This window comes from Gorilla gorilla, chromosome 7 (assembly GCF_029281585.2).
Source record: "Gorilla gorilla gorilla isolate KB3781 chromosome 7, NHGRI_mGorGor1-v2.1_pri, whole genome shotgun sequence".
Lineage (NCBI taxonomy): Eukaryota > Metazoa > Chordata > Mammalia > Primates > Hominidae > Gorilla > Gorilla gorilla.
This window is the reverse complement of record NC_073231.2, coordinates 92,205,053-92,448,845: the sequence shown is the minus strand read 5'-3', so window position 1 is coordinate 92,448,845 and position 243,793 is coordinate 92,205,053. Positions and strand designations below refer to the sequence as shown.

General features: G+C 38.0%; 3 protein-coding genes and 2 pseudogenes across 17 annotated transcripts; 2 read left to right on the top strand and 3 right to left on the bottom strand.

Annotated features, from left to right (window-relative positions):
- Positions 1 to 12,116: 12,116 nt before the first annotated feature.
- CPNE3 (copine 3) lies at positions 12,117 to 58,259 on the bottom strand. Of its 6 annotated transcripts, XM_055349238.2 has the most exons (18): positions 58,103 to 58,226; positions 57,143 to 57,180; positions 51,883 to 51,993; positions 44,933 to 45,074; positions 44,486 to 44,665; positions 42,383 to 42,457; positions 41,034 to 41,105; positions 35,956 to 36,039; positions 33,272 to 33,361; positions 28,771 to 28,869; positions 26,934 to 27,020; positions 25,845 to 25,904; positions 25,181 to 25,314; positions 22,494 to 22,548; positions 22,360 to 22,411; positions 18,618 to 18,751; positions 17,267 to 17,503; positions 12,117 to 15,323 (listed from the first exon to the last, which is right to left on the bottom strand). In XM_055349238.2, the coding sequence occupies exons 4-18, from the start codon at positions 45,062 to 45,064 to the stop codon at positions 15,201 to 15,203; spliced, it is 1,614 nt and encodes a 537-aa protein (XP_055205213.2). In that variant the 5' UTR covers positions 45,065 to 45,074; positions 51,883 to 51,993; positions 57,143 to 57,180; positions 58,103 to 58,226; the 3' UTR covers positions 12,117 to 15,200. The 6 variants fall into 6 exon arrangements, with proteins under 6 accessions (XP_055205213.2, XP_018888141.2, XP_055205212.2 ...); XM_019032596.4 differs by lacking the exon at positions 51,883 to 51,993 and having other exon boundaries at positions 58,103 to 58,259; XM_055349237.2 differs by lacking the exon at positions 51,883 to 51,993 and having other exon boundaries at positions 58,071 to 58,222.
- A 38-nt stretch (positions 58,260 to 58,297) lies between these two features.
- On the top strand, positions 58,298 to 98,406 carry RMDN1 (regulator of microtubule dynamics 1). Of its 4 annotated transcripts, none has more exons than XM_063709366.1 (10): positions 58,298 to 58,403; positions 65,070 to 65,187; positions 82,158 to 82,245; positions 84,156 to 84,315; positions 85,827 to 85,916; positions 90,426 to 90,481; positions 91,748 to 91,835; positions 93,435 to 93,465; positions 95,808 to 95,941; positions 96,396 to 98,406. In XM_063709366.1, the coding sequence occupies exons 2-10, from the start codon at positions 65,073 to 65,075 to the stop codon at positions 96,444 to 96,446; spliced, it is 813 nt and encodes a 270-aa protein (XP_063565436.1). In that variant the 5' UTR covers positions 58,298 to 58,403; positions 65,070 to 65,072; the 3' UTR covers positions 96,447 to 98,406. The 4 variants fall into 4 exon arrangements, with proteins under 4 accessions (XP_063565436.1, XP_004047290.1, XP_018887970.1 ...); XM_004047242.5 differs by lacking the exon at positions 58,298 to 58,403 and adding an exon at positions 63,419 to 63,694; XM_019032425.4 differs by lacking the exon at positions 58,298 to 58,403 and adding an exon at positions 63,424 to 63,694 and having other exon boundaries at positions 95,847 to 95,941.
- Positions 67,043 to 68,615, bottom strand: LOC101149177 (solute carrier family 2, facilitated glucose transporter member 3-like; annotated as a pseudogene).
- Positions 87,586 to 90,383, top strand: LOC101148819 (protein N-terminal asparagine amidohydrolase-like; annotated as a pseudogene).
- A 3,990-nt stretch (positions 98,407 to 102,396) lies between the features above and the next one.
- WWP1 (WW domain containing E3 ubiquitin protein ligase 1) lies at positions 102,397 to 227,452 on the bottom strand. Of its 7 annotated transcripts, none has more exons than XM_031013666.3 (25): positions 227,077 to 227,452; positions 201,137 to 201,229; positions 196,360 to 196,450; positions 189,595 to 189,733; positions 188,822 to 188,946; positions 172,221 to 172,358; positions 172,062 to 172,128; positions 168,495 to 168,679; positions 158,825 to 159,161; positions 145,257 to 145,352; positions 142,785 to 142,959; positions 139,852 to 139,906; positions 139,144 to 139,228; positions 138,891 to 139,019; positions 135,103 to 135,178; positions 134,926 to 134,997; positions 131,985 to 132,073; positions 127,887 to 128,046; positions 122,389 to 122,522; positions 122,157 to 122,297; positions 118,018 to 118,138; positions 112,688 to 112,792; positions 109,428 to 109,524; positions 108,906 to 108,978; positions 102,397 to 103,954 (listed from the first exon to the last, which is right to left on the bottom strand). In XM_031013666.3, the coding sequence occupies exons 3-25, from the start codon at positions 196,427 to 196,429 to the stop codon at positions 103,855 to 103,857; spliced, it is 2,769 nt and encodes a 922-aa protein (XP_030869526.3). In that variant the 5' UTR covers positions 196,430 to 196,450; positions 201,137 to 201,229; positions 227,077 to 227,452; the 3' UTR covers positions 102,397 to 103,854. The 7 variants fall into 7 exon arrangements, with proteins under 7 accessions (XP_030869526.3, XP_030869527.3, XP_055205210.2 ...); XM_031013667.3 differs by having other exon boundaries at positions 172,062 to 172,125; XM_055349235.2 differs by lacking the exon at positions 172,221 to 172,358.
- Between the last annotated feature and the right edge of the window lie 16,341 nt (positions 227,453 to 243,793).

The following is a 243,793-nucleotide window of genomic DNA, read 5'->3' as shown; positions in this document are numbered from 1 at the left end:
TCCAGGGACTCCAGTTTGTAGATGGTAGATCATGAGACTTCTTTTCCTTCATAATTCCATGAGCCAATTCCTTATAATAAATATGTTTAAATATATATTATATATTACAAATATATGTAGAGATTTATTATATATTTTAATATATATCATATAGAGATATTTATCATGTTTTTATTTATATATTTTATATATACATGACTTATTATTAGGAATTGGCTCACACAATTGTGAAAGCTGAGATGTTCCATGATCTGCAGTCTTTAAGCTGGAGACCCAAGAGAGCTGGTGGTGTAGCTCCAGTCTGAATCCAAACGACTGAGAATTAGGAGAGCTAATGGTAAAGGTTGCAGCCTGAGACAGGAGAAGATTAATGTCCCAGGATGAGCAACCAGGCCAAGAGAGCAAATTCTCCCTTCCTCCATATTTTTGTTCTATTCAGGTCCTCAACAAACTGGATTATGCCCACCTACATTGGGGAGGGCAACCTGCTTTACTCTGTCCACCAATTCAAATGCTGATCTCATCCACAAACATACCCAGAAATAATGTTTTACCAGCTATCTGGGTATCCTGTGGCCCCATCAAGTTGACACATAAAACCAATCATCACAGGAACCTACTAGTCCTCCTACCAGTTAAATCCTATTTATACAAATTTAATTTCCACTACCCTAACCATATCCTCCACTTAAGTGGGTCTCCTTGCTTTTTCTCTGGAACAAATACCTGCCCTTCTTCCTCTGGCCTTTGTCCCTGCTGCCTGCCATACTCTGGAAGGTTGTCTCTCCTCCGTCACTTACCTCTGTCCTATACTTCCAACTCTGCTCACATTTTCTGTCTCCCAACTGCCTCTAAAAACATCAACCTATGAAGGTTCTATCTCAAGGGATTATCTTTTGTACTTTCAGGAAGTTCCACATAGTACAGCATGTCCTCTAATTTCCTTTTAATTGTAAATTATTTCTGCTTAATTATAAATTATAAGAAGGCAACTAGCTCTTGTGCTTTCTTTGCATAATGACAAAAAGCCCAGTTTTTTAAAGGGAGAGAGAATATGAGTAAGTAATTCATGGAAGAAAAACAAATAAGCAATTGACAGAGAAAAGGTGCTTGACTTCACTTGTGCTCAAAGAAATACAAATCAGAACAAAAATGGAATACCACCTTATACCCATCTAACTGGAAAAATACTTGAAAGCAGATAATAGTACCAAGTGCTGGCAAGTATGTACACTGGCTCTACTATTTTAGCAATCTTAGCAAAATTTTGGCAGCACACCTTAGAACTCAGCAGTACCATTTCAGAGTATATATGCCAGAAAATTCTTAAGCAGGTCCATAAGAGGAAATCCATGAGGATATATAGCATTGTTTATAGTACAAAGGAATTGGAGGCAACTCTAATATCTACCTCTAGAAGAATGGGGAAAAAATATGGTGTGTGGGAGTATAGTTGTGTTTGTAAGATGAAGTTCTATCCAGCAGTTAGAAGTAATGAATTAGATTTACATAAAGCAAAAAGGATAGAAATTTTTAAAATACTAGGATAGTTTTTTTAGAAGAAAAAGAATGAAATCTTCAGTAATACCATGCATGTATATTTCTATAAAGCTTGTCTGATAAAGACCACCAGGAACAAACTATAGTATAATACAATAAAGCCAAGTTTATTAACATGATGCAACAAATTATTCACCAGAGAAAATCTGAGCGTCCCACCAAACACAGGAAAAGACAAGGTTACTATAGGATATTGGGGATGGGGAGAGGTTAAGTGGAGTTTAAATGAAGTGATATTTTGATAGGCTCAAATTAAAGCAAGACAGTGTTTAACATCAGGCTTCAGCTAAGAAGCAAATGCGGGGCCCTGTTTCCTTGAAAACTATTACATTAAGATAAACAGAATGTTGTGTCCAAACTCTCTTATTTGAAGTTGTGCACCTGGATGCTTTTCTGTGTCAAAATAACTCAGAACCTCCAGGCAAAAATGGAATGTTTCAGTCTTACTGATAAAATTTCAAACAGCACTGGGTGAGGTGGCTCACGCCTGTAATCCCAGCACCTTGGGAGGCTGAGGCGGGTGGATCACCTAAGGTCAGGAGTTTGAGACTAGCCTTGCTAATATGGTAAAACCCTGTCTCTACGGAAAATACAAAAATTAGTTGGGTGTGGTGGTGGGCGCCTGTAGTACCAGCTACTTGGGAGGCTGAGGCAGGAGAATTGCCTGAACCGAGGAGGTGGAGGTTGCAGTGATCCAAGATCATGCCACTGCACTCCAGCCTGGATGATACAGCGAGACTCCGTCAAAAACAAAAAACAAAAAACAAACAACAAAAAAAACCCCAGCTATTTTAAAACAAGATTTTTTTCTTAATAATATGTGAGTAGACAGGAAGCAATTATCAAACATACACACATGCACACACACAAAGTTGAGGCAAAAGAAATCCCCTATGCTAAGTGTATTAGTCTGTTTTCATGCTAATGATAAAGACATACCCGAAACTAGAAAGAAAAAGAGGTTTCATGGACTTACAATTCCACATGGCTGGGAAGGCCTCACAATCATGGAAGAAAGCAAGGAGGAGCAAGTCACATCTTACATGGATGGCAGCAGGCAAAGAGAGAGCTTGTGCAGAGAAACTCCCATTTTTAAAACCATCAGATCTCCTGAGACTTATTCACTATCATGAGAACAGCATGAAAAAACCCACCCCTGGCCAGGTGCGGTGGCTCACACCTGTAATCCCAGCACTTTGGGAGGCCGAGGTGGGCAGATCATGAGGTCAGGAGATAGAGACCACGGTGAAACTCCGTCTCTACTAAAAATACAAAAAAAATTACCCGGGCTTGGTGGCGGGCGCCTGTAGTCCCAGCTACTCAGGAGGCTGAGGCAGGAGAATGGTGTGAACCCAGGAGGCGGAGCTTGCAGTGAGCCGAGATCGCGCCACTGCACTGCAGCCTGGGCGACAGAGCAAGACTCCATCTCAAAACAAACAAACAAAAAAACCCACCCCCATGATTCAATCACCTCCAACCAGGTTCTTCTCACAATATGTGGGAATTGTGGGAGTTACAATTCAAGATGAGATATGGGTGGGGACACAGCCAAACCATATCACTAAGGTTTAGACAGGCTGAAAATAATAATAGCTAGCACTTACACAGCATTTACTGTCTACCAGATACTGCTCTAAGTGTTGTACCTCTGTTAGCTCATTTAATCTTCGTAATAGCCCCATGATGTAATTATTGTTTTTATCATCCTCACCATTTCTCAGATGAGGAAAATGAGACATCTCTTTCCCTAGGCACTGTGAATGCAAAGATTTCCCATGTCCAGATATTGGAAAGGGCTCACCACATTCCACAGAGCATACTCATACACATGTGGGGCTTTTACGTAAAGGCCATGGAAAAGATGCAGCAAGAGAAAAAGAGCACAGGCAAGCAGTGGGAGCCTGACAATCATCCCATGAGCAAGCTCCCCAAGGTGGTTACACAAGGATCCGACCAGACTCTGTCTCAGGGATTGAACCACCAAGATCTGTTCAAGGAATCTAGGCTGTGGGAGAGCTCAAAGCTATAAAATCAACAGTGGGCTTCATATACCCCTCTCTCCACATATCAAAGGCATGCTGCCCAACCAATTAGATCACTAGAAAACCTTTAGTGAAGAAACTGACTTGGAGTCGCCAGAGTTTAGGACTTTAAACACCGCATTATTCTCACTGCCCTTATCTTGGCCAAGAGTCAAAATCCAGACATCCAGGGGTCCCCAGAGATAAAGGGTGAGCTTTTCCCTACTTCTTTCTTTCCCTACTACTGCTAATCCACATATATCTCTTCTCTGGACTCCCTATAGTCCATGTTCATTAATCATTTGACTAATTAATTGATGATTTATAGATACAGCAGGTCCTCAAGTAATGTAGTTACATACAATGTCGTTTTGTTATAACATGAGTGAGAAAAAAATAGATTCCTCTCTACAGCCACTGTCTGCATGGATTTTGCACGTTCTTTTCATGACTATATGGGTTTCTCCAGTTTTCTCCTATGTCCCAAAGAAGTGCCTGTTAGGTGGGCTGCTGTGTCTAAATGGTCCCAGTCGGAGTGAGTGTGGGAGTGTGTGTGGGTGTGTGTGTGTGTGTGGGCATGTGTGATTGTGTGTGTGTGTGTGTGAGTGTGCGTGTGTGTGAGTGTGTGGGTGTGTGTGAATGCACCCTATGATGGATGGCATCCTTTCCAGGGTCAGTTCTTACCTGTGTCCTTCACTGCTGGGATATTCTCAGGTCACCTGAGACTCTGAACTGGAATAATTGAGTAAGTAATTATCTTGTTTTAATTAATCTTTCTTAAATGTGTGTACAGCTCACACTTATTTCAATGTTTAATATTATACGTGTCTTGGTCATTATTTTGAAGTTTGGTGATGTTTTTATGACCAGAAATATGCCATGGGAACTTAACTCTTGTTTATACTAATTAGCCTATGGTAAAATTGGTTAATGTCAAGTGAAGACTTATTATATATGAAAGTTCTTCCCCGACCAGGTCTTTCCTCACTGCCCAGGTCTGACCTCGACAATTAATCACCAGAAATACAGTGCAGCATGGGCTGGTTAAAAGAGATGTATCATGATAAGATCTGCAGAGAAAGAAGGAAGAAGCCACTCAGCAGAGGTTCTATATTTTAAATCTTAAATAGTTAAAGAAGGAAAACAATATCTCTATAAGAAGTAATTTTTTCACCCTGTGGGCACAAGTGTTTATTTCAACAAGCAATTTCCTCTGATTCACTGAAGCCATTCTAAGTGTTATTTGCTCAAAATTGATTATAATATCACCTCTATTTCACTTTTATCTGTGGCCCCCAAAACTCAGCACAACCTATAAGCTGTCCTCTGGTCTTAAAAATGCCCAGCTCTATTTTGCATTATCAAACTACATTAATTTGCTTTTGCTAACTAAAATGTAGTAAGTTAAAATAATCATTTATTAGCTCCTGAATCATTTATTGGTTTCTATAGGTTGCCAATTTGAGCTCGTTCTTCTGGTCTTAGCTGGGCTAATTCATGCTCTATAGTCAGCTGCCGGATTGACTGGGGGCTGGCTGGTGTAGAACAGTCTCAGGACAGTCTCAGATGGGACAGCTTTCTTCTAACCACATGGTCTGTCATCCTGAAAATGGGTACGCTGGGTGTGGAGACTGCACAAGGTTCTGAGAGGAGAGAAAGCAGAAGTGAGCCAGGCTCTTGAGGCATAGGCTCAGAATTCACACATCAGTATGTCTACACATTCTATTAGCCAAAGTAAGTCACAAAACCAGCCTAGATTAAAGGGGTAGAGAAATGAAATCCACTTCTTAATGGGGGGACAGCAAAGTCACATTGCAAAAGGAGTGGATCCAGAGGCAGCGGAAGGATTCTGGCCATTTTTCAATCTATCAAACAGAATTGTCACATAAAACACAGGACACTCAGTTAATGAATCCTTTTTTTTTTTTTTTTTTTTTTTTGAGACAGAGTCTCACTGTTGCTCAGGCTGGAGTGCAGTGGCACGATCTCGGCTCACTGCAATCTCCACCTCCCGGGTTCAAGCGATTCTCCTGTCTCAGCCCCCCGAGTAGCTGGGATTACAGGCATGTGCCATCACGCCTGGCTACTTTTTGTATTTTTAGTAGAAACGGGGTTTCACCATGTTGGCCAGGCTGGTCTCAAAGTCCTGACCTCAGGTGATCTGCTCACCTCAGCCTCCCAAAGTGCTGAGATTACAGGCGTGAGCCACCATGACCAGCCTGAATAATTTTTTAGTATAGATATGCTCCATGCCATAATTGGGACTTGCCTATATGAAAAAATATTCATTTTTATCCAAAACTCAAATTTAACTTGACATCTTGTATTTTTGTTTGCTAAATCTGCCAACCCCACACACAGACCACGTCAAAAATAAGCAAAACCTTTCTTTAAACGAGAGAGAACTTGGAACTAGAAATGACTTTTAAATTGCACAATTTCATCCAGGTGCAGTGGCTCACGCCTGTAATCTCAGCACTTTGGGAATTTGAGACCAGCCTGCCCAACATGGTGAAACCCCGTCTCTACTAAAAAAACAAAGAAACAAAAAGATTAGCTGGGCGTGGTAACATGTACCTGTAATCCCAGCTACTTGGAAGGATGAGACACAAGAATCGCTTGAACCCGGGAGGCAGAGGTTGCAGTAAGCTGAGATCGTGCCACTGCACTCCAGCCTGGGTGACAGAGCGAGACTCTGTCTCAAAAAAAAAAATTAAAACGCCAGGTCCGGTGGCTCACACCTGTAATCCCAGCACTTTGGGAGGCTGAGGAGGGTGGATCACTTGATGTCAGGAGTTCCAGACCAGCCTGACCAACATAGCGAAACCCCTGTCTCTACTAAAATACAAAGAATTAGCCAGGCATGATGGTGCATGCCTGTAGTCCCAGCTACTCGGGAGGCTGAGGCAGGAGAATCGCTTGAACTTGGGAGGCAGAGGTTGCAGTGAGCTGACATAGTGCCACTGTACTCCAGCCTGGTGACAGAGCAAGACTCCATCTCAAAAATAAATAAATAAATAAATAAATAAAATTAGCTGGGTGTGGTGGCGGGTGCCTATAATCACAGCTACTTGGGAGGCTGAGGCAGGAGAATTACTTGAACCAGGAGGCAGAGGTTGCAGTGAGCCAAGATCGTGCCACTGCAATCCAGCCTGGGCAACACAGTGAGACTCTGTCTAAAAACAAAGAAGGACTTAAAAAAAGAAAAATATAATGAATTGCACAACTTCACCAATTGTAGTATTAGAATGGGCTGAAAGCTCTAAGTATACTCAAAGGAAAGGAGTAACTTGGTCCCCTCTTAACATAATATATAATAAGCTTGTCGAACCTGCAGCCTGCAGGTCGTATGCAGCCCAGACAACTTTGAATGCAGCCCAACACAAATTTGTAAACTTTCTTAAAACATTATGAGTTTTTTTGTAATTTTTTTTTTTGGCTTATCAGCTACCATTAGTGTTAGTTTATTTTATGTGTGGCCTAAGACAATTCTTCCAATGTCACCCAGGGAAGCCAAAAGATTGAACACCCTTGATATATAAAAATCTATTTTATTTCAGTTGTGTTAGATGAAAAATTGCTACACAGAAAACCAATAAGAGAAGAATCTGTACTTTTAGTAATTTGGACCTGTTCTATATTTACAATAATGCCTTTACCCACCTACGGGAATTTTTTAAATCTTCAGAAGGTGTTAATTAATCATTATGCTGTTCTGGAATTTATTATAACTAATCAGACCAAAGATACTTGAAACTGATATTTTAAGTACCATACCCACACGCTGTAGTAAAATTTGATGTTTTTCTCTATGGGTTTTTATGACTGATTGTATTTTTCCTACTATAACTTTTGTGACTAGAAGTGACGGTGCAAAGGTCAAATAAATGTGCATCATTAAGCAATGCAACCTGACATTTCTAGATAATAACTCCCTCGGATGAGGAAAGGGAGTGATACCTGAAAGGTCACAGCCCCCTTACTGTCCGTTTGCACCTCTAGTCATCTCTGCCCACTGCACACAATGATTCTGCCACAAATTTATGAGAATCCTCTCTGCTGGGAATCCTAAGCAATACAGAATTCAGCATATAGTGTATGCTAAGGGTTATTAACTGGGCTCGTGATACAGGTTCTTGCATCCAGCTTTGAATAAATCAAGCTCTGTTGTTTACACCAGAATCTTAGACTTGCAAGGGAATTTAAAGATTCCTACTCCAAGTCCCATTTTACAAAACATTCATGTTTTGTAATAAGACCCTTTGTCCAGGGCTACGCCAGAGTAAAGCAGAGTTCAAGGTCAAAAGATAACACATGCTTTTCAAACATGAAGCCCATGGAAAGGCTTGATAAAAGTAGCATCCACCTAAAGCAGGCCTTTTTCAAATAAACAAGTACATTTGCCAAGATTTTATGGGGTCAAATGATGATCAAGTCTGCCATGTTAGGACCATATTTATATTCCAAATCTGAGAGGAAAAATTCAGATTTAGCATGTCCTTCAGAAAAGGACTAACCACAGATTTCATTAAAATAGAAATATGTGTGGTCGGGCATGGTGGCTTATGCCTGTAATCCCAGCACTTTAGAAGGCTAAGGCAGGCAGATCACTTGAAGCCAGGAGTTTGAGACCCTGTCTCTATAAAAAATAAAGAAATAAAATATGTGGAAGATCAATATTGTTTGAATTTCAATATCACATTTGTAAAAGTGAATAAAGAGATTTAGTTATGAAACAAAAGGGTTCATTCATACATTCATCTCCCTATACTAACAATGTTTCTCAACCCACGCTTTCTTAATCCATGCCACTGACAATGCCAATTTCTTTGCTGAAAGGCTCTTCCGCTTTCTCTACATTATAAAGCCCCGTAAAACCTTTAAATCCCAGATGAAATGTCAAACCATCCATGAAGCTCTCCAAGATCTTCCCACTGCCCTGACGACTCTCCACATTGAATAGAAAATCTTCCCATTCTAAGCTTCAGTATTTTCTCATATAAACTAACTTCTATCTTTATATATTCTCTAGTACATACTTCATTCATTCACTCTTTCAGTGTCTATTTAGGGAATGCCTTCTAAATGCCAAGGTATCTTCTAGGCTCTGAGGAGAAAGCAGTGAACAAACAGGCAAAAATCCCAGATTTCTTGTAACTGACATTCTAGTGGGTGAGGGAGGACAAGAAAAAAAAACAAAACAACATCAACAACAAAAAAAAACAATTTCCCAGGCTCCAGCAATCCTCCTACCTCACAGCCTCCCGAGTAGCTGGAACCAAAAGTGTGCTCTACCACACCCAGCTAATTTTTGTATTGAGACAGGTGATTTGGTTTGGCTGTGTCCCCATCTTGAATTATAGTTCCCATAATCCCCACATGTCATGAGAGGGACCCAGATGGGAGGTAATTGAATCATGGGGGTGGTTACCTCCATGCTGTTCTGGTGATAGTGAGTCAGTTCTCATGAGATCTGATGATTTAGTAAGGGGCTTTTCCCCAACTTTGCTCTGCACTTCTCCGTGCTGCCACCAGGTGAAGAAGGATGTGTTTGCTTCCTCTTCCGCCATGATTGTAAGTTTCCTGAAACCTCCCCAGCTATGCTGAACTGTAAGTCAATTACACCTCTTTCCTTTATAAATTACCCAGTCTTGGGTATGCCTTTACTAGCAGCATGAGAACGGACTAATACAATGGGTTTTCACCATGTTGCCCAGGCTGGTCTCAAACTCCTGAGCTTAACCAATCCACCCAACTTAGCCTCCCAAAGTGCCATGATTACAGGCGTAAGCCACTGCACCTGGCCAAAATAAATATACTTTAAACAGAGAAGAAAAATAAAAAGTACTAGGGAAGGAGGTACACTTTTAAATAAGGTGATCAGAAAAGGCCTCACTGAGTGATGCTTAAATAAAGACCTGAAGGAGGTGAGGGAGCAAGGTTCCCAAGTGGCTAGGGGAGGCTGGGTTTTCAGGAAGGGGCAACAGCAAGTGCAAGAGCCCTGAGCTAGGAATATGCCAGGCATATTCAAGTAAGAGCAAGAAAGCCCATGTGGTTGGAGTGAATGACAATGCAGAGATTAGTAGAAAAGAAGTTTAGAAAAGGAAAGAGCAGGAGGGGCCAGACCATCGAGACACTGAGAAGTTGGTAGGATTTGTGATTGAAGGCACGGAGGGAGACTTGTTAGAGTTGTGGTACTAAAGGGAGTGAACTGCAAAAGTGGTTGTTATTGAAAAACTGAATACTTGAAAATGCGATCAGGGAGGGTTTTTTTTAAATCAATAATGATAAGGTCTAGCATATGACCTTCAGAATGTGGGCTGAGGTTGAATAGAGAGCAGTATTATTATAAGGAGGGATAGAGAGTGATCTAATCTAATGATGTGAGATTCAAAGCCAGAGGTTTTAAAGAGGAGGGAAAAGCTCTCTGAAAGCAGAAGGGAGGATCAAGGAGGGGACCTACGCAGCCTCCAAGCCCAGGGGTAGATCAGGAAGAGGAAATTACCATCACTTGAGAGGGCAGAAGAGGAAGCAATGTTCTTCAAGAGAGGCAGGTTTTAATTAGAATTAAAAGGTGAAGGGACTATTCAGAAAAAGACATTGATATCAGAAATTTCTGCTAATGAACGACCCAGTTCTTGAGGGCAGAGTGGAAGGGTATGGGGCACTGGAGAGCAGTGGGATGTGGAGTCAGAATACAGGGATTGGAGACTAATGGTCTGGGCTTCTTGTGAGGACTGGCATGAACAGTGATCACAGGATGGTAGTGGAGAGCAATGAATGATAGCAGGATAAGCAGGAGAAACATCTTTCCAGAAGCAGCTTTCAAGCGCCCCTCTTTACTCATCACCATGGATGCCTGAAGGCACAAGAAGGGCCAGTCTTACTCCAACACAGCAGAGTCCCTCACCTTGCTCACTCTTGTTCTGTTTAACATATATACTGTCTCCTTTTCCATATTAGATCATAAGCTTTGAAGTCAGCAAGAATTTTTTTACTCTGTTTGAATTCCCCTGTTGATTGCCAGTAATAGACTACCCAATAAATATTTGTTCAAAGAAAAATTGAATACTTCTTACTGAAAGGAAGGGATGGTTGAAAAAAGCAAATTATTTCCTACTCAGACTTTTCTCTGAGAACTCCTTAAAACTCCCCATCCTTGAAATTCCTCTGAGTCCAGTCCTAGAAGACCAGGTGCTGCTATAAAACTTGGTGCTTTGTGAGCACCAATAAATGCTTTGTAAGCATCTGCTGATGAAAGACCAGAGATAGCTCTCCTTTCCCAAGCAGTAAGAAGTCACAATTCTGCTTATAATAATACTTTCCATCATTTTGGAGGAAGGAATCAACAGCCAAGCCAAAGTGTAATTCTGTATGGACATTTCAAACTACTGTGGTTTTTCTGGAGAATCTGGCCAAATGTAGTGATGATCAGGAAGTGATGTTACTTGGTGACAAGTGACAAGGGTGATGGTCTTGCTACATGCAAGGGTTTGGCATTCCTGGAGGCATATTATCACCAGGTCTGAACCAGCCTCTGCACCATTAAGGAACCAACAAGATACGGGTCTACCAGACAATTTGATAGTGAGGCAGGAAAAGCTCAGAATTTGGAAACAGACCTAGAATCAGACACTTAGAAAGTATGTGACCAAACAGCTGAGTCTCTGCCAGAAGGTGACCACTAGCAGCTCTGCCATCTGGCCTTCACCAAGGCAAAGCCACTGCGACTAGACCCACATTTGGTCACAGGGTTCCATGTGGAACTCTGTGGGCTTCTGAACTCATCTGTCTGCCCTAAAAAGTATGGTCCTCTGGTTTTTCAAATGCACAAATATAATCACATCATTCATTTGCTTAAATCAATTTAGTGGCATCCCATTACCCTAAGCCTCAGTCTGAACTCCCTTACCTGCCCCAAAAGGACCTCAGGATGTAAACACCACCAACCACTCTACCTCATTTCTTTTACCACTTTCCCTCTTATACTTTATATTTCAGCAAACTCAAACTTCTGTCCACTCCTAAAACATTCAACTCCATACTTGCTATTGGCCTGACAGCTTCATAAGTGCTTTTAACCGTCTTTACCTAGCTAACTTTCAGGTCTTAGCTTACATGGCACATCCTCAGGGAAGCGCTCCTTGCCTCTCAGATGGGTTAGGTCTCTCTCTACTGTATGTTGTTTCACGCACAGATCTCACATCTCTATAATTACTTGCTCAATGTTGTCTCTCCCCCACTAGGCCACTATTTCTACAAAGGCAGCAATCGTGGCTGTCTTGGTCACCACTGGCAAAGTCCTGCCCAATGCCCATGACAAAAGCAATTAAAACATTTTTTTTAAATTAGGTGGTTACACTATCCTTCTTAACATGATTGATAATCTCAGGCCATTCTAGCTATAAGCTAAGAATCTTTCCTTTACTGTACCCAGAAGAGTATCTTGGACCCACTCAATATCTTTTAAACAAATAAATCCCATAAAATAATATCCCCCAAATTGTTTAATTCAGTAAAATATGAAGTCAAGGCCACCTAAAACACTATATTTTATTTTTAACTTTTCTATTGTTTTGGTCACATGTAAAGAATAAAAATGAAAACAAGACACTACTGTGTCACATCAAGAAATAACTTTATCCAAAAGGAATTCGAATGTAAGATATATTTAGCATCAATTCATATATTAGTAACTTACACATGTATTGTCAAGTATGACATCCATAAAAGCACAAAACAGTTTCTAACATGTTCCATCAAACTTCTGGCGTACTTTATGTGTCATTTCCATGACTACTAACCACACATATAGAGACTAGGGGATACTTAGTGAAGACAGCTTTCCAGGAAGTTTACAAAATTGAAGAAAAAAAAAGTATGTCCAAATATGGCATAAGTAGCAATGGGGCCGAATTTACTTTGGAAAGATTGCCTAAGGCACCACTATAATGAACAGTTGTAAATCTCTGATCAGACTTCAAATTTTTCTGGTCTTAAAATTTCAATTCTAACCACAAGGTTAGGTGACTAGATTAGCTGGTATATTATTTCCTCTGTGCCAGCATCTGTAAGAAATATTACATGTATCCTGCGCACCGTCACTCCGATATATATTTGTAATAGATCTGATTATATGAGGTGTGAAAGTCAATATGGGTAATTTTTCTTTAAATGCATTTTAAGAACAAACAGCACTTAAATGAATGGTGGCACAACAGGGAAAAGGACTATTTTAATATAAAACAATATTAAATCAGCGTGTGATGAGGTTGAGTGCTGAAACTGTGAAAACTGATAATTTAGAAATTGTGAATGCTTTTATTCAAAACTGTAAAAAGGCACCAATTACCCTAGTTTGCTGGAATCACAGTTCTTATGAATAATAGCATCTACTGATGAACATGATCATGAATTAAATGTTTTTAAATTTTAAAACAATTTTAAGATAGAATAATTCTGATAAAATCAGAATATAAAATAATGAAGACCAAATCCAATTGACAGTGATTAACTGTTATTTGGCTGAAGAAAACCAGGAATGCTCATGACCAGCAGTTCCCAAGTACCTTGTGCAGGTGACTCAGGGGCTGCTGAGGAGCTGGTTAAGGAGAAGGAGGATACGCCCAGTGACTGGGACCCTGCCACAGCATCAAACAGATAAGCTCACTTCTGTCTGTTTTACTGTACATTGAGAATATGTGTAAGTCATTTTTTAAAAGGCTTCTTGTGATTAAAAGAGAAAATTCTGAAAACCACAGCAACATATCTATGCTGTTTCCAAGCATACAAAGAGAATTAGAACATCTGAGACAACTATGGCTCCAAACAATCAGAAGGGTTAGTTTTCTTTTCTCCTATTGATAATGTCAAAATGATGTGTCATCTATTGAGCCATACTATGGAGTAGCAGGCTACTAGTTAGATGCCTTCCCCAGTTAACAGCACATATCCAAAGGACAGCTAGCCAAGTGGGAAGGTGGTAGGTAAATGCTCACCTGGGCTAGGCAACCACCACAGCAAGCAGGTCCCCTCTCAGCCTGGCCTTGGCAATGAGCTGCTTCTGAAAAGCCACAGCTATCTGTGGTTGAGAGCTCACTCCCTTGAGGCATTGCAGAGAACAAGAGACATGGGCTGTGGGGCAGCTTTTCAATAAAACTGAGAGGCACATCAACATGGCACTGTATGTGTCCACTTAAGGATATATGATAAACATGCAATTTCAAAAGGTAAATTATTAAAGATAATTGGCCAATATATAGATATGCATAGTTTTTAGCACATAGGCCCTCAATAAAATATTAGGATCTATTCTGAAAATGTAATGTTCACTAAGTAATATGCTGTAAAAGGTAAAAGTCAGGAAAAGAAATTCAACTCTTAAAAAAAAAAGCACATAAAATCCACCCTATCTTAATGCAGCAGTTGGAAAAGTTTTCTTTTTTCTTTCCTTTTTCTAAGTTGCAGTAGGTTTTATACCTAATAAGGTATGCTGTAGACATAGGAAATAGCACATTATTAAATTGTAAAATGCAATTTTGATTAACAGATAACTGGTATCGTGAGTTTAAAAATCAGATGAAAATGGCACTTAAAAAAAGGAGAAAATGACTAAGTGGATCTGTACAAATCAATGTATGCGACCTTAGCAAGGAAAGTATAAAATTTTTTTTTTAGTAAGCAGTTTTTCATTAGTTAGAAGGAAACGGAATTCTGAATTTCACCTTATATGTTTGGTCCTCTTATCTTTCCTGGACAAAACAGTCCTAACCATTTTAACAAATCTCAATTAAAGTAATCTAATAATGTAGAATTCAGGACAACTTACCATCTGTGCATCTACAATATCCTGAAAGTCTTGCTCAGTTAATGAAAAAAAAGCCAAGTCTGACCATGTTTACAGTTTTCCACAATAAAATAAAATATCTAGAAAGGCAAATAAAAATGGCTTACTTACATGAGGTTATTTTTACTTGTTGATTGTACATTTAAAAAACTGAGTATGTGCCTTTTCCTGCTCATTCAGTACTTTTCATAAAGTCCCAAGTTGAGTGCATGCTGTTTTGTAAACCACAGTGTCTAAACTGTAGCAAAAATCAGATGCACAGACAGGTAATTTTTACCTTGCAGAAAAGCACTGTATACAGAGTTACAGGAACAAATTTGATATCATATAATTTAAGAAGCTCTCATAATCAGGTATGGACATTGGCTTATACAACATACACTGTGAATCAGGCACAGCAACCTGCAAACCACATCATCCCAACAGTTTTCCATTCTTCCTATTGACAAACACTTAAAAACAGCATTTTCATCATAGGAAAGTAAACAAAAACAACAACAAAATAAGCTTTCCCCACACTAATTTCTAATCCAAAGAGCTTTACTGCAATTAATGTAAATAGCTATCAATCACTGAATTGATTGGGCAAAGATGGACTTGGCACTGTCCCCCCAAAATAACCTAGAAAGAATGCTTTGAACAGATATAATCCATAGAGAAAGAGATTTACATCATAAATGCTGGGGGTAAAAAGTACATAGAACGACAGATACATGATTTGGGGTGAGAGATGGCATTGCTCCACATAACACAAAAGAAGTCTGTTGAAGTGGTCACTGCTTCTGTTGTTTCGTGGCTGGGTTCTTGGGAGGAAGGAGTTTGTATGTATTGAAGTAGCCCACCACCTGCTGGGGAATCTCTGCCAAGACACACTGAGCAAGTGCTTCTTTTGGAGCCTTGTGAAAAACAAAATCAAAGTGACTTTATTAGCAACTGAATTTTCCTGGCTTTTTCATAAAAGACTAGGGATACTTCAGCAGCCACTAAAATGAAGCAATTCTAATTCATAGGCCTGTACCTTTTCTTAGGAACAGCCCATGAAATATGGAATGAGCTAACTAGCCAATGTTACTTATGATTGCTATTACTATCCCTGCTAACATTTGTCAAGTCCTTTTTCGGTGCCAGCATTCTAACATTTGATGATTTTGTTGTTGTTGTTTTATAACTTTTAAATGTGGTTCTTTCACTTACTTGGTATTAATTTTTTTTTACTTTTTTTTACAACATTTATAGATTCATAGGAAGTTGCAAAAACAACAAAGAAAGGTACCATGTACCCTTCACCCAGATTCCTCCAAAGGTAACATCTTGCATAACTATAGTATAGTATCAAAACCAAAACCAGGCAGCTGACATTGATACAGTTCACAGAACTTACTCTGATTTCTAGTTTTACATGTACTCATTTGTGTGTGTGTGTGTGTGTGTTTGTTTCTGTATAATTCGATGCAATTTTGTCATCTGGGTAGATCTGTTTAACCACCACCACAATCGAGATACAGAACTGCCTCAATACCACAAAGATCCCTACCTAACATTACTACTTTATAATCACAACACTCCACTTCCTCCCCTTCCATTGCTGGTGGGAATGTTAAATGATATAGCCACTTTAGAAGAGTTTAACAACTGCTTTAAGAATTAAACATGCAACTACCGTATAACCCAGCAACTGTAGTCCTAGGTATCTATCCCAGAGGAATAAAAACTTATGTTTGCACAAAAACCCATGAATAGGCTGGGTGCGGTGGCACACGCTTGTAATCCCAGCACTTAGGGAGGCCGAGGCGGGTGGATCACTTGAGGTCAGGAGTTTAAGACCAGCCTGGCCAACATGGTAAAACCCTGTCTCTACTAAAAAATAGAAAAAAATTGCCAGGTATAGTGGTGCACACCTGTAATCCCAGCTACTCGGGAGGCTGAGGCACGAGAATCACTTGAACCCAGGAGGCGGAAGTTGCAGTACTGTACTCCAGCCTGGGTGACAGAGCAAGACTCTGTCTCAAAACAAAAACAAAACAAACAAACAACAACAACAACAACAAAAACCCATGCGTAAATGTTTATAGTAGCCTTATGTATCAGAGAGAAAAACAGGCAACAGCCAGATGTCCTTCTGTGGGGTAACGGTTACACAAATGGTGGTGCATCCATACCATGGAATATGACTCAGCAATAAAAAGAAGTACTTGCAAAAACTTGGTGATTCTCGAGAGTGATGCTGAGTGGAAGAAAAGCCAATCCCAAAAGGTTGCATATTGTACGATTCCATTTATATGATATTCTTGAAATGATAAAATTATAGAAATGAAGACTATATTAGTAAGTGGTTTCCAAGGTTAAGGAAGGGCTAGAAGTAGAAAGAAGGGGATGTGGTTATAAAAGGGCAACAAGAGGGATCCTTATGATGCATCTTGATTATACCACTGTAAGTATCCTGGTTGTGATTCTGTACTATAGCTCTGCAATATGTTACTACTGGAGTAAACTGGGTAAAATAGTCTTCTAAGAGATATTCATCAAACTAAACTTCCAGCTTGAGGGGGATTTGGCATACAGTTACATAAGAGTTTTTTCCTGTTGTTACAAAGGTAAAGATAAAATACTTGAGAGAGTCACAATACTATTTTAAAACAATTTATCATATAGCCTGCAAGAAGCACATAATGACCATCCTGAAGCAACACTGCCAAACCAAATCGGAGCTCTCAAATGGACAAAGGACAGTGTTCACACATCCTCTAACCCTGCACACCTACTCAACTGCCTGGTTGTAGATGGGCAAAGGTCTGTGTTCAGTCACTTTAGTGTTTGAGTAGGGAGGAGTGGTACTCACATTCTGGAACTGTCTGAAAGGCACAAACTGGACAATATCTCTGATGGCCACTTCGCCCAATGGGGAGCGGAGACTTCCACCATCACCATCCAGAAACTCCATGGCGCTGAAGTCAGCACCTCCAACTCCAACAATTATGATGGACATAGGCAGCCTGGAGGCATTAACTATAGCTTGTCTGGTTTCATCAAGGTCTGTGATCACACCATCAGTAATAATCAAAAGCACAAAATATTGCTGCCAGAAAAAGAAAACATGTCCCCTGAGCAAGTCAAGCAATGGCTAATGGCATCTCTGGCTTGATGAGTCATCCAGTCTTTCTTGTTCATTTTCCTTGCCAGTCTCTACCCTAGCTACCACCACATAAAATATTCTAAGCTTCTCTGATGACAAGGAAATTGACTCTTACAAAAACTGCAGGTTCATTAAAAGTGCAGCAGACCACAAAATAGGGTTGGCAAAATATATGGAAGCAGGACATCTAAATGTCAAAGATTAACCTTTCAGTAAGGCTAGGAATAAACAGTTTTAACTCAAGTATTAAATATGTCAAAGTATCTATCAAGGAGGCAAGTGGAAACTTCATCCTCAGAAGATCAAATAAATACAAAAATTATTAGAATTAGAATATTAGAATACAAAAATTTTAGAAACTAAAATACACACAAAAAAATAGATATGGTTTAAGTGATGAAATCATCCCCCAGATTGTGTCACCTAAGATAAACCTTTTCAGAGAGCAGTAAAATGTTACATCAAGTAGTGACTCCATCTTTTGGGCCATTTAAGTCTAGAATAGGAATAAGATTTACAATATTAGTTAACATATGTTGAGTGTTTACTCTGACCCAGGCATTGTGCACTTTATATGAATTATCTAACCTTTTCAACAACAGTATGAGGTAGTTTCCCCTAACTTACTTCTGAATATGCTGAAGCTAAGAGAAATTTGGTATCCACGGTCCAATAGGTAATGGTTACCTCATTCAAATATCTTTAGTACAATAAGAAATCTTGCAACAGCATCTGATGTGGTAACTTTCCTTAAGCTTAATTTGTTATGTCTACTTCAAAAAGGTAGATGATAGGCATTTTTTTTTTGGTAGAACCTATCTAAGAAAGTTAATTCCAAGGATAAAAGACTCATGAATGCCAAGTGCTGTTTTGCTGTTGTCTTATTTTTAACGATCACTAGTATAACAACAACAAAAGTTACTCCCAAACCAAGAATGACTGTGTTATTGTATCTTGCCCTGACTTTGTATTATGACAAACCAAAAACATAGAAAAATGGCACCAGGAGCTGCTACCAATCCACATTCTTCCCATTCCCTGGCCATAGAGCACTTACAGAAGCTGTCTGCTGTTGCGTGGCTGCAGCAGCAAACCTGGCCACGTGATTTATGATTGGAGAAAAATTAGTTGGTCCATAGAGTTTTATCTGAGGAAGACAAGACCGATACGCCTCTACAATGCCTTGGATTCCTAGAACAAACAAACAAATAAAAAACAGTACTAAAAATTCTCAAGCACAATGTGTTTATTCACAATACTGGCTAATTTGATTATATGTATCAACATATAGTGCTTTAAATAGTCAAAAGTTCTATAAGCAGTAGTTCCTCTAAGCTATGTAATACATAACTCCATAGGTATGGTCCATTGCAAAAACCTATAAGCTCTGTCCTCCCCCAATAGAAGGGATTTACTTTCATCTCAGTCAAATTATTTATTAGTCTACAGTAGGACTGTTACATCTGTGCTTAATTTTTAATACATGTTGGGAATGTGGCTCTGATAGAAAACCATGAAAAAGGTTTCACATCATACAACTGATGATGAAAGGTAAGAAAGAGTTATTAATAAAATGAAAAATCATTTGCATATATGGCCAGAGGTTCTACAAAAATACCAGATGGCGATAAACCTAATATTAATTCTAGTTAATTAGCTGATACAAGTGTTTATTCAATAAGTTAAAGGTTAATCATTGTATCACAGACTGCATTAGTTCCAAATATTCACTTCCAGGTTACTCATCCATTTTGTTGCAGAAGCACTGATGTGTTTGTTTAGGGGTACTACCCCTAGATCTGCTGGTGCATTTTATAATAGAAAGTTGGACAGGACCATTTGATTAGCTTTGACCAATGCATGTGACACCCATGCCTAAGGAGATGTCTTAAGAACTACTGCCTGTTTTTTCCAGCTCTCTTGCTCCTTTCCTCTGCCGTAGGAGCAGCACATCCCAGATAAGGCTGTTCCTTCAGCCTGAGTCCCAATATAAGAAACATGGAGAGAACTCCAGCCTAGCTGCATGTAAAATGAGCAAGAAATAAACTGTTGTCATTAAAGCCACTGAGATTTAGAGATTGTTTATTACAACAGCACAACCCAGTGAAAGTTGACTGACATTGCTGGTCAAAGCACTGCTGACGAAACTTGTATCCCACACAAGCACCTGTTGAATCTGCCCTTAATATCACAGCATTTAGGATGCAGACAGGATAACAGAAATTCTAAAGAATTTCCAACAATACTTGCTGAGATCATCACAGATACTTGCCACACACACACACAAAAAAAACTTAATGTAAATCAAAACAGGTCTCTTGCTCTTAAAATGTCTAAGAGAACACAGATCAACAAAAAAGAGAAGCATATACAGTCATGTGTCACTTACCAATGGGGATAAATTCTGAGAAATGCATCGTTAGGTGATTTCATCATCGTATGAACATCATAGAGTATACTTACACAAACCTAGATGGTATAGCCTATTACTCCTAGGTTAAAAACCTGTACTGCATATTGCTATGCTGAATAATGTAGGCAATTATAGCAACTGTACCTTTTCTATGTCTTTACAGTAAAAATAAAATATTAAAATCTTATGGGCCTACTGTCATACATGTGGTCTGTCCTTGACTAAAATGTCATTTTTAGTGCATGACCATACTTGGCTTGAAAGCTTCAGGAAACCAACTCTCTTCTCTTAAAATGTAAGAGTTCCAATAAACTCTTCTTAGTTTCTTTGAACTTAGGAACAGGTAGTCTTATGAACAACCTTTGAGAACATAACTAATTCATATGCAGGGGTGATTTTACATGCATAAGGTCCATGTTACTAGTAGTCAGTTCAGTAGTAACAAAGGTATAAATAATTCATTTAGGGCTGGGCACAGTGGCTCATGCCTATAATCTCAGCACTTCGGGAGGCAGAGGCAGGTAGATCACAGGAGGTCAGCAGTTCTAGACCAGCCTGGCCAACATGGTGAAACCCCGTCTTTACTAAAAATACAAAAATTAGCCGAGCGTGGTGGCAGGCGCCTGTAATCCCAGCTACTCGGTTGCGGGGGTGGGGGGCTGTGGCAGGAGAATTGCTTGAACCCGGGAGGCGGAGGTTGCAGTGAGCCGAGATCGTGCCATTGCACTCCAGCCTGAGGGAAAAGAGCAAGACTTCGTCTCAAAAAAAAAAAAAAAAAAAAAAATTAATAATAATAATAATTTCTTCACAAATATCGAGAGCTTTCAATTCCTTAATTAAAATTGAATTATGCCAAAACCCTTTCTATGCATCAAAGTAACAAGTTATTTCTAAGGCATATTATTTCTAAGGCAACTAGATTCAATGATTAGTTAGGAAAAGGGGATTAAACTTCCTTGCCTTAAAATAAGGCTCTGAGCTTTTTGCTGTATAGTATCTCCTTTGTTTAAAACCAAACTGATGCTTTTTCCAGAGTGTAAACCACTTGGTGAACAGCCCAAGGATGGGCTTACATTACTCACAGAGTGACTGAACTTCTAAAATGAATTATCATATGATATGTCATCCATATTCATTTACAATAAATGAAAGCTAATTACAACAACTCTGAAGATTATCCACTTTCATTATAAAAATGAAGCATATTTCTTAAAAAGAATAACATTCCCAGTTTCAAATGGCTAGGGAATAAGAGGTCACAACCAGTCACTGAAAGTGTCTCAAAGAACACTGAATTAGTATGGAAAAAGTGTTCTGGGGAAAAGAACAAAATCATATTGCAAACTGCCCCCACAAAAATTGTTCATGCTCTTCCACCTTAAGAATATTGTTTAGGAAGAAAAGGAAAAAAAAATTTTCTCCTGTTAGAAAGCTCATACATTTGTAATTGTCAAAAGGACCCTTTGCAGAAAATTAGAGTATTGTCTAGAATTTTAAATTATGCCTCTGCTCCCACACCTACCTTGCCTTCTCCAAACTCTTTAGTCTGATATATAATTTAGTGGAAGAGCTGGCATTTCTGGTTGATTGCTCAATGTGGTAAAAAAAAGAAGCAGCACTTGGATACTTGAGGTATAAGGAAAAAAGTAAAACGTGGCTGGGCATGGTGGCTCATGCCTCTAATCCCAGTACTTTGGGAGGCCAAGGCAGAAGGCAGGAAGATAGCTTGAGGTCAAGAGTTCAAGACCAGCCTGGCCAACATAGCGAGACCTTGTCTCTATTGTTTTAAATAAATAAAAGAAAAAAGTGAAATGAAAGACAAATATTTGCCTCCTGCTCTCTACACAGAGGAAAGCTGCTATAGAAGATCAATTCTTTGTTCCTTTTGCCCATCCCAGCTACTTATAGAATACCGTGTGAGCAACAAGTATTAGATGCTGGATACTTTTCTCTTCGTAGAGAGTGACTACTACTCTGAAAAAAGCTTCAAAAGATCTGTATATCAAATTACTCATTTTATTGAAGGTTTGTTTTTAAATAAATTTATATGTGAAAATACTTTTAATATATGATATTTTTACTGATCTACTCCAAAGATTGAGAATGTTTTTGTCCTATTAAAGTTCTTAAGGTAGGAGGATTTAGCTTACCACCTTCATCATCACAATACTGATTTGCCCCATAATTACCATTACCACCCTAACCACCAACCTGGTGCAATTCTTCTACCTTATATAACAGAAAGTTAAATATGTAAGAAAATGAAACCTAGAGATGAAATTTGAGTAGTTTTAATCACAAGGAAAAAAACAAAGAACAAAGAACAAAATAACAAAGACTAGTGAGCCTTTCCATTTGAAGTCTTCATGTTTATTTTTTAACTTACCATTGCAGTAGGGATTGGATGGGTTGAAGTTCATTGGAAATTCATGTGATACCTGTCAAAGATGGACAAAGGACTGATGAGGGCTGGGCTGCTTTTCTAGGAGGCAAAGCTTTAAAATAGAGATTTCCTCTTACCTGCCACTGAGGAGGTATCTGAGCGCCAAAACCAAAAGCTGGAAACATCTTATCACTAAAAAGAAAAAAATATTTAATAAAATACTGTTTTTTCCAAAATAAAGAGCTTTATCTTTGCCCACAATAAAATCAATATGAGCTCATTTCAAAAATAATTTTTCAAAATCTTAGAAAAGTATGAAGATAAAACAAAGATTACCTATATTAACTGCCAAAGAGAATCAATGTTAATATTTGACAAGTCTCATCCTAAATATTTTTCTGTGCACTGAGGAAGAAAAATGTTTCTTTCTATAGATTTTGTAGAAATGGAGTTTACGTGCATGTTTTGTAACCTACTCTGTTCTACTTAAATCTTGTGTATCATTTCAGTGATCAAATGAGTAAATAAATACATGAAGCCCTGAAAATCACAATTCTTTTTTTACTAATTGATGGCAAACTCATTTGGTAGCAAAACCTGACCTCAGATGATCAGAGGTTATTGGTAGCTTTTATTTATGCCACTTAATACAAACATTCATACATTAGGGAGAGGGACAGTGGACCGAATATATAACATCACGTGAATAGCCACTGAATATCCCACAAAATGGATATCCTCCCCCAGATGTCTGATAGCCAATGTTCTGCCATTATAAAACACCATAATGAACATAATTTTTCTACGAGGAATATTCCTTTCGTATTTATTCTTAACAGTTAGTTTTGCACTGAAGATAGAGCCTATGCCATGTCAGAAATATTTCTCCAAGGCTGAGGTGGGAGGATCGCTTGGGTCCAGGAAGTGGAGGCTGCAGTGAACCGTGACTGCACCACTGTACTCCAGCCTGGGTGACAGAGCGAGACCCTTTCTCAAAAGAAAGAAAGATACATTTTTCCCCAGTTTGTAGTCTGTCTTCAACTTTGTTTAAAGCATCTTTCTTTTCATAGTTTTTAATATTAATGAATGTGAACACAAAAAAGCTGCATGATTTTTGCCTTTGCTCTCTTGCTTAAAGGTTTTCCTCACTACAAGATTATAAACAATTCCCATATACTTTCTTCTAAAACTTTACAGTTTGCTTTTGATATTAAACTTCTAATTCATCTGGAAAGTGTTTTGAAGTAGGATATGAAGCAGGAATTGCTGCTCTCCGGCAATATCCATTCTCTCCTTTAATAATAGAACACCTGAGCTAGAGACTGCTCTTCCTAGCTTCTCTGGGCTGGATGTGATCAGATGGCTGGGATCTAGAGATGGAGATGTGAGTAGAAGTGATTTGCCAGCCCCTTCTGAATCATGCCCCTAAAAGGGAATGCACATTCACTCCCTGGTCCCTTTCTTCTCTTCCCCCTGGCTGGAGAAGATGAGAACCAGAGCTATGGACCCCCGGAGGGAAGCTGTGAATTGAGAACAGCAGAACTCCCCTATCAGTTCTTAACTATTATACTTACCCCTAGCAATGTGAAGTGAAATAAACCTCTATTTTGTCAAAGCCGCTTCGTTTTTGGGTGTCTATTTCAGCAGTCTGGTCTGTACTCTAATTTATACAGAATAATATCCTAAAACATGCAAGTAGGAGTCAGGGATCCAAATTCAATTCTTGTCCAGTTTGACAGCTTTTACAACCCCCTGCCCTAAATTCACTTATATGCATGGGTCTATTTCTGGACTGTTTGCTTGGTTCCACTGGTCATGTCCTAATTCCATACTCTTAAGATAATTGCAATAATACTTTTAATATCTGCTAGTGAGAAATTATTAATTTTTTAATTCTATGTTATATTTGACCACCTTTCTAAGCTCTCACTACTGTCTAATAAAGTAACTTTCTATATATGTTAAATATATTTAATGATTTTTACCTTAAAACTTACTAGCCTGAAATTGGAATTGCCACCTTACTTTAGATTTCTTTGCATTTGCCTAAAAATTTCACCTCTTTAAATGCTACAGATTAATGAAAAGCCCCATCAATATGTAAATAAAATAATAATAGACAAAAGCAAGTGAAATTTTATTCTGTACTCAACGCTACATCAGAAAAAACACTACTAATGCAGATGTTTTTCCTGTTGTTTAGTAAACCCTCAATAGGACCTATTTAAATCTTTTCAAAACCTAACCATTGATAACCATTCAGAATATTTCATAGCAATTAGATCTAGTTATCCTTCAGCACTTGTTAAAAGTCACCGTTAAAAAAATAACTTGGCAACTGCCAAGGAGATAGATATGTTAAGAAATAGTTTTTATTTCTTAACATAAATAGTATTTAGTATTTATAAATAGTATTTAGTATTTAACACAAATAGTATTTAGTATTTATAAATAGTATTTATAAAACATGTCATCTGGGCTTCAATCACTCATACAACTTATGCCTAATGAATAAGCCCCATGGAAACCAGACTAAAGAAACAAGAGCCTTGCTGACATTCAGTCAGGAAGTAAGTAGCAAACTATATGTAATATAAAGCAAAGTACATGCCATATATGATAACTAATCACAGCAAGATATTAGAGATCTAAGGTAAACAGCAAGATTGCCACAAGGAGAAAAATAGAATATAAGACGGGGGGATTTTAGGGAGAAAGCATCATCATCCTACCACCTATATCAGAGTGCTAGCCGATGAAACAAACTACCCTTTCTGGGGAATTGTAAAAACATGTATTTTAGTTTTTCCAAAGTCATACTCACGCATCATAATCTTGAATGACCAGTCCCACAGACCAGAGAGCAGTCAAATACTCATTAACGCCATTGGGGCTGATGTAATGAAGGGAGTCTGGAGACCTTGGGTCACCATTGGAGCCAGTGAAGTCCACTCCCACCTGCCAAATAATAATTGCAGCCCTTAGTAAGGAGAAGGCAGGGACACCTGTGCTTGATGTCCAGGAAAACTTCAAGAGATGGGATACAATCATGCATCCTGGCGCCTACTTCCTAACAAATGCCTACCTCTATTTCCATAGACAATTAAACAAGTAAAGCCTAAATGTGAAACAACCTGATGCTTCTACTTTTCTAGATGGCTTAAATAATGAATTATTATATCCATTACTTAAGCTTAAGGGTTGTCTTTTATAAGGTTGTCTCACTAATGCTTTCTAGTCCTTAAATTACTTCAGGATAACCACTAGTTTGTAGGTTTGTACACATCTGCTTTCTCTCAGGAGGAAGAGATCTCATCAACAAAACTGAGTGCTTCATGATGAGCCCAGACAACCTGCCTGAGGACTCTAAGAAGACTATGCTAAACAGATTGTGAAAATTTCATTACAAAGTCAGTTTTGCAGTGAAAGAAAATATACTGCAACATGGAGGAAAAAGCCTATGCTGAAAAATTCAGTGTGTTACTTACGGTAAAATTCAGCTGACATCCTCCCATTATATAGTCAAGGAATGTGCATTCTACTGTAATCTAAAAATAAGAGAAAACTGTTAAAATTACAACTCTCCTACCATACAAGAGAAGCAAAAAACTCTCTGGCATATATTTTTAAAAGTCTGTAAATTGAACAGGACAATATAAACATGGAAATTACCCCTGCATTCAGGTTTAAGATACCCCTTCCCCTATGTGCCATGAATCTGTAAAATTTTGCTTCAAGATAATTACAGCAATGTTAAGATTAGAATACTAATGGCCAAAGATGAAATATACTCATTTTAAGTTTTAAGATATTAGTAATGAATCCAATATGTTGAGGGCTTTAAAAAGCATAGCAGTCAACATTTTAAAAAACAAAAACTCCATTCCACTTGTTCACTCTAAAAAATCTTGGCTTTTCCCCTTTACTCATAACATTTTATATTGAAAGTATGAAGAGGATAAATGCATTGGGTAAGGTCATTTCCACTAAAGAGCTGAGAAAATACTATGATGCTTTATATTTCCTAAGATAACGAAAAACTTATCCTTGCCCTTTGCAAATAAGTTGTCAAACCTTGGAAACAGGTTACTTGATTTTTTTGTTCTTCCCTACTTGATTCTTTTTGCTAAAGGTGACCAGATGCTCATGTAATTTTCAACTGCCTGAAATTCAAGTATTTGTTTAATATAAACATACTAACAGGAGAACTTGAAATATAATCTCATTATATTATAAGTAGCCAAGGCTTGGGTCGGATGCGGTGGCTCACACCGGTAATCCCAGCACTTTGGGAGGCCAAGGTGGGTGGATCACAAGGTCAGGAGTTCAAGACCAGCCTGGCCAACATGGTGAAACCCCGTCTCCACTAAAAATACAAAAATTAGCCAGGTGTAGTGGTGGGTGCCTGTAATCCCAGCTACCTGGGAGGCTGAGGCAGAGAATTGTTTGAACCCGGGAGGCAGAGGTTGCAGTGAGCCGAGATCACACCACTACGCTCCAGCCTGGGCAACAGAGCGAGGCTCCAGCTCAAAAAGAATAAATAAATAAATAAAAATAAGTACCCAAGGCCAACAGACCTCACACTGTTTCACACTGATAACACCTGAATTCTTGTAGCTTTTTTTCTTTTGCCTTTTTTTCTCATTTATGCATTCAAATTCAACCTGTAGGAAGAGAAGACAAAAATGTTACTTTTTATTAGCAATATTAGAAATGCCAATCTGACTTTAAATGAATGACTTTTTTTCCTTTAGAATCAAACTACCTACTGATGTAGGTCTGTTGCAAAATATAACTCTGAAACAATTACATAATATGTTAAGTATGTGGAATATTTATCAGGTAAATTTCCAACAATTAAGGCACTCCTAAAATTGCATACCTTTCAAAATAGTTCCCCAAATAAATTTTACCTCCGCAGGTAATTTCCTTGCAAATGTTCCAAGGCATAATCTTTTCTCTTTGCTGCATATTTTACCATAGAGTTGGGCTCTATGATATAAAATGGTATAATAAAGGAAATAAAATATTACTCCTAGCTGTTACCAACATAAAGAACGAAAATATGCTGCAAAGAAAAGAAAAAAAATAACATCATAAAACAAATATATGAAGCCCAACTCTATGGTAAAATATGCATCAAAGATCTTCTCTTTCCACTGGGAATACATGCTAAAAATTGATCTAACACCTCCTCTTGTTTATATTTCCTTCCCCCAAAAGAATGATCTTCCTTCCCCTTCCTATCCCCCTATCCATCTTTAGGGCTTGGCTCAAGTTGTTCTCCTCTGTAACTTCCACTTCTACTCTAGTCTTCTCTGATCTCTATCTACCTCTTTAAATTTCTACAACTATATGAAATTTAGTTACATACTCTGTGTTATTTTCAAGGGTCTCATTTAATTTTTTCTTCACAGTGACATTATAATCACCTCCAACTTATACCTTCAAATTCTCACTGTCTTGCCTAATAATAATATAAGAGATATTCAATAAATGCTTGATAAGTCACCTCTTCTGGTTAACACAAAGCCACTTACGTACTTCAGGCAGTCATTACTAGTTTTCCAAGAATCAAACACTAAAAAATACACGTGGTATAATACAATGATGTAAAACAAAATTATGTTAAACAAATACTTTGATGGTTCATGATCTTGCTGGAGTCTCAGTCACAATCATAAGTATTAATTATTGAGTATTAGAAATTAAAGAAAGGAAAAACAATAAAAAATTATTATATATTGGAGCTAAAGAAATTCCACAAACCGAATTCTCATTGAAAAAGGGCTAGATTACTTCACTTATTCATTTATACCTTCAGGCTCCATAAGTGCTCTTTGGTCCTGCTGAAGCCTGTGCTTAATGACTCTCAGGTCTGCCCTCAGCTTTCAGTATTTCAGTCTTGAGAGGGGCAGGGTCATTCTTCTACAGCACTAGATAAGCACACTGGGGCCAACTGCCCTGCATTGGTTGCTGGATGGAACTGCTGGCCACGGAAACCAATGCCTACTTTTAAAGCTGATATTGCTCTGCCTCTTCTCTCTGTAAGTAAAGTGTGGTTCCCTCTAGTGCTTGCCTGCATTGTGTTTGCCTTGACTCCAATACGATGATACAATAGGCAAAAGGATTGGACTTCTATTCCTAATGACTGACACTGTGATCATCTTTGCTGTCCTCCATGTAGTTAGAGTCCTCATCTGGCATTAGTAACTGTTACGTGGTGTTCTGCTCAATAAAATTCATACCCCAAGTATGAATTGTGGATTATGTGATTACTAAACATTTCGGAGCATTATGCAATAAAGACTAAAAGCATAGTAAACCGTTTGATGCTATGGGAAAAAAATGAAATACAGTAATAAATACATAGCCAAACTATAAAGTATATGCAAATGCAAGGATGTAACTTACAGGTGAGCTTCTGGAGGCTTCTTTCAGTTTTGTCATGGTGGTTTGAAATGTTCCAATGAGATCATGTGACCCATCATTGTCATAATCATAACATTCCACCTGAAATTAAATATAATAAAAATATATAAAAATCAATATAGTTTTATTAAAAAGTATTGGCTGCAATAAATATAATCTATCATGAAGTGCCCTTTTAATTAAAGTAAATGAAAATGTGTACTATGCAGTCCCTACTTGGGACAGTAGGAATTAACATCCTAGAGAAGCAATATTGAAACACTTTCAAACCCCAGCTATCCTTGGAATGGGGATCTAAGATAGATCACAGGCAGATGAAAAACACAAATACTGTTTCAATTCCACATTAAGCAGTTTCCAGCTCCTCTATCATGCCTTCTATAAGTGCTGATAAAGGGCAAAATGGAGTTATACCTTCTTTCTCATCCACTTCTTTGCCTTATTATCTATGCAATGGCTAAAAGCCATTATATGGAGAAAGAAAGGAAGTCAACATTCTAGAAAGCTAAAATTTATGTAATTAAATCCTAGATACTTTAGAATTATGAAAAATATATTTCATTAGCTGCAATCTGGTGAGGTTGGCTTGTATTATAAGTTAGATATGATGAAGCCAGATTTGCATCATTGTGAAGATCACAACTCTTACAATGAAAGGAACAATTCCAGGCTAAGAGTACTTAGTCCACTGAGGAAGTATCTACACCGGGTCATATTTACTCTATTTCCATGTGAGACAGGGTGAGTTCTAGTCTTAGATCTGGCTCTGATTAAATGCTTTCTCTTTCTGAAAGGAGAGAGAAGAGACGTGACAGTATTTGGGATGCATGTAATTTCGTGACAGGTTGACAGAAAAAGAGTAAATATTCACCAGAATACTAGAATATTCTTTGCAATGGGAAAAATTAGGTGGCATGAACTATTACCAAGCAGAAGTGTTCAAGGGAAGCTGAAAATTGACTGTGATTGTGAACATTTAACACCAATGTTTTTATAGTATTTTATTTCAAAACAGATTATTTCACTTCTGCAAACATTTATTATGTACACTGTGCACATTCTCTAAATAGTCTTGTGAGGTAGACAGAGTTGGAATCCTGTTACTATGATGCCCATTTTGCAGAACTAAGACTTAGAGGAATTAAATAAAAAGTCTTAGAAGACAGTATGCCTTGTGTGGTAACCAACACAGGTAAAGTAATACTGTGCTAAGGACACTTTGAAATCCTACAGCCTGTAATCTAAAATAAAAACTTGTAACTAAGAAGCAATTTGCATTTACCATCAGCCAATAGACAGCTTTATCTTGCTAATATCCTTCTCAAACTTAGATTAACTGCCAAGCTAAAATACTCAGGATTTTTTATGTTTACTTGGCAAAGTGACTATTTTTCTCCTCAGTTCTATGAAATGAATGCTTATCATAACTGGAAGTCTTTCATTCCCTACTTATATTTTCATTATTCTTCAGGAAGACTACAAATCAATCAATCAAAACAGTCAAGACCGAGAATTTCAATTTTGAGTAACAGAAAGGGATTTTATTTTTTTAAGAAAATGCTTTGCAGGCATTTTGGCCACTAACCAAGTCTGACAGTTTGACTCTTGCCCTACTCAGTATCCAATTTTTAAACCAAAAACCTTTTATATGACTCTTTAATGTGCCAAGGGAGAAGAAATTTAATAATTTCCATAATTTTTAGAGGAAGTAATATTTAGATAAGGTAGAAAACAAACTATCTTAATATTTTAATAAGTTCATGGTTTTTAAACAGACATTTTTCAATTATGGAAAACAGAACTTTACATTTTAGATTTGCAATCAGGGAACACCAATTTATATCTAAGACAAGATTAAGCTTTGACAAGGCCAAGATTTTATTTGAGTAAAGATTATGAAGGGCTAAAACGGTTCATATCTTTAGACTATTCATACGTTAAAATTTCAGGAAATGTAAATAATATTTTTAAACTAAAAATTTTGATTACTCACTATAATAAATATATAGAAAAAGCTCCCTCTTGTCCCCTTGAAGGCAGACATGATATTTATAATGCTGGCATATGTTCAGATACGGTATGAGGTAAGACAATTCGTGTCATTTAATTTCTCTCTTTTCAAGAATTCAAAGACCAGTACTATTGGCTTTTTAAACAATGGTAGGCATAACAATATATGCATATATACATATGCATATGTATATGCAAGTATATAATATATACATGTATTCATATACATTTAATGGATATATAATATATATATACACATGCATATATAGTATACATAATAAACATGTGTAATAAATAAATAAATGTATACATATATACACATGGGCATATGTATATATGAAAGAGAATGCACACACCACACAGATACTACATTCAGTAAGGCATTCCCATTTTAGGCAAAGTGGCAGCATGCATGATTATTTTTCGTATTCACTTGATCTTAATGAAAATAATACATGCTAGAATGATAACACAACACGGCAAAGAAACTACTGAGGATTCTGACTCTATTCTCTGCTCTATAACTCTTTACTATCCCTATAAGCAATTTTCGAACAGTAAGAGAATCACAAATGTATGACTTTTTGATATTGCAAAGAAATGCAGAACTAAATGAAATAAAGTCAGTGATGACGTAGCAAACCAAGTTGTGTATAGTTAAAAACAAACCAAGAAACTTTTAAGAATGGAAGACATTCATTAGAGAAAGCTCAGAAAATCAGTTTACTTACTATAATAAAATAGCCCTGTAAGCATGCCACTGTGAGCAAAAAAGTTTAAAAGATATTGTTTTGTTGTTAACATATCATTACACACAATCAAATAGTCATGGCTTAGACATTTTCCCCTAGATTTACCTGCCTTCTGACATCTAATGATGTTTACTATTTTTAATATGAAAAGCAAAAGCCTGGATTTGGCAAAATGATAAAAAATAATTTTTATAGCTAGTTTTCAACTATTTGTTTTGGACCTGGATTTTCACTACTGTTTCAAATACCTTACAAATCATACTTAGATTGATTTTTAAAGTTCTTTACAAACTGGAAGCAATTTCTTATGGATCTCAGTAATGAAGCAGTTTTTTTGTTTTTTTTTTTAAGACACAGTCTCACTCCATCACCCAGGCTGGAGTGCAGTGTGAAGCAATATTGGCTTACTGAGACCTCCTCCTCCCAGGATCAAAGGATCCTCCCACCTAAGCCTCCCAAGTAGCTGGGACCACAGGTGTGCGCCACCACACCCAGCTCATTTTTGTATTTTCTGTAGAGACAGTATTTTGCCATGTTGCCCAGGCTGGTCTCAAACTCCTGAGCTCAGGCAATTTGCCTGCCTCGGCCTCCCAAAGTGCTGGGATTACAGGCCTGAGCCACCATGCCCGGCAAAAATGAAGCAGTTTTTCAGTAACAATGGCACGTCTACAAAATTTTTACAAAACTTTCACTTCTGCTAATTTAATTTTTGCTTTTCTGGAAGGTAGAAATTCTTAACTCTATTATAAAAGTGAAGAATCCAGGTGAAGCTTCCTACTAATAAGCAAAATAAATAAATAAGTAAATGTGAAGAAGTGTGGTTACCTGCCCAAGATCCCTTAGCCAGTTAAAGGACTAAGTCAAAACTTGAACTGTGGTCTGACTCCAAATCGTATAGTTACTCCTCATTATCTTGCCTGCTTTTACCATATTCATTACCAAAAAAAGAGAAAAACAAACCAAAAAATCCCTTTGATCGACTGATGTCTGAACATAAAAAAGACCTCTATCTGTAATCATGTAAAGTTAATAATTCTAGTACAAAAGTTTCTTTTATGTATATGTATGTATATATTTTTCATTCTCAACACCACTCCATGAGTTTTCTTTTATTTATATTTTTACTCTTTTTTTAAATAAATGCCTATGAATAAAAACATTTAAAAAAATACTGAGACATCTGCTATTTGCTGTTCATACTCCACTTCCCTGATACTCTAAAACTAAAGCCTTCTAAAAGCTTTCAATTAATTACTTATCTCATTCTGAAAATAAGGAAGAAAAATGCCATCAATACTGCCCTCCCTTGCTAAGGGCAGAAGCAAGCTCTGAGTTCTTAGGGTAACATCTGCTTCTGTCTGCAACAGACATACCAAAGGCAAATAATGTAGTTCGAGGTTCCTATTAGCAGAGCAGAGGAATCTTATTAAAAGGAAAAAAATATTAAACTGGACATTTTATTTTTTAAAATACAGAATAAAATAGAAATGACACTGTTTGACTGAGCATTAGGTCAACAGATTAGTCAAACATGCCTACTCCTCAAACTGTGTCACTTACCAGAAGACATTTCTATTTTAGTATTCTACACACATAAAATTTAACTCTGTAGGTGTCTTACATCATTTACTTTCTTTAAATACTATCTTGTGTATTAATTTTATAAAATAGGTGAACATGGGTATATTTAAGTATTTTATATATATATAATTTCAACTTACCTTAATGGTTTTGTCCATATCTCCGTAACACAGTGAGTTAAGAGAGATCTTGAAAGGCCTCCAAACAGGATTCAAGTTGTTTTTAACAACCTATAAAAATGTGGTTTCAAAAAGCTGTTAGAAAAACTTCCAGTTCATTAACATTTTGCTCCTGCCCTTCCTAGGTTCTTGCTATACTCTCACCATTCATCCTCCACCTCTTCATCAACTCAACTATTTCCACAAAAAAACTACCTAGAACAATATTATACAACTGCTACATGAAAAATGTAATAAATTGTCCAGTTGTGATACATTCTGAGGAAAAGTAGAAAACTATTTGGAAAATATATCTACCTATTACAAGGAGCACTTAGGAACTGCAGAGGATGGCTGGGCGCGGTGGCTCACACCTGTAATCCCCACACTTTGGGAGGCCGAGACGGGCAGATCACCTGAGGTCAGGAGTTTGAGACCAGCCTGGCCAACATGGTGAAACCCTGTCTCTACTAAAAAAATACAAAAATTAGCTGGGTGTGGTGGTGCATGCCTATAATCCTAGCTACTCAGGAGGCTGAGGCAGGAGAACTGCTGGAACCTGGGAGGTGGAGGTTGCCGTGAGTGGAGATCGTGCCACTGCATTCCAGCCTGGGTGACAGAGCAAGACGACGTCTCGAAAAAAAAAAAAAACAAAACTGCAGAGGATTATTGATTTTAATAGCAATGAGGGTTTCATTGCAGGGCACAGAAGATTCAAATATGAAATAAGAAAAGTAAATATAGAATAAGAAACTATGTTGGAATTGAATTTGAGAAATAAGTCCACATTTATAATTTAAAATTTTAATACCATATATACATACATAATAAACAGATAAACACAAATATACACATTTCTTAGCTGTGTCCACTTAAAAGGCCTAAAAGCAATGATATCCAGTAGCAATAAGCACATTCAGCACTCAGATGTCAGTGTCTAAATACTACTACCCTCTTGCAGGAATAGGGCTTATTAAGAGACATGGCTCATACCAGCTCTGGGACAGAAAAAGTACAAGGGGAACTGAGAACATACTCTAACTTAAGAGACTGCTCAAAGATGAATGAAGTCAAAAAGAAAAACCAAGAGACATTTTAGAGATTACGAGCTCTCTCTAGTCAAACATGGATGAATCTGAGCAGCAAAAATACAATAATGAGTTAAATACAAAGCATACACTGTTATGACAATCCATGAATTTATAATGATACTAAAAATAAAAGGAGAGAAAGAGAGAGATGAAAGAGGAATGCCTGCTAATATAACTAAAAAGGATGAAAGATTTTGAAAAATCACTATTTTACTACCCATAATACAATAATTGATTAGGCAAGGATAACCAATGGATGCTAAAACCACTGGTAGAAGTGCTAGAGAACAGGTAATTCATGCAGTCTCATAGTTTCACACCACATAGCACTTATTAATTAAAAACGGGAAAAATGAGACCTTATCATGGTGAGATCTGGCGGTCACCAGCTTAACCAAGTAGCCAAGCATGACATCATCAATGCTGGGCAGCCTGGCACCATGAGCCTCCTGAAAATGTAAAGAAAAGGAACACACATAGTGTTTTTGACAGAAATGTTTGATCTGGATCTAGTTGTGAGGAAACAGAAGAATCCAGAATGTTGGACATTCTGGTCTTGATTTTCAAGAGATTCAATGGCATCAAGGTATAAGGAAGGTAGGGAGAAGAGTCCTCTATTGGGAATATAATAGTCAAATCCAAAATTTGAGCCTTGACTGGATTCTGAACAAAACAAAGCAAAACAAAATACGCACAAAACCTGTGGGACAACTGAGGAAATCTGAAGATGAATGGTATACCAAATAATGTTACATTTAGCTATGTCAAATGTTAATTTCTCAAGTATTATTGTATAGAATGTCCCTGTTCTTTAAACTACCTGCTGTAGCATTTATTTATTTATTTATTTTGAGGTGGAGTCTCGCTCAGTCGCCCGGGATGGAGTGCAGTGGTGCGATCTCAGCTCACTGCAACCTCCACCTCCTGGGTTCAAGCAATTCTTGTGCCTCAGTTTCCTGAGTAGCTGGGACTGCAGGCAAGTGCTACCACACCTGGCTAATTTTTGTATTTTTAGTAGAGATGGGGTTTCACCATGTTGGCCAGGCTGGTCTCGAGCTCCTGACCTCAAGTGATCCACCTGCCTTGGCTTCCCAAAGTGCTGGGATTACAGGCATGAGCCACCACACTTGGTCTGCTGTAGCATTTAAAGATAAGAGTTATTATATCTGTAGCTCCATTAGGATGATTTTGCAAAAGGAAAATATATGTGTGCATAAGTGTGTGTGTGTGTGTGTGTGTGAGAGAGAGAGAGACAGAGAGGGACAGAGATAGAGAAAGACAAAGAGGGAGCACAAGTGTGTGGGAGTGTGTTCATTTGGTGAATCTAGGTGAGGGGTGCAGAGGAATACATTTAGTGTTCTTTATAGGACTTAAAATTTTTCAAAATAAAAATCATAAAGTATGGTAGCACCTCCTCACTGAAAGAAAAAAATATGAACATGGTGATCTTGTGTCTCTGGCTATATGTAAGTATGAACTCAGATTGATACTTTTATAAATATAAGCTTTTTAAAATTCAGATTACAATAATTTCAAAGAACACCTCCACTCTGCTTTTCAAATTCAAATATTCACCTCTGTCCGATGAACCATTAGCCAGTTTCCATCAGATGTCTGCTTGTGGAATTCCAGGTATGGGTCTGACTTTCCAAATAGATCCTACATTTAAAACAAACAACAAAAAGCATTTGTTCTCCTCTGAACCCATGAAACCATGTGTGACCATACTTTACACATGTTGGCAACCACCTGAAGTCTAACTCTATAGTATTGATAGTAAATATACATCCCATCATCTTTCTCCCTAACTTAGAAACTTACTGAAGTCTACTAGGGAGAATTATCAAAGTGCTTGTGATAAATGCTCATAATCCTGTATATCATACCCTGACTTCTCAAAAACATGACAGTTTTAAAATACAGTGGTCAAATATACCATAAAATATGTTTTTGCCTTGTTTTCACCTTTAACCATTTTCATTCACATATCACTGAGTAGTTTTATATAAATGATATCACAAACATTAGCCATACCAACTCTATGGAGACAGGGCAGTTATCAGTGAGAAAATGGATTCAGAGGGGTAAATGATTTTCCCAAGATCACATATCTAATTAATTAATGGATCCAGGCTTTAACTTCATATCTCAGCCTTCTATGTCCAAAACTCCTTCATCAAAACCACACATTTCTTTACATACACAAATGACCAGAGGTAGATATGTGGAACACATAATAGAAACACTTCAAGGGCACAAACTACATCTTCTATTTCTTCTGTAATTCACCACAGAACTCCTATACAATGCTCAAGCACACTAAGTGCTCAAAAATACCGTTATCACCATCCTCAATACACACATAATCACACACATACAGAGAGATAAAATTCGGGGAAAATGTACGAATCACTCACAGAGGTCAAACTCAGGTGGTAAGACTATGGATGATTTTTTCTCGTTTTCATGTATCTTCATTTTGAAATGTGCATACTCCTTAACATTTATGACTTGTTATTTTTGAAAATGAAAGGACATTTGTTAATCCCACAGGAATATATGCAGATACATCCCTGAGCTGAAGATTTCTTTAGTCCTGAATTAACTTCAGTATTAAATTAAGAACTAAAATAAAATTATTTATCTCTTGAACACAAAGTTTAATGTCAAGCAAATAAGATATTTGGTACAGTCAAAAATATAAACACAAAGACTGTGTTTAACCTTATCTCTAAGAAGAATCTTAAGTGAATGAAATAAAAGCAGAATATCCTTGTTATTATTTTGCAGGCTAAAAACCAATACTTGTTTGAAGGTTCATTAAGTTGCTAGTATTAGAACTAAAACAATAATTAAACTCCCTGGCTCTGATCTCCAGGATATGTTAAGTAAAAGAAGCAAAGTGGAGGAAAGTGTACATCTAGTATGCTATGTTTATGCAAGGGCTGGGGGTGGGGAACATAAATACAAATACATACATACACACATACATATGAACACATACACACACATGAGTATACATACACACAGAAAAACCCTTAGATATTTAGGAAACAGAATGATTAAATTATAAAACACAACTTTTTAAAAATTATTATCTACATGGAGGAAAGCGGAAGCAAGGTAGACCAGGAGAGAAGTTAAATTTCTTAAGTACCTTGTTTTGTAGATTTTAGAGCCATGTAAATTTTTTACGTGATTATAAAACAAAATTAAATCAAAACGGTTTTTTAAAAAAGCAATCCCTAAATATCAAAAGCAAAATGAAAGTAGGTCTGTGACAGCATAACCACACAAAGGAATTATTTCTTTAAATCATAAGAATGTGACTATGTAACAAAAGTGGAATATACACACCTTAAAGACAAAAAGAACTTCAAAGAAAGCTCAAACTTTTCAGTAAAAATACTGTTAATAATATTGATATTTTTATTCTAAAACTATTAACGTTGTGTGAGACAAAACAGATAAGCAATTGTGTTAATATATTTAAAAACCAAGAGAAATGAGGTATGAATATAAAATAAGTGCCTGTAATTCTATATATTTTTTTAATTATCTCTGTTGTTTTGGAGACGTCACCCAGGCTGGAGTGTAGTGGTACGATCCCGGCTCACTGTAACCTCCCCCTCCTGGGTTCAAGCAATTCTCATGCCTCATCCTCTTGAGTAGTTGGGACTACAGGTGCATGCTACCATGACCGGCTAATTTTTGTATTTTTACTAGACACAGGGTTTCGCCATGTTGGCCAGGCTGGTCTTGAACTCCTGACCTCAAGTGTTCTACCCACCTCCCAGAGTGCTGGGATTACAGGCGTGAGCCATCATGCCCGGCCAGTAATTCTATATTTGAATTGGAAATAGTTGTGTAATTTCATGATTTAGTTTTTCTTAAAAAAAAAAAAGTCTTTTCTGTATCTGTCCACTGAAAAGCCCTAGAAACCATGAATGACAATAACCCACAATAGTGAGTACCCCTAGCAGTGGACTGTGGTCTCTAAATACCAATTCCACCAAAATGAAGTAAGGTTCCTTTAAATCTGCCAGTCTAATGCAGAAACTAGATAAAATAAGCTTGGGACATGGCTTATTAAAGACAAAAAGAACTTCAAAAAGAAGTTCTTTGAAGCTCTTGTCATCCCACAGAGCAAGGAAATTATCCAAAGACTCCTGGAGTTGTGCTAAATGGTCTCACGAACAAGCTTAAAGGAATTCCCTCAGGCCAAAGTTGGAATAACTTAAGTATCTATGAGAAGTAATCCATTGCAGTTATAAATATTTAAATCTATTACTTTACAGCAATTCTAAAACAGAACAAAATACACAAACATAAAAACTTCACTGGTCACATTTAGTGGATGCTAGGGAACCAACTTATAATTTTGAAAAATGGTAAATATGGGGGAAAAGTCAAACATTTTAACTTGCTTTTCCGATATAAACTATACCACAAAGTAAATAAATACTTAATGTGGGGAAGTTTCTCTCTATAGAAAGATTCTTGCTAAGAAACAAAAGCAATGATAGAGTGACGATATCACTATTTTACAGATTTTTTTTCCTTCTTTTTTTGAGACGGAGTCTTGCTCTCTCACCAAGCTGGAATGCAGTGGCATGATCTTGGCTCACTGCAACCTCCGCCTCCCAGGTTCAAGTGAATCTCCTGCCTCAGCCTCCGAAGTAGCTGGGACTACTGGCGTGCGCCACCACGCCCAGCTAATTTTTCTATTTTTAGTAGAGATGGTGTTTCACCATGTTGGCCAGGCTGATCTCGAACTCCTGACCTCAGGTAAGCCACCTACCTCTGCCTCCCAAAGTGCTGGGATTACAGGCATGAGCCACCACACCGGGCCTACAGACTCTTAATAATAAAACCAGGTAGTTATCATCAATGATCACAAACATCCTGAAAACACACAAGTCAGTGTGAGCCTCCTGATGGAATTACATGCCACCATTGACGAAACTGTCTTGCCAACAATTAAAAATGCCAGCAGATCATACTTCTAGATTCAATTGCCAGGTTACAGAAATCAGAAAATAAAAGTAGAGAAAGAAACATGTTAAATGACACCACAGGATTTAATTAGCCATATGCAGAATATGGAGAATTCTTTTTGGAAAAAAAAAAGATGGAGTCTTGTAATTATAATGCACTACAGCCTTGAACTCCTGGGATCAAGCCATCTTCCTGCCTCAGTCTCCTGAGTAGCTGGGACTACAGGTGTGCATCACCTGTGCCCAACTTGAATGTGGAAACTTGTGCAGGATAAAGAAATCAGTTTTCTCCACTGAATAAATTCCACGATGGATGGAAGAATAGATACAAAGGAAGGAAGGGAAGGAGGAAAAGAAGAAAGAAATAAAAGAAAGGAAGAAATTTACAGATTTAAAAGGACGTAAGACACACTTTAAACAATTATATTTTTTAAAGTGTCTTCAGAGATACATCAACATATTGATGGATGAAATGATATGAAGTCTGGGAGGAGAGAAAGTAGATAAGGGTAGAGATTAAATGAAATTGGCCATAAGTTATAATTGTGGAAAATGGGTGATGAGAACATGAAATTTTTTAAAAAGAGTCTTCTAGTTTTGTATATATTTAAATTTTTCCACAATTTAAAAAAAAAAAAGTCCCCAGCCTATAGTCTAAAATGTCTTCTTTAAGTTTTTTGTTGTTGTTGTTGTTTTTGTTTTTACTTGAGACAGAGTCTTGCTCCATTACACAGGTGAGAATGCATGATCACTGCTCACTGTAGTTTTGACCTCCCGGGCGCAAGCAATCCTCCCACCTCACATGGGATTACAGGCACATGCCACCACACCCAGCTAATTTTTGTATTTTTTGTAGAGATGGGGTTTCGCCATGTTGTCCAGGCTGGTCTCAAACTTCTGAGCTCAAGTGATCTCCCCACCTCGGCCTCCCAAAGTGCTGGGATTACAGGCATGAGCCACCATGCCTAGCCCTAAAATGTTTTCAAACTGAATTGCAAACAATGAAGAATATTGACTAGATTATAGAATTAAGTACAAAAAGCTGGGCTCAGGGGCTCACACCTGCAATTCCAACACTTTGGGAGTATGAGATGGGAGGATTGCTTGAGCCCAGGAGTTCCAGACCAGCCTAGGCAACATAGTGAGACTCTGTCTCTAAAAAATATAGATAGATAGATAGATAGATAGATAGATAGATAGATAGATAGATAAAGATAGATAAAAGAATTATTATTAATCCATGCTATATACTAAATTGTTGTGTTATTATGTATTGGTACTCATCCTTCATAAAAAAAATTGACCTTTGAATGCAAAGAGAATAATTGACCTACAATTAATAAAGCACAGAGTTTTCACTTTTTTCCTAAAGATAATTCAACTGTATTCTTTCATGCCTTTTACAGTAACATTAATGTTTCTATTCAACTCCTCTCTTAACCTAAACAAATCCTTTGATTACATCTAGATGAAAGAGGTGAAGAGAAATGGGTTCTGCTTAAACATACAACACACACACACACACGCAAAATTTGAAAGTAACTAGTGCCCTATGTGATGCTCAATGATGGAGTTCACGATATTAACTGCATTTTTATTTTCTTAAAAAAGAGGCAAAACATGACAACCTTGTTGAAATCTGCATAGTCTACCCACCTTATTATCCAGTTTTCTGGCTTCCATTTCAAACAAGACCACTCTATTATCTTTTATTTCTTCCGCTGAAATCTATGAGTAGATCAAGTAAGTGAAAGAAAATATGTTTTAGGAATTCTGATAGACACTTAAGCACCAATTTATTCTGTTATCTAATATAAAGCCTACACTAATATAAATGAATTCTAAAATGTTTCATAAGAAAATGGCATCATTAAAAAAGATCTACCATTATTTCTTTATGTGTGTGAAATAAAGATTTTCCCAAAATATGCCCAGGTCTGCATTAAGCAATGTCTTTTGAAATGTGGTTGCCCAAACTGGATCTTCCCTATTCAAGAGAAATGTCAAAACCCCACAAGACTGAGAATACCCTCTACACGACACTGAAGTTCCCTAAACACTGAGAAGCATGAATAAATCATACCTAGAACACTCTATACATTGATATTATCAGATCAATGTTTTTCATCCAGTGTAACTGAAAAACTCATTCTTCTTAAAAATAAGTATCAGTCTATCATGCCCTACAACAAGGAAGCTAACTACTGATAACGTTCTCTTTCCCACAAAAATCAACACCCTGAACATTCTTATGCCTTTGGAAATTTAAACTATAGCAAAACAGCTGCTTAGAGAAATGTATTTGATAATCATGATAACCTTGAAACATAGCTCTCTCAGGGAACTAGGCTTACATTCTCAGAGGGAGCTGAAGTTAAAATACTATCACTCCAGGCAGTAGTTATCTGTACAGACACTCTAGAAGATAAGGTTTACAGGCTTGGCATTATATAATGGGAAATGTGAAATACAATAAAGCATATATTCATTTGCTTGAAGCCAGTAATCAGCAATGAAAAGCCCAGGTGGGAGGATGGGCAGCAGATAGCAAGCACAAAAAATGATGGTAAAGAGTTTATAGGTTCATTGGCCATGTCATAATATAACATCCCTCTGGAATAAAATCCACTAGGGAAAATTTCTGTCATGTTGAGAGGACTATGTTTCTCCAGTAGAGAACCAAACTGATACAGATTATTAAGCAGTTTCTCTCTCACGTAAGAACAGACACTTCCACAGAGAAGGGGCAGGTATCGCCAAGGTGCACTTGACCTCTACGGGCAACTTAGAAAAACTGAAAGAAGGGATTACCACACTGCATGTTTCTCCTGGTTTGCACAATACATTTTCCATTTGTGATAACTACAAGACATGGGTGGATGGAATGCAACATTCAAGATAGAGTGACAAAGCATGGCTGTAGAATATTTCTCTGATATGGACAGTTTTGGCATGTCCTATTATGCTAAATCTTTTGAGACAAAAGACAAATATCTTATTTTTACCGTAATGCTCCCTTTTCCTGCAGGTCTGCCATTTTTCATCACCAGTGGTCGAGTTAGCTTCTTGCTGGAAATAATCTGTTAGAATTAGAAAGTGATACAGAGTCATTTCCCTTCAACCTAAGAATTTTTAAATGAAATAGTTTCAGCAAAAAAGACTGAGTATAAGTTTCACTTAAAGTCATTAGAAATAGAAACATTCAGTTGGTTTCTTAAAGGTTTAGATCATCTACATATTTAGGGCCAGGTGCAGTGGCTCATGCCTGTAATCCCAGCACTTTGGGAGGCTGAGGCGGGCAGATTACCTGAGGTCAGGAGTTTAAGACCAGCCTGGCCAACATGGTGAAACCCTATCTCTACTAAAAATACAAAAATTAGCCAGGCGTGGTAGTGGGTGCCTGTAATCCCAGCTCCTCGGGAGACTGAGGCAGGAGAATCACTTGAATTCAGGAGGCAGAGGTTGCAGTGAGCCAAGATCACACCGTTGCACTCCAGCCTGGGCAACAAGAGTGAGAGTCCATCTCAAAAAAAAAAAAAAAAAAAAAAATCTAAATGTTTAAAACCCATTGGAAAAAACTTCTAAGGAACCTACCCTGGCAGATACAATTTACCTACCCACTAGTTTCTTAACCTCCTATGTATGTCAAAGTTTAAATTGTTCCTTGTAATGGAAAAAGAGGACTGGATTCTCATCGCGTAAACAAATCACTTAGCTGAAACCTTCTAGGTAAAAGGTGGGCTTCAGAACACTCAATAAATGAGATTCAAGGCCAGGTGCAGTGGCTCACACCAATAATCCCAGCACTTTGGGAGGCTGAGGTGGGAGGATTGCTTGAGCCCACAAGTTCAAGACCAGCCTCGGCAACATGCCAAAACCTGTCTCTACAAAATAATACAAAAATTAGCCAGGTGCAGTGGCGTGTGCTTATAGTCCCAGCTACTTGGGAGGCTGAGGTGGGAGGATCACTTGAACCCGGGAGGTCAAGGCTGTAGTGAGCTGTGATTGAGCCACAACACTCCAGCCTGGGTGACTTAGTGAGACCCTGTCTCAAAAAAAAAAAAAAAAAAAAAAAAGGATTCAATTTTTCTACTGAGACACAACTTCAATATTTAACTCCCATAAAATGTCATATTGCTTGAAGGAATATAGTATACCTAGGTTCTTTCAAACAGATATACATCTGATATATCTCACAAATTCATAGGAATTTTAGCTACACTGGGATTTTTTCCCCAAAAAAAGAAATACTTCCTCAATTTTTTCTTTGGTATTATTTATCAAAGTTTCAGAAAACTGATCAGTTTCATATTGCTTTTGAGATACAGAAAATACCATAATTTCCAAACAATTCAACCCTGAAAAATAAACTTGTAAAAGACATATGTGAGTGACAAATGTCACATATTGAAAAAAAAATTACTCCTCCCTCCTAAAACCTTCTTCAGTCTATGCAAATGGCCATAATCTCTCCTTATGAATCAGATTAACCTAGGAGCAAAATGGTGAGCCATGAGACACGTCCCTACCCTGACCAAACTTATCATATACTGGGAAGACAGATAATTAAGCAACTATTAAAAAGTATGGTGAGAAGTACCAGACAGTAAGTACCAAGTGAGCTCAGGAAAGGATTCCAAACTAATCTAGAGGGTCAGAGAAGGTTTATCAGGGGGAATAAGGTTGAGTAAGAGCAAGCCAGGTAAAGGGGATGGTGTTGGGGCATTGCGAGTCAGGAGGTGCCAGTCTCACTAGTTAGAAGATCAGAGAAGTTGCTGTTATCTTGACAGCATTTATGGCTTGAACATAACAAAACCGTAGAGAACTCTGCAGCAGCTAAAGCGGAGGTATTACTTAATGAAATGCCTCATGAAGCATCCCTTACTCAAAACAATTAACAGGCTTTTTCATAAATACATAGTTCCTGCCCATACAAAACATAAGATGAATTCTACAATGTTCAAGCCAATCATATTAATATACAAACTGTCTTTAAAGTGATTACATGTTTTTCAACTTTAAAAATTAAATGCTGCTTACCAAAAACACCACCAAATTCATTGATTAAAATTTAGACAAAATAGAGTACAGTGGCTATTTATACTTACTTGTCCAAGGGTACATTCACATTCCCCTAAGAAGTCATCATCACTCAGCTCAATAGTTTTGTTGTCGATGTCATAAACCCCAAATTTCAATTTCTGAACCACTTCAAAGTAGTAATCAATAATAAATGTCTTGGAAAATTGGGGATTCAAGCAATTCTTAATCCTTTCTGTGCGCTCAACCTACACCCATCCCCAAAAACAAAAAAGTTTCTTCAGATCAAAGGTGCACTTGGATTTTCACATCTTTATATACTAAACATAAACATAGGCATGACAACTAAAGGAAGTTTCTATATGTGTATGAAAAATTCTACAATCAAGGACAAACTTTCACAAAAAACTCCATTAACAGATGAGATAGTGTTGTTATTTTTAACATTAAAAAAACTCTTCACATTGTTAAAAGGGTAATTCAGATTACTTTTTAGGTAAAGTATTTGACATTACCTCATACCACTGTTGACCACTTGTATTCAAAAATAACACACATAAAGGGTCTGACTTTGACCCTATATCTTTATCCAAAAGATTGGCACAGGAAACATTCAGCGCCACCTTTGTGACACACTGGGCAGCCATGTCTTGAGTTCTGAGAAAACCAATAAAAAGAGAAAGCAAGTAAAACAGTGCCTTTAAGAGAAGCACACTCATTCCTAACAAAAACAGGTGACTTCTTAAGACCAATTGTCACAATAAGCTTATAGAGTGAACTTGCCAGAATCAGACTGTTATATGCGCCTCCTCAGGATGTGGATGTCTATTAGCTCATTTCAGTGATATTGCCTGCATCAGATTCTCTTGCTAGGATAAAATTCATTTACTGAATGACAGTAAAATACAGCTTTTAAGATGGCTAATAAGACATACTAATCTTCTTGGCCAGGGTCAGTGACTCATGCCTGTAATCCCAGTACTTTGGGAGGCTGAGGCAGAAGGATGGCTTGAGCTTAGGAATTTAAGACCATCCTGGGCAATATAGCAAGACCTCGTCTCTACTAAAAATAAAAAAAATTAGCCAAGCATGGTGGTGTGTGCCTATAATCCTAGCTACCAGGAAGGCTGAGGCAAGAGGATTGCTTGAACCCAAGAGATTAAGCCTGTAGTGAGCTATAACTGTGCCACTGCACTCCAGCCTGGGCAAGAGAGACTCTGTCTTAAAAAAAAAAAAAAAAAAAAAAAAATTTCTTTTTACCTTAACTATAAATTTTATCATTCAGAAAAACTCCAAGTATTATCTTGACCCTTCACTTAAAGGTATGCATAGCATTATACTACAAAACATATTAAGTTTTATTTTTATTTGTTTATTTAACAAGACACTGAGTGGGATATTTTCTGTTTTCAAGATTTTTTGGCTAAAACCAAAAGCCCCCAAAGCCCCCTTTCCCTCCACTCTAACCCCAGCTCCCAATATTTTGCAGCAGTGGTTCTCAATATTGGCTGCTTCCTGGAATCATCTGGAGGAGCTTTCAAAGCTACTGATGCCGGAGTTCCACTTAAAGAGATTTTAACTGGTTTAGGGTACAACCTTGACATCAGTTCCTTGGATGATTCTAATGTGTAGACAAGGTTGACAAGCCTACTATTCTACAGAGAGAAGGTGTGGCCCATCTTCCCTTATGACTTGCTAAGAAATATCAGAGTTAGCTTAACTTCCATAGACCCCTCCTTCCCCAGTCTCCAATCAATATATGAAAAGGACTGGGGATGGGATGGAGCATATGATGGGGGCTGGACTTGAGAAGGAATGTAGTATTGCGGATGAGCTGCCTTCATCCATGAACCCAGGGAATGAAAGGGGCTGCAGGTGTCACCATGAAAAGGAACTAGGCATTGCATTTCCCATCTGGATGCCCACTTAGCCAGTGGAGGTTGATGGTGCTAGGGCAGGTTCTGCAGGAGGGAAGGTACCTACTACCCTAGAGCTGCTGGCAAATATCCTTACAATGGGATAGTATTTAATGCCCTTTGCCCTCCACTTTGAGATTTAGCTGAAGTTCTAGGACCACAGAAACAAATCCACTCATTATCTTGTTATATTTAAATATGGCAGTAAGATTCCTGTGCTGTATAAAATGCCTAAGCAAATCTGAAGTAACAAAGATTATCATTAGAAGAGCCCTTTGTGATGTCAAAAAATAACTAACATCTTATTAAAAAATTTTGATAATTCTATTGAACTCTCTAAAAACAGTAGCAGTCCTCAACATATGTCAAAAATCAATACTAAGATTCCTAAATAAATAGAGACTAAGAAAAATGAAGTAGGTTGCATAGTCTTAGAAGTAGCTAGAAATCCTGTTTAAAAACAAAGCTGGCCGGGCACGGCAGCTCACACCTGTACTCCCAGCACTTTGGGAGGCCAAGGCAGGTGGATCACTTGAGGTCAGGAGTTCAAGACCAGCCTGGTCAACATGGTGAAACCTCGTCTCTACTAAAATACACAAACTAGCTGGGCGCGGTGGCATGAGCCTGTGATCCCAGCTACTCTGGAGTCTGAGGTAGGAGGATCGCTTGAGACTGGAAGGCAGAGTTTGCAGTGAGCCAAGATCATGCCACTGCACTCCAACCTGGGTGACAGAGTGAGACCCCATCTCAAAAAAAAAACAAAACAAACAAACAAAAAATATATATCTTATATATTTATATATAAGTGCCTAGTATACAGTAAGTGCTCACATTTTATTATCATTTTATCACTAACTGCCTCTAGGGTCTGATCCTGTCTTCTCTATCCCATGTTTCATATTTTTTTATTATTCCATTCTATGATTATCCTGATTATTCCAATCCATACTAAGGTGTTCCTTTGAATTCCTATTGCACTAATAGTAACAGATTACTGCATTACAGGAACAAGATCAAATTTGGGGTAATGCACACACCCAATTTTTTTCTTTTTTGAGACTGAGTCTTGCTCTGTCGTCCAGGCTGTACTGCAGTGGCGTGATCTCAGCTCACTGTAGCCTCCGCCTCCCAGGTTCAAGCAATCCTCTGCCTCAGCCTCCCAAGTAGCTGGGATTACAGGTGCCTGCCACCGCCTGGTTGAACCCTCCATCTGGCACTTGCTGTGTGACCACGTATAAGTAACTTCAACTTCCTGGGCCTAGATTTCCTCATCAGTAAAAATGGAGATAATGCAAGTAAATTTGTAAATCTGGCACGTGCCAAGCATCCTGTTTTTTGCATCTAACACAGAATCTGTAAAATAAATGTGAGTTGTATGATTTTTTTTTGCATAAGGTAGTTTAGAGTCTTGTAAGTTGTATGTCAGCAATATCAAGCATAATGCAGTGCCCTGTGGATGAACATAGAATGAGCAACAATAGCTAAAGCTTCCCCCCAAAAAACATGTAGAGGATTCTCTACCAGCCAGCAGAAAAGTCTTCAAATTTCCAAGGATGGGGAGAATTCAACAGAGAATGAAGACATCTACATGTGAAGTCAGTCTCACAGCAAAGAGACACCACATATCAGAAGAGCATTATTTTTTTCCCTAAAAATGCTTATACAAAAGCTACAAAAACAACATGCCAGGCACAGCTGATTATTTAACCAATTGCTGACAGTTATACTACTGCATTGCTGCCAGGAAACAAATTTCTTCTATTAGCAGCATTCCTCTCTGAAAAATGACTCTGACTGTGGTCTCAATGTTATCCTGAAACCCATTATGGCTGAATGGCAAATGGAAGAAATTACATAAACACTAGGGTCTGGAATCTTGTTAATGGTAATATTCATGAAGATACTGTTTTCATTTCCTTTTAATGTAATTATCCAGTACATGATATACAATTTTTTAAGAGAGCAATAGCATATTTTATCCACAAATCATAATGGGAGCTGGGCATATTGGCTCATACTTGTAATCCCAGCACTTTGGGAGGCTGAGGCAGTTGGATTGCTTGAGCCCAGGAGTTCAAGACCAGCCTGAGCAACAGAGACCTCATCTCTACAAAAACAAAAAATTTTAGGCTGGGCACGGTGGCTCACACCTGTAATCCCAGCATTTCGGGAGGCCGAGGCAGGTGGATTATCCCAGGTCAGGAGTTCGAGACCAGCCTGGCCAACCTGGTGAAACCCTGTCTCTACTAAAAACACAAAAATTAGCCAGGCATGGTGGTACATGCCTGTAATCCCAGCTACTCAGGAGGCTGAGGCAGGAGAATCACTTGAACCTCGGAGGCGGAGGTTTCGGTCAGTGAGATCGCGCCATTGCATTCCAACCTGGGCGACAGAGCAAGACTCTGTCTAAAAAAGAAAGAAAGAAAGAAAGAAAAATGAAAAAATTAGCCAGCCAAGGTGGCATGCACCTGTAGTCCCAGCTACTCGGTAGGCTAAGGCAGGAGGCTCACTCAAGTCCAGGAGTTCAAGGCCACAGTAAGCTATGCACTGCAGCCTGGGTGACAGAGCAAGACCCTGTCGCAAAAAAAAAAAAAAAAAATTATGATGAGGGAAAATAAAACAAACGTTTTATACTCTTTTAGTATGAAAGATTAGGCTGGGATAAGTCACCTGGCAAAGAATGCATGAGCAACTAAAGAATAATTCTATGTAGTATTTTACTCCTTAAAGAGCAGGATAGAAAACACAAATAATCCCTAGGATTAGACAACAGCTTCCCTACTGTACAGATTATTACTTGTTGGACAAAATTTGATCCAAACACGTCTTCTGAAATGCAAATAATCCCTAGAAACACCAAATATATCAATCATTCTCCCAGTCACCCTAACGTTCTGAATCAATATTATAACAGAGATAAACCTAAGGAGCTGAGAATTAAGACCTAATATTTAAAGTGGTACCTGATATGTGAAATTTAAGGCATCTGGTCATTCCCATGCCCTGGCTGAAAATCCTGAAGTCTTATCTACTTCCTCTTTTCCCATTCCTCCTTAAACCTACTCTTAGATGTATCCAGTAAAGATGTCATAGAGATTCTGCCTACTAGAACCCCAAATCTCTCCCAAACATGGAGATACAGCTGCTTTTCCATACCCAGAGTCACAACCCTAACTTCAGGTCTTCTGTATCTCTCACCTGCCTTATATAATAGTCTCCTAATGGGTATTCCCACTGCCATTTTCTCTCCATTCACATTATGGTTTTATCACTTCTGATTAAAAAGTGATAGTCCAATGAACTAAGCCTGGAATTCATGGCTCTGCCAACATCTACCCCTAATCTACCTGAACAGCTACCTCTGCCCACCCAAGTTCTTCAAGATCCACTTCAGGCCAGGCACAGTGGCTCACACCTGTAATCCCAGCACTTTGGGTGGGCGAGGTGGGGGGATCACTTGAGGTCAGGAGTTCAAGAACTCAGTCTGGCCAACATGGTGAAACCCTGTCTCTACTAAATATACAGAAATTAGCCAGGTGTGGTGGCAGGTGCCTGTAATCCCAGCTACTCGGGAGGCTGAGGCAGGAGAATCGCTTGAATCAAGGAGGTGAAGGTTGCAGTGAGCCGAGATGGCACCACTGCACTCCAGCCTGGGTGACAGAGTGAGACTCTATCTCAAAACAAAACAAAACAAACACTTCAAATGATACTTCATTCATACAGCTGTTGCTGATACCCTGCTGATACCCCTCATGCTGTTATGGCACTGATTCTATTTTCTTTCCACTATTACTTGTATTTGTGGCTCATCACTCCGTCTATATACTGTGAACTGTGGGCAGCGAACATATTTTACCACTTCCTCTTCTTCCTGAAGCATGACATCTGGCACAGGTTATTTGTAGCAGAAAGAGCAATAACGCTGGAGTCAGTGTGTGTCATTCAAATTTCTTTCCCACCACTAATTTGGATGTGTCACCTCTGCCAAATTGTCTATCTGAACTTCAATTTCCTAATTTATAAAATGGGGATATTAAAAAACCCCGACACTAGTCCTTCAATGTAAATAAGGCTAAAAGAGAAAAATAAGCTTAATAAAAACCCTGACAACTGTAGGTCTGTAGCATGCTCAGCATATAATAGACACTCTATGAATTGTAGCAATTATTTTATTACTGAGTCAGGGATTTTAATTGATTGTCTCAGCATAGATGGCTTGTTATTAAGTAGTAAGACATAAAGCAGCTTTCTCATCCTTATTTATGAAAAGCTTCTTGAAACAATAATGATTTTTGGGATTTACATAAAATTAATTTGGTGAAATAGCCTTGAGTATAGATAAGGTACGCAGGTGAGGGGAGCGCAGGCTCATGTCAGTGACTCAAAATGTGTCCTAAAACAATTGTGAAGGAGAAGTCGGTGCCCATCTACCAATCCCTGTAGTAAAGTTCCTTCAGTCTTCAGCTGAAAAATGAAGAGACTGGCCTAATGTAAAAAATTCTCAGAAGTTCTTTCTGGTTCTAATACCATGATTCACTAACTGCTATTCTGCAGTACATCCTGCCTGACCGCTATTGAAAGCAAGCAAGGGCAACCCTGGGGCAGCTGGAACCGGCCCAGCAACATCAGCAATACACACCCTAGGCAGTGTTTCTCAAATTGTGTTGCTCAGAACAGTACTAAGTGTTCCCCTACCAAAAAAAAAAAAAAAGCAGTGGGCGTCAGGTAACATGGCTGTAAATCCAAAGGCTGCTATGCTCCTCAGAGTTCCCAGGTCAAACTAGCAAGTGTATTTATTACCAGGTTACTGTAAACCCATTATTTTGCTAAGGACAGCAGGGACATTATACAGCAACAGAAGTGCTTGTAGCTCATTATAATCAAATTGGGGAGACCCACTCATAAAACAATTACTTACTGAATACTTTCTAGGTGTTCCAAAAGTGAGGGTTGGGGAGGAGGCAAAAACGAAATAAATACTTAGCTACTTAGCTAACTATGTATACATAGAAATAGTATACAAGAGTATAAAATTGTGTGGTACAGACAGGGAACAATCAAAGTGCTCTTGGAGCTGAAGAAGCTCCCCAGAGATTTCTACTTTTACTGACTATTAAAACTATACTCCACTATAAAAAATATTTGCAATATTATTGCTACTGACTACCAGATTTCTTTTTCACCATTACATTTAAGGGTAGACAGTAAGAAAGTGGGGAGTAGAAGAATAAGGGGAAAGAAAAGATAGTTAATAATTCCATACAACTGGACAGATTTTGTTTTTTTTTTTACAATTTTCAAAGTGCTTCCAAATAATATATTATCTTCTGAACCTTACAAAAACTCTGTGAGTTAGGCAGGATAATGATTACCACATGGTGGAAGGTCCATATGTCACAGGTATGACTATAATATAAGGCACTCCAGTGTCTGAATTGATTGACCCAGAATATGTTGATAATTTTCAGCACATTGTTAATCTTCAAAATAATGCATAGTATATATTAGGAAAAAAATATAAATTTCTTCAAAAAGGTTAAATTACTTACATGGGATCACAAAGCTAGTAAGTGTCAGCACCACAGCATAAACCCAGGTATTTTCCCCTTTATGCCAAAATCCCTTCAGGGCACTAAAGCCTCTAATTAATAGTTAATTAGCTGTCAAGTAAAAATAGTATTAGTAAAAATAAATAAACTCCATAGATGTAAACAATTATGATTTTTCAATTAAAAACGATATCAAAAAATAGTTACTTAGTATAACAGCAATATTCTCTATTAATTTCCTTAAGTCTTGTTAATATCAAAAGTAATATTCAGCCTGACACAAATTAATAAAATAGGAACTTTAAAATTACAAGGTTAATACTGAGGCTAAAACTAGTTATATGGTTCTTAAACAAACGTAACCAGAATAACAAAAGCTTGCCAAAGAATGGAAGAACTGGAATGGTTTATATTTTATTTACCTCATAGCAGTTCCTCTTCAAGATAACCCATTAAATTGTAAATTACTTAAGGCTAAGAAAGCATGTTCTCCTTGCTAGTGTGTCTCTACACACACAGGTCTGCCATGTGTGTAGGTGCCATTAGATCATCTTAGAGCAGCAACATTTATTCTCAGGAATATACTGCACTTAATATCCAGACTCTGAGAGTAAAAAACTCACATTAAAAGAATTTAAACTACGCTTGTTCTGTATTTAGTAACAAAGTGATGCCCAGATGTATTTTTTTAATCACTACCACAGGATACTAGAAATGAAGATAGGGAATAATGTCAAGCATAAACATACATAAAACAAAACAAAAAAGAAACAAAAAGGAAGAATCACTGGATCAGGTGTCAAAAGAAATGGACTGGGCAGATCACCTGAGGTCAGGAGTTTGAGACCACCCTGGTCAACATGGCAAAACCCTGTGTCTACTAAAAACACAAAAATTAGTTGGGCATGGTGCACTGTAGTCCCAGCTACCTGGAAGGCTGAGGCAGGAGAATCACTTGAACCCAGAGGTGGAGGTTGCAGTGAGCCAAGATCGTGCCATTGCACTCCAGCCTGGGCAAAAAGAGCCAAATTCCATTTCAAAACAAAACAAAAAAAAGCTATATCTGAAAAAAATGTATCTAGAAACTTCTCCACTAGTTAGGTGCCTTTGCTCAAGATTGTTATTAAGTGCTCAGATGACTTAAATAAACAAACCAACCACAGGGCCCAGTCTATTAAGTAGATGCAGCACAATAAGGAAATAAATTTTATTAGCATCCATGAAGTCTCACATTATTAAGCTCTTAGCATCTATCATGGCAGCAAAATAAATCAGCTTTTAGCCACACTTCAAAAAGTTTCCAGATTCTTAAACTATCTTGAGCAAGATCTAAATAGTGATACCATTGCTGATGCTTGGACATGCAGAACTGAGGAAAGCAGGAATTAACAGGTGTGATCACTCTAACTTCAAAAATAAAAAGTAGGTGCAGTTTTACTTTCTCTTTATCATTACAAAGTAAGCAATCAACTAAAGACCCTTCATTAATTTCTCTAAAATCCTGGTATTGTTCTATTCCATGATTCATAACTGGCTACAAAGTTTACTTAACATGTGTTTCAGGTTATACCACTTTTCTAATCCCTTGGCTACTGTATATACATTTTGGAAGTATCACTGATTGTATTTTCAAGTCCAACAATTGAACAGTTCATCATAGGTTCATTTAGTGAGGTATTAATAAAAATTATTAATAGAAGCAGGGTTGGGCCAGGCACGGTGGCTGATGCTTATAATCCCAGTACTTTGGGAGGCCGAGGCAGGCAGATGGCTGGAGCTCAACAGCAGCCTGGACAACATGGCTAAACCTCATCTCTACCAAAAATACAAAAATTAGCCGGGCATGGTGGGGTGTGCCTGTGGTCCCAGTAATTCTGGAGGCTGAGGTGGGATTGCTTGAGCCTGGGAGGCGGAGGTTGCAGTGAGCCGAGATCATGCCACTGCACTCCAACCTGGGTGGCAGAGTGAAGCCCCATCTCATAAATAAATAAATCAATAATTTTTTTAAAAAAGAAGGGCTATCAGAACTTATTAGCTACCTAAGCAGAAAAAATAAAATTAAAGTTAAAAAGTTAAAAATAAGTACTAACATCAGTGTTGCTAAAGTTGGTATACACCCCCTACTACTAAATTTGACTGGCTTAAGAAAAAAAGAAGCAGTGGCAATGTCTCACTATTGCCCCACTTTATGGAACATGCATCTTGGCAAAGCTGGCTATAAAATACATGTCTACAAAGTGAATCACCTTTTACCCTCAATGAAAATCAGTGCTGCATCCCCTAGCTGAAAATCCCAAGTGTTCAGTTGAAAAGTTTTCCATCATAAGGACCAAGTAAAGCTGCTGGCCAGCTGTGCAGCAGGCAGGTTGGATCTGATATTAAGGTACACCAACCTGTGAAGACTGAAGTCTCCTGGGGTTCTCATTCCCCTCAGAGCACATTAAGAATTTCCCCCCTTCTGGAATTTCCCAGATGTTGAACCAGCCACCAGAACCTCTCACCTGCCCTGGTGTCCACCATGCCCCGACTCTAAATGCATGCTTTCCAAAATTTGACTCCTTTCCTTCTCTTTGTAGGGGAGCATGTATATTTAATTGGGCAAGATGGGCACTTCACAATTCATCACTGTGTGCTCCTTTCTAGTTCACAGTGAACAAATAATCTAAAAATGCCTTCAGTTTAAAGCAGCAACAACCACAATCATGTGGTTCTCAAGGTTTAAAAAGTTTGTATATTGGGCAAAGGCTGTTGAGATGTTTATACATTTCCTGATTTCAAGAATATTCATGTCCTGGTTGCTTAACACATCGTTTCAGCTGTTTCTAATTAGGGCAAATCCCTTTATATTTCCCAATCATGAGCAGTTTAATAGTACTATTAATTCATTCAACACTTATTGAACAAATATTATAGATTGCCTACTGTGTGTCAGGCACTGTTCTAAGGTGCTGGAGAGCCAACAATAAACAAAGCAGGCCACCATCCCCATCAGGGAGAGGTTAGTTACACTGCAGGAAGGCAGACAACAATGAAGACAAATAAGTAACATATATAGTATATTAGGTGGCAGTAAGTGCTACAGGGAACAATAAAGGAGAGCAAGAAGTACTGGAGGTGGGGTGCAATTTTACATATTTTATAAAATTGTTTTGACAATACCATAAGTATTTGTCTTAATTTTCACTTCTTTTTAAAAAATTCTGACACATAAACATGAAAATGTGGACAGATAAGTAAGTTCCTCTTTACAGTTGCAGGTACCTCTTTTAACATGTACTGACCGTCACCTTGAAGTCTAAAGGCGTGGTAAACTAAAAGCCAGGGAAGGTGAAATAGCCGGATAACAATGTGTCCAGAAAACCACACAGTTGCTCTGGTAATTTTCACAGGAACTAAATATAATACAACCATTTGCAAGAGACATTTCAAAATAATTTACTAAAATGAGTATGTAGTATTTCCTTCTTTTTTTTTTATGAGGAAACTTACTAATATGCTATCCACCTAATTCATATTGGTAAATGTGACCATAATACTGATGAATTTTAATGTCTTTTAAAAAGTTATGATTGCATACTGCTAAGCTGCTATATTAAAAGAATAAATAGTCTCTCCAAAAAAAACCCCAATATGATTCCCACTCACAAGTAAGAACAAGAAGGGAAAATATTGGTGGGAAGGAAGCTAGATTGTAGGCTGAAGGTAATGGTGGGTACAGTAAAGGAATGCTCTAGTTAGGACTCCTGCAGGTCACTGAGTACCACCAATGGAAGTGACATTGAGTCTTGCTAAAAGATCCACCTGAAATATCATGCTTTGGTGAGCAGTGGTGGCCTTATGAATCTTTGAAGGTCAAATGACATATAATCATTTTTCACATCTAACATTAACTTTTATAGTTTTGCTAACAGGCATACTTTCTAGCATAATAAATCACTGACTAAAGAACATTTGAAAGGGAGGAAAAAAAAGAAAACTCTAACAATAGTAAGAAAAAAAGCCCAGTGATAGTACCAAAAAATAAAGAGGGCAAAGGAAACAATGGATAAAGCCATACCAAGAATTGATAGGGCCGGGTGTGGTGGCTCACACCTGTAACCCCAGCACTTTGGGAGGCCAAGGCAGGAGGATCACTTGAGCCCAGGAGTTCAAGACCAGCCTGGGCAACATAGTAAGATCTCATCTTTATTATAAAATAAATAAATAAGTAAATAAAAGAATTGATAGGTGTTGGAGTACAATATGAACTAGGTACCGAAACAGATGCTGCAAGGGAAATACCCAGGGCAGCAGTGATACCATCATAAAGAGCACAGAAAATAAAATATTTTAAAATGTATAATAGGTTGCCATAAACTTATATGAAAATGAAGACCACTGTCTATAAAGTGTTCACAGTTATAGGTAAAATTAGAAGAGGTGTCCAGTCATTATGCAACCCTTAATGGCAAACACTCCTTTTGTTTCTCCCATCCTGGAGCCTCCTCTCCCTTCCTATTCTTCAGGGACTAGACCTGAAAGAAGAAATCCTGAAAGAGAACTGCAGACTTCATTGTGGGGTTTGTGCCAGGCACCTTTTGGTCTGTGGGGTCCTAAAATTCAGCTCCACCTCACATCTAGAGTCTCAAAATGATCCAGTCCCAGAGTTTGAAATTTTTCAGCCCAGAGTGGGATGTATTTTTCCAATTCATCAGCCAAAAGGAACTGACCTATTAATAATTCTTGCAAAGGCAAAAAGTGGCCCTGGGTACCACAGATCAATGACTGAGACATCTATTGTTGTCATTATAATTGCCATTATATATGTCATCTGTTTTCAGTTCCCTTTTCATTTCCCATCCTTTGCTGTTTCCCTCTACCTATGTTCTAGGCTTGCACAAGTTCTGTTTGGCTCTGGCTGGCAGCACACACAGAGAGCTAGTTTGCTGACCCTCATTAATGACATCAGGATATATGTGGCTATATATAGCTTACCACTAACTACGTGTCAAGCACTTTGCTAAATGTTCTACAAGTAGGATCTAATTTAATTCTCATAGCAACCTTGTGACATTTTATCTCTATTTCACAAATGCAGAAACAGGCCCTAAAAGGTGAAGTATCCTGCCCAAGGTCATACAGCTAACAGCCCTCATAGCATAGATTTGAAACCTAGGTATCTGTCTTATCCCAAAGAATAATGTTCTTTTACATTAAGCAATAAAGCCTGTGCCCTAAAACCATACGGACTTGAATTCCAAACCCTAATGCCACCACTTACCAGTTGTGTAATTTGATGAATTATTCAACCTGAGTTTCCTGGAGAATGAAACAGAGTAACATCACTTTAATAAGTGCTTGGGAGCGTTAAATAACCTAACATATAAAAACTGTCTAGCACAGTTGTTGTGGGACATTGAAATCAATAGTCACAATATTCAATCCCGCCCTTCCCTCTATTTGATTATCCATTATAGAGGTGGCCTCACAAAGACAACACTAAGGATATGCAAAAAGTGCAGATTATCATTAAGTGCAACATAAATGGTTGATCTGCTCGGTCCCAACGGGTTCTGGCCGTGCGCTTCCTCCACAATCTTGGTGTAGGGAACCCAAAACACTAGACAGAAGAATCTTGAAGCTGGAGGAGAAACGGGAGCTGCTAGACTACTTCTCACAATCTCCTTGTTTACCCTGAAATCAAGAGTCACCTCTTCCCACCCCATCTGCCAGCTTCTCGGGTGCTCTGAAGCGCGCGCCCCCTGCTCAACTGGGCATTGGCTTCACCACGGACGTGGTGTGGGTACCCTATCTCTCTCCCCGCGTGGTGCTGCAGCGATTTCGGGGCCTGTCACCCTTCTCTGGGCCACAAGCCCGACCCTCTCCGCCCAGGGAAGGAGGGCGGATCCCAGCCTATCCCCAGCCCCAGGTGCGCGAGCGCCAGGCCCAGGCGGGGCCTTGCGGCCCGGAGCTGAGCCCCGAGCCCGGACTCCTCCAGGAGGCGCCGGCGGTGCCTGGGTCCAGCCAGGCCGCGACCTAGCTCGGGAGCCTCCCCGCGACCTGCCGATCCCCAGCTGCGCGAAACCCACGGAGCACTTCCAGCAGCAGGGCCCGGCGGGACCTGCCGCACGGAGCCTGCGGGCTCGGATTCTCCAGGCCAGGACTTTCCTTTTCCCCCGGGCGGTACGGTTGCTGGGCTGCTGCCTCACCGGCCCAGGAACTGGGAGACGCCCGCACTCACGTGGGGGTCTTAGAGGTGGAAGTCGAGCGACGGTGGAGAACAGGCTGGCAGCGTCCGGAGCGACGCCGGGACCGCAGGGATTCAGGAGAACCTAGGGCTGGACTGGCAGAGCAAGGGGGCGGGGAGGGGGCGGGGAGGGGGCGGGTCCAGTGCGCGCCCCGCCCCGCACAGCTTGCGCGAGGATCAGCCCATCCGCAGGGAGCTGACTCCGGGCTGCATGTCAGCTCCTTGCTAGTAGGCTGGCGCTTCAAGGCCATTCTGGAGGCCAGTCGCTTACTGAAAAGGCAAAACTGACTTTAAGGTAAGTGGTTTGGTGCACCAAAATAAATTCCTTAAGGATTAAATAATTTAAATATTTGAGAAAATTTATACCATATCTGAACTGAGAAGACTGGGCGCAGTGGTGGCTCACACCTGTAATCCAAACATTTTGGGAGGCAGAGGTGGGAGGATGGCTTGTGCCCAGGAGTTGGAGACCAGCCCCAGCCTGGGGCAAAAAAATGAGACCCTCCTCCACCGCTACAAAAAGTAAAAAAAAAAAATAGCTGGGCGTGGTGGCACGCGACTGTGGTCCTAGCTACACATGAGGCTGAGGCAGGAGGATCACGGGCTCAGGCTGCAGTGCGCCATGTTCGTGCCTCTGCACTCCAGCCTGGGTGACAAACAGACCCTGTCTCAAAAAAAAAAAAAAAAAGTTACCAAGACAAATTATCAACATGAAAATAGCGAAATACATCTTAGCTCTTAACCATGCTTATATGCTTATTTAGGGCATTCTTAATGTGCACACTACCAAGGACATTTTATATCCTTCATTACCTTTAATCCTCATGATTCTGTGATGTATTTGGTGCCAGTATACCCATTTTACAAATGAAAACTGCAATTGAGTAACATGAGATTTGGAAGCTAAATAATTGGCCTACTTTTCTGAAGTCACACAAATTGTAAGTAAACTAACCTCAAAGTGCAGGCTGGACTGCTTGCTACTCCATGCTGCCTGCAGCTAAACAAAACACTATGGAAAATATTGATACATGACTGCTCGATAATTTAGAACTTCTTCCCAAGGAAACAGGGACAAAATCAATAAAACACATTGGGAAAAATATTGGTCCCAAACCTGACAGAGTTAGTATCTTAATTTCATTTATTTTTTATTTTAATTTTTTTGAGACGCAGTTTCGCTCTTGTTGCCCAAGCTGGAGTGCAATGGCGCGATCTCAGCTGACCACAACCTCCGCCTCCTGGGTTCAAGCGATTCTCCTGCCTCAGCCTCCTGAGTAGCTTGGGATTACAGGCATGTGCCACCATGCCCAGCTAATTTTGTATTTTTAGTAGAGCCAGGGTTTCTCCATGTTGGTCAGGCTAGTCTTGAACTCCTGACCTCAGATGATCCACCCACCTTGGCTTCCCAAAGTGCTGAGATTACAGGTGTGAGCCACCATGCCTGGCCTCTTAAGTTCATTTAAATTGATAAGAAAAAAAAAAACACCCAATAGAAAAATGGGTGAAGGGTTTTTTTTTAATTACAGAAGAAATGGAAAGGGTGTCAAATGAAGAAACAAAGACATTCTTAAGTAAAAACTTTACTCTTAATCCAAGAAATGCAAACTAAACATTTTTATTTTATTTATTTTTAAGAAATGGGGTCTCACTATGTTGCCCAGGCTGGTGTTGAACTCCTGGGTTCAAGTGATCTGCCAGCCTTGGCCTCCCAGAGTGCTGGGATTACAGGTGTGAGCCACCATGCCTGGCCTGCAAATTAAACATTTTTAAAATCGTATCAGTGCCAGTGAGGATTCATTCATTTATTCAACAAACACATCCTGATTGCCTACTATGTGCATTGCTCTAGACTTGTGAGCAAGACAGACAGGAACTTCTATCCTAGAGGAGGGTTGAATCTTAAGTTAGTTGTTAAAGACAAATGAGATTTCAGACAGCCAGAAGTGCCATGAGAAAAGTTAAGGCAGGGTGATGTGATAGAGGGACTTGAGGAGAGTGTGAGCTTATTTAGACTGGGGATCTGAAAAGAGCTCTCTAAGATGGTATTTGATCTGAGATTTGAAAAATAAGCAGCAGCCAGTTATGCAAATATCTGGGGCACAGGAATGGTAGCAGGGGCAAAGATAAGAACAAACTGCAAGTGCAGAAACAAGGCCTTTGTTGCTGAAGTGTACTGGGGAGGTACTACAAGTGTTTTAGTTTTTACTAAAGGTTTCTGGCTCTATTTTTGATTCTACTTTCACATGTAAATGAAGGTTCTTAGGCACCACTAATTGGATTGCAAGTTTCAAATTTTCCAGAATATATAGTATCCATACCTAACCTTCAAAACTTTTCTTTACACTAAAATAGGGAAAGAGTAGAGGCAAGGGGATGGTTTTGTACTTTTAGTATCCAAACAGCAATCTGTTTGGTTTGCAGTGGTGCGATCTCGGCTCACTGCAAGCTCCACTTCCTGGGTTCACGCCATTCTCCTGCCTCAGCCTCCTGAGTAGCTGGGACTACAGGAACCCGCCACCACACCCGGCTAACTTTTTGTATTTTTAGTAGAGACGGGGTTTCACTGTGTTAGCCAGGATGGTCTTGATCTCCTGACCTCGTGATCTGCCCGCTTTGGCCTCCCAAAGTGCTGGGATTACAGGCGTGAGCCACCGCGCCGGAACTTCTTTTTTTTTTTTTTTTTTTTGAGACGGAGTCTCGCTCTCTCGCCCAGGCTGGAGTGCAGTGGCGCGATCTCGGCTCACTGCAAGCTCTGCCTCCTGGGTTCACGCCATTCTCCTGCCTCAGCCTCCCGAGTAGCTGGGACTACAGGCGCCCGCCACCACGCCCGGCTAATTTTTAGTATTTTTAGTAGAGACGGGGTTTCACCCGAACTTCTTTAATTTTCTTTCTTTTTTTTTTTTTTTTAAAGACGGTGTCTCACTCTGTTGCCTGGACTGGAGTGCAGTGGTGTGATCACCGCTCCCTGCAACCTTGGACACTTGGGCTCAAATGATCCTCCCAGCTCATCCTCCTGAGTAGCTGGGACTACAGCATGCACCACTACATGCAGCAAATTAAAAAACAAAAACAAAAACAAAAAACAAACAACAACAACAACAAAAAAACATGTTTTTGTAGAGACAGAGTCTCACTATGTTGCCCAGGCTGGTCTCAAACATCCTGGGCTCAAGCTGTTCTCCCGCTTTGGCCTCCCAAAATGTTGGGATTACAGGTGTGAGCCACTACGCCCAGCCTATATTCTTAAGGTTATCAAACTTCCACACCTTTCCTCTGAAACTCCACACTCCAACTCTCTATGCTTTACTTGGCTGTTATATTAGTTATCAGTTGCTGTGTAACAGATTACATCAAATTTAGTGGCTTAAAACAGGAACAATCATTTATTATCTGTCATAGCTTCTGTGGTTTAGGAATTTAGAAGTGGCTTAGCTGGGTGCTTCTGGCTCATCATCTCTCTTGATGTTGTAGTCAGATATTGGCCAAGGCTGCAATCATCTGATGGCCTGACAGGGGCTGAAGGAATTCTTCAGCCCAAAAGTTCAATTGTGCCAAGGCTGAGAAACCCTGCTTTAAACCGATGGGACTATACATTTAAAAAATACTAATGTCGTGAAAGACCAAGGCTGACGATTTAAAGATTTAAAGAAAGTAGAAACATAACAAATGCAAGACATTATCAAGATTTGATCTTGAATTTAGAAAAAAAAATCATTAGTATAAAGGACAGTATTGGGAATTAAACAAAATTTGTATATTAAATAATAGTATTCTGTCAATTTCAGTTTCCTGAATTTGATAATTAAACTGGGACTAAGTAAGGGAATGTCTTGTTTCTAAGACTGAAGAGTCATGATATCTGTGATCTACTCTCAAAAGGCCTAACAACAGAAAATACTAGGAATATAATATGTGTATTATAGGTAAGATATGTTAAGAAAGATAAAGCAAATGTGAGAAAAAGGTAACAATGGCTGAATCTAGCTGAAGAATATATGGGAGTTCCTGCAACTTTTCTTAGGATCTAATTTTTTTTTCAAAGCTAAAAACTTAATTACAAATTCACTCTAGCAGAGATATCAGAAACTTAATTTCACTGTTATCATGGTATCCAGTGGCATAAACATTTAGCAATATTGAGGGGGTAGCTACCAGTAGAAATGCATAAAAGTGATTCTGTCTTTGGGAAAAAACAGCTAGGTTTCAGAAGTTGGGAAGGAGATCTATATATTTTTAAAGATAGACTTTAAAGACATAATCCTAAAGAAATACAGCTGATTTAATGGGAACTAGTGGAGGTAGCAATCATATAGTAGAAGGAGCACTGGACTCAGAGTAGAAAGACATGGATTCCTGTCTTCTAACATATCCTTGGTTACGTTAATATATCTCTTTGAGTTACAGTTTTTTCATTTGTAAACCTGGGATACCACTTACTTCACAAGGTAGTTCGGAAGATCAATACGACTATGTATTAATTCCCTATACAGTATTAAAAGTACCATAGAAATGCAACCTAATTTTTTAAAACCATGACTCGCCTCTCTTATTACCCATAAGATTTTTCGTGAAACCCATATAGTAGGTACTCCCTTTGCAGTCTGTGTTTCCACCCACCCTGATCAGGCCTCAAGTAGGATCCAAAATTTCTTCATTTTCCCACAAAAGAATTCCACTCGAGCAAGAAATATTATTTTACTCGAGTAAAATAAAATACTTTGCTCGAGTAAGTAAAACATCTTATTGAAGAATTTTAGGGGAGACCAGGGTTTGTTTTTGTTTTTGTTTTTTACTACACATGCCCTAGCATTCAAGGGCATCAATATCCTTTCCAGAGGCCTCCTCCCACTAGTTCCTCTTCCCAAAACGCTTTGCATTTTTTGTTCCTTTGCTCTGGACTCTCTCTTGAATCTACCCCCTTGAGTCGCTCAGTCTCTTCCTTTCCCTTCTTCATGTTGGGCAACATAATTCTTCCAATTATTTACTTCCAAAAAAGACCCACTAGTACCAAGATTCAATCTACTTTTGAAGGCAGCAGATAATTAAAATGACAATTTTTTTTCTGGCATACTTGTATTCTCGGGTCTATTTCCGAGCTTTCAGTTCTATTCTGGCGACGAATCCTTGTGCCCAAACCATGAAAGACCCCCTAGAGAGATGGAGCAGAAACAAGTCAGAGCGCCTGAAGAGAGCGCTCTCACGGCCTCAGTCCTGAACGCAGGCGCGGAAAGTCCATTAAGTCCCACCCCAATACCCAATCGGGGTATTTCCCACCCCCTAAGCCCGTGCACCGGAAACCATGGGGGCGGAAGAGGTGCTGGGCAGGAGGCGGAAGAGGTGCTGGGCAGGAGGAGGGCGGGCGCGGTTCTTTCCGGAAGGATTGAGGCTCCTTTAGCCCCGCCCGCCTCCGTAGCTGCGTAAAGTAGTGCAGGGTCAGCCCGCGAGTTGCAGGTCATGGCGCTGGCTGCTCGACTGTGGCGCCTTCTGCCTTTCCGACGTGGAGCCGCCCCGGGGTCTCGTCTCCCTGCGGGGACTTCGGGCAGCCGCGGGCATTGCGGCCGCTGTCGATTCCGCGGCTTCGAGGTACCCCCGTGGTCCTGGCTCCCGCTCCTCACTTCCTACTCAGTGGGTTCCGGCTCCCCCTTAAGGGGTGGCGGCCCCGCGCTGCCTAAGGAATGTGGTGAACCGAGGAAAGAACTCGGGGCCACTGTGCCTGGAACGCCCGGACAGGTCCCTTCCATTTTGCAAACCTCCACTATCCTAAACTGGGGCTGTCAGAGAAGGAGTGGGGTTTGCCCCCACGCGCCCCAGAAGCTGCCTGCTACCCGCCCTTCCTGTGTGAAATGTAGAACAGGACGGGAAAGAACTTTGACCGCTGTGAAATTATTCTCACTGTGGCGATGACAGATGCAACAGCGCTTGAGGCTGCCCCTTTCAGACTTTGAAAAGTGTGGTGTGTGATTTAAAAAGTTCTACGACTCAGAAGCAGAGATTTCATACTGTTTAGGTTTTTGTTTAAAAATGATTATTTCTGAGTTGCCCGTTTTATCTGCATAACGTCAACGAAGGTTGTCGGCATGTTGTAGTCTCAGTTCTGGTATTTCTATTAGACTGCTCGTGGGCCTCTGTTTATTCTTGTCAGGGAATTGGGGAATGGCATTAGTGCATATGATATATTTCACATGAACTAGGTGTTTCATTATTTTAAACTCAAATTTTTAACTGCTCAGTTAAAATCTTTCAGAATTATTATGGGACTGATGGTGGGGAGGGGTGGTTAAAATTTGGCATATTCCCTTTCCTTGGAAGTTTATAACCAAGTGGGGAGGTGATAGATAATATAGGCAGAGAGATGGGAGGAGTTCTAAGTATGAAACTAGTTAGCCTTAAGTTTTCAAATTGGAACAATGATGAGTTTGAAGTCCCATTTTAGGCCTGGCCCCTTGGCTCAGCCTGTAATCCCAGCACTTTGGGAAGCCGAGGCGGAAGGATCGCTTGAGTCCAGGGGTTTGAAACCAGCCTGGGCAACACAGTGAGACCCTGTCTCTACAAAAAAAATTTAAAAGTTAGCGATGTACATTTTTTATATGTAGTAATTACTATATATTATAATCTTGTCTGTAAGATTCATTTTTATTATGTGTTGGTGTCTCATATTTTACTTCATACAATTTACAATATCCATGCATTTGCAAATAAGTTGTAGCAAATAAGTTGTAGCTCTTCCTTTCCAGCAGGAGTGTGATTTTTAGATGAGCGACGACTCCAGGCGATATCTTTTTCTCAGTAAGATACGCTTTGAGATAGTTTTACTAAAGATTTTGATGAAGTAATTTTTAAGCTTCCAGTATTATGATCGATTGCTTTGGGGGTGGGAGAAAATTCATTTAATTTTTGCTTGGGGTAGCAGTACCTTCAAATTTTCAAAGTTTGTAACTCAACATAATTGTTTCCATAGGTAATGGGAAACCCAGGAACTTTCAAAAGAGGCCTTTTACTCTCAGCCTTGTCGTATTTGGGTTTTGAAACTTACCAGGTTATCTCTCAGGCTGCTGTGGTTCATGCCACAGCCAAAGGTAAGCATAAATTAGACATATGGAACATTTAGAGTTTTTTTGTGTGCGTACATTCAGAATTTTTATTTTAAAACAAAGAATCAGGGTAATGTTAATAATAGAAAATCCATATGGAAATATTCACAATCTGCTCAGTGAGAAATGGGAAAACAACTTCCCTGCCTAACTGCCAACCTACTGTTTGAGGAGCCAGAAGTTGACGTGAAGTTGGAAGAAGGTCACCTTTTCCAGCTAAACCCCACTCCATAGCTATGTGCATTTTTATTTGAAGTCTCCATGACCAGAGGAAACAGTGAGAACTGAGAACCAAGATACTGTTATCAGCAAGGGTTTGGCTAAAGGGTCTGAGATGTGTAAGCACCAAGAAGGGGAAGGGAAATTGAGCAACATATGAAAAAGGGGCTGTAGGAACACAGAAAAAATAAGTGAACAATAACCTATTTCCATCCAGAGCAAAGGGACAGTGCACACATATTCATCCTCTCAAGTGTGGGCTACACTGTACATTGACTCATACTATCTCAAACATGGTCTGTTGGAAAGATTGAGACCCCCTAAGGGCACTTGGCATAGGACCACAGTGACATGGTAACAGACATAGACAAGCATGGCATGACCCTAAGGGCAACAACACACCTTTAGATAATACTCGTTCAGAAAAAAATCCCAGAGCTGAGGTTATAAATTCCAAGTTAGCTATAAACATTCTTGGGGAATTCCTTTAAAGATATGAGTTAAAATAAAACAAAATCAACACCTAAAATCTCCTAAAGCACAAAATGGAGAAATAATGAATCTATACCGAGAACTGATTATTTTAGGTTTCTCATTTGGATGGCTCTCCCACCAGATAGGTGGTGGGATTACTTCAAAAATAATGAGTCTCCTACAAGGAGGAGTTGTTTGGTCCAGTGAGGGGGAACAAGCTTTCTAGAAATAACTTTCCCTTCCCTTGACTCCATTCAAAATTAGAACCCATCAGCCACCATTAACTACAATGCCCATATTAGTTAATAATCCTAGATTTCAAGTACTACTACATGTAAACTATTAAAGAAAAAAGTTCCAAAGGAAATCAATAACTTTATTATGTAGGCATATGACTTTTATGGGAAATTAAACAAGAGTTTCCATCTGAAGGACAGAAATTGTCAAGAGGTAATGTGCAGACCTCAGGCACCACATAATATACCCTCCAATAATGAACTACATTTCTCCCTAAATTCTTCATATTGCACGCTAACCTCCCCAGCATGAAATCTTCTACTGTATAACCTCTCTTTAAACACCTCCCTCCAATCTCAGTTTCCTTCTGTTTTTATTATTTGGCAAAATTACACTTAAAAAAATAAACATTTCCGTCATGGGACATGTATACCTATGTAACAAACCTGCGCATTCTGCACCTGTATCCCAGAACTTAAAAAATTATGTAATTAAACCAGAGGGTAAAATAAATAAAACTCAAGTTAATTTGCCTTGTAGAGCTATATGGAAGTGAGGAAGGTGCTCTTACATAAACCCCCTCTGCCTTCCACACTCATATGTATATCTTCTTCCTGATAAGTCTGAGGTTGGGGGAACTGCGCCTTACTTTTCCTCTCCTATATCCCCTAGTGCGGCAATATTAGAACCCAAGGAAGGAAAAACTGGCAAAGTTGTCATATGCCAAGTGGCCAGTGCCTCCTGAAATGAAGGTAGGTTCACTTGGTCTCTCCTATGCAGAAGAGAATGTCCAGGAAATAAAATATTTTAAAAACCATTGAAAATCCAACAAACCCCAGCCTTGAGGTGCGCATGGAGTGCGTGGGATAAGAAAGGAATCAAGTAGCAGCATTCAGAAGCAGTCCTGGGTTCATCCTGACGAGGTCTCTCCTTCATTCAGGGAGAGGTGGCTTTCCCATGCTGGGAGGGAGGTGGAAGGAGGCATGACTTAGACATTGGTGGTGGTCTCGTTAGCAGCCTGGATGCTGTTCATCTCCATGATGCCATCCTTCCCAGATCTATCTGCACCATGTGCCTGCCTTTCAAAGGCCCATGTGATATCCTCAAAAGCCCTGCCATGGGTCTCAGGGACTTTGAAGAAGGTAAAGATCAAGAAGGTGATGAGGAAGCTGGCGAAGATAATAAAAATACAGGCTCCTAAATAATAAGCAGCAGAGGGGAAGAGCAGTCCGACTAAGAAGTTGGAGGTATAGTTGGCGCAGCTGGCCATTGCAATCGCAGCTGGGCGGGGGCCCTGGCTGAAGAGTTCGGCCACAATAAACCAGGAAATGGGACCTGGTCCAATTTCAAAGGCCACAAAGACCAAGATAGCCCCGATAAAGACAAAGCTCATCCCATTATACTAATCCTTTAATAACAAACAGTCATGAGCATGGAACAAAAAGCCATCCCTCCAAGGCCTATCATATGCAGGGTCCGCCTTCCTGCCCTTTCCAGCAGAAATAGGGAAACTACAGTGAAGATAGTATTAAACACACCTGCACCAATGGTGGCATAGATGGGCTCTTGAACACCTGCATCCTTGAAGATTCCTGTTGAGTAATAGAACACAACATTGATTCCAGAGAGCTGTCGAGAGAGCTGGAGCACGGTGGAAATGATGATTGGCTGTTGGTAGCTGGATACTCTAAAGAACTCCAGCATGGTGACTTGCTTTTCTTGTGACATCCTTGCACTCTCATCTTGCATCTCCTGGTTGTCTTGGGATACATCCCGGGTGCCTCACAACTGCTGGAGGATCTACTTAGCATTCTCCTCTTCTTTTCTGTTAATGAGCAAAAACCTGGGACTTTCAGGGCAAAATGGAAGGGCTGCACTTTGTAGGATAGCAGGAAGGATGGTAAAGCCCAATAGTACTGGCCATAGCTCTTCAGACCCAAGGATGAATTTGAATTCCAGACCAAAGATCTGGGCCACCAGAATTCTGACAATGATGCCCAGCTGGTTGAGAGTGCCAAAGGTACCCTGCAGGGCAGTAGGTGAGATCTCTCCAATGTACATGGGCATAAAACCTGTGCACAGTCCACAGAAGAGGCCAATAACCAAGCAGCCCAGGATCAGCATTTCAACCAACTCAGCTACTTTACACAATCCCATAAGGCAGCCACCAGAGACAGCCAACAGGTTGACGATAAGCATTGAATTGCACCTGTCAAGAAGTGGTTGATAAAGAGTCTAATGGAAAAGGAGCCAGTCATACCAACAATGGAGAATATGGCCACAGACAAGGACCAGAGGGACGTGAGCAACATCTCAGAGGGAGGGATATTTGCCTGGTCACTCAAAGTGTTATTGATAAATTCCTTTATGATCATCTCAGGAGCACTGATGACCCCAGTGTTGTAGCCAACTTGGAAAGAGCCGATTGTAGCAACTGTAATGGCAACGATCAGAGCTGGGGTGACCTTCTGTGTCTGCATGGTCCTAATCTAATTCTTTTCAAGTCTTCAATAAAGATCTAGGAGTGTGATTCCAGAGATAACTTTTTCAGCCAACAAAACCTTCAAAATGTCCTTCTCAGAAACAAGTTTTCTCCAGGTCCTCAGGAATGCTCTAAACTCTCACCATTACAGCATCTCTCAAGTTATTTTTGTTATTTTGTTAATAGCTTAGTTTTTTGTTCTTTTTGTTTTGTTTTGTTTTGAGACGGAGTCTTGCTCTATTGCCCAGGCTGGAGTGCAGTGGTGCAATCTTGGCTCACTGCAACCTCTGCCTTCCAGGTTCTAGCCATTCTCCTGCCTCAGCCTCCTGAGTAGCTGGGATTATAGGCACGTATCACCACACCTAGCTAATTTTTGTATTTTTAGTAGAGACGGGGTTTCACCACGTTGGTCAGGCTGGTCTCAAACTCCTGACCTCATGATCTGGCTGCCTCGGCCTCCCAAAGTGCTGGGATTACAGGCATGAGCCACCGCACCTGGCCTAGCTTAGTTATTTTTATATAGGTAATGGAACTAACATTGCTGTGGTCTAGATTATTTTCTGCCTTTCTCTATGTGTCTAATACCATGTATATATATTTTTTCCTAGAAATTAGAGCTGCCTCAGTGATGCTTTATTAACAGTTTATATTTTTATAGAGCCCTTAACCTAAGAAGAATATTCTTTTACATTTTTAAAGGGTTGAGTTTGAAGATTTGGGGGGAAGAAAAAGAACATGCTACAGAGACCATGTATGGCTCACAAAGCCTGAAATATTTTATTCTCTGGATCTTTACAGAAAAAGTTTGCTAATCCCTGCTTTATAAGGACAAAATGAAACCAATCCCGGGGTGTTATATTCTTCTTGATTTGGTTAACAAAAGGCTCTAGTACTTTGAGATAGATAGATTTTATTTACAAACAGAATGCTGCTTGGTAAGTAACAAGTTGAAAGCGAAAAAAAGAAAAATCCATCAAATTTCTTATTGGCGTAATATAGATAAGTAAACGTATATTAAAACTTGGCTGGGCATGGCGGCTCATGCCTGTAATCCCAGCACTTTGGGAGGCTGAGGTGGGAGGATCACTTGAGCCCAGGAGTTTAAGACCAGCGTGGGCAAAGTGGTCTTCAACAAAGTGAGACCCCCATCTCTACAAAAATTCAAATAATTAGCTGGGTGTGTGATGCGTGCTTGTCCCAGCTACACAGGAGGCTGAGGCAGGAGGATCACTTGAGTCCAGGAGGTCAAGGTTGCAGTAAGCCATGATCTCACCACTGCACTCCAGCCTAGGCAATGGAGCAAGACCTTGTCTCAAAAAAAAAAAGACTTGCCAGTTAAAAAAAAATTAGTTAAACCAATTGTGAGCCAAAATTTCTGTATATTAGAGCAATATCATATGAAGAAATTAATGAGTGATGCTTTTTTGTTTTTTACAATCCTCACTTTTTAATTATAAAGGAGAGGGTGATTGGGGAAAGAAGCAGAGATTTGATTTTGAATAGATGGTCTTATTAAACTTCTGATAGAAGAATTTGAGAACATGATCTAAAGGTTGCTAGTTATCTATTGATTTCATTTATCTGTGATTATCTTTCCCTTAAAAAAGCAGATAATTGAGAAGCCCTGCACTGTTCTTTTTTTTTTTTGTTTTAATGTATTTATGAAGAAGGACAAAGCAGAGAACTTGGTTTTGTTACTGGCTGAATGATATATTTTGGCAAATACTTAAAATAATTCATCTTTTTAAAGCAACCTAGACTTTAATTCTCACAGCAGCCTTATAAAATAGTTAGGACAAGTCTTATTATCTTATCACATTATAATAATTTTTGAAAAGAAGCTCACAGAGTTAAACTTCTTGAAAGTCAAAATGTTAGAGTGGAGATTAGAACTTTTTTTTTTTTTTGAGACAGGGTCTCACTCTGATGCTTAGGCCACAGTGGCATGATCACAACTCGCTGCAGCCTCTACCTCCCCGGGCCCAGGTGATTCTCCCACCTCAGCCTCACAAGTAGCTGAGACTACAGATGCACACCACCATGCCTGCCTAATTTTTGTATTTTTTGTAGAGACGAGGTTTCACCATGTTGTCTGGGCTGGTCTTGAACTCCTGGGCTCAAGCAGTCCACCTGCCTCAGCCTCCCAAAGTGCCGAGATTACAGGCATGAGCCACGACACCCAGCTCCTTATCTCTATCTATTTCTTCTTTGAATCTATCACATTTAGTTTCAGTGTATTTTGGTAGCATTATAGAAATGATTGTAAAGATGTAGTGCTTTCTGAAGTAACAAAATTCAGTACTTTGAAAGGGAAAACCAGAATTACTTTTGGCTTTATCATAGTCAATTTTTTTCTTGTTTATTTTTTTTCCAACTTTTATTTTAGATTCAGAGGGTACACGTGCAGGTTTGTTACGTGGGTAAATTATGTGTTGCTGGAATTCGGTGTACAAGTGATTTTGTCACCCAGGTAGTGAGCATTGTACCCAGTAGGTAGCTTTTTGACACTTGCCTACCTCCTGCCCTCCCCATTCTAGTAGGCCCCGGTGTCTATTGTTCTCGTCTTTGTGTCCATGTGTACTCAGTGTTTAGCGCCCAGTTAACAAGTGAGAACATGCAGTATTTGGTTTTCTGTTCCCATATTAATTTGCTTGGGATAATGGCCTGCAGCTGCATCCATGTTGCAGCAATGGATGTGATTTGGGTTTTTTTTTAAGTGGCTTTATAGTATTCCATGGTGTGTATGTATCACATTTTCTTTCTCCAGTTCACCATTGATGGGCATCTCAGTTGATTGCATGTGTTTGCTAATGTGAACAGTGCAGTGATGAACTTAAGGACGTGTGTGTCACTTTGGTAGAACAATTTGTTTTTCTTTGGGTATATTCTCAGTAGTGGGATTGGTGGATCAAATAGTGGTTCTGTTTTAAGTTTTTTTTTAAGAAATCTCCAAACTGCTTTCTACGGTGGCTGAACTAATTTATATTCCCACCAGCAGTGTGTAAGTATTCCCTTTTCTCCACAACCTCACCAGCATCTTTTTTTTTTTTAATTTTTTTTTTGAAATTTTAAGAATAGCCATTCTAAGTGGTATGAGATGGTATCTCATTCTGGTTTTGATTTGCATTTCTGTGGTGATTAGTGATGTGAAACATTTTTTCATGTTTATTGGCTTTTGCTTGTATGTCTTTTTTTGAGAAGTGTTCATGTCTTTTGCCCATTTTTTAGTGGGATTGTTTTTTGCTTGTTCAATTGTTTAAGTTCCCTATAGATTCTGGATATTAGGCCTTTGTCAGATGCATAGTTTGCAAATGTTTTCTTTCATTAAGTAGGTTGTCTGTTTAAGAAACCTGTTGATAGTTTCTTTTGCTGTATAGAAGCTCTTTAGTTAGGTCCCACTTAACCTATTTTTGTTTTTGTTAGAATTACTTTTGGAGACTTTGCCATGAAATCTTTGAAACACCAGAATGGTGTTTCCTAGGTTTTCTTTGGTGTTTCCTAGGTTTTCTTCTAGGTTTTTATAGTTGTAGGTCTTATATTTAAGTCTTTAATCCATTTTGAGTTGATTTTGTATATGGTGAAAGGGGTCTAGTTTCTATCTTCTGCATATGGCTAGGCAGTTATCCCAGCACCATTTATTGAATAGGGATTCTTTTCTCCATTGCTTGTTATGGTCAGCTTTATTGAAGGTCAGATAGTTGTAGATGTGCAGCTTTATTTCTGAGTTCTCTAACCTGTTCCATGGCCTATGTGTCAGTTTTTATACCAGTATAATGCCGTTTGGGTTACTGTCTCGTAGTATTGTTTGAAGTCAGGTAGTGTGATGCCTACAGCTTTGTTATTTTTGCTTAGGATTGCCTTGGCTATTTGGGCTCTTTTTTGGTTCCATACAAATTTTAGAGTAGTTTTTTGTAACTCTGTGAAAGATGATATTGGTAGTTTGACAGGAATAACAAATAGGAATCTGTAAATTGCTTTGGGCAGTAAGACCATTTTATCAATATTGATTCTTCCTGTCCATGAGTATGGAATGTTTTTCCATTTGTTTCTGTCATCTCTGATTTCCTTTTCATTGTGATAAAAGATCTAACTGTATTTCTAAGTATTTTATTATTTTTGTGGCTGTTATGAATGGGGTTGCATTTTTTATTTGGCTCTCAGCTTGGGTGTTATTGGTGTATAGAAATGTACTGATTTTCATACATTGATTTTGTAACCTGAAAGTTTACTGAAGCTGTTTATCAGTTCCAGGAGCCTTTGAGCAGACTGTTTATGGGGTTTTCTAGGTAAAGAATCATATCATCTGTAAGGAGAGATGGTTTGAGTTCCTTTCTTTCTATTTGGATGCCTTTCCTTTCTTTCTCTTGACTGATTGCTTTGGCTAGGACTTCCAGTACTATATTTAAAAGGAGTGGTAAGAGTGGGCATCCTTGTCTTGTTCCATTTTTCAAGGAGAATGCTTCCAGCTTTTGCACATTCAGTAGGATGTTGGCTGTGGGTTTGTCATAGATAGCTCTTATTATTTTGAGGTGCGTTCCTTCAGTGCTTAGTTTGTTGATGTTTTTTAAGGTAAAGCGATGTTGAATTTTATCAAAAGCCTTTTCTGTGTCTTTTGAGATGATCATGTGTTTTTTGTTTTTAGTTCTGTTTCTGTGATGAATCCCATTTATTGATCTGCATGTTGAACCAACCTTGCATCTCAAGAATAAAGACTACTTGGTTGTGGTGTATTATCTTTTCAATGTGCTGCTGGATTCAGTTTGCAAATACTTTTTTGAGGATTTTTATGTTTATATTCTTTTTTCTTTTTCTTTTTATTAAGACAGGGTCTCACTCTGTCACCCATGCTGGAGTGCAGTGGTGCAATCTTGGCTCATTGCAACCTCCGCCTCCCAGGCTCAAGTGATCCTCCCACTTCCACCTCCTGAGTGGCTGGGGCTACAGTTGTATACCACTATGCCTGGGTAATTTTTTGTATTTTTTTGTAGAGTCGGGGTTTCTCCATGTTGCTCAGGGTGGTCTTAAACTCTTGAGCTCAAGCAATCGGTCCACCTCAGCTTCCCAAAGTGCTGGGATTACAGACGTGAGCCACCATGCCCGGCCCATCTGCCTTCACCCGAGTTAATGACCTGAAGTTTTCCTTTCCCATTGTGTCTCTGACAAGTTTTGGTATGAGAATGATGCTGGCCTCATGGAATGAGTAGGCAGGAGTCCCTTCTCTTTGATTTTTTGGAATAATTTCAATAGGATTGGTACCAGCCCTTACTTGTGCATTAGGTTGAATTTGGCTATGACTCCATCTAGTCCAGGGCTTTTTCTGGTTGGTAGGTTTTTTTTTTTTTTACTACTGATTCAATTTTCAAACTTGTTATTGGACTGTTACAAGGATTTCATTTCTTCCTGGTTCAATCTTGGGATGTTTCTAGGAATTTATCCATTTCTTCTGTGTTTTCTAGTTTGTATGCCTAGAGGTGTTTGTAATAGTCTCTGAGGGTTTTTGTTTTTGAGATGGAGTTTCACTCTTGTTGCCCAGACTGGAGTGCAATGGCGCGATCTCGGCTCACTGCAGCCTCCACCTCCCGGGTTCAAGCGACTCTCATGCCTCAGCCTACCGAGTAGCTGGGATTACAGGCATGCGCCACCACGCCTCGCTAATTTTTTATATTTTCAGTAGAGACGGGATTTCTCCATGTTGTTCAGGCTGTCTCGAACTCCCCACTTCAGGTGATCTTCCTGCCTCAGCCTCCCAAAGTGCTGGGATTACAGGCGTGAGCAACCGCACCTGGCCTGGTTTTTGTATTTCTCTGGTGTTAGTGTTAATATTCCCATTGTCATTCTGGTTATGTTTATCTGGATCTTCTCTGTTTCTTTTTTTTTCTTTCTTTCTTTCTTTCTTTTTTTTTGAGATAGTGTCTTGCTCTGTTGCTCAGGCTGGAGTGCAGTGGCGCGATCTCAGCTCACTGCAGCCTCCGCCTCCCGAGTTCAAGCAATTTTCCTGCCTTGGCCTCCCAAGTAGCTGGGATTACAGGTGCGTGCCACCATGCCTGGCTAATTTTTGTATTTTTAGTAGAGACAGGGTTTCACCATGTTGGTCAGGCTGGTCTCGAACTCCTGACCTCATCATCCACCCACCTTGGCCTCCCAAAGTGCTAGGATTACAGGCATGTGCCACTGTGCCCAGCCTCTCTTTGTTTCTTGATTAATCCAGCTGGCAGTCTATAAATTTTGTTTATTCTTTTGAAGAACCAAGTTTTGGTTTCATTGATTTTTTTTGTATGGCTTTCACATCTCAATTTTGTTCAGTTCAGTTCAGCTCTTAATTTTGTTATTTTCTTCTGCTAGCTTTGGATTTGGTTTGCTCTTGTTTCTCTGCTTCCTCTAGATATTATGTTAGGTTGTCAATTTGAGATCTTTCTAACTTCTTGATACAGGCATTTAGCACCATAAACTTTCCTCTTAGCACTGCTTTAGCTGTGTCTCACAGATTCTGGGATGGTAAATCTTTGTTTTCATTAATTTCAAAGAAGTCTTTGATTTCTGCTTTAATTTCATTGTTTACCCAGAAGCCATGCAGGAGCAAATTGTTAATTTCCATGTAATTGTGTGGTTTTCAGAGATCTTGATATTGATTTCTATTTTTATTGAGCTGTGATCCGAGAGAGTGCTTGGTTTGATTTCAGTTTTTTTTTTTTTTTTATTTTGTTCAGAATTGCTTTATGGCCAAGCATGTGGCCTATCTTAGAGTATGTGCCATGTGCAGGTGAGAAGAATGTACATTCTGTTGTTCTTGGGTAGGGTACCTTGTAGATGTCTGTTAATGTCCATTTGATTGTCAACTTTAGATCCTGAATATTTTTGTTAGTTTTCTGCCTTAATAATATGTGTAGCACTGTCAATGGAGTGTTGAAGTCTCTCAGTATTATGGTGTGGTTATCTAAGTCTCTTTGTAGGTCTCTAAGAACTTGTTTTATTAATCCGCGTGCTCCAATGCTAATTGTATATATATTTAGGATAGTTGTCTTCATGTTTAATTGAACTCTTTATCCTTGTGTAATGTTCTTCTTTGTCCTTTTTTATCATTGATGATTTAACATCTGTTTTCTCTGAAATAAGAATAGCAGCCCCTGCTCTTTTTTGTTTTCCATTTGCTTGATTTTTATTTTTTGAGACAGAGTCTCGCTGTGTCACTGAGGGTAGAGTGTGGAGGTGCGATCTCAGCTCACTGCAACCTCTGCCTCCTGGGTTCAAGTGATCCTCCCACCTCAGCCTCCCAAGTAGCTGGGATTACAGGCATGTGCCATGATGGCCAGGTAATTTTTGTATTTTTAGAAGAGATGGGGTTTCACCATGTTGGCTGGGCTGGTCTTGAACCTCAAGTGATCCGCCCACCCCAAAGTCTGGAATTACAGGCATGAGCCACCACAGCCAGCTGATATTTGTTAAGTTAAAAATAACATTTTAAGGTCCTAGGCCTCTCTGAGGCCTGCACAAGTTGGATGAGGCCTTTATAGCCGCAGTAGGGGAGGGTGAGGGAGTCAAATGATCACTGGTTTCTTTCACACTTCAAGAAGCTTTTGTTTTTTGAGACAGAGTCTCGCTCTGTCACCCAGGCTGAAGTGCAGTGGCATGATCACAGCTCATTGCAGCCTCGACCTCCTGGACTCAGGCAATCCTCCTGCTTCGGCCTCCCTAGTAGCTGGGACTACAGGCATGTGTCACCATGCCCAGCTAATTTTTGTATTTTTGGTAGAGACGGGGTTTCGCCATGTTGGCCAGGCTGGTCTCGAATTCCTTGCCTCAAGTGATCTGCCCACCCCGGCCTCCCAAAATGCTGGGATTACAGGCATGAGCCACTGCACCCGACCTCAACAAGTTTTTATGCCACTTTCCAGCATTCTCTTTTCTACCTCTTAAGTGAGCTAAGCTGTGGAGTTCTGTAGTCTATTCCATTAGCAATTTCTAAATACGTAATACATTATTATTAACTATGGTTATCATGCTGTACAGCAGATCTCTAAACCTTATTCCTTCGGTCTAACTGAAACTTGGTACCATTTGACCAACATCACCCCGTTCCCTCCTGCCACTCAACCCCAGCCTCTGGTAACCGCCATTCTACTCTCTACCTATGTGAGTTTGACTTTTTTAGATTCCACATATAAGTGAGATCATAGAGTGTAGGTTGAGTATCCCTTGTCCAAACTGCTTGGGAGTAGAAGTGTTTCCGATTTTGGATTGTTTTGGATTTTGGAATATTTGCATATACCTAATGAGATGTCTTAGGAATGGGACCCAAGTCTAAACATAGAGTTTATTTATGTTGCATTTATATCTTATGCACATAACCTGAAGGTAATTTTATACAAGATTTTAAATAACTTTGTGCATGAAACAAAGTTTGTGTACACTGAACAATCAAAAATAAAAGTGTCAGGTGTGGAATTTTCTACTTGTGGCATCATGTTGGCTCTCACAAAGTTTTGGATTTTGAAACATTTCAAATTCTGGATTTTCAGATTAGATTAGAGATGTTCAGCCTATAGTTGTCTTTCTGTACCTGGCTTATTTCACTTAACATCATGTCCTCCACTTCATATAATGTTCATCCTCATTCTTACAAATGACAGAATGACAGAATTTTCTTCTCTTTTAAAGCTAAATAATACTCCATTTGTGTATGTGTGCTACTTTTTTTGTTTAATCCATTCATCTATTAATGGGCACTTAGGTTGTTTCCTAAGGCATGGCTATTGTGACTAATGCCTTAGTGAATGTGGCAGTACAAATATCTCTTTGACATACTGATTTCAGTTCCTTTGGATATACATCCAAAAGTGGGATTGCTGGATCATATAGTAGTTCCATTTTTAGTTTTTGAGGAACCTCCCTGTTGTTTTCCATAATGCAATAGCTTTATTTTCTTAAAACAACAAAAAAATCACTTTATAATTAGTTGCTCGGCATGTTTATATAATTTGTGAGACTACAGACCATAGCCCTTGAAAAAAGATGAATTGAAAAATACAGAAACACTTTTTTTTATCCTGGAAAATGATCCATATGTTTCTATAAAAATATAACTTCGCTGGCCCTTAGAAGTTTTTCTTTGTCCTATATCTCTTCCATTTGCTGTTTTTTTTTTTTTTTAAGGAATTGGTCTTCAAATAATTCCATGCTTCAGAATTTCTGCTTAATTCTCTTTTGATCTGCTTTATGCTTATTCAAAGCCAATTTAAAAGCTTTTTCTTCCTCCATTTTCTGCAACTAAGTTATATTCTGAAGTGGGAGTTTTTTGGAAATGAGTTGAAGTTTAAGGGCATAAATATCATTGACATTTTAGTTGGATGGGATTATAGGATGACTTTTAAAATGGTTATATCTATATTTATCACCAGGTGGTACCAGATACCCACTTGTTATCAGGAACTGAAGCACTCCTGTGGGAACGTTTCATTATCTGTTTATTATTATTATTATTATTATTATTATTATTATTATTATTATTGAGGCGGAGTCTTGCTCTGTACCGCAGGCTAGAGTGCATTGGTGCGATCTCATTTCACTGCAACTTCTGCCTTCTGGGTTCCAGCGATTTCCCTGCGTCAGTGTCCCAAGTAGCTGGGATCATAGGCACCCGCCACCACGACCGGCTGATTTTTGTATTTTCAGCAGAGATGGGGTTTCACCATGTTGGCCAGGATGGTCCTGAACTCCTAACCTCAGGTGATCCACCCGCCTTGGCCTCCCAAAGTGCTAGGATTGTAAGTGTGAGCCACCACGCCTGGCCTCATTACCTCCTTAAAATAGACAAAATTTAAAGCCCCAAGGTATGCTAATACATTCATAGTACTCTCTGTGCATATGAAAGCTCATGTGTAAAAATGCTTAAAAGATAATCACAAGTGCCCAACTTAAAGGTTCTTTTTTATTTTTTAGTTTGTTTTTGTGTGTTTTTTAAAATTTCTTTCCTGTTTTTGTCACAGTCATTAAAGGTTCTTTATCACTTCATTTGTGTTTTCATATATATTTTCAAAATTCCTCTTTATTGATGAACCTACAGAACTGAGATCAGTGTTCCTTTGTATGTAGTTATTTGTTGTACTTCAGTGCATTTTTGGTTGCACTGTTGCTGGTACTGCTGAGACACAGTATTATTGGTATGAAAGAATTGCCTTAAACTTCGATAATGTTACTGCTACTTAGGGGCTTGAATCTAGATATTCAGATTTTCTACTTCTTAAGTCTTATATAGAGAAATCTCAGGAATGTAGCTATTTATCTTGCCAGAGGAGTATTCTTGTCTTGACACTGCTCACGTGGCTAGAGTACAGTCAGCTAGAAAAGTAAAAAATCAAAGTTTACTAACATACATGTAGGAGGTCACATCATTGGCATTTCTTTAAAAAATTCTAATTATTATGATCTTGCACATATCTATTTTAGGTTACATTTAAGATTTCACTATACAGTTTTAGGTGAATTAACATGTCATTTCATCTTAGAATATTTGCTTATTAAGTTGAAAATAATTTACATTAAAAGTTTAGTCTGTTTTATAGAATATGGTCTCTATGTTAGTAATGTAACTTAGTTGTAAATATTTTCAAGATAGTATAAAATGTTAGGTTAGAAAACAACTGATTTGCAGATATGTGGAGTTGTCTACAAGCTCTCACCCGAGTGCCTATGTCAGTCTGTAGTACCATAGGAAGTGTACTTTTTTCTTATAAATTGTACAGTGTTTGATTTTAGAAAAAATCATACACTGATTTTTTGCAGTGCAGATCACGAGGTCAAGACATCAAAGCCATCCTGGCCAACATGGTGAAACCCTGTCTCTACTAAAAATACAAAAAATTAGCTGGGCGTGGTGGTGCGCACCTGTAGTCCCAGCTACTCAGGAGGCTGAGGAAGGAGAATCGCTTGAACTCAGGAGGCGGAGGTTGCAGTGAGCCGACATAGTGCCGCTGCACTCCAGCCTGATGACAGAGTGAGACTCCATCTCAAATAAATAAATAAATAAATAAATAAATTTATATATATATTTAAAGCCATTATATTATAGCTTATAGTATTTATGTAATTTGGAGCTAAGTTATTTGAGAGATTATAAAAGAATGCACACAAAAAAGATTTAGATTATTCACTAAATTTCTACTTTTTTTTTTTTTTTTTTTTTTTAAAGATATGGTGTCTTGCCATCTTGCCCAAGCTGGTCTCGAACTTCTGGGGTCAAGTGATCCTCCCACCTCAGCCTCCCAAAGTGTTGGGATTATAGGCGTGAGCTGCCATGCCTGGCTGACAATTTCTACATTTTTAATCGCATGAGTAATGTGATTTAGAATTCCTGGATCATGTTAAGGACAGTAATTAGTCTTTTTAGTAAGTCAGAGAATAATCAATGAATATATTTAAAAGTAACTTTTTTACTTATACATACTATGTACACATTCAAATATGCCAGATCAGTATATTTAATATTAATTTTCTTTCACTGCTGTGACAAGCTCAGTGACTTAAACAACACAAATTTATTATCTTAGGGTTCTGTAGTTCTGTATCTTGCCGTTCAGAAGCCAAAAATGGGTCTGACTGGCTAAAATCAGCATTGGGAGAGCTGCATTCCAGAGACCCTAGGGAATATTCCCTTTCTTTGCTTTTTTCAGTGTCTGTAGGCTTTCTGCATTCTTTGGCTGAAGGCATCTTCCTCCAAGTTCAGAACCACCATCAAATCATCATTCTGATCTTGTTTCCATTGACACTCCTTCTCTGACTTTTGCCTTCCTCTTTCACTTTTCAGGACTCTTGTAATTATATTGGGCCTACCTGGGTAATCCAGGATAATTTCCTGTTTTAATATTAGCTGATTAGCAGCCTTAATTCTATCTACAGTTCACCGTTGACATGTAACCAAACATTCAGACAGATTCCAGGGATTAAGATTGGGGCATCTTTGGGGGCCATTATTCTACCTACCATAAGTATCAACTAAAGAATAAAGACTACTACTTATCCTTTGGGTTGTTAAAACACAAACTTTGTGATTCAGCCACGTATCCGATAAAAATATAGAATAGAGTGGAAGCAAAATTTGAAAAATTAACCAGCCATATGAATATTATTAAACTTTATAACACCTAATCAGAATGAAGTGGGATTACTGAGAAAAATAATCTTTATTTAATTTTAGGGGTTTTTTTTGCCATTGTCATTTAATTTCTTAACTAGTATAATTATTACATTATGATGTTAACTTAAAAACATGATTGCATCACAAATTTCATGGTTTTTTTCTTTTTGCTAATTTTTTAAAAACTAGAACTCCCCGCATCCCCCCCCCCCCTTTTTTTTTTGAGACAGAGTCTTGCTCTATCGCCCAGGCTGGAGTGCAGTGGAGTGATCATGGCTCACTGCAACCTCTGCTTCCTGGGTTCAAGCGATTCTTCTGCCTCAGCCTCCCAAGTAGCTGGGATTACAGGCGCACGCCATCACGCCCAGCTAATTTTTGTATTTTTAGTAGAGATGGGGTTTCACCATGTTGGCTAGGCTGGTCTCAATCTCCTGACCTGGTGGTCCTCCCACCTCAGCCTCCCAAAGTGCTAGGATTACAGATGTGAGCCACCGCACCCAGCCAAGAAACCCTTTTAACCTCAAGTATACTGTGATTAATTAAAGTATACCAAGTGTATACACATTGGAATGTTGGCTTAGGACTAAGTAGTACAGTACCCTTATAGAAGACAAAATTAAATATACATGTTTCTGAATAATAATTGGAATTTCCTGAAATTCAGACTGTTTTTTTCATTAAGTAGACAGTTTTCTTAGGGCACTACACTGTCAATAATGTTTATGTATTTTGTAGTCATATATAAATTAGTTTTAAGAGTCAGTCAGAGCATAGTGTCAGTAAGTTCCAGATTTAGTGTGTAGTTAGCTTCATCTAAATTTCTGATGACAGCTCTGACCCTTTGAACATCATCTCTGTATAAAGAGAATTTATTAAAACAGTGTGGTTTGGTTCATGCAAATTACTAACATTCAGTGCTGTTTAAGTAGATGACTTTTATTTTCTACAATGGTTGGTAGTTAACAGCAGCAACAACAAAGACTGTGTAGAGCAAGCTTGTCCAACCTGTGGCCCCTAGGCCACATGGAGCCCAGGACAGCTTTGAATCTGGCCCAACACAGATAAGTAAACGTTCTTAAAATATTATGAGAGTTTTTGGAATTTTTTTAGCTCATCAGCTATCGTTAGTGTTATATTTATTGTTAGTGTTTCATATTTAGTCAGTACCAGAGTAAGTTTTCTAATTTTTTATTTCCCATGATTTCAATAAATCATTTTTTATGATAGCATTATGCTTATTTCTACTTTGTTTCCATCTAGGTTCTTCCTAATTTCTGCTGTTTCATTGTAGGTCATTTCTGTATCTAATTTCATTTGCTTATATATAAAAGTGTTTATGTTTCTTTGAATTATTGTCATCTGACTTGGGAAGACCTATTTTATTGTGTCTTTTTTCCTTTATAATCTTTGAAGTTGAAGAAATACTTGAACAAGCAGACTACCTGTATGAAAGCGGAGAAACAGAAAAACTTTATCAGTTGCTAACCCAATACAAGGAAAGGTAAGCAATGTAGGATAGGCCTAAGCTTGTGGTTTCCTCAAAATTTTTGTTATTTAACAATTAAAATGACCCTTAGTGCTTGAGGTTTTAAAAACTGATTATTGTAGTTTTTACTTCAAAATATTTCTTAGAGTTTAATTTATAATATACTGTTTGTTTCTTACGTTAAATGCTGCATGTATCTCATTGATTTAGAAAGGGTGTTACTACTTTAGTGGAATGTTGAAATTTTTTTTTGATTTTTCCATTTTGCTTTAGATGATACAAATAGTTATTGAATATATGTTTATCCCTTCTAGCTATATTGTATATTTCTCATTGTTTTTCTTTTAAAGTAACTTTTTATTGGTATAGATTAAATGAATTCACTGAGATGTAGGATGTTGCATGCCACCATTGAGTGGTAACTGTGTATTACTTTAGAAGGATAGTCTTTCAGAGAAACCAAAAATACCCCCTTTTTCTATTTTTATTATTAGATTGTATGTTTAGTGTAGAATATCAGTGTGTACTCATTTTTGGGAGGAGTGTGGAGTGAGAGAAATACTCAACCCTATGAAGTAAGTCATATGGCTAAATAGCATTTCTAGATCACTAATCTGCCTCATCTCCTAAACTAAAAATATTGAGTCATTTTCATCTGCCTTTTTTAGATTTTCAAAACCAGTTTTCTCCCCAGGACCCATCAATTTTACTTTCTAAATATCTACAGGATTGATCTTTTCTTCTCCATTCTTCCCTCAGTAATTCAAGGTGGCTGGTTTGGCATTTTATTGTCATTTCATTGATAACTTGAAAAATAAGCTGTAAGGTAGTTACTCCATATTCATTGAATGATAACTATCTTAATTAAAGGAAGCTTTAGCTTCAAATTTTTATTTTATGTTAAAAAATAAAGTTAGGATTAAAGGCAAACATTTAATAAAAAGGAATTTATTATTTATTTTATTTTATTTTATTTTTTTGAGACAGTTTTGCTCTTGTTGTCCAAGCTGGAGTGCAATGGCGCAATCTTGGCTCACTGCAACCTCTACCCTCCAGGTTCAAGCGATTCTTCTGGCTCAGCCTCCCGAGTAGCTGGGATTACAGACATGCGCTACCACACCCGGCTAATTTTGTATTTTTAGTACATGTTGGTCAGGCTGGTTTCGAACTCCTTACCTCAGGTGATCTGCCCGCCTTGGCCTCCCAAAGTGCTGGGATTACAGGCGTGAGACACTGTGCCTGGCGGAATTTAATTTTTACAATTATTTCTGTCAGTTGTGGTGGTTAATAATTTATTAACCATTTCTTATGTCATTATATGGAAATGGCAGTTCTTCAAAGAATCCAATGCTCGCTCTTGAAGTAACCCATGCATCATGGCATGGTATTCAAACATAGGATTTATTTTGAGATTACATTATATTCAACCATTCATTCATTAGCAAATAATTGTCAAAAACTATTTTGTGTCAGGTGCTGTATTTGAGACTAGGGATTCAGCAGTTTTGTATTTTTAGAACATGACCCTGTCTATAAAATTTATGTGTTTTATGATACTGTATGAACTACAGAGTGAGCTATTTGAAACACAGTGCCAGTGAGGCCAAACCTCAAGTTAACATGTTGAGTTTTGTAGGGCAAATGTTCAGAGAATTTGAATGCAAAGATATTTTTGAAAGAAGTATTTTAGATACTAGAGGTAAGTTAATATTTATGGATATTAGACATTTTTATAGGAAATTTTAGCAATTTTAAAGGTTTTATATGAAAGAAAATAATAAATTTAGCATTATTACTAATGGCTTTTGAGATCATGTTGCTAGCTTCCTAAGCTGAAAGACCATAATGTATTCATTAGTAATGTAACCCTTAACAATTTTTAAATGTGAGCTAAAATGGTTGTTTTATATTTTATTTCAAATTAGTGAAGATGCAGAGTTACTGTGGCGTTTGGCACGGGCATCACGTGATGTAGCTCAGCTTAGCAGAACCTCAGAAGAGGAGAAAAAGCTATTGGTGTATGAAGCCCTAGAGTATGCAAAAAGAGCACTAGAAAAAAATGAATCAAGTTTTGCATCTCATAAGGTGAGTTGCTTAACTAAGCTATTAACCATGTACTGAGAGGTACATTTTCTATATTTTTCTATTATCTCTGATTTACATTGGAAGAACAATTTCTCTATTTTAAGTTTTTTCTTTTTATTCAATCTTATATCTTAAGGATAATTTCTCTATTTTAAAGAAGTAGGGAAGATAGTTATTTTTATAAGTTTTTCAAAAAGAAGTCTTTGTTTTTGTAAACATTTGGTCTAACTTCATATGTATTTGATAAATTACTTTTGTGAATGCTTATTTTTAAACAGGAGTTTAGTAATTTCATGAATTACCTATATCTACATTCTTAGTAGTATAAGCACTTCACAGATGTTTTCTCATTTTCCTCACGTTATATTTCTGTTTTATTTAAAGGTAGGAATATAACAGCTAGACAACTGAGACCTAGAATGACTTTTCACATGTAACTCAGCTGCTTTCAGGACTTCTTGTTGGTTCACAACAACGTTTTTCAGTAAATCGTACGGGGAGACGAGGTGGTCATTAGCCTTCTGGATTGTGGGACTTCATAGAACCCAAAGGCAGGGTGAAGTTGGACCTTGGGAAACAATTGGCTTGATTGCTCCGAGGCTTCATTAATTGTTTCTCTACTCTGCTGTTACCTGAAAATCTTTTTCATTGCAGACATTTTTTTTCTCCTTATCCTAAGTCTTGTGACTTTCCACAGCACCTGGGTTTTTGAAGCGTGGCTATTTTAGATTCATTTCTTGGGAAAGAAACTCAGGTCATCTCAGTTTGGGTCTGCTGTCCAACTGTGGCTGTGGAGACAAGGTCACAGTTGACATTGTGGCTGTTCTTACTATAACAATGCAATGTGAGAGTAGATGGAACTCCAAGAAAAGAGAATGAGAAAATAAAACATTCAATTACATATTCTTCTAAATTGATACTCAGACCATAAACATGAACCATTATCTCATTGTGTTGGTAACTTTCTTGGAAAATTCACCACTTTCTACCTTGTATTATAGTTCTCTATAAACATGTCCTATCCCTGAGGTTTTTTTTGTTTTGTTTTGTTTTAGACATAGTCTCATTCTGTTGTCCAGGCTGGAGTACAGTGGTGTGATCTTGGCTCAATGCAACCTCCATCTCCCGGGTTCAAGTGATTCTTCTGCCTCAGCCTCCCAAGTAGCTGGGATTACAGGCACATGCTACCATGCCCAGCTAATTTTTGTATTTTTAGTAGAGATAAGGTTTCACCATGTTGGCCAGGGCCTCACACTCCTGACCTCAGGTGATCCACCCACCTCGGCCTCCCAAAGTACTGTTATGTGAGCCACTGCGCCCAACCCTATTCCTGAGTTTCTAGAGGGCCATGTCCACTTTTCTTTATATATTCCATTACATTTAATACAGTTTTTATGCCCAGTAACTTTTTGTTGGATGAGAATGACTATTGAAGAGTATTATACAGTTTTACCTTGTATTGAATGGAATATTAAGAATATTATTGTTCTTACACTTTTTTTAATTTTCAGTGGTATGCAATCTGCCTTAGTGATGTTGGAGATTATGAAGGCATCAAGGCTAAAATTGCAAATGCATATATCATCAAGGAGCATTTTGAGGTACTGATGAATTATTCAAATTCATGAATTTTAAAAGTCAAATTTTTCTGAATAGATTTTTGTTTTCATTATCTATTGCTGTATATCAAACCACCTATGATAACAGTGGAGTAGAGCCATGACAGTTTTTTTTTTTTTTTTTGAGACAGAGTTTCGCTCTTGCCATCCAGGCTAGAGTGCAGTGGTGCTATCTCAGCTCACTACAACCTCCGCCTCCCGGGTTCAAGCAATTCTCCTGCCTCAGCCTCCCGAGTAGCTGGGATTACAGGGGCACACCACCACATCTGGCTAATTTTTGTGTTTTTAGTAGAGGTGGGGTTTCACCATTTTGGCCAGGCTGGTCTCAAACTCCTGACATCAGGTGATCCACCTGCCTCGGCCTTTCAAAGTGCCGGGATTATAGGTGTGAGCCACTGTGCCCAGCCGACAGTTTGTTATTTCTTGCAATTCTTTGGGTTAACTGAGTGCAGTGGCACTTCTACATTGCTTGGTATAGCTGAGGTCATTTAGACAGCCGCATTCACCTGGGCCCTCAGCTGAGACTACAGTGTCCAAGATGGCCTCTTACCTATGAGAGTTTCTCCTCACTTGTTTTTTTATCACTTAGTTGTCTAGCTCAGCCTTCATTATAGCATGGTAGTTGGCTTCCAAGAATGAGTGTTCCATGGGAAAAGATCCAATGTGCAAAGTTCTAGCAAGCCTCTGCTTGCATCACACTTGGTAATATCCTGTTAATCTAAACAAGTCACAAGGGCAAGCCCAGTTTCTGTGCGAGGGGAGCATTGACACAAGTTCCTGAATATGGAAAGCGTGGTCCAGTGTAACAGTCTTTAACACAATTGACACACCACTCCTTGTACTAATAATTCTATTTAAGATTGATATCTGTGTGTATATTGTATGTGTGTTTTATTAAAAATATTTTCCCCTAAAGTTAATTATTTATAGTAAGCTGTTAGGTGCAAAGAATTGCATAGGAGTCTGTATATTTCTTAACATGGATGAACTTCATTGTCTCAAAAAAAAAAAAAAAAACTACCACAAAAATACCAGCATATTTATTTCTCTTTTGAGATTATAGGAAGGAAAAATGATGGAAACATACATAGGGATAGTGCTGAATTTGCTATTTAAATAGTTTTTCATAATTTTATGGTTTAGTGTCAATTCCTAGTTTATATAACAACTAGTGAAAAAGAATGACTGGGAGTCCAGAGACCTAGCTTTTCTTGTTCAGGTATGGATAGTAATATATACATAATAACTGACATTTTATAATGTAACAATTTACGTGTTTCACAGTTTAAAATCCTTGAAATGAGATTACATGATGTAATTGCTGGAACCTTAGATTGTAGTTGGCAGTGATTCTTTCTTAGTGGCACATAAACTAATGGTGTGTCATTTTTGATATTTTAGATTCAGGGAAATACAGTAATTTTCTCAGTGGCATTAGATAAATTGCTTAATTTCTCTGTGCCTCAGGATGTAGAAATACATGACATAACTTCCAAAGGGAATAATGAAGAACTGTAGAAAATACACAAATGTATACTTTCCATTTTTTTAAAAAACAGTGAAGGTTATAGATTATAAAAAACAATGTTTTATATAAGCTTTCAAATGTACATGTTTATATTTTAAAGGCAGTATTTAGTATTTACATATAAAAAAGATCATTTATACTGCTTACATTTCAAATTCCATTATATTCTAAAGTGGTAACATCTTTGGATTATTTTTGAAAGACCAATGGCAGGAAGGATTGATTATAAAAGAGTTTGCTTGAAAGTACCCCTCTCAACCCTTCTCATAAAAAAATTACACCCTGGCCTGGGCGGCTGCCTCCACAATGCCACTGCTCATCGAGGGGCAGCGAGTGCGGCTGCCACAGTCCGCCGGGGACCTCGTCCGAGCCCACCTGCCTCTGGAGGAAACAGCCAGATATATCAGAGGTCAGTCTGTTCAACAACTGGGACCCCAGGGCCTTCTGTATGTTCAGCAAAGAGAGCTCGCAGTGACCTCCCCAAAGGATGGCTCCGTCTCCATTCTGGGTTCTGATAATGCCACTACTTGTCACATTGTGGTCCTGTGGCACACAGGTTATGGGGCCACCTGCTTGACACATTGTGATGGAACTGACACCAAAGCTGAGGTCCCCTTGATCATGAACTCCATAAAGTCTTTTTCCGACTGCGCTCAATGTGGAAGGCTGGAAGTATACCTCGTGGGAGGCTTCAGTGATGTGGGAGGCAGTTGTCACAAAAACTCACTCATTAACTTCTTAGTGAATTTGACAGGGAAGAAGATGACATTCACTTAGTGATACTATGATTATGTGTGACAGAATTAAATGACCAGGAAGAAAACGAATACCACTTTCTAATAATATATGGCATTGCTGTCAACTTAAGACTGCAAAGATTTACAGAGCCTCCTTTCTTTTTTTTGTTTGAGACAGAGTCTCCTCTGTTGCCCAGGCTGGGGTGCAGTGGTGTGATCTCGGCTTACTGCAGCCTCTGCTTCCAAGGTTCAAGTGATTCTCCTGCCTCAGCCTCCCAAGTAGCTGGGATTACAAGCACCCACTGCCACACCCGGCTAATTTTTATATTTTTAGTAGAGACAGGGTTTCACCATGTTGGCCAGGCTGGTCTCAAACTCCTGACCTCAAGTGATCTGCCCACCTCAGCCTCCCAAAATGCTGAGATTACAGGCATAAGCCACCGTGCCTGGCCTACAGAGCCTCCTTTCAAGATCGAGGTCCGGAGGAGCAGCTGCGTGCCGCGTGAGCTTTAGCAGGAGGACCAGTGATTAGCATTTACGATGCAAAGACAGAACAACTTCGTATAGGACTGTACTCCTGGACACCATTTCCACGTGGATTTCTGCTTGCAGCAAGATGACAAGCAAATACTAGAGAATCTTTCCACTTCGTGTCTGGCCGAGCCACCCCACTTTGTTGAACATATTAGATCTACCTTGATGTTTTTAAAAAAAAATACGGCTCCAACTAACACACTGTTTCCTGGAAATAAAGCCCTACTCTACAAAAAAAATGAAGATGGCTTGTGGGAAAAGATCTCTTCAGGAAGCTAAAAAAATAGGAATTACCAAAGAAAGCAGAACCTTCTTGGCCTGACAGAGACCACTGGTGGGGCCAGCAAGAATCCAAATTTGGAACCTACATCCATTGGGTCTTAGGTCTTCTCCTTCCTTCCTCAGTGTTTTTCAAATGACTTTCAAAATAAAACCTTAGTTTGGCAAAGGCAAAAAAAAAAAAAAAAAAAAGGAAAATTAATTAAACCCTGATCCCCCCAGGCATCCATTGTGATGAATTAACTTCCTTCCTATGCATCTAGAATGGGACTACAGTATTTCTGTATCATTCTTAGGAAATGGAAAAAAATAGTTACTTACACAATTTTTTTGTAGGGCTTAATTTTTAGTGGAACTCCCAATTGAGAAAGGTTGCTTAGAGCATAAGTTGCATATAAACATGTTAAGATACTTATTTATTTTTTACCACAACCTTATGAGTTAAGTACATGACTTTTCTATAAAAGAGAAAAAACTCAGTTGTGGTGAGAATATAGATCTTGCAACCAGTTCAAGGTCATTAAGCTGTGACTTGAATCCTGGCAGTCTGGTTTCAGAGACCATGCTCTTAACCATTACAAATATCTGAAAATGTGTACCTCACACATTACTAAACTGAAAGCAAAAGTGTGGGTTTATAGAAAAGCATAAACTAGGAAATCTTAATTTTTTCAAAAAAAGTCCTTTTAATATGAACATTAATCTGTAAGATTTCTTTAGTTGTTTTCAACAAAATAATGGATAAAAGGAGGAACAGTTTCTTTCTTCTGTAGTTTATATTCACATAGTAAATATAAATTAGGGAGATTCAACATATTTTACATTGCACATAATTATTCTATTAATATTCTATAAACTTTATTTTTCCTTTGGTAAGTACAGATGGGGAAGTTGAACAAAATCTGCATACAAGAAGACTTTCTAAAAATAGAAAAGACTTTCTAAAATCTGCATAGAAGAGACTTTCTAAAATTACATTTTTTCTAAAAAACTAAAATGCACTTTTCTTCTTTAGGAAAGAATGACTTTTATTCAGTATTCATCTACAGTTTGCCAAGAAAGTACTTCCTTATCCATTTTTCCTTTAATTTGGAAGAAACATTAAGAACTATAGATTAATTTGCAAGATTAATTTGCAAAATTAATCCATTTATGTATTTCATGTTTTTTCTCATCTTGATAGACACTTACTATAAATGTCTGAACCATACAAAATAGTAACATTAGTATAAATTAATAGTGTTTTGAAATGAATTTAATCAAAGAATCAGGAGGAAGAAAGTTGATATTATAATGGGAGAACTGAAACACAGTTGCATTTTTTAAAAAATCATGGCTTCTTCAGCAAACACAGTAAAGCACTTATTGGTGTTTAGAAAACAAATATGATTTATTTTTCTCATTTCTTGTTAGAAAGCAATTGAACTGAACCCTAAAGATGCCACTTCAATTCACCTTATGGGTATTTGGTAAGAAAATTTCTTTAAATATTTCAGTAGTATTTAGTGTGATATTATTTTGTAGTATGTATAAATATCTTCTTTTGCATATATAAAAGATATTAAATATTTTAAAATATTATCTGACAGAGCTTAGAGTGCTAAATCCATTAACTAGCCCTTGTATATATATTGTTAGAACATACTAAATTTGATTATGACCATGTTAAACATTGTTATTCAGGTCATTTAGAAACATGTACAGACTGAAAAGACTATTCTTATTTACCATGCTAAATGAAATTAGATTAATGTAACTATAGTAAAACAGTAGAATGCCCCAAGAGGGTCTTTGTATCTTCAAAGTGTGTCAGATACAGTCTTGATTAATCTGAGGAACCATATAATCCGATTTTCAGTATCTTTCTATTTTTATGTGACCTTATGTCCACTGTAGATTATTATTTTGCTGGTATGAGGCTTTATCAAAGTGTTATGTACTTGATGGTTTAAGAGTCTGTTTTGAGATAGATGGGACACTCTTTTGAGTATAGCCTGCAGAGCTGAAAATTTACTGCCATCTAAGAAGGGTACCAGTGTAAACTGTCCTGTATCAAACTCTTTTAAAAGAGAAATATATTCTTCAGGATAAAGGACATATTAAGCTAACACTCACTCACTGAGGATTAATGATAATTGAGGGGCATTCACTAAGTCAGATGCTAGTAAGCAAACCCAAATGAAATAGCAATTTCTGCCTTAAGGACTTCAGACCCTAGTCAAAGATCCAACACTTTCTTTCCTACTTATTTCTGAAAGTTGTAAAGATCTTTGGAGGTTAATCATTTGCTTTGCTGCTTTAAAAATGGATTTAAGTTGTTGGTTGCTGTTATTTATACATTTGATGTTTAGCTTTGTCATTTTTCTTGAGTAAGGTTTAACTTCTCTGAGTTTTTCTTATATGAAAAATAGGGGAAATTATCCTATCTCATATATAATTGTTACAAGGAATAAATGAGAGAATCAACCCAGTACCTGGCACAATGCACTCAGTGGTAGATGTATATTATTTTACTGTTATTAGTATGACTGCTTACTATTTATATTTAATCACAAAATACACCCCCCAGCTAAAGGATCACTATGTCAGTCTCTGGATTACCTAGTAGATATCATGTAAAGCACAAGCTGTTTAAACATACAGTAGAAGATTCCTTTTATAGTATTAAGATGCTTCGTTAACTTTAAGAGAAAAGGTACAATTTGAATGTATAAAATTGTTTTATTTCCCTGTAGGTGCTATACATTTGCTGAAATGCCTTGGTATCAAAGAAGAATTGCTAAAATGCTGTTTGCAGCTCCTCCTAGTTCCACCTATGAGAAGGTAGTATGATGTCCTTTGTTAAGTTAGTACCGATTTCTTAACCACAGCGCCATTCTACCATGTGTTCACACATGTGGAGCTCTGATTCAGTGAGGGACTTGAGCAATTTCTAATGATCCAATTCAACTGTGTTATCACAAGGCTTAAAACTTATTATCTTTGACTGGTGAGTGGTTTTCTTTTTCCCCGTTAGGTGAGTGGCTGGTAATTCTGGAATACTGTCATCTAAAATGGCTCGTGGCTAAAATCTACCTTCATTTTCTGTTTGAAATCTAAACTATATTGAAGTCATAAAATAGAACAAGAAATACAGCATCTGTTACCCAGCATGTTTTAGCTGTATTACACACAATAACAGAAAAGTAAAGCAGATGCTTAAGTTGATAAAAGAAGAACACTCATTATAACTTCTATTTTAAAAAGCATATGAAAGGTTCATATTCTCTCATATTTTCAAGGCCTTTTGCTTTTCTTGTTAAAAATAAAATTTGAGAGGAATTTCTGGTTAAACTTTGGGTTTACTCATCACAAGCTTTTCAGAGTAAGAAAACAGGCAATCAAAAAAGCTGTACTTGTATTTACGTTATAACAAGGAGCTTTTTTTTCTTTCTGGGAAGCTATAGTGTAGAAATTGATGTTAAAAATACTTAGTTGTATTCTTTACACACAGTTGAGAAATATTATTAAAATAATGCACTTTGGTGGCATTATTTTATAATGGTATTAAAATAATGCCCATTTGCTGGACACAGTGGCTCATGCCTGTAATGCCAGCATTTTGGAAGGCCAAGGTTGGTGGATCAGTTGAGCCAGGGAGTATGAGACCAGCCTGGGCAACGTGGCAAAACCTCTGCAAAAAAAATACAAAAATTAGCCAGGTGTGGTGGCCTGTGCCTGTAGTCCCAGTTACTCAGCTAAGCTGAGGGAGAAGGATCACTTGAGTCTGGGAGGTCAAGGCTGCAATAAACAGTGATTGCGCTACAGCATTCCAGCCTGGGCAACAGAGTGAGACCTGGTTTTTTTTTTTTTTTAGGACAGGTCATTTTAAGGACAAAAAATATAGTCAGCTCTACTTTATCAAATTAGTTATGTTTCTAGAAATCAAATGTCATTAGAGAATGCATTACAAAAACAGTAGCTTAAGTAGGACAAAAAGAGTTTCAGACTTAACATTGTATGTAGGAATTTCAATAGTAATGGATTCTTAAAAATTCACTAGTACAACCTGAATAAATTCAGCTTTTGATTATATTTCCTTTTTACTAGAAATCACTAGTTATGATTTAAGAGAACTGTCAAAATAGCTGAGTTACATGTGATAATGTTCTTTCCTTTCTGCACGTGATGTTAGTTTGGTACAAGTTCTAAACAGCAACCAAGTTATTACCAGAAGTAGTCCATATATTGTAATCTTGATGATTGAAGTGTTACGTTCACTTTGGGTGTTAACTCTCACTGTTGAAGAAGTGACCATTATTTTAAGATGATTTACTTCCTGACTTAAATATAATATAGCAGTAGATCTTTGAGACAATGCTTTTTTAATATTGTCTTCTTTAATCTTTTTTATTATGTTTGGGCTCTTTGTGTTTTTGACAGGCCTTAGGCTACTTTCACAGGGCAGAACAAGGTAAGGTATTTTTGATTACACATATTAATATAGTTAAAATTGTATGAATGCTGAATATATACTATAATAGCAATGTCTAAAGCAGTTATTTATTCTGTTATACTTATTTTTGTGCTAGATATTGTAAAACAATTTTTAAAGTCTTTATTCAGTAAAGATCACCTGAATGAGAAATAGGCTGCTATTGAACTTAGAGCTGCAGTTCTGGAATGTCTATCATTTGATGTAATTCTGCTTCCTTTGTGAGAGGAGTCTCTGACATGGTAATTGTCTTATTCAAGACTGCACATATTGGCCAGATGTGGTGGCTAACACTTGTAATCCCAGCACTTTGGAAGGCCAAGCAAGGCAGAAGGATCACTTGAACCCAGGAGTTTGAGACCAGCCTGGGCAACATAGTGAGACCTCATCTCTACCAAAAAATAAAAAATTAGCCAGGTGTGGCTGTAGTCCCAGCTACTCAGGAGGCTGAGGCAGGAAGGTCACTTGAGCCCAGGAGTTCCAGGCTACAATGAGCTGTGATTGCGCCACTGCACTACAGCCTGGGCCACAGAGTGAGACTTGTCTGAAAAAAACAAAAAAAGATTATGCATCTTATTAGAGGCATTTAAATGGGAATTCTGCTATTCAGCCAGGCTAGTTCTATTGCAGATATTGTGAAAAAGAGTTTCGGGTTATGTTTGTTTTGAAAAAATGACTAGTCCTGTGAAACTGCCACCAGCCCATCCTAAATTTATCCTTTTTAATATTCATACACCAAGTGGGGGAGATAAGAGACATAAGCATATGATACCAAATAGACCATAAAAACCATTGAAATATATTCTATAAAACTTAATCAGGAGAAGATTAAGATACCATGTTTATTAAATTTGAGATCCCACACATCATGGACTTGTTCATTTCATGATAACAGTTATCTTCTACAGAATTTTATCTGAATGTTTTATCTCTGTAATTCATCAATTCTGATTTATTCATTATTACCTTCTACTGATACCCTCTCTTGATCATACTGTTTCACATACCATGAATATGAATCTAGGGATGACTTTTTTTTAACAGATTTAAAAGTTAATTACAAAGTAAAAATATAGGACCTTAGAGACTTAAGGGTTGGGGGTGTTGAGAAAAACATGGTCCTACCCTCATGGAGCTAAAATAATCCCTGGTAACTTCAATCATTCTTGAGTGACCTTACCTTATTTCTTTCTGGCCTATATTCAGTTCAGAGGCTCCTCTGATGCCCTTAGTATTTTTTATTTCTCCAGTGATACTTATCACTCAATACCATGAACATTTACATGTGTAAGACTGTACATTCAGAGAAGATGGGGACTTTTGTCTTTTCTGGCTCACAACTGCACACTCATTACTTGGCACAATGCTTGGCAAATTTGTTGAATGACTGAGTAAATAGATGAATGATCGGATGATTGAATATACGAATATATTTAACCCCAGGACAACTTAAGTATATCAACATGGCATCACACAAATATGCTCAAATAAAAGAAGTAAAACAATTTTGGTTAAGGAGCAAATGGAGTTAATCATTAATTGTATACAGGAAAAAGTATGCTTTGAATACAGAGGATCTCAGATTGTTAGGAGGACACTTTGTGAAGAATTAAGTTGGTGAGATAATTCCATGCTTTCATTCATAGGCTTTCTATTTATGCTTTTCTTTCAGCCAAGAATGTTCTCCACTTTTTTTTTTTGGTTTCTTGTAGCACTTCAAAGTTTGTATATCTAGTAAAGCATTCCTTTCATTTTTATATTACATTTAGTTGTGTTCATGTTTCTCTCTCCTTTTCATTATAAAGTTGAAAAAAACAGAGGTTTTGTTTCATCCTCTATGTTTAAATATAGCTGACATCCAGTAAATGTTGATCAAATATATATATGTCATCATCACTTCATTCACTTATTCAGCCGATGTACACTGAATGTATGTTATGTTTCACACACTGTTGTAGGCACGTGGGGTACCATAGGGAACTAAAGAGATTAAAAAGAGTATCGCTGTCCTCAAATAGCATACATTCTATCGGGAGCTTCAACTTCTCATCTATAAAATGGAGATACCTACTTATAAAGTTGTGAAAATGAGAAATGTGTATAATGCAGTGCCTAGCACATTTGTAGATGTTTATTAATTGGTAATTATTATTTTACAAATATTTGTTTGAGATATAAACAGTTGAACAAAAGAGAATTCCCATTAGTCTAATCACTTATTGACCACACAAATTTATTGAAACTTAGACCTCAGAATCAAACCTTTAAAAATAAAAGCAACACTATTTCCTCTGAGATCATTTTTTCTTTCTTATGTGCAGTGGATCCAAACTTCTACAGCAAAAACTTACTTCTTTTAGGAAAGACATACTTGAAACTACACAACAAAAAGCTTGCTGCTTTCTGGCTAATGAAAGCCAAGGACTATCCAGCACACACAGAGGAGGATAAACAGGTAAAACATCTCCCATAAAGTAAGGCAGAAAGGTTTTGAGGCACTATTAAATGGTGAATTAAGAACTTCTTTAAAAGCATAATTTTCTAAATGCATAATGTTGAAAACAAGTGTGTTCATTTCAAGTGTAAATTGATTGACATTTATATTTCTATATAGGAAATATTTAGTTACTATCACCAGGTGGGTGTTACAGGTTGCCTGCTACAATGCAGAATTATTCCTGTTTGACACACATGGCAGATCGAGTTAACATTTCTAAAACATAAAAGTCATGGGATGTGTACTAAAGTGGAAGAGCTGAGAGTCTCATCTGGTCACTGTCAAGACATTTTATTGTTATGTCCTATCTGGTTTTTGGAAGCTCTTAGAAACCCCACTTTATAAACTTAAATTTCACAAGTTAGTCTCTTAGCTCTCCTGTTTACTTATAACCTGTATTTTTCCATTTTAGATACAGACAGAAGCTGCTCAGTTGCTTACAAGTTTCAGTGAGAAGAACTGAGAACTTTTCAGAGAAGATTTATGAAATAGCTAATAAACATTGCCTTTTCTTTTAATTCTAAACTTAATATATGAACTATAACTGTTCTATGGCTTTTTAAATGTTGTGACCATTTAACAGTGTAAATATAAAATATTCTAGGCTTCTTCACAAGTAATAAGGTAAAATAAATAATCGCCATAAGAGTGGTAGAAATAAATCTCCATGGCTCAGGCAAAGAGATTTATTTTGCATCCTGGATACCAGCAATGCAAAATGGTATGAGATTTCTAAGGATTGATCACATTGGGATGGGAGATCAAGCAAAGAAAGATTTGTAGAGGAGGGGAAATGGATCTATAGGGGATATACGGGGGGATGGATTTTCAAGTTCGATTGATTCTAAGTTGAAATCTTGAAGAGAAGGTGTGGTGACAGTGGTTAGGATGTTGTGGGTTCCTGACATAAAGTAGTTAAATGATATATCTTGGAGCTAACCTGTGTAAGTAAAGAACTAAGTAAGGAGATGACTAAAAATGGAGTAGTTTCCTTTTTTATTTTTTTGAGACAGAGTCTCACTTTGTTTCCCAGGCTGGTGTGCAGTGGCACAATCTCGGCCCACTGCAGCCTCCGCCTCCCGGGTTCAAGTGATTCTCCTGCTTTAGCCTCCTGAGTGGCTGGGATTACAGGGTTGTACCACCACACTCGGCTAACTTTTGTATTTTTGGTAGAGATGGGGTTTTGCCATGTTGGCTAGGCTGGTCTCAAACTCCTGGCCTCAAGTGATCTGCCCACCTCGGCCTCCCAAATTGCTGGGATTACAGGCGTGAACCACCGCACCTGGCCAGTTTACTTTAAATGTGGTGTAGTCTCATGGTAAACTGAATTTGTCATCAGACGCAAAGTTCTATTCCCTAATGGAATGGAAGAAACACAGAACTTAAGAGTGAAATGGAATACTAAGATGTTTTTAAATAGGCAGGACTATGCTACTCACTTGAGGCTGGAGTGCCACCACTGCAAAATCTTTTTAAGTTTTGTAAAAAGGAGCATCTTGAATCCACTTAGATAAAGAGAGACTGTGTGTGTAGGTGGATTTTTCCCAAAGGATTTGGGAATTGTAATGTTACAATGAACTGTATGGATATGTTTGTCATGTACATTTTCAAACAAAAAGGAAAACTGAAAGTAGTGATCTTTGTATACCCATCTCTTAGATTCAATGATTTTGCTATATAGGTTGTGTATCCCTTATCTGAAATACTTGGGACTAGTAGAAGCATTTTGGATTTGGGATGTTTTTCCAAATTTTGGAATACCTGCATACACACAATAAGATATCTTGGAGATGGGACCCAAGTTTAAACACAAATTCACTTGTTTCATATATACCTTATGCACATAGCTTGAAGGTAACTTTATATAATATTATTTTTAATAATTTTGTGCATTGAGACCAAGTTTGCATACCTTGAACCATCAGAAAGCAAAGGTGTCGTTATCTCAGCCACTCATGTGGGTAATTTGTGGTTGGTTGATGTCACCATCATTCCTGACTGAATGTATATGCTACCAATAAGCAGTTATTTTCTTATACTTATTCATGCATAAGTACTTAACAGTAAAAAATATGACATAACTCGCATAGGAACAAGGATGGCAAAAAAAAAATATGACACACCACTGATACAGTGAAAAAATAATGTGGTCAGGGTAGCTAAGCAACAGTAGCATCACCAGAAACCTGTATCAGCTGTTAAACAGCAACAACACTGGCAGGCTTTCAGTTTCCCACTTAATGATGCTGTATTTTAAAAGGTTATTGTATACTGTAATTTTATTTTTGTAGATGAAGAGAAACAGAAGCAGCTGAAGGGCCAGGAAGTGGGTCTTTCTAGGGATGTGGCATTCTGCTGGATGGCTTTTTAAAATGGGTTTTTTTCCTTTAGGGAGACCGAATAAACTGTGTTGTGCACCTGCATTTTGACTGTGACCTGTTACGTGAGGTCAGATGTGGAATTTTCTACCTGTAGCATCATTTTGGTGCTCAGAAAGTTTTGAATTATGGAGCACGAATTTCAGGTTTCAGATTTTTGGATTCAGGGATGTTCAACCTGTATTTATACATGTGTGTTTGTGTGTGTATAGACACATAGATTTCTAAACCTTTTGAAACTGATTGCAAGCATCATAATAGTTCACCCCAAATGTGTCAGCATGCATTTTCTCAGAATAAAGACATCTTCCTAAACAAACACAAAACCATTATCACAACTGGAGAGGTTAACAGTTCTCTAACATCATCTAATATCTACCCATATTCAAATTTTCTCAAATGTCCCCAAGATGTCTCATGCTTTCTAAAATCAGGATCCAAAGATTATACATTGCATTTGATTTGTTGCTAATCTTTCCATCCACAACAGTTCCCCATCTTTTTCTTCTTGCAACATTGACTTTTTGAATAGGCCAGTCCGGTTGTCATAGATTCTCTCGCATTCCAGATTGGTCTAATTGACCACACTTTGAGAACCGCTGTTCCAACTTATTTCCAGGACTCAAATTAGTTCTATTAGATCTTTGCCTGACTTTCACATTTATCACTTACTGATTTTTCTTTTAGCCTTTTTGTTTCATTTTCTTGGCTCTTTTCATTTATATCTTCCATATCCCTTATTTTACATTTGGTTGTATCTCTTCTTCCTTAGATACTTTATAATTGCCTTCACATCTGATATGTGTTTGTCTTTTTCTCCTAATTTTTTTCCTGATTTTAGCCAGTCATTCACATCTGCATTTTGTTTGTCCAGTTCTGAGTTTTTAAGTTGCTATTTCGGATTTTTTTAATATCTAATAATTTAATTCATATTAGCATATTGTGTTAAAGTTTACTCTCCTTTTTCTCATTTTCAATTTTCTCTTTAGAGTGACTTTATTTTTTTTCCCTAGGGATGTAATTTTATGTTGAGTTACCAGCAATACTAGGTCATCATATGGGAAGAAAGGGTCTGGGTTAGTTCAAGAATATTTTCTGCTTAGTTGTTTGTTTTTTGTGAGATCAGGTATCATTCAATAATAAAGCTTTTTATGGAGGTCTTACCTCCTGATTCCTTATTAGAACTTTAAAAAATATTTTTACTTTCAAAAAATCATAGATTCACAAATTGAAAAAAAAAAAGAGAGATCCTGTGTACCTTTCTCTCAGCCTATCCCAGTGCTAACATCTCATATAACCTGTAGTACAATAGCAAAACCTGGAAACTGACATTGGTACAGACCACAGACCTTATTTAAATTTTACCACTTTTAAATGCTCTTGTGTGTATAGTTGTATGCAATTCTATCACATGTAGATTTTTGATAACTGCCACCATAATCAAGATACAGACCTGTTCCATCATTGCAAAGATCCCTAGTGCTGTCCCTTTATAGTCACACCCATCTACCTCCTCCTCTCCCCCACCCATCCCTAACTCTGACAGCACTAATCTGTTCTCCATAATTTTATTTCAACAATGTTATACAAATGGAATCATACAGTGAGACCCTGTGATACTTTTTTTCACTCAGCATAATTCTCTTGAGGCCTAAGTTCTATCAATAGTTTGTTCCTTTTTACAGTTGACTAGTATTTCATTTTATGGGCCTACCATATCAACCATATGCTGAGGGGCATTTAGGTTATTCCTGATTTTTAGCTATTACAAATAAAGCTGCTATGAGCATTATATGCAGGTTTTTATGTCTACATAGATTTTATCTCTCTGGGATACATGCCCAGGAGTGTGGCTACTGGGTCCTTTTATCTTCATTTTTCCACTTTACTGTCTGAGGGTTAGGTTTCTTCTGCAAGACATGGTGCCTTCCCAAGATTCTGATTCTGTGCACTAAGTCTCTTCCATTTGACTTCCCAGGAGCCTGATTCCCCACGTGTCACATTGGTTCGTGACGTTTCCCCACTAAGGGTGAGACCCATTACTGAGAACAAACCTCAGGAATCCCTTACATTCTCCTTCCCGTGCAGCCCCCACCTGATTGTTCTTGTGTGGATTCCAGAGCTGACTGCTGGATTGAGATGCTTATTTCCCCACATACATGTATATAGAAGTTGGTAGTACTCTGTCTTCTAAGTGTATTACATACATAGGCTATATCTCTCCATTATAGATGTTTCCTTCCTTCCTTTTGAGGATATGAGTAGAATACTGATTTTGGAAAATGGCCATGATTCTATAAGAACCTGAAAGCTCTCAATTTCTTGATGGCCAAGTTATCTCCACTGAGTTTTTAATCATGGGCTGTGTACTAGCTGTGGATGTTGTAAAAATGGCTTCTCTCATACTGACTTTCCTCATGTATAAAATAAGCATCATTAAAGACAACCCCACCAATTTCATGGAATTGTAAGGATCAAGAGAATAATTTATGTAAAGGATTTACCATGAATACCAGTAAATACAACTACTATTATCTCTGATTTTGTTCTTGGTTGAGAATTGAGGAGAGAAATTTTGGAATATAGGAGATTTCACTTTTGGACTTAGATCAAATCTTCAGTTGACCTAAAGCTTGGCTTTTAAGGCCAACTGAGTGTTACAGGAGAACTTTTATTTGTGTATTTCAACAGAGGAAGATTTTTACTTCTGCAACATCCACCAAATCATCTTAGGTTCAACCAAACATTCAGACTTAATAAGTCTACAATAGGCTGTATTTGGCACCAATCTACTCAGAAGGCTATAGGACAGGAACCACAGCTCACCAGCAGGACAATTTTGAACCTCCTTTCAGAAGACGGTCTTCTAACAGCAGTCTATGCAATGGTATCTCCCCAGGTGACAGCTCAGGGTCCTCCTTAAAGGACATACAGTTACAAGAGTTTTCCACTCAGGTATGCCCAAAGCTGTGGCTTTCTGTCGTGTATCTGGAGATTTCCCAGTCTAGATACAACTTACCAGTCAGGGTCATATTTACCAAAAGCAAAGCTGCCTGGCAATAAATACAGTTGACACATACCATCCTATTTAGTTGTCAGGGTAGGAAGAGCTAGATAGTTAACAGAAGTCATCAGGGGAAAAGGTTTTGTTAACCTTTTCATTTTCAACTACTTGGGAAGTACATGGGGGGGTGGGGGGGGGGGGACAAACAAACAAACAAAATACTGGTAAGCTGCTTTCCCTGGAAGACAAACAACTAAACTGATCTAACAGATAGAATTGTGTTGCTAAACTGATCTAACAGACAGAATTGTATTGGGCCTGTGAGCTATTCCCTGGGCCATTTACTGGTGGTGGGGGTGGGGGAGTCACCAAAATGAAGTAGCAATATAAACCTGTCTCTGAGCCTCCCTCTTGTCTGTTTCCTCATGAACTGTGTTTTGGGCACAGAGAGTCTTGCACTGCTAATTTCTTTCAGTTAGTCCAGCACAGAACAGGAATGGGAAGGGAAGAAGGGGAGAAGGTGAGTGGGGGACCATATTTCTACAGTTTTTCTGACTGCTACTGGGTAGATAAATCAAGACAGCTCTGCCTGTAGGTCTTGGATATCTATAATTGGGTATGAAAAGTGGAAGACCCTGATGAATTCTCCAAAACAGCTGGTTTTGTCTCTTGTAGGGTTCTGTGTAGCCTCACCTAGTGCATCGTAATTTCTTACTTGAGGGAGACCAGCACCCTGAAAATGAACTGGAAAGCTGCCTTCTTCAGTCAAATCTGCTAAATCATACCTACAATGAATGATATTCAATAACTTCTGTCATGGCAAAATTTATACAGCAGTGGTACCATTTGTAATTCTAATACTTAACTCTTTTATGGTATACGCAGTCCTTTTTGAAGGCCAGTTTCTCTCTATCACATAACCTGTCACATACATTAGAATTTTTTTTTTAATTCTTTAGGCTTGAAAATTACCAGAGTGTTCATAATAAGGATTTGGAAAAGGAGTCTATTCAACCAAGCAGATATCTGCCTTTCTTTTGTCTTTACTATGAATTCTGAATAAAATGGAGAACACACTCTCAATATGTAGAAAAATAAAATTTTGGCAAAACAATAATTACTGTTTTTCTGTATGTACTTAGCAGTGAAATATTTATAGGCAACAGATTTTAAGAAGTCAGTTCCATGGCTATTAAAAAATGTTTAAGTTAATGAAATTTACAGTGCATATTAAAAGCATGATACAAATGGAAATTTAAAATTTTGTATTAGGAAGCCCAGTTTGCTAAAAGTAGCATTAATATCATTCACATCAGATTTTAATTTGTTACACATTTTTGTAGTTCAGCAAAGGCCCCTATGATGAAAAACAATTAAAAAGTGTTATGACAAAAATAATTATCTGTGTAAAAAGGGGGAGACCCAAAAGATTTTTTATATGGTTATTTAATTCAGATAAATAGAACTGTTATGAATTTGAGAGGAATGAAGATATTCAAACACTAACAGAAAATCATTAGCCTTATATTAGAGCATTCAAATGCTTATGTAACTCTTCAATCCATCTGGCTTCATAAAAACCAAAACTTTGAACACAAAAAAGTGGCAGAGTTCACATTACCTTTTATATGTTCCTAAGTATGAAACTGCATCAATTTATTATGAATTAAATTTGAAAAGCATCACAGATTTAAAAACAGTACAAAAGAGCCTGATTCTTTTTAATTCCACAAATACCTAGCATCTCAAAGTAACATGTAAACAAACTTCTATGCTGCTCAATGAATCCTTCCAATTTCGATAATAAACTAAATAGTATTGGATCTAGTATATGACTTTCATGTGTAAGTTATGGTTCTATCCATTACTTTAACAATATTACTGATGTAACAGAGAGAAAAATTTTCAACTATTGTATTTATTTAAAACAAACTGACAGGTTCAAGCACCTGTCTTCAGAAAAGCCAGCAGCATTTTTTTTTTTTTAACATACTCAAAGTAAGATTTGGCCTAAGCCCTTAATACCTTCCTGAACAGCCATGCAACTAAACACCCTCAGGAGATGTTACATAAGGGAGAGAAGAACATGGAGCAATTTGCACTTTTTCCCCTAGATAATATTAACAAGGTAAAGCAAATCCAGATCTTTATAAATGAATGGCTGTCATGTTTAATACACTTGGAGCTCTATAAAACTAGAGCCACTATCATATATGTTTATATAGATATATATGTATTTTTAATAAAGTCTCTCACTTGCTTCAAAATTTAAGGATGATCTTTTTCCTGGTCAGTCATTTCAAGGGAACAATAAATAAAGTAGAAAAGGATGAACTGTTTTGCATATTTCTGTGGAAGAACGGAAAACATACTTTGAGAGGTTCGGAAAATTCACTGTACAGAATGAACAGCTTATATACACTATCTGTGCAATTTTTCTTGGCTGGGGTATTTAAATGCAAGAGCTCCTCCAAAATAAGAAGCCACATTCATTCTTGTCCAAATCCCTCTGTCTCTTCTATTGCAAAAAGAAGTTTTTCCTTTAGTTGTTCATAACTCTTATATGGTGGTAGATCCAAGCGATTAAAACTGAACAGAAACAAAAACAAAATCAGATGTTTTCAATAAAATGAAAAAAATCTAATAGAATACTTTTCAAAGCACATAGAAAAGCTGAATGGATATATGTATACTATATATGTTAAAATTTTGCCAGAAGTATTTAGAGTAATCTAAATTTAAGACTTACATATAAAAACTATTTTAACATCTCCAAGAGGAAAATGGAATTACAAATAATAAGTGTAGCAATATGGATAAAGACAAATTTTCTTTAAAAAAAAATCCATTTTCTTTTTACTATTCCTGTTACATGTGTCATGAGTCCTCTTAACTTCTCTTAGGATAAGAGTCCATTTCTTTCATCCACTCAGTCACTCATTCATCAGTCATTTACCGAGAATTTTTTATATAACTGATAAGCTAGTAATACAGTGAAGAAAACTAAAATCCCTGTCTTCATGGAATTTACATTCTGGGGTGGAGACAGTCAATTAACAAATATATATGTTTGTCTTTTCAAATAATCTAACCACATATATAAACTCTTCTAAAATGACACTTTTTCAATCTTGCAATACTCAAATAATTCCATTCTGGTATTAACTGATGAAAAATTTTAAAATACTAAAAAACGCTTAAAATAACTTATTTTTCAGTTTACAAAGGTGGAATAACATTTCGTTTTGTGAGGTACAGCACTGAGTAGCTAGATTAGGATTTGGGTGTTCAGGGTTTTGGTCCCTACAGTAGCAGTGACTAGTGAGATAGCCCTGAGTAAGTCAGAACCCTCCTGTACCTTCATTTTCCCATGTGGAAGGTTTCTAGAGATTATCCAGGTACCTTCTTACCACTGTCACCACTTTCCATGTGCCCTTGACCCTCCCATGTCAGAGTCAGGAAAGAGCCTTTGAAACAAGGCATCTAATTAAAACAGTGCTGTTCTAAGACTGTATTCTTTGTATTTTAAATGAAGTTAAAGATATTAATAGCAGCAACTAAGCAGACCATATACTGCCCTCCCCTTTATACTTCAAGGTAGAGTATGATAACAAGGTCAGAAAAAAATATTATTTTTTAATACTTCCTATACAAGACAACCAGTCACTTTCTGTTCTCTTACATCTTTCACATATAGCCTTTGCCAAATTCTGTCATTCTATCTACCAAATATTCCATTTTTTCTCCTGATTATTTATTTGGAGACAGGGTCTGGCTGTGTTGCCTAGGCTAGGGTGCAGTGGCACTGTCTCGGCTCACTGCAACCTCGACCTCCCAGGCTGAAGCAATCCTCCCTCCTCCCACCTCAGTCCCTGGAGTGGCTGGGAGTACAGGCGCATGCCACCATGGCCAGCTAACTTTTGTATTTTTTTTTGTAGAGACGAAGTTTTGTCATGTTGCCCAGGCTCCTCCTCCTCATTTCTACTGCCACTACATCCCTTTGTATATGCTTCCCCATCATCTCTTATCTGGACCATCAGAGAATTCTTTGGGTCTATTTGTTTTGTTTTGTTTCTTTTTTACTTTTTGCTAAAAAGACATACCAGTTTATGCCACTCTTCAAAAACTTTTGCTGCTTTCGAGTTGCCATGGGTGGGGAGGGGGCTGTGGTGGGGAAAGGAAGCTTATGCTCTTTGCTGTCAACTTGTTTCATGCTCTAATCCAAGTGAGCAATCCAATTTTGCCTAGCAATCTTAGCCGTGTTCCTCTAATGAATACTTGCCTATTCTCTAACAATTCTCCCAATTCCTTCTTTCTCTCAAAAGTTTTTCCTTTCTTCACTCTTAGCCAGTGACTTCTCCTTATACTTTGAGAAAACAGAAATCAGTGGGTGGTAATTACTTTCCTTTCACAAAATTTGAAATCTATTTTAATTCTCCCTTTGACTCAAAAATCTCTCTCTCAATACACACACGCGCGCGCATGTGTGTATACATATTGGATCTATCACTTTAATTGAAGGCAGAGGTCTTCAAATTTTGGTCACAGGACTCCTTTTCACTCTTAAAAATACTGTCAACCTTGGCTGGGAGCACTGGCTCATGCCTATAATCCCAGCACTTTCAGAGGCCAAGGCAGGACAGCTTGAGCCCAGAGTTTAAGACCCACCTGGGACAACACAGCAAAACTTTGTCCCTACAAAAAATTAAAATTTAGCCAGGCATAGTGGCGTACACTGGTGGTCCCAGCTACTGAGGAGGCTATGGCAGGAGGATTGCTTGAACCCAGGAGGTTGAGGCTGCAGTGAGTTGTCTCTGTGCCACTGCACTCTAACATAGGTAACACAGCAAGACTCTGTCTTGGGAAAAAAAAATGGATTTCCAACTGCAAAGAGCTTTTATTTATATGAGTTACAGCTACTGATATTTACTGGATTAGAAGTTAAAACAGAAGTTTAAAAAATATTAATTCATTTTGATATGAAAATAAACATAACATTTTAATGGGAAAAACCCAACTACTTCCAAAACAAATAGTGGAAAGAGTGATTTTGTTTTAGTTTTGGAAATCTTTTAAATATCTGGTGTAATAGAAAACATGGATTTTGATATCTAGTTGTACATTTAATCTATAGCCCCACACAGATAGTTAGAAATGGAGATTACTCATCTTCTCAGATAATTATGGATATTATTCTTTGATACTAAATTTGACAAGGGAATGCACAATATGGGTTTGAAATCAAGTCAAAGAACACTTTGTTATACAAAATCTACTGTTCTCTCTTGCACTTTTTGATCTTTTTTTTGTTTGTTTGTTTTGAGACAGGGTCTTACTCTGTCACCCAGACTGGAGTGCAGTGGTGTGATCATGGATCACTGCAGCCTTGACTTCCCCGGCTCCAGTGATCCTCCCACCTCAGCCTCCAGAGTAGCTGGGACTACAGGTGTGTGCCACCACACCCGGCTGATTTTTGTATTTTTTGTAGAGATGGGGTTTCACCATGTTGCCCAGGCTGGTCTCGAACTCCTGAGCTCAAGCGATCCTCCCACCTCGGCCTTCCAAAGTGCTGGGATTACAGGTGTGAGCCACTGTGCCTGGCCTCTCTTGCACTTTGAAAATAACTTTTACCCATGCATCATTTTGTAACATTCGTTGCAGCATTCACTGATCATTTGAAAATAATGGCTCATCAAATTATAAGGATTTTCTAAATGTTGACACATTTAATTATATAATAGAAAAAAAAAATCACATTTGCTAAAATACCACTAATTGTCCGGGCATGGTGGCTCACGCCTGTAATCCCAGCACTTTGCGAGGCCGAGGCGGGCAGATCACAAGGTGAGGAGTTCGAGACCAGCCTGACCAACATGGTGAAACCCCATCTCTACTAAAAATACAAAAATAAGCCAGGCCTGGTGGTGCACGCCTATAATCCCAGCTACCCGAGAGGCTGAGGCAGGAGAATCGCTTGAACCTGGGAGGCAGAGGTTGCAGTGAGCCAAGATTGTGCCACTGCACTCCAGACTGGGTGACAGAGTGAGACTCCGTCTCAAAAAAACAAAAAACAAACAAAAAACCCCACTAATCTCATCGAGGAAAAGTCTTAAGAAGCTGTCAAGCTCATGGTGGTAATTACCACCACCAACAAATGCCTGTTGTTTTCCTTAAAATGACAAGCTAACATCATTACTTCTCAAGAAAATGTCTGTCAAATACCTAAGTCTACATAAACTGTTGGTGGGTCATTCTTTCAAGTAAAAATAGTGTTCCATAAAAGAAAGCAAGCTAGTTCAGCTTTCAACTCAAACAACTGCCCAAAAGCTTTCCTTCAAGAAAATCATTCTCTGGTGTGCACAAGTGCTATTTCAGACTTCCTATTTTGTCACACAAATGTTAAAAAAAATATACTCAAGCATCAAGATGTAATAAAGTTAGTAATTTTTACTGCTTCATAAAGAACTTCAATGAACTTGCCTTTTTCTTTTTTTTTTTTTTTTTCTTTAAACCTCAAGTGTATGGTGTTGAAGAATAGAGGTAGCAGTTTGGTGCCACTGCCTTGATTTGTGCTAAGGCACAAGCAGGTTCACAAACCATTGCTTTTGCACCACAAGCAGAAATTTCAAAATGATAAAAAGGCAAATAATGGCTTAGTATGAAAATAGTTTTGACCTCTTGAAAGAATCACCTATCTCTAGGCTGTCATCTTTGGCCTGGGTAACCATAACAATTTTCTAACTACTCTCCCTGCATTCACCCTTGCATCCAAATCCTTCCCTACACTGTTTTCTGGCCGATTTTTCTGGGATTCATTACTTGTTATTTAAAACTCTTCAAAGCTGTCTAATTTTTCTTTGACATCTCAGTTCTTTAATTAGCCTATAACGCTGTACATAATTTAGTCCCTGCCTACATCCCCCAATTTTTTCATCTCCCTTTCTTCTTCTGATTTACCAAGTTCCAATCACACCTATCATATTCATTTCCTTGAAAAACAATTTCTTTGGGGTCTTTGTTTACTTCAGCATTTCTGTTCAAAGAATGCTCTTTCTCTGCGTACTCCCACATCATGCTCTTTACCAAACACAATTTAAACAAATTACCCCTTCCAAGAAATCCCCTTGACCACCCAACCCAAAGTAGGTTCCCATTAGTTGTTCTCTGTTACAGTACTCTCATTTTTCCCTTCGAAGGACTTCCCAGGATTTGCAAATAGTTATTTGTTTATCTGTTTGTCATCTGTGCCCCACCATGGGGCACAAACTTCATAAAAAACAGGGAATACTTATATCTTACTTTATACCTAGTGGGTACACTAATACTTGTTAAATCACTGGATGCATTTCTCAAATATTTCCATTAATGAGAACACGCTAAAGTGTTCAGTTATAGAATGCTGTATTAATCTGTTCTCAAAATTGAAATTCTGACTACTTTAATGAATAAGCAGTTATACTGGATCTTACATATTTTAAAAAAAACAAAACAAAAGATTCTCTGTGGCTTTCACCTTCGTATTTAGGATTCTTGAACTTACCATGTATGGCTTCTTGGTAACCAAGTGTCTTTGCCAACTTTTTCAATGCAAAACTTTTGAGGCCCATTACTTCCTACACCAAGAAAATAAGACAAAGTTTATCTGGTCCTTTAAACTTTTTTCTTCTGACAACTGCTTAAATAATAGAACATGTTGCACAGTCATATGAATGATACAAAATAAAGAAATTCACAATGTAAGCTGCTTCTGCCTGAAGAAGAAAATTGTTGCAGAGATCCAGCAATAAGAATTAGATCAGTGGGAAGAAAGCTCTCTCTACAGAATGTCGCTCCCTTCACAGTCACCATAGGGAGCAAAGCAATGGCCACCTCAGCTATATGAGGACACATTCATTTTTGTCTTACAAGTGCTTTGATATTAGCCACTCATTTTTCTTTCTTCTAAATGAAGCCCTACCTACAGCACAGAAGAGTAATCTTTAGGTTCAAGTCTATTGTATGTCCAAAGGCCATTATTATCATAAAATTACCTACACAGAAATTACAGTGAAATTACATTTACCCATGAGCTCAGCAAATCCTCCTAGAGGTAAACGGCAGGTTCCAGTGACGAACTGCAATAGTCGCATTCTTACTTCATTGTCTGTCTCTTTCACAAACTGTAATGCAATTAAATGTACTTTAATATGAAATGCTAAACTATCTTCAATCATGAAAGTAGTAGACACTTGAAGAAATTAAATAACACTGAATTGGTTCAAAAGATGTGCTAAAGGTTGGGCGCGGTGGCTCACGCCTGTAATCCCAGCATTTTGGGAGGCCGAAGCGGGCGGATCACGAGGTCAGGAGATCGAGATCATCCTGGCTAACATGGTGAAACCCTGTCTCTACTAAAAATACAAAAAATTAGCCGGGCGTGGTGTCGGGCGCCTGTAGTCCCAGCTACTCGAGAGGCTGAGGCAGGAGAATGGCGTGAACCCGGGAGGTGGAGCTTGTAGTGAGCCAAGATCACGCCACTGCACTCCAGCCTGGGCGACAGAGTGAGACTCTGTCTCAAAAAAAAAAAAAAAAAAAGTTGTGCTAAAAAGTGGTTGTAGGGTTTGTCATTTATTAAGGTTGGGCACTATGCTAAGTATACTGTGAACCTCACTTCAGTTCATCCTCATGAGAACACGGAGGCTGGCCACTATTATTACTACATCCATCTTACAGGAAGGAAATACACGAGAATCTTGGAAAGGTTAAGTCATTTATGTAAGGTCATACCAACAAAAGGTGCAACCAAGATAGATGTTGTTGTTGGGTTGTAATATAATAGCTATTAAGGGTTCCTGCCCAATAGTGTGCCACTGGTTTTCATGGATTTAGTTCTCACAACAATTCTATGAGATAGGTAGAATCATTAGCATCCCCGCTGTACATATAAGGAAATGGAGGCCTAGAGAGTTTAAATGATTTGTCCTTCCCAAACTGCTAAAGTGGCAGAACTAACATTTGAACTCAAGTCTAGATGAGCCCTAAACCACTGTTATTCCTCCCTGAGTCAATTACCCCTCTCCCCTTTAACCTACAGAAAACAAATGAACACCTCCCTGCTGCCACTCTTAATAGTTTGTGGTATTTTCTCCCATGGAACACCATTTTCCTAATACTTTGTGTTCTTCCTGACTAGTACCTGAAAAACCAAAGTACACATTCCTCTAAAATTATCTATTTCATTGACTGGTTATTTTCAAAGACATAAATGGGTAAGGTGGTGAAATACTAATTTGATTGGTTTGAGTATAACAGAAAGCAATGAACATAGGGAGCAGATTAAGAGTGGAAATGTATCTTAAAAATAGGGAATAAACTTTAGCTAAGGATAAGACAAAATAGCTGTGCTAATCATGACCCAAAATATTTCAGTGAAGAATTGTGCTGAGGCACATATTTCATCAGAACACAAGAAACAAAACTTATTACCAGGTCTGGCATAAACCTCATCACTTTCCCTAAAAGAAACCCAATTCAGAAAACACAAGTATTCATTTGGATTTATATGACTCTAAGCTTAAGCTCATTAGCTATGTAGGTACAAATGTGTAAACAGAAAGCCATGGAACACCGACTGTAATGAAGCTAGTAAAAAGCCTGAAAGGGAAGATTACAAACAACGGTATGCATACTGTATATAATGCAGTTCAGATATTTTAGGCTTGAAAATGGATTTATTCCTTCCTATTTATGTATTTATTTTATAATAGGTAATAGTATAGAATGCAAAAGGCTTTTATTTAATGAAAATCAGCTTTCCTACCTTTGCCTCCAACTGCTCAGCTCCTCTCTAGAACTGTTTCCAGTTTTTTCTCTGCCTTTTCAAAGATGATATATTTCCAAACATACACTTACTATACAGACAATAACTTTTTAACCAAAAAGCACCATATTATACACATTGGTTAGCATCTTCCTTCTCCTCTTAATATTGTATTGAAACATTATTCTCCAACATTTTTGTTAATTTGCATTTTTAAAAAAGGAAAGAAAAGCCGGGCGTGGTGGCTCATACCTGCAATCCCAGCACTTCAGGAGGCCAAGGCAGATGGATCACTTGAGGTCAGGAGTTCAAGACCAGCCTGGCCAACATGGTGAAACCCCGTCTCTACTAAAAATACAAAAACTAGCCTGGCATGGTGGCACACACCCGTAATCCCAGCTACTTGGAGTGGGGGCACTGAGGCGGGAGAATCACTTGAACCTGGGAGGCAGAGGGTGCAATGAGCTGAGATCCTGCCACTGCACTCCAGCCTAGGCAATAGAGTGAGACTCTGTCTCAAAAAAAAAAAAAAAAAAAGAAAAAGAATGACTCCAAGGTATAGACTTATAAAGAATGGATGTATGATAGCTTATTTACTCAGTACTCTCCTGATGGACATTTAGGTTGTTTCAAGTCTCTGTTAGTATACCAATGATGTTGCATTAAATATACTTTGGTATGTGCCACTTTACACATGTTGAAGTATATTTTAAGATAAATTTCCAGAAGTGTCTACATCTCTTTAAAATATCAAGCAATAAACTCACAACATACATCCTTATGAAAAGATGCAACTTTTGGAAAGTATACTATAACACAAAACCCAGCATTACTCTTCACCTGAAAATGAAACAGTTAAACAGAAGTAAGCCAGAAGTCCAGTCACTAAGTTGCTCAAAAGAGTCCCAATTAGTAGAGTAGTTATCTGAAGAATATCCCTGATTTGGAGATTTTAAATTCTCTAATAAACACACAAAACAAAAAGTCTATTAAAATAAAATGTTCAAGATTAGTGTGGTACACTTGGATTCCTGAGACCATCCTATTATAGTTTAAGCAAAACACACACGCTAAAAAAATACATAAATAAATGAATAAAGTCATTCTTAGACATTATCCCCTCGATCATTCTTATTCCCTAGTATGTATTACCTCAGAGGAATTAAAGTATCTGCACTGACTCTCACTACAAACATACTTCCTCATTTACTTCTAGAATTAAGTGGAATTTAGACTACTTTGATACCACTAGAAAAAAATTGCTACGCCTACAACTATTAACATTAAACTATTACTTAAATAAGATTCTGTCACTCAACTCCTTCATTTCAGCAAGACGGTCAAAGAAGCAATAGAAAATACTTTTAACAAGTGTTCACACTATTCGCTTAGATTTAGAATTAAAAAATTATAAACTGTGTCCAAAAGCAGTCTCAATTAAAAATAATAAGCTATTTTTAAAACCACCATTTCATTAGAAAATATGTTGAGTACTTTGTTTCAAAAAAGATAAAAGCAAATACCTGCCAAAACCAAATGATTTGCTTGCTGTTTCTTGTATAATGTCGATAAACAGTATTTCTCTGCCAATCTGCCAAGTCAACCTCCTGCATGCCACACAACATAACCTGGGAAATGAGCACAGAATCAGGCCACAATAAAGATTTAGTGAAGAGAATAATTATATGACTGAAATTTCCTAATGCAGTTATGCACATGGCAAATTATGTGAAAAGCTATATGCATGGCATATAATGATCACAATAAGCAAATATAACAAAACTGTGGCAATTTAGCATAAAGGATTCTCTGGTACTTTATTTTACCCACGTTTATTGAACTCAAACCAAAAACCGCATTTAGAGTATTCTTCAAGAAAAACAGCTATACTGAAAAGCATGTCTCCTTTACCATATGTATATATGGTATGGTGTGTGTGTGTATTTACACACACACGCACACACATCTATATAGATTTATATCTAGATAGATGTGTGTGTGTGTATCTATTATGTATACACACATTATGTATATATGGTATGGTGTGTGTGTGTAAATACACACATATACATCTATATATATAGATTTATATCTAGATAGATAGATAGATAGATAGATAGATAGATAGACAGACAGACAGATAGATCTCCCCCAAACTGGCTATCCAAATTCATCAGTTCCAAACCTATTTCTGGTTCTCATTTTTAAAAATCTATGCTATCTTATATATTTGAAAATAAAAAAAATATACTAACCTCCTATTAATAATTTATCCAGCTTCTCTAGGAATATTCTACATATGTGAAATTGTCAAACAACCTCAACTTATGTATGAAATGAACATTATTTTAGGTATAGTAAAATATGTAATACTTATCTCTTAGTTTTTTTCGTAAGTCAACTTTGAGGTATAATTTACATACAATAAAATGCACAAACAGGTATATAGTTTGAAGATTTTCAACAGATGTATACACCTGTGTAACCACCATTACAATCAAGATATAGAATATTTCCATCATATCCCTTTTTGTAATCAAAATTATCATCCCCTTTTTGTAATCAAAACAATCATCCTCATCTCTAGTTTTAGGTGATCAATGATTTCACCACAGATTATATTTGTCCTTTTAAGAATGTCATGTATATGCATACATACATATTTTTGTGATATGTAGTGCATACACATATACACACATCCTCTTTTGTTTTTCCCACTCAACATGTTTTTGAGATTCATCCATGCTGCTGTTGGAACCAGTAGTTCATATTTTCTATCACTGAATAGTATTCCATTATATGAATATACAATAATTTGCTTATCCATTCACTTGTTAATGAACATTTAGGTTACTTTCAATTTTTAGCATTGATGAATAAAATGATTAACGTATGTATGAGTCTTTGTGTGGATATATATTTCATTTCATTTTGATAAACACCTAACAGTAGAACTGGTAGGCCATAAGGTAGATGTACATTTAACATTATAAGAAACTACCAACACTATCTCAAAGTGGTGCTTTGATTTGCATTTCCCCAATTACTAATAAGCACTTTTCAAGTATTTACTTGCCATCTGTGTATATCCTATTGTGAAGTAAGCCTTTGTCCATTTAAAAATGTTTTCTTATCTTTTTATTGAGTTACATGAGTTTTTTTGTTAATATATTCCGGATATAAGATCTTTGTCTCAATAGTTTCTCCCAGGGTGTAGGTTGCTTTTTCACTTAATGGTATCTTTTGAAGAGCAGTTTTTAGTTTTGAAGAAGTCCAATGTATCCATATTTTTCTTTCATGGTTATTGCTTTTTGTGTTCTAAAAAACTTCTGCCTACATCAAGATTTCTCTTATGTTTTTCACTTTCACATTCCGGCTTATAATTCTTTTTAATTGTAAGCATGAATAATTGTATGGGCAGAGGTAAGGTCAAAGTTAATTTTAAATACGGACTGAGGTAGGCTTATAGTTAATTTTCTTCCATATGGGTATCTAGTTGATTCAACATCATTTGTTGAAAAGATATTCCCTTTCCGCGTTGAAATATCTTAGTACTTTTGTTGAAAATCAATTGACAACGTAGGTGTGGGTCTACTTCTGGACATTCTAGTGTTCCACCAATTTGTCTATTCTTTCACAAATACCACACTATCTTATTTACTATGGTGTTAGAAATCTTAAAATCAGGTGACGCAAATCCTCCAAGTCTGTCCTTTCTCAAAATTGGCTTTGCTCTTCTAGGGCCTCTGTATTTCCTTCTAATTTTGAAATCAGCCTGTCACTTTCTATAAAAAAATTCTGCTGAGATGTTCAATCTCTACATCAATTTGGAGAGAACTGACACTTTAATAATATAACATGGTATATCTCTTCATTTATTTAGGTCTTCCTTAATTTTTCTGAGCAATGTTTTCAGTTTTTAGTATAGAGGTCTTGTGTGTTTTTGGTTAAATTTGCTCATTTTTTGATGCTTTCACAAATGAAACCAAAATCTAAATTTTACGTGTCTGTTGCTAATACATAAAAATACAATTGATTTTTAAAGTATTAACATTGTACCCATGCCTTATTAAATTCACTATTATTTCTAGTAGTTTTTTGGTGGGTTACCTAGGATTTTCTAATCTAAGCTGAAAATCATGTTTTCATCTGTGAATACAGGCAGTTTTACTTATTTCCCATCTTTATACTTCTTATTTCTGCTTTTGCCACTGGCTAGGGTATTTGGTAAAATATTGAATAGAAGTGGTAAGAGTAGACATCTTTGCCTTTTTCCCAACTCAATGGGAAACTTTCAAAATATTACCATTTAGAATAATGCTGAGGTTTTTTGTTGTTGATGATGATTCCCTTTATCAAACTAAGAAAGTTGCCTTATATTCCTAGTGTGGTAAGAGTTTTCATAAAGAATGACTACTGTATCTTCTTAAGCATTAAACAGATGTTAACCTATAAAAAGGGGGTGTGACTATGCATAGCCATTATTGTGAATAATAGTATAAATAACCATTACTATGGTAAGAGAGGCAATGAATGACAGTAGAAGAAAGAACAACAGACTAGGTGTAAAACTCAAAGCAAAACAAGACAAAATCTGTATTTTCTCACACAGCTCTGCACTCTTAATTGATTAGCACTCTTAACTGTACTCTTAACTGATTAGCTCAAGGCAAATAATCATTAAGGGCTTCAGTCATCTTATATGTAAAAGAAAGGTATCATATGGCCTTCCCACATACAGGGCAGTATGTGAGAACATTATAAACCCTGCCAAGGGTACATAAACTGTATGTTCCTATTCTTATGCTTCTTGATCTCCCGTTTTAGTTTCATCTCCACTTCAATACAGGGCTCCCACTATAACATCCCTCTTTGAGTGCACCTCTAACATGGGCATTCTTAATTGGAGGTATGGAATATTTAGGTGTATGAATTTAGAGGATGCAAGATGTCCATCTTCAGATTAAAAATGAAGTCTGTGGTTTTTAAAAAGATTAATAAATACTACTCTAAAAATGTCTTCCATGCTAATCTTCTAATATGTTTCTGTTAATTTGTGTAAGCAAACTGTTAAGGAAGATGGTAACCAGGATTAGTGACAGTCTATGTCAGTCAGGTTCAGAGTCCTGGTTTTCATATATATCAGCTTTCCATATCCAACAGCTTTCGTATCAGCAGATTCAACCAATGGTGGATTGAAAATATTTGAGAAAAAGAATAATATGACAATTAAAAAAATTAAAAAATTAAAAATATAGTATAACAACTATTTACCATAGCATTTGCATTGCATTAGGTATTTATAAGTAATCTAGAGATGATTTAAAGTGTAAGGGAGAAGTGTGTAGGTTATATGCAAATACTATCCTATTATATACTGTAATTGTAAGGACTTGAGTTTCCATGGATTGTGGTGTCCACAGGTGCCCTACAGAACCAATCTCCCACAGATACCGAGGGATGACTGTACTTCCTAGGTTAGTCAGACTTGCCAGAAGGCTAAATTGTACATAGGAATATTACTGTATGAAATCTGAAGTGCTGTTTTTCATATGCACATTTGATTACATGAAAGAACCAAGTTTCTTAATAAAAGGCTCAAGATGGCTATAGTTAAAATAGCACAACCAAAGCAGGCAGAGAGGAAATGCCAAGGACTATTGAAATGCCCAGCCTATGTCCTAACTTATATGGGAAAATAAGCTTTAGAAAATTCTTGATAACTAATCATTAGGGAAATGCAAATCAAAACCACAATGAGACATCCCCTCACACCCATTAGGGTGCATACTATTAAAAAAACAAGCAAAAAACCAAAACAAGAAACAGAAAATAAGTGTTGGGAAAGATGTGGAGAAACTGGAATCTTTCTACATGTTTAATAGGAATGTAAAATGATGCAACTGATATAGAAAACAGTATGGTAGTTCCTCAAAAAATTAAATAGAGGATTACCATATGATCCAACAATACCACTCCTGGTACATATCCAAAAGAAAGGGATCTCAAAGAAATATGTGTACACCTGTGTTCACAGCAGCACTATTCACAACAGCCAAAAGATGGAAGCCACACAAAGGTCCCTCAAGGGACAAATGGATAATACCATGTGGTAGTGTACATAATACTCTATAATGGAGTATTATTCAGTCTAAAAAAGGAAGAAATTCTGACACATGCTACAGGACGAATGAACCTTGAGGATATTAGGCTGAGTGAAATAACCCAGTCACAGAAAGTAAAATACTGTATGATTTCACTCATAGGAGGTATCAACAGTAGTCAAACTCACAGAAACAAAGTAGAAGGGTAGTTGCCAGGGGCTGGGGAAAAGGGGGACTTGTCTAATGGATATAGAGTTTCAGTTTTGCAAGATGAAAAAATTCTGGAGATTGGATGCACAATGTGAATATATTTAACATTATTGAACACTTAAAAATAGTTAAGATGGTATATTTTAAGATATATTTTATCACATGCCTGATATACTTCTAACAAGTCTAAATACAGTTAAGACCACTAAGAACTCATGACTTAAAATTCTGATCTTTGAAGCAACTCACTACTAAACTGAAATTTCAGAATTATTAATAATGTTCCAATAACTCTTCAAGACCCCTAACAAGTGACACTGATTGATGATTTTGTGCTCATGGAATTATATGGTTCAGAGAACATAATTAAGACTCTTACCCAATGCTAGAATAAATACCACCTTGACATCAGGACAAATGAGAGGATTCAAGATTGTGCTACAGGATTTTAAAATGTGTGAACACTGTTCTGTAAAAGCACTAAATTAGTCCCTCCCCCCACTAACATTCCCTACAATAGCATAATAAAAGGGCCTAACCTCTAATTCTTTTTCATCGAAGTACTGTAGCCACTGAAGAGGAACAACTTCATTAAAACCATCAAGGAAAGCTTTGGTCTGTTCTTGTACTCCTCGAGAAAAACGCCATTCTGTCATTAAACTGAAAATAAAGAGGGTATTTAAAAATAGGTAATTTATATGTGAAGTAAAATACTTAAAAACACCAAGAACTTCTATAGTTCTTTCTCTTTTTCTAAATATGCCATAAACATATAAATGTGATGTGTGTGTATATGTATGAATACATATAATTTTAGAGTTAACACATTTGAGGAAATCAGTTCTAACACATTGGTAACTATTAAAAAGGATGCTTTTAAAATAAATAGGAAAGGAAAACACAGAAAAAAGAAAGAAAATAAATAGGAGGTTCTTCACTATTTAGTAAGATAGCCAAATCCTAGCACTAATTATTTCCTGTTTATATCTAGACAAATAAATCCAAATGTCATGTGCCCACTGGGAAGGAACAGCTAGTCATTTAACAGGCTCTTCTTACACCAAGCATTGCCATGACAGACCTGAGGACTCTGACTCAAAGCCTTCCACACCAGCAAGGCAAGGGATTGTCTCAGTATGTAATGACCATATGTTCACAGGCCATGTGCTGGTGTAGGTTTATGGTCTGAGAGGGCTTAAGGCTGGAGAACAGGTTCTTTACCTGCTGTTTTATTGGAAAACACGAAGATTTCCTAACTAGAATAGAAGAACTCAATTAAGATGAAAACAAAACATTCTGAAGAGACATATATAAACCAGCTGTAAGAGCAGGGAAGTATGATAGAAAGGAAATAAGGAAGAAAATCTGTCAGTGACACAAAATCTGTAAAAGGAGATTCCAAAAGGAGATGGATCTGAAAAGAACTACCTAAAGAAGCAGCATACACCACCTCATACAGAGAAGCCACAGATTCTAGACGATGAAGAGAAAGCCAAGCTGTTCACACTCCTCCCATTTCTAACTCTTCTTTTTGCTTTCTAGAGGAAGCTGGCCTTATGCTTTTCTAAGGCTGCCTCCAAAACTTTTCTTCAATTACTAAACCCTCTTTGTCCCGTATCCTCAACTCCAACTCCAACTTTTCTTCCCATTTGTCCACAAAGGTGTTCAGACTATTCTTTTCCAAAAACCGTTCCTTTAACCCAGTGTCTCTTTTAAATTACTCTGTCCTCCCTTTACCACCACACTCATTATAAGAGTACACCTTACTCAGTGTTTTCACTTTCTCACCTTCTATTCAACCAAATTTTAAACCAAGGTAATTTTAAACCTAGCTATCACTGTAGGCTCCACTATAGCCACTAATTCTCACCATCAACTTATCCCCTTAATACGTCAATTCTGCTCTTGCTGTTTTCCCTGTACCAAAATCTCCCTCTATCGGGCAAGCTTTCATGTATCTTTTTTTTTTTTTTTTTTTAAATAACATAGGGTCTCACTTGGTTGCCTGGTTCACTGCAGCCTTGACCTCCCTGGGCTCAGGTGATCTTCCCACCTCAGCCTCCGTAGTGGCTGGGACTACAAGTGCACACCACCATGCCCAGCTAATTTTTTTTAAAAAATTTTATTTATTTATTTATTTTTGTAGAGATGAGGTTTTGCCATGTTTCTCAGGCTGGTCTTGAACTCCTGGGCTCAAGTGATCCACCCACCTCGGCCTCCCAAAGTCCTGGGATTACAGGCAGGAGCCACCAGCCTCTCATGCATCTTTTAAGACATAATCTAATACATAATGTCCTATGAAGAACTTTCCTGACTCCTCCCAGCAGAAACAATAGCTCTCTTCCCATTTTGGATTCCAGTAGTACTTCATATATATTTCCACCATTCATTTACTTATAGATTCACTGATGGCCTATTTTGTGCACTAAAAATAAGGTATCACAACTAAACAAGAGTGTTATCATATAATTTTCAAGAGCAAGATTAAAAAACAAGACTAAAGTCTGTTATTATTTGAGACTGAAACAAAATCCTCCAAAAATTGCTGCATTCATGATTAGCTATCAATAGTATTACAGTGATAAAATGTTTGAAACAGTGCTTAACTTTACAGAAAGTGAATATACATCTTACATAGTGAAATTTTATTTAGACTGTTTTTGATATTTGAAACCACTGATAGCATTTTTTTTTAACCACTTAGGTTGTGGTACTTATTTTTGTTGGACTTTGTGGAAGGCTCAGGCTTAACAAATATAGAAAGTCCAGTGCCTTATGCATGATCTTTTGATGAATATATTTTCCTCAAAATATAGTGTTACTGTTTTTTTCCAACTAGCGTAATAAATGCACACTGTAGAACAAAGCAAAACAAAAATACCTAACAGAGTACTAAAGTATAAAGGAAGAAAATCAGTTATTGGTAACTTCTCTCACTCAGAGATGACTGGTTTAGCAGAAAAATAAGAAGAGGCCAAGAATGCCAAGCTAAGAAGGGTACATTAAAGTTGGTAAGCAGAGACACTAAGGGGGTAAATTTGAAAGGCCATAGCAATTTACAAGAAGGGAAAAAAGAATGGCTGTGACATTTTACAAAAGCCACATAGCAGTATCTATTAAATACTTTTTGACCCAGTAACTTCACTTTTTAAAAATGTAGCCCACAAAACAAGTAGCAGGATGTATGGATTCATGCTTAAAGAAGTTTTCTGCTGTCTTGTTTGCAGTGGCCCAAACTGGACACAACCTAAATGATCTCTATTGACAGGAATAGCTGAAGAATATAGAAAAAAATACACCACAGTGTACCTAGCTATTAAAAAATGAGTTAGATTTAACTGTACTGTCCTTAAGACAAAAAAAAGTAAGCTATGGAGTAATGTGTATAATCCAATCCCATTTTCAAAACAAATATAAAAAACAAAAAATCTGAAAGAGACAGAGATGACAGCTAGCATCTAAGAGGGTGAAAATGGTAGTACTATTCATAGAAGACATCAGTAGGAGGCAATATCTAGGAAAAATGAAAAGTTTGATTTTAGGTCCATTACATTTTAAGATGCGTCATCTGTAGTTCACGTGCTGGCAAATTATGGCCCATGGGCCTAATCATCTGGTTTTTTTGTCCAGCATTTGAGCTAAGAATAGTTTTTACATTTTAAAAAAATGATTGAAAAATATTAAAAGTATTTTGGGATATGAAAATTATACAAAATCAAATTTCAGTGTCTACAAGTGTTTTACTGGAACACAGCCACACATCTATTTATACACTGTCTATAGCTACCTTTGCACTATACCACAGAGGTGAGTAGTTGCAATAAGAAATGTGGCCTGTAAGCCTAAAAAGTTTACTGCCTGGTTCCTTCCTGAAAATGTTTGGATTTACCTGGCTGGCAAATGGAAATTATTTCTAAAGTTCAGATATAACTTTAACAGAAAATTGAAGCTATGTTAGCAGAATATTTAGAGAAGCAGGTTGAAATAAAATCTTGGAAAAATGCCTACATTTAGGAAATAGGAGATTAAAGAACTGCCATTAAAAAAGAGCAAGTGACCAGGATGGTGACCCTGTTATCCCAGCATTTTGGGAGGCTGAGGAAAGGAGGATGACTTGAGGCCAAGAGTTTGAGACCAGCCTGGGCAATACAGTGAGACCCTATCTTTACAAAAAAAAAAAAAAATTGTTTTAAATTAGCTGGGAATGGTAGTATAAGCCTGTACTCCCAGCTACTCAGGGGACTAAGGCAGAATTGCTTGAGCACAGGAGGTCAACCCTGCAGTAAGCTATGATCACGCCACTACGACGGCCTGAGCGACAGAGTGAAACTCTCTCTAAAAACAAAAATTTAAAACAAGAGAATGTAAAGAAAATCAGTATGACATAGGATCATGGAATTCAAGAAAACACTGAGTTTCAAGAAACAGGCTGTGGTGAGCACTATTTAAAAGCCTAAGTTAAAAAAGGGAAAATGACACGGAAAGGGAAATGGTAGAATGGTTACAGCAAATGGCAGTGGGAAAATGAAGCAACATATATTCTCTTTTTTCAAGAACATTGGTACTGGTGAGAAGAACTTCCCAAAGGCATGAAAAGGGGATGAAATTAAGGGTACAGAGAGAGGATTTAGTTCTGAAGTGTTCTAGAAATTAAGCTTAATAAGGTATATCACCTTACCCAATATATTCATCTTTGTTCTCCTCAGTCACCAGAATATTGGAACCTCCCAACTTCAGGTCATGTGAAGTAACTTTTCCCAAAATCTCCATGTCAACAGAAAAGTACATTTCTAAGCCACATTCTTCAATGTTGTTATCTCTGGGTGAAATAAATATATATACACTAATTAACAAAATGAAACAAAATGGGTTTCAAAAAAATGACTTACTGCAAAACAAAATCTTCAAACCTTATCCAGATAAGGGAGTTATAAAATTCAGTATCAATAGATTCCAAATCCTTAATAGTAAGTTTTTTACTTAACATACGCTTGTAGAATGGTAAAGAGAAACCAGTATCGATAAACTTTCCATGAAATAGTGCCTGCAAAGAAAAATGAAAAATTTTATTTAAAATTTGCAAAATAACAATTTCTTAGAGAACAATGATAAAAGAAAAATCATGAGACTTCACAAGTAAACAAAGCATTCAGTAAGTGAATGGCATAAATCATGAAAACTAAAATTATATAAAATGCTAGGTATGAAAAACAAAGTTAAAACAATCTATTTCATAACACATAGCTATATAACATATATCAAAAACTGTATAGGATGATAAAAGACTTCTATTACCATACTCTGCCTCAATCTTCCTAAATGTTTTATAAATTGAATTAACCTAACTGGATAAGAAAATATAAAAGGGCCCTGTGCACCTGAATAGGCAGCTCTCCCGTTCCTTTCTTACTCTCACTGTTGCCTGTGAGGCTTTTAGGACTAACCCCATCGTGCCTTCGCTCCTATTCACAATAGCCAACACAGAAGCCCCAGACTCCCACCAATTTTGGGGAACTAAAAAAATCCACTGAAGCTATTAATACTACCTTAGCCCCCTCATGAAGTTATGTCTTCCCTTACTCAGTTTAGATTCCATAGTCAATCATTAAAATAACTACCTTCAAGGCAGGGCGCAGTGGCTCACACTTGTAATCCCAGCACTTTGGGAGGCTGAGGCGGGTGGATCATGAGGTTAGGAGATCAAGACCATCCTGGCTAACACAGTGAAAGCCCGTCCTTACTAAAAATACAAAAAATTAGCTGGGCATGGTGGCATGCACCTGTAGTCCCAGCTATTCAGGAAGATGAGGCAGGAGAATTGCTTGAACCTGGGAGGTGGAGGCTGCAGTGAGCCAAGATCGTGCCACTGCACTCCAGCCTGGGTGACAGAGCGAGACTCTGTCTCAAAAAATAAAATAACTCCCTTCAAACCCCACCTCTGCCAGTGTATTTCTAGCAAAATCCCAAGCCTAACTAAATTCAACTCTCAGGTTACTCAATGCCTGTACCTAGGCAATGGAACATGCTAGAAATGCATAAACAACCAAGCTGACTGCTCTATGACTGACAGTTGTATTTCATCACTGGTCTGTTTCCTGGTAATCACATTTCCCTACTGCATTCACTCTCCCACTTTCCTAGATGACTATTTCATTCCTACTCTTCTTTCCTCAAATACTTACTTCTCCCCACTCCTTATTCTGAGTTGATGATCTTACTTCCTATTTCACAGAGGAAACAGAAGCAACCAGAAGAAAACTTTTGTGAATTCTACTATATCTGCTCACTACTAGCATCTGAATCCATATAATCTTATTATAGATAATCTTTCCATCACTTGGTGTGTGTGCTAAATAAATCTCCTCCTCTCTCCAACTCAAGCCCATTGCTCTCATATTCCTTATATTCTGACTTTATCAAATTCTTTATCCTCTAACTTGGTAGTATAGTTTAGATGTTTGTCTCCACCAAATCTCATGTTGAAATGTGATCCCTCAGCTGGCTTCTTCATACAGAAGAATGAAACTAGAGTGCTACCTTTCATCATACACAAAAATTAACTCAAGATGGATTAAATACTTAAATGTAAGACCTAAAACTATTACAATCCTAGAAGAAAACCTAGAAAATGCCCTCTTGATATTAGCCTTGACAAAAAAATTTCTGGCTAAGTCCTCAAAAGAATTGCAACAAAAACAAAAATTGATAAATAGGACCTAATTAAACTAAAGAGCTTCTGCACAGCAAGAGAGGGAGTAAACTAACCTACAGAATGGGAGAAAATATTCACAAACTATGGATCCAACAAAGGTCTAATATCTAGAATTCATAAGGAATGTAAGCAAATCAACAAGAAAAAAAAAACCCATTAAAAACTGGGCAAGCATAAACAGACACTTCTCAAAAGAAGATACATAAGCAGCTGCTGGGCGCGGTGGCTCACGCCTGTAATCCCAGCACTTGGGGAGGCCGAGGCTGGCGGATCACCTGAGGTTAGGAGTTCGAGAACAGCCCAGCCAACATGGTGAAACCCCATCTCTATTAAAAATACAAAAATTAGCTGAGTGTGGTGGTGCGTGCCTGTGGTCCCAGCTACTCAGGAGGTTGAGGCAAGAGAATTGCTTGAACCCAGGAGGCAGAGGTTGCAGTGAGCTGAGATCATGCCACTGCACTCCAGCCTGGGTGACAGAGCAAGACTCTTGTCTCAAAAAAAAAAAAAAAAAAAAGAAAGAAAGAAAAGAAAAGACATATAAGCAGCCAACAAAATATATGAAAAAATGCTCAACATCACTAATCATTAGAGAAATACAAATCAAAACCACAATGAAACACCATCTCATACCAGTCAGAATGGCTTTTGTTAAAACATTAAAAAATAACAGATGTTGGCAAGGCTGCAGAAAAAAAAGAGACATATACTTTGTTCAGAATGTAAATTAGTTCAGCCACTTTGAAAAGCAGGTTGGAAATTTCTCAATGAACTAAGAGTTGAACCACCATGAGAATCAGCAATCCCATTACTGGGTATAGATATCCAGAGGAAAATAAATTGTGCTACCAAAAGACACAAGCACTGTATGTTCCCCACAGCGCTACTCACAATAGGAAAGACCTAGAATAAATCCAGGTGCCCATCAATGGTGGACTGTAAGCACCATGAAATACTATTCAGCCATAAAAAGAATGAAATCATATCCTTTGCAACAACACAGATGCAGATGGAGGCCATTTTCCCAAGCCAACTACCAAATACTGCATGTTCTTACGTACAGGTGGGAGCTCAGCATTGGGCACACATGGACATAAACAGATGGGAAAAATAGACACCTGGGGACTACTATGGGAGGGAGAGAGGGAGGAAGGCAAGGGTTGAAAAACTACCTATTGGGTACTATGTTCACTACCTGAGCATGATGGGTTCAATCATACCCCAAATCTCAGCATCACACAATATACTTTTTTAACAAACCTGCACATGTACCCCTGATTCTAAAATTAAACCAGAAAAACAAAGAATTTTGACCTGCAACTAACAGACTAATGCCCTGGTGAGTTCTCACTCTATTAGTTCCCTACAGAGCTGATTTTAAAAAGAGTGTGGCACTTCCTCCCCACCCTTGCTTCCTCTCTCATCATGTGACTTTCATACACGCTGCTTCCCTTTGTGCCATGAGTGGAAGCAGCCTGAGGCCCTCACCAGAAGATGATGCTGGCACCATGCTTGTTGTACAGCCTGCACAGTCAAACAAACCCCTTTTCTTTATAAATTATCCAGCCTCTGGTATTCCCTTATAGCAACACAAAACAGACTAAGATACTTAGTCATCACTATCAGCAATACAAATGTTTTATTCTCCTCCCATTCTTGACTCCATAAGCATTTCTAGTTAGTGACCAATTCTCTATGATTCCTTGTTTATATTTGCTGTATCCACTCTCCCTCCATTCTCTCTTGATTTTACTCCCATCAGTCTTTCCACCCTACCACTCATGAATAACTTTCACCTTTGCAGATACAATGGTCAAATCCCAGGCTTCATCTTGCTCGGTCTATCAGTAACATATGACAGGGTTGACCATGTCTTCCTTTTTGAAACACACTTTCTTCTTCCCTTGTCCTCTGGGGACCACTCCTATTTGATTCTACTACCTCAGATCTTTTGTTGGTTACTCATCTCCCTGACTTATAATTGTCCTTGAACAACTTCTTCATCCATACTCACTCTATAAACAATCATATTGCCTTTTAATACTCTCTATGTGCCAAGAATTCCCAAATGCCTATCTCCAAACTAAATATCCTTTCATTGCCAGACCTCCAACTATCTCTTTTACATCTCCATGTGGATGTCTACTTCAAACTTAACAAGCCAAACCTAAATATTCTGGATTTCTCCCATACCCAAAATTTGCAACCAGACAAGCTGGCCATAAATATTGTTGCCATACTTGACTCTCTCTCACACCCCTGCATCTAATCTGTCAGAAAACTGTTAGTTCTAACTTCGCAATATACCCAGAATCCAAATCACTTCTCACTTCCTCCACTGCTAGAAGACACAAGTCCAAGCCACTATTATCTTTCACCTGGATTGTTACAAATGATTTTCCTGCTTCTATCCATGTTTTCCTATGCCCCCAATTATAGTCTGTCTTCTACATACTCGTAAAGCAAGCTTAATAAAATTTAAGTCAGATCATGTTAGTTAGATCAGGTCACTCATTGCCCTACTCAACTCTTATGTGAATTTCCTAAAGGTCCCACACAGCATCTCTCAATCTCATCTCCTATTACATTCTCTCTCATATCCTCTGCTGCAACTATACTGGTCTCTTTCTCAACCAAGAATGCACTCCCACATTAGAGCCTTTGTCTTGCTGTTCCCTATGCCTAGAATAGTCTCCAAGATATCTGCATGATTCAGTCCCTAGCTTTCTTCAATTTCTGTTCATGTGTCATCCATCAGTGAGGTTTCCTCTAACCATACCATATAAAAAAAGCAACACACTCTTTCCTTCAGAATATATCTATTGATTACTCGTTTCTATCTAATGGAATTTAGGTCCCTGAGAGCAGGGACTGTGTATTCTTTTCATCTCTGGAGCCTAAAACAGTGCTTGGCATTACAGTAGGCTGTCAATAAATTTTTGCTGAATGAATTAATAGATAATAAAGTGTAAATAAATACGTAAATAAATAAATACAAACACTTCCCAAAAGACAATAGTTCCATAAGGGCTTCTGCAAAGCTCTTAAAATTCCAAAAACAATCAAATACAATTATTAGATAGCTCAGATTTTCCTATTGAAAAGTAGGCTGGGAGTGGTGGCTCACATTTGTAATCTGAGCACTTTGGGAGGCCGAGACAGGCGGATCAGCTCAGGAGTTTGAGACCAGCCTGAGCAACATGATGAAACCCCATCTCAACTAAAAATACAAAAAAATTAGCTGGCATGGTGGCGCGAGCCTGTAGTCTCAGCTACTTGGGAGGCTGAGGTGGGAGGATCGTTTGAGTCCGCAAGGTAGAGGTTGCAGTTAGCTGAGATCACACCACTGCACTCCAGCCTGGGCAACAGACTGTGATCCTGTCTCAAAAGAATTAAAATTTTTTCTATTAAAAATAAACAAACAAATAAAAGTAGTCATACTATAAATGGGTTTTAAATTTAAAAATGAAAGGACTTTTAAAGACTAAGTGGCTGTATAAACATAATCTTCATATTCATAATCTTGATTTTATACAGGTACTCAAAAAATATATTTTTACACTCTCCAGGGAAACTTTCTTGGTAACAAAATTTGTGAATAGCAAATATAATGCTTACCCTTTTTTTTTTTTTAAAAGCCTTCTCTAATACATTTGTAACAAATTTAAATAAATAAAAATAACAAAGTCAGGAACTCACCATGGCAATAAAACGACCAATGAAACAGAAGTATGAAAGATGGTCTGGATTAATGGTTGATGCTGGATTTATCTGCAGACAATAGTTGTTCTTGCCCGCATACTCAAATAAGCAATACATTGGGTTCAAAACTTCATGTGAAAGCAAGAAAAACCATTCTCTATAAGAAAATAAGTCAAAGTTATTTTTTAGCATTAATATGTGAATTTAAAAACAGATCTTAAATATACTCATATATACATCATACCTCTGCTCAACAGTCTTTAAGAACTCCACTGCCCAATTCTTTGGCCCTGCATCCAAGTTCTTCTATGATCTGGCTCTCCATTTAAGTTACCTGCTAGTTTCGATGTGGCCAAACTACAAATTCACTGATCCTCTTATGGATATAACATGCTTATTTGTATGCCACACTTTTGCTTGGATATGTCTCCTCAACTTCAATTCAGCTTAAATCCCATTTCAACAATTTTTTGAGGCAATTTCCAGTGTATTTGTATTAATATCAGTCACTGTATACTCTGTTGTAACAACCTCACAATATTAATTCATTTTTATGCACATGACTTGCCCCATCCATCAGACTAAGTTTCTCAAAGGCAACAGCCATGTATTTTTTTGTATTCTTAACTCTTACAAGCACTCTAGGATGTATATACAACAGGTTTTAATATACATTTGCAGGTGATACCGAGATACACAGCACTGCTGCTATTTAACACTTTTAACTTTATTGTCATTGCATTAAAAATGAAACTAAAATTTAAAAGGTTAAATCTTTAAATGTGATAAGCAATCTCTAACCTTTTACCACCCATTTTAAAGTCCAATATGCGAAATCCAACTAGATAAAGGTATTACAAGATAAACCCAATCTCTAAAAGGTTCTTTTCAACAGCAATTTCTTCTAAAGAAGGGTTCCAAACTCAAATGCTTACAGTGATCTGTAAGTACAAGGGGATTCCTTCTCTATTCTCTAGATGGGGCTCACATTCTCTGCTTAGCCACAATCCTCCATTCCTTATATACCTGCTGAATTATTGGTTTTAAGGAAGAAGAATTTCTAGGCATATTATCGTAGTCCTCAGACAACTGGGCAGTGGTGGACACTGTAGTGAAACAGAGTATATGCTAATCTACAGGGGAAACAACGACTCTGATTCAGCCCACTGACGCCACATGAGAAGGCAGGATTGCGGGTCGAGTGTTTTAAAGAGAAGTCAGAAATCTTCATTCTTAAGCATAATCTAATGATTTTCAAATGTCATCAAGTAATTTAAAAACTGTAAAATCACAATGAGGGCCACCTCTATGTAGGCTACATCTGGCCTGGCAGCCTGTTAACAAACATTTTTCTAAAGGTTATAAAACACAATCACTGATACTGCCTGAAGGGTAGAGAAGGGAGTCCTCAACAAAATCAACTAGAAATAGTAAACATCAATTATTAAAACTAAGTCCAGTTGTAACATAGTAATAGTTGAACCAAGTGACTTCCCTCTATGATGAGGCTGAAGTAAGACATACCCCAGGTAAGAGGACGGAGCAGGTCTTGTGAGAATGTGTTTAGACACATATAAAAACTAGGAATAAACCCTCCAGATGCTTCAGATAAATTTTAGCAAACAACAGCCCAGAGAAAACTGAATCAATTCAAAAGAAGAATGGCTAAAACATGGCATCTACCCTTTTCCTCTGATGCTAGCAGAAAAGGAAGAAAAATTCCTAACTAGCAAGAGGCAGAAGAATTAACTTTCAATATATTCTTCTCAATACTCTCAAATAAACTGAAGAGACACAAGAGGTTGAAAAAATTATGAGACAACAGATGAGCTAGCAGAGCCTAAAGAAGAAAATGAAGAAAACAGTAAAACCACTAATGAAGAAAAATCACATTAGAAGCAGCAAAACGTAGGGCAGTACTGCAAACAGTGACATGAGGATAGGCTTGAGAAAAATCAAAATAAAATGGAAAAGCACAAAGATAAAAATGATCAGAGAAAAGATGACAGACATGTAAGACTGACAAAGGAGATTCCACATACCCATGACTGATGTTCCTGAAGAAAAATGGAACAAATGGAACAGAAAAAATATTCAAAGACATAATAGAAGAAAACTTCCCTGACATTAAGGAAGATCTTAATATATTCCTAAAAAAAGATACAAAACAATCAACAGTGAAATTATTGAACTTCAGGAAAAAGGACTGTGTGGGCACCCAGAGGAAAAATAAGGTTCCTACAAGGGGCTGGCCTCACACTTCACAGTACTAACATTCAATGCTAGAAAACAGTAAAGCAATGTCTGAGTACTGGAAAAACAAATGTGCGAGAAATTTATATCTAGTGAAATTGTTGTTTATATGTAAAAGCAACAGAGAACATTATGCAAAGACTGTAGGAATATATCAATCCTGTAAACTCTTTAATAAACCATTTGATGAATCTAGCCCACCAATACATGAATTAAATAAAAAATTTAGGAATAAAAAATCATGTTATGGAGGAACTAGCTATATTCATTAAAACCATCAAAATATAAAACTTAGACCCAAATACTTGAGGCAAATAAGGGCTCAGATAAGAATGTAAATGTTAATAAAGACACACTGTAAAAATACCATATTTCCTCATTTCTAAGATGTACCTTTCTTATGTCTGAACATTTCTGAAATTGAGATAAACTCGTAATAGATGCAATATGAACATTTATTATGATAGGCAGTGTTTCGTTTCTGGAAAAGTTTAATGATGTTGTAAACGAGGAAATATGCTAATATAAACTCTGATAATTCCACATATATTATTACGTATCTATCCCCACCAGTTGTACTTGGTTCTGTATCTCTTTTTGCCAGTTGTGTTAAAACTGTGATTTTGTAATTCTGTACACCTATGAAATGAGTTCAAAAAAGGAGTTGTTTCTATGTAAAGCAAGTTTGAATTCTTTAGAAAGATTTAATAAAAATGTTTTGCTAAACAATAAATTGTTGCCAAATTAGGCTGGGGCAGAACAAATAAGGGACAAAATTGAAAAATAAAAGGATTTTCCACACATATTGCTTCACAAGTGTCTACTGTTAACAATATATTTAGTGAATGTAGAAAACTTTATTCTCAAAAGAGACTCAGATTGGACTAAAAACATAAACATAAAACCAAAATATGATGTTACTTACAATAGCAAAAAATAAGAATGTATGCATGCTAATCCATTAATTATGATATTTCCATACAACAGAATATTGTACAGCCATTTTAAAAAAGAAAATATTCAGACTGAGTGCTGTGCCTCACACCTGTAATCTCAGTACCTTGGGAGACCAAGGTTGGGGGAATCTCTTGAGCTCAGGAGTTCAAGATCAGCCTGGGCAAAACTGTGAGACCCTCATTTCTACAAAAAGCTTTAAAAACTTTTTTTTTTTTTTGGAGACAGCGTCTTGCTCCATCACCCAGGCTGGAGTGCAGTGGCGTGATCTCAGCTCACTGCAAGCTCCGCCTCCTGGGTTCACGCCATTCTCCTGCCTTAGCCTCCCGAGTAGCTGGAACTACAGGCGCCCACCACCACGCCTGGCTAATTTTTTTTATTTTTAGTAGAGACGGGGTTTCACCGTGTTAGCCAGGATGGTCTCGATCTCCTGATCTCATGATCCACCTGTCTTGGCCTCCCAAAGTGCTGGGATTACAGGCGTAAGCCACCACGTCCAGCCTTTAAAACTTTTTAAAAAACAAGAAGAAAAAAGAAATAAACAAATTCATTCACTCACTGTATATACACTAACATAGAAAGATGTCCACACTATATAAAAAAAAAAATCAGATCCTACATTTTGTACACTGTATGATTAATTGTTAAAAAAAGAAGCAAATATATATTACACATATATACGAATTTACATATATGTAAAGAAGATGTATAGAAAGATAACCAAGAGTAGTAATAATAATAATGGTTACCGGGTGTATTTTTGAGAAAAATTCTGGATTGTTAATTCAAAAATTTAATACAATATATTCACATATGTTTTCAAGAATACTTTCCCTGCATACAATGAGATATACTTATTTCAAGGCAGATATGTGTTTTTTATTTTACCTCGCTAGGCCACCATAATCAAGTCCTTCTTCTCCTCTAAATATTACATATAAGCGCCTCCTCAAGTCATAGGGTTTTAATGCCATAATCTAATTAAAAACAAAAACATGAATATTAAAGACTCACATGCAGTACAAGTTCCTTTCAAAACAATTTAAATTTAATCTCTATTTTCAAAATAACACATTTCCTTATCTTATACAATGCTTTTAACTCAAGAGATGAATTGGTTTCTTTCCCAAACTAGATGAAGACATACATATCAATCTGTTAAGCTTTTCCTGACTCACTTTCACATATAGTTGACCCGTAAACAACATGAGTTTAAGTCAACATGGTGAATGCACAGGTCCACTTATACTTGAATTTTCTTCAGCCTCTGCCACCCCTGAGACAACAAGGCCAAGCCCTCTTCCTCCTCCTCAGCCTATTCAATGTGAAGACAATGAGAATGAAGACCTTTATGATGATCCACTTCTACTTAATGAATAGTATATGTATTTTATCTTCCTTATGATTTTCTAAAAAAATTTTCTTTTCTCTAGCTTACTTTATTATAAGAATACAGTATACAGGCCGGGTGCGGCACCTCACGCCTGTAATCCCAGCACTTTGGAAGGCCAAGGCAGGCGATCACGAGGTCAGGAGATTGAGACCATCCTGGCTAACATGGTGAAACCCTGTCTCTACTAAAAAATACAAAAAATTAGCCAGGCGTGGTGGTGGGCGCCTGTAGTCCCAGCTATTAGGGAGGCTAAGGCAGGAGAATGGTGTGAACCCGGGAGGTGGAGCTTGCAGTGAGCCGAGATCGTGCCACTGCATGCCAGCCTGGGCGACAGAGCGAGACTCTGTCTCAAAAAAAAGAATACAGTATATAATACATATATTATATAAAATATGTGTTAACTGACTCTTTATGTTATTGGTAAGGCTTCCAGTCAATGGTAGGTATTAGTAGTTCAGTTTGGGGTAGTCAAAAGTTATACATGGCTTTTCAACTGTGCAAGGGGTCAGCACCCCTAGCCCCTGTGTTGTTTAATGGTCAACTATACTCTTTCCTCCTTCTAGTATTAAATGATAGTTCTATTTTGGGTTAATGACAAGACAGGAAGAGTTTGACACAAAAGGCTTTTAAGGTTAAAAATATTATCTCCCCTGCTGGTTTCCCCAAACTGTACCAAAATCTTCCAACAGGTAAATTTTTCTGACTAGCAGTACTTAGAGGCAAAAGACTTTGTTCTGCATCCTGTTTATACCACACATTCCATTTCTCAGTAGGAAAGGAACTCAGCTATAATGAGCAATTATTTATACAATGATGAATTTATTCACAGGCTAGTATAACTTAAAAACAACACCTATACCAAATTTTCATAATCTTTAATAGCTTACATCAAGGTTACTAGTAAGTAGGCTTTACTTTGGATAGAAATAAATTACATTCCACACATATGTCAAGACCAGAGCCAAGACTGGCAAGTCTGGGTTGGAGCATAGCTCACCAGCATGCCTCCTTGGAGGCAGTTGTGGGCTCAGTGCTATACATCAAATAGACCATGATTCTTCCCAAGACAGGGTAAAAAGCAAAATAAAGTCTACCATGAATTCAGATGTACATTTACTAAAATCAATCCAGAGTTTAGAACAAGTTGAGCTATTTACACTTAGTTTGCTAAGAATTTATTAACTCAAAAGAAAAAATCAACTTGATAATAGTTTAAGTATCATGCCCAAAGTCCAATCGTACAATTAAGCTATGGTTTGAAATTCTCTTGGGGCTCAGAGTATCATTACTCCATTTTGGCTTCTACAAAGTATAAATAAAAGTCCCTGTATGCCTGAGTACACAGCATAATTTGGTTCATCATTATAATACTAGGGGGGGAATAAGACGTCTCATTATGAAAAATTCTCCACTTCATTGGGCAAAAACTGACAATACAGTATTTGGATTATTTATCCTTAAATATTCCACAGATGACTCAGGAAAGGAAGAAATACTGCATTCATTTATTTGTTCATCAAATATTTATTGAATACCCTCTATGTGCAAAGGCACTATTCTAGGTACTAGGCAGAACAGCAGTAAACCAATAGTCCCTGCTCTCATGGAGCTCACATTCTAGTAAGGAAGACAAAATACACTATGTTGGGTGGTTATGAAAAAGAATAAAGCACCATAAATGGCTGGAATGTGACTGTGAGGGAGAAAAGAAGGACTGCCATCTTAAAATAGTAGGCTCAGAGAAGGTCTGAGATCACATTTAAACAGAAACATAAAGGTGAAAATAAACAGTTATTAAAGGAATTCTCAAATGGAATACAGTATCTACCAATTTAATTTTAATTTGATAGCATTATCAAAACTTTGAGGTAATAAATTCTTAGCCAAGTATTGTGTCAAAACAAGAATCAACTTGTTCCAAAAGCCGTTTAAGCTTTATTTTAGTAAATACACATCTAAATTCATGATATGTCTCTCAGTCTCAGTACCTTTACCTATAACATGGAGATACAATAAGAGCTATCTCAAAGGGATGCTGTGAGGACGAATGAAATAAAATGAGAAATGTAAGATGCCGGTGTTTTGCAAATGATAATCACTCAGTATATGGGAGGGTTTAGTGTAACTACGATTAAAATGGCCACTCAGGCCAGATGCAGTAGCTCAAGCCTGTAATCCCAGCATTTTACGAGGCCAAGGTGGGTAGATCGTTTGAGCCCAGAGGTCGAGACCAACCTGGGCAACATGGCGAAATTCCATCTCTATTTAAGAAAACAAAACAAAACAAAACAAAGGCACTCAACAAGTGGCGGTGGCAGTCATTATTATTATAGCTGTGTTCTGGGTGGTTTAAAAATCTCTAAAACCCTGACTTTCTTTAGATGCACAGAATACAATGAGACAAATAGTGTTTTATTCTGCTAAAATCCTCCTTACCTGTTGGAAGGAATCTTCAAACAATGTCTGCCGGGACACATTGATCTTTACATGACTAGGTAGTGCATTAGACTAAAAACAAAAATAATATCATAATATCATCTGAGTTATAGTATATGTATTGTATAAAGAGAAGACTAAATTATTGAGTATAAGATTTATTTACCACTATAGTACCTGGCACAAATAACGGAAGTGAGCAAGCTTCCACCTAAAGCCGCGTTCATAAGCAATTTGTGGACCACCTTTAGTTCTAAAGAAAAACAAAAATAAACCAAATTAACTCATAATAAAGTTGAATATTTAGTATTCAGTATAAAATCAGAGTACTGAAGTCCAACAAAATACCACAGGAAGATTTCTACTGGGAGAGAAGGGTATACATACATGGTGGGCCAAAAGAAGCTCAAGTAATGGGGACTATTACAGCAACAGGACACACATATACACAAAGAAGGACATTGTATTTATGGCTGGATCTTTTGTTAGTGAGTTAAATGAAATATCAAAGTCTACTACAGACTATTTCAAAGAAAATCTTTGATAATCCTTAAATCTAAGGAGGACAGAGGCTCCAGACAGAAGAGACGTGGAAGGAGATTCTACCACATCCTAAGCCTAACCTAAAACCCAAACAAATATTCCTGGAGATAATAAGCAAAACAAAATCAAATTCCTAGAAACAACATTGTCATCCAGATCACACGGTTCAGGTGGTCAGTGAGAGAAAAGGTAGAGTTGGTGGCACGGCACCTAGGAATACAGGTTTTACAATATGGTTTGACTCACAGTGACAGAGCCTGGATCTCTTGCCTATTGACTGAGGGCCTGACAGGCACAAAGAACTTTCATAATATTAAGGAACACTTTGGAACAGATGAAAAATGTTCTCTTGTGTTGTCAGGTTCAAGTGAATTCACTTATTCAAAAAGCATTTACTGAATGCATAGCTGGTACCTGGCTTTCTTCTAGACAGTGACAGCATTACTTATTAATAGGTAAAAATGCCTGTTTTGTGGAGCTTATGTACTAGTGAAGGATATAAGACAAAAAATAAATAAATAAGTAAAGTACAAATGTCTTATCACTCCTGACCTAGAACAATAAAACAATAAAAAAGGCATTGTTAAAAGGACAAAGGATAAAGAGTGATATGAGAAGCATTTTGTGATTTTCAAAAGGGTAAAAGGAGTAGAGCTCACAGACAAAGTGACATTTGAGCAAAAACATGAAGGAGAGGGCAAAAGCCATATGGAGTTTTGGGAAAAGAGCATACCAGGCAGACGGAATAAGGGCTAAGACCCAAGGTGGAAGCTGAAGGTGTTGAAGGCACAGCTAGCGGCCAATGAAGCTGGAACATGGTGAATGAGGAGGAGCGAAAACCAAGTGGAGGTTGAAGAGATAAGAGGTGTCAGATCCTATAAGGCCATTTAGGCTGTTGTAAAGTGTGCTTTTTACTCTTATTGAGATGGAAACCACTGAAGGGTTTTGTGCAAATAAATGACTTTTAATTAAATTTTGTTTTGGAAATTCAGTCTTTGTGCTGTATGGAGAATAACAACATTGTACAAGGTGTGGGAAGAAAGCAGAGAGAGGACTCTGCTACCAAGCCAGGCAACAGATAATGGTAGCTTGGACCAAAATGGTGGCAACGGGGGTGGTGAGACATAGCTGGATTCTAGATATGTTTTGAAGTTGAGGTAACTAGAATTCTTGATGGACTGTTTGTAAGGTAGGAGAGATAGAGGAGTTGTGGATGATTCCACATTTTTTTTTTTTTCCTAAGATGGATTTTCGCTCTTATTGCCTAGGCTGGAGTGCAATGGTGCAATCTCGGCTCACTGCAACCTCTGCCTCCCAGGTTCAAGCGATTCTCCTGCCTCAGCCTCCTGAGTAGCTGGGATTATAGGCACACGCCATCACGCCCAGCTAATTTTACCATGTTGGCCAGGCTGGTCTCGAACTCCTGACCTCAGGTGATCCGCCCGCCTCGGCCTCCCAAACTGCTGGGATTATAGGCGTGAGCCACCATGCCAAGGTGATTCCAAAATTTTTGACCCAAGCACCTGCTAGAGTGGAGTTATCATCAACTGTGACAGGGAATATCACAGGTAGAGCTGGGTTTTTGTTGTTGTTGTTATAATTTTTTTTTTTCAGAGACTGGCTCTTGCTATGTTGCCCAGGCTGGTCTCAAACTTCTGGGCTCAAGTGATCTACCCGCCTCAACCTCCCAAAGTGCTGGGATTCTAGGTGTGTGCCACCATGCCTGGCCAGAGAGCAGGTTTTACAGGACCTGTCAAGAAGGAGTTACAAGTGGAGATGTCAATAAGCAGCTGAATATAGAAAGCAAAATTTCAAGTGAGAAGTCTGAGCTAAATTTGTGAGTCATTAGCAGGCACATGTTTTAAAAGCATAATACTGAATAAGATGCATCAAGAGAATGAATGTAGTTAACAAAAAAAAAAAAAAAAAAGAAGCTTAGGAAGAAAAGGAGGACTCGGCAAAATAAAGATAGAAGAACAGAAACGCAGAGGGAAATCAAGAAAGTATGGCTCACAGCACTACTTTTGCCAGGAGAGAGAAATGTATTGTGTCAAATGTTCCTGGTAAGTCAAATCAGGCAGGACTGCAAACCAATGCCTGGATTAACAATGTGAAGATCATTGGTGCCCTTGCAAATTCAGTGTCAGGGGAACTTCCTTGGAGTTGGTTTAAAGGAGAAACTATGAACAGCAATACAGAGACAACCGTGCAAGTAGCTTTCCTGTAAAGGGGAGCAATAAAAATGAACTGTGGGCTGGGTGTGATGGCTCACGCCTGTAATCCCAGCATTTTGGGAGGCCAAAGCAGGTGGATCGCCTGAGGTCAGGAGTTCGAGACCAGCCTGGCCAACATGGCGAAATCCCATCTCTACTGAAAATACAAAAATTAGCTGGGCGTGGTGGCGGGTGCCTGTAATCCCAGCTACTCAGGGGGCTGAGGCAGGAGAATCGCTTGAACCCAGGAGGCGGAGGTTGCAGTGAGCTGACATCGCATCACTGCACTCCAGCCTGGGCGACAGGAGCGAAAGTCCGTCTCAAAAAAAAAACAAACAAAAAAATGAACTGCGCTCGAACACATTGGTAAAGGGAAGAATTGTAATTTCTTTTTTTTTTTTTGCTTTTTTTTTATATCTAGGAGAAATAACAGCTGATAAGAATAATTTCGTAGAGAAATAAAACCTGATAATGTAACACAAAGGTGATAACTGTTGGAGCAATTAAGTAGAAAAGTGGGGGTAGGAATTGAATGTACCAGCAGAGGGACGAGACTTTGATAATAACAATGACAGTTCATCTATAGGAACAGGAGGGAGGAGAGATGGTAGGAGACGGACAGATATGGTGGTACAACTTTGCAAAAGACCTTTTAGGATTGCTTCTATTTTCTTAGTTATGCAAAGACATGACACCTTAGAGTAAGAATGAAGGAGAGATCTGTCAACTGCTTAATTAAGGTATCTTTAAATCTGGAAAAATCATTTCACTGACCATCTCACTGCAGCAGTGTGATGTGGCAGTTAAGAGCACAGAGTCTAGACAGAGACTGACTGTCATCGTTAGAAACCAGCTCCATTACTTGCCTTATAACTTTGCACAGTTAGTTATGCTCCCTATACCTCTCCTCACTTGGTAAAGGGAAAAATAATAGTATCTACCTCAAGGAGTTATTGGAAGATAAAATGAGTTAATACCTATGAAGTACTTAGAACAATCCTTGGCACACAGTAATCACTACATAAATAGTTTACATGCTGCAAATCCATTGTCAAATGAGAGCAAAGACAGCTATACTAAGGTTTCACTTGTGTAGGTTTCCTTGAACCAAAAAGTAAAATGTTTTGCTAAACTTGAGGATAAATTAGAGACTAAATCTCATGTGCTCACTAAGCAATATTTAAAGGAGAACTTCAGGTTTTCACTCACACAGATGACTTCCCATTGCGAGGATCTTTGAATGTTGTTGTTCTTGTGTTATGATCAACAAAGTACCTTACACCTTCACGAGTATATCTAATTTCCCAGCCTTCTGGCAGGGGTTCTTCATTCTGTAAGCTAAAAGATAAAGTTAAAATCACAAGATGAACCTTTTCTAGGTACTAAAAATATCTCATTCAAGGTTGGTTGGTTCTACCTACTGATATACGCAAGACGACTTAAGGCTGCTGTATATACATACCCTTGAGTTCTTGGATCTTCCCACTGGGTTGTTTTTGTGTTATGATTCACAAAGTAAACCCTGTCTGTTGAATCCACTCTTTTTTCTGAAATATAAAGTGAGTATAATATTTAATAACTATTTAGGATCTATATATAAAATAAGGAACATATATAATTATATATTATATATTATATATATATAAAATATCAGGGATATATGTATCCCTTATATATTATAGAATATATTATATAGAATATAATATATATTATATTACAGAGAATATAACATATTATAGAGAATATAATACATATTATATTATAGATAATTATGTAGAATATAATATATATTCTATAATATATAATTCTATAATATAATCTATTCTATATATTCTGTATATTATATATAATACATATATATCCCTTATAATATACATATATATCCCTTATAATATATACATATATAATATACATATATATCCCTTATAATATATAATATATTTAATATGGATTATATATTCTATATATTATATATTCTGTAAAATGTTATATATTCTGTATACTATATAGAATATCTAATCCATATTAAATATATTATATATTATAAGGGATATATATATGCTAAGGGACATATATAAGGGAGATATATATATATAGATAAAATAAGGGATATATATATATATGGAGAGATATATATCTCCCTTATAGATCATTAGCAAAAACAGCTTACCCCAGCCTGGTGGCAAAGGTCCATAAGGGTCATTTTCTGCAGCTAACATTGAAGCCTGATTGGAGAAAAGATTAGGGAGAGAAATAAAATAACAGTGTTTTAATATGAAAGTAGAAATAAGCCAAGCATGTGGCAGAATCACATTTTATAATAATTTTCTAAAAATATGATAAGGGGCTGGGCGCAGTGGCTCATGCCTGTAATCTCAGCACCTTGGGAGGGCAAGGTGGGAGGATTACTTAAGCCCAGGAGTTCAAGACCAGCCTGGAAGATCCTGTCTCTATAAAAAAAATTTTTTTTTAATTAGCCAGACGTGTTGGCACATGCCTAAAGTCCCAGCTACTTGGAAGGCTGAAGTAGGAGGATCACTTGAGCCCAGGAGGTGGAGGCTACAGTGAACTGTGATCACACTACTACTGCACTCCAGCCTGCACAACAGAGCGAGAAGCTGTCTCAAAAATATATCTATATTTTTATATAGACAGATAGATAAGTCCACGTTATAAGGAAATATAGCAATTTCAAGACACAAAGATCTTTGTTTTTTGAGACAGGATCTTCCTGCTCTATTACCCAGACTGGGGTACAGTGGCGTGATCTCAGCTCACAGCAGCCTCTGCTTCCCGGGCTCAAGCAATCCTCCCACCTCAGCAACAACCGAGTAGCTGGGACTACAGATATGTGCCACCACACCTGGCTAATATTTGTATTTTTTGTAGAGACAAGGTTTTGCCATGTTTCTGAGGCTGGTCTCCAACTCCTAGGCTCAAGCGATCCACCCGCCTCAGCCTCCCACAGTGCTGGGATTACAGGTGTAAGCCACCGCTCCCAGCCAAGACACTAAGTTCATAAAATGTCATGAAGAGGAGACTATCAACTAATCAAATTAATTATTAGTTTTTCTAAAATGATTTAAAAATAATACACTGGCATCAATACTTTACTCTCCCAGTCCTTCCATACTAATCTATAGAGGGAAGATGAAATGGGAGAAGAACATATAGGAAATTACGATGTTTAAATGAGGCAATATTATTTGTTTAAAAATAGAACAGTTATCACAATTTTCTTTAAAACAAATGCCCACTAATAAAACTAACACTCAACTCCAGTATCATTTATAGAAATAAACTTTTAATTATATTTTCATACATACATAAAAACACATTTTTATGTATGCCTCCATTCTTATAACCTAGAAATATATTCTGAAGAAAATATAAGCATTCTATCAAGAATTCTATAATAATGACAAATATAAAAATCATTACCTGAAAAGTAATTTCTTAAAGTATATGCATCTTGACGAATATAATTTTGTAACAGACCCTGTTAATTATACTCAATATTTATCTTCCACCTGTTCTTGAGAACCAAAACCCTGTTTTGTTGGAGGTAGAAACGTGGCCATAAAGATCATTCCATTCCCCCTTCCCTGCAGCTGAGTTGGTACAGTGACCAATTCTGGCCAATGAGATATAGGCAGAAGGCCATGGTGAGGGCATCCTTCGCTAAGTAAAAAAGGCAAGGGCTTGCAACAACAGAGCCATCTGCCCTTTCAATTCCTCTTTCTCTTTCTTCTTGCCTAGACTATGGATGTGAGGCCCATAGTGCAGAGTATATAAACGAAGCAAAAGGCCTGAAGTGCGATAAGGATGGCAGAGCAAAAGGGCAGAAAGAACCTGAGTCCTTGATGACACTACTGAGTCAATGCAGCACTTACACTTTTACCCCAGACTTGATGTTGTACTGAGATAATTAAACCTCGATGTGTTTAAGGAGATTCTATTACTTGCAAGATAACATTCTTCTGATACACATCTGTTACCTCATTCTGCCCTGTTCACCAAAGGTTTTCATGTGTACAGGTAAGTCCAACCAAAAACAAAGCTATATGTATTACTTTTTATGGATGTATACAGCTATACATATTACTATATATACCACACGGTATAATTACTATATACAGCTAAATTGTGGAACCTTACCACAGATTTCTGTACAAGTCATGGAAAAACCAGCAATTGAAGGCAGCAGGAAACGCTATGGAAACTAGGCTGCCCACTCCCTCCCTGCTAGCTACATATAACCAGGAGAGTAGGTCAACCTGCAAATGAGAAGTTACTATTTAACCTCTGAAAACAATGTGGTTGAAAGAGCCAGACTGCAGCACGATTTTGGAGAAAGTTACTTACATTTTCTTTCTATGTCTCTTTCCTACTTCCTTTCTATCTGCTAGCTTCTATATTTTAGGTTTCTTCAAGTTGCCTCAAAACACTATCTGTAGTTGTCCAGTACTTAAAATTTATCTTTTCTACCTCCTATGATCACACCATTTATCAGAGGAGTTTTGTTTTGTTTTTTCCACTCCTCTCACGGATGTTTGCTTATGGCAATAAGTAAATCACCAATTGGTCACATTTTCAGACAGCATTAGATTTTTTGGATAAAACTTTCGAGTTCTAGAAATATCTTTGATGGAGCAAAACAGATGAGTGTTGCTTCTTAGAATCTGGGAAGAGAATCAGAATAGGTAGCATACTGCAAGACTGGCTCTAAGTAAAATAATAAAGTAACTGGTTTTGTTGAAAGCAAACAAAATTATAAAAGTGGAGGATTGAAAATTAGTAAAAATATTATTTTATTAAGAAATGCATTTATGAAACTACCCCTTAGGATATAAAACTTAATGTATAAGTTATGTTAGTAAACTAGAATATTTTAAAATATTATAAAGTGCTTATATATATCAGAAACACTATTTATTAAAGATTAACTAAAAAATATCTTGTAACACAGTCTATACCATTTCTAAAAATCACCAAAATAGATATGTGATTATGGTCAAGGGATAGCAAAAAAAAAAAAAAAAAAAAAAAAAAGAAACACCTGAGGGAGGAAGTTATGTTAACATCTTAAAATTTGCTAATTACCGAATAGAGGTATCGTTGGTTAAACTGTTGCATAGCTCCCTGCAATTGGTTCCGCTGAGATTGCCACTGTTCAAAATTTCGGACAGATTCCATGGTAGGCCGCTGCCACGTTGTTGTTCTGGTGTTATGATCCACATAATAAACTCTTCTACGATCATCAACTCTTCTTTCCCAACTACCACAAGTAAACAATAATAAACAATAATCTCTCAATATAAGAAAATGAAAAGCAGTTATTACTTCACTCAAAAATAACTAAAACATATAAAACTATGAACTATTTATTTTACCTGAATTACCTTCCCATTCTACCATTAATATCTTTTTTTTTCCTTTAATCACTGTAATGTTTAGTCCTGCACTACAAGAGTTTGCTTATTTTCTTTTTTTTTTAATTTTACTTTAAGTTCTGGGATACACGTGTAGAACATGCTGGTTTGTTACACAGGTATACATGTGCCATGGTCGTTTGCTGCAGCTATCAACACATCATCGAGGTTTTAAGCCCCTTAAGGGGAGGGAAAGCATTAGCCCTAATATAATTTCTAAAGACTGTCTAAAAAGAGGCCACTGAATGAACAGTTTTAGTATCAATCTGGCTATCCTTTCTCCCTCTTTTTTCTTTTTTGAGATGGTGTTTCACTCTTGTCACCCAGGCTGAAGTGCAATGGTGTGATCTCGGCTCACTGCAACCTCTGCCTCCCAGGTTCAAGTGATTTTCCTGCCTCAGCCTCCTGGGTAGCTGGGATTACAGGCACAGACCACCATGCCCAGCTAATTTTTTGTATTTTTAGTAGAGATGGGGGTTTCACCACGTTGGCCAGGATGGTCTCGAACTCCTGACCTCAGGTGATCCTCCCACCTCTTGGCCTCCCAAAGTGTGGGGATTACAGGCATGAGCCACCATGCCCGGCCTCTCCTTCTTTCTTTGATAAGCATTTACTGACAGTGCTTGCTGTATACCAAGCAATCTGCTCTATAGCCAATGCCCATGTTCAGAATGAGTTAACTGAACTCTTTTTATTACTTTTTAACTCACCTTCCTGCCATTATATTGCTGCCAATTTTCTTCCTGAAACACAGGTGGACTCCATGTCATTCCACCCATGATGGCTCACTGGCATGGCATAAAAATGAATTGTCCACATTTTCAGCCTCATTTCCCTGAGATCCTACAAGGGTCTCATGTGAGAGTCTAACCAACTATTTGCTGGTTCCAAGGGTGTCATGAGTGAATTTTGTTTCCCCTTTGCCTCACAGAATACCCTTCTCTATTTCTCTACCAACCAGAATTCTACTTATCCTCCAGGATTCACTCCAACTCCCACCTGTTCTACACATGTAGGATCTATTAAACCAATTTTTGTCATTAATTTATAAAATGATTGTAAACTCCTTTCAGCAACCAATTATAAATTCCTTAAACTTATTACTAAAAACACAATGGGGTCACAAAGAGAATAATAGACGCTAAAGATGAAATTAAAGACAACCTCTGCCTAATTTTTGGACAACAGTTTCAGTGAAATAAACCCCAAGTCATGGCACTCAATGAATGGGCTAAATGAATGACTATAACTTGATGATCTTGTCATAGTTAAAATGAACTTCATGGTTTGCTGTATTGCAATATTGGCGCCATGTTTTCCAATACGTTCTCATTTAATACTGTAGAGTCAAGGCCTGAGTGCTTTATTCCATAAAAGAGAAATATCCCACAAAAATAACATTTCTCTGCCTTGAATTTTCTAGATTTTGAATGTGTTTTAAAATGGTGGGCTTTAAATTGAATCTGGAAGGGAAATCTGAGTATGTAAGAAATATATTCCAGGTACACATAGAATGTGTGAGTAAATGAATGCAAACAGTACAATTCGACCAGCTATCAGTGCAGTTATGTAGACAGTTATGAAAGAATACAAAGGTAAAGGAAGACTCATTTGTGAATGGCCTTGAATGACAGCCTAATAGCATGAATTTTAGTATGTAATAAAAACCTTATTAATTTAAAACCTTCTACAGTTTTAGGTATAAGTTCACTCATGGCAATCTTTGTAGATCATAGTTTTGGGCCTTTAAGTCATTAAATCATTTGGGCCTTTAAGTCATTTAATATTTAAGTAATTAAATCTTATGAAATAACATAGTTTAGATCACTATCCATGGAGAACCATACATATAAACTGTCCTAAATACTACCTTTCTTTCCTTAAAAAAATTACAAAGAAGGACTGACAACTGACCAAATTTTGCAACTTCTCTCAGTAACTCATGCCAATGCTTGACAGTCTCTTGAGGAAGCCCTACAGATTATCTAATCTCATTGACTGAACATTCATTATTTATATAAGGAAATGTAAAGAAATTGAATATATGCAGAATGAAAGAATCAAATTACGCTGTACTAAATAAATTTAAAAACCACATGTGTGATAAAATATAATTACAGATGCATAAAGAGTGCTATATTACCCTGGAGGTAAAGGTTGTGGTCTCTCCCATGTGGTAGTTCGAGTATTATGATCCACATAATAGGTTCTACCATGAGGATCTTTTCTTTGTTCCCACCTTTAATAAAAATACAAAAATAACAGTTAAGAGACAACACACTAGGACAATCTTAAAAATGACTCTTCCTTATAATCAGAAAAATTACAGATAAGCTTTACATTAAAAGACTATACACACACACAGCTATATATATAAAGGCTATTATATATATATATACATAAGTGTTCATTTTCTCAATTATTAGTACTTTTTTAACCTCTTAATTATTCCCTTTTTTTTTTTTTTTTTTTTTTGAGACGGAGTCTTGCTTTGTCGCCCAGGCTGGAGTGCAGTGGCACGATCTCGGCTCACTGCAAGCTCCACCTCCCGGGTTCACGCCATTCTCCTGCCTCAGCCTCCCGAGTAGCTGGGACTACAGGCACCCACTACCACGCCAATTATTCCCTTTTTATTACAGTATTGGAAACTCAAAAAGTATAGTTAGCAGAAAAGGAAGAGAATACCCCACATTTTAAAAAGTTACTTATAGAATTCCAAATTATCAGAAAACAGAAATTGAATCAAGAATGAAGAAACCTCTCCCTCTCCCCTCCCCTCCCCCTCCCCCTCCCCTCCCCCTCCCCCTCCCCTCCCCCTCCCTCTCCCTCTCCCCACGGTCTCCCTCTCCCTCTCTTTCCACGCTCTCCCTCTGATGCCGAGCGGAAGCTGGACTGTACTACTGCCATCTCGGCTCACTGCAACCTCCCTGCCTGATTCTCCTGCCTCAGCCTGCCGAGTGCCTGCGATTGAAGGCGCGCGCCTCCACGCCTGACTGGTTTTCGTATTTTTTTGGTGGAGACGGGGTTTCGCTGTGTTGGCCGGGCTGGTCTCCAGCTCCTAACCGCAAGTGATCTGCCAGCCTTGGCCTCCCGAGGTGCCGGGATTGCAGACGGAGTCTCGTTCACTCAGTGCTCAATGTTGCCCAGGCTGGAGTGCAGTGGCGTGATCTCGGCTAGCTACAACCTCCACCTCCCAGCCGCCTGTCTTGGCCTCCCAAAGTGCCAAGATTGCAGCCTCTGCCCGGCCACCATCCCGTCTAGGAAGTGAGGAGCGTCTCTGCCCGGCCGCCCATCGTCTGGGATGTGAGGAGCCCTTCTGCCCGGCTGCCCAGTCTGGGAAGTGAGGAGCGCCTCTTCCCGGCCACCATCCCGTCTAGGAAGTGAGGAGCGTCTCTGCCCAGCCGCCCATCATCTGAGATGTGGGGAGCGCCTCTGCCCCGCTGCCCCATCTGGGATGTGAGGAGCGCCTCTGCCCAGCCGTGACCCCGTCTGGGAGGTGAGGAGCATCTCTGCCCGGCCGACCCATCTGAGAAGTGAGGAGCCCCTCTGCCCGGCAGCCGCCCCGTCTGAGAAGTGAGGAGCCCCTCTGCCCGGCAGCCGCCCCATCTGGGAAGTGAGGAGCGTCTCCGCCCGGCAGCCGCCCCGTCTGGGAGGGAGGTGGGCGGCAGCCCCCGCCCGGCCAGCCGCCCCGTCAGGGAGGGAGGTGGGGGGCAGCCCCCGCCCGGCCAGCCGCCCCGTCCGGGAGGGAGGTGGGGGGCACCTCTGCCCGGCCGCCGCCCCGTCCGGGAGGTGGGGGGCGCCTCTGCCCGGCTGCCCCTTCTGGGAAGTGAGGAGCCCCTCTGCCCGGCCGCCACCCCGTCTGGGAGGTGTACCGAACAGCTCATTGAGAACGGGCCATGATGATGATGGCTGTTTTGTGGAATAGAAAAGGGGGAAATGTGGGGAAAAGATAGAGAAATCAGATTGTTGCTGTGTCTGTGTAGAAAGAAGTAGACATAGGAGACTCCATTTTGTTCTGTACTAAGAAAGACTCTTCTGCCTTGGGATGCTGTTGATCTATGACCTTGCCCCCAACCCTGTGCTCTCTGAAACATGTGCTGTGTCCTCTCAGGGTTAAATGGATTAAGGGCAGTGCAAGATGTGCTTTGTTAAACAGATGCTTGAAGGCAGCATGCTCCTTAAGAGTCATCACCACTCCCTAATCTCAAGTACCCAGGGACACAAACACTGTGGAAGGCCACAGGGTCCTCTGCCTAGGAAAACCAGAGACCTTTGTTCACTTGTTTATCTGCTGACCTTCCCTCCACTATTGTCCTATGACCCTGCCAAATCCCCCTCTGCGAGAAACACCCAAGAATGATTAAAAAAATAAATAAATAAATAAATAAATACAAATAAAAATTACCCTTTTTCTGACATTTGATATTTATCTAGGATTACAATAATTATGCTAATTAGTTCTAGTCTATTTTTGTCTGAATATATTTTAGGTATTCAATAAACACTAGTTTTCAGTTTCCAAAAAAAAAAAAAAAAAGAATGAAGAAAACTTCAGCTTAATATTAAATCCAAGGCACAAAGTGTCTATGAAATAATATACTGATTTTGCGATAATTTCAAAAGTACCCATCTAAAAGATTTTTAGCAGAAATCGCCTTAAAGAAATATGTGGTGATACTGCCCCATGAAAATTCTTTCATCTGTGTGCACAGTATCTTTTCTTTGTGCATATCTATCCTAATTTTGGTTTTGGTTTTGGTAGGTCTCTGAATTTATGGAAATAACGTTTTTATCTTTTTCCTATTCTATTTTGAAGACTCTCAATCTCTTGTTTCTCCCATTCTCGTTTTTTCTTCTGTGATTCCTGTTAATTTCTCTTCAGTCTTCTTAATATGGTAAAGAAGAATAATTTTTAAAAATAAAAACTGGTGGGCCGGGCATGGTGGCTCACACCTGTAACCCCAGCACTTTGGGAGGCTAAGGAGGGTGAATCACCTGAGGTCAGGAGCTCAAGACCAGCCTGACCAACATGGAGAAACCCCATCTCTACTAAAAATCCCAAAAAAAAAAAAAAAAAATTAGCCAGCCATGGTGGCACACACTCCTGTAATCCAAGCTACTCGGGATGCTGACGCACGATAACTGCTTGAACCCAGGAGGTGGAGGTTGCAGTGAGCCAAGATTGCACCGCACTCCAGCCTGGGTGACAGGGCAAGACTCTGTCTTAAAAATATAAAATAAAATAAAATATAAATAAATAAATACAAACTGGTACTTCTGAGTTTAAGACACTAGTTTTCAATTTTAAAATAGAATAGCCAGAAAATATTTTCCTTTTTCTTAAACACAAGAACTCGAGAAGGCAGTGTTTCGGAAGCGACATGAGAGAGTATTCCTGGGGTGCTGTCAACGTTCTCTTTCTTGACTTGTGTGATGGTTACAAATGTGTATTTTGTGATAAATCAGTTTCATCTATATATTTTGAAGGAAAGTACTTTTCTGTGTATGTGTGATGTTTCACAATAAAAGATTCTGTTTTTAAATGTGAGTGCTTATCAAGAAGCCCTAACTTGGAATGGTGAGTTTTGATAAGTTGTCCTACACCAAGAGGGAGGCTCAAGGATCTCCCATAAAGAATCCAGCACTCTTCCCTTCTACCTCCCTTCCCCATCTGCAATATTTTGAGAGAGGATCAAATAGCTTTTCCTGATTATTTGTTAATATGGTAAATTTATATTTTCAAAAAAATTTTTTTTTCTTTTGAGATGGAGTCTTGCTCTGTCCCCCAGGCTGGAATGCAGTGGCGCAATCTTGGCTCATGTAAGCTCTGCCTCCCGGGTTCACACCATTCTCCTGTCTCAGCCTCCCAAGTAGCTGGGACTATAGGCGCCAGCCACCACGCCCAGCTAATTTTTTGTATTTGTAGTAGAGACGGGATTTCACCGTGTTAGCCAGGATGGTCTCGATCTGCTGACCTCATGATCCTTCCGCCTCGGCCTCCCAAAGTGCTGGGATTACAGGCGTGAGCCACCATGCCCGGCCTATTTTCAAATATTAAATCAATCTGGGAGAACCCCCCCCAAAAAAGAACCCAATTAAATTTATTTTTTTATTAAGAGTGCTTATTTTCTTTAAATTATTTTTATACACGATAACCATATATACTGAAACTACTCCCTAGTTTGCACCCATAAACACGTACATACTTAAAATGACAAATGCACACAAAAAATTAAAAAAATTGTTTAGTCTGCATCTAACAAACCTAAGTCACAAAATGCTTAAGTAGTAACCATAAACAATAAAGATTCCCAAGTTCAGAACTGACTCGGGATCACAAAAATTATTAAACTTGCCTATTATATCCTACACTGGAACACTCATGATATTCAGTACTGTAAAAACTTAGATATTTCTTATAAAGCATTTCACTAAAATCAGACAATCTGAAAGTTATGATTTACTTTATTTGTTTATATAAAAAGCTCATGGGAAAGAAGGAGTTAAATACAAAATTTCATTTTAAAGGCCTGTCAGGAATATGTCTAACATGTAACAATGGGCTATTCTGTATGAAAGCTTAACTACCAAAACCAAATGAATACCTAAAAACCTGATCAAGTTTCACTTTTGCTATTTTTAGGTAATAATTCCCATAAGCAGTCCTTGAATTTTTATTGCTGTCCTACAGCAAAATTTCCTGGTTTCAACTGTTTCTTCACAAATATCCTTTACTATTTTTAATTTAGCTTTAATTTTTTATCAAAATTACATATACTTTCAGATAGTTTAAAATATACCTTCATAGCTATATAATTATATATACCTTCACATAGTTTAAACAGAGTCATACAATCTGTGAGATTTATTGCAAAAAACAACAGTACCTACTGTCTCTTTCACTCATTTTCCACTCCCCAAGGCAACATTTTCAACTGTTTCAGTCCATTTTTTTTGGTATTTACTTCTTTTACTTATTAACTTCCTTGACTTATTGTGATTTGTTTAATTTCAAAACATAATGTATTGACTTTTTATTAGGAAAGGTGAAGCTGCAGGTCTCTTTCCTGCACACATACACATCTACACTTACCCTCCTCCCAACCATTCCAAATATACACATATGTTGTACCTTCCCTTACAGTTATCATTATGACTATGTAAACTCTCCCCACAGCTGAGCCAGGGAACATACCCCAATTTCTTTTTTAAAAAAATACTATTAGCTAGAAAAATTATCTCCACTTCCATTTGCTTATTGTCTACATTCTTATCGTTAAACCCCAAATACTTTTCCAGTTGCATAAATCTCCTCTTAAAACGTTCAAGCTCATTAGCTGTTCTATGATTGCACCTGCCTTCTGATTAGCTTCTAGTCTAGAGTGAGTGCTGTCTGAGGCCAGTTTGGGCTTTCCTTTACCATTGTGAGGCATTCCTTTCACTCCTCTCCTAGCAGACCCTCTAATTCCTGCCTCCAACGTCTTTTACTTTCACTACCCAGTTTTGGGAAAACACAAGTCCTAGTAGCTTTCTAAGAAAGAAGACATAAGAAGTGAAACCTAGGATACGGAAAAATGTATTTATTCTATGCAAACACTAAACAGTGTGGCTGGATACAGAATTATATGTTGGGCATAATTTCCTTCAGCATTTAAGGCATGGACCCACTCTCTTCCACTGTCTTCTAGCTTTTCGTGTTGATTCTAGGAAATCTGATGCCATTCTGATTATTATGAAACCTGCTTTTTCAATCGCTGAAAATATTTAGAATTTAATTGGCCCCAACGTACTAAAATTTTCACAACAAATTGTCTTAAAATAGATCTGTTTTCATTTATCATCCTGGATTTTTAGTGAGTCTTTTCAATTAAGAAATTTGTGTTTATTCTTCAATAAAGAAATTTGTGTTTGTTATTTTGTTAAGGACTTCCTCCCATTTTCTCTCTTTCTAGAACTTTTCTTATCAGACTGTCTGAACTGGTCCTTATGTGTTACTGTCTGGCAAATTTCTTTACCTTTATCAGTCAAATTTCACACTGAATTAAATTTCCAAGAGTTTTCTAGTCCTTTGAGTATTCCATTTTTATAGCATTGGGTTCTTGTTGTATGTATGTCGTATCTACTTTTATCCCTCAGAGAATATTAAAATAGTCTGTTATCTTTTTTTTGTTTTTTGAGATGGAATCTCGCTCTGTCATCCAGGCTGGACTGCAGTGGTGTGATCTCAGCTCACTGCAACCTCCGTCTCCCAGGTTCAAGCGATTCTTCTGCCTCAGCCTTCTGAGTAGCTGGGACTACAGGCGCGTGCCACCATGCCTGGCTAATTTTTGTATTTTTAGTAGAGACAGGGTTTTACCATATTGGCCAAGCTGGTCTCGAACTCCTGACCTCGTGATCTGCGCGCCCAGGCCTCCCAAAGTGCTAGGATTACAGACGGGAGCCACCGCGCCCAGCCCTAGTCTGATATCTTAAAACAGTATTTTCTAGGTTGTTTTTTTGATCTCTATCTTTCAAATTAAGAGGTTTCCTTCAGATATCTAATGAGAAGGGCACTGAAAACTGACTGGGAGTTTTATGTGCCTGGGTGGGGCTTGTGGATTGTGGATTAATTAAAGAGTGATAATAATGGGACTGTTTTGTTAGAGAACAATCTATATTAGTATTTTCAGTGTTTTGGAGAGGTCTTCAATAGAAGATACTGTTAGTCTCCTGGTTGAGGAGGTAAAATCCTGGTTGTCAATATTCTGGGATCTGTGTTGGGTGTGTACTCGAAAATTTACTTTACAACCTTCTTCACTTACTAACCTTTCAAAGGCTCACTTACGTCTGCTGATTTAGGACAGTATCTCTGACCTCCAATGTGCCTGGTGTTCCCAAGCGTCAAGTATCTCCAGTGAGAAAACCCCTAGGCAGAGCAGAAGTTCTGGCTGCAGGGAAGGGAATTAGGGTTTCTCAAACATTCAATCTTGTCATTTACAGTGTCACCTTCACTACCACTTCCAAAGGCATCCAATGCTGCCAATGCATATTCTGAGCTTTTCCCACTGACAGGCCAGAATCCAGCTCTCTTGGGTTTGCTAAGTGAGGTGCACTTAATCATTCTCCAAATGACTGCAGCCCCCACCAACAGCTTGATGGCAACCTCATGAGAACCCCAAGTAGAAGCACCCAGCTAATGCACTTCCTGATTCTTGATGCTCAGAAACTGTGTGAGATAAGTTCTGGGGTAATTTATTATATAGCAATAAATAATACACAAGGAAACGCTACAAACGATTCAAAAGAATTAAGGGAGACCTATATATTAGTCCATACGCTCCACAAAGTTTGGGCCTTCATCTGTTTTGCAAATCAGTATACTAACAGCACCTAGCACAGAGCCTGCCACACAGACAAGGAGTTTAATAAATATTTGTCGATTAAATATTTGGTCAATGTGTGAATTTACTTGTACTGATTTGGAAATATGACTAAGTTTTTTTTTAAAAGCAACTGAAAAACTATATACAGTATGATTCTATTTATGAAAAGATTTTATGCAAAATAATAATTTATATAGCTACTCTCTAGCCTCTTCATCCACTTTTATCTTGTTTCATAGAACTTGTCACTATCGGACATTACTCAATGAGTTTTTTTACATAAGGCCACTGTTTGTCTTCCCACTGAAATACAAGCTTTACACAACAGGTGCTACATAACAGAGCCTTGAGCTCTCCTGCCCTGCTGCACACGCCTAGAACAAGGCTCTCAAATATTTGCTACTGGAATAATATATATAGACACCACTCTCAGTGGTGAGCTTAAGAACTATTAATATTTCTATATGACTTAAATATTGTATTTGGTCATGTCTTAATTTTGTAATCAGAAACAGTTTTAAAATTGGGGGAAAAATAAACACAATCAAGCCCTCCATCCATACAATGGGCTATGAAGCCCTTTTCTGTTTTATCCTGAGTTAACTTCAAGTATTTCTAACTTACCATCTACAAATATTCAGTAAGCACTTACATTCCAAGCACAATGCTAGTCACTGATCTTTTAGATCACTTCCAGATTTCAGTGTGTTTGTTCTAAATAGAATTTGTCTTTCTCAAACTAAATTTCTTGCTACACAGAACATTATATTCAGAACTGCTTTCGGTTATCTTATTTCTAATCTTCTAAAGTGCATTTTCTAGAATGCACTTTATTAGATCTATAATGCACTAGATAAGGAGTAGGCAAATTTCTACAAAGAGCCAGATGGTAAATATCTTAGGCTTTGTGAACCAAAGGTATAATCAAGACGATTATGTAGGTACTTACATAAAAAGAGACTCCTGCCCTGCTCCACCCTCTCTGCTTGTGCTGGGGCATCCCGGGTTGTGGGTATGTTGTGTACCCAGTTCCCGCTGCTGACAACATTCTCAGAACACAGAGTTCCTGGTCCACAAGAGAGCAGCCTGGCCAATTTCACTGTCTGCCCCAGGGACTCCTGAATCCCTGTGTGTGCCCTTCTCTCCTCCCCTGGCAGCTGGCCCACGAGGTGTCACCGTGCTGAGATGTCACTCCCAGGGTATGTGTCCATGGCTTGGGACCTGGTAGCTGCCAAAAGTGAGTCCCCAGAATGTGGTGGTGACCAGAGCAGGCCTTGGGCAGCAAGGGAGGAAGGTACTTTCAGGGGGAAGTGGTACAGGGGCAAAGGGGGCTGCTCTGGCTTTGTCTCCATGACTCACAGTGACAGCCTGCTAGAGCTGTACCTATAAAAGTAGTGGGCTGGATTTGCCCAGAGACCAGATAATCCCGTAGTGAAAATTCATGAACACCCCTCAAATAGGTGCAAATTACCAAATTACTGATTAATGAGAATTCTCAATAGAACTCTAATTTATAACTGCCACACTTCACCTTCAACCATAACCCTCTTCTGCCTAGTGTTTAGGTATGGTCTCTCTGTCTCACTAAAACATGATATACAAATTTTCAAAACCTAGTACTGAACAAAGACTTTGCTTAAAAAAAAAAAAGAAATGTGGAAGAATTTTGAAAAATATATTACAATAAAAATAATAAAATTTGGTGACCGACTGGGCAACTGCTGGCTTCAAACTTATATAACAGGGGTTGGCAGTAAGACTGCTGCCTTGTCATAACCACAATCCCAGAGTTAATCCTCTTTCTGTCTAGTATTGGCCAATCTCTCCCTCCACTGACCTACTGCATCAGCAGATCAACCTGTCAGTCTCTTCCATTTTACAAAACAATCTACCCCTCAGTTCTGTATGTCCTCTTGCTCACTTCTTTCAAACATTCCTCCTTCCCTTTGTCTTCACAGAGTTTTCTACATTAGTTCACATGCTTCCAAAGAGTCCTCTATCACACTTCCTCCCCTCTCATTCACTCCCAACTCACAGCAATTTGAATACAGCTCTTATTATTTCCCTGAAACCACACTCTGTCATAGGTCAACAATAAATAAACTCTTTGTAATTAAGTTCAATGAGTGCCTTTCAGTTCTTATATTCCTAGAATTTTTCAGTGGCTTTTGACCTTGTTAACCATTTCTTCCACAGGCATTTACCAGCCAGAGCTTTTGCCCAATTGCTCAGTCATTCTAAATCATTTAATGTAGCACAAATTCACTTATTTAACAAATATTTATTGAGTGGCTGCTATACGGTAGGCATAGTTTTGAGCACGAAGAATATAGAAATAGACAAAATAAAATCTCCCTTCAGTCTAGTGGAGAGACAACAGATAATAACACTGTGTGTCACATAATTTAAGTGCTAGAAAAATAATAAAGGTTACATCATGTTGATTAGAAGAAGCCTACTCAAAAGAGTTCACACTCCATCTATAGTAAGTTCTACAGCAGGGAAAATTAATCTATAGTAGAAAAAACTAGAATAGTGATTGCCTCAGAATCACAACTTTCTAGGGTGATATTAATGTTCTGTATCTCGATAAAGATTTGAGTTACACAGACATACGCATTTGCCAAAATTCATCAAAATGGTACATTCAAGACTCGTGTTTTTCTTTCTTTGTCATCTTTATCTAAAAAAATTTTAAAACATACTGAATTCCAGTTAATGATTTGCAAGCTGAAGTGCTGAGGGGCAAAACATATTGATGTCTGCAACTCATTGAAATGCACTAAAAATCAGATGGATGAAGAGATGAAGAGATGAGATAAGGCAAGCACAATAAAGGGTCAATTGTAAAATCTAGTGGGAAGTGTATGGGTTTTCACTGCAAAATTATAATTTTCTGTACATTTGTAAATTTTCAACATAAAATGTTGGGGAAAACAAAGCAGGGTACGGAAATGTGGGGAAACTGGCTTGATTTGGACAGGAGACTCAAAAAACACCTCTGGAATGAGGTAACATTTTAACAAAACCTGAGTATATTTGAGAATACATAAAAGAGCACATGCAAAGGTCTTTAGGCAAAATTGTGCTTGGCATAACACTCAAATGTTATCTCCAGGCTAGAATATTCTTCTTCAGTTCTGGAACTGTACATATAACTGCCTCCTTGGTATACGGCATGAGGTACATATATCAACTGGATGCCCTACAAAATACAGAACACTTTCTCTTCACTCTCCTACCCTAAGTCCAACATTCTATCATTATTTCAGTCAAATATGCCACGACCCAGTTGCCTAATCACTATTTAGGGGCGGGGGTGGAGGGGTGGGGGGGGAATTCAGAATGTATTTTTAATCTCTCTGAAAAGTACTCAATATTAATACACTGTCCAATTTTTCACTGACGCATACTTTAAATTAGATTTTGATACACAGAATTTTTTTATTTCATCTACATATCTCTATATAAAGTGAATTAAAAAAATGTGGAGAGTAAAGGGTTAACAAAAGAACTTGAAGTAGCAGTTCTCAACTTGGCTGTACATTACAATCAACAGGATTGAGGCACCCATAGTCCTATCCTGTTGTTAGCTAAATGACTCAGTAAGTTACCAAACAAAAGAAAATACAGGAACTAAGGTAAGATTTTTAAGCAAAGAGGGAAGATGAAGTGGAGTTGAAAACTGCTGACTCAAAGGGTTACACAGCCTGGTGCTCTGTATGCCAGAAGAATCCACCTTGGTTCCACTCTTTTTCTATTCTATCTCCCCACAACTTATTATCAAGACCCATCTTATGTCAACCTAAAATATTAGCATTTACCTCACTTCAGGCTCTCTTAATTTCTCCCCGGATTAGTGGCTTTTAAACTTTTTTTGACCACAGTTTACACAGTAAGAAGTGTGTTTCATAGAAATATCTCTGTGTATACCAGATTGCTACTTATCTACTGATTTTACTTACATACACACACATACACACATACACACACAGAAAAACAAACTTTCAGGAAACAATGCTTATTCTAACTACATTTAACATCTTCCAATATTTCCTATTCTCGCCTATATTTCTTTATTTCATTATGTGTTCAAATGCTGGTCATAACCTATTAACGGGTTGCACTCTACAATTTGAAAAACACATATAGATTACTGCAAAATTCTAATACAAAGATCATAAGTGGTGACAACAAGTCTGCTGAAGCATTTATCTGGTCTCAACAGAATTAGGTTTATGTACTTACTGTTTTGAACTGGAATGCCGGCTTCCCTCATTTATAAAACAGCCTGGCTGCTATCCCAACTCCTTAACTCCTCAGCTGTCTATACCACTGCAAAAATGATCTTAATAAAAGCAAAGAGGATTATGCCACTACCCTGCTTTACATTCTTTAATGCTTATTCGTGGTTTTCAGAAAAAACTTCCAAACCCTTGGAAATCACACAAAATTCTTCACAGGGCTGTTTTCTCTTCAGCATTATATATCTTGCTGCCTCAAATGCTGAACTCAAACTATAACAAAATAATAATTCCTGGGTTCAGCATACTCATTTTCATGGGTGCTAGGAATCTGAATGTGCAGTCGGCTCTACTGAAAATGAAATTTTCACCACTCGTGCCTCCACTATTTGCTAACTCTTCCTCTTCTTTCAGAATCCACTGACGTGTCATAGCTTTCGAAAGTATTCTTTGACGTCAACGGCACAGGTAACTCCTCCCCTCCCATTCCTTCTCTGCATGTGTTCCTTGTCATGGCATCCTAAACTTACCTCTGGCATAGCTTTAATTGTACTGTATACTGGCTGATTGTTTACTTCTCTTCCCCTCCCCCACCACTTAGACGATGAGGTTCTTGACAGTAAGAACAGCTTCTTATATGTCTTTGCCACAGTGACTGGCACATGAGAGACTAGGATAATTGACAAATTTACCAAAGATGGGACACAGGACAAGAGATTTTTGAGAGGGAAAGGAAAGCTAATATAGGGTCTGAAACATTTCCAGGAAACAGAAGAGGGAAAAGCAGTTGAAAATAAGCTCAGAGAAAAGTCCGGCCTGAACATATAGATTTAATAGTTAAAATGATGGAGAGCTGGCCTGGCATGGTGGCTCACACCTGTAATCCCAGCACTTTGGGAGGCAAGGCGGGCGGATCACGAGGTCAGGAGTTCGAGACCAGCCTGACCAACATGGAAAAACCCCGTCTCTACTAAAAATACAAAAATTAGCTGGGCATAGTGGCGGGTGCCTCTAATCCCAGCCACTTGGGAGGCTAAGGCAGCAGACTCACTTGAACCTGGGAGGCGGAAGTTGCAGTGAGCCAAGATCGTGCCATTGCACTCTAGCCTGGCCAACAAGAATGAAACTCTGCCCCAAAATAATAATAATGGAGAGTGCTAGATCTACTGGGGTAAGCACACAAAGGAAGACCAAAGGCTGAAACCGTAATTAAGCAGTGGACAACATCAGACGAGCCAGTAAAGGGCACTGAGAAAAAAAAAAAATTCCAAAAAAAAAAACCAAGGTACACTAACATAGTGACTGAGGTAACAAAATGAAGACAATAGTGTAGAGACATCTAGAAGTGCAGTTTCAATAGCTACAAGAGTTGACATTCTGATCACCGTAAACTGTGTTGGAAAGCACGTGTCCATATATACTTTCTGACTGTATTGTATATACTGTACACGTTTACAACTGTGAATCACTAAATAAGCTTCTTGAAGGCAGAGACAATTAATCATTAATTAATATTAGTATTATCAGTGCCAAAGGTCAAAGAAATTACCGAATGGAATACGCATATAGAATACTCTTTAAAGAAAATCATGGGAAGTTGAATAATTATAATGAGAAACTTAAAAGAGATTAAGAATTACTAACCAGCAATGAAAAACTGCATTTTTAATAGAGCCAATCAGCAAGGTTTGTGACTCCCCAGCACTCAATATTAGCTGAGGAAAAGAAGAGCTATTTGCTCTCCAGTATGAGGTCTGGAAAACAGATCACCAAGGATGCCAGAGAACTGAGGATATTATATGGAGTATCATGGTCACTCTTACGAAAAGTAGAAATAAACCAAGAATCAAATCAAGAGGGTCTTGCTAATTAACATCAGGTTTTTTCTTTTCCCTTAGTACTACATATATGTCAACCAGATGAGCAATTGTTCTTAGTTTCAAAAAGTACTTGTTTTGTAGCAAGTAAATAAATAGTATGATTCAGATCCCAACTTAGATTTCAAAGCTCTGAACAATGAAAACATTTTATGCACACATTCAATAATCGTATGTTAACAGAGTTGCTACTTAAATGCAAGTCAGACATTAAAAAGCTTAACATACCCTGATGGCAAGGTTTCTGTGTTGGCATTCCCAGACTGCTGCCGTACAGGATCCATACACCCATCTGGCTGTCTTGATTTGGCTGCTTCAAAAGCAGAACTACTTCTAGAATTAGAGGTGTCAGGCTCTAATATACTTCTAGCTTCAGATTCCAATTCTGCACTGGTAGAAGGAATACATTCATTGTTTTCTGAGGAAGTCAGTATTTCTTGAACTGAAGGATCTTCAACAGTAGTACTAGTGCAATTTGGAGACAAGGCATTTTCTTCAGACACTACTGGAGTACCCGTGACAGACGCATTATCAGTTGGTGCAAATGAGGATGATTCTCCATTAACTGAGAAGGGAAAATTAATAAAATAATCTATCAAGTAATGATAAAGCAATCAATTACCTAATCAATTGACTACACTTATTCAGAGCCTAATCCAGACTAAGCAACTACAATCCATTCTCCAAACAGCAGACAAAGTAATATTTTCAAAATATATAACATAAAATAAAATGGAGATTTTAGTTTTGTTGCTCAAAATTTCAGGGATGAATATGTAAATGATAAAAATTTAAGTATGTATAATAATAACAACCTTAAAGAGAGAGGAACCAGCATTAAGATAACCAGTGTTTTCCCACCAAATCATCAATTCTGAGAGGAAGTCTGTATGGGCCATCTAAACTTTGAAAATGATCCCTTTCAATCGCCCTTCCCTTGTGTAAGTGGTAGCTAACATCAAACGAACTGTTTTGCCAATAGTAGGAACTGTATGATGGCATCAGTTCTTAAGATAGTACTATAGGGGTTGCAAGAACCCATTCTATACTTTTTCAAGAAATAACCCAGTACTGCAATCCAGTGACACAGTTTTCCTAATTTTCATTTTAAGTGTGATTGATCTAGTTCGACTATGTGTCACTATAAAAATGAGTCAAATTAAAACTGTACGGGTGAATAGATTACAGAACAAAACCTACTGGAAGACCATATATCAAAGTTCTAATGGAAATGGCAGAGGGAGACATAATCACAAATTTTAGGAGAATTAATGACAAAAAGAAAACACTCAGATTAAATGCTACTGGACATGGCCAAAGAAGTACCTAAAGATGTAAGAAAGAATGGTAATAAAAGAGCTTAGAATTCATTCCAGATACAGAAAAAAAAAAAAAAAAAGTAAGTAGAAGAAAATGAATTTTGGTCAAAAGACCCAAAAAAAAAGATCAGAATTTCCTAATGCACCTGATAAGACTCCAGAACTTACTGAAAATATAGTATCTAAGTCCTCATCCTAGACTTACTGAATCTCTAGGGGAAATCTCTAGGGAAGAACCTGGGGATCTGCATTTTTAACAAATGCATATGATTTTTTTAATCGGGAAAGCTGGAGAAACCATGAAATATACCTTTCCAAGTTTCATAAAGAAAACATGTTTAATATAAATAACATTAGAAATACCACGTACAATTTCATATCAATGAGTTTGAAATTAGCTAAACTAACTCAAGGGAAAGAAAAAAAAAGACAAATCAGAGCAGCAATGGAAAAGGTGATGAAAGTTCTAATATCATCCCTCCTAAAGGCTCCAGGCTCAGAAAGGTTTTTGAGAAAATTCTATGAAGCCTTTATCGGATAGATCATTCTTATGTTATTTAAGGTGTTATAACACATCAGGGGAGAAAAAGTGAAAAGGAGTGTCTTAACTTATTCTGGGAAGGTAATGTAAACTTTCAAAGCTGAAACTGAACAACAACAGAACAAGAAGACTATAGACTAACATCATGTATAAATTCAAGGATGATTTGATATTAGGAAACTACACTAGAAAATCTACTGTTAGCAGATTAAAGGATAAACGTCATATGATTATTTTCAATACAAACCAAAAGCATTCAAGAAAATCTTGGTAAAATACCTGATAAGAAGAATCAGGAAAAATTAAGAAGTAATCTAGATTATCTATCACAAACCTACAGTCATTAATATACAATAATTGTAAAACATTTTAAGAACTTTTTTTTTTGAGATGGTGTCTCGCTCTGTGGCCCAGACTGGAGTGCAGTGGCACAATCACAGCTCACTGCAACCTCCACCTCCCGGGTTCAAACGGTTCTCCTTCCTCAGCCCCCCAGTAGCCAGGATTACAGGCGCCCGCCACCATGCCTGGTTAGTTTTCCTATTTTTTGGTAGAGATGGGGTTTCACCTTGTTGGCCAGGCCAGTCTTGAACTCATGACCTCAAATGATCCACCCAACTTGGCCTCCCAAAGTTCTGGGATTACAGGCATGAGCCACTGTGCCCAGCCTATTGTAAGAACTTCTATTAAGATCAAGAATAAATTAAAATCAGGGCTGGGCACAGTGGCTCACGCCTGTAATCCCAGCACTTTGGGAGGCCGAGGCGGGTGGATCACGAAGTCAGGAGTTTGAGACCACCCTGACCAACACGGTGAAACCCCGTCTCTACCAAAAAATAGGAAAATTAGCTGGGTGTGGTGGTGTGTGCCTGTAATCCCAGCTACTCAAGAGGCTGAGGCAGAAGTATTGCTTGAATCTGGGAAGTAGAGGTTGCAGTGAGCCAGGACCACGCCACTGTACTCCAATCTGGGCAAAAGAGCGAGACTCTGTCTGAAAAAAAAAAAAAAAAAAACAAAAAAGAAAGAAAAAGAAAAAGAATAAATTAAAATCAGCAACAAAACAAGGAAGATCACAATTACCATGCCAATTCAGTATTGATTATATTTGACAATCCATTAAGAAAAGTCATAACAACATTGGAAAGAATACGGTAAAACTCATTTGTAGTGAAAATGACAAATAGATTATTTATTTAGAATACACAAGAAAATTTTTTTAAAACCCCATTAGAACCAATTAATTGGAGCTAAAACATTTCAGCAAAATGAACAGACACAAGATCAACAACAAGATTACTTCAAGACCTATCCGAAGAAAAAAAATTTTTTTTTTTTTGAGACAGAGTCTTGCTCTGTCTCCCAGGTTGGAGTGCAGTAGCGCGATCTCAGCTCACTGAAACCTCAGCACCCCAGGTTCAAGCAATTCTCCTGCCCCAGCCTCCCAAGTGGCAGGGATTATAGGCGTGCATCACCACACCCGGCTAAATCTTTTTGCATTTTTAGGATTTCATTATGTTGCCCAGGCTGGTCTCGAACTCCTGACCTCAAGTGATTCCCCAGCCTGGGCCTCCCAAAATGCTGGGATTACAGGCGTGAGCCACTGCACAACCAGCGTGAAGAAAACACTTTAAAAAACATTACTAAAAAGAATGAATACAGACATAAAATATCTCCCAATGGGAAGATTCAGTATTGTTAAAATAATAATAAACAATAAACAACTCTCCTTGAAATGCAAATGTTGGTGAGATGCAAAGCACTAGGAATTCTCATTCACTGCAGTGGGAATGCAGGAGTACAGCCACTTTGGAAGACAGTTTGGCCGTTTGTTACAAAAGTAAACATACTTTAAAAACACAACCCACCAGTCTCACTCCTCAATCCAACTGAATTGAAGACTTATATTCACGTAAGAGCCTGCACACAAATGTATATACCAATGTTTTTCACAATTGTCAAAAACTGAAGTAACCAAGGAGCCTTTATAATAAGTGAATATTTAGTGATAAAAAGAAATGAGAAGTCAAGCCACAAAAAACATGGAGAAACCTTAAATGCACCTTGCTAAGTGAAAGAAGCCAATCTGAAAAGGCTACCCACACTGTAGGACTCCAACTATGTAACATCCTGGAAAGGACAAAACTATAGAGCCAGTATTTAAAAACAGCTGTTGCAAAGGGTTTGAGGGATAAACAAATGAAACAAATTTTAGAGTAGTAAAACTATTCTGTATGATACTGTAATGGTGTGTACATGACGATATGCATTTCTCAAACCCACAGAACCAGTACAATACAAAGAAGGAACATTAGTTAATACAAGGTAATGTAAACTGTGGACTTTAGTTAATAACAATGTATTAATAATGGTTCATTAATTGTAACAAACATATCACAGTAATGCAAAATGTTAGTAATACAAAAACTCTGAGTGGGATGGGAGGACATATGGGAACTCTACAATCTTCCCAATTTTTCTGTAAATCTGAAACTTCTAAAATATAGTCTATTAATTTAAAAAAAACTCTTAGAAACAAATTATTTCTATTCAATAATTCAACAAATGTTGGTTCTTCAATACTGCTCAGAACCGCATTAAGATGCCACAATAATATTTGATTGGAGAGATTACTGTTCATATATATCAATGGTTCTTGACTAGGGAAGATTCTGCTCTCCCCACCGCCAAAGACATTTAGTAATGTCTGTAAATGCATTTGGTCACCACAACTAGGAGAAGGTAAGATATTACTGGCACCGAGTGGATACAGATCAGGAATAGTGCTAAACATTCTATTAATATAATGCACAGGACAGCCCCCTACAACAAAGAATTACCTGGGCCAATATGTCAACAGTGCTGAAATTGAGAAACTCTGATACCTATGTGCCCATCCACCTGGCAGTGTGCAGCCTATGGTAGTTGCAAAATAAACATCTGTTGACAAATGGATATAAGAAAGATTGAACAGATAAAACCGAAAAAAGAAGGAAAGGAAAAGGAAAGAGGAAGGACAGGATGGTAGGCTCCTTGCTCATGCAGAAACACGGGGCAAAAAATTAAAATCTTATGTAATAGTTATGATAGCAGAAGCTTATGCAAACCATCTCATCTCCACAAGACATAAGACCACACCCACTGACTTGGGTTCTTAATGAACATATCCCAAGCCTTACTTTCAGCCATTATGACTTCTGGGTCACAAAACATAGCTTCCTAACTTCATGTTTAATCTTTGAGAGGTTAAGTTTCACATGAACTTTATGGTATATCCATCTCAAAGCACCACGTATTTGTCCTCACTCTAAAAGTACATTCAAATAAAGAAGAAAAAAGTAGAAATACTAGAGTGAATACCATTTTTACTCCATTTTAAAACTATGACATGAGAAATAACTGCTTGCATATACACAGCAAGTTTCTTTAATATTCAGTTCACACTTGAGAGTGGATGTGGCTTTAAAGAGGGTACATACATCATGAGGGAGTCTTCTGGTGATGCTACAGTTCTGTATCTGGATTGAACTGGTGGTACATGAAGCCATATGTGTGACAAAACTGTATAGAAACACACACACACATACACATGCAGGTAGAAATGGTGAAATGTGAACAAGCTCTATGGGTTGTATTCATGTCAATTTCCTGATTTTGTACAAAATAGTTATACAAGATGTTAACACTGGAGGAGGCTGGTGAAGGGTGCATGGGACCTTCCCATACATTTCTTTGCAACTTTCTGTATATTTATAATTACTTCAGAATAAAGAGCTAAGAAAAAATATAATAAACTTGTGATATCATGTACTTCTGTCTGAAACTCACCATACTGAGCTCTGATCTACTTTATTGATAAAATAATAACTATATATTAGAAAAAGTTATTTTACACTAGAAGTTATAACCAGAGGAACAAAGTGGAACAGAATATATTTTTCTTAAATACCACTCTCCAAGGACTATTATGAATGTTTTAGATTATCTCATTTAACCTCCAAAACTGTCCTATAAGGTAGTCGCATATTATCCTCTTTTCATAAATTTTGAGGACGTTCAATTTGTCCAAGGTTACAGAGTTAACATGGCAAGTGGTTGAGCTGAGACACCATGTTACCTCCTGTCAGAAGCTAAATCTAATCTTTTTACTACATCATGACTGCCTCCCATTTTAACCTGGAATACCTGCCAATCTTCATAGCAACTAAACTGTCAAATGGATCCCCTTACTCAAGCTTCAAAAGAACAGGAGGTGGGGGAGGTGGAAGCCCTCATATATAATACTGTCTTTGACAGAAATATATCGTTTGTCTTAAACCCCTTAGTATTGACCCACAATTCCTAATCTGAAACCTCAAAGTGCCAGGTGTGTTCCAGAATTCATAACTTTTCGGAATTTAGAAAGGTAGCAGTGGACAACATGGTAGCTCACCCCTGTAATCCCAACAATTTGGGAAGCTGAGGTGGGATGATTGCTTGGGGCCAGGAGATTGAGACTAGCCTGGGCAATATGGCAAAACCTCATTTCTACAAAAAATCTTAATATTAGACAGGCATGGTGGCACATGCCTATAGTCCCAACTATTCAGGGGGCTAAGGCAGGAGGATCGCTTGAGCCCAGGAGGTCAGAGCTACAGTGAGCCATGATGGTGCTACTGCACTCCAGCCTGGAAGTCAGGGCAAGACCCTGTCTCAAAAAAACAAACAAACAACAAAGGTAATGGCATATATATTGTATATTACACTATGCCTGGAGGGGGTTTAGGGGCCACACATCATGATTAAATACATTAATATTTCTGCAGCGAAATGTAGAGATATGCACAGTAGCCATGATAAATAAAAACCATAAATAGCCTTTCATCAGTTCTAGTCATTTTGCCATCAAATGAGTTTACAAAAAAAAAAAAAAAAAATCCTTTTGGTTTCAGAGATGTCAAGATTGTGGAACTGCAGATTAAGAGATTAAAAACATTTAATTATGTTACACATAGAATATGCACACCCCTATCCCATCTCCAAAAACAAAAGCTAATTTTTGAAATCCTTAATTAGAAAAAGTAATGCCATCTTATACCAACACCTTAAAAGGACAGGGATTACCCACTCCTTGAAAAGATACCTGAATTCATCCTCTATTAAGTGATGAACAATCATACAAAAAGACATCAGTTAAATGGCTGCTACCAACAGAGCAGGTTCTGGAAGCCTCTGTAAACCGGCCAATAGAATGATGACAGTTAGATTGTTTTGTCAGATGTCACTAGCAATAATCAGAGGTGGTGAAAAGGCTAGGGGAATGCTGTGTGAAACCTAGCAGTATAAAAGATGAACAGCATAGCTTTGAGATCCTATAAAAACCACACACATCAAAATGAATAGGAAGAAGGCAAAGTGCACAGAATCAACAGCCAGATAGCGGAATGGCAATTACAGTTCTTCTACTTCCTAGCTGTGCCCTCTCAGTGCCTCAGTTCCTTCATCAGAGAAAAGGAAAAATACTACCACCTATTTCAAAGAGTTACTGTGAGAGAGATAAATCAGTTAATGGATACATACTATTTAGAACATGCAGGGCACAAATATGAGCTATTATCACTATTTTTCCGATTGTCATAGATTTCCTTACACTTACTATGAATGTCATGAGAATTATTTATGATGGAACCTTCATGTTCCTCACATCCATTTTATTTTTACCTTAAAATTTTAGGCAAGGATAAATAAGAAAGAAATGCGAGAACTGAACTTATTACCAATGGAAAGAATCTATAAAGTATCAGACAAGCTGTAGAGGTATAAATAAGATTCTATGATGAGGAAAGCCTCAATTTCTTCTCCTTTTTATATCAACATCTGAATACATCCAAATGCCAAAACATACAACTAATTAGTGGTCAATGGATACTTTCACCAATGTATTCCATCAGCTGAATATTTTAGGAATAAGATCAAAACCTCCAAATCCATATTCAAGTTGAATATCCCTTATCTAAAATGCCTGGAACCAGAAATGTTTCAGATTTTAGATATTTGTTTAAATTTTGGAATATGTGCATTTTACTTGCCAGTTTAGCATCCCTAATCCAAAAATTCAAAATCTGAAATGCTCCAACGAGCATTTCCTTTCAGCATCATGTCAATGCTCAAACAGTTTCAGATTTTGGAGCATTTCAGATTTGAGATTTTTCAGATTAGAGACACTCCACCTGTATTAGAAATAGTAGCAGTTTTAACTAGTCTGTTCTTAATTTAGAAATAATCTGAATAATCCAAGACAATATTTCCTTTTCTGCTTTGCTAATAGGAATCTCAGAGACAAATGTTCTTACCAGAAAGTAGGTGAAAATCAGAAAATACATGAACTTTGCTCGTTAATTTCACCATAATTGTATCTATTCTTCTCTTTGTTTTCTAGCCACCTTAAATTAAGACTAAAAAATTCTACCTACTGTGAGTACTTGGGAAACCGTATTTTAGTCTACTTCTTTTTTTTTTTTAAGGGGAACATTATTAAAGAAATTAAATTTTGAAAATATCATTCATGTGTCAGTTCTCAATGTTTACAAAAACTCTCAGACAGCTCTTGGTAAACATCTCCCCAAACACCAACCTTGGGTAAAAATACACAATTAAGACTTATTACTGGCCAGGCACGGTGGCTCACGCCTGTAATCCCAGCACTTTGGGAGGCTGAGACAGGTGGATCACTTGAAGTCAGGAGTTTGAGATCAGCCTGGCCGACATGGTGAAACCCTATCCCTACTAAAAATACAAACATTATGGGGCATGGTGGCACACACCTGTAATCCCAGCTACTCAGGAGGCTGAGGCACAAGAATCTCTTGAACCCAGGAGGCAGAAGTTGCAGTGAGCCGAAATTCTGCCACTGCTCTCTAGCCTGGGCAACAGAGTGAGACTCCGTCTCAAAAAATAAAAGACTCATTATCAAAAAGATCCATCTATTTTAATGTAATTACTGAATTGCTTCTTTCCATGTTTCTAATTCTGAATACTTCCATAAATAGACAAACACAGGGAGGAACATAGGCTCTTGAATAAAAAGACCAGGATTTCAACTTAATTCCCAACATGTGTGCTAATAATCTTAAACACGTCCTAAGATGTTTAAGTTTCAGGAGACTCACCTGAAAGAGTTAATATACAATGACCAAACAAAACAATTTATGAATCTTATAAATGAGTCCACTAAGGATTATAGAGGACATCTTCCTTAGGCATTCCTTCTATAATACAGTAATGCTTACTTTTGGAAAATAAACTTTCTGAGAGCTATTCAACTCGCAGTACATTTTTCTACCAAGTTAGATGCCAAGAATAATACATTTGTATACTGAAAGATGGGATAAAAGAACCATTCATTACTCACTTTTACTTAGAAATCAATGAATTAACTAAAGTTCTTTCAGAAATATATTTTATATCATGAATTACATAGTATTTTTTGTGGCGTAAAGCTTAAGAATCTAGCTCTCATATAAGCACTTGCTTAGTAAAAGTTCTGACCTCTACAATATTTTTGAAATATCTTCCTAAATAATCCAGAAAGTTACAAATTATTAGGAAAAATTTCAGGCATTGTAATTTTTAAATTCCTATCATAGACCAGAAGATTAAGAAAGACTGCACAGGCTGGGTGCAGTGGCTCATGCCTGTAATCCCAACACTTTAGGGAGGCTGAGGTGGGCAGATCACTTGAGGTCAGGAGTTCGAGACCAGCCAGTTGCCAAAAAAGTGAAACTCTGTCTCTATTAAAAATACAAAAACTTTTTAGCTGGGTGTGGTGGTGGGTGCCTGTAATCCCAGCTACTTGGGAGGCTGAGGCAGAGGAATCGCTTGAACCCGAGAGGCAGAGGTTGCAGTGAGCCGAGATTGCACCACTGCACTCCAGCCTGGGTGACAGAGCGACACTCCGTCCCAAATAAAAAGACTACACAAAAAGGGAAGTGTAGGCATGGATGGATACATAAACTTCATTTACTTTTCCTTTAAACAAGGTGTCATAAATAGCCTTGCTTACCAGTGTCATTGGCAGGCTCAGATGCGAGTGGTTTTGGAGCTGGTGTATTTTTGGGTCTGGCAGCAACCTGAGACGGAGATGAAGGTGTGTTGTCTCCATTAACTACATACAAGCAGCATGAGTTTTGGACTAGAGTGCTTGTAGGTACATGATTATCTATTCCATTCGTGCCTTCAACAGCCAACCTTGAAAAAAAAAATGCCTTATTTCAATCATTTAAGTATAATTCAACAACATTTCATGAGAATTTTCATAGGATTTACTAAATTCTCTTAAGTTTCTTTTTTGTTATTTCTTTTTTTTAAATTTTTTAGATTCTATTTCCAAACAATTGAGTTCTTATGTTTCAAGTAAAATGATAGGTAAATAGAGTAATGAACAAAGATATGACATGTTTTATATTAAAGTTTTAATTACTTTTCAGTTCTAAGTGTATTCATTCTGCAGATAAAAAAATACTGAGATATACAAACATACTAAGTCAAAATAAATATGGTCTCCCACAATAATATTCAAATTGTACATTTTAAATATTTAAGCCTAATATTAATCTATTTTAAAAGCTCTGAAAGTAGTTTCAAAAAGTTCATGAAATTATATGAATCATAAAAATAAAAATCAAGTATAAACTACTGTAAACTTTTTTTTTTTTTTTTAGAGACAGGATCTCACTCTGTCACCAAGGCTGGAGTGCAATGGCTCACTGCAGCTTCAACCTCTTAGGCTCAAGTAATCCTCCTGCCTCAGCCTCTTGATCAGCTAAGATCACAGATGAGCATCACAGTGCCCAGCTAATTTTTTAAATTTTTTAGAGACTGGATCTCCCTTTGTTGCCCAGGCTGGTCTCGAATTCCTGGCCTCAAGCAATCCTCCCATCTTGACCCCCAAAGTGCTGGGATTATAGGTGTGAGCCATTGTACCTGGCCTGAAACTATTATAACTTTATTAAATCTTGAAAAATAAGTGGAAAACCGTCTTCAAATATTAGTTACAAAATTAGCATATACTAGGCACTAAAATTATGACTACAGAATGATCAAAAAAAGCTAAATATTATACCCCAGAACTATAAAAATGTATAGTATATACATCAGCAAATAAATAACTAACAACAAAATCAAACATTTTAAGTCTTATTGGCAGTGGAAGGAGCTGGGCGATTTGGTGAGACACAGTGTTTAAAAAAAAACAACAAAAAAAGTTTAAAGCAGTTGGAAATTATCATGTAAGTGACCAGGAGAGCTTTTCCAAATACACAGGTCATCCCATAACTGCTCTCCACAGAGCAGCCTGAGCATTATTTTAAAAATATAAACCAGATCATCACGTCACTCTCCTGGTTAGCCAACAAATCTTTTGAAAATCAGCCACACCTTTATCCCATCTTCTCTCTAACCTATTTCTCTCCAAGCTCATCCTTGCTCACTTTGCAGCAGATATCGATTTTACTGAATATCAAAAACATACTGAACAGTCTTCAAATGTTTATTACAAATTATTATACGCCAGGTGGTAAAATTATAATAACTATGAAATTATCAGAAAAGGTTAAATATTATTCTCTAGAGTTAGAAGAATTTCTAGAACATAACTGTAAACAAACTTGGGGTCTCTGAAGTTGCTGTTTCCTCTGCCTGGAACATTCTTCCCTCAGAACTCTGCACAGATGGTTCATTTGTGGCTTATTAATCTTAGCTCAAATCATACCTCCTCAGAGATGATTCCTTGGCATCTCTTTTAAAAATAGGCTCCCTTCCATTCCTGTCATCTTGTCCTGTTTAAATGACTTCATAGTGCCTATCGCTATGTCTAATTAACATATTTATGTCTTCTGTTGTTTACTATCTTTATTTATTTATTTTTTTCCCCCCGAGACGAAGTCTTGCTCTGTTGCCCAGAGCTGGAGTGCAATGACGCGATCTCAGCTCACTGCAACCTCTGCCTCCCGGGTTCAAGCAATTCTCCTGCTTCAGACTCCTGAGTAGCTGGGATTACAGGTGCGCACCACCATGCCTGGCTCATGTTTTTTGTATTTTTAGTAGAGACGGGGTTTCACCATGTTGGCCAGGCTGGTCTCGAACTCCTGACCTCATGATCCGCCCACCTCAGCCTCCCAAAGTACTGGAATTACAGGAATGAGCCACCATGCCCAGTCTACTATCTACCTTTATCCCATCAGAATGTAAATTTCATGGGATCAGGGCTGGTATTCTTAATACTTGGACTAATGTCTGGCATCAAACAGGCATTCAGTAAGTATCTGTTGAATGAACATTAATGAATCCCACCCTCCTTTCCCTTGTTGCCTATATATTTGGAACAAGATGTGTTTAGGAGGTTTGGGCAGGTAAAGACTGAAATGATTGTGATTTGTATACCCCTCCCCAGCCAACTAGCAAGAATCAGTGATTCAGAAGTCTAGGTAAAAGAACCCATCTGAATTTCTCCCCGTACTGTAGAACTAATCTTTAATTCAAAGTGTCTTACTATGCAATCGACAACATTTGGTAGTAATTCAAGCTCCTCTACCCATCTAAATTTTTTTTAATTATATGGACATTAAATATATGTACTTAAGCCAAATATACATTCAGAAGGCATACTTATCTGTTCAAGTGGTCTAATGAGAATCACTTAACGGCAAGTTAGAAGAAATGATACTAGTAACTATAGATTAATAAAGGTCACACTCTGTCATATACCAGCATGCTTTTTCAAAGGTAATGAGTCCATTTTACAACAATATATTTTTATATTTTCAAGTGTTAATTCTACTTTATTTGCTCTATTATATACTTTTATTCCAATTTAAATTACTTCAAACAAAAAACCTCTATTAATTGTCATGAACTGTGAATGCCAGGGAGTTTCTGAAATGGTAGAATGATGTCTGAGGGAAGGCCACAATGATGTCTGAAGGAAGGCCACAATCTGTGAAGCATTTATCTTCTCATGATTTACAGGATAATGCCAATCCAGAGAGCGGTATGATACCTATTTATCCATAGTATCTGACTGTACTCATAAAATATGTCTAAATACAGATTTTAAAAAGCCATTTTCAATAAAAAAATAAAGCACTGTATATGCTACAACATAAATGAACCTTGAAACATGCTAAGAAAAAGAAGTCAGTCACAAAAGGTCACATATTATATGAATCCATTTATAGAAAATGGCCAGAATAGACAATCCACAGACACAGAAAAAGTAGATTCATGGGTGCAGGGAAAAATGGGAGTGATACTCATGTATATACATGGTTTCTCTTCAAGGTAGAATATTCTGAAATCAGACAGTAGAGAAGGTAACACAACTCTGTTAATATATTAAAAATGACTAAAATGTATACTTTTAAAAAGTGAATTTCATGATATATGTATGATATCTCAATAAAGCTGTAATTTTTTAAAAAGCTACTTTCACAAGAATTAACCAAATGACATGTTTAGACATAAGCTTCTAAACTGTGTGGCAAATTCTAAACTAAGGTAAAATATAAAACTTCTTATTCAGGAAATATGTTCCACATCACGTCGCCACCCATATTCAAATAAAATATTCTACCTGGCAGTTGTCCTTGCTGAAGGCTCTCCATTTTCATGTAAGGCATCACCATTTTCCTGTATTTCTACTGAACAACAAGAAAGAAAAAAACTAGGTTTTTATATACTTCTTGCTTATTCGTTTTCCTTGAAATTTTACAAACATATAAAGTTAGCTTACTGGTTGGAGATGAGCTGCAGTTTGTTATATTTTCTTGCTCAATCACCAATCCATCAAGCACAACTGTCAATTCACCAGTTTGTGCTATGCCATTCTTGTTTTCCAAGGAAAGTTTTAATTGTTCTTTCACTCTTTCCACTAGAAAGAAGAATATTCTAATTTAAAAGCTTTTGCCAGATATAAAAATGCTTCAGAAATCAAACCTACATTTCAAGAATCACTCTAATTCAGTACTTGACATTTGGAAGGAATTCTTTGCATGCCTTTGACAACTAGTTAAGTAATTCCTCTTTCCCCCTCAATCCCACGCTTTCAATATCACCTTTAATTGCTTCTGTGCATATTATAAATTTTGGAGAACATATAAATACATTTAAATAATAAGTGTAGCAATTGTCTAAACTTGCTTTTCAGCTCAAGGTACCACAGATGACTCTTGTGGTTGAGGCAAAATTTCTGCACAAGAGTCAGATTAAGTTTGGTTTCAAATTCCAGTTCTGCTACTTATTGGCTGTGTATTGAGTAACTTATTCAAACATCTTTAAGCCTTGGTTTCTTAATTACAAAATGGAGACGATGGACTTTAAACTAAAGGGACAGTGTTGAGGACCAAATGCAAAACCATACAGACAGCCCTAGCACCACTTCTGAGGCACAGTTTATAAGTGCTCGATAAATGCTACATATTGTGACAATCGTTTATCATTTTCATATAAGGACAAATACTTCCTTCCCATTATTAGAACATCTAGTTCTTATTTAAACTCAAGGTCATTTTGCTTCAACTTCTATGTTAGACTATATATTTAGACTATGCATTAAACGATATATTAGACTTCTATATATTAGACTATATATTAATAGTCATTAGTGAGGGCTTAGAGAAATGGAGAGATGAAGGTAAAAGGATACACAGCTTCAGTTAGAAGGTATTTTTGTTTCTTGGAGATATTGCACGATGTAATGTACATAGTAAATAATGTGTTGTACATTTCAAAATTGCTAAGAGTAAATTCTAAATGTTCTCATCACAAAAAAAATAAGTATTTGAGGTGATAGATATGTTAATAAGTTTGGTTTAATTATTCCACATTGTATTAACTGATCATAACATCACTCCATACCCCATAAATATATACAACTATAATTTGTCAATTTATAATTTAAAAATAAAAACTAAAAGAGAAAGTTATCAGTGATCACTTTATTATTCAAACTGAGGCCAAATACTTCCATCTGATCTTCAGTGGCTTTCTGCAGTTTTTGCAATCATGGAACACTTCACGTTTTTGATGAAGTCCTTAACTTTGATCTTTCCTATATTTAACAAATTTGGGCAGGGAGGAGAGGTTCTCCATTTACCAAATGTCCAGCATAAATATGTTCACAAGTTATCTATGTACAGAAAAGACAAGACAAAAATCTAGAACTACTAATCACTGGACAGAAATTTCTTTGTGGCCAGGCCTGGTGGCTCACACCTGTAACCCCAGCACTTTGGGAGGCCGACACAGGAGGATCACTTGAGCTTAGGAGTTTGAGACCAGCAACACAGTGAGATCTAGTCTCTAAAAAATTTAAAAATTAAGGCCAGGCACGGTGGCTCACGCCTCTAATCCCAGCATTTTGGGAGGTGAGGCAGGCGGATCACTTGAGCCCAGGAGTTCAAGACCAACCTGGCCAACATAGCAAGACCCTGTCTCTATTTTTTTAAAAAAATTAAAAATTAGCCAGGTGCAGTGGCATGTGCCTGTATTCCCAGCTGTTCAGGAGGCTGAGATGAGAGGATCCTGTAAGCCCAGGAGTTCGAGGCTGCAGCAAGTGACGATTGCACTATTGTACTCTAGTGGGAGTAATAGAGCGAGACCCTGTCTGAAAAAAGAAAGAAGAAAAAGAAATTCTTTGCAAAAAAAAAAAAAAAAAAAAATGTTTAAACCATGTAATAAAAGAAGACCTTATAGAATACCCCAACCATTTGTAGCACCATAGACCTCATTTCTACTTTACATCAAAAACAAACAAACAAACAAAAAACAAACAACTAGAAAAACTAAAGGAAATACGAAAGCACACACACACAAAAACTACAAAAGCAGCCAGGCGCAGTGGCTCACGCCTGTAATCCCAACACTTTGGGAGACCAAGGCGGGCGGATCACAAGGTCTGGAGATCAAGACCATCCTGGCCAATATGGTGAAACCCCGTCTCTACAAAAAATACAAAAAAATTAGCTGGGCGTGGTGGCAGTCGCCTGTAGTCCCAGCTACTTAGGAGGCTGAGGCAGCTGAATTGCTTGAATTCGGGAGGTGGAAGTTGCAGTGAGCTGAGATCCCGCCACTGCACTCCAGCCTGGGTGACAGAGCAAGACTCCATCTCAAAAAAAAAAAAGAAAACTACAAAAGCACGAATTTCAGCTTTCTCTAATAATCAATATCTGAAGAAAACTATATTGACTGACATTCAATTTCATTCTTGTCATCTCTCATGATTTCAAGTGTCTGGAATTTGGTGATTTGGCTTCTCCCTAAAATATACAGCTGTTTGAATAGATTCCTAAAGAAGAGCCTTTTAAAATCTCTTTAGTGTTTCTTGGTAAATTCTTTCATTTTTGTTTATCTGTAAATGTCTGCATTCTCATCCTCAAAAGACAGACTTGTTGGGCATATAATTTTGTATTGGTAATGATCTCAACTCTTTGAAGATATTTTTCCACTATCTTCTCCTATTACTAATTCTGCAATTCTAATTCATAAATTTTTGCAAATACTCTGTTTTTCTCTACAGCTGCTTTTTAAATTTATTTGTCTTTGGTATTACGCATTTCACTATGATATGGGGAGGTAGACTAAAAAACAAAAACATTCTTTTAGTGGTAAGTGCATTGAAGGAAATGAGCAAAGCAGTGGTAAGGAGGTCTTCTTTAGGCTAGTCATGGTTTAACCCTGACCTAGTCACCTAGTGACCTGGTCACCAGGCATGACTTTTCTCTTTGCTCTCTTGTTTGGGACAGTATGAATCTGTGGACTCATGTTTTTCATTAGTGTTCAAAAACTTGCAGCCATTCTCTCTTAAAATATCTCCTCAAAAATCTGGTCCATTACCTATTTTTCATAAATAAAGTTTTATTTGAACACAGTCATGCTCATTCATTTACATTCTCTATGGCTGCTTTCACGTTACAATGGCGAGTTAATAACAGAAACCATATGCGGCCTTTATGCTCAAATGTTTACAATCTGTCTCTTTATGGAAAACCTCTGCTTATGGTGGCTTGTTCCCTTATGTTTATTCTCTGACGTTAGCTTAAACTAATTTTAAGCTAATTTTTACCAGTGGTTTGATGATACGTCCTAATTTTACAGTGGTTTGATGGTACGCCCGAGAGTGTAGGCTAGAGGAGTTCAAGCTCAGCTCCCTTCTCTGGCTATTAGCCAAAAGCTCAGCATCATTAAATCTGCTATTGGTATGGCAGACTATTCTAATTCTGTTTCATGAGGTTTTCTTTACCCCAACCCCCTCATCTCCTGGCCTTTTTTTTTTTTTTTTTTTTTTTTAAGAAGAACAGCCCTCTACCTTTTTGCAAAATCATCAATGCCACAAAGATTTGTTCAATCCAGGACCTAGGTATTCTGCAGTGGGAGGGTGTTTACAGTATATATTATTTCACAATTCTGAACATGGAAGATTGAGTTATAACATTTTGGATCATAAAACTGGAAGGACAATCACATAAATAATTCCCATCTACATGTGTATGTATATGTGTGTGTCAGAGGGAAAAAGATATTATTCTGTCACAGTATAAACAAACCAACTCCGATGTATTTATCCATTCAATATTTGAGTGCCTACGGTGTGCCAGGCACTGTAGATGGGGAAGAAGCAGGACAAACCTTGACTAGTCTAAAGGAGACCTCCTTACCACTACTTTGCTCATTTCCTTCACTTACCACTAAAAGAATGTTTTTGTTTTTTGGTTGACCTCCCCAAACGAAATGAAGTCTCGAAATGAAGTCTCTAGCAGAGCAGAGATCTTGTCCAACTAATTCAGTGATGTATCCTCAGCAACTGAGAGAAGGTAGGTGCTTAAAAAACATTTAAACTAAGTGATTAAGGTAGTCCTGTCCTAGGGGAACTTACTCTTGTAAGGCAGAAGCTGATTTTTTTGTACCTCCTAGACATTCTTCCTTAGTGTTAATATAGCAATTTGAGACAGAACAATTTGAGTCTCTGAGGAGGTAGGTATATAACTAGGTAATCTGTTCTATAAATCATGGATTTGTTGAAAACATGTTTCACAGACTTCTATTTAGCTCAGAGCCACATTCTGAAGCCGTTTTTAAAAACTGCTCAAACAATGTATTATCTATTGCTGAGTAACAAATTATTCTGAAACTTACTGGCTAAAAATAACAATAATCACTCATTATTGCTGAGAACTCAAGAGGGGCACATCCATATCTGGCAGGTGGGTGCTGGCTGCTGAGAGGAGACCTCAGTGCCCTGCCACAGGGCTTTGTGAGAGTCTTCTCAATGGTTGTTGATTTCCCACGGTGAGTACTCCAAGAGAACAAGGCAAAACCTGAAATGCCTATATGACTAAGTCTCAGAGTTTGTACACCATCACTTCTGCCATAATCTACTGGTCACACAGATAATCTCTGACGCAGTGTGGGAGGGGACTACAGAAGGGTGTTGGAACCCAGAAGGTATGAATGCTTGAAGGCCATTTAGAGGCTGGCCAACATACTCATAAGTATGAGAAAAACAGAATTTTTAGAAACAAAATGAACACATTAGGTTACATAGCTTGTAAGTGACAGTCTTAATAGCAAAGTTTTCTAAAATTCCTAAGTCTTTTCATTATATTATGCTATGTATGAGTCAATGTTCAACAACTCACAAAGTTAATCTCCTACTTCCTACCATGTAACAAAAAATTTCAGAATTTATTTACTTATTTATTTATAATAAATCTGTAATCCCAGCACTTTGGGAGGCTGAGGTGGGTGGATCACTTGAGGAGTCAAGATCAGCTTAGCCAACACAGAGAAACCCTGCCTCTACTAAGAACACAAAAATTAGCCAGGCATGGTGGCACGTGCCTGCAGTCCCAGCTACTCACACAGTTAAGTAGCTAGGGTTATCCCTAAGAGCCTTGAGGGGAGGTTGAGGCAAGGAGAATCGCTTGAACCCGGGAGACGGAGGTTGCAGTGAGCCGAGATCGTGCCACTGCACTCCAGCCTGGGAGACAGAGTGAGACCCTGTCTCAAAAAAATAAATAAATACAAATTAAAAAATAAAAAGGCTAATGATTAACTGAGAGAAAAAAATAAGAGCTCTTATGAATTAGTGAGAAAAAAACTAAACAAACCAATAAAAAATGTACAAAGAGCATGAGACAATCATAAATGATGAAGTATGAATGACTAATAAACATCTGACCTTATTAATAATCAAAGAAATGCTTTGATAATAAAACATCATCTTTTTTATCTATTAATGTGGCAATTATTTACAAATGGGTGATGTCATATGCTACGTTTGTGTATATAAATTAGTACAACTTTTCAGGAAGGCATCTGAACTTCCACAAAACTTTTCATTCCCTTTTACCTCCCAGTAATTTCAATACAAAAAAATTTTCGAAAGAATAAAGAGGCACTTACATCATTGAATGTGAAAATACTGTTTATTCAAAGCTTTGACTTCAAAATATCTGAGTTTGTGTTGATAGTAAGTGAATTTATAAAACAAAATTTGTCTTAGTAAACTAAACAAATAACTATATAAGCAAATTCACTCAGTTAATAAGGCTAAAGAGAATTATAAAATAAAACCAAATTTGACTATGCTCTGTCCAGTACCACAAATGATACATTTCTCTGCTGTATTTCCCCACCATTCAATATAAAGAGAGATTTATTCATTATAAATCATTTTGGACATAATTTACTTTGAAGTGAACTTAATGGATTTCAAAATGCTTTCCTTGACAAAAACTAAGTTCTTGGTTCAATTAACACCATAAAAAATAAAATAAATAAAAAACCTCAGTCTAATTATCAGTATTTGAATGGCAGCCATCTCACTCCTCTCTGGAATATTTAAAGTGGTTCTCTCAGCCTCAAAATTGAAACACAAAGTGAAGTTCTGAATATACTCTAATGTGTGTTAGCTATACTATTCCTATAGTTTTCACCTATGGGTATAGTGACAAAGATTCTCTCTTTAATCAAACTCTAGTCAGGGTCCTCAGGACCTTCTTGACTAGGCCTCAATCTTGGCCTAGAAAAACTGCAAACTCAGCACAAATGATTTCCTCCACAACTCCCAGCACCACTACCACCATTGCACACACACTAAAAGACTTGAGCAAGCACCACCATAGTTCCTAACAGTTCAAGGCTCTTAGGGATAACCCTAACTCCCCTTAAAGCACCTGCCTGAGAAAACTTAAGGCTGCCAAAAGAATTTACTGTCTGTTGTAACCAACACCTGATGATAGGCCCCCAACTGCTCTTTCTTAGAGCATTTACTAAAAAGGGCTTACAATGGTAAATCCTTCCTCTGTCTCCTATAACATGTGAGTGTCTTTCTCAAGGGCCTGAAAGACATTCCTTTAAAATGCAATCATTGGGAAGGATAGGGCTTTTGTTTCCCTGTCTCTGTGGGAGGACAGAATCCTGACTTCGTTACTTGCCAGCTACCAAACACAGGGCCTAATTGCATTTACACTGACCAAGCTTTTGTAATTCTTCATTTTCCTGACTCTACTGAGCCTCCATTGAACCCCCCACCCCCACTCCTTCATTCTCCTTTTAAAAGACCCAGTAACCTCTATACAAATCAAAGTTGAGTTCAGTTCATGCTGGAATCTCTTCCTTATTGCAAAAACATATTACTGATTAAAGTATGTTCTGACTACTCTAAACAGTGTCCAGCTTTGTTTATCTGTAACAATAGAGGGATTTTTTTTTTCCTATGTAGTTTAAGAAATAGTGAGGCTGACTGAGTGAAACATACCTCAGGTATCAGTATCTCACACTGGTGACATAAGGGAAAGAAAGCTAAAAATACCACACATCTCTGCAGAGCCAAAAAATTATTTCCATAGTTTGGAATGTTGTTCAAGTGACCTGAACACAGAACTGAAGGTTAACTGAGGCACAAATGATGGCTTAAATCCACAAACCTTCTGAGACAATGTATTAGAGGATTAAAGGAGCAAAAGCTTTGGGAATAAACCAACTGGGCTTATACAAAACAGATGAAGGTTAAGGAGTGAAAGCTCACTAGGGCTTAAATGTGAAGAAGTGGAACAATTTCCCTAATAAGACGCAGTTAGTTGGATTCTGGGGAAAACAATACAAATAATTTATGTTAGGAGAGTCTGGGGGGTTTATTTATGTATATATAAATAAGGTTTATTTATGGCTGTAATAACACATACCATCAAGGATGAAGAAATTAAAAAAAAACTTCAAAAATAGAAAATATACCTATTCAAATAAATCACTCCCCCACCATTACCCCAACTATATCAGAAAAGATAGATGAAAAACCATGAAATATACGATAAAATGATAGGGAGCCTTAACAAAGGAAGAAATTAGCCTCGTAAATCTGAAAAGGAACAAATGACCTCAACAACTGCAAAATCTATTCTGATATGGTAGACTATTGGGTTCCTACTATGGTAGAGTGGGGGAGTGGTCAGAAACCACATATTCTTCTCCCTCTCCCTCCCCCTTCCCCCTCCCTCCCCCTCTCCCGTCTCCCTCTCGTCTCCCACTTTCCATGGTCTCCCTCTGATGCTGAGCCAAGGCTGGACTGTGCTGCCGCCATCTCGGTTCACTGCAACCTCCCTGCCTGATTCTCCTGCCTCAGCCTGCTGACTGCCTGGGATTGCAGGCGCCCGCTGCCACGCCTGACTGGTTTTTGTATTTTTTGGTGGAGATGGGGTTTCGCCGTGTTGGCCGGGCTGGTCTCCAGCTCCTGACCGCAAGTGATCTGCCCACCTGGGCCTCCCGAAGTGCCGGGATTGCAGGTGGAGTCTCGCTCACTCAGTGCTCAATCTTGCCCAGGCTGGAGTGCAGTGGCGTGATCTCGGCTTGCTACAACCTCCACCTCCCAGCCGCCTGCCTTGGCCTCCCAAAGTGCCGAGATTGCAGCCTGTGCCCGGCCACCACCCCGTCTGGGAAGTAAAGAACGTCTCTGCCTGGCTGCCCATCGTCTGGGATGTGAGGAGCCCCTCTGCCCGGCCGCCCAGTCTGAGAAGTGAGGAGCGCCTCTTCCCGGCCGCCATCCCGTCTAGGAAGCGAGGAGCGTCTCTGCCCGGCTGCCCATCGTCTGAGATGTGGGGAGCGCCTCTGCCCTGCCACTCTGTCTGGGATGTGAGGAGCGCCTCTACCCAGCTGCGACCCCGTCTGGGGTCTGAGGAGTGTCTCTGCCTGACCGCCACCCCTTCTGGGAGGTGGGGGGGCGCCTCTGCCCAGCCGCCCCATCTGGGAAATGAGAAGCCCCTCTGCCTGGCCGCCACCCCATCTGGGAGGTGTACCAAACAGCTCATTGAGAATGGGCCATGATGACGATGGGGGTTTTGTCGAATAGAAAAGGGGGAAATGTGGGGAAAAGAAAGAGAGATCAGATTGTTACGGTGTCTGTGTAGAAAGAAGTAGACATAAGAGACTCCATTTTGTTCTGTACTAAGAAAAATTCTTCTGCCTTGGGATGCTGTTAATCTATAACCTTACCCCCAACCCGGAGCTCTCTGAAACATGTGCTGTATCCACTCAGGGTTAAATGGATTAAGGGCGGTGCAAGATGTGGTTTGTTAAACAGATGCTTGAAGGCAGCATACTCCTTAAGAGTCATCACCACTTCCTAATCTCAAGTACCCAGGGACACAAACACTGCGGAAGGCCGCAGGGTCCTCTGCCTAGGAAAACCACAGACCCTTGTTCACATGTTTATCTGCTGACCTTCCCTCCACTATTGTCCTATGACCCTGCCAAATCCCCCTCTCTGAGAAACACCCAAGAATGATCAATAAATACTAAAAAAAAAAAAAAAAAAGAAACCACATATTCTTTATATGTTTTGTATGTCTCTTCCTAAAACTCAATAAATGTTTATTTAATGAAGAAAAGTCCCAGATCTAAGAAAGTAAGAAATACAATTTTAAGGGTTTCTAACTTTAAGCAAGTTATCAAAGCATATCAGAGGTAAAATATGCAACTTCTTGGAAGATGGGAAGCTTTGAACCAAACATATCAAAACAACAAAGTCATCTTTATTTCAAAAAGTCATAAATAAGAAAAGAGAAGCCTACTGGCTGTTAGCAAATGGGAATATAAAATTAAAAAGCAACTCAGGTCTGATTTAAAAGACTGCAGAAGTCACAATAATAAATGCTTATGTTCTATGAAAAACTTTTAAAATCTTAGGCAAATAAAATAAGAATTATTGGCTAATATAATCTACCAAGATGTTTAAATAAATTAAGAACTATTATAAAAGAAATGATTTTGTGAAAACTAAAAATACAATGGAAAACATGAAAATTTCAAAGCAACATTGTAAGCAATAAAGAAACGAATGACTAACAGTATCAATCAAAACCAGAACACAGACCAAACAGATGACACAGTGAACTACCTAGGGGGAAAAAAAGGCAATACGATTAGATTATATCAAAAAGTGTGCCAGGGGAAACATGAAAGACAAATGGCAGCAATTCATAATGAAGGAGAAAACAAACACAGATTTCAAACTAACAATGAAGAAAATACTCAAGGAGCTTCCAGAATTGATCCTTACAAAAAAGACAACCTAGCCAAGCGTAGTGGCCTCAGAAGACTGTGGTGGGAGGATCGCTTGAGTCCAGGAGTTGGAGGCTACCGTACACTAGGATAGCACCTGTGAACAGCCACTGGCCTGGGCAACATTTAAAAAAGAAAAAAGGAAAAAAAAACAGACAACCTGATACCTACTGACAAAATTAAAACTCTACCTAAGAGAAATATAAAAGTAAGTAGGAAGGAAAGGAAAGCTGTTTAAAAAAAAAAAGGCAGAGATAAATTCTGATTTTGCAATTCAAACACAGAAGAGTCTGATACTGCACTGACCAATACAGTAGCCAGCGGCCATGTATGGCTATTTAAATGTAAATTTAATTAAAATAAAACCAAGTTTAAAATTAAACGCTTTAGTTCTACAAACCACATTTCAAATGCTCAACTGCCATACATGACGAAAGGCTACCATATTGGATAGCAGAGATACAGAATATAACCATCACTGCAGAAGTTCTGTTGGACAGCAGCCCTTACTGAATGATGCTTAAATGAAGCTAACTTTTCATTATGAAGATGGAAGAAAATTATATAAAAATATAAAACACCAGCTGGGTTGCAGTGGGTCATGCCTATAATCCTGGCACTTTCAGAGGCTGAGGCAGGCAGATCACTTGAGGTCAGGAGTTCGAGACCAGCCTGGCCAACATGGTGAAACCCCATCTCTACCAAAAAATACAAAAATGAGCCGCACATGGTGGTGCATGGTAGCACACATCTGTAACCCCAGTTACTCAGGAGGCTGAGGTGGGAGAATTGCTTGAACCTAGGAGGCAAAGGCTGCAGTGAGCCGAGACTGCACCCCTGCACTCCAGCCTGTGTGACAGAGTGAGACTGTCTCAAGGAAAAAAAAAATAATGATAAAATAAATAAATAAATAAATAAATATACATATATGAATGTGTCAGTAAAATTCAATGGCACTGGGATTATAAAAGAATATATTTTAAAAGATTAGAAATCAAGATTATGGTCAAGACAAGTGGTAATACAAAGTAGAATCCGTGTTATTCACAGGCTATTTTGGCACTCCCTTCTACCTTTTTCACAAGATTCTTGGTATTTTATCCTTTAAGTGGTTCTAATATAAATATCTTTCCAATAAAAGATAAATGCCTAATACACAGGACCACTGCTAATGGAAGAATGTGAAAATCAGGGTTATTTAAGATATATATGGCAAACAATAAAAATAATTTAGGTTAAGAAAAAGTTGGACCACCTCTGCTTCAGTCTGATGGCATCCCACAAAATTTGTATGTTGAAACTTAATCACTACTATAATAGTATTAAAAATTAGGGTCTTTAGGAAGGGATTAAATCAAGAGGGCGCAGTCCTCATGGATGGAATTAGGGCCTTTATAAAAGGACTTGAGTGAGTGGGTGTGCCCTTTTCTGTCCCTTTTGCCATGTGAGGACAGTGTTCATCCCCTTCAGAGGATGCGGCAACAAGGTGCCATCCTGGAAACAGGAACTGGATCCTCTCCAAACTCGAACCTGCTGGCATCTTGATCTTGGACTTCCAGATCCTAGAACTGTGATGAATGTATTTATGTTCTCCATAAATTACCTAGTCTCAGGTATTTTGTTACAGCAGAACAAATGCAGTAAGACAGTATCTACAGAAAAAATTGAATCCCTGTAACTGAATGATACTCAAAGTTTCTTCAGTTACAGTCATTACAATTAGTTTATATTTTCATTTGTGGAATTATTAATTATACCTCCACTCCATTCCAAAAAGAATTTTGGGCAAGTTTCAGTACATTTATGTTGAAAGGTAAGGATAGTTAAGTAAAAGTTACATTCTAATAGCACTTAGACAAAAATAATTGAGTATACCACAGGGCCTGCATCATTGTCAAGACACCCCGCCCCCCCACCCAAACACACATATACAAAAGAAGAACGAGGAGGAAAGGAAGGGAGAGAACAGCCTGCTACATGAGTGGAACATAAAATGATAAAATGTGTACTCAGGCTAGGGTACAGCAACTGTACGCAGACACAATGATAGTTCACTACAGCCTTGAACTCTGGGCCTCAAGAGATCCTCTTGCCTCAGCCTTCTTAGTAGCTACCTTAGATATAATTTTTACACACTCTCCATAATAATTCCACCTATGTTAAAGAATGAAATATAAAAACACACTAAACAAATGTATAATTATTGAAAATACCAAGGACATGATTAGTGATAAGTTGCTTTCAGTATAGGAGACCCAGCAAAGCACACTCAGAAGATAATGAGAAGACTAGCTGAACACAGCAGTCAGGGTATGAAGATGTAAGCAGGAAATTAGACAAACTGAACTAAGACTCGGTAAGGCACTGAAACCACGAGTTGAACTTGATCTTATAGAAAAGTGATTTTCAAACTGGTTTCAGGAGCAGGGTACCACCAGAAATTAACTCAGGAACTGCTGTGGATAACAAGAGTAAGGACATGTGAGCATGTGCATGGCTGTGTTGTTCAATACTGCTTTATGTTTTACATACAGTAAGATTTTTATATAGAATAAGATTCCATGGTAAGATTTTACTTGAATAAGCGAGTTTCTCTGTTAACATTTTTAAAAAATCTTTGGCTGTGGACTGTGGGAAGCACTGAAAAAAACACAAGTGAATAAGACAGTGTCTACTTTCAAGTTGCTCATTAATTCTACTTTGTTTGTGGTCTATAATTGTTATAAATGTTACCTCAGATTCCTACAATAACTTTCCCACTATCACTAAACCATGTCCTTTCATCCTTTAAAATTACCCTTGAGAGCCCCCACATATACTTCTGGTAACAGTCACCTGCTCCATATTGTAATCTGCCTTCAAGGACTTTTATCCTTTCTGCCATTCATTCACACCATAAACTTTTTTTAAAAAAATGTCTTGCCAGAAATCATACTGGAAGTTTTCATGCATGCTAGATCCCGGGTTCTTCCTGAAGAGCTAGATTGTCTTTCGCTGTTCTCTTCTTTCACTGCCTCAACACCTAAAAACTCAGCCTACTTTCTTTCCTCTCAGGAGATTCCTCTTTCACTACATCCCTTAAAAATCTATCCTCTGCAAATAGATGAGGAACACAGACACACTGCAGAACATCCCTCCACTGGAGGCTTATACACAAATATACACAATTCTATTCAAGGTGCTGACTATGAAACATTTTCTATATAGAGCACACCTCAGAAACATAATATCTCTATCAATAACCTTGCCCCTCAAATCAGAATTTAAGGATAGGAACAAAAAATGTTTTTAGTACTGAATATTTTTCTTCAACACTAGGATGTCATGTTTTTCTTGGGTTACTTATTTTGTTCTTGGCAGTTGTTTACTTTTTTTTTTTTTTTTTGAGACAGTGTCTTACTCTGTCACTCAGACTTGAATGCAGTGGTATAATCTTGGCTCACTGCAACCCCCACCTCCCAGGATCAAGCAATCCTCCCACCTCAGCCTCCCAAGTAGTTGGGACTACAGGCACATGCCTGGCTAATTTTTTGTATCTTTGATAAAGCCTGGCTAATTTTTTGTATCTTTGGTAGAGATGGGGTTTCACCATGTTGCCCAGGCTGGTATCAAACTCCTGAGCTCAGGTGATCCACCTGCCTCAGCCTCCCACAGTGCCAGGATTACAGGTGTGAGCCACCACCCCTAGCCTGTTTACTTCTTTTTAAAGGTAAATATACAATAACCCCAAAATTTAAGTAGAGCTCATTCAACTGATAGCCAACTAAAACTCAGAGTCCAAGTACTAAAACCAAGAGACTGAATCAAAGGCAACCAAGAATGCTATCATTTATAAAAGTATTTTTAAATTGCTTCAAGGCTATCTTGAACCTTATTAATTTTATATTACTTCTAATCAAAATTAGGCAGCTAAGAATCAGAAAACTTATGTTTTAATCACAACCCGGAAATTACGTGTATACTCTTGACCAACTTACTTAAATTAAAATCTAATTTTAATTACTTTATTTTACTCATTTGTCTATAAAATGAACGACTAAAACTAATACCCATAAATGTCTTCTATTGTAAAAGGATTATGATACTATCATGAGATTTAATTCTTCAAATAAATTTATTTACCTTTTGTTTGGGGCTGAATTGTGTCCCCCACCAAATTCGTATGTTAAAGTTTTACTCCCCAGTACCTCAAAATGTGATGTTTTTAGAGACTCGATTTTTGAAGAGGTAATTAAGTTAAAATAATGTCATTGGGGTAGGCCCTAATCCAATGACTGGTGTCCTGATAAGAGGAAATTTGGACGCAGACACATATACAGAGGGAAGACCACGTGAAGATACAGGGAAAAGATGTCCATCTACAAGCCAAGAAGAGAGGCCTCACAATAAACCAACCCCACGGATACCTTAATCACAGACTTCTAGCCTCCGGATATGTGAGAAAATCAATTTCCATTAAGGCACCCAGTCTGTGGTATTTTGTTATGGCAGCCCTTGCAAACTAATTTACCGACTTCTTAGGTGTGCAGGATGCTACTAAAATTTCTGAAGCCATCTACTGACTGTATGAGTGTTTATTAAATTTTATTTTTCCTGAGCATATCCATATCCTACTCAATTAAATCATAGAGATAATTTTTATATATTTATTTAGTTATTTTTTGAGAGGGAGTCTTGCTCTGTAGCCCAGGCTTGGAGTGCAGTGGCGCAATCTCAGTTCACTGCAACCTCCGTCTCCCAGTTCAAGCAATTCTCCTGCCTCAGCCTCCTGAGTAGCTGGGATTACAGGCACGTGCCACCACACTCAGCTAATTTTTGTATTTTTGGTAGAGACAGGGTCTCACCATGTTGGCCAGGCTGGTCTCAAACTCTTGACCTCAGGTGATCCGCCTGCCTCAGCCTCCCAAAGTGGTGGGATTACAGGCATGAACCACTGCACACAGCCAAGGTAATTTTTAGCTTATACAATTTGTGAGGGCTTCATTTTGAAGTGTATTGACATTACAACCTTCCTAGAAGATCATTTGGCAGATAAGTGGATAGTTATCTTTATATGGAGGTTCAGTAGAGTCTAACATAACAGAATTGAAAACAATCTAGATGTCCAACAATGGGAATATGGTTAAATAATAATAATAATCCAGGCAAGGTACTGTATACTTATAAAACCTATTACTTCTTTCTGTATCAAGATGAATTGCATGACTCATTGAGAAAAAAAAAAAGCCATGGCATAGCAGAGAATCAAACTTACAATGCTTTAAGAAAAAAAAAAAGTTTTAAGCCAAATATATAAAAATTATTATGGTTTATACTAACTACTAATTACTAGTTCTAATTATTATAATCCATAATTATATTTTCTTAACTCATAACTCATTTATTTCCAAAAACTAGATCAAAACAGATCTTTACGTTACATGTGGATTTGCAGAAAGAACCTTTTTAAAGATAACTTGCTATTTTCATCATCAGCATTTCATCCCTTACTTCATTCAGCAAACCTACTTTTAGGAATTAATAAGAGAATCTCTAAGGAAATAAGAAGAGCAAAAACATTTACAGATTTGAGCAAGAGCCTATTTTTAGTGAACTGTTACAAGCTACTTAAGTGTCAGACAACGGGAAACTAAATAAATTGTGGTGTGAGAAATCATTACATGGTACTTAAAAATCATAAACTAGAACCCTGGTTTTTTGCGGGTTTGAGATGGAGTCTCACCCTGTCGCCCAGGCTGGGAGTGCAGTGGTGCAATCTTGGCTCACTGCAACCTCCACCTCCCGGGTTCAAGCGATTCTCCTGCCTCAGCCTCCCAAGTAGCTGGGACAACAGGCACATGCCACCACATTCAGCTAATTTTTGTACTTTTAGTAGAGGCGAGGTTTCGCCATGTTGGTCAGACTGGTCTTGAACTTCTGATCTCAAGTGATCTGCCCACCCTGGCCTCCCAAAGTACTGGGATTACAGGCATGAGCCACCACCCCCAGCTAGAACCCTGGTTTTTAATATTCAGAGGATCACACATTTTGAGAATCTGATAAAAGCTATGAACCCTCTCCCCAGAATTACACATATATGTACATACCCCCATATTTTTGCATATGATAGGAGGTTTACAAATAATTAAACTCTAAACTACCTTAAAATCCCAGTCTAGAAAAACTATCACGGAAACTTAATATTTATGGTATATTGTTAAATTTCTAGAAAGCAGAGGACAAACTAGTAGATGCAAAGCAAAAAAGAAATATGTTTGTGTCTATGAAAAACAAAAGGACAGTGACCAAATTATTAAGATTGGTTATCCATGGATAGTAAAATTATAGAAAATTTTTATATTACTCTATAATTGTCTATCTTCTTCATGTTTTTTACAATAAACTAATTATATAATAATAAAAGAAAACTTAAGAGTTACAATTTATTTTACCCAAATAAAATTGTTATTAGTCAAGTGACAAAATAGAGTAGGGTCATGTAATGATAATTTTCTCAAGTTTTAAAGAATATAATAATAAGCAAATAATAAATGACTGATAGTCACTGATAATAGGGTACTTGTGGATGACTGAGATCACCTTGCAAATCTGCAGAATGCAGAAAGGCCATGGTAAATATTTCCTATTTCATAAAATGCCACAAAGTTAATCAATCACAAGCAATAACTGAAGTTCTTTATGAATACAAAACTATGTTTTTGCTTTTAGGCTTCGGGATATGTTCAAAGTGTCTAAAATAAACTTATAAGGAAATAAAGGTCAGAACAAAAAACTTACATTTTCTATTGTGTATCAACAGAGCTTGTTTCAAATCTATCGTTGCTTTTCCTAATAAAGCATCTGCTTTTAAAGTGCGATGGCTCCAAACTTGAAATTCCAATGTAGTCTGTGGCGTAACATTTCTGGAAGGGTAAAATTATTAACAAAAATACAGGAGTAGACATCGTCATTCTATTAATAAGTAACAATTCCTATTAAAGCATTTATTTCAGTAATGTTTTAAAAACCGTGAATTTCATTTATTTGAGAAGAAATATTGTATGAAACAGGAAACTACTTGAATCATAAATAAAAATATTTTACTTTCAAATACTCTAGGACTTTAATAACTAGATGAGGATTTTTGGAATCAGCAAGCCAAAACACCAACACAGGAGTCTTACTGAGACTTCATAGTAACACTGTTTGTATTTGAACAAATGTCTAAAGACTTACATAATACTTTTACTATACACAAATTTATGCCATTATTATTTTGAAATGCCAAAATTAAGAATGACTAATTTGCAGTCCTATTTATTTCTGTACCAAAACAGTCAGAGAAAATGTCTATATGGAAATAATTTGGTTTATAAAGCAAAAGCAAGCATTATTATGCATCCTCCACTTAAAAAAAAAATTTAACCAAAAATTTCTCCATACTTTAAATTGTCGATCCACACTTTAAAAAAATCACTCATTACTTTGAAGTCATTTTACAAAACAAAAAACATATTCCAAAAAATACATTTTCTTGTGAAGATTTTCCGTCCTTTACACAAGGTACTTACACAGTTAGCTGTTCATCCCATTTTGGATTAGAAGAACTACTGGATTTTGCTGTTTTCCTAATTTCTCCATCTACAACTACTTCTGTATATATTGCTGTTCCGAACCAGTTCTTTTTTCTTTTAAGTTTGGCACTAGAAACTAACAGACAAATAATTCACTAGTGAGTATGTGTTGCCAAAAAGTAGTACTGCACACTAATCAATCAATAAGAATGGAATTGTGCTTCTTGTGCAACTAGAACTCTTCTCGTTGGCAGAATGAAGAAACAATACAAAAGGGCTACTGATAATGCCTGAGAGCCATTTGAATGTTTCCGTAACAGTTTTATCGAGCTATCATTCACATATCATATAATTCACCCACTTAAACTGTACAATTCAATGGTTTCACTATATTCAGAGTGGCACAACCATCACCACAATCAATTTTAAAACAGTTTTGTTACCATAAAAATAAACTCCATACCATTAAGCAGTCACCCCCTTCTTTCTCCTCCCAATCAACCCTCTCCCCACCACCATCCCTAGGCAGCCACTAACCTACTCTCTGTCTCTTTAAATTTGCCTATTCTGGACATTTCATATAGATGGAATCATATAATGTGGGGTTTTTTTGTGACTGGCTTCTTTCACTCAGCATTACATTTTTGAGGTTCATCCATATTGTAACATGCACCAGTACTCCACTCCTTTTCTTGCCAAATACCATTCTATTATATGGGTATATGACATGTTATCTATTAACTGATAAATATATGAACTGCTTTCACTTTGTGGCTATTGTGCATAAAGCTGTTATGAACATTTGTGCGCAGGCTTTTTTGTGGACATATGTTTTCATTGCTCTTGGGCATATACTTTGGAGTAGAACTCCTGGCTCATGTGATAACCCTCTGTTGAGTAACTGCCAGGCTATTTTCCAAAGTGGCTGCACCATTTTATATTCCTATCAACAATATACACTGATTTCTCCACATTCTCACCAACAACTGCATTAAAGATCAAGGGAAAAGTGTCTTCAGATTCAACATGCCCATTAACATCCCTGCCAGGTACTATTAACTTGTCTTTCTGAAATTACATAACTGTGGCACTTAAAAAAAATGCTTTAATGTTTTATCTGGAAAGTTAGCTTCGAAAAGAAGTAATATTTGCATTTTCAAATAAAAGCTTAAAAATCAAAATGTCATTATAAAAGTTAATCATAACCCCTTCCAGAAAGTGAATTTTAAATCTAACATACCTGAGATATGAAGAAATCAGGGACTATCTACTTTCTGGGCAAAATACTTATGACCAGGCAGTAAGAACAACTTATCAAGATCACCTCTATAATCAATTACCTGTGAACACCCTAGATCAGAGATGAGGAAGGGAAAAGCCTCTTTCATGTCATACACACCGAATGTTAAGGATACAAAAACAACCAAAGCTATGTAAGCTTCCATTCTATTGTGAGAGAATAATAATCTAAATAGTCACACAAATAAATCACTGAAATACAATGTGATAAATGCAAGATTCAAAGCAAATACTATATTTAAGTACTGGCAACATAGCAATTAAAGAGTGTTCAATGTTATGTCTGAACTGCTACTACCAGGGTCTTAGCAAAACTCATTTCCATCCTTCATCGTTCCAAACTGCTCTAAGTTCAGCACCACTGGACTAATATAGAAGGCCCAGACTTGCTCTCTCCCAAGAAACTTCCCAAGATTCTTTGAATAAAAGTGCTCATATATTTCCTCAGTATATGTAAGTCTTATCCATATAGCAGAAGACTGGAAGAAGGAAAAGTCAGTATATGATGGTGTTAAAAGCAGAGGGATAGACATATCTGGGTTCATTTTTCAAATGTGCCACTTACTAAAAGCCTGACCACAGTAAGTCAATTAATTTCTCCATCCCTTACTTGAAAAATTAGAAGAACAGCAGTACCTGATTCTTAGGATTGGTGAGTGAAGGCATGCAAGGCACTATCACCATCAATGAATGTCTGGCATCCAACAACGGTAGCTGTTACTCTATTATTACTAACTATATAGTATTAACTCTTCTCTGAGTTCATTGCAGATCCATCCAAAATACGTCCACTGAATACCCTTACTTGGCAAAATACTCAACAATACTAGAGGGTAAGGTAAGAAAAGAGATTTTTCAAAGATAATAATCTTTAATCTCATGAGGAATTTATAAATATGCTAGCAAAATGTACATATAAATAATGTGATTTTAAATAACTAGAAGACAACCTTATTAATTCAAAAAGTTGTTCTAGTTAGTAGAATATATAGATTTTTTTTCTCATTTAATGAGTTTCCTTTGGTGTTATACACAGAATGTCCTCCACTCTAAGGTTATATAAGTATTTTTAAACTATCAGAAAATGAGTCACGTGTGAGAGGGTAGGGAGAGTTAACTCAAAAATCCCACTCACAATAACATCCCTTCAAAAAATCTAGTAATAAACTTAAGAAATAAGTAAGAGTCACATGAAGAGAACTATAAAACTTTACCAATGGAAACAAAGGCTTAAAAAAATGATATGATATATTCCTAGATTTGAAAAGTTTAACATTGAAATATTTCAATTAGCTCCAATTTAATACATTATTTTAAAATAAAAACACCAACTGATTGGTTTTGAGTGTTTTTGGTGGGGGCAGAGGAAAAGGAAGGGAGACTTAAATATTCAAATAAAAGCCAAAGAAAAATCAAGAACAGTAAACGTGTATTTTAAAATGCAAAGTAATAAAAGGAAATTTCTCAAAATATTTTTTTAAAAAGTACCATAAAGTGAAAATAATTAAAATGGTTTGACAGTGATGTAAAAGAGAAGTAAAGAGAAAAGCAAGATACTAATGCATAACAGTGGCATTTCAAATCAATGGGAAGATAGATGAGACCATAAATTTTGAAACATTTGAAAAGAATGAAGTCTATAATTCACACCACTCATACAAAAATAAGTGGTATATGATTTGACATTTTTACTTTAAAAAGTGAAATTAATGCTTTAGAAGACGCAATAGCTAAAAAAAATTATAAACATGAATACAACAGCCCATTTGTTCTTCAATCTCATCCTTTATACATCTTGCATACTCTATGCTTCTGACTCTTTCCTGTTGAAAGTTTAAAATCTAAAATATTGAAGATAATACACTTCTATATGCTACTATCCTTGAGTACCTGGTACATTACAGTATATTACTATATGACAATAGGTAGTTTTCTGTTTGATTTTTTCCATCAGTTTTTCCGCGTTCCATGATCAATGCTCTTATTCTTATATGTTGCTGCCAATCAGATAAGGGTTAAGAGCAGAAATGAGGATAAGAGTAAATATGCTAAAAATAAAAAAATAATTTGGCTTAGGGCAGAGAACCTCAGTTTACAGACAATAAACAGCCAGACTGCAATATTAGAGGGGCCTTAATCTGAGTACTTACTGTTTTTAAAAAGAAAAGAAAAGCCTGGGCGTGGTGGCTCAGCCTGTAATCCCAGCACTCTGGGAGGCCAAGGCAGGCGGATCACTTGTGGTCAGGAGTTTGAGACCAGCCTGGCCAACACGGTGAAACCCCGTCTCTACTGAAAATACAAAAAAAAAAAAAAAAAATTAGACAGGAATGCTGGCATGCACCTGTAATCTCAGCTATTTGGGAGGCTGATGCAGGAGAATCACCTGAACCCAGGAGGGGGAGGTTGCAGTGAGCCAAGATCACGCCACTGCACTCCAGCCTGGGCAACAGAGCAAGACTCCATTTCAAAAAAAAGAAAAAATCAATACAGAGGTCTTTGTAATCTAATAAAAGGAGCAACAACTTGGAGTCCTAAGACCTCAGTTGGTTTCTCATTATTAACCCAAGGCACTTAATCCCTCTGATTCTCAGTGTCCTCACTGACAAATCAGGAGTAGTAATCTTTATTGCAGAAGTTATTGTGAGATCAGTAAGACTGCGAATTTTAAGGTGACTTTTATTTTAAAAATTAGATCAACAAAACGGAAGACAAAGACAAGAAGAAAAGAAGGCACTAAAACCTGGTGCCATTTAGCACAGGTCCATGATCATTCTTTCCCAAAAGGATCACTGTATTTCAAAGGAGAGCAGCAACTGACGCTCAAAGTGATAAATACTGTCACGGCATTGTTTTGGCTACTTAGACTGCCTTGGTCCACATTTATTTTCCAACCGGTTCTCCAGATTTGAGTCACCTGATAGTCTTTCAGTATGTTCTTTTTCACCTCAAATTAGCCAGATCAGGTTTTTCTTTTTCTTTTCTTTTTCTTTCTTTCTTTTTTTGAGACAGAGCCTCACTTTATCCCCCAGGCTGGAATGCAGTGACGCCATCTCGGCTCACTGCAACCTCCACCTCCAGTGTTCAAGTGATTCTCATGCCTAAGCCTCCCAAGTAGCTGGGATTACAGGCATGTGCCACTATGCCCGGCTAATTTTTGTATTTTTAGTAGAGATGGGGTTTCACCATGTTGGCCAGGCCAGTCACAAACTCCTGGCCTCACGTGATCCACCTGCCTCGGCCTCCCAAAGTGCTGAGATTACAGGCATGAGCCACCACTCCCAGCCTAGTTTTTTCTTACTTTAACTAAGAACTCTTATACATAGGTCAAGATCATTTGAAAGTTACACCTCAGGTGTACTGTCCATTGGTCCTATGCAAGTTACAATAAACTGAAAATGTGGTGAAAATAGGACTCTAAGCTTCTTATACAGAGCAAAAGTAGAAGGAATTATGTAAGTGGTTCTTCAGTGGAGTACCTATCAGCTTCATCAGAACTGTTTCAAAAATAGATGCCCATTATTCACAGAAACCAAAATCCAAATATCCCTTATAGTTCAACCTTACTTACAGTGAGAGAAATGCTATTTTAAATAACACTAAGATACCACTTCAGTATCTAATTATGAACAATCCCAAAGCTTGACAATAGATGTTGGTTAGGCTTTGGGAAAACAGGCACTGTCAGGTATAGCTGATGTAGACACAAAATGGTGCAGACCCCATGGAGAGGAACTTGGCAATACCTGGCAAAATTACATGTGTCTACCCTTTGACCCAGCAATCTCATTCTAGGATCCTATCCTATTGATACATGAGCAGACATAAGAAACAACTTTTGTATGAAGTTATTTGTTGCAGCACTATTTGTAATAGCAAACAGTGGAACGCCAATGTCCAGCAATAGGAGACTAGTTAGCTTTTTTACTTCTATTCAACAGGATTTGGTGCAATGATAAAAAAGAATATTCTGTTATGAAACAAACTCCAGAATAATACTGTAAAGTTAAAAAAAAGCAAAGCACAGAAAAGTATGCAAGAATTAGGGGATTAAGAGGAGAGATGATACATATACTGTACATGTATCTGCTTATATTTTCAAAAAGAAGCAACAGAAGGATAAAGCAAAACTAATAAAAATGTGAACCTACAGGGCAAGGGAGAGAAGTGGGAAAATGGGACCAAGTAGCCAGACCTCTCTAAATGTACCTTGGTTTTGACTCTGGGACTATGTAAATGTCTTACAAGGTTATAAAACAAAATTAAATAAAAAACTGAAAACGATGAACTTAACTAATTATCAATTTGGTGATATAACCAAATAGAGAATTACTAAGGTACATTAAAACATGGTATTTTGATTATACATCCTAAAGGGGGAAAACACACAAAGAAATCTTAAACTGCAATGAGTGGACCTATTGTTTTTGGTAATTTTTTTAATTACCTTTTTTTCCCCTTTTTTTCACCTCCTTCTCCCTCTGTTTTTGGTAATTTTCATGTTATTTTGAACTGGTGTAGTAGGATAAAAACAGATATTATGATAATGTCATTTTGAATGGAGATTTTTTGATTAAGAGGAGAGAGTTACAGGTCAGGCACAGTGGCTCAATTTGGGAGGGTGGTGCAAAAGGATTGCTTGAAACAAAGAGTTCAAGACCAGCGTGGGCAACATAGTGAGATCCTGTCTCTAAAAAAATTTTTTTTTAAATTAGCCAGGCAAGGTGTTGAACATCTGCAGCCCCAACTACTTGGGAGGCTGAAGCATGAGGATCACTTCAGCCCAGTAGTTTGAGGCTACAGGGAGGTATGTTTGCGCCACCGTACTCCAGCCAGGGAGAGAAAGTGAGACCCTATCTCAAAAGAAAAAAAAAGATATGAATATAAAGTCAAATTAATTTAAATTGTTTCCTTTTAGTAGAAAATGGTACTTATAGACTACAGTTATTATTATGAATTGGAAATACCAGCATGAACTCAGGATGTTAAAATATTTTTTATTTTTTGCTTTCTACAAGAAACATTTCCTAGCTCTGTTAACTGAAACCTCCTAGAAATAACTAACCTCATAGTAATGAGTACCATGGGAATTACAGTACTGTGTAATCCCACTTAAATATTTGCCCAGTGATTGAACAAATGGCTAAATGTATGTAAGAAGGCCTTTGGCATCCTGCTCCATCCTATTAATCATTTAAGGGCCAATGCAATGATACTTATTCAAAAGCCCAAATTCTCCCACCATTACAGAGTCTATATCTTCTCTTCATCCAGCATAGGTTCAATAAATATTTACTGAATAAATAATATAGTTTTGGAGGGCATCTACCTTTGAGGCTTGTTGCACCAAATATGCCATAGTATGAATCTAAAAGAAATTCTATTTCTGGAATAAGTCTGCTGAATTAGGTATTCAAAAGAAAAGTTCATCAGGGAATCACCATATTAAATATAAAAATAACTTACCAGTTACCTGTAACTGCAACCTTCCACTGTGGTTATCACTAGTATCAGACCTTGGTGAAGCAGTGGCCATGTCCCAAAATTCAGCTAAAACCTATTTTAAAAAAGGGGAATTTATTCATGTGTTAGATAAGAGTTTGTAATTTTCAAGATATTAAAACTACTTGTTTAAATCAACTAAGAAGTTCTCAAAAAGTACATGAAAATTATCAAGCCTATTACCATCCCATTAAAAGAAAACCCTAAAGTTAATTGAAATAACAGAAAAAATGGTGAGTAGTAAGCAAAAATAAAAATAAACATTAGAATGTTGCCCTGGATATGCCTGCTACAGGAACAGACAAAGCACTGGGCCTGCTACAAGGGGAAGGAGTGAGATTCCCATACCAAGCAAAGGGCCCAAGTCAGTAGAAACTCCTAACATATGGCAGAAGCATATATGTATGTTTTAGGAAAGTATCCCAATTTAAGCCATTGGGAGTACCTAGGACGAAGAGCAACCAAGTCTGAGTCTATAATCTTAAAAATCAAATTTATATGAAAACAAGCCACCAGTCTGGGCAACAGAGCGAGACTCTGTCTCAACAACAACAAAAATCTCTATCCAGACAAGACAAAATAAAATTCACAGTCTACATGAGGTGGGAAGCCTCAAAATACAGTAAAAACTACAGAAAGAAATTGACAAATCGGCCATTGTTGTGGGTGATTTCAACACATCCCAATTAATCATAAGTCAAGCAGACAAAAAATAATAATAATGAACAAGCAGGATTTAATAACATCAACAGAACCTCATAACCAACTATTAGAAAATAAAAATTTTTCTCAGGTATTCATGAGACATGAGTGACAAACAAAAAAAATACACTGAGATATAATGAAAATCTCACTAAATTTCAAAAAATGTTCTAAGTTTCTGTCTGTAATACAATTAAGTTAAAAATCAGTAACAAAAGATAAATTTGAAAACTATAAATAGAATTTAAAAACACTTCTAAATATTTAGTGAATCAAAAGAAACCATGTTGGAAATTACAAAAAAAAAAACAAAAACAAAAACTAAGAACTGAAAAACAAAGATACCATATATAAAAATGTATGGGAAAAGTTATACTTAGAGGCAAATTTATAGCCTTAAAGACATACTAGGAAAGGAAAGGTTGAAAACTGATGTGTTAGTAGGTCATCTGGTAAGTCTGAAAGAGAAAAATAGAACAAACCCAAAGAAAGGAGTTAATAAAGAGCAGAAACTAATGAAGTAGAAAGAAGGTAACAGAAAGGATCAACAAAGTCAGAGCTACTTCTTAGAAAACACTAAGATAAATAAATGTCTGATAAGACTAACGAAGGGGAAAAAAATGAAACAAAATAGGAAGCCCTAAAACAGACCAATACATATAAGGACAAACCCATGTAAGAGATGTAGCAATGCAGATCCACGAGAAAAGATGGACACTTAAATAAACCTGGAATTAACCATATGGAAAAAAAATGAAACTGGACCCCTACTGCACATCATATATAAAACCAATTCAAGATGGACCAATGACATAAATATGAAAGGTAAACAGTAGAACTTTTAGAATAAATTACAGCAGAAAACTATTGTTTTGTGTCCTCTCAGGATGGAAGGATTTCTTAAGAGACAGGGGCATACTAACCAAATAAGAAAAGTGTGAATATTCACTCCTGTAATCCCAGCACTTTGGCAGGCCAAGGCGGGCGGATCACCTGAGGTCAGGAGTTCAAGACCCGCCTGGCCAACACAGTGAAAACCTGTCTCTACTAGAAAAATACAAAAATTAGCCAGGCGTGGTGGTGGGCGCCTGTAGTCTCAGCTACTCAGGACGCTGAGGGAGGGAGAATTGCTTGAATCTGGGAGGTGGAGGCTGCAGTGAGCTGAGGTCACGCCACTACACTCCAGCCTGGGCAACAGAGCAAGACCCTGTCTCAAAAAAAGAAAAAAAGGGTGAATATTTTGACTACACGGAAACTGAGACTTCTGTTTATCAGGACATCATAAAGAAAATGAAAAGATATGCCAGAAACTGGAATAAATTTGCGAAACAAAAAACTAATTAAAGATTAGTATTTAAACTACATATATAAGAATACTTACAAATAAGAAAAAGATAACACATTAGGCAAACAGGCAAAAGGCTTAACTGTAATTATACAGAAAAGGAGATTTCTAAGGCCAACAAACATGAAACAATGTCGAATCTCACTGCCCACCAGAGAAATATAAACCACACAGATGTCATTTTTAAATTCATTAGAATGGTAAAAACTAGGAATGTTGATAGTGCCAAATAATGGCAAAAAACATGCAACAGTGGTGGCTCTTATACACCGCTGGTAGGCGTTTCAGATGGCAAAATCCTGTTGGAAAATAATTTGGCATTATCATTTAAAGCTAAACATTTGTATGCCCTTCAATGAGTACTTTTGAATTTTATAAAATTTTTTGTACCTGTGTACCAAGTATAAGCATTCTTCATAATAACAAAAAAAGTGAAAAATACTCAAATGTCCATTGGTAGAAAAATGGTTACATAAATTAGCCTAACTCATACAATGGAGCATTATATAGTAGTGAGAATGAATGAACTACAGGTTGGGGCGGTGGCTCATGCCTGTAATTCCAGTGCTTTGGGAGGCTGAGATGCCTCCCAAAGGTGGATCCCAAGGTGGATCACTTGAGGTCAAGTTCAAGAACAGCCTGGCCAACATGGTGAAGCCTCGCCTCTACCAAAAAAAAAAAAAAAAAAAAAAAATACAAAAATTAGCCAGGCGAGGTGGCAGGTGCCTGTAATCCCAGCTACTCAGGAGGCTGAGGCAGGAGAATTACTTAAACCCGGGAGGCAGAGGTTGCAGTGAGCTGAGATCTTGCCACTGCACTCCAGCCTGGGCGACAGAGAAAGACTCTGTCTCAAAAAAAAAAAAAAAAAAAAGAATGAATATAGCTATAAGCAATACCATGAATATATCTAAGAAAAAGAACAGGTAAGTAGAAAAGAAAAAAGACAGATGAGTTCTGAGCATTAACACCTTCCTCTCAGTTCTGTCTCCAAGATTTAACATTCTACACTGAAGTCATGAAGAAATTCTTCCAACTCCTTATGACAAAGAAGAAATAAATTATTTTGATGGTTATCATGACCTCATCTTTTGTTATTCATTTCCTTTGAAAACACCATGATTCCATGATTGAAAAAGAAATCCAGAAATGTGGGGTACTGCGGATCCTGAGCCTCAAGAGTTTGTCCAACGAACAATTACAGAAGCCCAGTAAAGAACTGCTAAGGTCCAAACAGCCACCAAATAACAAGCTGTCAGTCTTCCAAGGAGTACTCTACGAATCTTATGAAAACATTTCTGCACACAATAAAGAAACTAGTGTACAGAAATGTTTATTTGTCTATGATACAGCAATAACTACAGAGTCCAAAAATAGGTCTCCACAATTATTTTCTGGTTATAAATTTGAATTTGCCTACTGAGATATTTCTGTCTATTTTTATGTCTGCTCAAACATCTTTTATGATGTTTAAATGTTTTCCTTGAAATGTATAAAGATCTGTAAATTAGATTTTCCTCTATAATAAAATACCATATGTGCAAGCTTTAAAAAGCCTACAAACATGATTATGAAACTCAAATCAAACAATCATATTCGTGGTATTTTAAAAAGAAAAGATGGAAACAAGTTCAGGACAGCACTTACTTTAGGGGCTGGGAAAAGGTAAGAATATGGAATCAGAGAGGTTTTCACAGCTCTTTAACCATATTGGGATTGATCTAGTTCTTCAGCTGAGCAGTTGGTTCACAAATGTTTTTTATTATTGACTTGCATATGTTACATATTATCTGGTACATTCAAATTACATGGGTTTTTTTTTTAATTTAAAGAATGTATGGAAGGCACGGAAGTAGATACAGTAAAGTATAAATCACTAACTCATCAAGCATAATTACTGGCGCCTGTGATGCAAAAGAAGGACAGATACAGCTTTCACAGACAGCATTTAGTCTTCCAAGAAAAAGACACTTCTTCCTCTAGGCAGTAAATGGGGGATTTAAGGATAGGTGAAGATATTGATTCATATGGAGGTAGATTAAACAAAAATCAAAGAACCTTATTAGGGAATTAAACAGAAAGATAACAACTGAGAATAAAGGCAAGAGGCATAGATTACTTATTTGAGAAGAATCTTAAAAGTTTACAATACTGTGCAAACTGGGGAACAGTGCCAACCAGGTAAAAAACTATTCACTTTACTACATGACACTTTCTCTGTACCCTGATCCCCACCCCCCAATCTATTTTTCTCTTTATTCTATATAAACCCTTTCATATCACCCAATCCCCAGACTCAAGAGCACATGTTCTGGCAAGCAGCAACTGCAAATTTAAACTAAAACCATGAGAGACAGTTAAAAAATGATACCATCTTGCCTTAAAAGTGAAGAGATACAGCAAATAAAATTATGAATTTCAACAATTATTCTCCACACTTCATTTAATAAAGTTGTATGACACTTAAAAGATAATGTACTGTCATATATTCTCCCATCTGAGCATTACAGTAACACTGTGTGAGGAGGGAAGCACTCTATCTTAGAGATGAGAAAACTGAGCCTCAGGAGTATTAGAAGTCTATAGCTGTATTTTTTATGACAACGTATTACTAGGTCTACATAATTAACTATCAAAATGTATGAAGTCTGACTATTAATTATAGTCTTAGTTTTAAAAAAATTGTTAACCACTTACTATGTATCAGGAACTGCTAGACACTGGGGATACAAAGATGAGTAAGACACGATTCCCTCTTTCAAGGAGCTCATAGTCTGTGAGGAGACAACCCTGTAAACAAATAAATAGCTTTCAGTGTGATAATTCCTAAAATAGATGCAAAAGGTAAAGTACTACATCTGGGGCACACAAGAGAAAGTAGATAATCCAGCCTTCAGGGATCAAGAAAGGGATCACAGAGAAGATAACCTCTGAGAGAACTGCGTCTTGAAGTGTGTAATTCTTCAAGAGAGAATTACAGAAAGAACGGCACATCCAGAGAACTGCTTGCATAGTGGACAATGGAACATAAGGACAGTGTAACGTGATCAGGCAAACAGAGAGGGTCTAAACTGCATAGGATCCTATGGAATAGTTTATATTGTATTTAAAATATACCATGCATAGTACTTTAAAGTTTATCCTGATGGTTTCAGTGATGAGAATTGCATTTTGGAAAAATAACTTTGGAAGCTGTGGGGGTTAGATTTAAGATAGTGAGCTTATCTGAACTAGAGCATTGGCACCATGAAAGAAAAAACTCAGGATACATATAAGGTCTTTGACCAGATGACTATAGGATGGCTGAGGGTTACAAAAAAACAAGAATCTGAAAAACTAAAATTTCCCACTTCATTGTCTGAGTGGATGATGGTTCCCTAACCAGGACAGAGAGAAGAGTAAGATTATTTGAATTTCATTTCCAGTTCTGCCACTTAAGAGCTGTATGACCAAGTTAACTTTTCCATGGCTCATTTCCTGTAGCAGTAGAATAGGAAAAACAAAGTCATCTATCTCATGTTACAACGTGAATTAAATGAGATAATACATGTAAAACACTTAGCACTTCGAGTATATGACACAAAGTAAAGACTCAAAGATGACTTATTGTTTTTATTGTGGGAGAAGGAGGTTAAATATACAAGTTTCATTTGGATATGCAGTTCAAAAGAAAATTGCTAACAACCAGGTGTAATAGACAGCTAGTTAGAGAAGCATGCAGTTGAGGAAACAGGTCCATGGAGAAGAAACATTTGGGAGTCACGGTTTATGTAAGTGGTATTAACTTCCATGGAAGACAATGGGCTTGTTCACAGTGGAGATATTTTGGAATAAATGTTGAACAGAATGAGAGAGTGCTGATCAACTTCTGCTGAGCCGTACTAATACTGTGCTTATCACAAGCCCTCAGGGACAACAATCTGCATAGTGGTATGACTTTTATCAAGTTGTCCTTGGTCCCCAGGATATGAGAAGACAGAAAAACTATATGATCAATTTAGGTTCAGCAATTTCGAAAGCAGGGTTGGCAAAAGAAAAAAGTCTGAGTTTTAGGTCATAATCTATGCTCAGAGGGTATGGTCAGTAATATCTAAGCTGATTATGTTAGTCCAACCCTTTGAAAATCCCACAGAATTGTATAAAGGTTCACTATTATGCAACTGCAAAGAACAGAAAAAAGTCCTGAATGTAGATAATAAATGACATTTCCAGTACTCTTAGGTTACAGATCTATCAAATCCTCATTTAGAAGGCATATCTTAATTGCCTGCTTACTTCAAAATGTCTTTCTTAAGTCAGAAGCAAAATTGTGAAAGAAAGAAAGAAAGAGAAAGAAAGCAAGAAAGAGAAAGAAAGAAAGAAATCCAATTAGAATAGATCTGATTCATTCTGCACACTCTGCAGTGTTAAGACTTTGAAAAGTCAAATAAATGCTGTCACATATCTATGTGCCTGGATCAATTAACAAACATGCTTATTGGCTGCCTAGTTTATAAAGTGGGTATGGCAAGGATACAGAAATGGTAGAAGACAAAGTCCTGGCTTCAATACTGAGTCTAATTTTGAAGACAACACTAACACACAAGAAAAAAACTCAGTAACAAGATAGGATGATATGTAACAGAGCAGTTTAGTTCAATAAATGTGGAACCTAAAAGGTTAGAAAGCCTGCACTTAGGCAAAGCTATTTTATCAAGCACCAAATTTAAAACTCAATGAATGTGGCAAAGATAAAAATGGATGAACCATGCAGTCTCCCCCCTCAATAGAGCTAAGATTCAGCAACTCCAAAGCATAAAGTAAATATTTCATTAAAATGTAAACTACAAAATAGAGGATTTAATTTTAAATTAAATTATATATACGAATATAGTAATATTACTTCTACATAGAAATACTGTTGGTCATTTCAATGAATTTATAAAATGAAAGAGTAAACAGGAGGGTGACCAACTCATCCCAGTTTGCTCAGGAGCATCAGGTTTTAATCTTGCATCCTGGGAAACCTCTCAGTTCTGGCCAAACTGGGATTTTTGATAACCCTAGTGAACAGTGTAATGGCTCTAACTGCCTAGACAGCTCTCGTGATGTATCTCAAAGAAACTTTTCTAGTGGAATCCTGTTATAAAAATATAATTCTGTTAGATTTTTCATTTCCATGTGACCTGCAAATTCAGAAAGGAAAAACCAATTTGATAGGAACTACTCATCACTAAGGCTCAAAATCATATCACTGGAACTACATGTCAGGAGAAGGGAAGAGGGAAGAGTAAGAGGCTTTCTCAATACCCAGGGTCTTTTAGCCCTTCGAATCATTTACTTTTAACAGACTCTCTGTCCATATCATCACCACTGATCTCCCTAATCAAAGGCATTTCCAACTAGTGCTACTGTTCTTCCCTGGCCCATGCCATCACCCATCATCCCCATGCCATCATACCCCAAGCCATCACAGCCTCTGCATCTATGCCAACAACTCACCCTTCCTGTATCTTGCTGATCTCCGTTCCATTCACTAGCTCATATGACCCCATCCTGGACTTGATGGGTCCTATTCTTCCCACAATCTCCCACTAGTAATCTCTACCACTGCACTCTTCCCTTAGAATTGGTCTGCTTAACTCAGGAACTACAGTCTCTCCAGCACTCTCCGGCACCCCTTCACTGTAGGGGACCTACTGGCAATGTCATTAATACTTTACATTTGCATAGCACTTCATAGTTTCAAATTTTCACATACGTTATGTCAAGAAAACAGGCTAAGTACAATTGTTTCCAATTTTACCAGTGCCACGTTAATATCACTTTTCACTTCTATCTCCCATTGGGCTTTTCTTCCCAGGTTCTGTCTTTATTGTGCCTTTCTCTCTCCCTTCAAATAAACTTGGTGTTCTCAATGTATACATCTAACTATTTGGGAAAGAAGCTATGTGATTTCTTTTAAAGCTTTTTATATATAAATAGAGACAGGGTCTCACTATTTGCCCAGGCTAGTCTTTAACCTCTGGCCTCAAGTGATCCTCCCACCTGGGCCTCCCAAAGTGCTGGGATTACAGGCATCAACCACTGTGACCAGCCAAAAAATTAAAGCTTTCTTGTCCACACTTGACCACTCCCTATATCACTGATTGATCCATTTATACTCAAAACACAAGAATGCCCCTCTCCTGATAACTTACAAGTGTGCTGCAGAGTTAAACAGAATAGCACTTCTGAGCTGTACCATTCCAGTGATTTGAAGAGTACTTGCGATATCTACCAGACAAACAACAAATAAACATGGAATCTACAGGTACCTTTTAGCCTCTGACTTTAATTTGGGTGTTTATTTTAACCTAAAAATGCCTATCTAACCACAGAATCTAATAACTTCGACTATCTTCCCTCCATCTTTCTGTAATTTTAGTCAATTTCAAAGTTCCTTTCAGAGCACAATATATGGCCCTTTAGGAAGTATTTCTATGAGAAAAATGTATTTTTCTTCAAAAGGCCCAATTTCCTAAGTTAGTATGAATATCCAATTCTTACTATTCGTTATCACCCAATTTCAGATTTTCAACCAGAGGGAGTTAATACATTAATTTTTAATTAACGTTAATACATAAATTTTTTTCTGAGACTTTTGGTTCTGTTTTCTCTTACTCTCTAATTTTTACATCTTCTTTTCCAGTAACATAAATCTAGTCCTTGTTTCTTGACTTTTCTTTTTCAGATATATCTCACATCTCCCCTATCATAAATGCACTCTTTTCCTATTTTTCAGCCACTTCATTTTCTTACAGAAAGTGAGTTTCTATTCAATTGTATTTTTAATTTTTAATTTTGCTTTATTTTCTTTCTTTCTTTTCTTTCTTTGGAGGCAGGGTCTCACTTTTGTCGCCCAGGATAGAGTGCAGTGGCATAATCATGGCTCACTGTAGGGTCTAACTATTGGGCTCATGCTATCCTCCTGCCTGAGCCTCTCAAGTAGCTGACACTACAGGCACGCACCACCATGCCTGGTTAATTTCTTTGTTTGTTTTTTGTAGAGATGGGGTCTATGTTACCCAGGCTGGTCCAGAACTCCTTAGCTCAAGTGAGCCTCGCACCCCAGACTCCCAAAGCACTGAAATATTTTTTATTTTTAAAGATTTATTCCTCTCAAACAATTACACAGAAAACTCTTCTGCTTTACAGTACATTACCTCAAAATTTACCTCTCATTAACATGTATAATGTAAGCAAAACATATTCTTACATTAAAATGCACCATACATATCAGTTTTGAGTTTGAAGCACCAAATCTTGATTTTTCTGTAGATTCCCTTTTTAACGCCAATTTTAACCATTTCTAAGCTATATGAAAGCCTTGTTCTCAAAATTATTCTATGACCCATCTACTCTAAACTATTAGTTACATAATGAATACAAATTTATTTCTCTCCCTCAAAGCAACCAACACATAAAATTCACTTTATTTACAGAGATTCAAGTCCAATAGCTAGTGAAACTATTTAACTCAATTCTCTTTTCATTCTCATTAATTCTAATCAAGTACATTTTTGAGTACTTTAAATTCCATCTATGTCCTTGCCTTCTAAATAGCCCTGCATCACAGCAAGGCTTCAGTCACACCAGAAAATATGATCAGAGCAATTTAATGTGCTCTTCTTATCAGGGTTCTTGTCCCAATTAATGAGAAAAGTTACAATTACATACCCAAAGCAAAACTAACTAACCACCCTTTCAAGGAAAATGTGTTTCACATACACTACTTTTGTCATTTTAGTGACAAAGCACTAAAAATACTTCCTGGCACAGAATAAATACCTAATAAATAAAATCAGCAAGACCACAGACAAATTTCTTTTCTTTTTTTTTTTTTTTTTTTGAGATGGAGTCTCACTCTGTCACCCAGGCTGAGTGCAGTGGTGCGATCTCGGCTCACTGCAACCTCTGCCTCCCAGGTTCAAGTGATTCTCCTGCCTCAGCCTCCTGACTAGCTGGGGCCACAGGTGCCCACACCTGGCTAATTTGTGTATTTTTTGTAGAGACGGGGTTTCACCATGTTGGCCAGGCTGGTCTTGAACTCCTGACCTCAAGTGATCGGCCCACCTCGGCCTCCCAAAGTGCTGGGATTACAGGAGTGAGCCACCATGCTCGGCCCATAGACATATAATTTAACCTCTTTCAGTAGCCTTTGTTAAAAAAAAACTTATGGGAAGCCATTGTTTTTGGACTAAGCTCCTGCACCAGGCCCCAAAAGACCAGACCAAGACAAAATGAAGCCACCCATGCTAAATGCCACATAATCAAACTAAAAGTTCAAGGAAGCAGACAGTTAAAGCAGACCAGCAGACCAGCTTTCCCTGAAAACAGATAACAGTCTGACTGAGTCAACATAATAAGGAATTCCCCTCTGCTTTAATCCTTACAAAAAAGTAACCTGACATTAACCAGTCAGCTTTTTTTCTGTTGTTGTTTCCTTGTCCCCATCTCACAAAACCCAGTGTTCTGCCACTACCCAGCAGAAGTTCTCATTCTATTTTGTAGAATGGAGACTGCCCCATTCATGGATCATGAATAAAAGCCAATTTGATCTGTAACTAAATTTGTGATAATTTTGTTTTTTTATACCTTCAAGGTAAGATTATATAAGCACTTTATGAATTATCGAGTACTATATAAATGCTAAATTATTAAGCATGAGAAAAATATTAAATAATATTAAATATGAGAAACAATTTTCAATAATGAAAGTTAAATAATGCATTTATAGAAAAATGCAGATAGTCCTGCTATATTTATCTGATTTGTATCTGTTAATTCTAAACACTGAGGTGCTTTTGAGATACTAATCCCAGCTTTTATTTTAAATAATTTCTGATGGAAATTTCTGTAAAAAGACACTACACTCGATCTTGTCTAGCATTGAGTCTTTGAAATTAAATATACCCTCCTACTTTCTGAAGTGGTATACCTACACACTGCCATCTTCTAGGATAATGCCTTCCCTCCCTTCTCCTCCCTCATTTAAACCCTCCTTTTTTGGTCATCAAACAGATTTGGGGCTCATGTACTAAAAAAAAAAACAAGAGCAACAAGAAAAAGGGAGAAAAAAATTCCTTTGATGAACTCACTTCCTAAAATAATGATGTCTAAGCTTCTTTGCCACCGATTATTCTACCCTTGCAATTTGGTTGCTGCCCTCACCACTCTACTGAAATATTTCTGTTCCCCTTCCAAGGCCAAACAGTGGCCACCTCACATCCACTTTCTCCTGGACCTGTCTGCACCATGAGACTACAATTCAATCACTCAGTAAACACTGATGTGGCCTCCATTCTCTCCCTGAAAAATACTGACATAAGCCTCTAATTTAATCTTTCTAGTATATCAATTTACCATGTGGCAAAAAAAAAAAAGGTGATCAATAATCAAACAAACTAGGCATTAGGCATTTTAACAATTTTTTGAATGAAGTTTTTCAGTATATATATATATGCCTAGTATATATATATATATATATATGCCTAGTGTATATATATATATGCCTAGTGTATATATATATATGTCTAGTGTGTATATATATGTGTATATATATGTGTATATATATGTGTATATATATATATATACACACACACTAGGCATATTTTCAGGTAATATATTAAACACTAGAAATATAAAAGCCATATAAAATATGCTCTTTGCTTTCAGTGAGTTTAAAATTTAGTAGCAGAAACAGACATGTGACTCAATTTTAAGTTCATTGACAGAAAGGGGTGTGCAGACAGTAACTACAGAAGAACAAAAGCACCTTAATATTATTTGGAGGTAAGAGGTAAAGAGTTGTCAGGAAAGAATTCTGAGAAATGGTAACAGTTGAGATGAGTTGTGGAGGACTCCAATGCAGCAGCTGCACATACAAAAGGAAAGAAGTGGAAAGGAAAGACATGCTTTCAAGGCATTCTGTGCCCAGAGAGGTGAGATGACTAACATAAGCAGGTTAAAAGGTAGTTCTGTTAGGAAGGGTACGGGGAAAGAAATCTGAGAGACAAAACTATTAAGGCAGAAAGAAGCTATAGCATGAAGAATACCAGGAAAGCCATACAGAACCACTACATTTTCAGCAGAGAAGGAATATATGTGTATTTTAGAAAAACCCCTTTGACAGTGTTGTAAGGGTAGCCTGAAAGTAGTCTAGGCAGAAAATGGCCTGAAATTAGGGGAAAGAGAAGAAGAAGCAGAGGTATTGAGGAGCAGAATCTATAAGTGGTGGACTAATGAGATGCAGGGGTAAAAGAAGGGGAGACGTTAATATGTCCCAGATTTCTGCCTAGGCCAATTACTTCTTACCATCACTACCACTACAACACTTATCTCCAAGCCCATAATTTCTCATCCAAACTAAGCACAGCTTGCTAAATGGTCTCCCTGCCCCACTCTTCACTCCCAACCTAGATCCATCCTCTACCCAGCACAGTGATCCTTCTAAAGCAGGATACATGACGGTAACTCTGTTTCCAATGTTTTCTCATTTTAACTACAATAAATCCAAACTCAGTGATCTGTTGCCCCACCTCTTCCTTCTCCTCTTTATCCATTCCTGCCATTCCTCAACCTAATTACCCTGACTGCTGCGAAGGAGCCTTTGCATTCACTGCTCCATCCAATCAATAGTCCTTTGGCTGCCTTCTCAGTCTTAGAACTCAACTTATATATGATCTCTTCAGAAAGAATTCCTGATCACCATAGGCCAACTCTAGCACCTTGCCCTATTTTATCTGTCCTAGTAATTCTCAATTACTGACGTTCATATATTTTGTCCTCTCACTTCTCTATCCATACCCCCAACTCTGCAAGATAAGATCCCTGAGGACAGAGACTATCTTATTTACCATTCTATTCCTAGAACCTACTCCAGAGTCTGGCTGGGGAAAGGCCCCCAATTAACAGTTACTGACTGAGACACAGCACAGCAAAGAGATATATTCTGGAGGCAAAGGTGTGCATGGCATCCTACGAGCAAAGCTTGAGAGTAAACTGAAAGCCAGCCATGCTGTGACAGGTACCCACTCAGGAAAGGCCTACTGCATAGGGGGCAGAACCTAGGTAACCCCAGGACTAACAGTCTGGACAGCAGGCAGGAACTATGAAAAGGGGTGAGGAAAACCAAAAGAAAACTTCAAGGAAGAATTTCAAGGAGGAGGAAACAGTGACCAACCCCACCAAGGTAAGATCAGCAAAAAGAGCAAATTGTTTACTGAACAATGTGAAAGTTACGAGGCCCTTAGCAAGAGCAATTTTCATGGAAAGGTAGGACCTGAAGCCTGTGGCTTACGAAGCAAAAAAAACAACCAGAAACTTATTTTCAGATGATTTTGACTATCAAAGAGAAACATAAGCGTAAAAGATGTTTAGAGGATTGGTTTTGTTTTGTTTTTTGTTTTTTTTTTTTTGAGACGGAGTCTCAGTCTGTTGCCCAAGAGAAACATAAGCGTAAAAGATATTTAGAGGATTGTGTTTTTTTTGTTTTTTGTTTTTGAGACGGAGTCTCACTCTGTTGCCCAGGCTGGAGTGCAGTGGCGCAATCTCGGCTCACTGCAAGCTCCACCTCCCGGGTTCACGCCATTCTCCTGCCTCAGCCTCCCGAGTAGCTGGGACTACAGGCGCCCGCCACCACGCCCGGCTAATTTTTTGTATTTTTAGTAGAGACGGGGTTTCACTTTGTTAGCCAGGATGGTCTCGATCTCCTGACCTCGTGATCCGCCCGCCACCGCCTCCCAAAGTGCTGGGATTACAGGCGTGAGCCACTGCGCCCGCAGAGGACTGTTTTTAATGATGAAAGAGAGTATTATTTACAGGCAAGCAGAAGCTGTAGTCATTCACTGATGATGATCACTAACACAAGATCCCTAAGAAGGCAGAACTGGCTGAGATTAAACACAGGTATAGACAAAACCGCTCTTACTCGGAGATTTGGAAGAGAAAAGAATGCTTATCTTTGAAAATGTCTGGAAAGGAAGTTAAGGAAATGTTACCTAATGTCTCCAATTTTCTCGGTGAAGTAGGAGACACTCTTTGGGGCACTGGGAATACAATGGTCAATGAGAATAGACAAAATTCCCTGTTTTACCAGGTATGTGACTAAGGTAAGGAATTTGAGGCAGACAGAGGAGAAACTTGGGCCCAGCTGAGTAGTGGCACCAATCCCCATAGACAAGACTTTTCTTCCAGCTCATTTTAATAGTTCATGGTTAGAAACAATGAAACTGTTAGAGTTGTTTAGAGCATAGGTTCCAGAAGAGAAAGGGGTACACTCCAACTATTATCAAACTAGTCCTGGTCATCCAAATCGATTATTTATACACACTCCCTCTCTTACCTCCATTCATTAAAATTTAGGTAGAGAAAAAAAGATGATTCTCCAGAAGAAAAGTTCACTATTCACACATATTTCTAATTCATTGCCAATTGTCCCCAATCTGGCTACATGGCAGAATCACCTGGGGACTGTGTTGGGCATTCTAGGTGATTCTCATACAGATTTGGATACCAACGACTTCCCACATGTTCCTCCCACTACTCTTCTCCTTCATTTCTAATCATCTGTCCGCTCAGGTGTCATCTCTCCAATTTTGAACTAGTTGCTATTTGTCTTCGGAGCACTCTAACCATGTTTTTTTCTCTATCTCTCCCGTTACACTGTTAAAGTCTTTATTACCAAGCCTCATTGTAATTCCAGCCTCTAGCCCAATGTCTGGACCCTACTAAATAATAAATGGGCCAGTCATGGTGGCTCATACCCATAATCCTAGCACCTTGGGAGGCCAAGGTGGGTGGATTAATTGAGCCCAGGAGTTCGAGACCAGCCTGGGCAACATGGTAAAACCTTGTCTCTACAAAAAAATAGAATTATATATACCCAAAATAAAGGAAATAAAAAAAAAAATAGCTGGGTGTGGTGGTTGCGTTCCTGTAGTCAAGAGGCTGAGGTAGGACAATCACTTGAGCCTGGGGAGCTTGAGGCAGTGGTAAGTTGTGATGGCACCACTGCACTCTAGCCTGGGGGACAGAGCTAGACCTTGTCTCCAAAGGAAAAAAAAAAAACCCCTCAATAAATGTGTATTAAATGAAGATACACAGATACACAATTAATAAAACAACATATTATTATGCTAACTGCTAAGACAACAATAAAAGATGGCTAGAGTGGTTAGGTTAAGAAAATACCTATATAGCATAGAACTGAAATTTTACATTAAAATATCATTAAGAAAATACTATGCAAGTGGGACAATACCCACCTACATCCTCTCCCATCTCTGCCCTAATCTAAGATTCAAGTCCATGCTCACCTCACCAATATTTCATCTCCACAGCCCAAAACAAATGCTCAATAGAAAAACGTCCAATACAAAAGTAAAGGATCTAAAATGCTAGTTTGACTTATTAAATACTCAAAGAAACAAAAGAATATAAGAGAGAAGCTTATTACACTTGGATACTCCCCGACCTTAATTAAACATTCCAAACACTTTAGAAGTCATATGCTAACCCCCAAACTATCAAACATTAGACCCCAAAAGTTTAAGGAAAAGATGGCTTCTTGGAATACAACACAAATTTTCCCACAGAAACATTGTGACAAATGGTGGTAGGATACCAACACCAAGCCATGAAAGCCCACTGGAACTGTAACAGCCAAATTGTTAATACTTTACAAGGAAAACTATCGTTCCATGGAGGTATGTCAGGGCTTCCACCAATACTTATTTGTGTGCACATACACTGTTCCTGCAAAATCAAAGCAAAATTCTGAAATAAATTGCTGAGACTAAAAAACAGTACCTAAATCCCTTTGCATGATGCCTAACACAAAACAAATTATAGCTGCTTTTATCCAGAATCCCTGATATTAAACTTTTGTCATCAAAACAGCTTTATTTATCTCACTGAATACTAAATTCCAAGAATGCCAGGGCAAGTCCTCACCACTGTATCCAGCTTGCCTCCCTCAAAGCTTGGCATACTGGAAGTGTTTAATACATATTTGCTACTGAAGAATACTTAGTGTCAACCAAATGCCCAAACAACTAAGTAAATACGAGCAGTAAAACCAAATGGCCTATTTATTCTAGATGCTCTTTTAAATGAACCATCATACTTTTCATACTGATTTTTTCCCCTTAAAGTTATCATCAAAATGAAAAGAGTATTTGGCTGTTAGCAGTCATATAAAAAAAGAAAAAAGTGTAAAGACTCATGTAGAAAATATCCCTCCAAGAGTCATCAGTTTAGAAAACACTGTTTTAGACAACAAACAGTTCTATATTAAATGGCTGAGTGAGATGGGGCATCTAAACCTCACTCGGCCTCAGTTTTCTTATTAAATGAGAATTGGAACACAGAACATATTGATAATTTTTAGCTTAGAATTACTTCACTGAAAATAGTGCATATTTCATGAAAATATGAAATACACAGAAACCATCCATAATTATACCAACCTCAGAATGATTTATACAATTATTTTCCTCAAATAGACTTTTATAAAGTTGCAATCCTTGTATACAAATCATTTTATTTTCTGTTCTCCACCCCTATTTACAGTAAAAAGCTATCCATTACAACCTAGACGAAGTCGTTGGCCAACATCAGAGAACAATTTAATTTATGCTTACAGTTGTGGAAACAACTTTGCAACAATATTCTAGAAGGCCACAAGGTGGTGATGTTGCACCATAAAAAGAACCTTTAAAAAATATTAGATTATACCAACTTCCCCAAAATGAAATTGACAGCTTTCCTTCATTGCAGGAAAGGATATCAGTTACTATGTTTACTAGAAAACATTAGAAAGAAAAGACAATGTATTCATCAAACTTAGCAGCAACTATTTCAATTTTTAACCTAAGCAGCTATGGACCTTTAAAAGACAGACAAAAACATAGGGCTTTCTTTGGCATCGTTACTCTATTATGTCAACAAAAGATAAACCTAAATGGTATCAGTACAGTACTGAGAATGAGGTAGTTTTTTTCTTTTAACTTGCTATAATTTCTCAGTTTGTTATACAATATTATGTTTGCATATTACACCAAATACCAAAGATTTTACAGTAAAATATATATATATAGTTATATATATGCGTGCATTTGACAGTTCTTCCCCTTACCCTAGTGAACATCAGAAAACAGGTTTCCCACTCCTATACTGCATGTTTCTGAAGAAAATATGATTCTAAGAACATTAAAACCTGGGTTCCAAACTTACAGAATCAACATAAGTTAACATATAAAAAGAGCTGTGTATATACTTGCTAGGCAGAAAGGTAAGATGATAAAGCCCAAGACTTCATACACTTAGGTGGGGCACCTGAGTGATGCAGAAAACACAGCTAGTCTTAAACACGGAACCTGAACCAGGCCTCTGACTCCAAAATATAACAACAGCAGCAAACATTTACTGGGCTCCTATTATATGTCAGTCACTTTACAAAAAAATTATCTCTAACATTATCAATTATCCATTAGAGTCATCATTATTAGTCCCATTAACAGATAAGAAAAATTAGGTTGAAGTAAATCGCCCAGGGCCATGAAACTAGTAAGTCTGAATTTGAAGCCAGATTTCCTTGGACTCAAAGCTAATGCTCTTTTCACTACATACGCACTGCAGAAACAAAATATAAAATAAGAAGTGCTGAGCTAACCCATGCCTTAAAATGAGAAGTTTGCTGTATCAATCTGAAGTTACTATTCTCTTATCAACTAAAGCTTACGTCAAGTGGTTTTGTGGGCTGTTAAGCTAGCCTTTGAAAATACCTTTCCTTAAGGTTAAAAGAGAAAGAACAATTAATCGTAAAAAGATAAGTGTGTAAAAGTATAAGCACATAAACAATGGAGTAGGTAAGCTGTTAGAGATCATGTTTAATACATAATTTCCATGTATTCTGGGAAAGCATTCAGGACAACATGACATTCTCACTCTATGAAGATCAAACTTCAGTATAATCTCTTATTTCAAAATGACACAAACATTTCCATAAGTAATTGGTCACTTTATTCAAACTGATATTTTAATAGTATATTTGCTTAACAGACTTTTTTCCTTAAAATTCAAAAATTTTTAATATTTTGGCATTCTTGAAATACACATACTTGCTGCATTTATGAAGCAGCACAAAGCAGAGTCATGGAGCTGAGCTGAGGATGAGAGGTGATTAAGAGAATTACTCAGAAACACAGAGCTTCTTAATGGCAGGCCAAACCCAGAACTGCTGATGAGACTAGCACTCTTCTACAGTGTGCTCATCATCAGGATATCATTACTCAAAGTTATGTTCACCTCAAAACATCTCCTGATTGTTTCTTAATACATTAAGAATTCTAATTTATCAGCATTTAAGCAGCCATGGAGATGTCCTAACTCTTCAATTCCAAAGTGCCAATTTTAAGTTTGAGAAGAGCACATTTTGGTAATGTAATGTAGAGAACAGTTTTCAAGTCGGACAGACCTACATGCAAACTTCAACTCTATTTGTGCATATTTAACCTGAGTCTCAGTTTTCCTGTCTGTTAAATGAGGATAATAACACCAAATTAATATAGTATTGTGACGGTTTTTTTAAAAAAAGGTGTTAATATTAACTGTGGGAAAGTGGAACTCTTTCTAGAATCAGGAATAAGAAGGTGCCCAATAATAGTTAATTTCCTAACCCCATCCCACCCTGATCACCACCACTCTAACCACACTCTCAACTACTCTAAGGCACAGAAACTCTCAATATTTTTCTTCCATACTTCCACAACAATATAGAGAAAAGTATGTAAAGAAAGCCCCTCACACACCTGCAGTAAGGATTAGAAATTACATTTAAGAACTTGAAAGGAATACAGTACTGCCACATTTTGTTATAAATACAAAATTTCAAGATATTTTCAAGTTATTCATGTAATAGATACACAAGGTTAATTCACTATTTACAAATACTCTTCCTAAGCATTTTAAAGCATGCCGTAAAGGATAAACTTTCATCAGATATTCCTCATTCTTAGAGGAAAGTATTAGAATCCAAAATACAGGGACACAATCCTTTATCCACAGACCCAAAATGCAAAAAGCTAAAAAAAAAACTGAAAGTTCATTTAGCAACAAAATCTGACCTGATGTGTGGCTATTTATTAACCTTACTTATCCACACACAAGCATTTGCCAAACAAACTACAGGCACTGCCCTAGACTTTCCTGTGGTTTTATTTAACAGCATATGGAATGGATTACCTTTCCAAAATTCAAGAAAATTCTGAAATAGATCTGACATCAATGAGAAGGTGTTATAGACCCAGCCTAATGAATATGTACTGAAAACTAAGTGCCAGGTTTAAGTCACACAAGAAACCCATGAATTGGGTATATTATTCTCAGTTTACATATGATAAAACTAGGGCTTAATCTGAAGTTAACTTAAACAGTAGCACTCAGCCCATGGGTGCCAACACCCAATTCTAGGTTTGTCTTACTTTATTTAAGGCCCGAGCTCTAAATAGCCAATACGTTAATGGAAAAATTAAATCACAAAGAAAGTTTTAAAACAAGTTACAATTACCAAAATTTTTAACCTAGAAAAATGGTATTCCCAAGTATAATATATACGTTCTGTTCGGTATTCACTTGTAAACATCGACACAATATTTCAGAGGGCATAGACAAAAAGAGATGGCTATTGTTTTTCCTTGAAAGAAAGGGCTCAAAGAGACAATGAAAACAAACAGATACAACAGGCTTCTCATGGCCAGGTGCCTTGGCTCAAGCCTGTAATCCCAGCACTCTGGAAGGCCAAGGCAGGCGGATCACTTGAGGTCAGGAGTTCGAGACCAGCCTGGCCAACATGGTGAAACCCCCATCTCTACAAAAATTAGCCAGCGGGTGTCACGTACCTATAATCCCAGCTACTTGGGAGGCTGAGGCAGGAGAATTGCTTGAACCCAGGAGGTGGAGGTTGCAGCGAGCTGAGACTGCACCACTGCACTCCAGCCTGGGCAACAGAGTGAGACTCCGTCTCAGAAGAAGAAAAAAAAAACAATAGGCTCCTCTAAAAGAAATGCAAACTAATCCTTTCTACTCAAATTGAGAAAAAATAAATCATGGGTTTGGCATATTTTTGACCACAAAATTACTAACATAGCAACCTATGTTTATTTCAACCATATTTTTAGGTTTTTCCAGGAAAAAAGATCTACTCTTCTGATGACAGGATCAGATTTTGGATCCTGCTGGTCACAGGACTGAGGAGGGTTTAAGTGAGGTAGCCTGTAGGTGTCATCACTGTGGCCCTAAATAACAGTTAGAGATTAGCTTGAAATTTGTTTTGTTTCTTTCATTAATTTAAAATTCAAACCTTTTCTCATGACTTTCCAAGTCAACGCCCTTACCCTAAGCAAAGGCTTTTCCCTATAAGAGACACATCATGCCCCCAACCAACCTACTTTCTAGTCAAAAGACCAAATTCCAAATTTGACACATTTCAGTCAAAAATCTCTATTTTTAAGTGGCTTACCTTAGCTAAGTGAAAAGCAATCAGACTATTTAATAATGAATCATAACTTCTAGCTTAACTTTTAGTAAGCATTTTTTAAAAAGAATTAGCTTCACTCAAAATAATTTCTGCTTTTGTAGAAAGAAGTACGGAGGAAATGTTTTGAACAAGGAAGCCTAATGGACATCTCTTTGCAGTATCATTTCTCTTGCCTACTCCTCACTGTAATCACCCTGTATCAAGTTTCTAGAGTTTGTTTGGATCAAGCCCTTGGCAATTATCTTAGGCTGTTTTAAACATCTGGAAGGTTCAGATGTTAAGTTCTCCTTGTATTTACATTACACATGTGTACTTAAAGAATACTTGAGGGCTGGGCAGGGTGGCTCATAACTTTAATCCCAGCACTTTGGGAGAGAGGGCAAGGTGAGAGGATCACTTGAGTCCAGGAGTTCAAGACCAGCCTGGGAAATAAGGTAAGACCCCCATCTCTAAGAAAAATAAAAAATTAGGCAGGGCACGGTGGCTCATGGCTATAATCCATCCCAGAACTTTGGGAGGCCAAGACGGGTGAATCACTTGAAGCCAGGAGTTCGAGACCAGCCTGGCCAACATGGTAAAATCCCGTCTCTACTAAAAATACAAAAATTGGCTGGGCGTGGTGGCATGCACCTGTAATCCCAGCTACTCGGTGGGATGAGGCACAAGAATCATTTGAAACTGGGAGGGAGAGGTTGCAGTGAGCCGAGATAGTGCCACTGCACTCCAACCTGGGTGACAGTAAGACTCTGTCTTAAAATAAATAAATAAATAAATAAAAATAAAAAATTAGCTAGGTGTCGCGGCACACACCTGTACTCCCAACTACTAGGGAGGCTAAGGTGGGAGGATCGTTTGAGCCCAGGAGGTTGGTTAAGGTTGCAGTGAGCCATGATCTTGCCACTGCACTCTAGCCTTGGGTGACAGAACAAGACCTTTTCTCAAAAAAAAAAAAAGGAATATTTTAGCTAGCTAGCTAGAAAAATGAACTCTGACAGAGCACACTAGGACCCCAAATAACCAACTCAGTTTCTACCAACAGTTCTCAAACTAATGCGCATAAAATCTCTTGAGATATTTGCAAAAAATGAAGATTCCTAAGCTCCACTCTCAAGGACCATATCAGAGATCTCAAAGGATACTCAAGAATCAACATGTTTAATAAGTATCCCAGACGACTGTTATATAAGGATTGCGCTTTGACAAACACTGGTCTATACAATATTTCATCTAATGATGGTGTTAATGATTTCTTGTTCCCAGGCTGCACAGCAAAACCATCACTAGCTGATAGATTGCCAGCCATGTTAAGTCAGTATCCCAGATTTCGTGCTTACCCTTTTAGCAACTTTTTTTTTGTTTATTTGGCCAGGCCTGGTGGCTCATGCCTGTAAATCCCAGCACTATGGGAGGTCGAGGTAGGGGGGATCACTTGAGCCCAGGAATTCAAGACCAGCCTGGGCAACATCTCTACTAAAAAAAAAAAAAAAAAAAAACTAGCTGAGCATGTTAGTGCGTAACTGTAGTCCCAGCTACTTGTGGGGCTGAGGTGGGAGGATTGCTTGAGCCCCCGAGGTCAAGCCTGCTATGAACCATGATCACACTATTGCTCTCTAGCCTGGGAGACAGAGCTGTCGGAGACCCTGTCTCAAAATAAAGCTGGGGGTGGAAATTTGATAAGCAGCTCTGCCCATGCCAAAACGAAGCTAGAACTGTCTTTGAGAAATGAGTAGCTCACAGCAAAGTGAATACTTGTTTGAATTTTCAACTTCATAATACTGAATTACAAGCAATAAACATGATTTAAGGGCTTATGTTCTAGCCACCATGCTTTCTGCTTTATAAACATTATTTCAATTAATCCTTACAAAAATCCATTAAGGATGGTATTCTTTACATTTTACAAAAGAAGAAACTGAGGCAATCCTGCCATTAAGCAATACTACCAGAAGTCAGGTCTGCCTGACTTTAAACTGTGACTCTTAACCTGTATGCCAAAAGTGCCTCTACCGTTAAAAACTTAAAAAGAGAAGAGCAATCTAGTTTGTTTACTTCTAAGGTAAAGAATATCCTACTTCATACAAAACAGGTTCATTTAACTAATTCTCCTCCCCAGTCTAACTAAACACAGACAAAAAGTAGGACATCTTGGCAAGTTGGAGCTAATGTGTAACCACAGTATCCTAATTTCAAGTCAGGACTCAACAGTCGGTTTCCACCCAGCCCAGTCAATCAGATTTATGAGTATACTGAACAGCTATCAAAAGAACTTGTTTTCCTTGTTTCCTAAAAGGCTATCATACCTACATTCTGTTAATGCTAGGATATTTTTTAACTACCCAAGTAATTTAGGGTAGGGAGGACAGCCATCAAGAAGCACCTTCATGTAACTCTATCCGTGCCCTTCTTTGTGCCCTGGCCTTTCCTATTTCTATAAATCATGTTTCTCAGTACATCCAATTACCAAACTCCTCCCCGCAACAGCCAATGTACTATTTTCAGAAATTTGCAAAGAGATTTGCATTAGGATGCAGGGGCCCGTTTTTTAGTGTACATGAAATGCTTCAAAAATGCTTCGCAGCTATGCACTAATAACCTAAATTCTTAAAATGAAATGCATTCACTACTCCACTCAGAAGCTATAATGTAATAAAAACTAAACACTCATTTTCTTCATTTCACCTTTAACCATGGCATTACTTAGCAGCCAACTTGAACTAAAAACAAACAAACAAAAAATACTGCTAAGACTAAAATAAAGCAATAGTGGATAAGGTTAAGTGATAATACGAGAAAAACCCAGATAGCAATCAATGAATCTACCTGTTCTTGGAAAGGAGAAGCAGCACCTTATTCATTGTATTTCCATAAGAGAGGATTACCATTCCAGTCTCTAGAAGGAAAGAGAATTCTCTCCACTATAATGACACCTCTCCAAGGAAGAGCAGCTTATCCCAAGCTTTTTCAAGACACTGCAAACAGAAAATGCCATTGGGGCTTGGAGCGCGTGGGGGACAGGTTGCTCACTCTGGTCAAGGCCAGAGTGATAGTCAAGAAATCCTTCTCCCCTAGGTCTCAAATCCAATCACAAGGGCAGAGGGAATCGATCTCTGCCCATCTGTGGCCCATTTTCTGCATGGGATGCTGTCTGTTCCAATTCACGAGATCGGGTAAATCACTACTTCCGAGCAGCATGGACTCTTGGGTCCTGTACTTTGTTAGATCCCACTGCCCTCAAGTAGAAAGCAAGTCAATCCTACCCCATTATGGTGGCACACTAGGAAAAACCTCAGAGGCCACAAATGTTCTCTTCTTTTCTAACCAAGGAGAGTGCTAGCTATTCCCATCTGCGTAGTAAGCCAGATGTGCTGTCATTTGCACTTTTTAGACTCAACTTTCCCTGCGGCATGCTCAGACTCAAAATCCAGATTTGCGGAAAGTAGTAAGCTGCCTAAGCTTCAGCTTCCAAAACAGTTTTCCGGAAGTCCTGTTTTGGTATAGTAAAGCTGACGTTATACTTAAATAAAATTTATGGTAATCTGTTACACTGGTGGCCCCAAATGGATTCACACATTTGTATCCTTGAACCTGGGCTAGATTTGTGACTTGCTTTAACCAGTATAATAAGGCAGAAATGATACTGTATCCCTTACAAGTCTAAACCTTAAGAAGATCTGGTTGCAGACCAGGCACGGTGGCTCACGCCTGTAATCCCAACACTCTGGGAGGCCGAGGCGGACAGATCACCTGAGCTCAGGAGTTCCAGACTAGCCTGTCCAACATGGTGAAACCCCATCTCTACTAAAACACAAAAATTAGCTGGGCATGGTGGTGCACGCCTGTAATCCCAGCTACTCGGGAAGCTGAGGCAGGAGAATCGCTTGAACCTGGGAGGTGGAGGTTGCAGTGAGCCAAGACTGAGCCACTGCACTCCAGCCTGGGTGACAGAGTGAGACTCCCTCTCAAAAAAAAAGATCTGGTTGCTTCTGTTTTGTACTCTTGTGAGCCCTAAGCCATCAGCTACCAGGTAAGGCCAGCAACTCTGCTGGAAAGGCTACTTGGAGAGAAAAGCAGCCATTAGAGTGATCACCAGCAAAACCTGCCCAACTGAGCCCAACCCAGGAAAGCAAAACTGTAACAAAGAAAATGGTTGTTTTAAGTCACTTGGTTTAGGGCTGTTTGCTACACAGCAGTACATAACTGAAACAACACTCACCTGGTTCCTTGTGTGTTCTGCATAATTTGTTCAAACCCCAGAAAAAGGAGAGGTATAATTAATTACACTCTGCAAAATTACAACCTGAAAAGATAAAGTTCTATGCCCTTGTTAATGTCAGTGATTCCACTAAACTCCAGGTTCCAAGAGGAAAGGCTTCATATCTGTCATCTCAACACTGTACTCCCAGCACCTAGAAATATGTCTGGCACATAGTAGGTACACCAGTATGTGCTGTGCGTGAACTGTAGGTTTAAGAAATGTCAAGACGGCCAGGCGTGGTGGCTCATGCCTGTAATCCCAATACTTTGGGAGGCTAAGGCAGGCAGATCACCTGTGGTCTGGAGTTCAAGACCAGCCTGATCAACATGGAGAAACCCCGTCTCTACTAAAAATACAAAATTAGCCAGGTGTGGTGGTGCATGCCTGCAATCCCAGCTACTTGGGAGGCTGAGGCAGAAGAATCTCTTGAACCCAGGAGGCGGAAGCTGCAGTGAGCCAAGATCGCGCCATTGCACTCCAGCCTGGGCAGCAAGAGGGAAACTCCGTCTCAGAAAAAAAAAAAAAAAGAAATGTCAAGGCTAAATCAACAAATGCTACTTTTCCTTATAACTTAAAAACCATGCTAGTCTTCCTTATAACTTAAAAACCATCTGACATGGTTTTACATTATACATTCCCTAAAAAAGTTGTTTAAATGTATGAATTGAAGTGTCCACTAAGGAGGGCTTTTTAATATCTTTGGGTTTTTTTCAATGGTAGAGCTTATGATCTAATACAAAAATAATAAAATATCATGATACAGGTTGAGTATCCCTAATCCAAATATCCAAAATCTGAAATACTCCAGTGAATGTTTCTGTTGAGTAATGTAGGTGGCTCAAAGTTTCCCATTTTGGAGCATTTCAAACTTTGAATTAGAGATACCCAATCTATATATATTTTGGAAATTAGATCCTGATTTATATCCTCAAAAAATGTAAATTTTTGAAGACTAAGCTTTTATAAAAGGGAAACACAAACTTCATCTGTAAAAGCAACAGAATTAAAATCAAAATTTTCAAAAAAATAAATATCTACATTTCACCAATGTACTTTTTTCCAGATAAGAAATCAACTTTTGCTTTGTCCTTGACAGGAGAATAACTATTCTGTGGTACAATGCTTACAAATTTAAATATCACCTACCAATAGCCACTGCAGTGAGATTACCATTTTAACACAAAGGAAAAAACTGACAAGTTTACCTCTACACGGTACAAAAGTTTAACACATTCCAAACAGGTAAATTCAAATCCTTCACATACAGCTCTTAACTAATAATGTTCCATTGTACATGAAGAGTAAGAAGTCTGGTGGGAAAAGAATACTGACATAGGAACAAAAATAAGGGTTTCAGTTGTAGTTCTAATTGTGGCCACTAACTAGCCACATACTTTGGAAATTAAACTTTTTAAACTTTTTTTTTAGCCTCAGCATATTCATCCAAAAAGCAATGATTGGCCGGAAAAGATGGCTCACGCCTGTAATTCCAGCACTTTGGAAGGCCATCGTGGGAGGGCCACGAGTCCAGGAGTTCGAGGCCAGCCTGAGGAAACACAGCAAGACCCCATCTCTATAAAAAATTTTAAAAATTTAGCTGGGTGTCATGACATACACCTGTAGTCCCAAGTACTTGGGAGGCTGAGGTCTAGGCTGCAGTTTAGCCATGACTGTGCCACTGAACTCCAGCCTGGGCAACAGAGCAAGACCCTGTCTCAAAAATAAATAAATAAAATAAAATATAAAGCAGTTATTACTTCCTAACACACCTATTTATCAGTTGTCATGAGAACCAAATGATAAATATAGTTATTATTTACAAATGTGAAATGCTATACTAACATAAGGTATAGTACAATTCTTAATGCCAGCAAAAACAATAAAATTCATCTGTGTATGTTTTTATCATTTTTCCTCCATTAAGTATTAGTAACTAGTTCCTTGGATACCACTATAAAGGGCAATTTATTGGATTTTCCAATGCTCATTATAATTGTATCATATTTTTATACAAAGAGTAAAAAACAACAGTCTTTCTAATAATTATGAAATCAAAGTTTATTAACATGTAATAACATGCTATGATTACCTATTACCAGGGAGATAATCTTATAGGTGCAGAAAAGTCAACTGTTTACCAATCACACTACACTTTAACCATACTAGCTAGCTACTTAATCCACCCAAAAAAAATTGAGTAGGAATCTCCATTTACATTGTGAAGTCTCCATTTTTATTTGATAAAGGCTTCCTGAAAGAAAAGAATATTCTGAAGGTATAAATGAATAGAGAAGATAAAGTTCTTTTTATTTATTTATTTTTTTGAGACAGAGTCTCGCTCTGTTGCCCAGGCTGGAGTGTAGTGGTGCAATCTCGGCTCACTACAAGCTCCGCCTCCCAGGTTCACACCATTCTCCTGCCTCAGCCTCCCAATAAAGTTCTTAAAGTTTCTTATTTCACTTACATCACCTCTCTCCTCCCTACTCCCCAGCCCAAAGTGAGACATACAAAGAAAGTAACAATCCAAATGAATGATCTGATATTGCTAACTGCTCTTCTCTACCCAATTCATCCCTCAGACTCACCAGCTCTCATGCACATATTAAACAAGGAGAGTAGACACTCTGATGAAAGTCTAGGACTCGAGAATCACAAAATGTTAAAAACTAGAAGGAATCTTGTGGGATCATCTAGTCTTACTGACAAGGTCATTTAAAGGCAGTAACTATATTTAATTGATGGTAAAGCCACTGCATTATCTTCATACATGAAAGAAAACCATCATTGTCAACAATCTCCTGATTCCACTTTACCCACCAGCTGAATGATGCTTCATGCAAATCATTTAAACTCCAGGAATAGTTTATTGTGTAATATAATAGCAAATAACATTAGTCAAAATTCTCTGTAAACAGTAAACCGTAAACCACAACACAAATGTAATATTGTGTTTCTGTATATATACAGCATATCTCTACAGTAAGAGTTCTTATCAGTACACAGAAGAACCTGAAGGTTCTACTGTTTTAAAAAGCTCCCAGTAGGCCCGGCAGGGTGGCTTACGCTGTAATCCCAGCACTTAGGAAGGCCAAGGCAAGCTGATCACTTGAGCTCAGGAGTTCAACACGAGCCTGGGCAAAATAGTGAGACCCCATCTCTACAAAAAAAATACAAAAATTAGCCGGGTGTGGTGGCAAGCGCCTGTAGTTCAAGCTATTCGGGAGACTGAGGCAGGAGAACCTCTTGAGCCTGGGAGGCGGAGGTTGCAATGAGCCCAGAAGGCGCCACTGCACTCCAGCCAGAGGGACAGGAGTGAAAGAAATCCTGCCTCGAAAATAAAAAAAGCTCCAAGTAATTCTGAGATGAGTGTCATGGATGACCTTCAGGTGGTCCATGGACTCCCCTAAAATTATATCCACAAAGCATAGGTGCATATGGAAATTTTCCAGGCCAGCATTTTACCAAGAATTAGTAATCTCCAAAAAGTTGTAAAGTAGCACACATATGCTGAGGGTAAAGCTTCATGATCTTGCTCAAAATGGTACCACTGTTCTCCCAACCAACCTGGATCAGAATCAGTTATTTTTACTTTCTTCATTTGCCCTCTCATCAAATTTTGGCTATTCGACTTCCTTTCTTCCTTTCCATGCGCGTGCACCACAGCTCAGATCCTCACTATCCATGACTACAACAACTGGGAGGTCTTTCTACCTCCAGGCTCTCCCTACCTCAGTTCACACTACAGACCTCTATCCCACTAATCCTTCTGAAACAAAGTGTTCAAATTGTTTCACTCCCAATTCAAAATCATCTGTGGGAGCCCCACCACCTGGTAAATCCAAGGTCATAAGTCTGGCATTAAAAACAACCCATAAACTGGTCCAAATTTTTACTTCAAGTTTTATCACCCTTTATCCTGGTACAAATAAGTTTATGTTCCACCCAAACATAATTACGTGCCTTTCCCCAAACAGGAACTCTGTGCTCTCTCAGAGATACCTCTCTGCTTGGATTACCTTTCCTGCCTATCCAAAGTCATAATCGTCCTTCAAAACCACGATTTCAGAAGCCAGAAGCTCTACAAACTAACCCTCTTATCCCTACCTTGCCAAGTAAGATCTGAGCTCTACTCTCTTTGAAGTTGACTTCTGAGAGGATTTTGGTACCATTTATGAAACGTATATATTAAAAGACAAATAGGGCATTTGTGTATAGCACTATCTACCTAATTAGTGTGAAGGCAGAAATTGCTAATCGGTTCATCTTTGTATTTCCCAAAACACCTCCCACAATTATGCAGTAAATGCTTAACAACTGTACAAGGAAGTAAAGGAAATTTCAGCCACCGTGGGGTAAACAGCAAAGATTACCATCTCTTTGAAGGCAGAAACTTTATCTGTGACATCCTGTATTATGCCGGTAGCTCATAATTATTGCTTTTCAAAACCCTGATGTAGATCTTACCAGCAGTTTCACATTTTAAGGTAAGAACTATCTGAAAATGTTAATAAGCTATGTCCCAAAGAACTATTCCACATACTTTACAATTCTCAATCTGAGTAGCTCCCAACACTTGGCCACTACACTTTCCATTTTTTAAAATACTAACCATTTATGAAAAATGATCATTTCTAGTCGCAGCTTATTTACTACTTGATGGCTAAAAACAAGTCACACAATAAAAGAATGACTTTCTTTTTTAAAAGGTGCATTTTGCTTGTATAATACACACAGATTTGGTGAGGCAGGTAAAGTGGATTTACACATAAACATGAACTCTTGTTAAAAAAAAAATGCAGGTAACTGTAAACCAACTATTTCAGGTAAAAACACCAAACGGGGAAAGCAAAGATAATTTTGGACATGATTTTTTCCCCACTACTATTACCAGTAACATTTTAAAGCAGAAACACAAAATCTTGTTCCACATTAACCTACACACACACAAAAAAAAATTTGTTAAACTTATCAAATAGAAAAAGAAGGCAAAATCAAGCCCCTGGAAAATATTTCATTCTGAAAGAGTAAAAATGTCAAAATTATAACAGACACTACTCTTCTTTGGTAATGAAGGTTTCATATATTTACCAGAGCAAAGAAAACTCCAAATCGGCAGAGCAAAGAAAGGACTGTGAACAAGACTGATCATTTAAAGGTCGTAAAGGTAAGGAGCAAACTACAAAATTAAATTTTTTTAAAAAAGAACACGAAGATGAAAGGAGAGTCTGTAAGTCACAGACAAGATAAGGACTGGTAAAATCTGCAAGGTCACTGGAACCTACCAGGTCACAAAAGGTGGAGGTGGGGGTTGCGCTGGGGGGGCGGGGGATGGGGAGCTGCAGAGCCGGTGAAGAACGGGGAGTGATAAAAACATGTCAGAAAAAGACGTTCCAAGGCTGGAGTCCTTGGTTTGCAACGCTGAAATTGGGGTGAAAGTCAGGGAACGGGCAATGAGTCCATGTATTTGTGTTTTCAGGGAGGTGTTAGGGAAAGGTGGAGGAAGGCAAAGAGAAGGCTAAGGAAGCCTAAGAACTGCGGCTGCAGAGTCACGGAAACACTTCGCTCCGCTCCAGGATCACTGGCACAGGCCTGTGCCAGGGCGAACTCCGGGCAAGACCCGTGACCCCACCCCCAGAAAACTCCCGACTCCCGGGCTGGAGAAGGTAGCCAAGGTAGGGCGGACCGTCCCCCGACAGCTCCTAGGAGGGTCCAGCCCGGGGGCGGACGGCGCCGGGCGCCCAGCACCGCGGCCAAGGCTCCGGGCCCGTGCCCTCTCCCGCCCTGCTCACTCGCACCCCCAGCCCCGCGCCGCGCCGTCCTTACCCGGCGCGAAGCTGTCGGCTCCCGGCAGCCGGGCGGCCACGGCAGCGGCACCTCCTCCTGCGGCGGGCGCCCTCACCCTTCCGCGCCCAAGATCGCCATCTCGCAGCAGGCGCGGCGGCAGCAGCCACCCAGGCGTCGGCCCCGGCAGCCCAGGCCGCCAGCAGCCACTCGGAACCTGCACGCGGAGCTCGCCGACACCCGACCCTCCCCCCACCCCCACCCCGTCCACGCGCCACCCCCAGCCGACCCCACACCTCCCTTCCTCGGGAGTGCGCCGCGTGGCCGCGTCGCCGGCGCCGCGCCCTAAGCGCGCGCCTCCCCGCCGGCCCCGGCACCGCGCGCTACGCCGCGGCCGCCCAAAGCCTCCAACTCCGGACCCGGAATCCGCCTCCCCCGAGCATGCGCAGCGAGGGCGCTCGGATGCTGCCTTAGGAAAGCTCCGCTCCTCCGGGTCTTCCGAGCGGTCTAGCGGAGGGGGACGGACAGCCAATAGTAGGGAGGGGCGGGGCCTGAACCTGTGGAAGGGGCGGGGCCGCCGCTGAGATTTGGGAAGAGGCTGCTCTAAGCTCGCGCTGGGCACTGCTAATTTGACTTTCCGGTCGGCGGCTGATCCCGGAGCAGGACTTCTTAAGGTCCGGGGGCAAAAGTAGGCTGTCCATAAATACTCCTTGACCTAGCTGGGTGACCTCGAACACATTGCAAGAGTAAATAATTGCATTTAGCCATTGGTCATACCCGAAGACTTTCAGTCCATTTTTTTATTAATCAAAACGTTCATCTGTGGAAGCCCCACCACCTAGTCCTCACTCACATCAACCCGGTGATAAAGCAGATACTTATTGACCGAGTACACGTGTCTCCACAATTAACGCGCACAACAATCTGACAAAGTAGCGTCTACTGTCTGCATTTTACAGAAAAGTCAACTAGTTTAGAAAAGTACTGTTGGTTATGTGTATTGCTTTTAGAAGAAAGGCCAATGTGCAAATAGAAGTCAGTGGGACCACATTGCTTACCAGGTGACCCGGTTTTACTTCAGAGAAGCAGAAGCCTTCAGGCATGGATTTCTACAGCTTTTGCCCAACCACCTGACCAACCCCCATAGATTATATCTACGTCAACACCCAGACTTACTAGTTTTCCTTCTATCTCGGAGGCTAGATGTCCCTGCTCCTCTCCACTGCCTGCTCCCCACTGTGGGCGGTCCTTGGCACATCTTTAACTTCACCCTCTCCACTGCCTACAACTCCTCAGCATAATCACGTTTTAAGATTAGGTCCTAAATTTTCCCTTGATTTTAAAACCTCTGGTTCTCTCTCCCCTTCCATTTTAACTGAGCTTTTTGAAAGAACTGTGAACCAAAAACAACCCCAACACTTCATGAGTGTGTACAGAATTCAACAAGTATCTCTTGATTGAACAATGCACATTCCCGCCTACCTCCATGCATTAGTTCTTGCCCTCTGGCTTCATAGTTGAATTTGGTGCACATTATATCCACAAAGATCATTCGAAAATATACATCTGTGTCATTCCACTGCTTAAAATCATTCTTTGGCTTTTCGGAGCTCTCCTGACAAAGATTAACGTGATATTCAAGGTTCCTTTGATGCTCACATGCTGTATCTCTCCTGTTATGAAAAACTCTTCACAGTGCCCCATATGTACCCACTCATCTCTGCTTTAAACATGTACTAAGATTTTCTTCATCTTTCTGCTTTTGCTGTCTGGTCCCTTTAAATAGATGCAATAATGTGCTTACAAACACGTCCTCAGAAATTTCGTAGGTATTCCCCAGCAGGGATCTAGACTCCTTCTCCAGAATGCATGCAGGCCTCCTCTTCCTGCTCTGTGTCTCACTTTCAGCTCCCCTCATTGCTCAGTTTCCTCCCCGTTCAGAAGCTCTTAGTACTCACCTAGTCCCCAAGCTGACACCCAATATTGAACCAGCCTTTTGTTATTGACTATCTGTTTGGTTTCAAATGAACAATATTATAAATAGTATTCCATAACCATTGTTCATGTCCTTATTAACTGTCTTAGATAAATTATTAAAAGTAATAAAAAAGTATGAACAAGTTTAGCCCTTTTGAAACATATTGGCAACTACCTTCCAGAAAGAGCATAGGCTCAGGTATTACATCGCCCAGCATCAAAACACAGCTCTGCCACCCAGTGCCATATTCTGACTTTCACAGGCCCTAGGTGCTTATACCTGTGTGGGCCTCATCTTCCATAAAATAATACTACAAAATATATTTTATTACTGCATTGGTATGAAGACAAAGATATTAACATTATACATTAAAATATTTTCTTTGACCTAAACATTCAATTTTTTGCCTTCTGATTTTAAAAGAAATTAAAACATTTTTATGGGCCCCCGAAAGTGTTATAAGCCTGAGGCACTGTGTCTACTGTGCCTAATGGATAACCTGACCCTCCTGCTGCCTATGAGCTGAGAGATTTGGCCAATTGCTTAATCTAATTGTGTCTCAACTAGAAAATTAATATAGTGCTTCCACATGTTGTATTAAAAAATATATACATTGCTATAAATAACACGCATAGAGCTACTTAACACATGAGCATGGCACATAATCAAGAAATGATTGTCATAATGGTTATCAATTTTCCCACAACACTGCATGACAGTATGTGATTGTCCTTCTTCCATGTGCCCAAATCATCATGGTATGTTTTCATATGTGTATGTATGGTAGCTTATTGTTTGTCCTTTGTCCATTTTCTTACTGAGGTATTTCACAAAAGGGTGCATCATGCAATGTAGATATTAATCCTTTGTAAAACTATTGATCTTTTCCATTTTTGTATTCTTCCATTGTTTTTCACTTCATACATCTTTCCCATCCTGAGATCATATAATTCATCTGTCTTTACTTTTTTCTACTTGTATGACTATTTTACTTTTTTCATTAAATAATTTAATTTTCTTGGATTTATTTTGCAATGATAATCTAACTTTTATTCTTTTAAAAATAGCTCATGGTATTCCCCCAAACCATTTGTTTAAAAAATTGTTCTCTAACTGTAGTGGTTTTAAAATAGGTCTACAGGCCGGGCACTGTGGCTCATACCTGTAATCCCAACACTTTGAGAGCCCAAAACAGGTGGATCACTTAAGGCCAGGTGTTTGATACCGGCCTGACCAACATGACAAACCCTGTGATATGGTTTGGCTGTGTCCCCACGCAAATCTCATCTTTTTTTTTTTTTTTTTTTTTTTTTTTTGTGATGGAGTATTGCTCTGTCATCCAGGCTGGAGTGCAGTGGTGTGATCTTGGCTCACTGCAACCTCCACTTCTGGGTTCAAGTGATTCTCTTGCCTCAGCCTCCCGAGTAGTTGGGATTACAGGCACATGCTACCACGCCTAGCTAATTTTTTTTTTAATTTTTAGTAGAGACGGGGTTTCACCATGTTGGCCAGGCTGATCTCGAACTCCTGATCTCAAGTGACCCTCCTGCCTCGACCTCCCAAAGTGCTGTGATTACAGGCATGAGCCACCATCCCCAACCCTAATCTCATCTTGAATTGTAGTTCCCATAATATCCACGTGTTGTGGGAGGGACCCAGTGTCAGGTAATTTAATCATGGGGGCGGTTACTCTCATGCTGTTCTGGTGATAGTGAGTGAGTTCTCACAAGATCTGATGGTTTTATAAGGGGCTTTTCCCCCTTTTGCTCAGCACTTCTCCTTGCTGCCACCATGTGAAGAAGGATGTGCTTGCCTCCCCTTCTGCCATGATTGTAAGTTTCCTGAGGCCTCCCCAGCCATGCTGAACTATGAGTCAATTAAACCTCTTTCCTTTATAAATTACCCAGTCTCAAGTATGTCTCTATTAGCAGCATGAGAACAGACTAATACACCCTGTCTGTATTATATTTCTAAGAATAATTTTTTTTTAATTTCTTAATAAAATATGTCTACAAATATGTTGATACTTCTGCCCTCAGAAAGTGAAGCCTAGCCAGGCACAGTGGTTCATGCCTGTAATCCCAGGACTTTGGGAGGCCAAGGTGAGAAGACTGCTTGAGCCCAGGGGTTCGAGACCAGCACGGACAACGTAGTGAGACCTCATCTCTACTAAAAATCAAAAACTTGTCTGGGCATGGTGGTGTGCACCTGTAATCCCAGCTACTCTGGAGGCTGAGGTGGGAGGGTCACTTGAGCCCAGGAAGTCAAGGCTGCAGTGAGTCATGAGTGCATCATGATTGCACTCCAGCCTGGGTGACAGAGTGAGAGCAAGACTCTGTCTCAAAAATAATAAAAACAAAAAACCAGGAGGCAGAGGTTGCAGTGAGCCAAGATGGCACCACTTCACTCCATCCTAGGCAACAGAGCAAGACTCCCTCTCAAAAAAAATAAATAAATAAAATTAAAAAAAATAAACCAGTGAGGCCTAATTCTCTTCCAAAAGGAATATAGGCTGTAATTAGTGACTTGTTGTTAATAGATATAGCAAAAGTGACAGTGTGTCACTTCCAAGACCAGGCCATAAAAAGGCATCATGGAGCCTCTCCCACTCTCTTTCAGATCATTCTCAGTTGCCATATGGCAAAGACACAGGAAGCTGCCCTGTGTAGAGACCCACATGGCAAGGAACTGAGACATCCTGCCAACAACCACCGGAGTCTGAGTCCTGCTGCCATCACCATATGAGTGAGACATCTTAGAAGTGGATCCTTCAGCCTAAGTCAAGCCTTCAGATGGTTGCATCTTGACTGCAGCCTCATCAAAGACCTTGAACCAGAACCACCCAACTCAATTACTCTCAAATGCCTAACCCATAGAAACTATAGCTGTAAAATAAGTGCTTATTGTTTTAAGTCACTAAATTTGGGAGATAATTTATATCTATCCAGAAATAGATAACAAATACACTAATCCTGTTGTTCTCAACTTGGGACCATTTCATATCCCAGGGGATTTTGGCAATGGCTTACGACATTTTTCATGGGGGTAGGTTGGATGTTCCATTGGCATCTAGTGGGTAGATGTGACAGATGGTGCTAAACATCCTACAGTGCACAAGACAGCCCCATCACCCCACTCAAAAAACAAAGAATGATCAGGTCCAAATGGCATTAATGCTGAAGCTGAGAAACTGCCCCAACCTATTTTCCCTTGCACTTTAAAAGTTTCCTATTTCACCTGTACTTGTGAAAGAGGTGGGGTTTGCTTCATTTCCATTACTCATTTGAATGCTGCTTCACTTGTTTCTTTTTTTTTTTCTTTTTCTACTTTTATTTTAGGTTCAGGGAATACCTGTGCAGGTTTCTTTTTCTACTTTTATTTTAGGTTCAGGGAATACCTGTGCAGGTTTGTTGCATGTGTAAATTGCGTGTCACTGAGGCTTGGTGTACAAATGATCCTATCACCCAAGTGCTTGTTACTTAGCCCTCTTTAGTATTCTCCTCATTCTCATGCTCCCCTTCTGGTCAAAGCCCAAAACTCAGATAGCATAGAGAGCAGTGCCCCTTAGGACAATCTGCACTTCCTTAAGAAGTCCTTTGAAGGAGTGAAATACCAACATGAGGCAGTCCTTTCCTCTTCTGATGGTGCCCTCTCCTGTTTACCTTCCTATAAGTACCAAACAAAGTAAGTAGGTACATCAGTCTTAAGGGCTTCCCATGCCATAAGATATAACTTAAAGCAGTTATATCTTATGAAGGAAATTATTTCTTGTGATAGTCTTTTTTAAAAAATATTTTTAGTAGAGACAGGGTTTCACCAAGTTGACCAGGCTGCTCTTGAACTCCTGACCTCAGGTGATCTGCCCACCTTGGCCTCCCAAAGTGCTGGGATTACAGGAGTGAGCCACCGCAACTGGCCTTTACTGATACTCTTTGTTTTTATTTTTAAAATATTTTTGTAGACACAGGGTCTCACTATTTTAAAGCCCAGGCTGGTCTTGAACTTCAGGCCTTCCTGCCTTGGCCTCCCAAAACACTGGGATTTACAGGTATGAGCCACCATGCCTAGCCTTTTTATTTTTATTTTTGTGATACTCTTTTTTAATTGACCTGAATGAGGTATTGTTTATATACACTAAACTAACCTCATTTTAATGGTACAGTTCAATAAATTTTAACAAATGAATACACCAGTGTAACTATTACCACAATCATGATACAGAACATTTCCAACCGGCAAAAAGTATTCTCAAGCCCTTCCTCCCCCCAACTACTTCTGGTCCTAGGTAACTACTTGTTTGCATTCTGTCACTGTAGAATAATTCTACTTTTTACATAATTTCATTTTTTATTTTTGAGACAGGGTCTCACTCTGTCACCTAGACTGGAGTGCCATGGCATTGACACAGCTCACAGCAGCTTCAATCTCCTGGGCTCAAGGGATTCTCCTGCTTCAGCCCCTTGAGAAACTGGGACTACAGGCATGTACCACAGGGCCCAGCTAATTCTTTAACTTTTTGTTGAGATGGGGTCTTGCCGTGTTGCCCAGGTTTGTCTCAAACTCCTGGCCTCAGGCAATCCTTCTGCCTCAGCCTCCCAAAGTGCTGGGATTACAGGTGGGAGCCACTGCACCTCGGCCTACTTTTTCAAGAATTTGATATAAGTGGTATCATCCAGTATATACTCTCTTGTATGTGGTTTCAGCTCAGCATATTTCAGAGATGCATTTGTAATATTCTGTGCAGTAGTTATTTCTTCTTTTCTAGTGGAGTAGTGATCCCTTGTATGGATTTGCTACAGTTTGTTTATTTTTGTCCTATTCATAGATAATTGGTTTGTTTCCAGTTTTTGGCTACTATGACTAAAGATTCTATGAACATATGGTTAAAAGTATTTTTCTTGGATAAATAATGCCTAAGAGCAAAACAGCTAGGTCATATTGTCATATATCTAACTTTATGATAAATTGCCAAACTGTTTTCCAAAGTGGTTGTACCATTTCCATTTCCACCAGCAATATATGAGAGTTCCAGTTGCTTCATTTCTTCTCCAATGTTTGGTGATCCTTTCTAATTTTCAATTATTGTATTTAAATTTGCATTTTCCTAATAACTAATCATGTTGAGTATCTTTTCCTGTCCTTAAGGGGCATGTGTGTATTTGAACAGAAGTATCTGTTCAAACCTTTTGTCTACTTCAAATTGGTTTTTTCCTGTTATTACTGGGGTGTGTATATTCTGTCTTTTATACTATCCTTTGTCAGATATTGGTGTTGTGAATATTTTCTCCCAGATTATGGCTTGCTATGGCAGTCAGCCCCCAAGATGGACCCCACTGATTCTGGACTCCTGGTATGTATACACTCTTATACAGTACTTTCCCCTATTGACTGACCTATGTGACCAAGAGAAAATTGTAGAAGTGATAGTACCTGTCTTCTGCGACAACATCATAAAAGATATTGCAGCTCCCACCTTGCCCCCTTGGGGTACTCTTGCTCTAGAGAAAGACAGTGCTTTAGCAAGGATCTTGCCTTGCTGTCTTGCCTCAGACAGGAACTGAGGCCTGTTGATAAATAGACAGCAGCAATTTGCTAGCCATATGTGGCACCTTGGAAATAGATCTTCCAATCCCTCTCAATCTTCAGATGACTGCAATCTCACGTAACACTCTATGCCAAAAGTAGCCAGCCAAGAAATACATATATTCCAGAACTGCAAAAACTGTGAGAAATAATAAATCTGTATTATTGTTTCCAGTCACTAGGTTTTGGAGAAATTTTTATACAACAAATATACTTGCATTTTCATTTTCTTAACAATGTGTTTTGAAAAGTCAATGTTTTTATTTTGATGAAGTTCACATCATTTTGTGACATATTCAAGAAATTTTACTTTAAGACAGTGAAGATTTGTTAATACTTTTTTTCTTAAAGTTTATGGCTTTAGCTTTTACATTTGGGTCTATAATCTATTTCAAAATAATTTTTGCATATGCTGAGATGAAAGAGTCAATGTTCATTTTTTTTCTAAATAGATATATGGTTGTTACAATACCATTTGTTGAAAAGACAATCCTTTCCCCATTGAATTACTTTGGAACTTTTGTGAAAACTCTGTCTATTTCTGGACTCTCTATTCCTTCCATTGAACCATATGTCTATCCTTACACAAATATCACACTGTCTTGATTACTATAACTTTAGAAAGTCTTAAAATTGGGAAGTGTAAATTTTCCAAATTTGTTCTTTTTCAAAATGATTTTGACTCTTCCAGGTTCTTTGCATATGTTATGCTTTTTGATGCTGCAAGAGATCTTCAACAAGTTCATAGAAATATGCATATTTTGAAAAAACTATGCATGGATTTTAAAATTTTTTGCCCCCAGATGAACTCATACTAACTTGCTATAACATGTATGAGCAGGATGTATTTTGAGTCACTAAGAAGGATAAGACATCAGTTTGAAAAAAAGCCCCTATCAGAGGAGCATGAATTCTGCTAGAGTTGAAGCAAGAACAAACATCAAATTTATGGGGAAGCTTGGGTAGAACAATGGTAAAATCACTGATGCTTTATGAAAAATTTGTTGGGACAATGCACCAAAGCAATCAGCAGTTTACAAATGGGTAACTCATTTTAAGAAGGGAGGAGATTATGTAAAAGATGAAGCCTGCAATGACAGACCTTCACATCAGTTTGCAAGGAAAAAATTCACCTTGTTCATACCCTCATTCAAGAGGCCTGACAATTAGCGGGAGAAACAATAGCCAACGCCATAGAAAACTCAAATCTCATAGCTTACACGATCTGACTGAAAAACTAAAGTGGAGCAAACTTTTCACTCAACAGCTGCCAAAACCATTGTACCCAGATCAACTGCAAACAAGAACAGAGTTTTAATGGAAATTTTAAACAAGTAAGATAAAAATCCTGAAGCATTTCTTTCAAGAATTGTAACAGGAGATGAAACATGGCTTTACCAGTATAATCCTGAAGACAAAGTACAATCAGAGCAATGGCTACCAAGAGGTGGAAGTGGTCCAGTCAAAGCAAAAGCAGACCTGCCAAGAGCAAAGGTCGTGGGAATAGTTTTTTGGGATACTTATTTTGCTTGTTGACTTTCTGAAGAGCCAAAGAACAATAATATCTGCTTGTTTCAAGAGTGTTTTGAGAAAGTTTGCTAAAGCTTTAGCAGAAAAATTCCTGGAAAAGCTTCACCAGTCTTTTTCTACCGCAACAATGCTCCCACTCATTCTTCTCATCAAACAAGGGCAATTTTACAAGACTCTCAATGAGAAATCATTAGGCATCCACCTTACAGTCCTAATTTGGCTCTTTCTAACTTCTTTTTGTTTCCTAATCTTAAAAAATCTGCAAAGGGCTCCCATTTTTCGTCATTTAATCATGTAAAAAACACATGGTTAAATTTCCATGAATCTCAATTTTTTTAGGGATGGATTAAATGACTGGTGTCATCACTTACAACCATGGTTGACGTCGATGGAGCTTATGTTGAGAAATAAAGTTTATATTCTTTATCTTTTAATTCAATTTTTCCATGAACATTTTGAAGTGCCCTCATATTATAAATGATATTTCATTATTAGTGGTTCATTAATAGGGTATTTAAATACAATTCTTTTTTAATATTAGTCCTGTACACTGAGATCATGTTTAAAAACCTATTAGTTCTAGTAGTATTTTATAGATTTCTTTTGATTTTCTATGTATACAATCATGTTTCTCCAAATAAAGAGTTTTATTTTTTTCCTTCCATTCTGTATGCTTTTATTTCCTTTTCTTGCCCTATTGCATGGACTAGAACATCCAGTACAATGTTGAGCAGAAGTGATGAGAAATACATCCTTACCTTGTTCCTGATTTTCAGACAAAGCATTCAGTGTTTTACCATCAAGTATACTATCTTTAGGCTTTTTGTATATGTAATTTATAAGGTTGAGGAAGTTCCCTTCTTTTCTTAGTTTGCTGAGAGCTTTTTTATATTTTTGAGATAGGGTCTCAGTCACCTAGCCTGGAGTGCTGTCACGATCATGGGTCACTGAGCCTCAACCTCCTGGGCTCATGTGATCCTTCCACCTCAGCCTTCTGAGTACCTGGGACTACAGATGCATACCACCACACTCGGCTCATTTTTTGTAGAGACAGGGTTTCACTATGTTGCCCTGGCTGGTCTCGAACTCCTGGACTCAAGTGATCCTCTCACCACAGCCTCCCAAAGTGCTGGGATCACAGACATGAGCCACTGTGCTTGGCCTGTCAAGAGCTTTTTAATCATGAATAAATGTTACATTTGTATCAGTGCTTGGCAGTGGCGGGGCGGGGGGCGGCATCTATTGAGATGATCTTTTGGTTTTTGTGTTTAGACTATTAATATGATTAATTAAGTTTTTTGATTTTCAAATGTCAAACTAACTTACATTTCTAGGATAAACCACACTTGGTCATGATGCATTCTCCCTTTTATATATTGCTGGGTTTTTATTTGCTGATGTTTTAAAGGATGTTAATGAATCCAAATTCATTACGGATATTGATCTGTAGTTTTCTTGTAATATCTTTGTCTATATTATCATGGTGAGACTGACCTGATAAAATGAGCTTGGAAGTGTATGCTCCTTATCTATTACCTACACTAGAGTTTTCTTTTTGAGAAAGTTTAAAGTGTGAATTTAATTTCTTTTATAAATTAAAGACAGTTCACATTTTCTATTTTTTTATGCCAGTTTGGGTAATTTTGTCTTTTAAGATATTTGTCCATTTCATTTAAGTTTTCAGGTTTATTGACCCAGAGTTGTTAATCATATTTCTTTGTTATTCTTTAATATTTATAGGATTGTAGTGATGTCCCATCTTTTATTCCTAATATTTGTAATTTGTATATTCTCTGCCTTTTACATGATCAGTTTGGTTAAAGGTATTTCAATTCGATCTTTTCAAAGAAGAGCTTTGATTTCATTAATGTTATTGTTTGATTATTTTCTCTTTCATTTATTTCAGCTTTCATTTTTATTATTGCTACATTTCTACTTACGTTGGGTGTATTTGCTCTTGTTTTGCAAATAAACCCAGCTACTGGGGAAGCTGAGGTGCGAGGATTGCTTGAGCCCAGGAGGTTGAACCTGCAGCAGTGAGCCATGACCACAACACTACACTGTGCCTGGGTGACGAGCAAGACCCTGTCTCAAAAAGTAAAAAAAAAAAAAGAAAGAAAAGAAATTTAATTGCCATTGTAACAGTTCTAAGAGGTGGGAATTTTAGTTGCTGATTATGCTATGAGAGCTCTATCCTCATGGGTGGGATTGGTGCTCTTATAAAATGGTGAATTCACACCCCTCTTACTCTCTCTTTACCCTTCCATATTCTGCCATGATATGACACAGCAAGAAGGCCCTTCCAATATGCCAGCACCTTGATCTTAGACTTCCCAGCTTCCAGATTCACAAATAAATTTCTGTTCATTATAAATTACTCAGTCTCAAGTATTCTGTTATAGCAGCACAAAATGGACAAAGACACGCACCATTTTGCTATTGTTTCTTTCAAAATATTTGTCTATATCATTGGTTTTGAACTGTTTGATTATTGTGTGTCTTTGTGTGATTTGCTATGTATTTACATACACAGGCCCACCCCTTGAGATTTAAATAAAATTGGCTCCAACCCCTTAGCCAACAGCCCATTGGAAGTCTAGTCTCTCTCCCTCCTACAGCCTCTCTGAATTCCCAAAAACATATGTTCACATGGTCTCTTCTGGCTGTGTGAATAAGCTCCTAATTAACTTTTCCTTTCACACATACACATCCCACATGGCTGGTCTCTTCTCTGTTCTACACTAGACACAAATCTCGAGACTCTTTTTAATTTCTTCTCACCACCTTATCCCCCCAAAAAGAAAACCTCACTTATAAAAGTTGTTCTTTGTAGCATCCTCCCCACTGACAGGGGAGACAAAAGGGATTTGTATACAGCAATGCATCCAATTTAAAACTGGTCTTTAGGAGCTCCCTGCTTTCAGAAGCCCTTCAGCCAACCCATGGCCAGGAATTTCCTACCAGCTGCTTCACTCCACACACATGGTGCTGCTTCTTCTCTTCACTCTCTTTTCATATAAATTATTTTTTATTTCTTAAGCAGAGTGGTTTGCTTGTCTCTTTGTTTCATTATGTTCTTCCAACTATGCCCCTAGGATCTTGCCTGTTACTTTCATGCAATATATTAAGATATCTTTCTCAAGAAAATGATTTATTTCCCAAGAGAAATTCTCGCAGAAAATGTCAAAATCACTTTTTTTCACCTCACAAAACAAGGATTTATTTCTAGGTCATCTGTTCTGTTCCTTTTCTTTTTCTTCTTTTTTTTTTTTTTTTTGTTGTTGTTGTTGTTGTTTGGTTGGTTTTTGAGATAGGGTCTTGGTCTGTTGACCAGTCTGGAGTGCAGTGGTGAAAACATAGTTCACTGCAGCCTTGACTTCCTGGACTCAAGCAAAACTCCTGCCTCAGCCTCCCGTGTAACTGGGATCACAGGCACGTGCCACCACATCCAGCTAATTTCTTTTTTAGTTTTGTAGAGACAGGGTCTTGCTTTGTCATGTGGGCTGGTCTCAAACTTCTGGCCTCAAGTAATCCTCCTGCCTTAGCCTCACAAAGTGCTGGGATTATAGGCATGAGCCACCACACCCAGCTCTTTTTTGTTTTTTTATCTGTTTGTATCACACTATTAATTACTGTAACTATATTATATAATTTAATACCTATAAGCAAGGTTGATATACCAAATGTTTAACAGCTAGTAAAGCACAACCATAAACCAATCAGAGCAAATGAACTGACCAATCACAACAGGGCACTAGGCATACACCACAGTGTATGAGCATAAGTGTGTGTTCAGGCTCTCATTACCCTCTCTTTTCAAAATTATCTTGCTTATTCTCACATGATTATTATTATTGGTTATATTAGTTATTTTGTCTATTTTTTTAAAAAAAAAACCTCATCAAGATGGTGTTTGGGATTGCAGTGAACCTAATTTGGGAAGAACTGATATTTTACAATACTTGATTCTCTCCATTCTATTTTCCTCTGCCTTCCTTCCTCGTGATCCTGAATAAAGCAGTTAATGTTTTTGATGGGGTTTCATGACACTGAGTGGGCCATATTCATGAGCAGAAATAGCGACAATGTGTTCAAAAGTCGGTGTACACAGCTTCCTTTGAGCAGGCCTAGATACCATTACTGTGCTTTTTTCTCTCTCTATTTTTTGCCTCCTCATAGCTCTCTTTACTTTTTCCTTTAATACAACATTAGTGATAGTCCAAGCTGTGGGAAACAGAAAATATTTGGGGATTAGTATCACCATGAAGGCCCCTAATAATAAAGTGTTACTTTGCTCATCTTTGTCTTTGTCATTGTCACCTATTTATATTCCTCAGGGACCTTTCAGGAAGAAGAAGTGTCTGGACCACAGCTAGATTTAAGTATGCCTGTGTCCTGTAATACCATCTTAATTATTCTACTGTCACTTCTTTTTGTTTTTAGAGACAGGGATGGAGTGCAGTGGTGCAGTGGCATGATCATAGCTCATTGCAGCCTCAGCCTCCTGGGCTCTCAAGGAATCCTCCCACCTCAGCCACCTGAGTAGCTGGTACCACAGTCATACACCAGCATGCCTAGCTAATTTTTTGATTTCTTTGTAGAGGCGAGGTCTCATTATGTTGCCCAGGCTTGTCTTGAACTCCTGGACTCAAGTGATCCTCCTGACTTAGCCTGTCAAAATGCTGGGATTACAGATGTGAGCCACCATGCCTGGCTTCACTATCACTTCTAACAGTCTCTTCATTAGAGAACATAGTATTCTTGGCATTTATTTACATCCACTTGTATTTCCCCCAGCGAAGTGTTATATTTTTCTTTGTATAGATCCACCAGATTAAAAATTTGGCTAGAAAAACTACATTAACTAATATTAAATCTATACTATCACATCAATTGCTTTTTTCCAACCTCTTTCAGGATGATGTGTAATTTTTCCCTTTTTGTTCATTGACAGGTTGTGTTATATTAATAGGTTTCCTCATAATGATTTATCCTTGCATTCCTAGATTAGTCTTTTCTTGTTTATAGTGGTTTTTATATTAAACAGTCTATGGAAAGCACTTGACAGTTAGGTCATCTTCATCTGAGAGACCTCCAAGTACCTGTAGTCCTCCATCTCTGGGATTCATTTTTGCCCAATAACACCAACACTGACAACAGCTGAGCAGAGCAGTGATGAGTTCTTGACCCAAAGATGTTCATTTATAAAACCAGCCTGTTGCCTAAGACAGGGCCTGAGAGAAGAGCTTGCCAACCCTCTCCTGGAAGATGACAGTCTGGCAGTATCAGACACTCAGAATGAGATACGGAAAACAGACTGGCATGGAAACAAAGAGAGAGAAGCAATAATCAGAAGCCATGGAGTAAGAGTAAAAACAGTTAGATTGAAGTAGTGGTAAAACAGAGACAGACACTGTAGAAGCAGAGATACATTTAGCCACAAATATGGAAGAGTAGCAAAAATAGAGAGCAAAAGGTACTTGCTGTGAGGGATCATAGGACAAATGGGATTTCCATGTTGATTACTGTAGTTGTGAAGCTCTGGAGCATCAGTGCATCCTGAATGTCATTCCAGTCTTTCAGGAGACCTGGCCATATGACTGTGGAGAGACTGTGGAGAGACTGGGGAGAGATATCCCCTGTATCAGCTGAAATTACTTACATATGGCTTTTTTGCTGCCGGAAAAATACCAACCAGTAGAATTATTCTCCTAAAATGCTGCTAGATTCAATTTTTCCAGTAACTTTTTAAAAGATTTGTTTGGAGGATTTGGCTACAGCCTTCTTGTGTGTGTGCATGCACATGTGCACACTATCTTTGTAGGCTGAATTTTGCTATGTTACCTCCTGTTCCCTTCTCTAGTGAATCCTCTATATTGTCTATCTTATCAGTTCACTTTGAAGGGTTCAACAAAATTAGTTGCAATTTACAATTTCTATTATTGCATAGCTTATCTTCACTCTTATACTTGATGAGCGTACCTCAGATGCTGAATCCATATTTTAAAAAAAATCTATAGTTTTGTAAAACTGGGTGCCAAATTCCAAATAAAAATTCAAAACTTATAAACACCGTGTTACATTTTTTTAGACTACTCTACTTTCTGAAGTATCTGGAATTTATAATATGGAAATCTTATGCTATTTCTCATGAACAAGCTTTTAAGGTTTAGTATCATAGTAGGTTTAGGAATCCAGGTGTCTCACAGATTGGTTGTGTTAATGACCGCACTTATGTCCTCCATGAAATCACAGTGTTTGTCTTATAACTTTAAAGTGCCCATCCCCCACCAAACAGTCCCCACTCTGGCCTTGGGCATGTGATTTGCTTTGGTCAATAGGATGTTACCAGGCCAGGTGCAACACAGCAGAACTCTGCCTCAAGAAAAAGAAAAAAAAAAAAGAATATCTGCCATATATAAATGTTGTTTGTGACTGGGCACCTCAAAAAACAGTGAGTTCACCTCATTGATTAATTACTATTTGAGCATCTATGTGTTATCTATGTCTATTGCCACAATAATGCTTGATAACAAACCATCCCAAACTCAGTTTCTTAAAATAATAAAGTTATTTAGTTCACTAGATTTTAAATGGGGTTAGCTGGAAAGTTTTTCTGACCTAAGCTGGATGTCCTCACGTATGTGGGGCTGGCTGGCCGTTGATTGATCTAGGATGGCCCTGGCTGGGATGCCAGGGGTAACTCTGCTCTCTTCCACATGCCTCTCGCATCCTTTCTGCAGGCTAGCCCAGAAGATGTTCTCATAGCATAGCAGAGGAGAATAGTGGGCAGGCCCAGTCACATAAGGGTGTAATGAAAAAGCGCATGCCCTTTTCAAGCCTCTGCTAACACCTTTTTTTTTTTTTTTTTTTTTTTTTTGACAGAATGTCACTCTGTTGCCCAGGCTGGAGTGCAGTGGTGAGACCTCTGCTCGCTACAACCTCCTTTTCCCGGGTTCAAGTGATTCTCCTACAGGCACCCGCCACCACACCTGGCTAATTTTTGTATTTTTAATAGAGATGGAGTTTCACCATGTTGGCCAGGCTGGTCTCGAACTCCTGACCTCAGTTGATCTGCCAGCCTTGACCTCCCAAAGTGCTGGAATTACAGGTATGAGCCACTGCACCTGGCCTATTCTCATGTATTTACATCTCCTTCTGTTTTCTTTCATCTCAGGAAAACTTGTTTTACTATTCCAAGAGCAATAGTGGTACCAGAGAATGTTTCTTTCTAACATTGGGCTTGCCAAGAAAGAGGCCTGACTTTCTCATATATAATTATTTAGGAATTTAAGGTAGTAAAAATGTAAATAGGTTTTATATGATCAGGACTGTAAAGACAGTGATGTTCTCTGCCTCAAATTTTCATGTGGATTTGAGCTATGGGTTAAAAAGAAAAAATAATGGGCTGAGTGTGGTGGCTTACACCTGTAATTCCAGCACTTCGGGAGGCAGAGGTAGGAGGATGGCTTGAGCCCCGGGAGTTCAAGACTAGCCTGGGCAACATAGAGAGGTCCCATCTCTACAAAAACTTAGCCAGGTGTGGTGGCCCATATCTGTGGTCCCAGCTACTCAGGAGGCTGAGGCGGGAGGATTGCTTGAACCCGGGTCAAGGCTGCAGTGAGCAGTAAGCCATGATTATTGTGCCATTGTACTCCAGCCTGGGCA

Excerpts from the sequence above, each read along its gene's own strand:
- CPNE3 (XM_063709365.1), bottom strand. The coding sequence starts at position 47,543 with ATGGAGGGTTCAACCAGGCGGTGGCAGGCACCTGTAATCCCAGCTACT. Across the intron at positions 22,549-25,180 it reads GTCATTCAAGATTATGATGC|TGATAAGATGTTTCCAGCTT; the intron begins GTGAGTATGACT and ends TTTTCTTTTTAG. Across the intron at positions 18,752-22,359 it reads ATCCAATCCCTACTGCAATG|GAATCCAAGGCATTGTAGAG; the intron begins GTAAGTTAAAAA and ends TGTTTGTTCTAG.
- RMDN1 (XM_004047242.5), top strand. The coding sequence starts at position 63,566 with ATGGCGCTGGCTGCTCGACTGTGGCGCCTTCTGCCTTTCCGACGTGGA. Across the intron at positions 63,695-65,069 it reads GTCGATTCCGCGGCTTCGAG|GTAATGGGAAACCCAGGAAC; the intron begins GTACCCCCGTGG and ends TTGTTTCCATAG. Across the intron at positions 65,188-82,157 it reads GGTTCATGCCACAGCCAAAG|TTGAAGAAATACTTGAACAA; the intron begins GTAAGCATAAAT and ends TAATCTTTGAAG.
- WWP1 (XM_031013666.3), bottom strand. The coding sequence starts at position 196,429 with ATGGCCACTGCTTCACCAAGGTCTGATACTAGTGATAACCACAGTGGA. Across the intron at positions 122,298-122,388 it reads AACTCCCTTATCTGGATAAG|AGATAACAACATTGAAGAAT; the intron begins GTTTGAAGATTT and ends TATTTCACCCAG. Across the intron at positions 112,793-118,017 it reads TCGATGAAAAAGAATTAGAG|GTTATGTTGTGTGGCATGCA; the intron begins GTTAGGCCCTTT and ends CTCATTTCCCAG.